General features: G+C 48.4%; 2 protein-coding genes across 4 annotated transcripts in view; one reads left to right on the top strand and one right to left on the bottom strand.

The window, feature by feature from the left end:
• Window positions 1-32,485: 32,485 nt before the first annotated feature.
• On the bottom strand, window positions 32,486-153,697 carry MTF2 (metal response element binding transcription factor 2). The gene is made up of 16 exons (XM_075322337.1): window positions 153,533-153,697; window positions 141,789-141,987; window positions 140,790-140,871; window positions 132,022-132,117; window positions 117,492-117,592; window positions 91,817-91,965; window positions 89,117-89,212; window positions 83,751-83,819; window positions 74,108-74,231; window positions 70,769-70,836; window positions 68,132-68,299; window positions 65,243-65,348; window positions 40,564-40,622; window positions 40,357-40,455; window positions 38,549-38,669; window positions 32,486-32,603 (listed from the first exon to the last, which is right to left on the bottom strand). The coding sequence occupies exons 1-16, from the start codon at window positions 153,535-153,537 to the stop codon at window positions 32,586-32,588; spliced, it is 1,560 nt and encodes a 519-aa protein (XP_075178452.1). The 5' UTR covers window positions 153,538-153,697; the 3' UTR covers window positions 32,486-32,585.
• Window positions 153,698-220,792: 67,095 nt separating this feature from the next.
• The window catches only part of DIPK1A (divergent protein kinase domain 1A), a 210,992-nt gene continuing 166,114 nt past the window's right edge, over window positions 220,793-265,670 (top strand). For 2 of the 3 annotated variants that reach the window (XM_075321036.1, XM_075321037.1), the window contains exon 1: window positions 220,793-220,932. The gene's annotated coding sequence lies outside the window, so the exon portion shown is untranslated. Of the gene's footprint in view, window positions 220,933-221,515; window positions 221,606-265,670 lie in introns of those variants that run through there. The other variant, XM_075321038.1, reaches the window with a different exon arrangement.

The raw sequence follows: 265,670 nt of genomic DNA, 5'->3' as shown, positions 1-265,670 counted from the left end.
AATTACTTTTGGTCCCTTTAAAAAGAGGAGGCTATGCATTACAGAGCTATGATTCCTAAACCCTTTCTCCGATTTGGATGTGACAACTCTCATATTGCAGCTGGGAGTATGCACTTTCAGCCCATATTATATATATAATTGTATTTCTGAACATGTTTTTGTAAACAGCTAAAATAACAAAACTTGTGTCACTGTCCAAATATTTCTGGACCTAACTGTAGCTCAACTCTCTACACAATAGCTGGTTGGTACTCCCCGAGCCAGAACCAAGCTAAGGCATGTGGTTCCTTCCTGAAAACTTTATCCGAATTTAACGAGGGGGTGGTGATTTTAATATGACACTGAACCCGCAGTTGGACATCACTTCAGGGAGGGGCGCTGTCCCGGGGGCATCCCTACGGGCCTTGAAGAGACAGTTGCACGGACTGCAGCTCGTAGATATTTGGAGAATACTGAATCCTCATGGGAAAGATTACACCTTTTTCTCGAACCCACATAACTCCTACAGTGCAATTGACTTTTTTCTATTGAGTCATCATGCCCTTACTTGGCGGCCCTGCCCTTCTATTGGAAACTTTCTATGGTCAGACCATACACCAATTTTTCTCAAATTGTCCCCGCCGGACAGGCCTAAACAGACATGGAGGTGGAGACTTAATGACACTTTGCTTCGAGACCCCACGTGTATGGAGGACATTCGGGAATCCATAGACTCCTTCCTTTCAGTACATGCTTCAGATAGCACATCTTTCCCAATTCAGTGGGAAGCTTTGAAGTGTGTTCTGAGGGGCATTTTTATAAAGCAGGGAACACGTATCAAAAAGGCTAAAGCGGCTAGGGTGACAGAACTGCTGGCCCAAATACAACTCTTTGAAACAGAGCATAAGAGCTGCACATCTACGGAAATACTGGTTGAACTCACTAAATGTAGAGATGATCTAAAATCCCTCTTAAATCAAAGTTTTTGTAGGTAAAAAAAATCAGTTTAAGAATATTTTGTACAATTACAAATGTAGCCGTCCACTGTCACGTCTTCTACACCCCCGCACACAAACATAATTCATCCCCCGTCTGAGATGTCCAAACCGGTCAGAGGCACATAACCCTATAGAAATCTTAGATATCATGAAAACATTTTACTCAAACTTGTAATAACATTAAGGGGAAATTTTCGGAACTTGATCCCCGAGAATTTCAAAGGCGAATTGACAAATATATTGAAGACACGGCCCTTCCTGTTCTGGATGAAGATACTCAGGCACAGCTTGAGGAACATTATGCTGGGGCAGAGGTAGAGGAGGCTATTAATAACACACTTAGCGGAAAAAGCCCTGGCCCTGTTGGGTTTTCTCCATTGTTTTATAAAACATTTAAGGACCAACTTACGCCCTTTATTACAAAAGTGTTTAACTCGGTTTCATTCACCAATCGGTTTACCCCACAATCACTAGAGGCTCACATTACTTTGATTCCCAAACCAGGGAAAGACCACTCAGTAGTTTCAAATTACCGCCCAATATCGTTGATTAACGTAGATATCAAAATATTTGCAAAACTTCTAGCCATTAGATTGACCCCATTACTCCCAGGCATAATACATTCAGATCAGGTCGGGTTTATACAGGGCCGGGAAGCTAGGGATAATGTCTGTTAGGCTGTGTACGCACTTTGCGTCGAGGTACTTGCAGTTCAAAACGCAAATGCAAAAACAATTGACATGTTGCTTCTTTAAAAAGCAGAGTTTTTGCCCAAATTTATGCAACAAAAACGCAGCATTTTGAACAGCATAGTGTGCAAAAGCAATCCCAAATTCCCATAGACTATGCTTGAAAAGCAGAACGCATGCATTTTGGCATTAAAACGCTGCAGTTGAAAAAAACAGCGAAAAAGCAGGTAAAAAAAGCAAAGTGCGGACATAGCCTTAAATACCATACTATGAAGAAAAAGACCTGGATCGCACATCCCAAAAATACAATGATCTAAAGCAGCTAGGCAAAAAATTAAATAGAACATGAGGTTCTTTTGTTACCATTCTGATCAGATTGTATTAAGCCCACTGCCACGTCACGGCAAACCTCTTGAGTGGGTCCCTAACCTGACCTTTTTGTGTGGCACCGTGCACTGACCACCGCCGCAGCGACAAAGCGCCAGCAAGGCGGGCGACCTGGTGCCTCACAGCACCCATGCTGCAAGGCAAAGCCCCCAAGGCTCCAGGCCGCGCCGCCCCACCGACACCACACCACCACAACAGCAGCCACCACACAGCACCAGCACACAGTGAGAGGAGCTGTGCACTCACCTCCCACTGGCTCCCATATGTGAACTGGGAGCAAAAAGAAGGCTGACCCCTCTTGCAGTCTCCTGCTGATTAAAATCACCTGTGCCAAATGGGGAGAGTGCAGATCCAAGCAAAAAAAGAGGGGGATAGACTGATATAAATACCATACTATGAAGAAAAAGACATGGATCGCACATCCCAAAAATACAATGATCTAAAGCCGCTAGGCAAAAAATTAAATAGAACATGAGGTTCTTTTGTTACCATTCTGATCAGATTGTATTAAGCCCACTGCCACGTCATGGCAAACCTCTTGAGTGGGTCCCTAACCTGACCTTTTTGTGTGGCACCGTGCACTGACCACCGCCGCAGCGACAAAGCGCCAGCAAGGCGGGCGACCTGGTGCCTCACAGCACCCATGCTGCAAGGCAAAGCCCCCAAGGCTCCAGGCCGCGCCGCCCCACCGACACCACACCACCACAACAGCAGCCACCACACAGCACCAGCACACAGTGAGAGGAGCTGTGCACTCACCTCCCACTGGCTCCCATATGTGAACTGGGAGCAAAAAGAAGGCTGACCCCTCTTGCAGTCTCCTGCTAATTAAAATCACCTGTGCCAAATGGGGAGAGTGCAGATCCAAGCAAAAAAAGAGGGGGATAGACTGATATAAATACCATACTATGAAGAAAAAGACATGGATCGCACATCCCAAAAATACAATGATACTTTTTCTTCATAGTATGGTATTTATATCAGTCTATCCCCCTCTTTTTTTGCTTGGATCTGCACTCTCCCCATTTGGCACAGGTGATTTTAATCAGCAGGAGACTGCAAGAGGGGTCAGCCTTCTTTTTGCTCCCAGTTCACATATGGGAGCCAGTGGGAGGTGAGTGCACAGCTCCTCTCACTGTGTGCTGGTGCTGTGTGGTGGCTGCTGTTGTGGTGGTGTGGTGTCGGTGGGGTGGCGCGGCCTGGAGCCTTGGGGGCTTTGCCTTGCAGCATGGGTGCTGTGAGGCACCAGGTCGCCCGCCTTGCTGGCGCTTTGTCGCTGCGGCGGTGGTCAGTGCACGGTGCCACACAAAAAGGTCAGGTTAGGGACCCACTCAAGAGGTTTGCCGTGACGTGGCAGTGGGCTTAATACAATCTGATCAGAATGGTAACAAAAGAACCTCATGTTCTATTTAATTTTTTGCCTAGCGGCTTTAGATCATTGTATTTTTGAGATGTGCGATCCATGTCTTTTTCTTCATAGTATGGACATAGCCTTAAACACTGCAGTTGAAAAAGCAGCGGAAAAGCAGGTAAAAAACCAAAGTGCAGACACAGCCTAAGACCATATTGTTGGTAGCCAGCGCAGCTGCTTGTCCGGGTGGTATGGGCCTGTTATCCATCGATGCCGAAAAGGCTTTTGATCGCGTACACTGGGGGTTCATGGAGGCGTCTCTTAAGCAGATTGAAAAAAAAATTAAAAAAAAATGACTGCACTCCTCGACCTGACGTTTGAACAGGTGCATAACTGAACATGACATAAAATACAAAAAGACAATTTGCACTCTGATAATGCTAAAGTATGGAAACCATGAATATGTGAACATGGACCTGCATTACTGCTAAGGAAAATCTGAGAAATATGAGATATTTAGCATATATAAATGGCCATTTGTATATCTGCCCAGTTGCCCCTTCACGGCATTTTTTCTATATGAAGAGGGTCATACCTTCTGACCGTGCACCCGTCCCCCAGTTGCCACAGGTAATCTTATCCTATATAGCAGGTTCCTACTTGCCCATACACAGGAGGTTTTTAACCTAGAGAGAGGCTTCAGCATAGCGTTAGGGACCCAGTTACGAGATATGCCGTGAAGGGGCAACTGGGCAGATATACAAATGGCCATTTATATATGCTAAATATCTCATATTTCTCAGATTTTCCTTAGCAGTAATGCAGGTCCATGTTCACATATTCATGGTTTCCATACTTTAGCATAATCAAATTGTCTTTTTGTATCTTAAGCAGATTGGACTGAGGGGAAGCTTCCTTGCTAAAATAATGGCCCTTTACGCTGGCCCTACGGCACAAATTAAAACGAATGGTTCTCTCTCAGCTCCATTCCAGATTCACAATGGCACCAGACAGGGCTGCCCATTATCCCCGTTGATATATGCCATAGTCATGGAACATCTGGCAGTAGCAATCCAGAGGAACCCCAGTGTGCGAGGTCAGAGCCTGGGAGGCAGACAGTACAAAGCAGCTCTTTACGCGGACGACCTGCTACTATACATTTCACAGCCCCACATTACCTTCCCCTCCCTTATGAAGGAATTTGAACGTTACGGGGACCTTAGTAATTTCAATTATAATAAGACGGAAGCCCTAAATATATCCTTGCCAGCAGCGGAGGTCCAAAGATCCCAAAATAATTTCCCATTCAAGTGGCAGACACAATCAATAAAGTACCTAGGAATTCATATACCTGCTGACCTTACTAAATTGTATACACTAAACTACCAAACGCTATTAGACAAAACCCTTAAAGATTTTAAATACATATAATAAGAAGCCCCTGTCGTGGTTTGGAAGGATAAACACCTTCAAAATGGACATTCTCCCAAAATTCTTCTTTCAGGCGGTTCCCATTAATCCACCAGACAGCTTTTTCAAAACCATGAAGTCTGCACTTATAAAATTCATATGGAAACAGACAAAATCCAGAATTAAATTTACAACTCTCTCCAGACACAAACAGGAGGGGGGGGGGCAGGGCTGCCAAATCTACGATCTTATCATCAAGCATCAATGATGGTCAGGCTGTTTGACTGGCACTACCAGGCAGACACTATACAGTGGGTAAGACTGGAGCAAAACTCCTCGCCAATACCCCTTAGAAACCCACCTTGGGTGGGGAGAAAGGAAAAGATACCTATAGAGCCCACAGGGATACTAGTGAAAGCAACAATGACACTGTGGGACAGGTTGAGGGCAAAAAACATATTGTCTACACCTTTTAGTCCACTTGCCCCCATTTTTAACAACCCAGAGTTCCCGCCGACGTGTATGACAGAGGAATTCCTTAAATGACACAAAAACTCCGACCTTCGAGTGGTACATTTATTAAAGGGCTCTTGCATTCCTTCACTGGAGGAGTTGGAGGCAATGGATCCCCCTAAAAGATTATCATGGTTGCAGTATGGACAGTTGCGGTCCTTTTTGGAGGGTTAGAGGGCGGGGAGTCGGCACTCTCTTCCGGTGATGCCAACACCATATGAGGGTTTATTTCTCCAGAGATCACCACCCCCTCATTTTGATCTCATTGATCTATAGCTACCTCAATCGGCAACCTAGTCTCCAGGGTCCCGAATATGTTCGGGCCTCGGAAAGGGAGTTGGACACCACTTTTTCAGAGGCGGACAAACATAAAGCCTTCCTCTTCACCCACAAAATATCGGTGGCAGGATATGCTCAGGAGAGAAATTACAAGATTCTGGCTTTGTGGTATCTTTCTCCAATCAAAATTCACAAATTATTCCCATCGGTGTCAGACAGGTGCTGGCGATACGGAACTGAAAAGGGGACATTATCCTGTTTTGAATGTCAGTTATGCTTTGGCTGCTGTGATGCTCCCTCTTGTGGCCAGGAATGGTTTAGACAGAGACCAGGTGTGTTGAGCAATGGGCGTTTCCGTTGCTAACTCTCTGCTTATTTAAACCCTGGTCTGATAGCAGGCTATGCCGGATCTCAGTTGTTCTTTGTTTACCAGCCTGCTTCATCCTGCTCCAGACCACATCTACCCCAGATAAGTGCTTGGCTCTGTATTTTTGTTTGGTTCTTTTTGTTCTTATCTGAGTTTGTCATTTGCTGTGGTTGTTTTCAGTTTATTTGCATGCAGGGATCGTCCCTCTCAGTTGCTTAGCTGGAAAGCTCCCTGCAGCTATTTTTGGAGTATTTCTCCTATAAGTCCATGTGTTTGTTGCTTCTTGAATTTGTAATGGTTCCTGCTTTCTGTTCATTGGTATGACAAGAGCGCCTTGTATAGGACGGAGTTCAGATCTAGCGATCTGAGGGCTTTTTTTGTACTATCAGGTTGTTGGATTTTTGCAGGGTTTTTCTCTGGCCACCATCAGTCCCTTTCCTGTCCTGTCCTACATAGTCAGTAGGGCCTCACCTTTTGCTAATCCTATCATCTGTGTATTGTGTTTTCCTATATCACCGTAGTCTTTGAATGTGGGAGGCTAGCTATTCTTGACTATTTTCTGAGGCAGAGAGTTATTCATCTTTCCTTCCTTTAGGATAGCTAGTTCTCCGGCTGGGTTCGCGGTGCACAGGATGTTAGTTCACCCCTCGGCTATTTCTAGTTGTGATGGTTAGTAAGGGGATGGCGGCCACATTAGTTGCCAATGCTCTTTTTCACCTTTTACCAATGATTTATGGTTGTCTTCCATGGTTCCGGATCATAACATTGTCCCATATCTGGTGGGAATGTGATAAAATTAAACCATTTTGGGATATGGTATTCAGGGCCTACACTAAAATCACTGGAACCCAGGTTCAACCCTCCCCCCAGGTGGCGATTCTATGTTACCAGGATCCATCGGGGCACAAAAAAGGGATCTCCTCAGGTTTTGTCTGATTGCAGCTAGATAAGTATACCCAGGTACTGGCAGAGGACGGAGACACCACCTGCTGGGGATTGGTTTAAGGAATTCTCACACATTGCCCTCATGGAGGAACTTTCTGCTATGGCCAATGATATGAACGATATCTATGCCAGGATCTGGCAACCATGGATTCAGTTCAAAGATTCACAGGACTTTGCAAGACTCTTGACGCAGTAAGAGCAATGTCAGGGAACCTGAGTGTTCCCAATACCCATACCAGTCCCACCCCCTTCATATTTCTCTCCGCTTTTTCATTTCTGCTCATCTTTCTTTCCCATCTTTCCTCCATTCGAGGCTTCGTCTATACTACCCCCTCGTTCCAGCACCTGTTCATGTCCCTTCTCTTCTCCTCTCTTTTCCTAATTTACAACCTAGCCACCTTAAGGGCCCTGACCCATGTGCAATGGGTTGGTTATTTCTCCCTTATTCTGTTCACCTCTCTTCATTTGTTAGCACTTCTTTCTTCAATCACGAGGTACGGTAGCAAAGGTACTGGCTGAGCAACACCACGGACTCCATCCAGACCGAAAAATAGAGTTCAGATTAATATAATCTGATACACACCCAATAGCAAAATGTCGTCGGAGCAAAGGTTTTCGGGGTAACCTTTATAACAGGTGTAGCAGATAAAGTTGAGACAATAAGATCTCTGATTTACATGTTAGACGAGGTATAGAGTTGAATATAAGTGAACACTGGACCCTGTGCGGTCATGAATTTATCGTTTCTTTCTTTCTCTTCTACTTTTCCCTCATTCTTACTCTCCTTCCTTCTACTATATTTTTATTAACAGATATGTTACAAAACAATACCAATGGACTAGTCATATGACAAATATAGGGTTGGAGACATAAAACTTAGATTAACAGTCTTTGTTGTGCACCTGAAAGCAGAATATTTTCTGAACAAAGGTCAGAGACGTTGGATTATAGGGGGCTGATGTTTCTATTGTCAAGATTCTGACTTGCAGCTCCATCAGCGATTGTATTTGACTGTATTTGATCCATGTACCATGAGAATTTATAATACTGATGTCTTCCCCACCCCTATCCCCCTTTCTCCTTGCTCCTCCTCCTTCGTTTCCTTCCTTTCATAATTTTGTTTCACTTGTATGAAAAATTTAATAAAAAGAGATTAATCATAAATACAGAAGTGGTGCTAGTGTTTCTAGTACATTTTTTGCCTGTACCTCAACTTGAGTCGGAATATAAGCCAAACTAGACCTCATTCTACAGACGGCTAGTTCAGAAATCTTTACCACTTGCACACACTTAGGCTAGATTCGCACTTCCGTTAAATTGTATCAGTCACAATCCGCTGCTCTGGTAAACAACGGAATCAGTTTGGCGGATTCCATTGTTCCCATAGACTTGTATGAGCGGCGGATTGTGACTGATGATGCTGCGTTGCACCCTCCGCCCGACTGATCAGTCGTGGAACGACTGACCGCGGGGCGGAAGGAACGCAGCCTGTAACGTTTGAGCAGTGCAATCCATAGCATTTTGCTGCGCATGCTCTCTCTGGCTCCCTGCACACGTAACCAGGATACACATCGGGTTACTAAGCAATGCGCTTTGGTTAGTTACCCGATATTTACCCTGGATACGTGTGCAGGGAGCCAGCGCTAAGAGGTATACGCTGGTAACCAAGGTAAATATCGGGTAACCAAGCAAAAAGTGCTTTGCTTTTAGTTACCTGTTATTTACCCTGGATACGTGTGAAGGGAGGCCGACACTTCCCCGCTCGGCTCCGCCCCCCGCACACAACGGAGTGCGACAATGAATTCTGTTCTTTATCATCCGTTGTACGACGCTTCAGTCACATGCGTCAAGCAACGCATGTGACTGATGCAAAACAACGGAAATGTGAACCTAGCCTTATACATAAAACACTTAGAGCACATATTATCCAGTAATATTGTTTGGAACAACTTGTCAATATTTTATAAATACCTACAAAACAGGCTCTTCCATGCGGCTAAAAATCAATATTCATCATACAACAGGTAAAAACAATATATATATATATATATATATATATATATATATATATATATATATATATATATATATATATATATATATATATATATATATATAAAATCTGGACAATACAGCTGAGGATAAAAGGTTACTCCTAGGGAGTAATGAATAATAAAAGTCAATGGCAAGACAGAAATAAGTGCTGCAACACAGTTACTTATGTCCAACCATAGAATATTATTCTCCCTTTATCCTTCTGTATAGTCTAAGTCATCATTCTTTTTTTTATTTATTTTTTTTACCTGTAGTGTGATTACTGAAGATACATTTTTAAACCATAAGGAAAAGAGTGTTCTGTAGTTATTTACATAATCGTATACTTTTCGGCTTCAATAAAAGAAATGGGGACAGAATTATATTTATTTTTGCCAATATGTAAATCAAACTGAACTCGGGACATGGATCAGTTGGGTGGTATAATTTTACCAATTGTTCTGGACAAAGATACTGGTTAACTGGAAAAGTGCCTACGGAGCTGCGGCCAGTTAGTGACTACTATTGACCATATTTCTAGATATACATAGACCAACTAATGGCACAAAAAGAAAAAAAAAACTTCCTTCTAGAGGAGGGGTTTTTTTTTGTTGTTATTCCCATGGAGCATTGCTCCCATACTCTTTTAAACTGCATCTCCTCAATAGAAATCTCCCCCCCCATTACTTGTAAAAGAAAGACTACGTCTGACTTTAGCCAATTCCTTTTGCCAATTATTTCAGCTGCAGTATCACTCTTACTGTATTAAAAATTTCTAATTATTTTGGCACTTTACTTTATTTTGTGCTTGGTCTCATTTTCTTGTCCTAAATTATTCAGAAGAAAAACTGTACAATGTAATCCATGGCAAAATACAATGGAGGAGTTAATTGTAAAAGCTGATTAAATATTTGAAATTAAGATTATTATTATTATATAGATCATAGTATCCTTACAAAGAGGAACAACCTGCATCTTACTAACCGTGTGAAGTCAGGCCTACCATCCTTAGCGGATGTCCTGACTAGAGATGAGCCGTGAATGTTTGGTGGGTTTAGCTGGTCTTTAACCTTAGAACGCGCAACCATAGAAATTTACAATAGAAAACAAGTAAGGCTAGTTTCACACATCCTTCTTTTCGCTGGTTTGGTGGATTCGGCGCACTCCAGTACAGTGTATACAGTACACTGGCAGCGCGACAAGCTCCGGTCACATGCTGTCATGTGACGCAGAAGTTACAGCGCTGCCATTGTACTGTATCATACTATACTGGAGCGCAAGGCACCCAAACTGGGGTTTGTTTTGTTTTTAAAGTTTGTGTTCCGTATAAGTACTAAACCTTATGTTCTCTCATCTAGTCCTGACGATATACTTTAAGTGTCAGAAACGTCTAAGCCCCCAAATCATTTACCACTGTATAGCCCTCTAAAATGTAAGTAAGCTGATTGTATTTCCTGACATGCATTGCTGCCAATGACTTGTCAAACACCCAGAGGAGAGGGTACGAGGCCGGAAATACAGCATGACCTGAGTAGCTGTAGGGGCATAGCTACATCCCACTGCGTTTGGAAGACACAAATAATGCAAGCTTTAAATTTGAGGGTCATAAAGAGATCAACATTATCATTTTTTGGGGGTAAACCATATACAGTAAGCGATTTGAGAATGTAAAAGTTTGACAGGTTCTCTTTAAAATAACACGTATAAACCAGTTCACCAGCTCAAATGTGCTGAATCATGGAGCTCACGATTCAGCCTTTGCCATGTCCAAAAAAAAAAAAAATCCAAAAGGGAAGGAATCCAGCTCTTAACATGCGATTATCATTATTATTTCAAATGAATTGCATTACAAACAGAACATTATCGCATAAATAGTGTGTCTAGAACTGCATTTGAAGTGCACGTGGTATCGTGATTAAGGGTGATGTGCACTTGAAACACGTTTATAGACACTTTATGCAATTCATTTGAAATGCTAAAGAAGACAATTGCATGTTTAAGAGCTGGAGTCCTCCCCCTTTCTTTCCCTTTAGGGCTGCTTCTCACTTGCGAGTTTCTCGCAGTAGAGCAATGCGAGAAAATCTCGCATTGGAATCGGACATATGTTAGTGAATGATTCAGCTCTCATCTGCGATTTTTTTCTCAGTCCAAATCGGACTGAGAAAAAAATCGCAGCATGCTGCTTTTTTGCGAGTTTCTACTGCGAGTCTCTCCAATGCAAGTCTATGGGAGCGTGTAAAAAATCGGATGTCACGGGACGGCACTCACACCATCCTAGTGACATCCGATTTTCTAAATACATTTCTCGCATGTTTCCTAAAACACTGGAAACGAGCGATGTCTCACAATGTCTGTCAATCACTATTCTCTGTCAGTCGGTCTCTCCCTCTCCGTCTCTATTCTCTCTTTGTCGGTCCGTCACTATCTCTGTCCCTCTCTCACAGTCTGTCGGTCATTTTCCCCTCCTCTCTCATATACTCACCGTTCCCCGGCGCTGCACGGCTTTCTTACTGCTGCGGCGGCTTTTACTATTTTGAAAAAGCCGGCCGCTCATTAAACAATCTCGTATTCCCTGCTTTCCCCGCCCACAGGCGCCTATGATTGGTTGCAGTGAGACACGCCCCCACGCTGAGTGACAGCTGTCTCACTGCACCCAATCACAGCAGCCGGTGGGCGGGTCTATACTGTGCAGTGAAATAAATAAATTTAAAAAAATGGCGTGCGGTCCCCCCCAATTTTAATACCAGCCAGATAAAACCATACGGCTGAAGGCTGGTATTCTCAGGATGGGGAGCTCCACGTTATGGGGAGCCCCCCAGCCTAACAATATCAGTCAGCAGCCGCCCAGAATTGCCGCATACATTATATGCGACAGTTCTGGGACTGTACCCGGCTCTTCCCGATTTGCCCTGGTGCGTTGGCAAATCGGGGTAATAAGGAGTTAATGGCAGCCCATAGATGCCACTAAATCCTAGATTAATCATGTTAGGCGTCTATGAGACACCCTCCATGATTAATCTGTAAATTACAGTAAATAAACACACACACATGAAAAAATCCTTTATTAGAAATAAAAAACACAAACACATTCCCTCATTACCAATTTAATAAGCCCCAAAAAGCCCTCCATATCCGGCGTACTCCACGGACCTCCAGCGTCGCTTCCAGCATGAAGGTGACAGGAGCTGCAGAAGACACCGCCGCTCCGGTCACCTCCAAGCAGCAACTGAGGTGAGTAGCGCGATCGGCTGAGCTGTCACTGTTGGAGGATCCAGCGGTGGCCGCGATTAACCTCAGTGACAGCTCAGCTGATCGCGCTACTCACCTCAGTTGCTGCTTGGAGGTGACCGGAGCGGCGGTGTCTTCTGCAGCTCCTGTCACCTTCATGCTGGAAGCGACGCTGGAGGTCCGTGGAGTACGTCGGATATGGAGGGCTTTTTGGGGCTTATTAAATTGGTAATGAGGGAATGTGTTTGTGTTTTTTATTTCTAATAAAGGATTTTTTCATGTGTGTGTGTTTATTTACTGTAACTTACAGATTAATCATGGAGAGTGTCTCAGACGTCTGACATGATTAATCTAGGATTTAGTGGCAGCTATGGGCTGCCATTAACTCCTTATTACCCCGATTTGCCAACGCACCAGGGCAAATCGGGAAGAGCCGGGTACAGTCCCAGAACTGTCGCATATAATGTATGCGGCAATTCTGGGCGGCTGCTGGCTGATAGTTAGGCTGGGGGGCTCCCCATAACGTGGAGCTCCCCATCCTGAGAATACCAGCCTTCAGCCGTATGGCTTTATCTGGCTGGTTTTAAAATTGGGGGGACCGCACGCCATTTTTTTTTAATTATTTATTTATTTCACTGCACAGTATAGACCCGCCCACCGGCTGCTGTGATTGGGTGAAGTGAGACACCTGTCACTCAGCGTGGGGGCGTGTCTCACTGCAACCAATCATAGGCGCCTGTGGGCGGGGAAAGCAGGGAATACGAGATTGTTTAATGAGCGGCCGGCTTTTTCAAAATAGTAAAAGCCGCCGGAGCAGTGTGAATGCCGTGCAGCGCGGCGCCGGGGATCGGTGAGTATGAGAAAGGGCTGCTAACTTCAGTCACTCGGGGGATTAGTGGTCAACGGTGAGCCCTTCACTGGTGACCGCTAATCAGGACGCGGCACAGACAGAGCCGCAGCATGACAATGAAGTCGGGTTAAGTTCACCAGAGTTCATTCTGATTGTGCGGCTCTGTCTGTGTCTGCTGTCATCTGCCATTCAGCTCTGCTACATGGCTGTCTGTGTCTGCTGTCAGCAGCCATGTAGCAGCGCTGAATGGCAGATGACATAGTAAAAAATACGCATTACACACGCAAGTAAAATCATTAATTTATTCAGAAATAGCATCGCATTTGCGTTGCACTCGCACCTAACGTGAACTAAAATCAGCCGAGTTTTTTTTCAGCCCAGTCGGACAGATTTTACTCGCATAGATGTGTTTCCACCTGTCACGAACCACCGGGGGGGTCACTCAGAAATCCCCCGCGCTGGCTACCAGTACGTCACAATCGGGGTGTAACAAGTGGGGGGTCACCCCTCCTTTATACCTCCCGACCGACAGACAGAGCACGTGATGCGCTCTCTAGCGCCCCTCTTATAGTCAGGCCAATTATGGAATTGCCCGACGATAAGCAAGGAGGCCGCTATACTACTTATGCCGATTATTGAAGGGTCCCCGGTGAGAGTAGGGTATATATTCCCCCCGACCTCCGCGGGCGGAATATATAAAACCTCCCCGAATCTCACTGGCCTCCCCACAATAATCCTTGGCACAAACTCGCTGCCACCAACCGATTTACGGTAACTATTAGCCGAACACACAGACGTGGGATTCAAGATCGAGATAACAGAGCAGCCCAAGATTAATTATATAATTTAATCAGCCTAAAGCACACTAGAACTACAATATATACAATAGGGAATCTACAGAATATACAGTTATGTCAGAGTACAGTTACAAGCAAAGCATGGGTTACAAACAGGCATACACAGTTCCAGCAGTTACCTTGTGCGTCTGGCCACAGGGGGGCGCTGTAGGCCAGGTTTCTAGGATCCTTCCCACAGATGTTTCCTACACGTGACCCCCAGCGAAAGAACGCTGGAAAATGGCCGAAGTAGGGTTATCAACCTGGGCAAATCCAGGTCCCCTCCTACCTTCGTGACCTCAGAGGGAGCACTGCTCCACCCCTGGCTTGAGTTATGGACAATATCCCAACATGGAATATGGGCCATAACTTTGCCTGGGAGCGTCGTAGGCGGACGCCAACGCTCTCATTGTGACAGCTATGAATTTAGCTACAGAACGAGAGGACTCATGACTTGCCTACTAGTTCCCCATTGGCTGATATCACGCCTGGGGTATTTCCCCAGGTCCTGCTCCCATAAAAAGGGTGTGCCAGCATCGTCCGCATGCGGAGACACCATCTTTATGGTTGCCATATTTATCGGAAATATGGCTTGCGAGATATGAACCATTTTTTACTGGAGTCGTTCTGTCTGGATACTTCCATAGCCTTGCTAATTAGATAGCAGCCCCTACCACAGGGTCACGGCAGGGAGTCATCCTGTGTCCAGTGTTCCCACATCACCTAATCTCCATATCACAGGAGATGGCCATGGGATGTGACACCTTCACAGATGCTGGACATCTGAGAACAAGAAGGGAGGGGGCACTGCCATGGAGTGATGAGAGCGATTATGACTGGAAGTCATAATTCATCTTCATATCCCAGGGTTTGCCTCACACCTCCCCCCTTTTGAGGGCGCTAGGGGGCAGCACACTCCGGTGTTCCCCCGTGCGCCCGTCCGCGACCTCTCCTTGTCGGGACAGCCCGTCTGCGTTACCGTGGTCCCGGCCCCTTTTGTGGCGAATGGTGAAGGTGTATTGCTGGAGCGCAAGGCTCCATCGCAACAATCGCCCATTCGTCCCAGAGACGGTGTGCAACCAGCTGAGGGGATTGTGGTCCGTCTCCACGATGAAGTGGCGCCCGTATAGATAGGGTTGCAGACGCTGCAGGGCCCACACTATGGCCAGGCACTCCTTTTCCATCGTGGAATAGGCCACTTCCCGTGGTAACAGCTTCCTGCTCAGGTACAAGACTGGGTGCTCTTGGCTCGCAGAGTCCACCTGGCTGAGCACCGCACCGAGGCCGAAGTCACTGGCGTCGGTCTGTACTACAAACGGCCGCGTGAAGTCGGCTGCCTGTAGCACGGGCGGGCTGGACAGGGCGTCCTTTAGGGCCCGGAAGGCTGTCTCGCAGTCCATTGTCCAATCGACTGCAGAGGGCAGCTTCTTCTTGGTGAGGTCCGTCAAGGGCTTTGCCAGGCTACTATAGCATGGAACAAACCTCCTATAGTACCCAGCGGTCCCCAAGAAGGACATCACCTGCTTCTTGGTCCTGGAGGTGGGCCAGGATGCGATGGCTTCCACTTTCTCAGGCTCGGGCTTCAGTGTTCTCCCGCCTACCCGGTGACCGAGGTACTGGACCTCGCTCATGGCCAGCTGACACTTTCCCGGCTTGATGGTCAAACCTGCCTGGTGGATCCGCCTGAGCACCTGTGCTAGATGCTCTAGGTGGTCCTCCCAGGTGGGACTGAAGACGGCAATGTCATCCAGGTACGCGGCCGCGTACCCTTCAAGTCCCTTGAGCAGGGTGTTGACCATCCGCTGGAAAGTGGCAGGGGCATTCCTCATCCCGAATGGCATCACCGTGGACTCGTACAGTCCAAATGGGGTAATAAAGGCAGAGCGTTCCCTGGCCTTGCGAGTCAGGGGGATCTGCCAATATCCCCGGCTCAGATCCATGATGGTCAGGTACTGAGCCCCGGCCAACTGATCGAGCAGGTCATCGATGCGTGGCATTGGGTACGCATCGGCGACCGTGACAGCATTGAGCCCCCTGTAGTCCACGCAGAACCGAGTGGTTCGGTCCTTCTTAGGGACGAGGACTACAGGCGAGGCCCAAGCGCTGTTGGATGCCTGGATCACCCCCAGCTTCAGCATCTCGTCAATCTCCTGGCGCATGTGTTGCTGCACCTCCAGGGAGACCCGATATGCTGAACGCCGGATCGGGGGATGATCCCCAGTGTCCACGTGATGGACAGCCAAGTTAGTCCTTCCGGGCTGGTTGGTAAACAACCCCGGGAAGGGGTGTAGGGTGGCCCACAGCTGGGACCGTTGGTCCTCCAAGAGCTGGTGGCCAACCTCCACATCCTCAATGGATCCGCCTGCCCTAACCTGGGCTAGCATATCCAAGAGGGTTTCCGCTTCTCCCTCCTCGGGCAGGTTGCACACGGGGAGCGCACATGCCTCCCGCTCATGATGTGCCTTCATCATGTTCACATGGAAGGGCTTCCGCCTTCCACGGGCAGGGTCCAGGGTGACCAGGTACGTCACAGGGTTGAGCTGCTGGTACACGAGGTATGGGCCTTCCCAGGCTGCCTGAAGCTTGTCCTGTGGTACGGGGACCAGTACCCACACCTTTTGACCCACTTGGTAGGTCCTCTCACAAGCGTTCTGGTCGTACCAACGCTTCTGATCGGCCTGGGCTTGAGCCATATTGTCGTGTACCAGTTGCGTCAAGGCCTGCATTTTGTCCCGGAAGCGCATGACATACTCGATAACCGACACTCCAGGGGTGGCCAAATCCCCTTCCCAAGCCTCTTTCACCAGAGCCAGGGGGCCCCGCACACGTCGCCCGTACAGGAGCTCAAACGGTGAGAATCCTGTTGAGGCCTGTGGAACCTCCCGGTAAGCAAATAACAGAAGTGGGAGATACCGCTCCCAGTCACGCCCATGGGAGTCGACCAACATCTTAAGCATCTGCTTTAAGGTGCCATTAAACCGCTCGCACAGGCCATTAGTCTGTGGATGGTACGGGCTGGCCACCAGATGTCGCACCTGGACTTGCTTACAGAGGGCCTCCATCAGCTGGGACATGAATTGGGTCCCCCGGTCAGTGAGCATTTCCTGTGGAAAACCCACTCGGGAGAAAATCTCCAGCAATGCGGTGGCCACCTTGTCAGCCCGAATGGACGACAAGGCCACTGCTTCTGGGTACCGGGTGGCATAGTCCACTACCGTCAGTATGAAGCGTTTCCCGGAGCTGCTGGGGATGGCCAGCGGGCCGACCAGATCCACAGCCACCCTCCTGAAAGGCTCATCGATGATTGGCAGAGATACTAGTGGGGCTTTGGGGTGTGGCCCCGCCTTCCCCACTCTCTGACAGGTTTCACACGAACGGCAGTAGGCAGCCACATCGGCCCCCATTTTTGGCCAGTAGAAATGCTGGTTTAACCTGGCCTTGGTCTTAGCGATCCCTAGGTGTCCGGCCATCGGAATCTCATGTGCGATCCGCAACAACTCCGTCCGGAACGGATAGGGTACCACCAACTGTCGGTCCCTGGGCCACGCCTCCGGTGAACCCTGCTGGACCGTGGCCCGGTACAGCCGTCCTTGGTCCCAGACCACTCGCTCCGGGTCCGAGTCCGAGGGAGGCTGTGCCGCCTGCTCCTTAAGAGCTTTCAGGCTGTCGTCAGCTTCTAACGCTGCCTGAAACCCCTGACTAGATGTGGCCAGAATCGACGAGACTGTCACATCTTCAGTCAGTACCCCGGGACCTGTGTCCTGGCCTCCACCTGACTCGGCTGCCACTTGGTCAGAAGGGGAAGAGCTATCGGACCTCCGGGAGGCCCCTTGGCTTCCAGCACTCCCACTGCGGGTGACAGCGGCCACAGCCGCTGCGACCGTGGGTCGTGCCTGCTCCTCCTCCGTTCCTGACCAAGTCGCCGGTTCAGGCAGACCTACCTGGCTTCCTGACACCCCGGTTGTGGGGGAACCATGCACAGAGATCTTACCTGGGAGCACTTCCGCTCCTGGACCGGCCCCAATCTCACCTGCCTGTTCCCCTCCTGCAGCAACAGAACCCCGCTGTGAAATCTCTGGGGACCCCACATTTGCTGTGGTAGCCCCCACCCCACACACTGGTCCTCCCCCTGCAGCACCCTGCTCTCTGCTTATCCCTGCAGAGGGCAACAGATCCCAGCTCACAGGCTGATTACTTGTAGAGGCATTGTCACACCTTTCTCTGACCCCCTCCCCTGTCACAGCTGCAGCTGAGTGTGTGTCTATGCAAGCAGAAAAATCAGAGTTCACTCCCTCCTCCCTTACATCATTCATAGATAACACATTAACATTGTTAGGAGTCATGTCAGTACGGGCTGAAGGTTCAGCCCTTGGGGGGGCCCAAACTGGGAGGTTATCTGCCCCAAATCTGTCCCAAGTAGCACGTTTGCAGGGATCCGATCAGTTACCCCCACCTCCCTCACCCCTCGCCCTGCGCCCCAGTCCACATAAATGTCAGCAACAGGCAGCGCCGGGTCAATGCCTCCAATCCCGGAGACAGCGAGGGTTTTTCCCGGGATCAAGTCTTGGGGGGACACCATGTCAGGCCGCACCGGAGTCACCTCCGAGGCGCTGTCTCGCAGTCCTATGGTCACAGACCGGCCGACGGTGACCGGTTGGAAGCTGTCCAGGGACCTACCACCACCCCCACCCACACAATACACCTTGGGCGGCCCTTGGGACGGAGCCGGAGCCGGGGCCTTGGGACGCTGAGGGCACATGGCCTTGAAGTGTCCAGGTAGGTTGCACTGGTGGCACCGTCTTGGCTCTGCCACGGGCCTGGAGAGGGGAGTTGAGGGGGACACCCCCTGCAGTCTAGGGGCAGGTGGGGCAGTCGTAGAATTCATCTTACCCCCTCTCCAGGTGCTGCTGGTGGCTGCTCTCCTGGCCTCAGGAGCCCGATTGTTGGTGTAGTCATCGGCCAGGGCAGCTGTAGCCGTGGATCCCTTTGGCTTCTGGTCTCGGATGAACTGGCGGAGATCCTCAGGGCAGTTCCACAAGAGTTGCTCCGTGATGAACAAGTCCAGGATCTCCGGTCCGGTGGAAAGCTGCAGGCCTTGGGTCCAGTGGTCGGCAGCTCGGGCAAGTGCCCGCCGGTGGTCAGCCCAGGAGTCCTTTGGTCCCTTTTGCAGGGTCCGGAACTTCTTGCGGTAGGACTCCGGAGTGAGGTTGTACTGTTGGATCAGGGCCCGCTTGATGGTGTCGTAGCCCTGATCTGCCTCAGCAGGCAAGTCCCCAAGGATATCCAGGGCCTTACCCCTTAGACGGGGGGTCAGGTATTTGGCCCACTGATCCTTGTCCAGATGGTGCTGCAAGCAAGTCCGTTCAAAAGCAGTCAGGAAAGAGTCCAAGTCTCCATCCTTCTCCAGCACTGGGAAGTCCTCAACACGGACCTTTGGAAGTTTGGTGTCTTGAAGGTCACGTGTGGCTGATGAGGGCCGGAGCTGAGCTAGCTGCAGCTGGTGGTCACGGTCTGCCTGTTGCCGTCGCTCTTCACGTGCTGCTTGCCGCTCCGCAGCCTCACGCGCTGCTTGCCGCTCCGCAGCCTCAGCGTCACGCGCCGCCTGCCGCTCTGCCCTGCGCTCTGCCAGGAGTTCCTTGTAGCCCTCCTGGTCTCCAGCCTGGAGAAGGGCCATAGCCATTTGAAGAAGGCTATCCGAGCCTCCCAGGCTCGGTGGAATGGCACGTGGTGATCTGCGGCCCGCTGCGGAGCCTGGTGATTCACTGTCCATTGCAGAGCGGAGGGCTGGCATCTGGCTCGTTGAGGACCCTTGGGCGAGCTCCTCCTCATTTTGTCCAGCAGTGCCAGGTTGTGCGATGTCCTCTGCAGAGCTGTTCTCTGGCGTTGGGCTCTTGGAGGGCTCGTGGACAACCTCCTCATCGTCTCTGGCCTGAGCATCGGCCATTCCTTTGGCTTTGCTCCTGGTGCTCTCAGCCATTCTTGCAGACTTTGGTCACTGACACAGAACTGACACCTGATGCCTCCACACACCTTACAGTATCTGCACTCTGACACTCTAGTGTTGAGCTAGTCTGAAGACCCCAGCAGCCACAGCTGCTGCAGGCAGTCTTTAGTGTCTGGGAGTATGGGTCTCACACTCACACACACTATTATCTCGATCCCACCGCTTGCCACCAATATGTCACGAACCACCGGGGGGGTCACTCAGAAATCCCCCGCGCTGGCTACCAGTACGTCACAATCGGGGTGTAACAAGTGGGGGGTCACCCCTCCTTTATACCTCCCGACCGACAGACAGAGCACGTGATGCGCTCTCTAGCGCCCCTCTTATAGTCAGGCCAATTATGGAATTGCCCGACGATAAGCAAGGAGGCCGCTATACTACTTATGCCGATTATTGAAGGGTCCCCGGTGAGAGTAGGGTATATATTCCCCCCGACCTCCGCGGGCGGAATATATAAAACCTCCCCGAATCTCACTGGCCTCCCCACAATAATCCTTGGCACAAACTCGCTGCCACCAACCGATTTACGGTAACTATTAGCCGAACACACAGACGTGGGATTCAAGATCGAGATAACAGAGCAGCCCAAGATTAATTATATAATTTAATCAGCCTAAAGCACACTAGAACTACAATATATACAATAGGGAATCTACAGAATATACAGTTATGTCAGAGTACAGTTACAAGCAAAGCATGGGTTACAAACAGGCATACACAGTTCCAGCAGTTACCTTGTGCGTCTGGCCACAGGGGGGCGCTGTAGGCCAGGTTTCTAGGATCCTTCCCACAGATGTTTCCTACACGTGACCCCCAGCGAAAGAACGCTGGAAAATGGCCGAAGTAGGGTTATCAACCTGGGCAAATCCAGGTCCCCTCCTACCTTCGTGACCTCAGAGGGAGCACTGCTCCACCCCTGGCTTGAGTTATGGACAATATCCCAACATGGAATATGGGCCATAACTTTGCCTGGGAGCGTCGTAGGCGGACGCCAACGCTCTCATTGTGACAGCTATGAATTTAGCTACAGAACGAGAGGACTCATGACTTGCCTACTAGTTCCCCATTGGCTGATATCACGCCTGGGGTATTTCCCCAGGTCCTGCTCCCATAAAAAGGGTGTGCCAGCATCGTCCGCATGCAGAGACACCATCTTTATGGTTGCCATATTTATCGGAAATATGGCTTGCGAGATATGAACCATTTTTTACTGGAGTCGTTCTGTCTGGATACTTCCATAGCCTTGCTAATTAGATAGCAGCCCCTACCACAGGGTCACGGCAGGGAGTCATCCTGTGTCCAGTGTTCCCACATCACCTAATCTCCATATCACAGGAGATGGCCATGGGATGTGACACCTTCACAGATGCTGGACATCTGAGAACAAGAAGGGAGGGGGCACTGCCATGGAGTGATGAGAGCGATTATGACTGGAAGTCATAATTCATCTTCATATCCCAGGGTTTGCCTCACACCACACTTAAAGTGGCATGCATACTACTACACACATGCTTCAATTTGGAAAAAATTTTTAGGCTTTTTATACAGCTAAAACCTACTCTGGAAAGTAACTTCATGTACAATGTATTCATATAAAAAAAAATAGTGATCAGGCCAGATTTTGTGTTATTGGTTGCAAGATCACTTGTAACTTTCCCCCCCCCCCCATAGGTAAAATGTTAGAAATTTGAGTAATGCTGCACCTTGCCAATGATGGGTGTGTCCCCTCTACCTTAGCTCCAAAGCCTCTGGCAATCCCTAACAGTGAAGCCCAATTTTTGCTGCTTGTGATGCTTTGACTAGCCTTAGTGGGTGTGTATGTGACATGCTCAAGATCAAATCTTCCTTTAAACCAACAAGATGCACTGCTAATACCAAATTGCCTTCATTCAATGAAAGCCAACCTGGCATGTCTGACCCCACTCTGCTCCATGGTAAATCCTCTCCCATCTATTTGAAGGTGGCGACAACCTATGCTAGCCACTCAGGATAAAAAGCAGTAGTTTCCCAACACATAGGGTCCTGGTCAAGTCTCACCTCTACATCTATACAGTGTGCCCACCCATATCCTGTCCACCGCCATTAATTTGAGAACGGCGGCAGCTATAGGCATAGAAGTGTTGTCTAGGTATAGTAAAGTAGCCATGCGCTACGCAATGAAACCACCTATAGCACCACCTGGTGGAAAACAACGGAGTTAGCATTTTTATCTCGAAAATGGAATGAGAGAGAAAACAAGTGAATTACAAAGTTGTAGGGCATCATCAATTCAACACGAATCGACACCTTGCATACAGAAATGCTATGATTAGAACATGTAAAACTCACAAGGCTGCGGACGTGAAGCGATACCTCATGGCAACCTTCCTACAAGTCATTGGGTATGGTGGCTGTGTGGAGTGGCCTCCACGCTCACCTGACCCCATTGGACTTCTTTCTGTGAGGTCACATCAAACAGCAGGACCAACATTGCAGGACCTACGACGACATATCACAGATGCTTGTGCAAACGTGTCACCTACCATATTGCACAACGTGCAGCAAGATACAGTATGCTATCCAGATGTGCATTGCAGCTGACGGGAGACACTTTGTTGGTTAGCAAAGTTAAATGATTGCCATATGCGTGACCAGCATTCAATGTTTTGGAGGTGGTGGTGGGGAGAGGGTGGGGGTATTCATGGGTTTCATATCATAGCATTTCTGTATGCAAGGTGTCTATTCGTATTGAATGGATGATGCCCTACAATTTTTAATTCACCTTTGTCTATCTCGTTCCGTTTGAGATAAAAATGCTAACTCCGTTGTTTTCCACCAGGTGGCGCTATAGGTGGTTTCATTGCGTAGCGTATGGCTACTTTACTATACCTAGACACCACTTCTATTCCTATAGCTGCTGCCGTTCTCAAGTTAATGGCGGTGGACAGGATATGAGTGGACACACTGTATACTAGAGCAGAGAGCCATTTTTCTACTTTCCCACTGGTTATCTCCTTCAGATCCATCTAGCTTGAGTCCAGACCAACATTATGATGGCCATTGTTTACATAAACCAGTGGAGGGGTGTAGTATTAGGAAAATGTCAAAGTAAGTGAGCCCCCAGAATTTATAAAGCAGAGCTTCATATTCCAGCTGTCTATGCAGTCTACATTCGTTACAGTCACTGATATTCTCAAACACAAAAAAAAAACCGAAACCCAAGAGAATGACCTTTTCTTCCAGAGATCTGCCATCAGCTCTTGTATCATTTGGGCACTCTAACCATGGACCATTTTGCATGCTGTCTCATCACAATTTGTTGGGAAGCCGGCTTTTTGCGGTTTGTGTTCTTGCGTTTTCAAACTTGTCTTCTTTGCTATTCTACCCTACTTAACCTAAGCTGTGTTCAAAGTCATAGCTGTTAAGGGCGAACTTCTTAAGTCAAAAGGGTCTTTGACTGTTACCCAAACAATGGTCAATGCCTGCTAAACTAGACCACTGAACTTGAGTTTATATCTTTTGTTAGAATGTGCTAAACGACTTGAATCCTATGAGTAATATACTCCAAATTATGTTTTTTCTCCAGTTAAGTTGGGATTCAGGCCTTAAAAGGTCAGAGTTTTGCCTTTCCATGCACTTTCCTCATGCTCAGGTCTTTCATACTGAGGTTAAAACCTTCCTTCATAGAGTGACCCACTGCACCTCTGCTTACAGGCAATCTGTGGAACCTTTAGATGTACATTTTAGGTTGAGTCTGTTACTTCTCCCAAATTTTGTTCCTGGAAATTGTCATTTATGGCAGCTGCACGCTCCTGCAAGTGTCCTTTCCCCCATCAGACAAGGTGGTCACCATGTTTTATTCTGAAAGAGGTATTTACTTTGCATATCAATTCCGAAATAAGCTTTTTCTATTACACCCACAACAGCGTGCATACAGCTTGGATTTGTTTATGGCTTAAGTCAACTTAAATCATAGAAACCTTAATCATTCTCCGAACGAGCTTGTTACAGATCTGCCAGCCTCCAAGGCAACTGCTTCCATGTGGATTAGGTCTGCGTTTGGGAAAACCTATAGGACAAAGTCACTTGTTGAAGTACCACCCATTCCACAAAGATTGTCAGGCATCATAGGCGACTGAAGAGTGGGGAGATAGAAAACCTAGTGAATGCTATTTCCTAGCCTCAATACTAGGCAAACACTTTCTTCCCCCCACTTTGGGACATATGTGGCCTATACCATGGTACTGAGTCTACCGATTTATTGAATGAAAAACGAATCTTACAGTAATGGAGCTTGTTTGCAGGCCCAGTAACGTGCTCACTCCCCCATCAGCAGCCAGTTTGAGAATAACTTTGCTGTGCACTCTATGAAAAAGCATAGGAGAAGACCATTATATAATTTTTTGGGGGGCCAAAAAGAAAGGCCTCTCCCCCATTATATTTGTTAAAAAGACTACCCAATAAGATGTTATACCTGGAAACAAACTATGCAGTTCCTAGATCTTCCTAAAGTCCTCTACACATTGTCAAGATCGCCTTTAATTGGGTGCTAGAACATGCACACAGCCCGATTTGGACTAAAGCAGAAACAGCACACTATGGTTCAAACTGTACCTCCATAGCTAGCCATAATAGGGAATTTATTTGCTTTAAAAGGAAGAAGGGAATTTTGTTTACTTACCGTAAATTCCTTTTCTTCTAGCTCCTATTGGGAGACCCAGACAATTGGGTGTATAGCTTCTGCCTCCGGAAGCCACACAAAGTATTACACTTTAAAAAGTGTAACCCCTCCCCTCTGCCTATACACCGTCCCGTGGATCACGGGCTCCTCAGTTTTGGTGCAAAAGCAGGAAGGAGAAAACTTATAAATTGGTCTAGGGTAAATTCAATCCGAAGGATGTTCGGAGAACTGAAAACCATGAACCAAAAGAACAATTCAACATGAACAACATGTGTACACAAAAGAACAACCAGCCCGAAGGGTACAGGGGCGGGTGCTGGGTCTCCCAATAGGAGCTAGAAGAAAAGGAATTTACGGTAAGTAAACAAAATTCCCTTCTTCTTTGTCGCTCCATTGGGAGACCCAGACAATTGGGACGTCCAAAAGCAGTCCCTGGGTGGGTAAAAGAATGCCTCAATAAAAAGAGCCGAAAACGGCCCCCTCTTACAGGTGGGCAACCGCCGCCTGAAGGACTCGCCTACCTAGACTGGCGTCTGCCGAAGCATAGGTATGCACTTGATAGTGTTTCGTGAAAGTGTGCAGACTAGACCAGGTAGCCGCCTGACACACCTGCTGAGCCGTAGCCCGGTGCCGCAAAGCCCAGGACGCACCCACGGCTCTGGTAGAATGGGCTTTCAGCCCTGAAGGAAGCGGAAGCCCAGAAGAACGGTAGGCTTCGAGAATCGGTTCCTTGATCCACCGAGCCAAGGTTGACTTGGAAGCCTGCGAACCCTTACGCTGGCCAGCGACAAGGACAAAGAGCGCATCTGAACGACGCAGGGGCGCCATGCGAGACACGTAGAGTCGGAGTGCTCTCACCAGATCCAAGGAGTGCAAATCCTTTTCACATTGGTGAATTGGATTAGGGCAAAATGAAGGCAAGGAGATATCCTGATTAAGATGAAAAGGAGATACCACCTTAGGGAGAAATTCCGGGACAGGACGCAGAACCACCTTATCCTGGTGAAACACCAGGAAGGGGGCTTTGCATGACAGCGCTGCAAGCTCAGACACTCTCCGGAGTGATTAACTGCCACTAAAAAGGCCACCTTCTGCGAAAGACGTGATAAAGAGACATCCCGCAGCGGCTCGAAAGGTGGTTTCTGAAGAGCCGTTAGCACCCTGTTAAGATCCCAGGGTTCCAGCGGACGCTTATAAGGTGGGACTATGTGGCAAACTCCCTGCAGGAACGTGCGGACCTGCGGAAGCCTGGCTAGGCGCTTTTGAAAAAATACGGAGAGCGCCGATACCTGGCCCTTGAGAGAGCCGAGTGACAAACCCTTGTCCATTCTGGATTGAAGGAATGAAAGAAAAGTGGGTAAGGCAAACGGCCATGGAGGAAAACAGTTATCAGAGCACCAGGATAAGAAGATTTGCCAAGACCTGTAATAGATCTTGGCGGACGTTGGTTTCCTGGCCTGTCTCATGGTGGCAATGACATCCTGAGATAACCCTGAAGACGCTAGGAGCCAGGACTCAATGGCCACACAGTCAGGTTGAGGGCCACAGAATTCAGATGGAAAAACGGACCTTGTGACAGCAAGTCTGGGCGGTCTGGAAGCGCCCACGGTTGACCCACCGTGAGATGCCACAGATCCGGGTACCACGACCGCCTCGGCCAGTCTGGAGCGACGAGAATGGCGCGACGGCAGTCGGACCTGATCTTGCGTAACACTCTGGGCAGCATCGCCAGAGGAGTAAACACATAAGGCAGTCGAAACTGCGACCAATCCTGAACTAACGCGTCCGCCGCCAGAGCTCTGTGATCCTGAGACCGAGCCATGAATGCCGGGACTTTGTTGTTGTGCCGTGACGCCATGAGATCGACGTCCGGCGTTCCCCAGCGACGACAGATCTCTCGAAACACTTCTGGGTGTAGAGACCATTCCCCCGCATCCATGCCCTGACGACTGAGAAAATCTGCTTCCCAGTTTTCTACGCCCGGGATGTGAACTGCGGAGATGGTGGAGGCTGTGGCTTCCACCCACTGCAGAATCCGCCGGACTTCCTGGAAGGCTTGACGACTGCGAGTGCCGCCTTGGTGGTTGATGTATGCGACGGCAGTGGCGTTGTCCGACTGGATACGGATCTGCCTGCCCTCCAGCCACCGATGGAAAGCCAATAGGGCTAGATACACTGCCCTTATCTCCAGAACATTGATCTGAAGGGAAGACTATCGGAGTCCAGGTTCCCTGAGCCCTGTGGTGGAGAAAAACCGCTCCCCACCCTGACAGGCTCGCGTCCGTGGTGACCACAGCCCAGGTTGGGGGTAGGAAGGATTTTCCCTGCGATACAGAATTGGGAAGGAGCCACCACTGAAGAGACGTCTTGGTTGCAAGGGAAAGAGAGACGTTCCTGTCGAGGAAAGCCGACCTGTCCCATTTGCGGAGAATGTCCCATTGGAGTGGCCGCAGATGGAATTGCGCAAACGGCACTGCCTCCATCGCTGCCACCATCTTCCCCAGGAAGTGCATGAGGCGCCTTAAGGGGTGTGACTGACCCTGAAGAAGTGATTACACCCCTGCCTGCAGAGAAAGCCGTTTGTCCCGCGGTAGCTTGACTACCGCTGACTGTGTATGAAACTCCATCCCGAGGTAAGTCAGTGATTGGGTCGGTGTCAACTTGGATTTCGGGAAGTTGATGATCCACCCGAACTGCTGGAGAGTCGCCAGAGCGACGGTAAGGCTGTGTTGACACGCCACCCGAGAAGGTGCCCTGACTAGGAGATCGTCTAAGTAGGGAATCACCGAGTGGCCCTGAGAGTGTAGGACCGCCACAACAGATGCCATGACCTTGGTGAACACCCGTGGGGCTGTCGCCAGGCCGAAAGGCAATGCCACGAACTGAAGGTGTTCGTCCCCGATGGCGAAACGCAAGAAGCGTTGATGTTCGGGTGCGATCGGCACGTGGAGATAAGCATCCTTGATGTCGATCGATGCTAGGAAGTCTCCTTGTGACATCGAGGCGATGACTGAGCGGAGAAATTCCATCCGAAACCGTCTGGTTCTCACATGTCTGTTGAGTAGTTTGAGGTCCAGAACGGGACGGAATGATCCGTCCTTTTTTGGCACCACGAACAAGTTGGAGTAAAAGCCGCGACCACGTTCCTGAAGGGGAACGGGGATCACAACTCCTCCTGTCTTCAGAGCGTCCACTGCCTGAAAAAGTGCGTCGGCCTGAGAGGTTCTGAAGAAACGAGCCGGAGGACGAGAGCTGAACTCTATCCTGTAACCATGAGACAGAATGTCTCTCACCCATCGGTCTTGAACATGTGGCCACCAGGCGTCGCCAAAGCGGGAGAGCCTGCCACCAACCGAGGATGCGGCTCGGGGATGCCGAGAGTCATGAGGAGGCCGCCTTGGAGGCAGTGCCTCCTGCGGCCTTTTGGGGGCGTGACTTGTACCGCCACGCATAGGAGTTCCTCTGGCCTTTCTCCGGCCTGCTGGACGAAGAGGATTGGGGCTTGGCGGAGGGACGAAAGGACCGAAACCTCGATTGTATTTTCCGTTGCTGAGGTCTCTTAGGTTTGGACTGTGGTAAGGAGGAGTCCTTTCCCTTGGATTCCTTAATAATCTCATCCAATCGTTCGCCAAACAAGCGGTCGCCAGAAAACGGCAAACCGGTTAAGAACCTCTTGGAGCAAGGATGGTTGACCTTAGGGAGATCGTCTAAGTAGGGAATCACCGAGTGGCCCTGAGAGTGTAGGACCGCCACAACAGATGCCATGACCTTGGTGAACACCCGTGGGGCTGTCGCCAGGCCGAAAGGCAATGCCACGAACTGAAGGTGTTCGTCCCCGATGGCGAAACGCAAGAAGCGTTGATGTTCGGGTGCGATCGGCACGTGGAGATAAGCATCCTTGATGTCGATCGATGCTAGGAAGTCTCCTTGTGACATCGAGGCGATGACTGAGCGGAGAAATTCCATCCGAAACCGTCTGGTTCTCACATGTCTGTTGAGTAGTTTGAGGTCCAGAACGGGACGGAATGATCCGTCCTTTTTTGGCACCACGAACAAGTTGGAGTAAAAGCCGCGACCACGTTCCTGAAGGGGAACGGGGATCACAACTCCTCCTGTCTTCAGAGCGTCCACTGCCTGAAAAAGTGCGTCGGCCTGAGAGGTTCTGAAGAAACGAGCCGGAGGACGAGAGCTGAACTCTATCCTGTAACCATGAGACAGAATGTCTCTCACCCATCGGTCTTGAACATGTGGCCACCAGGCGTCGCCAAAGCGGGAGAGCCTGCCACCAACCGAGGATGCGGCTCGGGGATGCCGAGAGTCATGAGGAGGCCGCCTTGGAGGCAGTGCCTCCTGCGGCCTTTTGGGGGCGTGACTTGTACCGCCACGCATAGGAGTTCCTCTGGCCTTTCTCCGGCCTGCTGGACGAAGAGGATTGGGGCTTGGCGGAGGGACGAAAGGACCGAAACCTCGATTGTATTTTCCGTTGCTGAGGTCTCTTAGGTTTGGACTGTGGTAAGGAGGAGTCCTTTCCCTTGGATTCCTTAATAATCTCATCCAATCGTTCGCCAAACAAGCGGTCGCCAGAAAACGGCAAACCGGTTAAGAACCTCTTGGAGCAAGGATGGTTGACCTTAGGGAGATCAACATCAACCACTGCGGAGACACCATCACGTGTTTCTCAACGCTGGCAGGAAACAAGAACCTCTTGGAGGCAGAGTCTGCCTTCCATTCGCGCAGCCACATGGCCCTGCGGACTGCCACAGAGTTAGCGGATGCCACAGCTGTACGGCTAGCAGAGTCTAGGACTGCGTTCATGGCGTAGGAAGAAAAAGCTGACGCTTGAGAAGTCAAAGACGCAACTTGCGGAGCAGAATTACGTGTGACAGCATTAATCTCAGCCAGACAAGCTGAGATAGCTTGGAGTGCCCACACGGCTGCAAAGGCCGGGGCAAAAGACGCGCCCGTGGCTTCATAGATGGACTTCACCAGGAGCTCTATCTGCCTGTCAGTGGCATCCTTTAGCGATGAGCCATCTGCAACCGATACCACAGATCTAGCCGCCAATCTAGAGACTGGAGGATCCACCTTGGGACATTGAGCCCAACCCTTAACGACTTCAGAGGGGAAGGGATAACGCGTGTCAGTAAGGCGCTTAGTAAAGCGCTTGTCCGGAACCACTCTGGGCTTCTGGACAGCATCTCTGAAGTTAGAGTGATCGAAAAACGCACTACGTGTACGTTTGGGGAACCGAAACTGGTGTTTCTCCTGCTGAGACGCCGACTCCTCTACAGGAGGAGGCGGGGGAGAGAGATCCAACACCTGGTTGATGGACGAGATAAGATCATTCACTAAGGCGTCCCCTTCAGGTGTATCAAGGTTCAGGGCGACGTCAGGGTCAGAGCCCTGAGCTGCGACGTCCGCCTTGTCCTCCAGCGAGTCCTCAAGCTGGGAACCCGAGCAGCGTGAAGAAGTCGGGGAAGATTCCCAGCGAGCCCGCTTAGCCTGTCTAGGACTGTGGTCCGGGCAGGAGTCCTCCACGTGAGACCTAGGGCCCAACCTGGGAGCGCGCTGCGGCGCGGACCGAGAGGGGCCTGGAGGCGACGATCCAACAGGGGCCGGGGCCTGTGTAAGGACCGGTCTGGACTGCAAAGCTTCTAGCAGCTTGGCAGACCATTTGTCCATAGACTGAGCCATGGATTGTGAAAGTGACTCAGAGTTTCTCAGCAAAAGAGGCGAACTCTGTCCCTGCCGCATGGACAGGGGGAGCAGGGGGGTCTACATGAGCCGAGGGGCCCACTAGTGACCGAGGCTCCGGCTGAGCAAGCGAAACAGGGGTCGAGCATTGCTCACAGTGAGGGTAGGTGGAACCCGCAGGTAACATAGCCCCACAAGAGCAAAAAACCCTGTGCCTTAACAGATTTGCTCCTTGTGGACGACATGCTGTTGTCTCCTAGGAGAATGATCACTGAGGGTATATGGGCAAAAAAGGGTATACAGCCCGACCGAACAGAAATATATATATATAAATACGTATCTATTCCGGCACCCTAGGGGGACCAGCACCGGGTGACCGGTGTGGCTTGCCGACCGCTAAAAAGCGGAGTGTGTGTCCTCCAGATTCCCTGCCTTAGGTCCCCCGGAGCTGCAGAGCTCTTCACTGAGAATCCTCCACCGGCAGAATGCCAAAAAATGGCTGCCGGAGCTCTCAGGGGAGGAGTGGAGCCGTGGGCGGCGCCAGGAAAGTGCGGGAATCTGGGGTCCCCACAGTGATCAGTGAGGGGGGAGGAAACATACAGGATGCTCCGGCCCTCACATCCGACGTCAGGTCGGCAGTCCCGCCCTTACCCCTGACAGGCAGGCCCGGGGGCGGGATTTTTGCGAGTAGGCCGCGATGAAGCCGGGGACTAAATTTGAGACCCCGCCCGACAAGCAGGCACGGTCGGCGCGGAAGTCCACCGGCCTTCTCAATTCAGCAGCTGCCGCAGCGTCCGGGAATAAGGTGCGCTCCCTGCACAGTCCCCAATGGGGACACAGAGTACCTTAGAGTTGCAGGGCCCGGTCCCTGAGGTTGAATAGACTCCGGTCCGGCAGATTCCCACAGGGGCTGCGGAGGGAGCACGGTCCCAGTAAATGGATGACCGCTCAGGATCCCACTTCTCCCAGAGCCGCTAAGGGGTGGTGAAGGAGACGGCATGAGGCTCCGGCCTTTGTACCCGCAATGGGTACCTCAACCTTAACAACACCGCCGACGTAGTGGGGTGAGAAGGGAACATGCCGGGGGCCCCGTGGGGGCCCTCTTTTCTTCCAACCGACATAACTAATATGAGAATGCATGAGTGGATGTGTGCCTCCTTTCACACAAAGCATAAAAACTGAGGAGCCCGTGATCCACGGGAGGGTGTATAGGCAGAGGGGAGGGGTTACACTTTTTAAAGTGTAATACTTTGTGTTGCCTCCGGAGGCAGAAGCTATACACCCAATTGTCTGGGTCTCCCAATGGAGCGACAAAGAATACAAGTGACCAAGTAAGGTTAAATGGTGGAAAGTCGACATTCTGGGTAAGAGGTCATTAAGTGAGAAAATTCACCACTGTGTGGAGAACGCTTTTCCCCCTTCAAAAGAAATACAGTAGACAGACTGGCACTGGTTTTCCAGTTGTGAATATTTGTGGCGAGGGATGTGACAAGCACAGGTCCTACAGTTATGGGACACACATTTTTGGCATTATGATCTCAAGGGAAATGACATGCATGATCATACATAACTCTGTGAGCTACGCATCACACACATGGATGGGGTTGTATAGGCCATATTTCTTATCTATGGAAAGCTAAAATCAGGAAATATGGCAATATCTTCAACCTGAGACCTCCATGGGCGATGTTCCCACCTCCAATTTTCACTGTTAGTGTTTTTAGGGTGATTTGCCGTTTGTTTACTTTAGAAATTATTCTGTAACCTAACATCCGTATGTTTTGCAACATTAAGGTTGTGAAGGTCTGAGACAGCTCACTGGTTTTACCAATTGAGATTTTTCTTGTGTGGCACCCTGATAATGAGAAACCTTTTTATGAGCCATTAGTTGACCCAACTTCTAAGTGTCAGGATTCCTTTGAAAATCAGCTGGTGTCATGACTTTCCTTGGCTTTTTGCACCTCATGTGTTCAATACTTTTTTTCCCTATGCCATTTTTCACAATTACCCATAACTTAATTTATGGACATCCATGGCTTGATGTATTTGCATGCGTGTATTGGATGGTTACGAATATATGGTAAGAAGTTCATGTCAATAACAAGTGTTTGAATATAATGCCCAATAGACACATGCTATTGTTCATATAGAACTGTAAGGACTCTATACATAGGCTATTGCTGGAATTGAAGAAGTGAACCCCTCCTGAAGCACTGAGAACAACAAGAAGGAATAGGACTTATTTTCTACAGTAATGCACTTTAATCATGGGGCTGCAATGACAAGAAAAAAAGGATACAGCTGTATTACTGAAAGTAGCAATTTCCTTTAGAAGATAAATAGGATGATACGTCATGTAAATCAGTGGTATTTGTAATTCTAAAAACAAATGAAACAATGTTCTATTAAAAAAGTGACATTCTGGGATGTTCTGTACAAAACTTTACAAATATACCTTGAACTTTTTTTTTTTTTTTTTTTTTTTAGCAAGAAACACAAAATTAACCTTTTAGCTGGCAGAAAAAAAATATATGATTTTCTGTGTCAATACAAACCGGAGGAAAATAAGGGAATAAATACCAATTATTAGGTATGGTTAATCAACTTTTTGTAGTAGCACAGAAAAATACTTAAAGGAAGGTAGGCACAATACACCGCTGGCCAAAAACAGCAGTCATTTACAGTGAAGGTTTAGCAACGTGTTCCCCTTTAATATAAAATTCTTGAACAAAAAAAAAAGCCAGCAAAATATATTACAAAACGTCTATTTCTGGCTATTTGCAAAACTGTGAAAATGCTACAAATGATCAAAACGTACAAAATCTAAATTTCCCCTGTGTTGGTCGCAATTAGAAAACAAAAAAAAAATAATGCAAGTAAAACAATATATTGCATAGATCACATTTGGAAAGAAACAATAAAACGAGGCGGTCTACCTAACTAGGTACATACATAAACAATTTACAAAATATAAAAGATTTCTTAAATACATTGCTTGAACAAAACAGCGCCAGTCAATATCTAGAATTAATGAAGGCAGAGAAGGCTACAGCACCACTGATTCTACTATGAAGTCAAATTATTTGTACGAGATTACAACAAATGGCCATAAATAACTAACTGCTTCAGTAGCTGAGCACATTATCCTCCTGTCAATAATAAATCATGTGCCTCTCACCAATGTATAAAAAAAAAACCTTCCGATCACCAATTTGAAAAAAAAAAAAAAACAAAAAAAAAAAACCACACCACCATGGTGAAAAAATATCAGAGCAGAGCAAAATCCCAGAGATTGGCAGTGCAGAGACTGTAGCTAATATATGTATTTTTTTATATTCAGGTACATTAATTTTTTTTGGGGGGGGGGGGGAGATGAAAAATTGTGTTTACTAGAGGTAAAAAGTTCATGGGTTTACTTGTTTGTGGTTAATGACAGTATCAACTCATTGGGGCAGTAAACGATCCTTCCATGTGCGGCTCGCAGGGTGGTATTGTGCGCTAATTGGTGTATACGGGTGAAGCACATCTGTCTATAAGCTTCACCGAGCAGTTTTGACAGGCAGGTCTGACAGCACACATACTATACTGCAAACGCATGAATTTAGTTTTCATACTTTTCTACTTAAAGTCAACATCTGGCCATTGATATTTTGCTACAAAAAGGTGAGTGAGCTCATCCTCTGATGCTGCACATTCATTAGCATGTTAGCACACCCATAGGGGCGTACTAATATGCTAATGTGAGTGACTGGCCGGGGAACTGGTCCCCTCGCTCATTAGCATACGGTAAAATATTTTTGGAAATACTTTTTCTAAAGATCTCTATCTATGCTAGTGTATATAGGGATAGTTAAAGGGAACCTGTCAGCAGAAATTTCGCCCAAAACCTAAGATTCCCCCTCTGCAGCTCCTGGGCTGCATTCTAGAAAGGTAAATATAAACAACATCTGAACAAACGGGGGAGATTTTTGGTGATCACCTCCGATCACCATAACCCCTATATAGGCTAACAAAAATAATGATAAATCCCTGGTAGAGACTCCATAAGTATCAAAAACCAGAAAAGAGAGTCACTGACACTACCTTAATGCAGAAAAGTACAAGTTTATTGGACAATAAAAAACACATAGATTAAAAGAGGTTCAAAGATGGAGTGCTGGAGGGGATACAAAAAACGGGGAGCTGCATACCACTGCTGAAAATGTACAAAAAGTGCATCAAATAGTGGCTGGGGGACCTGTGTCGCCAGGTAATAATTCAGAAGTCAGCTCAAAACCTGCAAAAGATTGCCATATAAACCACAGTAAGGTGCTGCCTAGTGCAAGAATACTGGGCGCAAAAGGTGGTATAATGAGTGCCCAGCACACAAGCACCATGCCTGACAAGAATAAAGCCGGGGAGGAAATAGACCCCTAGCACATGGCAGGAAACATATAAATTTGCAGGTCAGAGCAATAACAGTGAACAGGGACACGTACCCATAATAACCAGTCAGCAGACGGACGTGCAGCTCCACAGACCCCAACGCGTTTCGCGAGGGCTTCTTCACTGGGGGTCGCAATGTACGGTGTGTTTCCCAAGGTATAAATACATACAGAGCAGCTGCTCTGTATGTATTTATACCTTGGGAAACACACCGTACATTGCGACCCCCAGTGAAGAAGCCCTCGCGAAACGCGTTGGGGTCTGTGGAGCTGCACGTCCGTCTGCTGACTGGTTATTATGGGTACGTGTCCCTGTTCACTGTTATTGCTCTGACCTGCAAATTTATATGTTTCCTGCCATGTGCTAGGGGTCTATTTCCTCCCCGGCTTTATTCTTGTCAGGCATGGTGCTTGTGTGCTGGGCACTCATTATACCACCTTTTGCGCCCAGTATTCTTGCACTAGGCAGCACCTTACTGTGGTTTATATGGCAATCTTTTGCAGGTTTTGAGCTGACTTCTGAATTATTACCTGGCGACACAGGTCCCCCAGCCACTATTTGATGCACTTTTTGTACATTTTCAGCAGTGGTATGCAGCTCCCCGTTTTTTGTATCCCCTCCAGCACTCCATCTTTGAACCTCTTTTAATCTATGTGTTTTTTATTGTCCAATAAACTTGTACTTTTCTGCATTAAGGTAGTGTCAGTGACTCTCTTTTCTGGTTTTTGATTCTAGAAAGGTCCCTGTTATTTTTGTGCCCCCAGTGAGACCAAAATAAAGACTTTATAAAGGGGTACCTTTTTGTATTCAGATACTGTAAATGTGACATGGGGGCGGGCTCTCTGGCGTCCGTTATTCTGCCTCCTGGTCCTGTATGCCGCCCCCATCGCTCCTTTCCATAGCTGATGCACCGCCCACTGCTCCAGCCATCCCCGCGCATGCCCAGTGCCAGTCTCACGGGACTGAGCAGTGTGACCGCTGGTGACGTGTGCGCAGGCAAGTGATTATGGGCGGGGCTGTGATTGTTATCAGCAAGTACCCCGCCCATAATCTCGTGAGCGCGCAAACCTCACCAGCGGTCACACTGTGCTCAGGGTAGATGCTAGACTGTATGGGCTGCTTCCAGGGATGACGTCCCTTTTGTCACGTGATAGTATTTTGAAAACGCCCCTATCACGTGACAAAAGGGACGTCATCCCTGGAAGCAGCCCATACAGTCTAGCATCTACCCTGAGCACAGTGTGACCGCTGGTGAGGTTTGCGCGCTCACGAGATTATGGGCGGGTACTTGCTGATAATCACAGCCCCGCCCATAATCACTTGCCTGCGCACACGTCACCAGCACTCACACTGCTCAGTCCCGTGAGACTGGCACTGGGCATGCGCGGGGATGGCTGGAGCAGTGGGCGGTGCATCAGCTATGGAAAGGAGCGATGGGAGGAGGCATACAGGACCAGGAGGCAGAATAACGGACGCCAGAAAGCCCGCCCCCGTGTCACATTTACAGTATCTTAATACAAAAAGGTACCACTTTATAAAGTCTTTATTTTGGTCTCACATGGGGCACAATAATGACAGGGACCTTTCTAGAATGCAGCCCAGGAGCTGCAGAGGGGGAATCTTTTAGGTTTTGGGCGAAATTTCTGCTGACAGGTTCCCTTTAAGGGTACTTTACAAGCTGCGATATCGGTACAGATAGCGCTAGCGAGCGTACCCGCCCCCGTCTTTTTGCGTCACGGGCAAATCGCTGCCCGTGGCGCAGAGCATTGCTTACACCAGTCACATGGACTTACCTTCCCCTGCGAAGGCGCTCTGGCTGGCAAACCGCCTCCTTTCTAAGGGGGCGGTATGTGCGCCGTCACAGCGCCGTCCAATAGAAACGGAGGGGCGGAGATAAGCGGGACGAGCATCCCGCCCACCTACTTCCTTCCTCATTGCGGCCGGCTGCAGGTACGAGGTTGTTGCTCGTTCCTGCGGTGTCACATATAGCGATGTGTGCTGCCGCAGGTACGACAAACAACCTCGCTACTGAATAGGCAACGATTTTTGCTAAGTGAACGACGTCTCACATACCAATGATTTTTGCCCCTTTTGCGATCGTTTAAGGTTGCTCATACGTATTACACGCTGCAACGTCATTAATGACACCGGATGTGCGTCACAAATACCGTGACCCCAACGATATATCGTTAGCAATGTCGCAGCGTGTAAATGGCCCTTTAGGCAGGGATTAGTTATATGCACCCAGAACTGCTCATGGTTCTGGGTGCATATTGGACCTGACAGGTTCCCGTTAAAAGTGACTGCAGTTCTAGCAGTTTGTACTGCAATGTTGATAGCGTGGGGGTATATGCACATGGCTTCCAGACGAATTCCATTGCAGGAAAACGACAAAAAAAATTATTAGAAAATGCTCAAAAGAATGAACATGTGCATTTCTTAGTAGAAAGATTATGTGAAGACTTTTGAACGTCTATTAACCACTTTAGGTTTCTAAAAACACAAAGAGGTTAAAAGGAGAAAGGAGTGACCCGACCATTCAACAGCACATAAAAAAAAAAAAAGTTAAAAAAACACAGGAAACTTAGACAAAAGAAGCTTCAGTAAAATAAAACAAAAAAAAAATAAAAAAAAAAATCGCGCTACAAGAGATTTCTGTTTCAGGTTCGCCTGAGTTTAAAAGACCCTGAAAATGAACCACAAACTTACCACAAATATCGTCATTTGTGCCATGTGTGTTGTCTATAAGGCAATATGCTTCATCTGTACAAACCAAACTACGGTTAACCTCAGTGCACAAGTATCAGCTCATGGTAACGGCGTGCGTTGTGCTGTTTTTGATACTCTGCTATACGTTCGGGCACCCTATACAAATCCTTTTTGTGGTCACTTTTTTCTAAACCTGAGTAATGGCTCCAGTTAGGCTGACAGATTTGCTGGTGGATATCAAAATCGACTAAAAAAAAGCTGCAATTTAGTAACGGAGATTTTTTTTTTTTTTGCCACTACATGCCATGAAAGTGGCTAATCCTTCAAATCTTTCCGTTACAATAGAGGTAGAAATTGTCTAGCCACACTTTTGTGAAAGTCGGGGAGAGCGGAGGCGCAAGACTGAAACATCTTGATCATGTCACTTGATGCTACTGCTCTTATTTGCAGTATTGAGAGTGTAGATCGCACTAACCTGTCTGGTAACCATCTGTAACACAGGGAGTCCTAGAACAATGACGATTTGCACACTGGGGAAATAACGGATTGAAAATTTCACCTAATGTATGAAACACGGAGGTAACAAGAGTTGGAATAGAATGACAACCCTTCTCGTAAAGGGTTAACCTGCACTACACACAAACCCCACATTACACATACAACACATTAATGCTTGACTAAGAAGAATACTGTAAACCACGCCATTCTCGCAGATGTGCACCGTTGCAGATATTTGGTTAAAAGCAATGCTCTCTAGTTTCACCATACAAATGCATTCAAAAATAGACCTATATTTTTTTTCCTCTATTCCAGCACCCATTTGCTACCATGCGTGTTGTAGGCACCTTGGCAGTAAAGGGACGAATAATAAGTTACTTAGCACTTCAACATAAGGGAGGGGGGAAACAAAACAAAAAAAAAAAAAAAAAAAAAATCACAGCTGTCAGACTAGGTCAGGAGGCAGTGGCGCCATCCCACTCCACAAGATACTGCACTTTCCCGTCAAGTGTTACTCGGCGAGCCAAAATGCGGTATTTTTCCCCACAAGCTATTCTGCCAGCTGCCCCAAAGTAATTGGTAATGGAATTCTTCAGGTGATGTAGCTGCATGTCATGATCCGGGACATTTTTTACAATATCAGTGTTAAGTCCGGTAGGCTGAGAATCCTCCTTCCTTTCATCATTCCTTACGATTTCCGAGTTATGTGCTTGAAGAGCTTTTCGGGGATGGCGCCCTCGCTTTCTAGGTGGTAGTACAGGGGTAGACCAGGAACGTCCCGTGCGGGTAAGTTTTCTCATGTCTGACGGAGGGCTAAGAAGAGAATACAAAGAAAGGTCTAAAATGTACAGTGAAGGACGTTACAATAGTCATGTAAAATGAAAAGTCATACATTTAAAGTGAACTGTTCATTACTCAATGAGGCATAGTATTGTGAGGCAACCACTGATAAATAGTAGACTGTTAATCCGGAAAAAAGCCAGACTCAGTGGTGCTCAACTAAAAAAAAAAAAAAAAAAAAAAAAAAGTTTAACACAAGATAAAGTGAGCAAATAAAAAAAAAAAAAAAAATTGACACTCACCACTGGTTACTCAGTGTTTCTCAACGCCAGTCCTCAAGACCCACCAAGAGACCATGTTTTCAGGATTTCAATAATGTTGCACAGGTGGTGGAATTACTCCGTTTCCAACCTGAACATATGATCTGTTGGTGGGTGTTGAGGAGTGGAGTTAAGTAACACTGCTCAAGTCTTAGCAGCACTTTTATTGGGACATCATGAAGACTGGGACAATGAAGATGAGTGACAGCTGTTTCACCCACAATGCGCTTCTTCTTAGCTCATACATCACCAAGAAGGAGGTCCTCTACATATCAGATCCAATGCATATAATAAAAAACAAAACAAAAACACAATTCCCTGGTCCTTTAGCTCTGAATGAGCATCATGACTCGAATCCTCTCTTACAATAATTCTGAGTACTGTTATTTTTAATGCATGTCTTGAATTTTTTGTTGATTTTGTGTGCTCTATTTACCCAATTTATATGCATTGGCGATCAGATATATAGTGGATCTCCTTCTTAGGTTTCACACATCCATCCTTTCGCCGGATGTGTTACACTCCAGTACAGAGCAGTGCAATACAGTACAATGGCATCGCAGTAATCTCCGGTTACATGTTGTTATGTGACCGGAGCTTGCCATGATGCCACTGTACTGTATTGCACTGTACTAGAGTGAGATGGATCCTGCAAAGCAGCGAAATGCCGGATGTGTGAAACTGGCCTAAGTGATGCTTCATCCTGAAGAAGCATATTGTTTGTGAAACATCTGTGGCTCGTATTCATTTTCCCTCAATCTATACATTGCTGTGATGGGTTATTGTTATATTTGTACTATCAGCACAAGACAGTCTTAAACGTGTAGAATATGGTTATATACCTTTTGCGCTGATGGAAATTGTGCTTAGAACATTTTTATTGATGCCGATAAAGATGTGAAATGATTTTAGAGGAATAAGCTGCTATATAATAAGGAACTTTGTAAATCCTTCAGAACAGAATACTACCTCAACAAGAGGGTGACCTGGATTTTGTCTAACATTGTTAGAAATAATAAAATGCAATACATTTACATCACTAACACTGGAAATAATTAGTAGGTAAACAAAGATTGGGGGCCTTCATAGGGCCCAAAGACATCCAAGGGACAAAGGGTTGACAGAAGTGGCCCACCGTCAACAATTAAACGTTTTTATCACTAAACCATGGCATTGTAGATATTAAAAAGTAAGGATCGGAGTCCTTTTCAATCACAATGATTGCAACTAGGTCTTATTTGTAATATACAGATCAGCTTAAACTAATGCACTGTATACAAGATTAAATTCTTATTTCCAGCTTGCAATAAGGCCTTGCACCTAATTAATGACAAATTACTATATAATGTATTGGTCTAAACATGCATCTTTCTTTGCAGAGCTCATGAACGCACACATACCTGGAAAGGCTGGCTGAGGTAGGCTCATTTGAACTGGCAGCTCCATTGGACTCTAAATCAGAGTTACTAGATGAAAAAGTGGTGGTGATGTCTGCAGTCCTAGGATACAGAGATCGGAAAACATTATAAAAAAAAAAGACAAAATAGACTAAACTAAAACAAATCTAATAATGGTGAAGAGTGCGCCAAGATAACCCGGTGTCTTACTTTCTTTGATCTGATGTGTCTAAAGTGTTGTCCTTCAATGTTTCATCGATCTCCATTTTCTAAAATGAAAAAAAATAAAAAAATAATAATATTATTATTAAACTGCATTCTCACCATCATTAAAATTTAACAAGAACTTTCCCAGTGAAGCAATAATAAGCAGAAATCTACACAGACTCACTGATAAGGATTTCTAAGTGGAGTTATATTCAATGTTTAATTCTTGGGCACACAAGTGCATTAACCCTTTAGTGACGGAGCTAATTTTCACCTTAATGACCAGACCAAATTTTGCAATTCTGACCAGTGTCACTTCATGAGGTTATAACTCTGGAACGCTTCAACGGATCCCGGTGATTCTGAGATTGTTTTTTCGTCACATATTGGACTTCATGTTAGTACCAAATTTAGGACAATATTTTTTGTGTTTAGTTATGAAAAAAATTGAATATTGGCAAAAATTTTGAAAATTTAGCAATTTTCAACTTTTGAATTTTTATACCGTTAAACCAGAGATTTCTGTGACACAAACTAGTTAATAAATAACATTTCCCACATGTCTACTTTACATCAGCACAATTTTGGAAACAAAATTTTTTTTTGTTAGGAAGTTAGAGGGGTTCAAAGTTTATCAGCAATTTCTCATTTTTACATCAAAATTTACAAAACCAGTTTTTTAGGGACCACATCACATTTGAAGTGACTTCAATAGGCCTAGATGACAGAAAATACCCAAAAGTGACACCATTCTAAAAACTGCACCCCCCAAAGTACTCAAAACCACATTCAAGAAGTTTATTAACCCTTGAGGTGCTTCACATGAACAAAAGCAATGTGGAATGAAAAAAAGCAAAAATTAAATTTTACCTAAAAATGTTGCTCTAACCCAAATTTATTCACTTTTAGAAGAAATAACACAACAAAATGGACCCCAAAACTTGTTCCCCACTTTCTTATGAGTGCGCCGATACCCCACATGTGGTCAGAAACCTCTGTTTGGATAAATGGGAGGGCTCGGAACAGAAGGAGCAATATTTGAATTTTGGAAAGCAAATTTGGCTGAAATAGATTGCGGGCACCATGTTGCATTTACAGGTCCGCTAAGGTACCTAAACAGAAGAAATCCCTCACAAGTGACACCATTTTGGAAACTAGACCCCTCAAGGCTTCTATCTAGGGGTATAGTGAGCATTTTAGATCCACAGGTACTTCACAGATTTTGTTAACGTTACGTTGTCATATTGAAAATTTTAATAATTTTCTCAAAAATGTTGCTTTAGCATCAATTTTCTCACTTTTTCAAGAGGTAATTCCAAAAATTTGACCTCAAGGTTTGTTAACCACTTTTTTATGAGCGCGGTGATACCTCACATGTGGTCTGAAACCTTTGTTTGGACAAATGGGAGGGCTTGGAACGAAAGGAGCAATATTTGAATTTTAGAAAGGAAATTTGCCTGAAAAAGATTGCGGGCACCATGTCGCATTTGGAGGTCCCCTAAGGTACCTAAACAGCAGAAACCCCGCACAAGTGACCCCATTTTGGAAACTAGGCCCCTCAAGGAATTTAGGAATTTATCTAGATGTTTGGTGAGTACCCTGAACCCTCAGGTGCTTCACAGAATTTTATATCGTTGAGCCATGAAAAAAAAAAAAATAAAATTTTACCACAAAATTGTTATTTCAACCAGGTAGCTTTTTTTTTTACAAGAGTAAAAGGAAAAAATTCAGCATAACATTTATTGTGCAATTTCTCCTGAGTTTGGCGATACCTTATATGTGGTGGAAATCAACTGTTTGGGCGCATGGCAGGGCTCAGAAGGGAAGGAGCGCCATTTGACTGCAAAATTGGCTGGAATCAATAGCGGACGCCAGGTTGCATTTGGAGAGCCCCTGAGGTGCCTAAACAGTGGCGGTCCCCCACAAGTGACTCCATTCTGGAAACAAGACACCTCAAGGCTTTTATCTAGGTGTCTAGTGAGCAGTTTGAATCCACGAGTACTTCACAGAATTTGATAAGCTTAGGTTGCCATATTGAAAATTTTCATTTTTTTCACAAAAATGTTGCTTTAGCATCAAATTTCTCACTTTTTCAAGAGACAACAACAAACCGTGGACCCCACAGGTTGTTATCCAATGTCTTATGAGCACAGGGATACCCCACATGTGGCCAAAAACCTCTGTTTGGATAAATGGGAGGGCTTGGAATGGAGGGAGCACCATTTGAATTCTGGAAAAGTTGAAATAAATTGCGCGCACCATGTCACATTAGCAGGGCCCCTTGGGTACCTATACAGCAGAAACCCCCCACAAGTGACTCCATTTTGGAAACTGGATTTTATTCAGGAGTATAGTAAGCATTTTGAATCCACAGGTACTTCACAAAAATGTTGCTGTAGCAACAAATGTCTCACTTTTAGGCTATGTGGCCATGATCCAGCGACACGGCGTCCAGTACACAGTGTCAGCCTTCCTGCAGAGATATGAGTGTTGTCCACGGGAGAACGCAGCTGCCCATGGCCACGATTTGGGTTCAGGCCGCTGTGGAGCTCTATGCTACCTGCAGAGAACACTCATCTCCGCAGCATAAATTGACATGCTGAGGCTCGGGAAGCTGCACCACAGGTCGGTTTATGCTGCGGAGAAAAGAAGCACATTGGGCATAGGATTTCTAAAAATCCTTCCACTGTGCTTCTACTGCACAATGCAGCGCTATGGATGCAGGGAAAACACTCTGCGCCCAAAACGCTGCAAACCCTGATTGTGGGCACAATGCTACAATGGATGAATGGAGAGATGTCAAACATATATAACGTCCCACCCCCTGCATATTCTAAGCTGGCGCCCTTTAGTGCCTTTCATGTGGCACTAAAGGGTGCCTAGCCTTGTATTTAGCCCCCCAAAAAATTAATAATTAAAATAAACGACGTGGGGTCCCCCCTATTTTTGATAGCCAGCTAGGGTAAAGCAGACAGCTGTAGCCTGCAAACCACAGCTGACAGCTTCACCTTGTCTGGTGATCAATTTGGAGGGCTCCCCAGGCGTTTTTTAAAAAAAAAAAAAAAACGTGGGGTCCCCCCCAAATTAGATCACCAGCCAAGGTGAAGCGGACAGCTGGGGTCTGGTATTCTCAGGGTGGGAAGAGCCATGGTTATTGGACTCTTCCCAGCCTAAAAATAGCAGGCTGCAGCCGCCCCAGAAGTGGCGCATCCATTAGATGCGCCAATCCTGGCGCTTCGCCCCAGCTCATCCCGCGCCCTGGTGCGGTGGCAGACTGGGTAATATATGGGGTTGATACCAGCTGTAATGTCACCTGGCATCAAGCCCTGGGGTTAGTGATGTCACGGCATCTGAACAGATACCCGACATCACTAACCCAATCAGTAATAGAAAAAAAAAAAGACAAAAAAAAAATTTATTTGAAAAAACACTCCGAAACATTCCTCTTTCCTTAATTTATTGAAAATAAAGAAATTCCGGTCGCTGTAATCCATTTTGGAGGTCCCACGCCGACTCTGGATCTTCTAGAATATGGGGGGCACGTTCAGGGAACGTATCCCCCATTTTCTGGAAGAGCAAGCTCTCCATGAGCAGTGTGGGTGCAGTAATCTGAGAATACTGCACTCACACTGCCCCGGTCCAACCTAGGGCAGAGTGACCTGCAGTAACCTCATTCCAGAATATGAGGGGCACGCTCACAGAACGTACCCCCCATTTTCTGGAACAGCAGTCTCTCCATGTGAGGAGTGTGACTGCAGATTACCGCACTCACCCTCCCCCGGTCCACAGTGGAGCCTGTGCATCAGCGACGTCAGGGTCCCTGCTTGCAGGGATCCAGCTGACAGCCGCTGTCTGCGCATGCGCCGCCAGCATTGAAGAAGGAGGCGGCGTGATCGCGGGACGGAGCGGCAGACAGGTAACGTAAGACCGGGGGCTTTGGGAGGGGTGACGGGGGGTGACCTAGTGGGACCTGGGGACACCTTTCTGTCGCATGTGACGTGTCACATGCGGCAGAAAGCGCAGAATGAATGCGGCCGCGCGCTGTGCGCCGCCATCTTCCACGCTCCGGAGGGGGGTGGTGGCTCTGGAGAACCGGAGGGGGCTCCGGTGACCAGAGGGCTCCGGTGGACCGGAGGAGGGGTCAGGGGGAAGACATTTCCCTCCGATCTGAAATGTTTGATCATTTCAGATCGGAGGGAAATGACTGCAGAGCCGGCGCCGGCGGCAGTTTTCTGTGCGCTTCGGCGCCATTTTGGATGTCCGGTGGGGGTAGGGGTGGGGGTGGGGGGACTCTCCGGTACCGGGGGCTTTGGGGGCACTAGGGGGTTAGATTTCTTTCTCATCTGACATGTTTGATCATGTCAGATGAAAAAGAAATCAGTTTTACCGGCCATTTCTTTTTTTTTCATGTGTTCGTCGGTATACAGTGTATACCGCCGATCACATGATCGGGGTCCAAAAAAAACACCCCGATTTATAATCTGGGGGGTCTCAGCTACCCCCGGTAGCTGAAACCCCCGAGATTTTCGGTCGCTGGGGGGCGCTACAGGGTTTTTTCGGGCCGCCGCTTTAAAGCGGCGGAACAGAATAAGTACCCTGTTTTGCCGCCGCTTTAAGTCGTACAGCCGTCGTTATGAGGTTAAACATTCATTGCTGTGCAAACGTTGTGGCTAATAATGCAGCACATAAAGGCCTTATGGAGAAACAAAACAAAACCAAAAAACAGCTGCAGTGGCACAGATTTCATCCAGCATTTTTTTTAATCATCTGTAGCCAGCAGGGCATTTAAAATTTAAATTGGAAATATTGAGGAAGGACTTGTAACAATTATCTAAGGGAGCACGAAAAATGCCCGACGCTTGAAGTAAAAATCCATCCTTGAAAAGAAGGGAATTTTGTTTACTTACCGTAAATTCCTTTTCTTCTAGCTCCAATTGGGAGACCCAGACAATTGGGTGTATAGCTATGCCTCCGGAGGCCACACAAAGTATTACACTAAAAGTGTAAAGCCCCTCCCCTTCTGCCTATACACCCCCCGTGCTCACGGGCTCCTCAGTTTTGGTGCAAAAGCAAGAAGGAGGAAAAAATTATAATTGGTTTAAAGTAACTTCAATCCGAAGGAATATCGGAGAACTGAAACCATTCAACATGAACAACATGTGTACACAAAAAACAGGGGCGGGTGCTGGGTCTCCCAATTGGAGCTAGAAGAAAAGGAATTTACGGTAAGTAAACAGAATTCCCTTCTTCTTTGTCGCTCTATTGGGAGACCCAGACAATTGGGACGTCCAAAAGCAGTCCCTGGGTGGGTAAATAATACCTCATAATAGAGCCGTAACCGGCTCCGTCCTACAGGTGGGCAACCGCCGCCTGAAGGACTCGCCTACCTAGGCTGGCATCTGCCGAAGCATAGGTATGCACCTGATAGTGTTTCGTGAAAGTGTGCAGGCTCGACCAGGTAGCTGCCTGACACACCTGCTGAGCCGTAGCCTGGTGCCGCAAAGCCCAGGACGCTCCCACGGCCCTGGTAGAATGGGCCTTCAGCCCTGAGGGAACCGGAAGCCCGGAGGACCGATAAGCCTCGAGAATTAGTTCCTTGATCCACCGAGCCAGGGTTGACTTGGAAGCTTGTGTCCCTTTACGCTGGCCAGCGACAAGGACAAAGAGTGCATCCGAGCGGCGCAGGGGCGCCGTACGAGAAATGTAGAATCTGAGTGCTCTCACCAGATCTAACAAGTGCAAATCCTTTTCACATTGGTGAACTGGATGAGGACAAAAAGAGGGTAAGGAGATATCCTGATTGAGATGAAAGGGGGATACCACCTTAGGGAGAAATTCCGGAACCGGACGCAGCACCACCTTGTCCTGGTGAAACACCAGGAAGGGGGCTTTGCATGACAGCGCTGCTAGCTCAGACACTCTCCGAAGCGAAGTGACTGCTACTAGGAAAACCACTTTCTGCGAAAGGCGTGAGAGAGAGATATCCCTCATTGGCTCGAACGGTGGTTTCTGAAGAACCATCAGCACCCTGTTCAGATCCCAGGGTTCTAACGGACGCTTGTAAGGAGGTACGATGTGACAAACCCCCTGCAGGAACGTGCGAACCTGTGGAAGTCTGGCTAGGCGCTTCTGAAAAAAGACAGAGCGCAGAGACTTGTCCCTTAAGGGAGCCTAGTGACAAACCCTTTTCTAATCCGGATTGAAGGAAGGACAGAAAAGTGGGCAAGGTAAACGGCCAGGGAGAAACACCCTGAGCAGAGCACCACGACAGGAATATTTTCCACGTCCTGTGGTAGATCTTGGCGGACGTTGGTTTCCTAGCCTGTCTCATGGTGGCAATGACCTCTTGAGATAATCCTGAAGACGCTAGGATCCAGGACTCAATGGCCACACAGTCAGGTTCAGGGCCGCGGAATTCAGATGGAAAAACGGCCCTTGAGACAGCAAGTCTGGTCGGTCTGGTAGTACCCACGGTTGGCCGACCGTGAGATGCCACAGATCCGGGTACCACGACCTCCTCGGCCAGTCTGGAGCGACGAGGATGGCGCGGCGGCAGTCGGCCCTGATCTTGCGTAACACTCTGGGCAACAGTGCCAGAGGAGGAAACACATAAGGGAGTTGAAACTGCGACCAATCCTGAACTAAGGCGTCTGCCGCCAGAGCTCTGTGATCTTGAGACCGTGCCATGAACGTCGGGACCTTGTTGTTGTGCCGGGACGCCATTAGGTCGACATCCGGCATGCCCCAGCGGCAACAGATCTCCTGAAACACGTCCGGGTGAAGGGACCATTCCCCTGCATCCATGCCCTGGCGACTGAGAAAGTCTGCTTCCCAGTTTTCTACGCCCGGGATGTGAACTGCGGATATGGTCGAGGCTGTGGCTTCCACCCACAGCAGAATCCGCCGAACTTCCTGGAAGGCTTGCCGACTGCGTGTCCCGCCTTGGTGGTTGATGTATGCCACCGCTGTGGAGTTGTCCGACTGAATTCGGATCTGTTTGCCTTCCAGCCACGGCTGGAACGCTTTTAGGGCAAGATACACTGCCCTTATCTCCAGAACATTGATCTGAAGGGAGGACTCCGGCTGAGTCCAAGTCCCCTGAGCCCTGTGGTGGAGAAAGACCGCTCCCCACCCTGACAGGCTCGCGTCCGTCGTGACCACAGCCCAGGATGGGGGCAGGAAGGATTTCCCCTCCGACAGAGAAGTGGGAAGAAGCCACCACTGAAGGGAAGCTTTGGCTGCCCGAGAAAGGGAGACGTTCCTGTCGAGGGACGTCGACTTCCTGTCCCATTTGCGGAGAATGTCCCATTGAAGTGGGCGCAGATGAAACTGCGCAAAAGGAACTGCCTCCATTGCTGCCACCATCTTCCCTAGGAAGTGCATGAGGCGCCTCAGGGGGTGTGACTGACCATGAAGGAGAGATTGCACCCCTGTCTGTAGTGAACGCTGCTTGTTCAGCGGAAGCTTCACTATCGCTGAGAGAGTATGAAACTCCATGCCAAGATATGTCAGTGATTGGGCCGGTGTCAGATTTGACTTTGGAAAATTGATGATCCACCCGAAACTCTGGAGAGTTTCCAGAGCAATGTTCAGGCTGTGTTGGCATGCCCCTTGAGAGGGTGCCTTGACAAGTAGATCGTCTAAGTAAGGGATCACCGAGTGTCCCTGAGAGTGTAGGATTGCCACCACTGTTGCCATGACCTTGGTGAAGACCCGTGGGGCTGTTGCCAGGCCAAAAGGTAGTGCCACGAACTGAAGGTGTTCGTCCCCTATGGCGAAGCGCAGGAAGCGCTGATGCTCTGGTGCAATCGGTACGTGGAGATAAGCATCTTTGATGTCTATTGATGCCAGGAAATCTCCTTGGGACATTGAGGCGATGACGGAGCGGAGCGATTCCATCCGGAACCGCCTGGTTTTCACATGCTTGTTGAGCAGCTTTAGGTCCAGAACGGGACGGAAGGATCCGTCCTTTTTTGGCACCACGAACAAGTTGGAGTAAAAACCGTGACCCCGTTGCTGAAGAGGAACCGGGATCACCACTCCTTCCTCCTTCAGGGTGCACACCGCCTGCATAAGAGCCTCGGCTCTGTCGGGGGGTGGAGATGTTCTGAAGAAACGAGTCGGAGGACGAGAGTTGAACTCTATCCTGTAACCGTGAGATAGAATGTCTCTCACCCATCGGTCTTTTACTTGTGGCAGCCAGGCGTCGCAAAAGCGGGAGAGCCTGCCACCGACCGAGGATGCGGTTTGAGGAGGCCGAAAGTCATGCGGAGGCCGCTTTGGGAGCGGTTCCTCCGGCGGTCTTCTTAGGACGTGACTTAGACCGCCATGCATCGGAGTTCCTCTGATCTTTCTGAGGCCTTTTGGACGAGGAAAATTGAGATCTGCCCGCGGTCCGAAAGGACCGAAACCTCGATTGTACCTTCCGTGGTTGAGGTCTGTTTGGTTTGGACTGGGGTAAGGATGAATCCTTTCCCTTGGATTGTTTAATGATTTCATCCAATCGCTCACCAAACAAGCGGTCGCCAGCCAATGGCAAACCGGTTAAGAACTTTTTGGAAGCAGAGTCTGCCTTCCATTCACGTAGCCACAAGGCCCTGCGGAGTACCACCGAGTTGGCGGATGCCACCGCCGTACGGCTCGCAGAGTCCAGGATAGCATTAATGGCGTAGGACGCAAACGCCGACGCCTGATTGGTTAAGGACACCACTTGCGGGGCAGATGTACGTGTTACTGCATTAATCTGCGCCTGACAAGCTGAGATAGCTTGGAGTGCCCATACGGCAGCGAATGCTGGGGCAAAAGACGCGCCTATAGCTTCATAGATGGATTTCAACCATAGTTCCATCTGTCTGTCAGTGGCATCTTTGAGTGAAGCCCCATCTTCCACTGCAACTATGGATCTAGCCGCCAGTCTGGAGATTGGAGGATCCACCTTAGGACACTGAGTCCAGCCCTTGACAACCTCGGGGGGGAAGGGATAACGTGTGTCCTTAAGACGCTTGGAAAAACGCTTGTCTGGACAGTCTCGGTTTTTCTGGATTGCCTCTCTGAAGTCAGAGTGATCCAGAAACATATTTAATGTACGCTTTGGAAACCTGAAACGGAATTTCTCCTGAGAAGCAGACTCCTCAATTGTAGGAGCTGGGGGAGAAATATCCAACACCTGATTGATGGTCGCTATAAGGTCATTCACTACTGCGTCACCTTCAGGCGTATCTAGGTTGAGAGCGGCTTCAGGATCAGAATCCTGATCTGATACCTCCGCTTAATCCTCCAGAGAGTCCCCCTGCTGGGACCCTGAACAGTGTGATGAGGTGGAGGGAATTTCCCAGCGACCCCGCTTGGTCGGCCTGGGACTGCGGTCCGTGTCAGAGACCTCACCCTGGGACCTATGGGATACCCCAGGGGCACTTTGCTGTTCCAATTGAGGGGGACCAGGGGTCAAGGATTGGATAGAGCCCGGGGCCTGAATCACCGGTCTGGACTGCAATGCTTCCAGTATTTTAGCAGACCATTTATCCATAGTCTCAGACAGTTTGTCAGCAAAGGCTGCAAACTCCGTCCCTGTCACCTGGACAGTGGTAGCAGGTGGATCCACCTGGGCCACCAGTCGCAGAGGCTCCGGCTGAGTAAGTGCCACAGGGGCCGAGCATTGCACACAATGAGGGTAAGTGGAACCTGCCGGTAGTACAGCTGTACATGAGGTACAAGTTGCAAAGTACGCCTGTGCTTTGGCACCCTTGCTTTTTGCAGATGACATGTTGTCTCCTCTGAGAACAACAAGGAGGGTATATAGCCAAAAATCAACAGAGCGACCGTACAGTGCAATGTATAGCCTATAAGCATATAATTATATATATATATATATATATATTTATATATATATATATATATATATATATATATATATATATATATATATATATATATATATATATATATATATATATATATATATATATATATATATATACATACATATACACACTTCGGTACTCAGTGGGGCCAGCACCATAGGTGCTGCTTACCGACCGCTCAAAGCAGTTGTGTGGTCACCGGATTCCCTGCCTGGGTCTCCCTGTGTTGTCTCTCCTCTCCAGCGTCTGAATCGCTGACAGGAATGGCTGCCGGCGTTCTGTGGGGAGGAGGAGATCGTGGGCGTGCCCAAGAAAAGTGCGGGAATCCAGTGCCCCACTGTACTGAGTGAGGAGGGAGGAGGATACTAATGTATGCTCCAGCCCTCCGCTGACGATCCGTGCAGCGTCCCGCCCCTTCCCTGACTGGCAGGCCTGTGGGCGGGAATAAACGACACTAGGCCGCAGAAGCCGGGGACTAAAGTTATAAGCGCGGCCGGCAATAAGCGCGGCCGCGCGGTAGTCCCCCGGCGCACAAACACACCCAGCAGTGCTGGAAAGTGTCTGGCACAAGCGCTCCATGTCCGGCGCACTAACACACCCAGCCGTGCTGGAAAGTGTCTGGCACAAGCGCTCCATGTCCGGCGCACTAACACACCCAGCAGTGCTGGAAAGTGTCTGACACAGGCGCTCCATGTCCGGCGCACTAACACACCCAGCAGTGCTGCAGTGTATATGGCACCAGCGCTCCATGCGCGGTCCCCACGGGGACACAGAGTACCTCATAGTAGCAGGGCCTTGTCCCTGACGATACTCAGCTCCTATCCTGCAGATTCCCAGGGGCTGCGGAGGGAGCACGGTCCCAGTGCCTAGAGACCGATCCTGGATCCCACTTCACCCAGAGCCCTAAGGGATGGGGAAGGAAAACAGCATGTGGCTCCTGCCTGTGTACCCGCAATGGGTACCTCAACCTTAACAACACCGCCGACAAAGTGGGGTGAGAAGGGAGCATGCTGGGGGCCCTGTTATGGGCCCTCTTTTCTTCCATCCGACCTGGTCAGCAGCTGCTGCCGACCAAGCTGTGGAGCTATGCGTGGATGTCTGCCTCCTTCGCACAAAGCATAAAAACTGAGGAGCCCGTGAGCACGGGGGGTGTATAGGCAGAAGGGGAGGGGCTTTACACTTTTAGTGTAATACTTTGTGTGGCCTCCGGAGGCATAGCTATACACCCAATTGTCTGGGTCTCCCAATGGAGCGACAAAGAAAGAATTTATTTTCAAAACTAAAAAGTCACAACAACATTCTGGACTGACTAAGCGAGGACCCACGTGTTTTACACTTTAGCACCTGGCATTTTTAGCCTGCTTTTCAATTACTTATTTTGAGAGCCATAACATTATTCTGCTGTGAATATTAACATAAGGGCCTGTTTTTTTCAATTTTCATCATGAATAATGCGTTTGGTTTCTTTTTAATGGTGCCACTGTGATACATATTCGGTAATTTCTAGATTGTGCAGGATGCAGAGAGGAAATCAAAGCAATTCTGCAATTTCAGAAGCTTTCGGTTTTATATTGATCTCAATCTCTCTCTCTCAATCTCTCTCCCTCTCCCCATCTACAGTATATCTATATCTATTTCTTTGCAAATAACCCATCATTGAAAGCATAGGGGGGGGGGGGACAAAACAACTGTCTCTGTATTCTGAGAGCTGTGGTATGAGGGCTTGTTTTTGCAGGATGGCTTCCCATTTGTATTTTGCATTACTCTGCTTTATTTGCCTAGTCTATTGTTTTTGGGATGGGATGAACAATTACAGTAATTCTACCATTGTGTAGTATTCCTTTTATTATTAAAGGCATTTATTGTACAGGGGAAGAGAAGAGAAAAAAAAAGTGTGATTAATTTAAAGCTAGATACTGAAATGGAAATTCCAATTATGTATCCATTCTAATTGTATATTAGAGTGGGGAAATTATTTTTTTTTTCATGTCCCGTTAGGGACTAATATTTAGGAGAGATCGGGTCCATTCATGTTCCCTGTAATATGTGTTTACTGCAGTAGATAGTCCATTTTACAGTGACAGGCACAAAAGGGGTATTAACCCCTTAACGACCACGGGCCGTAAAATTACGTCCTTGCGGTCATAATGTTACTGCCCGCGGTCTGCCGGCAGCATCATGCTGCGATCGGCACACATCTCAGCTGATTTTCACAGCTGAGATGTGTGCCTGCTAGGCACGAGCAGAATCGTTATCTGCTCGCGCCGTTTAACCCCTTATATGGCGCTGTCAATATGTGACAACGCCATTATAAGCGCGATCGCGGTAAACATTTACTTACCGCCCGATTCCGGAAGTCACGTGACGCGATCACGTGACGCCCGATAGTTGTCATGGTAGCACAGGGTCATGTGATGACTCCTGTACTACACCTGACTTTGCTTTCACTTTCGCTGTGCCAGCGGCACAGCAAAAGAGAAAGAGCGTATCTGCTGTTTACAGCCTTGTAGCTGTGATCAGCAGATACTGCAGAGCGATCGGAATGCTGATTGCAATAGCTAGTATTTTTTACTAGGGACTAGTAAAATAAAATAAAAAAAAAAAGTTAAAAAAAGTTTTAAAAATTGTTAAAAAAAACAAAAAAAACCTAAAAGTTCAAATCACCCCCCCATTCGCCCCATTGAAAATTAAAGGGTTAAAAAAATAAAAAAATACACACACATTTGGTATCGCCGCATTCAGAAACGCCCGATCTATCAAAATATAAAATCAATTAATCTGATCAGTATACGGCGTACCGGCAAAAAGAAGGGAATTTTGTTTACTTACCGTAAATTCCTTTTCTTCTAGCTCCTATTGGGAGACCCAGACAATTGGGTGTATAGCTTCTGCCTCCGGAGGCCACACAAAGTATTACACTTTAAAAAGTGTAACCCCTCCCCTCTGCCTATACACCCTCCCGTAGATCACGGGCTCCTCAGTTTTGGTGCAAAAGCAGGAAGGATAAAACTTGTAAATTGGTCTAGGGTAAATGCAATCCGAAGGATGTTCGGAGAACTGCAAACCATGAACCAAAAGAACAATTCAACATGAACAACATGTGTACACAAAAGAACAACCAGCCCGAAGGGAACAGGGGCGGGTGCTGGGTCTCCCAATAGGAGCTAGAAGAAGAAGGGAATTTTGTTTACTTACCGTAAATTCCTTTTCTTCTAGCTCTAATTGGGAGACCCAGACAATTGGGTGTATAGCTACTGCCTCCGGAGGCCACACAAAGTATTACACTTAAAAGTGTAAGGCCCCTCCCCTTCTGCCTATACACCCCCCGTGGGATCACGGGCTCCTCAGTTTTAGTGCAAAAGCAAGAAGGAGGAAAGCCAATAAACTGGTTTAAGCAAATTCAATCCGAAGGAATATCGGAGAACTGAAACCATTCAACATGAACAACATGTGTATACAAAAAAACAGGGGCGGGTGCTGGGTCTCCCAATTAGAGCTAGAAGAAAAGGAATTTACGGTAAGTAAACAAAATTCCCTTCTTCTTTGTCGCTCTATTGGGAGACCCAGACAATTGGGATGTCCAAAAGCAATCCCTGGGTGGGTAAAATAATACCTCGTAATAGAGCCGTAAAACGGCCCCTTTCTACAGGTGGGCAACCGCCGCCTGAAGGACTCGTCTGCCTATGCTGGCATCCGCCGAAGCATAGGTATGCACCTGACAGTGTTTCGTGAAAGTGTGGAGGCTGGACCAGGTATCCGCCTGACACACAAGCTGAGCCGTAGCCTGGTGCCTCAAGCCCAGGACGCATCCACCGCTCTGGTAGAATGGACCTGCAGCCCTGAGGGAACCGTAAGCCCAGCAGAACGATAAGCTAGAGAATTGGTTCCTTGAACCACCGAGCCAGTCTTGATTTGGAAGCCTGTAACCCTTTACGCTGGCTAGCGACAAGGACAAGAGTGCTTCCGAGCGGCGCAGGGACGCCGTACGATCGATGAATAGTCTGAGTGCTCTCACCAGATCTAATCAAGTGCAAATCCTTTTCACATTGGTGAACTGGATGAAGACAAACAGAGGGTACGGATACCCTGATTGAGATGAAAGGGGGGATTCCACCTTAGGGAGAAATTCCGGAACCGGACGCAGAACCCCTTGACCTGGTGAGACACCGGGAAGGGGACTTTGCACGACAATGCTGCCCCGACAGACACTCTCCGAAGTGAAGTGACTGCTCCTAGGAAAACCACTTTCTGCGAAAGGCGTGAGAAAGAAAAATCCCTCATAGGCTCGAATGGTGGTTTCTGCAGAACCATCAGCACCCTGTTCAAATCACAGGGTTCTAACAGTCGTTTGTAAGGAAGGACTAAGCGGCAAACCCCCTGCAGGAACGTGCGTACCTGAGGTAGTCTTGCTAGGCGCTTCTGAAAAAAATACAGAGAGCGCTGAGATTTGTCCGTTAAGGGAACAGAGCGACAACCTTTTTCCAACCGAATTGCAGGAAGGAAAGAAAGTAGGCAAGGCAATTGGCCAGGGAGAAACTCCCTGAGCAGAGGACCAAGATAAGAATATCTTCCACGTTCTGTGGTAGATCTTGGCAGATGTGTGTTTTCTGGCCTGTCTCATAGTGGTAATGACCCCTTGAGATAACCCTGCAGATGCTAGGATCCAGGACTCAATGGCCACTCCATCAGGTTGAGGGTCGCAGAATTCTGAAGGAAAAAACGACCCTTGAGACAGCAAGTCTGGTCGGTCTGATAGTTCCCCCGGTTGGCCTACCGTGAGATGCCACAGATCCGGGTACCACAACCTCGTTGGCCATTTTGGAGCGACGAGGATGGCGCGGCGGCAGTCGGACCTGATCTTGCGTAACACTCTGGGCAACAGTGCCAGAGGTGGGAACGCATAAGGGAGTTGAAACTGCGTCCAATCCTGAACGAAGGCGTCTGCCGCCAAAGCTCTGATCGTGAGACCGCGCCATGAATGCCGGGACCTTGTTGTTGTGCTGAGACGCCATTAGGTCGACGTCCGGCATCCCCCAGCGGCAACAGATCTCCTGAAACACGTCCGGGTGAAGGGACCATTCCCCTGCATCCATGCCCTGGCGACTGAGAAAGTCTGCTTCCCAGTTTTCTACGCTCGGGATGTGAACTGCGGATATGGTGGGTGCTGTGGCTTCCACCCACAGCAGAATCCGCCGGACTTCCTGGAAGGCTTGCCGACTGCGTGTCCCACCTTGGTGGTTGATGTAAGCCACCGCTGTGGAGTTGTCCGACTGAATTCGGATCTGCCTGCCTTCCAGCCACTGTTGGAACGCTTTTAGGGCAAGATACACTGCCCTGATCTCCAGAACATTGATCTGAAGTGAGGACTCTTACTGAGTCCACGTACCCTGAGCCCTGTGGTGGAGAAAGATCGCTCCCCACCCTGACAGACTCGCGTCCGTCGTGACCACCGTGGATGGGGTTAGGCAAGATTTCCCTTTCGATAATGAGGTGGGAAGAAGCCACCACCGAAGGGAAGCTTTGGTTGCTTGAGAGAGGGAGACGTTCCTGTCTATGGACGTCGGCATCCTGTCCCACTTGCGTAGGATGTCCCATTGAAGAGGACGCAGGAGAAACTGCGCGAAAGGGACTGCTTCTATTGCTGCCACCATCTTCCCCAGGAAGTGCATGAGGCGCCTCAAGGGGTGTGACCGACCTTGAAGGAGTGATTGTACCCCTGTATGTAGTGACCGCTGTTTGTCCAGCGGAAGCTTCACTATCGCTGGAAGAGTAAGAAACTCCATGCCAAGATATGTCAGCGATTGGACCGGTGTCAGATTTGACTTTGGAAAATTGATGATCCACCCGAAACTCTGGAGAATCTCCAGAGTAACGTTGAGGCTGTGTTGGCATGCCTCTTGAGAGGGTGCCTTGACCAGCAGATCGTCTAAGTAGGGTATCACTGAGTGACCCTGAGAGTGGAGGACCGCAACTACTGTAGCCATGACCTTGGTGAAAACCCTTGGGTCTGTCGCCAGGCCGAACGGCAGTGCCGCGAACTGAAGGTGTTCGTCTCCTATGGCGAAGCGCAGGAAGCGCTGATGCTCTGGAGCAATTGGTACGTGGAGATAAGCATCCTGATATCGATCGATGCTAGGAAATCTCCTTGGAACATTGAGGCGATGACGGAGCGGAGGGATTCCATCCGGAACCGCCTGGTCCTTACGTGTTTGATGAACAGTTTTAGGTCCAAAACAGGACAGAAGGACCCGTCCTTCTTTGGAACCACAAACAGGTTGGAGTAGAAACCGTGACCCTGTTGCTGAAGAGGAACCGGGACCACCACTCCTGCCTTCAGAATGCCCACCGCCTGCAGCAGAGCCTTGGCTCGCTCGGGAGGCGGAGATGTTCTGAAGAATCGAGTCGGAGGACGAGAGCTGAACTCTATCCTGTAACCGTGAGACAAAATGTCTCTCACCCAACGGTCTTTTACTTGTGGCAGCCAGGTGTCGCAAAAGCGGGAGAGCCTGCCACCGACCGAGGATGCGGTGTGAGGAGGCCGTAAGTCATGAGGAAGCCGCCTTGGTAGCGGCGCCTCCGGCGGTCTTTTTAGGGCGTGATTTAGACCGCCACGCGTCGGAGTTCCTCTGATCCTTCTGAGGCCTTTTGGACGAGGAGAATTGGACCTGCCTGCGCCCCGCAAGGACCGAAACCTCGACTGTCCCCTCCTCTGTTGGGGTATGATCGGTTTAGCCTGAGGAAAGGATGTATCCTTTCCCTTGGATTGTTTGATGATTTCATCCAGTCGCTCAAACAAGCGGTCGCCAGAGAATGGCAAACTGGTTAGGCACTTTTTGGAAGCAGAATCTGCCTTCCATTCCCGCAACCACAAGGCTCTGCGTATTACCACTGAATTGTCGGACGCAACCGCCTTCCGGCTCGCCGAGTCCAGAACAGCATTAATGGCGTATGACGCAAACGCTGACGTTTGAGATGTTAAAGACGCAGCCTGCGACGCAGACATACGTGTGACTGCCTCAATTTGCGCTTGAGCCGCTGAGACCGCTTGGAGCGCCCAGACGGCTGCGAAAGCTGGAGCAAAGACACGGCAATAGCTTCATAGATGGATTCCAACCAGAGCTCCATCTGTCTGTCAGTGGCATCTTTGAGTGAAGCCATATCTTCCACTGCAACTAAGGATTTAGCCGCTGGAGATAGGAGGTCCACATTGGAACACTGAACCCAGCCCTTGACAACGTCAAAAGGGAAGAGATAACGTGTATCCTTAAGGCAAAAACGATATCTGGAGAAGCCTGGTGGTTCTGGACTGCCTCCCTGAAGTCAGAGTGATCCAGAAAGCGCACTCAATGTACGCTTGGGGAACCTGAAACGGAACTTCTCCTGCTGAGAAGCTGACTCCTCAGGCGTAGGAGCTGAGGGAGAAATAACCAACATATGATTGATGGACGCCGTAAGATCGTTCACTACGGTGTCACAGTCAGGTGTATCCAGGTAGAGAACGTTCTCAGGATCAGAATCCTGATCAGATACCTCCGCCTTATCATAGAGAGAGTCCCTGCTGAGACCCTGAATGATGCTGTGACGTCGAGGGATGCTCCCAGCGAGGTCGCTTAGGGGGTCTGGGACTGCGGTCCGAGTCAGACCCCTCACCCTGGGATCCCTGAGACACTCCAGGAGCACCTTGTTGTACCAACTGGGGGGGGGGGGGACCAGGGGCAATGAATCAACAGAGCCCATGGTCTGAGGGACCGGTCTGGACTGCAAGGCTTCTAGTATCTTAGCCATAGTCTCAGAAAGTCTGAAGTAGATACTGCAAACTCCGTCCCCACCACCTGGACCATTAGCAGAGACTCCGGCTAAGTAAGTTCCACAAGGGCCGTGCATTGCATACAATTGGGGTCCGTGGAACCTGCCGGCAGTATAGCCGTACATGCTGTACAGGCTGCATAGAAAACCTGTGCTTCTGCACTCTTGTTTTTCACAGACGATATGCTGTTATCTCCCCCGAACAATCAAGGAGGGTATATAGCCAAAGTGCGACCGAACAGTGCAATGTATAGCGTACAAGCATATATCTATATGTGCATTTCGGCACTAGTGGGGTCAGCACCACAGGTGCTGCTTACCGCCCGCACACAGCGGTTGTGTGACCACCCGAATCCCTGCCAGGGTCTTCCCAAACTTGTCTCTTTTCTCAGTCACAGAAAAAACTGACATGAATGGCTGCCGGCGTCCTGTGTAGAGGAGGAGGCCGTGGGCGTGCCCCAGAAAGTGCGGGAATCCGGTTTCACACTGTGTACAGTGAGAGGGGTGGAGTATGCAAAGTATGCTCCATCTCTCAGCGCTGCCGTGCTGTGCAGCGTCACGCCCTTACCCTGACTGGCAGGCCAGTGGGCGGTAACGAAGTGAGAGAAGGCCGCAAAAGCCGGGGACTAGAGTGATAAGCGCGGCCCGGCATATAAGCCCTGGTCGGCGCGGAAGTCCCCGGCGCACCACAAGTCCCAGCCGCGCCTGAGATAAAAATGGCAGCGGCGGTTAGCGCGGCAGTCCCCCAATACTCTAACACACCCAGCACGCTGTAGTGTGCGATGGCACCAGTGCGGGCAGCGCCGCCATCCCTGGCGCACTAACACACCCAGCAGTGCTGCCGTGTGTCTGTGCGCGGTCCCCACGGGGACACAGAGTACCTCAACGTAGCAGGGCCACGTCCCTGAGGATACTCCGCTCCATGTCCAGCAGATTCCCAGGGGCTGTGGATGGAGCACGGCCTCAGTGCCTGGAGACCGATAAGATCCCACTTCACCCAGAGCCCTAAGGGGATGGGGAAGGAAAGCAGCATGTGGGCTCCAGCCTCCGTACCCGCAATGGGTACCTCAACCTTAACAAACACCGCCGACAAAAGTGGGGTGAGAAGGGAGCATGCTGGGGGCCCTAGTATGGGCCCTCTTTTCTTCCATCCGACATAGTCAGCAGCTGCTGCTGACTAAACAGTGGAGCTATGCGTGGATGTCTGACCTCCTTCGCACAAAGCATGAAAACTGAGGAGCCCGTGATCCCACGGGGGGTGTATAGGCAGAAGGGGAGGGGCCTTACACTTTTAAGTGTAATACTTTGTGTGGCCTCCGGAGGCAGTAGCTATACACCCAATTGTCTGGGTCTCCCAATAGAGCGACAAAGAAAAGGAATTTACGGTAAGTAAACAAAATTCCCTTCTTCTTTGTCGCTCCATTGGGAGACCCAGACAATTGGGACGTCCAAGAGCAGTCCCTGGGTGGGTAAAAGAATACCTCAATAAAAAGAGCCGGAAAAACGGCCCCCTCTTACAGGTGGGCAACCGCCGCCTGAAGGACTCGCCTACCTAAACTGGCGTCTGCCGAAGCATAGGTATGCACCTGATAGTGTTTCGTGAAAGTGTGCAGACTAGACCACGTAGCTGCCTGACACACCTGCTGAGCCGTAGCCCAGTGCCGCAATGCCCAGGACGCACCCACGGCTCTGGTAGAATGGGCTTTCAGCCCTGAAGGAAGCGGAAGCCCAGAAGAACGGTAGGCTTCGAGAATCGGTTCCTTGATCCACCGAGCCAAGGTTGACTTGGAAGCCTGCGAGCCCTTACGCTGGCCAGCGACAAGGACAAAGAGCGCATCTGAACGACGCAGGGGCACCGTGCGAGACACGTAGAGCCGGAGTGCTCTCACAAGATCCAAAGAGTGCAAATCCTTTTCACACTGGTGAATTGGATTAGGGCAAAATGAAGGCAAGGAGATATCCTGATTGAGATGAAAAGGGGATACCACCTTAGGGAGAAATTCCGGGACCGGACGCAGAACCACCTTATCCTGGTGAAACACCAGGAAGGGGGCTTTGCATGACAGCGCTGCTAGCTCAGACACTCTCCGAAGTGATGTGACTGCCACTAGAAAGGCCACCTTCTGCGAAAGACGTGATAAAGAGACATCCCGCAGCGGCTCGAAAGGTGGTTTCTGAAGAGCCGTTAGCACCCTGTTAAGATCCCAGGGTTCCAGCGGACGCTTGTAAGGTGGGACTATGTGGCAAACTCCCTGCAGGAACGTGCGGACCTGCGGAAGCCTGCCTAGACGCTTTTGAAAAAACACGGAGAGCGCCGATACTTGGCCCTTGAGAGAGCCCAGTGACAAACCCTTGTCCATTCCGGATTGAAGGAATGAAAGAAAAGTGGGTAAGGCAAACGGCCATGGAGTAAAACCGTTAGTAGCGCACCAGGATAGGAAGATTTGCCAAGACCTATAATAGATCTTGGCGGACGTAGGCTTCCTGGCCTGTCTCATGGTGGCAATGACATCCTGAGATAACCCTGAAGACGCTAGGAGCCAGGACTCAATGGCCACACAGTCAGGTTGAGGGCCACAGAATTCAGATGGAAAAACGGGCCTTGTGACAGCAAGTCTGGGCAGTCTGGAAGCGCCCACGGTTGACCCACCGTGAGATGCCACAGATCCGGCTACCACGACCGCCTCGGCCAGTCTGGAGTGACGAGAATGGCGCGACGGCAGTCGGACCTGATCTTGCGTAACACTCTGGGCAGCATCGCCAGAGGAGGAAACACATAAGGCAGTCGAAACTGCGACCAATCCTGAACTAACGCGTCCGCCGCCAGAGCTCTGTGATCCTGAGACCGTGCCATGAATGCCGGGACTTTGTTGTTGTGCCGTGACGCCATGAGATCGACGTCCGGCATTCCCCAGCGGCGACAGATCTCTTGAAACAAGTCTGGGTGCAGAGACCATTCCCCCGCGTCTATGCCCTGACGACTGAAAATCTGCTTCCCAGTTTTCTACTCCCGGGATGTGAACTGCGGAGATGGTGGAGGCTGTGGCTTCCACCCACTGCAGAATCCGTCGGACTTCCTGGAAGGCTTGACGACTGCGAGTGCCGCCTTGGTGGTTGATGTATGCGACGGCAGTGGCGTTGTCCGACTGGATACGGATCTGCCTGCCCTCCAAGCACCGATGAAAAGCCAATAGGGCTAGATACACTGCCCTTATCTCCAGAATATTGATCTGAAGGAATGACTATCGGAGTCCAGGTTCCCTGAGCCCTGTGGTGGAGAAAAACCGCTCCCCACCCTGACAGGCTCGCGTCCGTGGTGACCACAGCCCAGGTTGGGGGTAGGAAGGATTTTCCCTGCGACAGAGAATTGGGACGGAGCCACCACTGAAGTGACGTCTTGGTTGCAAGGGAAAGAGAGACGTTCCTGTCGAGGGAAGCCGACCTCCTGTCCCATTTGCGGAGAATGTCCCATTGGAGTGGCCGAAGATGGAATTGCGCGAACGGGACTGCCTCTATAGCTGCCACCATCTTCCCCAGGAAGTGCATGAGGCGCCTTAAGGGGTGTGACTGACTCCGAAGAAGGGATTGCACCCCTGCCTGCAGAGAAAGCTGTTTGTCGCCCGGAAGCTTGACTAACGCTTGCTGGGTATGAAACTCCATCCCAAGGTACGTCAGTGATTGGGTCGGTGTCAACTTGAATTTCGGGAAGTTGATGATCCACCCGAACCGCTGGAGAGTCGCCAGAGCGACAGATAGACTTTGTTGACACGCCACCCGAGACGGGGCCCTGACTAGGAGATCGTCCAAGTATGGAATCACCGAGTGGCCCTGAGAATGCAGGACCGCCACCACGGATGCCATGACTTTGGTGAAAACCCGTGGGGCTGTCGCCAAGCCGAAAGGCAATGCCACGAACTGGAGATGTTCGTCCCCGATGGCGAAACGTAGGAAACGTTGGTGCTCGGGTGCGATCGGTACATGGAGATAAGCATCCTTGATGTCGATCGATGCTAGGAAGTCTCCTTGTGACATTGAGGCGATGACCGAGTGGAGAGATTCCATCCGGAACCGTCTGGTTCTCACATGTCTGTTGAGTAGCTTGAGGTCCAGAACGGGACGGAATGACCCGTCCTTTTTTGGCACCACGAACAAGTTGGAGTAAAACCCGCGACCACGTTCCTGAAGGGGAACGGGGAATCACAACTCCTTCCATCTTTAGAGCGGCTACTGCCTGAAAAAGTGCGTCGGCCTGAGCGGGGGGCGGAGAGGTTCTGAAGAAGCGAGCCGCAGGACGAGAGCTGAACTCTATCCTGTAACCATGAGACAGAATGTCTCTCACCCATCGGTCTTGAACATGTGGCCACCAGGCGTCTCCAAAGCGGGAGAGCCTGCCACCGACCGAGGATGCGGTCAGGGGAAGCCGAGAGTCATGAGGAAGCCGCCTTGGAGGCAGTGCCTCCTGCGGCCTTTTGTGGGCGATACTTGGATCGCCACGCATAGGAGTTCCTCCGGCCTTTCTCCGGCCTGTTGGACGAAGAGGATTGTGACTTGGCGGAGGGACGAAAGGACCGAAATCTCGATTGAACTGAGGAGCCCGTGATCCACGGGAGGGTGTATAGGCAGAGGGGAGGGGTTACACTTTTTAAAGTGTAATACTTTGTGTGGCCTCCGGAGGCAGAAACTATACACCCAATTGTCTGGGTCTCCCAATGGAGCGACAAAGAAAATTCCAAACGCCAAAACGATGTTTTTTTTGTCGCTACAATTTTTGCGCAAAATGCAGTAAGAGGCGATCAAAACGTAGCATCTGCGCAAAAATTGTACCGTTAAAAACGTCAGCTCGAGACGCAAAAAATAAGCAGTCATTGAGCCATAGATCCCGAAAAATGAGAACGCTACGGGTCACTGAATACGGCGTAAAACGTGCGCCACTTTTTTCGGACAAACTTCCGATTTTTTTTTAACCCCTTATATAAAAGTAAACCTATACATGTTTGGTGTCTACGAACTCGCACTAACCTGAGGCATCACACCCACACAGTTTTACCATATAGTGAACACAGTGAATAAAATATCTCAAAAACCATAGTGCTATCGCACTTTTTTTTTGCAATTTTTCTGCATTTGGAATTTTTTGCCGTTTTCTAGTACACTATATGGTAAAACTGATGGTTTCATTTAAAAGTACAGCTCGTTCCGCAAAAAATGAGCCCTCACATGACCATATTGACTGAAAAATAAAAAAGTTACGTCTCAGAAAAAGAATGGCGAAAAAAAAAACGGAAAGCGAAAAATCGGCCGGTCGTGAAGGGGTTAATATGGCTGCATAAGCACAATTAGCAGCCCCCATTCACAGATTCTCTGAAATGTAACGCCAGTCACATTAACACACATGAGAGCTACCGATTTTGTTAATCCCATCTCCCAAAGAATGGAATGATATATGATCAAAAAGGCAGAACGATGCAAATACACGTCTGCCCCTTGCAAGAGGTGTATTCGATGATTCATGGTTGCCTAGAATGAAGAACCAACCAGTCTGTCAGCATAAGAACTCTGCTTAAAGAGTCGCAAACACCTTTGATTTTATAAATTCTTTTCCCCAAATATGCATGAAACAGCTATAAAAGCCAACCATGAATATTGCGACAGGGCTGCGCTGATGTCATGATTTGTATAACGCCACCTCCTTCTTTAGTACAGTCTCCAATGACTGCCTGGCATAGAGGGGTATGTGACCCCAAAACATTATCAGCAGCCTCCCATCGATCAACATGCATGAGGATCTAGAACATATGCCATGTTATTCAGGGGAGACTTTGGATGACTGGGTCTGGTCCCTCCATCAACAGTGTTATACAAGCCTGTACTACACAAGGGAGCAGCACTAATAAATGATAAGTAAGCAACTTAAAATACCTGCCCATTTGGTAAAATATTCTTAAAACAGCCCTTGTAATGCACATGGAAATATAAACATGTAGTTACAAGTAGAAATCTGGTACATGAGTGTCCTGTGCAGTTCTGGTGACGGTCATCCCACTGCATTTCATTGTGTAAAATACTAATAAGTCAGTAAATGATAAGTAATCTGAGTGAGGACACAGCCTAAAAACACGTCAGCTAGTTGTTATGGCATTTATTAATGCATTTGAGAAATAAAGGCTGTAGGTTTAGATTTAGAAGGTGGAGAGCAGTTTCTTTCCTTTATATATTGACATTGTAGTTACTTCTACTCAAGCTGAAAACCTGGGAACATGAATTTCGGGGAACCCGTCAGGTGCAATATACATCAGAACCACCAACAGTTCTGTAGTTCTGGGTGCATATTGCTAATCCCTGCCTAACTGTCCCTGTATCTAGTAGCATAGATAAAGAGATCTTTAGAAAAAAGTATTTCTAAAGATCACGTATGATATGCTAATGAGATCAGGGACTAGTCAGAAGGGGGGGGTTAGTTCCGCCCTTTTAACATGTTAGTACGCACCTGTGGGCATGCTAACATGCTATTCAATGGCCATTGCCTTGCGTCATCAGCGGTGATGTACGTACCTGTGTCTAGTCACCAATTCATAACGCCAGACAGTGCGCATGATCTGAGGTCCCTTGCACCCGGCTTCGTAGTGCGCATGACCAGAAGTGTGGAGTATTCTGACCATGCACACTGACCCTAAACCCAGCGTTCTGAAGCAGTGATATCAGACAGAGCTACACGCGTCACTGCTGATGACAATGGGCATTGAATAGCATGTTAGAGCACCCCTGTGGGCGTGCTAACATGCTAAGAGGGAGGAATGAGAGCAGGAACTATCTTGCGACTAGTCCCTGGCCTCATTAGCATATCATAAAGGATCTTTAGAAATACTTTTTATAAAGATCCCTTTATCTATGCTACTAGATACAGGGACATTTAGACAGGGATTAGCAATATGTACCCAGACCTGCTCGTGGTTTTGGGTGCATATTGCACCTGACAGGTTATCTTTAAACATCATATCAGATGATTTACTGCTTACCGGACATGGAGTATTGCAGGTGTCATTCTGGAAGATCTTTCTTCTGTGTGAACCCGGAGGACGACCCACTGGTTTCCGTTTCTTAATTTCAGTATTATTCTCCTCTCTAAAAAGCAATTTCCAACAAATTGATAAGTTAAAAACAACAAATGATATCACAAGTTTAAAGCCTTTATCATAGCATTTACACCACTTAATTTTCCATTATAATGGCATGTCTGGTAAAAGGCATACCAGTTGAAACAAAGTTTACATACACTATTTAAAAACACACATACGCATGTTTTCTCACTATCTGATGAATAAACCTTTCCCATTTTTAGGTCAATTAGGACCCAAAATTATTTATATTTCCCAAATGCCAAAATAATGAGAGAGAATGTTAAGGAATTTTTATTACTTTCTGCAAAGTCAAAAGTTTACATACATTTCATTAATATTTTGTACCATTGCAATTGTAAACGTTGGTTTCGACTGTTTCTGCAAATATATAGAATCATTGTCATCAGGTGTCGTCTTGATGGTGGTTACCTGTTAAATACTGAAGTTTTTCCATCAGCTCCAAAAAAGGCCTCATGCACTTTTTTCACCTACATGTTTTATCAGTTATTTTCATGAATAAAACATGTACTCATTAAAGTTTAGGGTGCGATACATATCAAGTTGTTTTGTGGACCGCGCAAACAGGTCCATTTTTGAAGAGAGAAACAAATCAAACTTCTGCATCAGTGAAAACCATGGAGAGCACATGGGTAGCATTCGCGATTAAAGTGCAACACTCACTATATAACAGCTTTTATAAATGAAAGGCGGTGCATTGCTGCTGATCGATGGGGTCCAAGTCCCTAGGACCACCACCATATCAGTCAAAATAATTCTTGGGCTGTGTGCACAGAGCTATTTACATACTCAATAGTAAGGGTATCTTCACACTTTAGCGATGCAGCAGCGATCCGACCAGCGATCTGACCTGGTCAGGATCGCTGCTGCATCGCTACATGGTCGCTGGTGAGCTGTCAAACAGGCAGATCTCACCAGCGACCAGTGACCAGCCCCCAGCCAGCAGCGACGTGCAAGCGACGCTGCACTTGCATGGAGCCGGCGTCTGGAAGCTGCGGACACTGGTAACTAAGGTAAACATCGGGTATGGTTACCCGATGTTTACCTTAGTTACCAGCTCACACCGCTTAACTTAGCGTGTGCAGGGAGCAGGAGCCGGCACTGGCAGCGTGAGAGCTGCGGAGGCTGGTAACGAAGGTAAATATTGGGTAACCACCTTGGTTACCCGATGTTTACCTTGGTGACAGCTTACCGCAGGCTGTCAGATGCCGGCTCCTGCTCCCTGCACATTCAGGATTGTTGCTCTCTCACTGTCACACACAGCGATGTGTGCTTATCAGTGGGAGAGCAACAATAAAAAAACGAACCAGGGCTGTGTGTAACGAGCAGCGATCTCACAGCAGGGGCCAGATCACTGCTCAGTGTCACACACAGCGAGATCGCTAATGAGGTCACTGCTGCATCACAAAAACCGTGACTCAGCAGCGATCTCAGTAGCGATCTCGCTGTGTGTGAAGTACTCCTAAGTCTATGGGTATGCAGACCACTCTAAAGAGTGAATGTTTGGACCCATACATTTACTACTAACCCCAGGCTGCTGGCTTCCCATAAACTGGCCATTTTAGGAGCAAAGTATCTAATTTTTAAAACTTATTTTCAGTAGCAGTAATGTAGTTCCAAAATTCCTATATTCAATGCTTGCATACCTTATTGTTTCAGAGTGCAGCTGTACAGTGGAACCTCGCTTAACGAGTAACCCAGTTAGCGAGTATTTCGCTTAACGAGCAAAGTTTGCTGTAAATTTACAACTCTGTTTATGAGCAAGCTTTGCTGTACGAGCAAAATACTCACCGCACACACTTCCGGTTCCGTACATCCACCGCGCTCTAACCGGTTCAGTCCACACAAGCACACACACATGCTCACCTTACCTTCCATCGCCGGCTTCATGGTTCTTGTAGTTCGCCGCTACAGGCTGTGTATCAGCAACCATGGCGACAAGGGAGGAACTTGCCGCTGTCAGCCGCTACTCAAAGGCAGCACGCTGGCCAATCAGAGGCAAGCTGCTCCTGCATTTGACGTCAGTGCTCTGGCAGCTGAAGTTCCTCCCTCGTCGCAATGGTTACCCGGATACACATCCTGTATCGGCGAACTGCAAGTTCCAGGAGGCCGGCGATGGAATGGAAGGTAAGGTGAGCATAATACATATATGTATGTGTGTGTGTTTGTGTGAGTTTGTATGTGTGTGGAATGACACAATAGGGAACCAGGATGGGACATTTAACACGTTGTGGAACGAATTGTCTGCATTGCAATGAATTTCTATGGGAAATCTTGCTTTCCTGAACGAGTAACTTGGTTAACAAGCACTCTCCAAGAACGGATTGTTCTTGTTAACAAAGGTTCCACTGTATATTTTTTTAGCAGTACATTGCATTTTCAGTTTGCACCTGTTCACATTTGTCTGGTCAGGTTTTTTTTTTATTTCATATTACAATTGAGCCTATGTACGGCTTTTTGTGCGATGGTAATGCAGGAGCTGTGCACGTCAGAGTGATATTTTGATTGATTGGTGGGAGTCTCAGGACTCGGACCTCCACCGATCAGCAGAACTGGGCACAACTGTTGCTCTGGAATCATTTTTTTTCATACATGAAAATCACTAAAACTGCTGACAAACACTGATGAAAATCAGATAAACACTAAAGGAGACTTAGGCTATTTTTTTGAACATGTAAAAACAAAATCAGAGTAGTCTGAATGAGGGTCCTACAGACTGTACAGTCGTTTTGGCAGCTTCACTTACTGCATATCTTGAGCACCACTTACTTTGTAGCAGGCAGCAGTTTTGATGCCTTTCTGCCCTTGATCTTAAACTCATGGGATGTGCTTTCTTCCTTCTCAAGTTTAATAGCAGCATTTGGGGGAACAGGAGGAACTCGAATTCTCAGACCAAACAAATGTTTCTTCTTCTTAATTTCCTTTCCGGACATAAACCTGAGGGTTGAAACATGGTAACAGACTTTGTACCGCAATACAACTGGAACAGTTTCAACACAATGAGTGTCACAGTGCCCTTATAAATAAGTCGTACAAGAGCGTCCAAGGTTTCATCAGAAACTGTACCAGCTAGAATGTCACGGCTATTGACAAAATCATCAAATCTTTAACCCTGTACTTTATACACCTTCGCTGTGCCACCATCCAGAATGCTGCCACAGGACCACCCTAGTAATGGCACAGGGGTATGCCAAGTCCATAAAGCCACCCCATTACAGAACTGCAAGCCGTTAATGTGCTTCAAAGAAGCAAGATATTCAGATGTCACAACTCCTGTAAAAGAATTGCTGAACCATGTACATTTTTAGAAAACTAAGGATAACAACACTAGATCACAGCTTGGCAAAGAGTAGCCCGTGAGCCACATCCGGCCCTCTGGCTGTTCTAGTCCGGCCCGTGGATCCATAAAGTTGAAGGGTTGAAAACCGTGGACCACTGGCCAAACCCTGCCCTACCCCACCACCTGCTTCTCAATATCTCCGCTATCTGCATCCTCAGGATACAGATAGCAATGAATACACGTGTGGAAAACAGAGCTACAGGCTCCATCTTCCAGAGTGTAACAGCAGATTCAGTGTAGTCACATCATCGCTAGGGAGCTGACCGACGAGAAAGTGGGAGCAAGGAGAGTATGTTGGGTTTTTTCTTCCCATGTGTGCCTGTATACAGGGGGCTATGTGGGGGCTCCTGCTGTACATGGGAAGCTATGTGGGGGCTCCTGCTGTACATGGGAAGCTATGTGGGGGCTCCCGCTGTACATGGGAAGCTATGTGGGGGCTCCCGCTGTACATGGGAAGCTATGAGGGGGCTCCCGCTGTACATGGGAAGCTATGTGGGGGCTCCCGCTGTACATGGAAAGCTATGAGGGGGCTCCCGCTGTACATGGGAAGCTATGAGGGGGCTCCCGCTGTACATGGGAAGCTATGAGGGGGCTCCCGCTGTACATGGGAAGCTATGAGGGGGCTCCCGCTGTACATGGGAAGCTATGAGGGGGCTCCCGCTGTACATGGGAAGCTATGAGGGGGCTCCCGCTGTACATGGGAAGCTATGAGGGGGCTCCCGCTGTACATGGGAAGCTGAGGGGGCTCCCGCTGTACATGGGAAGCTATGAGGGGGCTCCCGCTGTACATGGGAAGCTATGAGGGGGCTCCCGCTGTACATGGGAAGCTATGTGGGGGCTCCTGCTGTACATGGGAAGCTATGTGGGGGCTCCTGCTGTACATGGGAAGCTATGTGGGGGCTCCTGCTGTACATGGGAAGCTATGTGGGGGCTCCTGCTGTACATGGGAAGCTATGCGGGGGCTCATGCTGTACATAGGAAGCTATGCGGGTGCTCATGCTGTACATAGAAGGCTATGCGGGGGCTCATGCTGTATATAGAAGGCTATGCGGGGGCTCATGCTGTACATAGAAGGCTATGCGGGGGGCTCATGCTGTACATAGAAGGCTATGCGAGGGCTCATGCTGTATATAGAAGGCTATGCGGGGGCTCATGCTGTATATAGAAGGCTATGCGGGGGCTCATGCTGTATATAAAGGGACTGTGTCTGGCCTCATACTGTATATAGAGGGATAGCAACACTCAATATTAAGTGATCTAATTATTTTATATTTATATTGTAATATTAATATTGAACATAATTAATTTCAGCATATTGGCTCAGACTTTAGAGTAGTTAGTCTCATGTGGCCCCATGAGAAAATTAATTGGCCACCACTGCTCTAGGCAATACATAGAGAAACCAAGGGAAAAGTTATGAAAGCATACCCTGCTGTAACTAAATAAAAGCATAGTGCATATAAACATAGGGTACTTAGTAAACAGTTTTTGATATTAAAAAAAAAACAAAACAAAAAAAACAAAGCTATCCCACCAACGCCAAGGTGTACCCAGTTGGGATAGTACCTAAAACTCTCCAATATTAAAACCTTACCATGGGTCTAAAATAGGCCTCAATGTGGCTAAGGGCTGAGAGTGAGGTTTTAATATTAGAGAGTGTAGGTACTATCCCAACTGGGTACACCTTGGCGTTGGTGGGATAGCTTTATGCTTTTTTTGATCAAAAACAGTGTTTACTAAGTACCCTATGTTTATATGCACTATGCTTTTATTTACTTACAGCAGGGTATTTTTTCACAACTTTTCCCTTGGTTTCTCTGTCTTATGGCCAGTGTGAACATGAGCTCACAAGCTCCATGTATACCATCTCATACTCCAGCTCACTTTTTTGTTTTTATCTAGGCAATACATGTACTAATCACAAATAAATCTATAGAAAGTTAGCCTCTGAATGCAGACAAAGTGATCACTGACTGATATTGAACATGGTGGGGGAATTAAAAAATTATTATTGAAATTTCAGATTTAGAAAAAAAAAAAAATAGACAAAAAACCCAAAAACTTACATAGTCTTATTCTCGTTTAATGCATCCAGAATATGTTCATACCGTTCAGCCTTGGGTGTGTCTGCCAACTGGAAGAAAGAAACACAATGAGCTGGCCCTGCATGAAAGGGTCTCCATAAGGAATAGCACTTTCTGGCATTTAGAGGACTTGTCTCCTGCATTTTTCACCTGCTTTCTCCTCTGCAGGTTGCTCTTGTTATTGTTACAGTTAATCTACTGTATTTTTCGCTTTATAAGACGCACCTGATTATAAGACACACCCCCAAATTTTGTGAAGGAATAGAGAATTTTTTAATAAATGGGGTCCGTCTTATAATGCCAGTGTCCGTCTAACAAATAATATAGGGTATATGTCCCTCATAGCCCCCTCATCCTAAAATTAGCCCCCTTAATCTGGATATGGCCACCTTATATTGAACACGTCCCCCAGTGATGCCACATTTCCCCTATGGCTGGCACACGGCCACTGTGGCAGGCAGACAGGGCCACTGTGGCAGGCAGACAGGGCCACTGTGGCAGGCAGACAGGGCCACTGTGGCAGGCAGACAGGGCCACTGTGGCAGGCAGACAGGGCCACTGTGGCAGGCAGACAGGGCCACTGTGGCAGGCAGACAGGGCCACTGTGGCAGGCAGACAGGGCCACTGTGGCAGGCAGACAGGGCCACTGTGGCAGGCAGACAGGGCCACTGTGGCAGGCAGACAGGGCCACTGTGGCAGGCAGACAGGGCCACTGTGGCAGGCAGACAGGGCCACTGTGGCAGGCAGACAGGGCCACTGTGGCAGGCAGACAGGGCCACTGTGGCAGGCAGACAGGGCCACTGTGGCAGGCAGACAGGGCCACTGTGGCAGGCAGACAGGGCCACTGTGGCAGGCAGACAGGGCCACTGTGGCAGGCAGACAGGGCCACTGTGGCAGGCAGACAGGGCCACTGTGGCAGGCAGACAGGGCCACTGTGGCAGGCAGACAGGGCCACTGTGGCAGGCAGACAGGGCCACTGTGGCAGGCAGACAGGGCCACTGTGGCAGGCAGACAGGGCCACTGTGGCAGGCACACATCACTCTGTTACATAATCGCCCCCATGTTGCTGCTTTTAGTATAATAAACTCTTTACCTTCTGCAGCACAGTCCTGTCTCGTGTGTCCCTCCTCGGGGTTGAACTCCTGTCTCCTGCACTTCCTACTTCCTAGTTCTAGTGGAGGTCATGTGATGGGACAGCAGAGAGAGATATCTCTGCATGCCTAATCACAGCCAGCAGGAGGGAGACGGCCAGACACTGGAGGAGGTGAGTAAAGTTTATTATTTTACTATGGGCAGCATAGTTAGGCCATATCTAACACAGGGGGAGGGGGGATCCTGTGAGATCAAAGGTAAGCACAGGCAGATAATATGCACAGCTCCCCCAGCTTGATGCAGTTTCAGCACCACGCTTCTGATGGACAGCGGCTGTGCATATTATATGAGCGGGAGCAGGAGATCAAACGCTGCCGCTCCCAGCCCCAAGCAGTCCCCAGCACCGCTCCAGAGCGGCCCTTACCTCCACTGGACTCTGTGTATATATATGTGTGTGATATATATATATATATATATATATATATAATATATATATAATATAAATATAATATAATATAATATATATATTCACGCCCCCTCCCGTATATTTGGATTATAAGACGCACCCCCTACTTTCCCCCAAAATTTGGGGGAACAAAAGTGCGTCTTATAAAGCGAAAAATACAGTAATTTGTGGAAACTACCTCCTATGATTTCTCCCATACACAGTAACAGAGATCTGTTCTTGTCTTTTTAGTAGACGTTCAGAAGTAGCAAGATTATGTAAAACAATCTACAGCAGCATGGGAGAGATTACACAGCCGTACTGAGCACTGTAGCTGTGAATCTAGCACTGGTATAAAGTAACATCACTCACTAAACGCAGCAAGTAAAAGAAGAAAACTGCACGCTTGGGATCGTCGTCATCGTACAGATCAGGAGAATCCTAATGCCAGGTCATTTTTAAAACAAACTGTACACTGTAAAAACTATTCCCAAAAACAAAATGTAAAAAAAAAAAAAACACGCTTTTTCCCCACAATTTCGTTAAGATTTTTTATTTTTTTTTTCACGTTCTACTTGCATTACGGGGTAAAATGAATTATGCCATTCTAAAGTACAATTAGTTCCGCATATGTCTTTGTGGACAGAAAAATAAAAAAATAAAAAAAGCAAAAATGGAAATTGGCTGCATTGTGATGGATTAAAGCATGCTCGTAGTATTGATTTCTGTAGTTACTGAAATGACGATGACCATTTAAAGAATACCAACGTAAGGGCAACTTAGCCAGTCATTATCTTTTAGAGAAGTGACAGTGTACAATGGAGGTACCTAATGAGCGAGACGTGGCTACACCGCCATAACAAAGGGAGGCACGGTGACTCAGTGGTTAGCACTGCAGTCTTGCAGCGCTGGGGTCCTGGGTTCAAATCCCACCAAGGACATCATCTGCAAGGAGTTTGTATGTTCTCCCCGTGTTTGCGTGGGTTTCCTCCGGGTACTCCGGTTTCCTCTCACACTCCAAAAACATACTCACAGGGAACCTAGATTGTGAGCCCCAATGGGGACAGTGTTGCCAATGTATGTAAAGCGGTGTGGAATTAACAGAGCTATATAAATGAATAAATATATTATAACAAAGGCATAACAATACAAACGCAGACATTGGCTATAATCACTTGTGACCTCCTGACACTACACTGGGTGCCAAATCCGTCCACAGCAGGGTTTTCAGAAGTCAAAATTTGACTTGGGCGTCATTCAAACTAATAGTAGCCTAGCATAATGTGCAGAAATAACCATTTTGAGAGTTTTATAGTGTCATTCAGCACTTGTTCTGGAAATCAGAGAACCCATGACTGCATGGTATACAGATATCCCTGACCTATATAGGTTAGGGGGAGTAGGCAGGCTCTCTATACAGGCTGTACATTTTCACCTTCCACCATTATTCATTAATGGTGGGAAGTCGATTCATCCTCAGCAAGTTCAATTAGAAGACAAAATGTCTATATAGCGTTATATTTGTAGCCTAGAGAGTATATACAATGCTTAAAGTTGTTTTACAACCTTAATTTTACACCCCCAATCTTAACCTTGGATTGATAAGAAAATTTGGGTAATTACCCATTTAACCTGTATTACTACTCAGCAAGTGGCAACTGCATGCAAAATATATTGGAGGGATCTGGAAGAGAACTACTCGCTGTAACAAGTCCTCAATAAGAACTGCTGAACGTGAAGTGATTTGCAATCAGTTCCTTCAGTAAAATACTTGACGTACGTACCTCGCCAGGATGTAATAGATCCCAATTTTCATTTATATATGTGATGAGTTCAAGTTCTGAATCAAAGTACTTCTTCTTATGAATAACACTTAAGTTGTATAGGCAGAGGTGTGCTATGTCTACCCTAGGAATCAAAAAGACAAAAAAAACATCAAGCACTGCTTTCAACATAGCCATAACCTCAGATTTTAGTAAATTTGTTGGGAAAAAAAGCAAAGCTCTGAAGAAAAAGGAAAAAAAAAAAAGAAGAAGTAGGTGACAAGGGAGATTAAAAGGCTTTTGCTACCGGATCTGAGAGATGCATGATATAGGGGCAGAGACCTGGATTCCTCTGATGTGTTAGTTTTCTGCTGGATATCATTTTGATAAAATTACTTATCTGCTGCAGATCTAAATGCTGAGCCCTGTAAAACTCCGCTCATACCACTGCATAGGCAGAAAGCTAATCAGTAGTTGCGGCAGGGTTATACAGGGCTCATGAATATTAAAGACTACGCAGAGCGCGTCTGAAACTGACAATGAGCACCCAGAAAAGGCTGCGGGAATGGTAAGTGCGCACACGTGTGATTCTGAAGGAGCAGACGGGGGACGTCGCTCAAGTGGGCGTGATACTATGGATTCACAAGAGCGACGTCCTCCCCGTCTGCTCCTTCAGAATCACACGTGTGCGCACTTACCATTCCCGCAGCCTTTTCTGGGTGCTCATTGTCAGTTTAAGACGCACTCTGCGCATGGTCAGAAGAGTCTGACCATGCGCAGTGCGCATCTGAAGCTGGCGAGTGAACACTCGGAAAAGGCTGCGGGAATGGTAAGTGCAAACATGCGCGTGATTCTGAAGGAGCAGACGGGGCGATGCGATGCCCAAGGGGCAACGAGCTCTGCTATTTACATAGGGAATATGGAAGTAATAAAGCGTTTTTTATTACTTTCATATTACACAATTTTACAACACAGAGATGGGTAGGGAGGTGTAATTAGGGCACACGTGTCTGCTGATAGGTCAGAACGCATATTGAGACAGGTTCCCTTTAAGTGGCTGTACAAGTACAGAAATAAGGAGTTTTTTTGTATTCATGAGTTGTGACAACCCAGGCACCAAAAAAAACAAAAACAAAACAAAGAAGGGAATTTTGTTACTTACCGTAAATTCCTTTTCTTCTAGCTCCTATTGGGAGACCCAGACGATTGGGTGTATAGCACTGCCTCCGGAGGCCACACAAAGCAATTACACTAAAAAGTGTAAGGCCCCTCCCCTTCTGGCTATACACCCCCAGTGGGATCACTGGCTCACCAGTTTTAGTGCAAAAGCAAGAAGGAGGAAAGCCAATAACTGGTTTAAACAAATTCACTCCGAAGTAACCTCGGAGAACTGAAAACCATTCAACATGAACAACATGTGTACCCGAAAAACAACCAAAAATCCCGAAGGACAACAGGGCGGGTGCTGGGTCTCCCAATAGGAGCTAGAAGAAAAGGAATTTACGGTAAGTAACAAAATTCCCTTCTTCTTCGGCGCTCCATTGGGAGACCCAGACGATTGGGACGTCCAAAAGCTGTCCCTGGGTGGGTAAAGAAATACCTCATGTTAGAGCTGCAAAGACAGCCCTCCCCTACGGGGAGGCAACTGCCGCCTGCAGGACTCTTCTACCTAGGCTGGCGTCCGCCGAAGCATAGGTATGCACCTGATAATGTTTGGTGAAAGTGTGCAGACTCGACCAGGTAGCTGCCTGGCACACCTGTTGAGCCGTAGCCTGGTGACGCAATGCCCAGGACGCACCCACGGCTCTGGTAGAATGGGCCTTCAGCCCTGATGGAACCGGAAGCCCAGCAGAACGGTAGGCCTCAAGAATTGGTTCTTTGATCCATCGAGCCAGGGTGGCCTTAGAAGCCTGCGACCCCTTGCGCTTACCAGCGACAAGGACAAAGAGTGCATCAGAGCGGCGCAGGGGCGCCGTGCGAGAAATGTAGATTCTGAGTGCTCTCACCAGATCTAACAAATGTAAATCCTTTTCATACCGGTGAACCGGATGAGGACAAAAGGAAGGTAAGGAGATATCCTGATTAATATGAAACGAGGATACTACCTTAGGGAGAAACTCCTGAATGGGGCGCAGCACTACCTTGTCCTGGTGGACCACCAGGAAGGGAGCCTTGGATGACAGCGCTGCTAGCTCAGACACTCTCCGAAGAGACGTGATCGCTACCAGAAAGGCCACTTTCTGTGATAGTCGAGAGAGTGAAACATCCGTCAGAGACTCGAAAGGCGGCTTCTGGAGAGCAACTAGTACCCTGTTCAGATCCCATGGATCTAACGGCCGCTCGTACGGGGGGACGATATGACAAACCCCCTGCAGGAACGTGCGTACCTGCGGACGTCGTGCTAGACGCTTCTGAAAAAACACCAATAGCGCCGAGACTTGCCCTTTAAGGGAGCCGAGCGACAAGCCCTTTTCCAACCCAGATTGCAGGAAGGAAAGAAAAGTAGGCAATGCCAATGGCCAGGGGGACACTCCTTGTACAGAGCACCAGTAAAAGAAAATCTTCCACTTCCGTGGTAGATCTTAGCAGACGTGGGCTTCATAGCCTGTCTCATGGTGGCAACGACCCCTTGGGATAATCCTGAGGACACTAGGATCTAGGACGCAATGGCCACACAGTAGGTTCAGGGCCGTAGAATTCAGATGGAAAAACGGCCCTTGGGACAGTAAGTCTGGCCGGTCTGGTAGTGCCCACGGTTGACCGACCGTGAGATGCCTGTCGCCAGAGCTCTTTGATCGTCATGAAAACCGGGACCTTGCTGTTGTGCCGATTCGTGAAACCCGTCCGGGTGCAGAGACCATTCTCCTGCGTCCACGCCCTGGTGACTGAGGAAGTCTGCTTCCCAGTTTTCTACGCCCGGGATGTGAACTGCGGATATGGTGTATGCTCTGTCTTCCACCCCTAGCAGAATCCGGCGGACTTCCTGGGAGGCTCGCCGACAGCGTAGTCCGCCTTGGTGGTTGATGTATGCCACCGCTATGGATTGTCCGACTGAATTCGGATCTGTTTGCCTTCCAGCCACTGCAGGAAGTCTTGCAGGGCAATATACACTGCCCAGAGCTCCAGACAATTGATCTGAAGAGTGGACTCCTCTGAAGAGAGTCCTTGATCGTCTGAGAAAGGGGGACGTTCCTGTGTAGGGACATCGACTTCCCCTCCCATTAGCGAAGAATGTTCTATTGAAGTGGACGCAGATGAAACTGCGTGAAAGGGACTGCCTCTGGATGAGGTGTCTCCTTGAAGGAGAGACTGCACCCCCGTCTGTAGTGACCGCTGTTTGTCCAGTGGAAGCTTCACCATCGCTGAGAGAGTGTGAAACCCCAAGCTAAGATATGCCAGCGATTGGGTTTAACTTTGAAAAGTTGAGGACCCACCCGAAACTCTGGGAAGTCTCCAGCGCCATGTTCAGGCTGTGTTGGCATGCCTCTTAAAAGAGTGCCTTGACAAGTAGATGGTCTAAGTAAGGGATCACAGGGTGACCCTGAGAGTGCGGGAGTGGTCCCACTGCTGCCATGAACTTGGTGAAAACCCGTGGGGCTGTCGCCAGACCGAAGGGTAGGGCTACGAACCGAAGATGCTCGTCTTCAATAACGAATCGTAGCAAACGCCGGTGCTCTGGAGCAATCGGCACGTGGAGATAAGCATCCTGATGTCTATTGATGCTAGGAAATCTCCTTGAGACATTGAGGCAATGACGGAGCGGAGGGATTCCATCCGGAACCGCCTGGTTTTCACGTGCTTGTTGAGCAGTTTAAGGTCCAGAACGGAAGGAGTCGTCCTATCTTGTCACCCCGACCAGATCGGAGTAAAAAGTGTCTTGTTCCTGAGGAGGAACCGGGATTACGACTCCTACTGCCTGCAGAAGAGCCTCGGCTCGGCCGGTGAGGAAGTTTTTGCGACAAACTGTCTCTCACCCACCGGCCATTGACCTGTGGCAGTTAAATGTCGCTAAAGCGGGGGAGTCTGCCACCGACCGCGGACGTGGAGAGAGAGGGCAGAAAGTCATGAGGAAACCGCCTTGGTAGCGGTTCCTCCGGCTGCCTTCTCCGGGCGTGATTGAGCCCGCCAGGAACCTGCGCCCCTCTGAGCCTTTTGAGTCCTGTTGGACGAGGGCAATTGGGACGTGCCCGAGCCTGGGAAGGACCGAAACCTCGACTGTCCCTTCTCCTGATGGGTCTTGTTTGATAGCTGGGGTAAGGAAGAATCCGTACCCTTGGACAGTTGAATGATTTAATCCAACCGCTCACGAAACAGTCTGTCACCAGATAAAGGCAATCTGGTTAAGCACTTTTGTGGAAGCAGCATCTGCTCCAATCCCTTAACACTAGGAGCGTAACAACACGGAGTTGGCGGACGCCACTGACGTACGGCTCGTAGAGTCCAGGACAGCATAAACAGCTTGAGTCGCAATGCCGACATTGCGAGGTGAAGGACGCTACTGCGGCCAAGATGTACATGTGACCGCGTCCCTCTGCGCAATACTAGCTGAAACAGCTTGGAGTGCCTCTATGGCTGCGAATGCCGGGGCAACCGACCCGCCGATAGCTTCATAGACAGATTGCAACTAGAGGGCTGTCTGTCAATGGCATCTTTAAGTGAAGTCCCATCTTCCACTGCAACTATAGATCTAGCCGCAAGCCTGGAGATTGGGGGATCCACCCTCGGAGCGCGTGAGCACGTCAGGGGGGAAGAGACAACGCGTATCCTCAATACGGTTGAAGAAACGCTTATCGGGATAAGCGTGGTGTTCCTGGACTGCTTCTCTGGAGTCAGAGTGACCAGAAAAGTACTCAATATACGCTTGAGATACCGAAATAGGGATTTCTTCTGCTGTGAAGCTGACCCCTCCACTGGAGGAGTTGAGGGAGAAATACCCAACCTTCCATTGATGGACGCTATAAGATTATTCACTATAGCGTCACCATCCGGTGTATCCGGATTGAGAGCGGTCTCAGGATCAGAGTCCTGAACAGCTACGTCTGCATCATCATACAGAGAGTACTGTGATGAAGTCGAGGGCCGTTCTTAGGGAGCTCGCTTAGGTCGTCTGGGACTGTTGTCCGTGTCAGAGCATGCACTCTGGGACGCATGGGACCCTCCTGGAGCCATGATTTGTTTCGAAATCAGGGTGGCCAGGGGCATTGAATCAACATTGCCCAAGGTCTGTCTGGACTGCAAAGTCTGTAAGATGTTAGTCATAGTCACAGACAATATATCAGCGGAAACTGCAACTCCGTCCCTGTCCCTGGACAGGGATCACAGGTGGTTCTTTTGGCCACCTGTAGCAGAGACCCCGTTGAGTAATTGCACACACTGGGGGTCCTGGAACAGTATCGCATGCAGTACAAGCAGCATAGAAAGCCTGTGCCTTGGCACCCATGCTTTTTTTTTTTTTTTTTTATTTTTGCTGTTGCTGTCTAGCCATCTAGGAGCATTAGCCAAGAATAGCGACCGTACAGTGCAATGTATAGCATACAAGCATGAAGTACAATAAACACTTCAGCACATGCAGTACAAGGAGCATAGAAAGCCTGTGCCTTGGCACCTTTGCTATTCTGCTGCCGTTGTCTAGTTATTCAGGAGCATTAGCCAAGAAAAGCGACATACAGTGAATGTATAGCATACAAGCATGAAAATAACCACTGCAGCACATGCAATCCAAGCAGCATTGAAAGCTTGTGCCTTAGCACCCTTGCTTTTCTGCTGCTGTTGTCTAGTCATCAAGGAGCATTAGCCAAGAATAGCGACATGCAGTGAATGTACAAGCATGAAAATAAACTCTGCAGTACATGCAATCCAAGCAGCATTGAAAGCTTGTGCCTTAGCACCATTGCTGTTTGCTGCCGCTGTCTAGCCATCTAGGCGGGTAGACAGCCAAGCAGGGCTGTGGAGTCGGTAAGCCAAACCTTCGACTCCGACTCCTCAAATTCTCTTGCACCGACTCAGACTCAGACTCAGACTCAGACTCAGACTCAGACTCAGACTCAGACTCAGACTCAGACTCAGACTCAGACTCAGACTCAGACTCAGACTCAGACTCAGACTCAGACTCAGACTCAGACTCAGACTCAGACTCAGACTCAGACTCAGACTCAGACTCAGACTCAGACTCAGACTCAGACTCAGACTCAGACTCAGACTCAGACTCAGACTCAGACTCAGACTCAGACTCAGACTCAGACTCAGACTCAGACTCAGACTCAGACTCAGACTCAGACTCAGACTCAGACTCAGACTCAGACTCAGACTCAGACTCAGACTCAGACTCAGACTCAGACTCAGACTCAGACTCAGACTCAGACTCCTACATATATTGCTTAGTTAGGTGAAAAATTTATTGTAGTACATGAATATGTGTATGTGAACATCAGACATTTAATAATTTTTATGATACGATAATCAAGATATTTGGATAGAACATAAAATATATTTATTGGAATACAACTTTAGAACACAAAAAACTGTAATAAATTGTAAATATGTAATACACTATGTAATATACAGTAGATTACATATATATCTTGTGTGTGTATATACACTGTGTGTATATATATATATATATATATATATATATATATATATATATATTACATATTTACAATTTATTAGTTTTTTGTGTTCTAAAGTTGTATTCCAATAAATATTTTATGTTCTATCCAAATATCTTGATTATTGTATCATAAAAACAATTAAATGTCTGATGTTCACATTGTACTACAATAAATTTTTCACTTAAATATAAGCATTATACTAAATATTATTTAGTAAAATATTCAGCACATTCTGCATTGCACTCCTGTCCCCAATTTATTATATATTTTAAGAGTCGGAGTCGGTGCATTTTATACCGACTCCGACTCCACCAAAATGAGCTCCGACTCCGACTCCACGACTCCGACTCCACAGCCCTGCAGCCAAGAATAGCCCTTACAGTGCAATGTAAGGCATACAAGCATAAAGGACACATGACACTGCAACACATGCAAGACAAGCAGCATATAGAGTCTGTGCTTTAGCACCCCTGATCTTTTGCTGCTGTTTCTAGGTCTGCATCCTGAATAGCGACCGTACAAAAAGACAACAGGACACTTCGGCATTAGTGGGTCAGCACTTTAGTTGCCGCTTACCGCCCGCACAAAAGCGGGTGTGTGGCGCCGGAATCCTGTGCTGGTAGTCAGCGCTTGTCTCAGTTTTCCCGCTCTGCGTGCCGGAATGGCTGCCGGCGTCCAGAGGAGAGGGGCGGGCCGAGGGCGTGCCCGAGACAAGAGCGGGAACCCGGCGCCCACTGTGTCTAGTGAAGGGGGCTGGAGAATGCAAATAAGGCTCCAGCCCTCGGCGCTGCTATAGAACAGCGTCTCTCCCTTTCCCTGAGTGACAGGGTGGGGGCGGGAACGAAGCGGCGCTAGGCCGCAAAAGCCGGGGACTAAAGTTAGAGGCGCCGCCGCCGTAAAAGCGCGGCCGGCGCGTCCCCGGTGCACTACAAGTCGCAGCTGCGCCGCCGCTCCAGGGGCGGTCGGCGCGGCGGTCCCCACACGTAAAGTCCCCCAGTAATCTGCAGGGACTATAAGCCCAGCGCACAGCGCTACAGTCCCCGGCGCACTAGCACACCCAGCAAGCCTGGAGTGTGCGTGGCCTGCCATACGGGGACACAGAGTACCTGAAAGTTGCAGGGCCTTGTCCCTGAACGGCACTCCCGCTCCACATCCAGCAGGTTCTATGGGTCTGTGGATGGAGCCCGGCCTCAGGGCTTGGTGGCCGGAAAGATCCCACTTCCTCAGAGCCCCTCAGGGGGATGGGGAAGGAAAACAGCATGTGGGCTCCAGCCTCCGTACCAGCAATAGGTACCTCAACCTTACAAACCGCAAGTGGGGTGAGAAGGGAGCATGCTGGGGGCCCTAGTATGGGCCCTCTTTTCTTCCATCCGACATAGTCAGCAGCTACTGCTGACTAAACAGTGGAGCTTATGCATGGATGTCTGACCTCCTTCGCACAAAGCAGAAAACTGGTGAGCCAGTGATCCCACTGGGGGTGTATAGCCAGAAGGGGAGGGGCCTTACACTTTTTAGTGTAATTGCTTTGTGTGGCCTCCGGAGGCAGTGCTATACACCCAATCGTCTGGGTCTCCCAATGGAGCGCCGAAGAAAGATAGTTTCTTCAGAAAAGGCGAAGGTAGAGAAACAAATCCATTCACATGATACTAGTACACACAACATCAACCTGGCTAAATCAAAAGACAAGCTGGGGATGCTGACAGGTAGGAGGCAGTTCACAGGCCTCCTGCCCAGCGGCCATGGAATATTGGCCTGATGGATGAACAAGTACAAGTCATCAATTTTTCTTGCATGTGGTGAGAAGGGATAATATTAGAATCACAGGGGGTCTCATTGCTGGATGCCTCTAACAATCCCGAGAACTCTTAAAAAGGTCTTAAAAAAAAAAAAAAGGATATTCAGAAGTTAGAATCGGTTCAAAGGCAGCAACTAGATTATTGTAAGGAATGGAAGGCCTCCTATATGATTAGGGTGGAAAGGTTGGATTTGTTTAGATTGGGGGGGGGGGGGGGGGGGGAAGACGTCTTCATATGCATGTTCAATATAAAAGGACTGGCACATGACTTATTCCTTCCAAAGACATTAAGGACCAGGGGGCACTCACTGCGAGTGCAAGAAAAGCGATTCCAGCAGCTAAATAGGAAAGGGTTCTTTACAGTTAGAGCAGTCAGACTGTGGAATGCCGACCACAAGAGGTAGAAATGGCAGACACTATAACAGCTTTTAAAAATAAGGGCTGGATGATTTCCTCAGTACACACAACATTGTTGGTTATAAATGATTTTAGTGACAAAATGTATAATTGGTGGAAGGCGGCTGAACTAGATGGACCTTGGGCTTTTTCCAATCTATGTAACTGGTTAATATTCTAGAATGTACACTAAGCTCACCATTCCCTTCATTTGTGTCAAAAACAGCGTTTCATGCCTTGCCTTTACTTAAAAAAAATAAATAAATAATTAACAAGTCCAACAAGGGGACTCAATCATATCGGTAAGTGATTAGAGAAAAGGAGAATCATGTTACGTGCGCCAAAATTAAGCTTCAATATGGTGTAACTTCGTTGACCAAAGTAAAATACCTAATATATGGCATAAACAGTCTAGACAGTTTAAAAATGCGCCAAATAATACAGCTTGAGCAGCTATGGTAAATGTAGCAGATTTTACAACTGTCTAGTCAAAGCTGCAGTGTCTAAAGTTAGTTCGCTTTATGGACGGCTCAGTGGTTAGCACTGCAGTCTTGCAGCGCTGGGGTTCTGGGTTCAAATCCCACCAAGGACAACATCTGCAAAGAGTTTGTATGTTCTCCCCGTGTTTGCGTGGGTTTACTCCGGGTTCTCCGGTTTGCTCCCACACTCCAAAGACATACAGATAGGGACTCTAGATTGTGAGCCCCAATGGGGACAGTGCTGTTAATGTATGTAAAGCGCTGTGGAATTAATAGCGCTATATAAAAATGAATACATATTATATATATAATTATTTTATAAAATCAGCCCAATTGCCTCTGATCTGGGGAATACACACGGGAGCGTCACGTAATAGACTTACCATCGTAAAGATAAACGTTTGAGGTATTCTGGTCCAGAATTGCAGACTGAACAAGTAAACGTATAAAACCTGTAGAAGGGAGGGTGGGAACAGAGCTCAGCCTTTATACACTTCATATTTCACATAAAAATACTTAATATAAAAAGCACCTCACACCGATATAGTAATATTACAATAGGATTGTGTAATATGTACCCTTCTTTCAAACTCAATCTTCTAAAGGTCGAGTGATCAAAGTATAAAGAAAATATAAAGGATATATGGATATAAAAGAAAACATCACCAAAAATTGCCATAATTACTTTTAGTCACTTTTTGGTGTGATTTAGTTGTCAAGCTTACATTCTAGAAATATTACTTATGTAGGGACATCTAGTGGCCAAGTAAGCTGCACTGCCGACTGGTCCAAACACAAAGCTCCTCATCTTATAGCCCATTGTCACATGTAAAAACCCCTTAAAGTGGTTGTGCAGTGCCTCATTATAGGACATTTGTTATATTAACTGTTTCATCTTGCACCTGTTCACACTTGTCTTGTTCTTAGAGCCGCTGGTCAGTTTTTTGATATTCATAGGACAGAGCAATAATGAGGTTTTGCGCTGTGTGATGCACCCACCGGATGGATGGGTGCAGGATACCTGCCACCTACCTAACAACCTTTGGCTTCGGCAGACGTTCTACCCACAAAGCAGGAGCATTTCTCAACGCTGGATGCAAACATGAAAAGCATTGTCTAGATGATTTCAGGACTTAACCTCTTCAGGACTGGCCTACTTGGACCCTTAGAATCAAGCTATTTAGTTTTTACGTTGTTGCGTTCCAAGAAAGCAACTGATTTTTCCTTTAATACTCATATATGTGTTTGGTTTTTTTGCCGGATAACTACTTTTTATGGCATCATGTTGTGAAATTCATCACTTGCAAAAGACATTATAAATAGACCGTTTGAGGCTGAAAAAGCTTATTGATCTATAGCTTTAGAAAATATCAGCGAGACTGTAAGGCTAAGTTAACACAGGGAATCTTTTGGTGCGTTTTTGAGGTCACAAAGATGCACCTAAATGCATGCATTTCCTTCCCTTAGCAAAGTCTATTAGATTTCGATTTTGCTGACCACACTGGGCATGGTTTTTTGGCTGCGTTTTTGAAGATGCAGCATGTCAATTCTTGTTGCGTTTTTCCAGCGTTTTTGAGCCCTTCCAGTCAATAGATTTGACTTAAACGTGTTGGGTAAAACGCAATGCGTTTTTCGATGCATTTTTGCAGCGGTGCGTTTTTGGTGCGCTTTTTGGGACAAAAGCGCTGTATCTTTGTGGTAAACAAAAGATGCCGCGTGTGAACATACCCTAAGGCTGTGTGCACACGTTGCATATATTCTGTAACCAAATCTGTATCTCCTGGAAGGAAAAACGCGCGTTTTGCCTCAATTTGCCACATTTTTCCCACATTGCTTTCTAAGGGGAAGATGCAGCTAAGGCTGGTTTCACACTACGTTTATTTAACATCCGTCCTTAACGTTATTTTAGCGGAAATACGGATCCTGCTTTTACAGCAAAAAACGTATGCAAACGCATCTGTTATTTTGCAGGATCCTGTCACTGGATGTTTAGGGGCGGGCATTGGAGTCATGTGATCGGGAGTGAGGGGAACTAGACTGGGAGCCGGCTTCTGACAGCTGCAGACGCTGGTAACCAAGGTAAACATCGGGCTTGGATACCCGATATTTATCTTGGTTACGAGTGTCTGCAGCTGCTAGGAGCAGGGCTGCCTGCACACGTAACCAACGTAAACATCGGGTAACTAAGAGAAGTGGTTAATCGATATTTACCTTGGTTACGAGTGTCCGCAGCTCTCAGGTGGGGGAGAGAGAGGAAGGGGAGGAAGGGGGAAAGACAGAGATAGAGATAGAGAGGGTGAGGGAGGGAAGAGGAGAGAGAGACAGATCACGAGAGACTGGTTCTGGGCATGCTCAGTACTTTCTGGGCATGCTCAGTACAAAAGCAGGATCCTGTCTATCAGCACGCCAGCGTTCACCTGCGTTTGCGTGCTGTTTAGTCAGGATCCGGTGACATGCAGTATTTGGACGCAGCTCAAAAACGCTACAAGTAGCGTTTTTGAAAGATGTTAAAAAACTGCAAGTCGCTGGATCCTCACTATAACGCACGCAAACGCAGGTGAACGCATGTTAACGCGAGTCCATTGCAAATGCATTGAAATGAAAACGCATTTGCACTGGATCCGCTTTTCCGCTAAAAAAACGTTATGGACGGATGTTAAATAAACGTAGTGTGAAACCAGCCTAAAAAGGAAGAAATAATTGACATTGGGTACATTTTTTCTGCAACAAAATCTGCAAGGAAAAAAATTCCTGAACCTGTGCACAGCACTTCATGATTCTGATAGACTGTGTTGGCATAAGGATATCCTTGCAGATATGTCGACAAGAAAAAAACATGGCAAAACGTGCACCGTGCACACACAGCCTTAGGGTTGTGTTTAAAAGGAACCTGACAGAACCACGAGCAGTTCTGGGTGCATATTGCTAACCCTGCCTCAGGGTATGTACCCACGATCAGGTCCTGACCTGCAGGGCCACAAGTCTCCTTTACAGGAAACCGCAGCTGCTCGTACCCACGCTAAGAGGGCTGACTAGTCTGGGCATAGAACGCCCTTGGGACTAGTCCCCGCGCTCATTAGCATAAAATAAAAGCTCTTTCCAGCATCCATATCAGCGCTTTTTGGCAGCACCGCAGATGTTTAGCCATTCATCCGCCTCTGTAGAAAAGAAGAACAGGGTTCTGTCCTCATAGATGACCCGGAGCCGGGCGGGAAAGGCCATAGAGTATGAAATCTACAGCTCCCTTAGGCGCTTCTTAATATGGACAAATGTAGCTCTAGTTTTCTGCAAGGCAGCTGAAAAATCCGGGAATACAGAGAAAGTCCCATTGTTATAGGCGATTGGCATTTTTTGTCGCGCCGCTCCAAAAAATGCATCTCTGCCCCGGCTGCTTAAAATGAGAGCAAGGAATGGTGGCAGAGGGGCTCCAGGTGGTGGTGGTCAGGCTGGGACCCTATGTGCCCTCTCCACAGCAAATGCAGGAGACAGCTTAGCATCAGGGAGCATCTCATGGATTTTACACTTAGAAAAACAGTTTGAAGGTAGTATATCAATTAGTTACACCCAAGGCTACCTCAATTAGTAGATCTAAAACCAATTTTTAATTAAATAGATTATAACAATTTAGAATTCCACCTGTGAAATGTGACACACAAAAAATCCCAGGACCATGATACAGCCTCAATGGTATTCACCTACGGAACACAACGGTTGTTCCAATTTTATATCACTCTTATGGGATTCAAAAGTTATAAAGATCTCCAAATGACCCTCCTTCTCTCTTTCCTCTACCTGCCAATGGAGATATAACCAAGGTTACACGCACCCTAACGGTAAAAAGGTGCCCCCATTGCTCGGCGGCTTTCCCTCCTATGATATCCCTATGCTCCCTTCTTATCGGGTAGTCTAAGGGGCTATACCATCAAATAGTGAGGGAATATAGAAAATAGTATACACTTATCTGAGATAATTCAGGTCAAAAATTCGTTAGCGTTTATGTCTCCCTTGAGGTGAAGGTGTCCCGGCTTTCATGGTCCTCAACCCAATACTATAAAATCACAAAGTCTCGACGCGTTTCTCCCCATTACATCCACTGGGGTTCATCAGGAGACGATATTTAATAAGGGGCCCAATCGCCAGAGAGTTTTCAGGGGGCTACTTGTTCTGCAGCACGCACCTCTCCATGCAGATGTATCGCATCTCATGGAGCCATGATTCTGCAAATACACAGGGGTCCCACCCTCTCCGCGTGCTCCGGTAGGCCTAGAATGTGCAAGTTATTGCGGCGCAACCTGTTCTCCAGTCTCAGAGCCCACAAATCAGCTGCCTTTTCCAGGGAGGCAAGCTTCTCGGATACTGGAGCTACCTTGTCCTCCAACACAGACACTGGATTCAGTCTCCTTCACCTGCTCCCGGAGGCTGTGCAGGTCCAGACAGAGGAGGCCCACATCCATCTTCACCTCATCAATCTTACCGGTGAGGGACGCAGTAGGATCATGTATGGCAGACAGGAGCTGCGCCGAGACCTGCTTCAAGGTGGGATCCTGCTCCTCGCAACTCTCCTCCATAGCCACCGCTCCCCTAAGCTCTCCCTTACACCGGTTAGAGCAGGGAATCCCGCGCCATTTTGGCTGGTAGGCCGCACAAACTCCCGGAGCTTCTCTGCTTCCTTCAGTACATTGCCGGGCTCTGTATGCTCCCCGGGACAAGGGAAGTCCAATAGAAGTGCTGGGTGCCCGATTTCGGCAGGATTAAAGGCAGCAAACTGTGTTAGGAAGCGGAGCCTCTCCTAGATGCAACTGCTCATGCTGGCTGCAATCCCCCTGATGAAATGATCATACCAGTATAGGATTGTGAAACGTATGCGTCGGGGTCTTCTCCAGGGGGACCTCTCTGCTGCTACTCACAGGCTGTGTGTGGACCATGGGTATGCCTTTCCTGCCTTAGGTTATTGCTGCCCATTGCCCTTTACTTTTTATGTCTGACCTGCTGGTCAGTGTGTCTGCAATCTGTCTTACATGATGCAATTTTTATATATACGTATATAATAATCAACTTACCATCTGTGCTATGTGTATTATGGGATGTGTCTGACACATACTCAGTGTGGGGCATTTATTTTGTGCACATGCTATGACTTTTGCCCATCTCTCTGTATTTGTAGTTACTACACCTCTGCCTCATCATGATTTTTTCATAGCACTCCATGTTTATATTGCCATCTCACAGTTGCTATTTGACACTGTACGTGTATGTTATACGTTTTTCATACACCACTTGTTATACACATGCCTCTGATTTTGCCGCTGATTCTCCTTTTGTGCCAGTCCTTTCTTGTATAATAAATATTATTTTGCATTACACTCTGCTTGTCCTCCCTGTTTTTCATAAGCCATGCCCAACTCCCCCCCTAGGATAAAAGATCTTTAGAAATACTTTTTCTAAACATCTCTATCTATGCTAGTGTATACAGGGACAGTTAGGCAAAGATTAGCAATATCCAGCCAGAACAGGCCATGGCTCTGGGAGCGTATTGCATCTGACAGGTTCCCTTTAATGAAACTTGTTGACCATTTCCCCCATGTTAGAAGTTAAAAAAAAAACGACTTGTGAATGCAGCTCTGAAGCAAATCAGCAGCACAATAAGATCAATCTTGAAATTATAACGATGCTTAATGGAATTTAGGTTGATACAAAAATAGCACAGAATGTTATATGGCAACACGCAATGGCTTTTCTCGTTCCTCACCTGTCACCGTAAAGCATAGGCTTCTGCAGGCATTGCACGCAGGCCTCGTGAAACCACTGTTTGCATTTGCTGCACTGCAGCATCTTTAAGTACCAGCTGGAAAGTAACAAAAAAAAGATATAAACCATATTAAATAATAAAAAACAGTACATCACCAATAAGGGAAGGACAGTTTACTGTGCCATTATTGAGTTCAATGTATGTCAGTAAGCTCCTGACCTCCCTTGGTTTTTCGAATAAAATGTTCTAAATCCACTGCAGCGAAAGGTTTAGCAACATTGTGGGGCTCAGGAGGGAGGGAAGCATTTGGATTTTGGAGAGCAGATTTTGCTGGATTTTTGGGGAAATCCATGGCACTTTTTCAAAGCCTTTGAGTTACCAGTAACGTGGCAGCCCCCAATATTTTCACTGACAGATGACGAACCTGAGAGGGGACTTGTTTTCTTAGGAGTTGAAGCGTTTATTGGGAACATTTTGGATTACATTTATGCTGTCCTCCACGCTGAGCATTTACTTTGGAGTTTACTTCGTAATCTTAGAATAAAACCCCGAAGAGTTCCATTCACTACACCGAGCCGGCAGAGTTACTCTGGACTCCACCTGGCCTCTCTTCAGTGGTGTCCATCTTTTCAGAAGTGCACAAAACTAAAGCAAGAAGGCCTGCGGAGACACCATCACATGTTTCTCAACGCTGGCAGGAAACTAGCCAGGTCTTTCACCGGGAAGGAACAACCACGGGAAGGGCAGTCTCCAGTCAAGGAGACCACCTATGCCAAACATGGTATCCATCCACAGACAGCCGTTTCGGGGTATTTGCCCCTCATCAGTGTGGAGTAGGAATCTGGCTAGTGGGACATTGCCTAGTAAAGGATGTTGATCTCCCTAAGGTCAACCATCCTTGCTCACATAGTCTTTTACTAGGCAATGTCCCACTAGCCAGATTCCTACTCCACACTGATGAGGGGCAAATACCCCGAAACGGCTGTCTGTGGATGGATACCATGTTTGGCATAGGTGGTCTCCTTGACTGGAGACTGCCCTTCCCGTGGTTGTTCCTTCCCGGTGAAAGACCTGGCTAGTTTCCTGCCAGCGTTGAGAAACATGTGATGGTGTCTCCGCAGGCCTTCTTGCTTTGAATATTTCCCAGGGGGCATTGCTCTAGAATCACTGCGTTGAGAAACACGTGATGGTGTCTCCGCAGTGGTGGATGTTGATCTCCCTAAGGTCAACCATCCTTGCTCACATAGTCCTTTACTAGGCAATGTCCCACTAGCCAGATTCCTACTCCACACTGATGAGGGGCAAATACCCCGAAACGGCTGTCTATGGATGGATACCATGTTTGGCATAGGTGGTCTCCTTGACTGGAGACTGCCCTTCCCGTGGTTGTTCCTTCCCGGTGAAAGACCTGGCTAGTTTCCTGCCAGCGTTGAGAAACATGTGATGGTGTCTCCGCAGGCCTTCTTGCTTTGAATATTTCCCAGGGGGCATTGCTCTAGAATCACTGCGTTGAGAAACACGTGATGGTGTCTCCGCAGTGGTGGATGTTGATCTCCCTAAGGTCAACCATCCTTGCTCACAGTCTTTTACTAGGCAATGTCCCACTAGCCAGATTCCTACTCCACACTGATGAGGGGCAAATACCCCGAAACGGCTGTCTGTGGATGGATACCATGTTTGGCATAGGTGGTCTCCTTGACTGGAGACTGCCCTTCCCGTGGTTGTTCCTTCCCGGTGAAAGACCTGGCTAGTTTCCTGCCAGCGTTGAGAAACATGTGATGGTGTCTCCGCAGGCCTTCTTGCTTTGAATATTTCCCAGGGGGCATTGCTCTAGAATCACTGCGTTGAGAAACACGTGATGGTGTCTCCGCAGTGGTGGATGTTGATCTCCCTAAGGTCAACCATCCTTGCTCACATAGTGCACAAAACTAAGGCTGACAGCATTTTTATGCACAACTAAAAAGCCGGACACCGCTGGATTGTAGGCCAGAGAGACCACAGTGTTTCCACCTGCCTCATTATAGTGAATGTTCTGTTGGGGTTCCACCTGAATACCGCATATCACAGATTTACAAGTAAACCCTGCTGCTGTAGGAGATAAGAGTAGAGCACAGGATAAATGTGAGCCGAGCCTTACTGCGATTTTTGGGAAGCAGATTAAAACTCAAGAGCAGGTCAAGAAGTTATTTTATGCCATTTACCGTGTGGTATAAGTGATCAGACTTATTTTTTGGGACGATCAAATTACAGTGATATGAGCTTTATATCGGCTATTATGCTTGGCATAAAAAAAAGAAAAAAAAAAAAAAGAAATTATAGTTAAAAACTTTCTGGAAAAAATGCTCAGGTTCCCCAATGACTTCCATTATACTCAAACGAATGCAGAGTACCAAAATGCTTGTTACGCTTACCGAGCAGTTCACTCATCACTACTGCTGAGCTCAGATTGTCTGCAGCACTTTTGATGAGAAACCAGCTCTGCAATCAATGAGCAGAAAATAGCAGCAGAAACAACTCACAACCAGGGGAGGTCAGTCAATTTATTAAAAAGAAAAATGGGGAACAGGGAAACTGCAGCCAGGGTACAGGGATTTCCTAAACTGGGAAAACCCTTTAATAAGCAGAACTACATAGATACATCTACTATGTAGATACATACATAAGTAGACATGCTTAGAATTGAATATTGTATGTACTCACTCTCCTGGCCCTCCACAGTAGCAGTAGCATTGCTGGACATTGGTCTTGTGACCTACGTCCCATTCTAAGTCTTCCACATTATAGGGCAGAGTTTGCTTCATGACTTGCAGGGCTTTGGCATTTGGTCCTTTTTTCAGTGCTCCTCCCCTCTGCAACAAAAAGCAAAAGAACACAGAAATTACCATATCTTAAGGACATGACAAGTATTTGAGAAATATACAGTAATGGAATGAAATAAGCAAAACTGGCCACTTTTGACCTGGTCACAGGTCCAGTATAGAGGCATCATCAAGAAGCCAATAAAGACTTACTAGAAAATACAGCAGTGCCAGTTCTGATATGTAGAGGCAAAAAAAAAAAAGCTCATGCTTCGGTGAGCTCAATAGCACCATATTAGTAAGTAATATTACAAACCATTGTGGGTGATTTGAGAACCCACATGGAGCAAACATATTAACACCTTAAAAACACGTCTTCACTTCAAGCTTCTTGTTAAAAGAGAATCTGTCACCAGTTTTTTGCCACCTAATCTGAGAACATTATAATATAGGGGCAGAGATCCTGATTCCAGCAATGTGTCACTTACTGGGCTGCTTAGTGTAGTTTTGATAAAATCACCGATTAATCAGCAGTAGCTCATCATTACAGGACCACTTGGCATGCTGCAGGTAGTCCAGCATATTCATGAGCTCTGTATAACTGCTAGATATGCAGCAAAGAAAACATTGATTTTATCAAAATGACAGCAAACAGCTCAGTAAGTGACAGATCGCTGGAATCAGGGTCTCTGTCTCTACATTATGCTCCTCTCAGATGGGGGAAGCAAAAACCTGGTGACAGATTCCCTTTAACCCCTTAACGACCTTTGACGTACTGAGTACGTCATGGTGACATGGTGCTAAACGACCCATGACGTACTCAGTACGTCATGGCGAAATCGCGGTCCCGGAGCCCCGGGGAGTGAAATTTGTTTACTTAAACGGTAGATTCGGGAAGGAGGGGACCTCTGCCTGACCTTAGGAGGGGTGGTGCCTCCTCCCCGAACCTACAGAGGCTGTGATTGGCTGACGAACGCCGCTCAGCCAATTACAGCCACTGTAATGTTCCAGCCATTGAAAATGGCTGGAACATTGAAATCCAGCCCTGATCAGTGCTGCTGTAGCACTTGCCATTGGCTGGAGCTGGGTGATCGATGCTTCACCCGCCCCCAGCTCTGATTGGAGAGACCGGTCTTGTGACCGCTCTCTCCAATCAATGTGGATCTGCGGCTTGTGACCGTCCCCGGAAGCCGAGGAGAGCGGTAAGTTGCTGTCCCCGCCGCCCGCCCCTGTCCCCGATCGCCCCGCCGCTGCTCCCGATCCACCGCTGTCCCCGCCGCTGTCTCCGATCGCCCCGGCGCCATGCTCCCGCTCCACCGCTGTCCCCGGCGCCATGCTCCCGCTCCACCGCTGTCCCCGGTGCCATGCTCCCCACTCCACCGCTGTCCCCGGCGCCATGCTCCCCACTCCACCGCTGTCCCCGCCGCTGTCTCCGATCGCCCCGCCGCTGCATGCGCTCCACCGCTGTCCCCGCCGCTGCTCCCGATGCACCGCTGTCCCCGCCGCTGTCTCTGATCGCCCCGCCGCTGCTCCCGCTCCACCGCTGTCCCCGCCGCTGCTCCCGATGCACCGCTGTCCCCGCCGCTGCTCCCGATCCACCGCTGTCCCCGCCGCTGTCTCCGATCGCCCCGCCGCTGCTCCCGCTCCACCGCTGTCCCCGCCGCTGCTCCCGATGCACCGCTGTCCCCGCCGCTGTCTCCGATCGCCCCGCCGCTGCTCCCGCTCCGCCGCTGCTCCCGATGCACCGCTGTCCCCGCCGCCGCTCCCGATCCACCGCTGTCCCCGCCGCCATGCTCGCCACTGTCCCCGCTGCCGTCGCACCCACCTTTTTCAGCCGCTGCAGCCCCCGAATCGGCCCCCACTGTTCCCGATCGGCGGCCGCCGCCGCCTCCTTCATCGGCTGCCCCTTCTCCATCGCCACACCTCCTATCCCTCCATGTGCTGCAAGCCATGTGCACATGTGCTGCAAGCCACCCTCCCCCCACATGTGCTGCAAGCCACCCTCCCCCCACATGTGCTGAAAGCCACCCTTCCCCCACATGTGCTGAAAGCCACCCTCCCCCCTACATGTGCTGCAAGCCACCCCCCCCCCCACATGTGCTGCAAGCCACCCTCCCCCCCCACATGTGCTGCAAGCCACCCTCCCCCCACATGTGCTACAAGTCACCCTCCCCCTACATGTGCTGCAAGCCACCCTCCCCCCGGGGCCCCCCCTCCTCCATGTGCCATCTCTCTCTCCCATCAGACTCTGCCCCCCTCCCCGATCTGCTGCCTGCTCTCTCCCATTTTCCATCTACTGCCCCCTCTCACCCTCCTCGATCTGTTGCCTCCTTCATCTGCTGCCTCTTCTGTCTGCTGTGATCCTGCTGCCTAGATCCATCCTGTAAGGTAGGTATCCCCATCTCACCTCCCCCCCATCCTCTGCCGCTCCTCCATCCGCTGCGCCATTTCCCATCCATCCGCTGCGCCATTTCCCATCATCCATCCGCTGAGCCCTTTCCCATCCTCTGCCGCTCCTCCACCCGCTGCGCCCTTTCCCATCTTCCATCCGCTGCGCCCTTTCTCATCTGCCGCCCCGCCCTCTCGCATCGCATTATCCAGCGCAGTTGCTCGCTTCCAGACTGCAGTGGATGATGCGATGCGAGACTCGTGCATTGCTCTCACGTTTGGCACTGGTCTTAGTGGCAGGCGCTCATTTTTTTTTACTTTTTTTTTTTTTTACTGATGTCTGTATTTTTTATTTCGCCAAACTAATTTTTTTTGTATGGGGGGGGTCTAGTTTCCAAAATGGGATCACATGTGGGGGAGCTCCATTGTTTAGGCACCTCAGGGGGTCTCCAAATGAAACATGGCGTCTGCTAATAATTCCAATCAATTTTACTGTGAAATTGCGCTCCTTCTCTTCTGAGCCCCGCCATACGCCCAAACAATTGATTTCCACCACATATGAGGTATCGTCGTACTCAGGAGAAATTGCACAATACATTTTATGGTGCATTTTTTCCTGATACCCTTGTGGAAAAAAAAGCTACCTGTTTGAAAAAACAATTTTGTGGTAAAAAAAAGAATAAAATATTTTCACGGCTGAACATTACAAACGTTTGTGAAGCCTCCAGGGGTTCAAAGTGCTCACTAAACAGCTAGATAAATTCCATGAGGGGTCTAGTTTCCAAAATGGGGTCAATTGTGGGGGAGCTCCATTGTTTAGGCACTTCAGGGGGGTCTCCAAACGCAACATGGCATCCGCTAATAATGCCAACCAATTTTGCTGTGAAATGGCGCTCCTTGCCTTCCGAGTCCTGCCGTGCGCCCAAACATTTGATTTCCACCACATATGGGGTATCTGCGTACTCAGGAGAAAATGCACAATACATTTTATGGTGCATTTTTTCCTGATACCCTTGTGATAAAAAAAGCTACCTGGTTGAAGCAACAGTTTTGTGGTAAAAAAAAAATTTTTCTTTTCACAGCTCAACGTTATAAACTTCTGTGAAGCCCCCAGGGGTTCAAAGTGCACATCAAACATCTAGAAAAAATATTTGAGGGCTCTAGTTTCCAAAATGGGGTCACTTATGGGGGAGCTCCATTGTTTAGGCACCTCGGGGAGTCTTCAAACCCGACATGGCGTCCGCTAATGAGTGCAGCTAATTTTGCACTCAAAAATTCAAATGGCGCTCCTTGCCTTCCGAGTCCTGCTGTGTGCCCAAACATTTGATTACCACCACATATGGGGTATCTGCGTACTCAGGAGAAAATGCACGATACATTTTATGATGCAATTTTCCTGATACCCTTGTGAAAATACTAATTTTTATGGCTAAAGTAACATTTTTGTGTTAAAAAAGTAATATTTTCATTTTTTCGTCTACATTGCTTTGGTTGCTGTGAAGCTCCTAAAGGGTTAATAAACTTCATGGGTGTGGTTTTGAGCAGTGTGAGGGGTGCAGATTTTAGAATTGGGTCACTCTTGGGTATTTTCTGTCGCCTAGGTTTCTCAAATCACTCCAAATGTGATGTGGTACCTAAAAAATTTTTTTTTGTAAATTTTGTTGGAAAAATGAGAAATTGGTGATGAACTTTGAACCCTTCTAACTTCCTAACGGAATTTTTTTTTTTTTTTTTTAAAAATTGCGCTGGTGTAAAGTAGACATGTGGGAAATGTTATTTAGTAACTTTTTTGTGTGACATATCTCTCAGATTTATGGGCATAAAATTTCAAATTTTGAAAATTGCTAAATTTTCAAAATTTTCGCCAAATTTCCGAAATTTTCACAAATAAACGCAAAACATATCGGCCTAAATTTACCACTGACATGAAGTACAATATGTCACGAAAAAACAATCTCAGAATCGCCAGGATCCGTTGAAGTGTTCCAGAGTTATAACCTGTCAAAGTGACACTGGTCAAAATTGCAAAAAATGGCCGGGTCTTTTAGGTGAAAACAGGCTGGGGGCTGAAGGGGTTAAAAATGTACTATTTTAACCTGGCCCGAAAAAGACATTGAGAAACTGACTATACTTAATCTCAACTTTCATCTGAAAGGGTTTGAGCACGACTTTGTACTGCACCCAACAGAGTTTAACTGGAAATGAGGAGCAATAAATCAGGTAAATTAATATGGTTTCCATTTAAAACTAAGCTAGATGTACCACAGCAGATAAAATATTAAGAGCTCATTGTATTAAGCGATAAAGAAGCTGCTAAAATGATTTCTGTCTTCTCTAATGTATAGATATGTCCAGTAGTTAAAACCACAAATCTAAGCTGAGAAGTGAAAACGGCAGGGTAATAAGTATGAGGATTATGTATTCTACATTAAAAAGGGACTCGTCACCAAGCTTTTCCCCCTATAAGTTGCGTCCAGCACCAGTGCGCCCTTATATACAGCTTTCCAGAATACAGTGGAACCTCGCTTAACGAGTAACCCACTTAACGAGAATTTCGCTTAACAAGCAAAGCTTTCTGTAAGTTTGTAACTCAGTTTACGAGAAAGCTTTGCTGTACGAGCAAAATACTCACCGCACACACTTCTGGTTCCGTACATCCACCGCGCTCTAACCCGCTCTTGCAATCCACACAAGCAGAAACGCACACACATACAGTATTATGCTCACCTTACTTCCGTTCCACCGCCAGCCTCATAGTTCTTGTAGTTCGCTGGTACATCACGACAAGGGAGGAATCCTCGCGGCAAACTACAAGATCCAGGAGGCCGGCGATGGAACGGAAGGTAAGGTGAGCATAATATGTGTACCTTCCGTTCCATCGCCGGCCTCCTGGGTCCTGTAGTTCGCCGGTATAGGCTGTGCATCGGTAACCATAGCGACAAAACAGGAACTTCCTCTGTCACCGCTACTCAAAGGCAGCGCGCTGGCCAATCAGAGGCAAGCAGCTCCTGCCTTTGACGTCAGCGCTCTGGCAGCGGAAGTTCCTCCCTCGTCGTGATGGTAACCCGACACACAGCCCGTACTAGCGAACAGCAAGTCCCAGGAGACCGGCGATGGAACGGAAGGTAAGGCGAGCATAATATGGGTGTGTGTGTGCTTGTGTGACTTTGTGTGTTTGTACGCGTTTGTGTGTGTTTGTGCATGTGTGGAAAGGCACAATAGGGGACCAGGATGGGACATTTAACAAGTTGTGGAACGAATTGTCTGCATTGCAATGATTTCCTATGGTAAATTTTGCTTTGCTGAACAAGTAACTTTGTTTACAAGCACAGTCCCAGAATGGATTGTTCTCGTTAACCAAGGTTCCACTGTACTGTATATAAGAGCCCAGACCACTCTGTATAGCATAAAAACCCTTTTATTATACTCGCCTGTGAGGCGGTTGGGTCTGGAGGGTGTCGCTGGTCTCGGTCCGGTGCCTCTTCTCTTCTTGAGATAACCGTCCTATGCTCTGTGTGGATGATGCGTCCTACATCATCCACACAGAGGCCTCCATTGCGCTCCTGCACACTTTGCTCTGCCCTGCTGAGGGAAGAGCAAGGTATTGTAGTGCGCACGTGTGTGCATTCTTGGAGAGAGAAGTCCACAACGGAGGCGTCTGTGTGGATGACGTAGGACACGTCATTCACACGGAGCTGGGAGGGAGTACAGTGATAGAACGAAGAGAGGAGATGACGGACCAAGACCAGTGACGTCCATCGGACCCCACCACCTTGTAGGGGAGTACAATAAAAAACGGATTTGTGTGTACTCACCGTAAAATAGTTTTCTCTTAGCCATCATTGGGGGACACAGGACCATTGGTGTTATGCTGCCTATCCATAGGAGGACACCAAGTAGATGCAAAAGCATAGCTCCTCCTCTGCAGTATACACCCCCTGGCCGGGCCAGGCAACCTTAGTTTTAGTACACAAGCAGTAGGAGAAAAAAAAAAAAAAAACAGTAAAAACTTCTCAACAGAGGAACAAGAGAAAAGAAGAGTCATAACCAAATAAGGTACTGCGAGAACCAAGGCCCAACAGGGCAACAGGGTGGGTGCTCTGTCCCCCAATGATGGCTAAGAAAAAACGATTTTACGGCGAGTACACAAAAATCAGTTTTTCTCTGACGCCTCATTGGGGGACACAGGACCATGGGACGTCCTAAAGCAGTCCATGGGTGGAAAACATAAAAGACAACACAACCCAAGGACTAGGAACCAGTCACAGACAGCCTGGAGGGCCTACTGAGAGAGGTGCTCTACTGCCATTTCCAGAATTTTCCTACCTAGATTTGCCTCAGTTGAAACCTGGGTATGGACTCTGTAATGCTTTGAAAACGTATGTAGGCTAGACCAGGTTGCAGCCTTACACACCTTTTCCACTGAAGCCTGATGCCGAATGGCCCACGAAGCGCTAACTGCTCGTGTGGAATGAGCCCGCAGCCCACTAGGAATGAGCTTGAGTTGCAAGCGGTAGACTTCCTGGATCGCAGAGCGAATCCAGCGAGCCAGAGTTGCCTTTGAAGCTGCCTGTCCCTTCTTAGGCCCCTCAGGAATGACGAACAAAGAGTCCGTGTTCCTAAGGGGGGCTGTCCTGGATATGTAATATCTGAGAGCTCTGACGAGGTCTAACGAATGCAGATACCTTTCCACCCTATGAACAGGGTGTGGACGAAAGGAAGGCAGAACAATGTCTTCGTTCAAATGAAACGGGGTAGGAACCTTTGGAAGAAAATCCGTAAGGGGGCGTAGAACCACCTTGTCCTGGTGAAAGATCAGAAAAGGCTCGCGGCAAGAGAGTGCTGCTAGCTCCGAAACACGTCTGATGGACGTAATTGCCACCAGGAATCTTACCTTCCAGGACAGAAGAACAAGGGAGGATTCCTTGAGAGGTTCAAAGGGAGACCTCTGGAGACCGTCCAGAACGAGATTGAGGTCCCATGGGTCCAGCGGCCGTTTGTACGGGGGAACTAGATGGGAAACGCCCAGGAGGAAGGTCTTGACTTGCGGTTTTTGAGCCAGGCGGCATTGGTAGAAGATTGAGAGCGCTGAGACCCGCCCTTTAAAAGGGAACTGAGAGCCAACCCCGCTTGCAAGCCAGACTGTAGAAAGTCGAGAATTCTAGGGATGGCCAGAAGAATAGGCTGGACGTTAGGTTTCTCTGCACCATGAAAGGAAGATTTTCCACGTATGGTGGTAAATGCGGGATGAAGCAGGCTTTCGGGCGCTGATCATGGTGGAAATAACCGCGGGGGAGAATCCCGCTCTTGTTAACCCTAGAACGCATACCTGGGGCCTCGCATGCCTGCTAGGTCATTTGTTTTCTATGGTAGATTGAATTGCTTGCGCGTTCTAGGGTTAATACCCAGGTCTCAATGGCCATGCCGTCAGCTTCAAGGCTCTGGAGTTCTGATGGGAAATGGGCCCTTGGGTCAGCAAGTCTGGGATGTCTGGAAGGCGCCACGGTACTTCTGCGAGCATTTGTACTAATTCGGCGTACCAGGCGTGCCTGGGCCAGTCCGGTGCTATCAGTATCACTGGGACTCCCTCTGCCTTGATCTTCCTGATAACCCGCGGCAGCAGGGGTAGAGGTGGAAATAAGTAAGGCAAGCGGGAGTGGTGCCAGGAGCAGACTAGAGCATCCGCGCCGATGGACTGCGGGTCGCGTGACCTGGCTATGAACGCGGGTACCTTTGCGTTCAACCTTGTGGCCATTAGATCCAAGTCTGGTGTGCCCCAGCGAGTGCAGATGTGTAGAAACACTTCTGGGTGGAGAGACCATTCTCCGGCAGCCAGGCCTTGGCGACCTAGAAAGTCTGCTGCCCAGTTCTCTACCCCCGGTATGTGTACCGCTGATATCACTGACCCCGTCGACTCGGCCCAGCTGAGGATCTTGTGGGCCTCGAGATAAGCCGCTTTGCTGCGGGTGCCCCCCTGCCGATTGATATATGCTCCAGCTGTCGCATTGTCCGATTGGACTCAAATCTGACGACCCGCTAGCAGAGGGCAGAATGCCCTGAGCGCGAGGAAGATCGCGCGAATTTCCATGATGTTTATGGGTAGGTAAGACTACTGGGGCGTCCAACGTCCTTGAGCAGTGTGGTGCCGGTACACTGCTCCCCAGCCTAGGAGGCTGGCGTCCGTGGTCAGGACCAGCCAGTTCACTGGGAGAAAAGATCTCCCCTACGATAGGGATGAGGACCGAATCCACCAGCGGAGTGCGTACCTGACTGAAGGCGTCAGGTGAAGATGTTTGTCCAGGGAGAAGGGGCTCTTGTCCCAGGCAGCTAGAAGGACTAGCTGCAGTGGGCGGAGGTGCAGTTGAGCAAAAAGGTACTGCCTCCATAGCCGCCACCATCCTGCCAAGCACCTTCATGCTGAAGCGAATGGAGCGAGTCGGAGGACGTAGAAGGCAGCGTACCGCTTGTCGAAGAGCGATCAAGCCCCGACGGGTGTCCAGGGACATGCTAGGAAGGTGATGGATCGTGCTGGGACTAAGGATGATTTGTCTAGAATCAGTAGCCACCCTAAGCGGGATAGGGTGTCCAAGGTGATCTGTACGCTGATTGAGCAGTCGCGGAAGGAAGGGGACTTGATGAGGAGGTCGTCCAAGTAAGGGAGAACGACTACTCCCCTGGCGTGAAGGACGCTCATGGCGGCCGCCATGACTTTGGTGAAGACCCTTGGTGCGGTGGCAAGGCCGAAGGGTAGAGCTACGAATTGAAAATGGGAGTCCTGAACTGCGAAGCGGAGGAACTTTTGGTGATCTGGAGCGATAGGTACAGTATGTGCAGGTACGCGTCCTTGATATCTATGGAGGCGAGGAATTCCCCTTCGACCATGGATGCAATAATGGACCTTAGGGATTCCATTCTGAATCTCCGTACGTGCACATGTTTGTTTAGGTGTTTGAGGTCCAGGATGGGTTGAACTGACCCCATCCTTTTTGGGGACCACAATGAGGTTGGAATAAAAACCCCTGAACTTCTCGTCGTCCGGGACGGGTATTATCACTCCTGCTGTTTGGAGCGAGTGGATTGCTGAGAAAAAGGCCTTGCGTCGTTTGAGTCTTTGGGGGGTTTGAGAGAAGGAACCGACTCGGGGGTCTGGTCCGAAATTCTATGTGGTAACCGGAAGACACAAGGTCTTGCACCTATTTGTCGTCTGAGGCGGCAGCCCAGATGTGTTGAAAAGAGCCGCAGTCGACCCTCCAACAATGAGTGTGTCTTTCGGGGCGCCAAAGGAGTCATGAAGGGGGAAAACGTCGTGGCCGAGTCTCCCTAGTCCTGGACTGTTTCGGTCTAGGCTGCCATGACAAAGTGGGTTTCGGGGGGAGCTGAGAAGGTCAGTCCCTGCGTAGTCCGCGGCTAGTGGCGGGGCAGAGCGGGATGTCGACCAACCAAATGAGTTCCGAAAGGAGCGGAACGAGGACTGTGGACGTCTGGTGAAGGTCGTCCTGGGCTTCAGCTGGGTAAGGGAGGTACTCTTTCCTCCCGTGGGCGTCAGAAATGAGCTTGTCCAGACGTTCGCCAAACAATCGGTCTGGAAAAAAGGGAAGGCCCGTGAGAGACTTCTTGGAAGCAGAGTCCGCTCGCCATTGTCGGAGCCAGAGAGCTCTACGGATGGCTATGGTATTTGAGGTGGAAAAAGCTGCGCAGGTAGCAGCATCAATGGAGGCCTGCATGAGGTACTCCGCCGCAGCGGCAATTTGAGCTGTTACCTCTGACGGAATGAGGGAACTGGATTCCTCAAGCGAAGTGTTAAGGGATTCTGCCCAGACCGAGATCGCCTTTGCGACCCACACAGAGGCAAAGGAGGGAGAGAGGGAGGAACCCGAAGCCTCAAAGGCAGAGCGGGCGAGGTGCTCCACCTGTCTGTCTGTCGGGTTCTTGATGGAGGAACCATCAGGTAACGACAGGAGCGTTTTTGTGGCAAGGCAGGAGACCGGGGAAGGGGTCGACCGAGGACGGATCGGCCCAGCCCTTAGGGGCAGGTGGGGCAAAAGGGTACTGGGACTCCATGAGTTTACGGTTACCGAAGCGCCTGTCAGGCTTCTTCCTTTGCTTTGTGAGGATATCCTGAAACTCTGGGTGATCAGCGAAAACCTTTTGGGGTTTCCTTGCCCTCTTAAAGGAGACCGCATGGTCAGTGGTAGTGGATGGGGGATCCTCCACATGCAGAGTTTGGTTGATTGCAGCTATAAGGGAGTCTATTGCAGTTTGATCATCTGGGGAGGGGGAAACCAAGGAATCATCCTGGTACAAACAGCATTCTCCCTCCTCCATCTCTTCAGAAGCCGTGGAGCGTGTGGGAGAGCCTGCCCTGTGTGCTCCCGAGGGAGAGCCCACTGGAGACACCCGGCCGTGTGCTCTTTTCCTGATCCATGCAACCGGTGAAGCATGTGCCCGGATTACCTCAGAAGGATCCTCCATAGGGGTATCCTCAGGCTGCGTTCCGTCCAGGGACCCAGAAGGGTGTGGAGGACGACATTGCATAGCCAGCACCAGGTTCTGTGACAGTTTTTCCATGGATTGGGACAGAAACTGTGCCCATTCCGGTGGGCTGGGAGCCCTAGGCTCTGGGCTGACTGTTGCGGCGGTGGTGGCAGGGGGGTCTTGGGGAGCTACAGGGGCACAGGACTCACAGGGAGAAGAGGTGTGTTTACGTGGTAACTCAGCGTGGCAGGCAGTGCAGGCTGAATAGACTATGTAGGCTTTAGCACTCTTAGTGCCCGTAGAATTCTGCATGTTCCTAATAGGAGTATGCCAGGAGGGGGAGCAATGCTCAGCAGAGCTGCAAGTGAAGCAAGCACTTTACCCGAATCAGCCTATGGCCCTGTTCTCAGGAAGGATGAAGCTCTATGGAGATCTTCGCACGCATTTTTGAGGGGGGGGTGGGGCTTATTGCGGCCGCGGGGGCGGGGCTTAGCGCTAAAAGAGCACGGAGATGAAGTCAGTATGCCCCCCCCCCTGCTGTGGGTAGTAAAAAAAATGGCGGGAAGGGAGCTTCTGATAGTTTTCCTCCCTCTCCCTCCAGTCAGCACACAGCTTGTCACTGGTGGTTATCGCTGCCGGCTTTTCTACTAGAGCAAATAAACAGAGCAAATAAACAGGGTGAGTCCCTGAGCTCTGTGCACTCCCACTGCCACCTATCTGTGCAGATTCTCTGCAAACAGGAGTGACTTCCCTCCTCCAGCCAGCAAGCTAGAGAAAAGTTAACCCTGTGTGTTCAGGATCCTTCTCCTCCTTGTACCCAGCAAGGGACTTTCTCATAAATACTGTAGATGTCCTGGGGCCTTCCCTGCAGCGTCTTTTCTCCCTTTGTCTGGGAAACCAGTCAGGGGGGATCTCACCTTAAACACTGCTTTCCAGGCAGTGAAAATAGCAGATTCAGCTGCTGTGTCCAGTCACGCCGGTGCCATATTCAACTCAGAGCCTGCAAAGAGGAGCTGAGGAATTGTGCTATAGGGGCATAGGCCTCTACCCTGGGCTTTGGAAAATCGTCCAGCCCAGGATCCAGCGTTTAAGGAGGGGGTACGTGGAGTCGACACTCCACGTTCCCGCCCGTTGATGGTAGTGGGAAAATCGGTCCCAAAAGGAAACAGTCGCCCTCAAAAAATAACAAACCTTGAAAGGAAGTGCCTCCTACAGACACTAAGCTAAAACTGAGACTGCCTGGCCTGGCCAGGGGGTGTATACTGCAGAGGAGGAGCTATGCTTCTTCATCTACTTAGTGTCCTCCTATGGATAGGCAGCATAACACCCATGGTCCTGTGTCCCCCAATGAGGCGTCAGAGAAAGATGTTTTTTATGTTCTATAGATCGGCCTGGGTACTTAAATACATGTATGTAAGGGCTCACTGGTGGTGGGGGCAACTTACAAGGGACAAATGTGGAGGACAGGTTCCCTTTAACCCTCAACTGGTGGTGGGATTTTTGTCACACAACTGGTGATGTGGGGCTTCCTATACCCCAGTGTTTAGAAATCTCTAATTTTTACAGAAAATGCAAAGATCATGTTTGCTTTAATCGTTTTCTTATTGGCGATTGATTACACATGAGTATACCAAATTTTTGACACCCACAAGTATAGGAAAATGTAATAAATTGATGATTTATACCAGCATTTTTTAATGAATGCCAGCTGAACAAAATTTCCCTGGGGTGTTGCAAACCCCACCTCACCAGTTGAGGGTTAAGGCAATTTTCGAAACTTGGTTAATTGCCATTATGTGACAAATTTAAAGCTATACATTTTCTGATTAAAATTGAAGACAAATGTTCTGCAACTTGTATAGAAGTCTATGGCAAGTTAGTTGCATGTGTCTTGCTACCAGTGACGGAAACTCCAACACACTGGGAAATATTTGTAACGGTGTTGTAGTTGTGACTTCCACCCTAGGTCATGTATTATTACAATATGACACAGGAATCTCCACGTCATCGTATAGTCCTAGTCTTATGATGGTTGTCCACAACTGATAAACTGAACAGACAGAACAATATTGACAAAATATTAAACAACAAGTCATCAGATATACAGTGTATCCACCCATGTGTCCACCACCATTAACTTGAGAACGGCGGCAACTATAGGCATAGAAGTGTTGTCTAGGTATAGTGAAGTAGCCATGCGCTACGCAATGATACCACCTATAGCGCCACCTGGTGGAAAACAACGGAGTTAGCATTTTTATCTCGAAAACGGAACGAGAAAGACAAAAAAGAGAATTTTGTTACTTACCGTAAATTCTTTTTTTATAGTTCCGTATTGGGAGACCCAGACCATGGGTGTTTAGCTTCTGCCTCCGGAGGACACACAAAGTACTACACCTAAAAGTGTAGCTCCTCCCTCTGAGCTTATACACCCCCTGGTAGCCAGTCCTAGCCAGTTTAGTGCAAAAGCTGAAGGAGAATAGCCACCCACAAGTAGAACCGAGTAAGAACCGGAACAACCGGAGACTCTGTCCATGACAACAGCCGGTGATAACACACGGAACAAGAAAATTGCCAACAGGCAACAGGGAGGGTGCTGGGTCTCCCAAGACGGAACTATAAGAAAAAGAATTTACGGTAAGTAACAAAATTCTCTTTCTTTATCGTTCCTTTGGGAGACCCAGACCATGGGACGTTCCAAAGCTGTCCCTGGGTGGGAATAAACAGAAAAAACTAAGAAGTAGGCGGAGCCTAACTTCACAAGTGGGCGACAGCCGCCTGAAGGATGCGTCTGCCCAAGCTCGCATCTGCCGAAGCATGAGCATGCACTTGGTAGTGTTTCGAAAAGGTATGCAGGCTAGTCCAAGTGGCAGCCTGACAGACTTGTTGAGCCGTAGCCTGGTGCCTAAAAGCCCAAGAGGCACCGACAGCTCTGGTCGAGTGTGCTTTGATCCCCGGTGGGGGAGGCACCTGAGTACTCTGGTAGGCGTCCGAAATGGTCGATCTAATCCAACGGGCCAAGGTCTGCTTAGAAGCAGAGAGACCCTTGCGCCGCCCTGTGGTTAGCACAAAAAGAGAGGTGCACCGCCTAAGCGCAGCGGTGCGAGACACATAAATCCGGAGAGCACGCACCAGATCTAGAGTATGCAGCGCTTTCTCAAAGCGATGAACAGGGGCCGGACAGAAGGAAGGCAAGGAAATATCCTGGTTATGGTGGAAGGGAGAGACCACCTTAGGAAGAAAGTCCGGGGTCGGACGGAGAACTACCTAGTCTTGGTGAAAAACCAAAAAAAGGTGACTCCGAGGAGAGCGCAGCCAAATCAGAGACTCTCCTGAGAGAAGTTATGGCAACTAGAAAGGCCACCTTTTGAGAAAGACGATACAAAGAAACCTCCCTAAGAGGCTCAAAGGGGGGTTTCTGCAATACCGTGAGGACCAAGTTAAGGTCCCAGGGATCCAAGGGCCGCCGATAAGGCGGAATGATGTGAGACGCACCTTGCATGAAGGTGCGGATTTGAGCCAGCCGGGCGATACGCCGCTGGAACAGCACTGATAGAGCTGAGACTTGTCCCTTGAGAGAGTTGAGGGACAGTCCTAGCTGCAGACCGGACTGTAGAAAAGACAGAAGGGTCGGCAAAGAGAATGGCCAAGGAGAATGGCCGGAAGAGCGACACCAGGACAGGAAAATTTTCCAAGTCCTGTGATAGATCTTGATGGAGGAAGACTTACGGGCCCGGGTCATAGTGGAGAGGACTTCAGGAGGAATACCAGAAGCCGTCAAAATCCAGGATTCAAGAGCCACGCCGTCAATTTGAGTGCCGCAGAATTCGGGCGGAAAAACGGACCTTGCGAGAGCAGGTCTGGACGGTCCGGAAGATGCCACGGCATCTCCACGGACAGTTGGAGCAGGTCCGGATACCAAGCTCGCCTGGGCCAGTCCGGTGCAATGAGGATGACTCGACGGCCCTCCATTCTGATCTTGCGCAGGACTCTGGGCAAGAGAGCTAGAGGGGGAAACACGTAGGACAGACGAAACTGGGACCAGTCTTGAACCTGAGCGTCCGCGGCGAAGGCCTGAGGATCGTGGGAGCGAGCCACGTAAACCGGAACCTTGTTGTTGTGACGGGATGCCATTAGGTCCACGTCCGGAGTGCCCCATTTGTGGCAGATTGACTGAAACACTGCCGGGTGCAGGAACCACTCGCCACCGTCCATGGATTGACGGCTGAGATAATCTGCCTCCCAGTTTTCTACGCCTGGGATGTGGACTGCGAATATGGTGGACGTGGAGTCCTCCGCCCATTGAAGAATGCGTTGGACCTCCAACATTGCCAGGCGGCTGCGTGTCCCGCCTTGGTGATTGATGTAGGCAACCGCTGTCGCGTTGTCTGACTGGACTCGAATGTGCATGCCCGCCAACAGGTGGTGAAAGGCTAGGAGAGCTAGAAGCACAGCTCTGGTTTCCAGCACATTGATTGAAAGGGCTGACTCGGACGGAGTCCAAGTGCCCTGAGCTCTGTGGTGGAGATGTACCGCTCCCCAGCCGTATAGGCTGGCATCCGTGGTGAGAATCACCCAGGACGGAGCCAGGAAGGAGCGCCCTTGGGACAGGGAGAGGGGTCGAAGCCACCACTGAAGAGAGCTCCTGGTCCGTGGCGACAGAGCCACTAACCTCTGTAAGGAGGAAGGCCGCTTGTCCCAACAGCGGAGGATGTCCAGCTGCAGAGGACGCAGATGGAACTGGGCAAAGGGAACCGCCTCCATGGAAGCCACCATTTGACCCAGCACCTGCATCAGGCGCCTGAGGGAATAACGGCGGGGCCTCAGGAGAGAGCGCACCGCTAGCCGGAGAGACTGCTGTTTGATTAAGGGCAACTTCACAAGTGCCGTCAACGTCTCGAACTGCATCCCTAGGTACGTGAGACTCTGGGTCGGAGTCAGAGTGGATTTGTGAAGATTGACAATCCACCCGAATTGGGCTAGGGTGGCGAGAGTGAGCGAAACACTCCGCTGACAGTCTTCGCTGGATGGACCCTTGACTAGAAAGTCGTCCAGGTAAGGGAGCAGTGCCAACCCCTGGAGGTGCAGGACCGCAATCACTGCCGCCATGACCTTGGTGAATACCCGAGGGGCCGTGGCTAACCCGAAGGGGAGAGCCACGAATTGGAAATGATCCTCTCCTATCGCAAAACGTAACCAACGCTGATGTGACACTGCGATTGGCACATGTAGATAGGCATCTCTGATGTCGATGGACGCCAGGAACTCCCCTTGGGTCATAGAGGCAATGACTTATCGCAGGGACTCCATGCGAAAATGCCGCACCCGAACATGCTTGTTGAGAAGCTTGAGATCCAGGATGGGCCGGAAGGTACCGTCCTTTTTTGGAACTAGGAAGAGATTTCCGTTCCTGAGCGGGAACTGGGACAATCACTCCGTTTGCCTGCAAGGAGGCCACGGCCTGCGAGAAGGCGGCGGTCTTGGAGCAGGGGGAAGTTGAGAGAAAAAATCTGTTTGGAGGGCTGGAAGAGAATTCTATCCTGTAGCCGTGAGATATGATGTCTCTCACCCACTGATCGGAGACTTGCTTTAACCAAGCGTCGCCAAAGTGGGAGAGCCTGCCACCGACTAAGGACGTGGTTGGAGCGGGCCGAGAGTCATGAGGAAGCTGCCTTAGTGGTAGAACCTCCTGCGGTTTTCTGCGGACGCGCTTTTGGGCGCCAGTTGGATTTCTGATCCTTGGCTGAGTTAGCGGATGAGGCCGAGGGCTTAGAGGATGACCAGTTGGAGGAACGAAAGGAACGAAACCTCGATTGATTCCTACCCTGGGCGGGTTTCCTGGTCTTGGTTTGTGGCATGGAAGTACTCTTCCCGCCAGTAGCTTCTTTAATGATTTCATCCAGCTGTTCACCAAACAGCCGTGAACCAGCAAAAGGGAGCCCAGCAAGAAACTTCTTGGAAGAAGCATCTGCCTTCCACTCTCGAAGCCACAAAATCCTGCGGATAACAAGAGAATTAGCTGAAGCCACCGCAGTGCAGTGAGCAGCCTCTAGCATGGCAGACATGGCATAAGATGAAAAAGCTGAAGCCTGAGCAGTTAAGGTAACCATCTCAGGCATAGATTCCTTGGTGAGGGAATGCATCTCCTCTAGAGAAGCAGAGATGGCTTTGAGAGCCCACACTGCTGCAAAAGTCGGGGAAAACGCGGCCCCCGCAGCTTCATACACAGATTTGGCCAGAAGGTCAATCTGACGGTCAGTGGAATCCTTAAGTGAGGTGCCGTCAGCCACCGACACAACGGTCCGGGCTGATAGCCTAGACACCGGAGGGTCTACCTTTGGGGAGTGAGACCACTCCTTGACCACCTCAGGTGGAAATGGAAACTGGTCATCAGAACCACGCTTTGGAAAGCGTTTGTCAGGGCAGGCCCTGGGTTTGGTCACAGCGGTCTGAAAACTGGAGTGGTTAAAGAACACACTCTTCACTCTCTTAGGCGAGGTAAACTGATGTTTTTCTGCCAAAGAGAGTTGCTCCTCTGACACTGGCGGATTGAGATCCAGCACAGAATTAATAGAAGCAATCAAATCACTAAGGTCCGAGTCACCCTCAGAGAAATCGATGGGATACATAGCCTCCGAGCCCCCAGTGAGGGCATCCTCCTCATCTTGAGAGTCAGCTCTTGAGACAGAGCCGTGGGATGGGGAGAGGGAGGAAACCCTGCGCCTTCTCTTAGAAGGACGGGGTCTGGGATCAGATGATGAATCCTCCGTGAGCTCTGATGGACGGAGGTCAGAGGATAGGAGTTCTCTGTCAAGAGTATTAGAGGCACCCTGTGAAGGGGGCTGATGCATATTCAAAGTCCTGGACAAAAGTCCCATGGACTCAGCAAATGACTGGGATATGGACCTAGAAAAGGACTCTACCCAGGCCGGGGGTTCAATCACAGGTGCAGCAGCAGCCTGAGAGACCACTGGGGGTGAGACTCCAGGCTGTGGCACCGCCAAGTTAGAGCAACCATCACAGTGTGGATAAATGCTCTGCTCATGCAGCAGGAGCTTACATGCAGTGCATGCAGCATAAAGCTCTGGAGCCTTGCTCCTTGTGTGAGAAATGCTGCTGGAGTGGGGGCTTTGCAGAGAATGAACCCCAGGGAGAATATACACAGAGGTCCACAACCGGAGAGCGGCTGTGGCTTACCAGACCGCTGAGCCGGTGTTGTGTGCCCTCCAGATCCCGAAGCCCGGTCCCCCAGTGCGCAGCACCTCAGCAGAGATGCAGAATGCAGGATGTCCCAGAGCAGAGTGAACTCTGCCTGAGAAATGGGGCGTTCCTATAAAAGAGCGGGAACTGGAGGGCTATAGAGACCTGCAGGGAAGGAGGGACGCCCCAGCAGTGGGGAGTGTCCCTCCCCTGTGTAGAACGGCCACCGGGAGGAGCCGAACCTGTCCCTCTGCATGAGTGACATGCGAGGGCAGGAAAACGAAACTAGGCCTCCGGCGAAGCCGGGGCCTAAATTTAATCGGCGAGGCCGACAAGCAGGCACCATCGGCGCGGTTCTCAGGCAAAAGCTGGAGAACCCGCCGGAAAAGTTAAAAACAAAATCACATACAGCATACTCTCCCCATACAATAAAGAACCGGGACCCCCAACATAAACGTCTCAGGTACTTAGCTGCTGAGACGCAGGGCCATGTCCCTGGGGATGAGTTCTCTGGTCCAACAGAATCCTCAATGGGCTGTGGATGGAGACCGGACTCCTGCCAGGCATGGAGACCGTGCTGGCTCCCACTTCAAGCCAGAGCCCAGAAGGGATGGTGAAGGAGCGCGGCATGTAAGGCCTTCAGCTTTGTAAATCAACCTTAACAACACCGCCGACACAGTGGGGTGAGAAAAGACATGCCGGGAGTCCAGACATGGACCCGCTTTTCTTCAAACTCTTTCCAAAAGTCAAACAATCAGATGAGAATGCATGTGTGGATGTATGACCTCCTGAACACAAAAGCGATAAACTGGCTAGGACTGGCTACCAGGGGGTGTATAAGCTCAGAGGGAGGAGCTACACTTTTTAGTGTAGTACTTTGTGTGTCCTCCGGAGGCAGAAGCTAAACACCCATGGTCTGGGTCTCCCAAAGCAACGATAAAGAAAAGTGAATTAAAGAAATTGTAGGGCATTATCAATTTAATACAAATCGGCACCTTGCATACAGAAATGCTATGATATGAAACCTATGACCCCCCCAAAACATTGAATGCTGGTCACGCATATGGCGCTCATTTAACTTTGATGCTCAAAGTGGCCACCGTCAGCTGCAACGCACATCTGGACTCTGGACAGCATACTGTATCTTGCTGCACGTTGTGCAATAAAGAGAATTTTGTTTACTTACCGTAAATTCTTTTTCTTATAGTTCCGACATGGGAGACCCAGACCATGGGTGTATAGCTTCTGCCTCCGGAGGACACACAAAGTACTACACTAAAAGTGTAGCTCCTCCCTCCGAGCATATACACCCCCCGGATGACAAATCCAACCAGTTTAGTGCAAAAGCTGAAGGAGGACATCCACCCATAAGTAGAGGAAGAGTAAAAAATCCGGTAACCGGAACCTCTGTCTACAACAACTGCCAACAGGCAACAGGGAGGGTGCTGGGTCTCCCATGTCGGAACTATAAGAAAAAGAATTTACGGTAAGTAAACAAAATTCTCTTTTTCTTTATCGTTCCTTATGGGAGACCCAGACCATGGGACGTTCCAAAGCAGTCCATGGGTGGGAAATAAACAGAAACTGAGAAGTAGGCAAAACCTAACTTCACAAATGGGCGACAGCCGCCCGAAGGATGCGTCTGCCCAAGCTCGCATCTGCCGAAGCATGAGCATGCATTTGGTAGTGCTTCGAAAAGGTGTGCAGACTAGACCAAGTGGCAGCCTGACAGACCTGCTGAGCCGTAGCCTGGTGCCTGAAAGCCCAAGAGGCACCGACAGCTCTGGTCGAGTGCGCCTTGAACTCCAGCGGGGGAGGCACCTGAGAACATTGGTAGGCATCTGATATGGCCGACCTAATCCAACGAGCTAGGGTCGGTTTAGAAGCCGAGAGACCCTTGCGCTGATCTGTGGTCAGCACAAAAAGAGAGGTGCACCGCTTAAGAACGGCGGTGCGTGACACATAGATCCGGAGCGTCCGCACCAAATCTAAAGCATGCAACGCTTTCTCAAAGCGATGCACAGGGCCCGAACAAAGGGAAGACAATGAAATGTCCTGGTTAAGGTGGAAAGGAGACACCACCTTAGGGAGAAAACCCCGGAGTCGGACGGAGAACCACCTTGTCTTGGTGAAAAAAACAAAAAGGGTGACTCCGAAGAGAGCACAGTCAAATCAGAGACTCTCTTGAGAGAAGTTAAGCCCACCAGAAAGGCCATTTTCTGTGAAAAACGAAACAACGAAACCTCCCTAAGAGGCTCAAAGGGGGGTTTCAGTAAGACCGTGAGGACCAGATTAAGGTCCCAGGGATCCAGAGGCCGCCGGTAAGGCGGAATGATGTAAGATGCGCCCTGCATGAAGGTGCGCACCTGGGCCAGTCGGGCGATACGCCGCTGGAACAACACTGATAGAGCCGAGACCTGTCCCTTGAGGGAATTGAGGGAGAGTCCTAGCTGCAGACCGGACTGTAGAAAGGACAGGATGGTCGGCAAGGAAAAAGGCCAAGGAGCATGGCCGGAAGAGCGACACCAGGACAGGAAAATTCTCCAAGTCCTGTGGTAAATCCTGGCCGAGGAAGACTTCCGAGCCTGAGTTATAGTGGAGATGACCTCGGAAGGAATGCCTGAAGCCGTAAGGATCCAGGACCCAAGAGTCACGCCGTCAATCTGAGAGCCACAGAATTCTGGCGGAAAAACGGACCTTGTGAGAGAAGGTCTGGGCAGTCCGGGAGATGCCACGGCACCTCTACGGACAGACGGAGCAGGTCTGGGAACCAAGCTCGCTTGGGCCAGTCTGGGGCGATGAGTATGACCCGACGGCCCTCCATTCTGATCTTGCGCAGGACTCTGGGCAAGAGGGGAAAAACACGTAGGTCAGACGGAACTGGGACCAATCCTGAACCAGCGCGTCCGCCGCCAAGGCCTGAGGATCGTGGGAGCGAGCCACGTAAACCGGGACCTTGTTGTTGTGCCGGGATGCCATTAGATAACTTCCGGAGTGCCCCACTTGCGGCAGATTGACCGGAACACTGCCGGACGCAGGGCCCACTCGCCGCTGTCCACGGTTTGACGGCTGAGATAATCTGCCTCCCAGTGTTCTACGCCTGGGATGTGGACTGCGGAATGCGTTGAATTTCCAACAGGGCTAGGCGGCTGCGAGTCCCCCTCTGGTGAATGATGTAGGCAACTGCTGTCGCGTTGTCTGACTGCACTCGAATGTGCTTGCCCACCGACCGGTGGTGAAAAGCTACGAGAGTTAGGAGCACAGCTCTGATTTCCAGCACATTGATCGAGAGGGCTGATTCGGACGGAGTCCAAGTGCCCTGTGCTCGGTGGTGGAGAAACACTGCTCCCCAGCCGGATAGACTGGCATCCGTGGTGAGAATTACCCGGGACGGTGCCAGAAAGGAGCGTCCCCGGAACAGAGAGAGGGGCCTAAGCCACCACTAAAGAGAGCTCCTAGTCTGTGGCGACAGAGCCACCAGCTTGTGCAAGGAAAAGGGCCGCTTGTCCCAACAGCGGAGAATGTCCAGCTGCAGGGGACGCAGATGGAACTGGCAAAGGGAACCGCTTCCATTGACGCCACCATCTGACCCAGCACCTGCATGAGGTGCCTGATGGAATGACGGGGGAGCCTCAGCAGAGAGCGAACCGCCAGATGGAGGGACTGCTGTTTGACTAAGGGCAGCTTCACAAGTGCCAGCAGAGTCTCTAATTGCATCCCTAGGTACGCAAGTTCCTGGGTCGGGGTCAGAGTGGACTTGTAGCGAGAGTGAGCGCGACACTCCGCTGACAGTCTGCACTGGATGAAGCCTTAACTAGAAGGTCGTCCCGGAAAGGAATCACTGCCAACCCCTGGAGGTGCAGAACCGCAACCACTGCTGCCGTGTGAATACACTAGGGGCCATGGCTAACCCGAAGGGGAGAGCCACGAATTGGAAATGTCCCTCTCCGATTACCAAACGTAGCCAACGCTGGTGTGAAACTGCGATTGGCACATGCAGATAGACATCTCTGATGTCGCTGGATGCTAAGAAATCTCTTAGGGTCATTGACTGATCGCAGAGACTTCATGCAAAAAAGCCGCACCTGAACATGCTTGTTGAGAAGCTTGAGATCCAGGTCGGAAGGCACTGTCCTTTTCGGGGACTAGGAAGAGATTTGAGTAGAAATCTCAGAACCGTTCCCAGTCGGGAACTGGTACAATTACTCCATTGGCCTGCAAGAATGCCACGGCTTGTGAGAAGGCGGCGGCCTTGGAGCAGGAGGGAGGTGACAGAAAAAAATCTGTTTGGTGGGCTGGATAGAATTCCATTCTGTAGCCGTGGGGATGGTATCCCACACCCACTGATCGAAAACGTGTTGGAACCACACGTCGCCCAAGCTTAAATTATCATCGGCTCTGTATTTTCGGGGCGGCCGGGACTCGAACTCGTGGAGCTGTGAGTTAATTGTTTCAAAGGCAGCAGCTTTACCACTGAGCTACTGCCTCTATTTGGGAGAGCCTGCCACCGACCAAGGCCGTTACTAGCGCGGCCAGATAATCAAGAGGAGGCTGCCTTGGAGGCAGCAGCTCCTGCGGACTTCTGAGGACGCGGCTTCATGCGCCAGTCGGTTTACGGACCCTGGCTGAGTTAGTGGACGAGGCCTAGGGCTTAGAGGACGACCAGTTAGAGGGACGAAAGGAACGAAACCTCGACTGGTTCCTGCCCTGGGGGTTTGTGGCATGGAAGTACTCTTCCTGCCAAAAGCTTCCTTAATAATTTCATCCAGCTGTTCCCGAATAGACTGGTCCCAGCAAAAGGGAGCCCAGCAAGGAACTTCGTAAGAAGCATCTGCCTTCCACTCTCGAAGCCACAGGAGCCTGCGGATAGCGAGGGAAGTAGCCGAGGCCACCGCAGTGCGGTGACAGTCTCCAGCATGGCAGACATGGCATAGGATGAAAAGACTAAAGCCTGGAAGGTAAGGCAACCATTTTGGGCATAGAGTCCCTGGTGAGGGAATGCATCTCCTCCAGAGAAGCAGAGATGGCTTTGAGAGGCCGCACTGCTGCAAAAGATGGGGAGAACGAGGCCCCTGCCGCCTCATATTTAGGTTTGGCCAGAAGGTCAACCTGGCGGACAGTGGAATCCTTAGAGAGGTGCAGTCAGCCTCTGATACAACTGTCCGGGCTGAAGTCTAGACACCGGAGGGTCCACCCTTGGTGAATGAGCCCACTCCTTGACCACCTCTGGTGGAAGGGGAAAACAGTCATGAGAACCACGCTTTGGGAAGCGTCTGTCAGGACGGGCTCTGGGCCTGGTCAGTGGCTGAAAAACTGGAGTGGTTAAGGAACACACTCCTTGTTCTCTTAAGGTATACAGATGCTTTTCTGCCAGAGGGGGATGCTCCTCTGATACAGGCGGATTGAGGTCCAGTACAAATATAATGGACGCAATCAAATCATTAGCATCTGCGTCACCTTCGGACAGATCAATGGTACATGAAGTAGCGTCCGAGCCCCTAGTAAAGGCATCCTCCTTGTCCTGCAAGTCAGCTCGTGAATCAGAGCTGCGGGACGAGGAAGGAAGGGGAACCTGCGTCTCCGTTTTAGGAGGACGGGGTCTGAGACCAGATGAAGAATCCTCTGAGCCTTGCTGAGCAAGCCGTAGCAGCAGAAGCGCCCTGAGAAGGGGGCTGATGCATGCTCAGCAGAATCCGGGACAGCTGTCCCCTGGAGAGAGGGATTATACTCAAACCGGGGGTTCAGCCACCAGAGCCGGAACAGCCGGAGGGACCACTGATGAGCTTCCAGGCTGATGTTAGAGCAAGCATCACAATGTGGTTATGTGCTCGGTACAGGCAGTACGAGTCTACATGCAGTGCATAGTAAGAACAGCCTGCAGCCTTGCTCTGATGTGAGACATGCTGCAGAAGTGGGGGCTCTGTCCAGAATGACCCCCAGCAGAGAAGAAGCATCTGCCTTCCACTCTCTGTATAAGCAACTGCACAACCGGAGGTTGTGATTTGCCAGACTGTTTAACATAGAGACATCTCTGTGCCCTCCAGATCCCCCAGCCCAGGCCCCCATTTGTCACAATGTGGAATGCAGCATTGAGAACGCTGATAAAATGGCGCCGGAGCGAGGAGAGGGGGCGGGGCCTACTCTGAGAGCGGGCTCCGGAGGGCAAATGAGGTATACAGGGGAGGGAATCTTTCCTCAGTGAGGAGTGTCCTCCCCTGTGCTGAACAGCCGCTGGGCGGAGCCGCACTGTCCCTCCGCATGACTGACATGCAGAGGCACTGAAACCGAAAGTAGGCCGCAACTGAAGCCGGGGCCTCGATTTTTACATGCGGCCGACGAGCAGGCACCCTCGGCGCGGTTCTCAGGAAAAACCCAGAGAACCGGCCGGAAATCACAGCAAAGTTGACAAACACACTCCCCCCTCAATAAATGTACAAGGGACCCCTGAATAACGTCTCAATACTTAGCTTATGAGACGCAGGGCCATGTCCCTGGGGGGGGTAAACGCTCCGTCCGGCAGGATCCTGACAGGGCTGCGGATGGAGACCGGTCTCCTGCAAGCAGAGAGAACCGTGATGGCTCCCACTTCAAGCCAGAGCCCCAGGGGATGGTGAAGGAGCGCGGCATGTAAGGCTCCAGCCTTGTAAAGTCAACCTTAACAGCACCGCCGACACAGTGGGGTGAGAAGGGACATGCCGGGAGTCCAGACTGGACCCGCTTTTCTTCCAAATCTTTGAAATCAAAAAATTAAAAATCAAAAATCAGAAAATGCATGTGTGTGTGTGACCTCCTGAACACAAAGCATTGAAACTGGTTGGATTTGTCATCCGGGGGGGTGTATATGCTCGGAGGGAGGAGCTACACTTTTAGTGTAGTACTTTGTGTGTCCTCCGGAGGCAGAAGCTATACACCCATGGTCTGGGTCTCCCATAAGGAACGATGAAGAAATGGTAGGTGACACGTTTGCACAAGCATCTGTAATATGTCGTCGTAGGTCCTGCAATGTTGGTGGAGGGGTCGCATACACCTGCTGTTTGATGTGACCTCACAAAGAAGTCCAATGGGGTCAGGTGAGTGTGGAGGCCACTGAACACAGCCACCATACCCAATGAATTGTATGAAGGTCTCCATGAGGTATCGCTTCACGTCCGCAGCCTTGTGAGTTTTACATGTTCTAATCCTAGCATTTCTGTATGCAAGGTGTCAATTCGTATTGAATTGATGATGCCCTACAACTTTGTAATTCCCTTTTTCCCCCCCTCTATCTCGTTTCGTTTTCGAGATAAAAATGCTAACTCCGTTGTTTGCCACCAGGTGGCACTATAGGTGGTTTCAATGTGTAGCGCATGGCTACTTTACTATACCTAGTCACCACTTCTATGCCTATAGCTGCCGCCATTCTCAAGTTAATGGCGGTGGACCGGATATGGGTGGACACACTGTATAAAGTCAATTTAGGTATACAAATATAGTATAAAACCCAGTGCACGTCTGAATGCAAAGTTTCTAAATACCTTGGTTGTAGTGGCAAACACACACTGCCGACACAGCCATTTGTCATCTGTATCAATCACACTGGAATCAATCCTAGGAGTGTGGCAGAGCTGGTGATAACCTAAAAATCAAAATCACAACAACATGAACATATTTTCTTAGACTTCCTTACTGCAAAAGAATAACAAATCTGCTAAGAAATAACAGGAGAAGTGAAGAAATAGGCTCAAACGCTTGTAGCTATAAGAGCAATGTTAGGTGCACATTCAGACAAAAACCTAGGATAAAAGCCAGGAGCAAATATCCTGCAGTAAGTTAATAGTAATACTATGTGTAAATAACGTAGGGTACTTGGTTGACAATTTTGAGAAATCAAAAAGCAAAAAACAAAAAAACAAACAAAAACCTGTGCATCTTGCTATAGCTTTGCGCGGGCGTATTGAGGCCTGGTGGCACAGAGGGGAAAGACTAAAAAAAAAAAAAAAAAAAAGGACCGTCCTGATTGCGTACACCTGGGAAGATGGTTTAATCTTCTTATAAATCAAAATAGTGTCAGCTAGGTACCCAATATTACTTATATGTACTATTGCTATTTACTTACTGCAGGGTATTTGTGCACGGTTTTAATCCTAGGTTTTGTCACAAACAGCAGTACATAGTGAGAAGCCTGAAGTATCCCATAGGAAGGTTTACGGAAAGAAAAAAAGTGGATTGTAACTATAGAAAAGTAGGGTATATCCAAAGGGATATTTCTTGACCTAGACAGCATGGAACACCTTTCAGATGAATTAGTATGAGGATTGACAGCCAGATCACCTCCTCTAACATCAATGACTGATCACAGAATTGCTCTTTTGGGTATAAACTCCAACACTCTCTAAAGTCAGGCAGAAAGCTTCCCAAGAAGAGTGGTTGTAGCTGAAAACAGAACATCTAATGACAATTTAATGCCCATTTTGTTAAGACTAGGATGTCCTCCAAGTTGATTCATGTGAGATGGTCAAGTGTTTAGATTATCTCAAGTATATAGCATATGAGTGCTTATAGGTTAACATTAGGAATGATTGAATACCTCAAATATTCGGCTTCGCAAATATTTTCCGAATAGGTCGCCGCTATGTGAATATTCGATGCGCAATGCAAGTCTATGGGAAGCCCAAATAGTTCCGAATAGTTGTTATTGAGGGTTTCCCATAGACTTACATTGCGCATCAAATATTCGCCAATAGTTGAATAGCGGCGATGTATTCGGCAAATATTCGCAAAGCCGAATATTTGAGGTATTTGATCATCCCTAGTTAACATACTTTTAAAACAGATTTGTGCTCCCAAAATTCTTTTTAAATGAACATTTTGGACAAAGAATTTAAGAATCAAAGTATTTTGTATACGGATAATTAAACGTGTTTATCAGAACCTTAGAGCCCCACTAGAAAAAATAGGTCATCACTAATGGACCATAAAATATAATGGGGTAGACTCATCTAGACTAGCATTTTGTACACCAGTCTTCAAGCAGACAGCACGTAAATAAAGATCCAGCAAATGATGCATGCCCCTTCATGAATCTGGCACATCTTAGGCTACTTTCACACTTGCGTTGGATGGCTTGCGTTGCTATCCGCAGCCTTGAGGAATTACAGTAACCGTTGCAGGAAACCGTTTTATTCCTCAGACCTCTATTAGCTACGGATAGCAACGGATGGTCTTGCGTTGCATCTGCCCTGCGGCGCATCAGTTGTTTTGTCGCTGACCGTCAGTGACTGCCGGGTGGATGGAACGCTGCATGTAGAGTTTTTCTGCGCTTTGTGGAGTGTCAAAAAAACGCAACCTGCAGGAATCCGTTGTCGTCCGTTGTTTTTAAAATGGACACCTATCTATGGTGGCGGATTCCATTAGAATCCGTCATTTGAAGGATTTCATTGACGCATCCGAATTTACACAACTGCGCATGCCCAGATGTGTAAAGTCAAGGAAAGAAGGGAATTTTGTTTACTTACCGTAAATTCCTTTTCTTCTAGCTCCAATTGGGAGACCCAGACAATTGGGTGTATAGCTATGCCTCCGGAGGCCACACAAAGTATTACACTAAAAGTGTAAAGCCCCTCCCCTTCAGCCTATACACCCCCCGTACTGCTACGGGCTCATCAGTTTTGGTGCAAAAGCCAGAAGGAGGAAAAAATTATAAACTGGTTTAAAGTAAATTCAATCCGAAGGAATATCGGAGAACTGAAACCATTTAACATGAACAACATGTGTATACAAAAACAGGGGCGGGTGCTGGGTCTCCCAATTGGAGCTAGAAGAAAAGGAATTTACGGTAAGTAAACAAAATTCCCTTCTTCTTTGTCGCTCCTCATTGGGAGACCCAGACAATTGGGACGTCCAAAAGCAGTCCCTGGGTGGGTAAATAATACCTCATAATAGAGCCGTAACGGCTCCGTCCTACAGGTGGGCAACTGCCGCCTGAAGGACTCGCCTACCTAGGCTGGCATCTGCCGAAGCATAGGTATGCACCTGATAGTGTTTCGTGAAAGTGTGCAGGCTCGACCAGGTAGCTGCCTGACACACCTGCTGAGCCGTAGCCTGGTGTCGCAAGGCCCAGGACGCTCCCACGGCCCTGGTAGAATGGGCCTTCAGTCCTGAGGGAACCGGAAGCCCCGAGGAACGGTAAGCTTCGAGAATTGGTTCCTTGATCCACCGAGCCAGGGTTGATTTGGAAGCTTGTGTCCCTTTACGCTGGCCAGCGACAAGGACAAAGAGTGCATCGGAGCGGCGCAGGGGCGCCGTACGAGAAATGTAGAGTCTGAGTGCTCTCACCAGATCTAACAAGTGCAAATCCTTTTCACATTGGTGAACTGGATGAGGACAAAACGAGGGTAAGGAGATGTCCTGATTGAGATGAAAAGGGGATACCACCTTAGGGAGGAAATCTTGGCGGACGTTGGTTTCCTAGCCTGTCTCATAGTGGCAATGACCTCTTGAGATAATCCTGAAGACGCTAGGATCCAGGACTCAATGGCCACACAGTCAGGTTGAGGGCCGCAGAATTCAGATGGAAAAACGGCCCTTGAGATAGCAAATCTGGTCGGTCTGGCAGTGCCCACGGTTGGCCGACCGTGAGATGCCACAGATCCGGGTACCACGACCTCCTCGGCCAGTCTGGAGCGACGAGGATGGCGCGGCGGCAGTCGGCCCTTATCTTGCGTAACACTCTGGGCAACAGAGCCAGAGGAGGAAACACATAAGGAAGCTGAAACTGCGACCAATCCTGAACTAAGGCGTCTGCCGCCAGAGCTCTGTGATCTTGAGATCGAGCCATGAATGTTGGGACCTTGTTGTTGTGCCGTGACGCCATTAGGTCGACGTCCGGCATCCCCCAGCGGCAACAGATCTCCTGAAACACGTCCGGGTGAAGGGACCATTCCCCTGCGTCCATGCCCTGGCGACTGAGAAAGTCTGCTTCCCAGTTTTCTACGCCCGGGATGTGAACTGCGGATATGGTGGATGCTGTGGCTTCCACCCACAGCAGAATCCTCCGGACTTCCTGGAAGGCTTGCCGACTGCGTGTCCCACCTTGGTGGTTGATGTAAGCCACCGCTGTGGAGTTGTCCGACTGAATTCGGATCTGCTTGCCTTCCAGCCACTGCTGGAACGCTTTTAGGGCAAGATACACTGCCCTGATCTCCAGAACATTGATCTGAAGTGAGGACTCTTGCTGAGTCCACGTACCCTGAGCCCTGTGGTGGAGAAAAACTGCTCCCCACCCTGACAGGCTCGCGTCCGTCGTGACCACCGCCCAGGATGGGGGTAGGAAGGATTTTCCTTTCGATAATGAGGTGGGAAGAAGCCACCACCGAAGGGAAGCTTTGGTTGCTTGAGAGAGGGAGACGTTCCTGTCTAGGGACGTCGGCCTCCTGTCCCACTTGCGTAGGATGTCCCATTGAAGAGGACGCAGGTGAAACTGCGCTAAAGGGACTGCTTCCATTGCTGCCACCATCTTCCCCAGGAAGTGCATGAGGCGCCTCAAGGGGTGTGACCGACCTTGAAGGAGAGATTGTACCCCTGTCTGTAGTGAACGCTGTTTGTCCAGCGGAAGCTTCACTATCGCTGAGAGAGTATGAAACTCCATGCCAAGATATGTCAGTGATTGGACCGGTGTCAGATTTGACTTTGGAAAATTGATGATCCACCCGAAACTCTGGAGAATCTCCAGAGTAACGTTGAGGCTGTGTTGGCATGTCTCTTGAGAGGGTGCCTTGACCAGCAGATCGTCTAAGTAAGGTATCACTGAGTGACCCTGAGAGTGGAGGACCGCAACTACTGTAGCCATGACCTTGGTGAGAACCCTTGGGGCTGTCGCCAGGCCGAATGGCAGTGCCGCGAACTGAAGGTGTTAGTCTCCTATGGCGAAGCGCAAGAAGCGCTGATGCTCTGGAGCAATTGGTACGTGGAGATAAGCATCCTTGATATCGATCGATGCTAGGAAATCTCCTTGGGACATTGAGGCGATGACGGAGCGGAGGGATTCCATCCGGAACCGCCTGGTCCTTACGTGTTTGTTGAGCAGTTTTTAGGTCCAAAACAGGACGGAAGGACCCGTCCTTCTTGGGAACCACAAACAGGTTGGAGTAGAAACCGTGACCCTGTTGCTGAAGAGGAACCGGGACCACCACTCCTTCTGCCTTCAGAATGCCCACCGCCTGCAGAAGAGCCTCGGCTCGCTCGGGAGGCGGAGATGTTCTGAAGAATCGAGTCGGAGGACGAGAGCTGAACTCTATCCTGTAACCGTGAGACAAAATGTCTCTCACCCAACGGTCTTTTACTTGTGGCAGCCAGGTGTCGCAAAAGCGGGAGAGCCTGCCACCGACCGAGGATGCGGTGTGAGGAGGCCGTAAGTCATGAGGAAGCCGCCTTGGTAGCGGCACCTCCAGGCGGTCTTTTTAGGGCGTGATTTAGACCGCCATGCGTCGGAGTTCCTCTGATCCTTCTGAGGCCTTTTGGACGAGGAGAATTAGGACCTGCCCGTACCCCGAAAGGACCGAAACCTCGACTGTCCCCTCCTCTGTTGGGGTGTTTTTGGTTTGGCCTGGGGTAAGGATGTTTCCTTTCCCTTGGATTGTTTGATGATTTCATCCAATCTCTCACCAAACAAACGGTCGCCAGAAAATGGCAATCCAGTTAAGCACTTTTTGGAAGCCAAATCTGCCTTCCATTCCCGCAGCCACAAGGCCCTGCGTATTGCCACCGAATTGACGGCTGCAACCGCCGTACGGGTCGCAGAGTCCAGGACAGCATTAATAGCGTAGGACGCAAATGCCGACGTTTGAGAGGTTATGGACGCCACCTGCGGCGCAGACGTACGCGAGTGCGTCAATTTGCACCTGACCAGCTGAGATAGCTTGGAGTGCCCATACGGCTGCGAATGCTGGAGCAAAAGACGCGCCGATAGCTTCATAGATGGATTTCAACCAGAGCTCCATCTGTCTGTCAGTGGCATCCTTGAGTGAAGCTCCATCTTCCACTGCAACTATGGATCTAGCCGCCAGTCTGGAGATTGGAGGATCCACCTTGGGACACTGAGTCCAGCCCTTGACCACGTCAGGGGGAAGAAGGGAATTTTGTTTACTTACCGTAAATTCCTTTTCTTCTAGCTCCAATTGGGAGACCCAGACAATTGGGTGTATAGCTACTGCCTCCGGAGGCCGCACAAAGTACTACACTCAAAAGTGTAAGGCCCCTCCCCTTCTGGCTATACACCCCCCCGTGGGAGCACGGGTCCTTCAGTTTTAGTGCAAAAGCAAGAAGGAGGAAAGCCAATAACTGTTTCAAAAACAAATTCAATCCGATAAACAATATCGGAGAACGTAAGTTATTAACATGAACAACATGTGCACCCGAAAAACAAATACCCTCAGAAAAACAGGGCGGGTGCTGGGTCTCCCAATTGGAGCTAGAAGAAAAGGAATTTACGGTAAGTAAACAAAATTCCCTTCTTTTTCGCTCCTAATTGGGAGACCCAGACAATTGGGACGTCCAAAAGCAGTCCCTGGGTGGGTAAAATAATACCTCGCGATCGGGCTGTCAGGCAGCCCTTTCTTACAGGTGGGCCACCGCCGCCTGCAGGACTTGTCTACCTAGGCTGGCATCCGCCGAAGCGTAGGTATGCACCTGATAATGCTTGGTGAAAGTGTGCAGACTCGACCAGGTAGCCGCCTGGCACACCTGCTGAGCCGTAGCCTGATGCCGTAATGCCCAGGACGCACCCACGGCTCTGGTAGAATGGGCCTTCAGTCCAGAAGGAGTCGGAAGCCCAGCAGAACGGTAGGCGTGAAGAATTGGTTCCTTGATCCACCGCGCAAGGGTGGATTTGGAAGCTTGCGACCCTTTATGCTGACCAGCGACCAGGATAAAGAGTGCATCCGAACGGCGCAGAGACGCCGTGCGGGAAATGTAGATCCTGAGTGCTCTCACCAGGTCCAACAGATGTAAACCCTTTTCAAAATGGTGAACTGGATGCGGACACAAAGATGGTAAAGTGATATCCTGATTGAGATGAAAGGAAGATACCACCTTGGGAAGAAACTCTGGAATTGGACGCAGTACTACCTTGTCTTGGTGAAACACCAGGAAGGGAGATTTGCAAGATAACGCCGCCAGCTCTGACACTCTCCGAAGAGACGTGACCGCCACCAGAAAAGCCACTTTCTGTGAAAGCCGAGAAAAGGAAATCTCCTTCATAGGCTCGAAAGGTGGCTTCTGGAGAGCAATCAGAACCTTGTTCAGATCCCAGGGTTCCAATGGCCGCCTGTAAGGGGGAATGATATGACAAACCCCTTGCAGGAACGTGCGTACCTTAGGAAGTCGCGCCAGGCGCTTCTGAAAGAATACGGATAGCGCAGAGACTTGTCCTTTAAGGGAGCTAAGCGACAAACCGTTTTCCAACCCAGACTGCAGGAAGGAAAGAAAAATAGGTAATGCAAATGGCCAGGGAGAAACTCCCTGAGCAGAGCACCAAGATAAGAATATCTTCCACGTTCTGTGGTAGATCTTGGCGGAGGATGGTTTCCTAGCCTGTCTCATGGTGGCAACAACATCATGAGATAAACCTGAGGTCCCTAGGATCCAGGACTCAATGGCCACACAGTCAGGTTCAGGGCCGCAGAATTCAGATGGAAAAACGGCCCTTGAGACAGCAGTCTGGACGGCCTGGTAGCGCCCACGGTTGTCCTACCGTGAGATGCCACAGATCCGGGTACCACGACCTCCTTGGCCAGTCTGGAGCGATGAGAATGTCGCAACGGCAGTCGGACCTGATTTTGCGCAGCACTCTGGGCAACAATGCCAGAGGTGGGAACACATAAGGTAGTCGGAACTGCGACCAATCCTGAACTAAGGCGTCTGCCGCCAGAGCTCGGTGATCGTGAGACCGTGCCATGAAAACCGGGACCTTGTTGTTGTGCCGTGACGCCATCAGGTCGACGTCCGGCATCCCCCAGCGGCGACAGATCTCCTGAAACACGTCCGGGTGAAGGGACCATTCCCCTGCGTCCATGCCCTGGCGACTGAGAAAGTCTGCTTCCCAGTTTTCCACGCCTGGGATGTGAACTGCGGATATGGTGGATGCTGTGTTTTCCACCCACGTCAGAATCCGCCGGACTTCTTGAAAGGCTTGTCGACTGCGTGTTCCCCCTTGGTGGTTGATGTACGCCACCGCTGTGGAATTGTCCGACTGAATCCGGATCTGCTTGCCCTCCAGCCACTGTTGGAAGGCTCGCAGAGCAAGATAGACTGCTCTGATTTCCAGAACATTGATCTGAAGGGTGGACTCTCTCTGAGTCCACGTACCCTGAGCCCTGTGGTGAAGAAACACTGCTCCCCACCCTGATAGGCTCGCATCTGTCGTGACCACCGCCCAGGATGGGGGTAGGAACGACTTTCCTTTTGACAATGAGGTGGGAAGAAGCCACCAACGGAGAGAGTCCTTGGTTGCCTGAGAGGGGTAGACATCCCTGTCGAGGGACGTCGACTTCCCGTCCCATTGGCGGAGAATGTCCCATTGTAGAGGGCGCAGATGAAACTGCGCGAAAGGGACTGCTTCCATTGCTGCCACCATCTTCCCTAGGAAATGCATGAGGCGCCTCAAGGAGTGGGACTGGTTCTGCAGGAGAGATTGCACCCCTGTCTGCAGAGAGCACTGCTTGTCCAGTGGAAGCTTCACTATCGCTGAGAGAGTATGAAACTCCATGCCAAGATATGTTAGTGATTGGGTCGGGGTTAGATTTGACTTTGAAAAGTTGATAATCCACCCGAAACTCTGGAGAGTCTTCAGTGCCACGTTCAGGCTGTGTTGGCATGCCTCTTGAGAGGGTGCCTTTATAAGTAGATCGTCCAAATACGGGATCACGGAGTGACCCTGCGAGTGCAGGACAGCTACTACTGCTGCCATGACCTTGGTGAAGACCCGAGGGGCTGTTGCCAGCCCGAAAGGTAACGCTACGAACTGCAGGTGTTCGCTTTCTATAACGAAGCGTAGAAAACGCTGATGCTCTGGCGCAATCGGCACGTGAAGATAAGCATCCTTGATGTCTATTGATGCTAAGAAATCTCCTTGAGACATTGAGGCTATGACGGAGCGGAGAGATTCCATCCGGAACCTCCTGGTTTTTACATGTTTGTTGAGCAACTTTAGATCCAGGACGGGCCGAAAGGACCCGTCCTTCTTTGGCACCACAAACAGATTGGAGGAAAAACCGTGACCTTATTCCTGAAGAGGAACGGAAGTCACCACTCCTTCCGCCTTTAGAGCGGTCACCGCCTGCAGCAGAGCATCGGCTCGGTCGGGCGGTGGGGAAGTTCTGAAGAAACGAGTTGGAGGACGAGAGACGAATTCTATCCTGTACCCGTGAGACAGAATGTCCCTCACCCAACGGTCTTTGACCTGTGACAGCCAAATGCCGCCAAAGCGGGAGAGCCTGCCACCGACCGAGGATGCGGAGAGAGGAGGCTGAAAGTCATGAGGAAGCCGTCTTGGTAACGGTTCTTCCTGCTGTCTTTTTTGGGCGTGACTGCGTCCGCCAAGAATCTGAGCCTCTCTGATCCTTTTGAGTCCTCTTGGACGAGGAGAATTGGGACCTGCCTGAGCCTCGAAAGGACCGAAAACCAGACTGACCCCTCCTTTGTTGGGGCTTGTTTTGTCTGTGTTGAGGTAAGGATGAGTCCTTACCCTTGGAGTGTTTAATGATTTCATCCAAACGCTCCCCAAACAATCGGTCACGAGAAAAGGGCAAACTGGTTAAGCACTTCTTGGAAGCAGAATCTGCTTTCCATTCTCTCAACCACAGGGCTCTGCGCAAAACCACGGAGTTGGCTGACGCCACCGCCGTACGGCTCGTAGAGTCCAGGACAGCATTAATCGCGTAAGACGCGAATGCAGACATTTGAGAGGTCAATGGTGCCACTTGCGGGGCAGATGTACGTGTGACCGAGTCGACCTGTATAAGCCCAGCTGAAATAGCTTGGAGTGCCCATACGGCTGCGAAAGCTGGCGCCAACGACGCTCCAATAGCTTCATAGATGGATTTCAGCGAGAGCTCCATCTGCCTGTCAGTGGCATCTTTAAGTGCCGCTCCATCTTCTACTGCAACTAAGGATCTAGCTGCAAGCCTGGAGATTGGAGGGTCCACCTTGGGACACTGGGTCCAATCCTTGACCACGTCAGGGGGAAAAGGATAGCGTGTATCTTTAAGCCGTTTAGAAAACCGCTTCTCAGGATAAGCGTGGTGTTTCTGGATTGCATCTCTAAAGTCAGCGTGGTCCAGAAAAGTGCTTAATTTACGCTTGGGATATCTGAAATGGAATTTCTCCTGCTGTGAAGCTGCCTCCTCCTGAGTAGGAGCTGGCGGAGAAATATCTAACATCCTATTGATGGACGCTATAAGATCATTCACTATGGCGTCACCATCCGGTGTATCCAGATTGAGGGCGGACCCAGGATCAGAATCTTGATCAGTTACATCCGCCTCATCACCCATAGATCCGTCCCGCTGGGACCCTGACCAGTGAGACGAAGTTGAGGGCCCCTCATAACGAGCCCGCTTAGGTTGTCTGGGACTGTCGTCCGAGTCAGAATCGTCACCCTGGGGTGCATGTGACACCCCCGGAGCTTGGAAGTGTTCCAGCTGAGGGGGACCAGGGAGCAATGATGCCACAGTGTCCATGGTCTGAGTTACTGGTCTAGACTGCAATGTTTCAAGAATCCTTGACATGGTCATAGACAATCTGTCAGCAAAAGCTGCAAACTCCGTTCCTGTCACCTGGACAGCATTCACAGGTGGTACACCCTGGGTCACGTCCAGCAGAGGCCCCGGCTGTGCAAGTTGCACAGGGGCCGAGCACTGCACACAATGGGGTTCAGTGGAACCTGCCGGTAGAGCAGCCCCACATGCGGTACAGTCAGCATATAATGTCTGTGCCTTGGCACCCTTGCGTTTTGCGGACGACATGCTGTTGCCTCCTTGTAATCTAGGAGGGTATATAGCCGAGAATCACCAGCGACCGTACAGTACAAAGTATTTGCAACACAAAATACTCAGTATACAAACGGCACAAGTGGGGGTGAGCCCTTGAGGGCTGCTTACCGCCCGCTGAACAGCGGGTATGAGGCCGTAGAATCCCGTGTCTGGGTCTCCCCGTCTCCCCTCTGCAGCTCAGCGTGCAGGCAGGAATGGCTGCCGGCGTTCTGTGAAGAGGGGCGGACCGTGGGCGTGCCACAAACAAAGAGCGGGAAACTGCGTCCTACTGTGCCTGGTGTGAGGGCTGGAGTATGTAAAAACGACTCCAGCCCTCAGCGCTGATGCTCTGTACAGCGTCCCGCCCTCCTCCTGACTGGCAGGTGCGGAGGCGGGAACGAACGAACTAGGCCGCAAAAGCCGGGGACTGTAGTAATAAGCGCGGCCGTGATATATGCACGGCCAGCGCGGAAGTCCCCGGCGCACCACAAGTCCCAGCCGCGTCGCAGTCCCAGCGGCCGGCGCGACCGTTCTCCCTGAGTCTACCCACTCAGCTAAGCTGAAGTGAGGAAATGGCACAAGCGCAGCAGCGCTGTTGTCCCCGGCGCACTAACACACCCAGCAATGCTGCGGTGTGCGCGCGTATGCACGGGGACACAGAGTACCTTGACGGAGCAGGGCCATGTCCCTGACGATACTCAGCTCCATATCCAGCGGCTTCTCCAGGGGCTGCGGATGGAGCACGGTCTCTGTGCCTGGAGACCGGTAAAATCCCACTTCGCCCAGAGCCCTAATGGGGATGGGGAAGGAATCAGCATGTGGGCTCCAGCCTCCGTACCCGCAATGGGTACCTCAACCTTAACAAGCACCACCGACCAAAAGTGGGGTGAGAAGGGAGCATGCTGGGGACCCTTGTATGGGTCCTCTTTTCTTCCATCCGACATAGTCAGCAGCTGCTGCTGACTAAACAGTGGAGCTATGCGTGCGTGTCTGACCTCCTTCGCACAAAGCAAAAAACTGAAGGACCCGTGCTCCCACGGGGGGGTGTATAGCCAGAAGGGGAGGGGCCTTACACTTTTAAGTGTAGTACTTTGTGCGGCCTCCGGAGGCAGTAGCTATACACCCAATTGTGAGGCCGCATGGCACATTTTATAAAAATATTTTAGTGTAGGACTGCTTCAAATGAGATTTGCCGTGACGTGGCGAAGCAGCTCAAGAAATTGCAATTTTTTGCCAAAAATCTCAAAAAAAAAAAAAAATTTTTATAATGCAGTTTGGAATATTTGATGCCTTAGTGCACATTGGTGCTGGCTCTTTGTTGTTTCTTTGTTGAATTGGTCGGTGGTTGACCTCCACCTTGCTATGCACCCCAATTTGGGATGTATTCCATCTGTATAGATTTTGGCGTTTGGTGACTGTTCACATTGGGTCATCAGGCTTTGTCCACAGGCTATATATATACTTCATGCAGCATTTGCTTGGACCTGTCCCGCCCACAGCCATGACTCAGTCATGGGTACGGGACTGCAATAGACCAGGTGAGTGCTGCTGAGAGCAGTTCTGCTATTTATATGTGAGGCCGCATGGCACATTTTATAAAAATATTTTAGTGTAGGACTGCTTCAAATGAGATTTGCCGTGACGTGGCGAAGCAGCTCAAGAAATTGCAATTTTTTGCCAAAAATCTCAAAAAAAAAAAAAAATTTTTATAATGCAGTTTGGAATATTTGATGCCTTAGTGCACATTGGTGCTGGCTCTTTGTTGTTTCCCACGGGGGGGTGTATAGCCAGAAGGGGAGGGGCCTTACACTTTTAAGTGTAGTTCTTTGTGCGGCCTCCGGAGGCAGTAGCTATACACCCAATTGTCTGGGTCTCCCAATTAGGAGCGAAAAAGAAAAGGGTAACGTGTATCCTTAAGGCGCTTGGAAAAACGCTTATCTGGATAAGCTCGGTGTTTCTGGACTGCCTCTCTGAAGTCAGAGTGGTCCAGAAACATACTCTTTGTACGCTTGGGAAACCTGAAACGGAATTTCTCCTGCTGAGAAGCTGACTCCTCCACTGGAGGAGCTGAGGGAGAAATATTCAACATTTCATTGATGGACGCAATAAGATCATTCACTATGGCGTCCCCATCAGGAGTATCAAGGTTGAGAGCGGCTTCAGGATCAGAACCTGATCAGCTACCTCCGCTTCATCATACAGAGAGTCCTCTCGCTGAGACCCTGAACATTGTGATTATGTCGAGGGGATTTCATAGCGAGCTCGCTTAGTCGGTCTGGGGCTGCGGTCCGTGTCAGAGACCTCACCCTGGGATCCATGAGACACCCCGGGAAGACATTGCTGTTCCCACTGAGGGGAACCAGGGGACAATGATTCCACAGTGCCCCTGGCTTGAGATGCCGGCCTGGACTGCAAAGCTTCTAATATCTTAGCCATAGTCTCAGAAAGTCTCAGTAAAAACTGCAAACTCCGTCCCTGTCACCTGGACAGTGTTAACAGGTGGTTCTCCCTGGGCCACCCCTAGCAGAGGCTCCGGCTGAGAAAGTGCCACAGGGGCCGAGCATTGCACACAATGAGGGTCAGTGGAACCTGCCGGCAGTATAGCCGTACATGCTGCACAGGCAGCATAGTAAGTCTGTGCCTTGGCACCCTTGCTATTTGTGGACGACATGCTGTTGTCTCCTCTGAGCAATAAAGGAGGGTATATAGCCACAAATCAACAGTGCACCCTACAGTGTAAAGTATAGACTATAATCATATAAACTATAAATACACTTCTGCACTAGTGGGGCCAGCACCACAGGTGCTGCTTACCGCCTGCGCAAAGCGGTTGTGTGGGCACCAGAATTCCTGCCTGGGTCTCTGAGCTGGTCTCTCCTCTCCAGCGTTAGCAGAGCTGAGAGGAATGGCTGCCAGCGTCCTGGGGAGAGGAGGGAGCCGTGGGCGTGACCCAGAAAAGTGCGGGAACTGGTGCCCCACTGTGCAGAGTGAGGGGGGTGGAGTATGCAAAGCATGCTCCAGCCCTCAGTGCTGCCGTCCTGTACAGCGTCCCGCCCTTCCCCTGATTGGTAGGGCTGGGGGCGGGAAGAAAGACACAAACACACTCAGCGACGCTGAAGTGTATAGTGGCACAAATGCAGCCAGCGCTGCTGTCCCCGGTGCACTAGCACACCCAGCAATGCTGGAGTGTTGCTGTGCGCGGTCCCCACGGGGACACAGAGTACCTCCAAGTAGCAGGGCCATGTCCCTGAACGATACTCGGCTCCTATCCAGCAGGGTCCTCAGGAGCTGTGGATGGAGCACGGTCTCCTGTGCCTGGAGACCGATGGGATCCCACTTCACCCAGAGCCCTAATTGAGGGATGGGGAAGGAAAGCAGCATGTGGGCTCCAGCCTCCGTACCCGCAATGGATACCTCAACCTTAACAACACCGCCGACAAGAGTGGGGTGAGAAGGGAGCATGCTGGGGGCCCTGTTATGGGCCCTCTTTTCTTCCATCCGACATAGTCAGCAGCTGCTGCTGACTAAGCTGTGGAGCTATGCGTGGATGTCTGACCTCCTTCGCACAAAGCATAAAAACTGATGAGCCCGTAGCAGTACGGGGGGTGTATAGGCTGAAGGGGAGGGGCTTTACACTTTTAGTGTAATACTTTGTGTGGCCTCCGGAGGCATAGCTATACACCCAATTGTCTGGGTCTCCCAATTAGGAGCGACAAAGAAAAAACCTATAACGGTTTGTGTTATTTTGTACAATCCGTAGCATCCGTTGTGCCACTATATGCAACGCATCCGGTGCATCCGTCACACAACGCCATGCTACGGATGCCGTTCAACGCAAGTGTGAAACTAACCTTATAGCTGCCACGGGAAGAGTCATAATTGTACATACAGTAAGTTAGGAACTAGAGTACATTTCTTCTAGAATTTAAGTCACTTTTATGATTTAAAGGGTTATTCCCAGCTCCAAAATCCTTTATTATTAAAATCCCTAGTTTTAAAGAAACTTATCTATGAATTCAAATATACAAAGTATACAGACCTTGCCCACACTTGTCACAAATAACAATTTCATTTGGTGTTTCAGAATATTCCTCCTGACATATTGTACAAACCATTTCCCCACTGTCAGAGGCTCCTGGAATAAAGAAGAAAATTTAAAAACACATTAATGCCAAGTAGACATACAGAATAAATCTAATTGAGCGAAACAGAAGAACTTAGGTCTAAAAAATAAAGAGAAACAACTCTATCACCCAATATCTACTAGTAGCTAAAGGGAATCTTCCAGCAGTTTTTGCTATTTAATCTGAGAGCAACTTAATGTAGCGGCAGAGACGCTAATTTCAGGGATGGGTCACTTAGCAGCAGCTTGCTATAGTTTTATCAACAGGAGATTATCACTGCAGGACTAGGTGTCATGTGCCATGCAGTCCATCTAACCTGTATAACTCCGCCCACACTGCTGATTGGCAGCATTCTGACAATGTACACCAGAAACTGACAGTGATGTGGGTGGGGTTATAGAGAGCTCAACATTCATAGCACCATAACATCTACAGCAGAGAAAATCAAAATGACATCAAGCAGACAATTAAGTGACATTGCTGGAATCTGGGTCTCTACATGCAGCTCTCAGAGTATAAAGCAAAGATGTAAAAATGTGCTGACAGATTCTCTTTAAAGCATATATCGAAATACGTCTTGGTGGGCGATCATCTGGTTTACTCTACAAAAACCCTTCCGACAGCAGCACACTTTTGCACTTTTGTTCTTTCCCCTCCTTCCAGGAGCCAGAACTTTATTTTTCTGTCAACATAAGACGTATGAGGGCTTATTTTCTGCAGGACATTATTTTTACCATACATTGTACTGGAAAAGGGAGAAAAAAAGAGAATTTTGTTTACTTACCGTAAATTCTTTTTCTTATAGTTCCGTATTGGGAGACCCAGACATTGGGTGTATAGCTTCTGCCTCCGGAGGACACACAAAGTACTACACTAAAAAGTGTAGCTCCTCCCTCTGAGCTTATACACCCCCTGGATAACGAGATCTAGCAAGTTTAGTGCAAAAGCTGAAGGAGAATAGCCACCCACAGGTAGAGACAGAGCAAGAACCGGAACAACTGGAGCCTCTGTCTACAACAACAGCCGGTGATAACACGCGGAACAAGAAACTGCCAACAGACAACAGGGAGGGTGCTGGGTCTCCCAATACGGAACTATAAGAAAAAGAATTTACGGTAAGTAAACAAAATTCTCTTTTTCTTTATCGTTCCTATGGGAGACCGGGACATTGGGACGTCTCAAAGCAGTCCATGGGTGGGAATAAACAGAAAAACTGAGAAGTAGGCGGAGCCTAACATCACAAATGGGCGACAGCCGCCTGAAGGATGTGTCTGCCCAAGCTCGCATCTGCCGAAGCATGAGCATGCACATGGTAGTGCTTTGAAAAGGTATGCAGGCTAGTCCAAGTGGCAGCCTGACAGACCTGCTGAGCCGTAGCCTGGTGCCTGAAAGCCCAAGAGGCACCGACAGCTCTGGTCGAGTGTGCCTTGATCCCCGGCGGGGGAGGCACCTGAGTACACTGGTAGGCATCGGATATGGCCGACCTAATCCAACGAGCTAAGGTCGGCTTAGAAGCCGAGAGGCCCTTCCGCCGCCCTGTGGTTAGCACAAAAAGAGAGGTGCACCGCCTAAGAACAGCGGTGCGAGACACATAGATCCGGAGCGCCCGCACCAGATCCAGAGTATGCAACGCTTTTTCAAAGCGATGAACAGGAGCCGGACAAAAGGAAGGCAGGGAAATGTCCTGGTTAAGGTGGAAAGGAGAAACCACCTTAGGGAGAAAATCCGGAGTCGGACGGAGAACCACCTTGTCTTGATAAAAAAACAAAAAAGGTGACTCCGAAGAGAGCTCAGCCAAATCAGAGACTCTCCTGAGGGAAGTTATGGCCACTAGAAAGATCACTTTCTGTGAAAGACGAGACAAAGAAACCTCCCTAAGAGGCTCAAAGGGGGGTTTCTGCAAGGCCGTGAGGACCAGATTGAGGTCCCAGGGATCCAAGGGCCGCCGGTAAGGCGGAATGATGCGAGACGCGCCCTTGAAGGTGCGCACCTGAGCCAGCCGGGCGATACGCCGCTGGAACAGCACTGACAGAGCCGAGACTTGTCCCTTGAGGGAATTGAGGGATAGTCCTAGCTGCAGACCGGACTGTAGAAAGGACAGAAGGGTCGGCAAGGAAAAAAGCCAAGGAGCATGGCCGGAAGAGCGACACCAGGACAGGAAAATTCTCTAGGTCCTGTGATAGATTTTGGCCGAGGAAGACTTCCGAGCCCGAGTCATAGTGGAGATGACTTCAGGAGGAATATCAGAAGCTGTCAAGATCCAGGACTCAAGAGCCACGCCGTCAATCTGAGAGCCGCAGAATTCTGGCGGAAAAACGGACCTTGTGAGAGAAGGTCTGGACGGTCCGGAAGATGCCACGGCACCTCTACGGACAGATGGAGCAGGTCTGGGTACCAAGCTCGCCTGGGCCAGTCCGGTGCAATGAGGATGACCCGACGGCCCTCCATTCTGATCTTGCGCAGAACTCTGGGCAAGAGAGCTAGAGGGGGAAACACGTAGGACAGACGAAACAGGGAACATTCTTGAACCAGAGCGTCCGCTGCAAGGGCCTGAGGATCGTGGGAGCGAGCCACGTAAACCGGAACCTTGTTGTTGTGCCGGGATGCCATTAGATCCACTTCCGGAGTGCCCCACTTGCGGCAGATTGACCGAAACACTGCCGGATGCAGGGACCACTCGCCACTGTCCACGGTTAGACGGCTGAGATAATCTGCTTCCCAGTTTTCCACGCCTGGGATGTGGACTGCGGATATGGTGGACTTGGAGTCCTCCGTCCATTGAAGGATGCGTTGAACCTCCAACATTGCCAGGCGGCTGCGTGTACCGCCTTGGTGATTGATGTAGGCAACCGCTGTCGCGTTGTCCGACTGGACTCGGATGTGCTTGCCCGCCAAAAAGTGGTGAAAGGCTAGGAGAGCCAGAAGCACAGCTCTGGATTCCAGCACATTGATCGAGAGGGCTGACTCGGACCGAGTCCAAGTGCCCTGTGCTCGGTGGTGGAGACATACCGCTCCCCAGCCGGATAGACTGGCATCCGTGGTGAGGATCACCCAGGACGGGGCCAGGAAGGAGCGTCCCTGAGACAGAGAGAGGTGCCGAAGCCACCACTGAAGGAGCCCCTGGTCTGTGGCGACAGAGCCACTAGCCTGTGCAAGGAAGAAGTCCGCTTGTCCCAACAGAGAATGTCCAGCTGCAGAGGACGCAGATGGAACTGGGCAAAAGGAACAGCCTAAATTGAATACCAAAAGGGTCATGAAGTAGATATTTGTTGCAAACCTGAATGTCTTACTACTTTGATAAAAATAATTTTATTAATTAAATAACAAACATACAAAAATACATTAAAAGAATTTATATAAGAAGGAAAAAAGGAGGATGTCCCTTTCGTGTCTCCTTCCTAACATACGGAGGTCGGCGTCCTAAGACGATGACGCCCCCGTTCCACGGCGACTAGATCCCTAAGTATCGCCCTCCCTGTAAGAGAGTAGTGCACCCCCTCTGATAGACAGAAACCCTAAGGATCTTTTTTCACCACAGTGAACAAGTGCACAGTCAAGGGTGATTTATGTAGTTGTTAATATACAAATCCTATGGGGTGGGGCTTTAGGGGTCGTCGTCTGGTTGGTCAGATCTGTCAGTGTGCTCAGTAATAAGTAATACAAAACAATTTAAAGTACTCTCTTACAGGGAGGGCGATACTTAGGGATCTAGTCGCCGTGGAACGGGGGCGTCATCGTCTTAGGACGCCGACCTCCGTATGTTAGGAAGGAGACACGAAAGGGACATCCTCCTTTTTTCCTTCTTATATAAATTCTTTTAATGTATTTTTGTATGTTTGTTATTTAATTAATAAAATTATTTTTATCAAAGTAGTAAGACAAAAGGAACAGCCTCCATTGACGCCACAATCTGACCCAGCACCTGCATCAGGTGCCTGATGGAAAGACGGCGGGGCCTCAGCAGAGAGCACACCGCCAGATGGAGGGACTGCTGTTTGACTAAGGGCAGCTTCACAAGTGCCGGCAGAGTCTCGAACTGCATCCCTAGATACGTGAGCCTCTGGGTCGGAGACAGAGTGGATTTGGGCAGATTGACAAGCCACCCGAATTGGGTTAGAGTGGCGAGAGTGCCAACCCCTGGAGGTGCAGAACCGCAACCACTGCTGTGGTGAATACTCGAGGGGCCGTGGCTAACCCGAAGGGAAGAGCCACGAATTGGAAATGTTCCTCTCCGATTGCAAAACGTAGCCAACGCTGGTGTGAAACTGCAATTGGCACATGCAGATAGGCATCTCTGATGTCGATGGATGCCAGGAAATCTCCTTGGGTCATTGAGGCAATGACTGATTGCAGAGACTCCATGCGAAAATGCCGCACCTGAACATGCTCGTTGAGAAGCTTGAGATCCAGGATGGGCCGGAAGGAACCGTCCTTTTTGGGGACTAGGAAGAGATTTGAGTAGAAACCTCTGAACCGTTCCCGGGCGGGAACCGGTACAATTACTCCGTTAGCCTGCAAGGATGCCACGGCCTGAGAGAAGGCGGCGGCCTTGGAGCAGGGGGGAGTTGACAGAAAAAATCTGTTTGGCGGGCTGGAAGAGAATTCTATCCTGTAGCCGTGGGAGATGATATCTCTCACCCACTGATCGGAGACGTGTTGAAACCACGCGTCGCCAAAGTGGGAGAGCCTGCCACCGACTAAGGACGTTGCTGGCGCGGACAGATAGTCACGAGGAGGCTGCCTTAGCGGCAGCACCTCCTGCGGTCTTCTGTGGACGCGCTTTTGGGCGCCAGTTTGATTTCTGGTCCTTGGCTGAGTTAGTGGACGAGGCCGAGGGCTTAGAGGACGACCAGTTGGAGGAACGAAAGAAACGAAACCTCGACTGATTCCTACCCTGGACAGGTTTTCTGGGTTTGGTTTGTGGCATGGAAGTACTCTTCCCGCCAGTAGCTTCCTTAATAATTTCATCCAGTTGTTCCCCGAACAGCCGGGACCCAGCAAAAGGGAGCCCAGCAAGGTACTTCTTTGAAGAAGCATCTGCCTTCCACTCTCGAAGCCACAAGATTCTGCGGATAACGAGAGAATTAGCCGAAGCCACCGCAGTGTGGTGAGAAGCCTCCAGCATGGCAGACATGGCATAGGATGAAAAAGCTGAAGCCTGGGAAGATAAGGCAACCATTTCGGGCATAGATTCCCTGGTGAGAGAATGCATCTCCTCTAAAGAAGCAGCGATGGCCTTGAGAGCCCACACTGCTGCAAAAGATGGGGAGAACGAGGCCCCAGTCGCCTCATATACAGATTTGGCCAGAAGGTCAACCTGGCGGTCAGTGGAATCCTTAAGAGGGTCTACCTTTGGTGAATGAGCCCACTCCTTGACCACCTCAGGTGGAAAGGGAAAACGGTCATCAGAACCACGCTTTGGGAAGCGTTTGTCAGGACAGGCCCTAGGCTTGGTCACAGTGGCCTGAAAACTGGAGTGGTTAAAGAACACACTCCTTGTCCTCTTAGGCAAGGTAAACTGGTGCTTTTCTGCCAGAGAGGGTTGCTCCTCTGATACTGGCGGATTGAGGTCCAGTACAGAATTAATGGACGCAATCAAATCACTAACATCTGCGTCACTTTTGGACAGATCAATGGGGCACATGGAGGTAGCGTCCGAGCCCCCAGTAAAGGCATCCTCCTCGTCCTGCGATTCAGCTCGTGAATCAGAGCCGCGGGACGACGCAGGAGAGGGAACCCTGCGTCTCCTTTTAGGAGGACGGGGTCTGGGACCAGATGAAGAATCCTCTGTGAGCTCTGCTGAGAGAGCCCTAGCAGCAGAGGCGCCCTGAGAAGGGGGCTGATGCATGTTCAGCAAAGTCCGGGACAGCTGTCCCATGGAGTCGGCAACAGACTGGGAGATTGACCTAGAGAAGGATTCTACCCAAGTCGGGGGTTCAGCCACCAGAGCCGGAGCAGCCGGAGGGACCACTGTGAGTGCGATTCCAGGCTGAGGCATTGTCAGGTTAGAGCAGGCATCACAATGTGGATATGTGCTCGGTTCAGGCAGTATGAGCTTACATGCTGCATATTGAGTACAGCCTTGCAGCCTTGCTCTTCGTGTGAGACATGCTGCTGAAGTGGGGGCTCTGAGCCAGAATGACCCCCAGAGAGTATATAATAAGGTCCACAACCGGAGGTTGTGGCTTACCAGACCGTTTGTGTGCCCTCCAGATCCAACAGCCCGGACCCCCAAGCAGCTTAGAAGGGATGCTGCAGCCAGCGCTGATCCAGAGAAAAAACGCTGAGAAAATGGCGCCGGAGCGAGGAGAGGGGGCGGGACCTGCTCTGAGAGCGGGATCTGGAGGGCCAAGGAGATTTACAGGGGAGGAGACAAGTACTCAGTGAGGAGTGTCCCTCCCCTGTGCAGAACAGCCGCTGGGCGGAGCCGCACTGTCCCTCTGCATGATTGACATGCGAGGGCAGTGAAATCGAAAGTAGGCCTCCGGCGAAGCCGGGGCCTAAATTTAAGCGATGCAGCCGGCGTGCAGGCACCATCGGCGCAGTTCTCAGGTGACAACCAGAGAACCGGCCGGAAATGTCACAAAAGTTACACAGCACACTCTCCCACCATAATAAAGTACCGGGACCCCCCAAATATAAACGTCTCAGGTACTTAGCTTGCTGAGACGCAGGGTTCCAAGTCCCTGGGGATGAGTGCTCCGTCCAGCAGGATCCTGAAGGGCTGCGGATGGAGACCGGTCTCCTGCAAAGCAAGGAGAACCGTGCTGGCTCCCACTTCAAGCCAGAGCCCGAGGGATGGTGAAGGAGCGCGGCATGTAAGGCTCCAGCCTTGTAAATCAACCTTAACAGCACCGCCGACACAGTGGGGTGAGAAGGGACATGCCGGGAGTCCAAGCTTGGACCCGCTTTTCTTCAAAAACTTTCCAAAAATGAAAAATCAGATGAGAATGCATGTGTGGATGTGTGCCTCCTGAACACAAAGCAATGAACTGGCTAGATCTCGTTATCCAGGGGGTGTATATGCTCAGAGGGAGGAGCTACACTTTTTAGTGTAGTACTTTGTGTGTCCTCCGGAGGCAGAAGCTATACACTTAATGTCTGGGTCTCCCATAGGAACGATAAAGAAAAAAAGTTGTAAAATTATGAAAATAAACCTCTAATGCCACCATTTTTGAAATGAGAAGTCATCAGGGGGTGGTGATAAAAGCAGGGTGAGTGACAGTGGCGCTGACCCCAGATGATTAATTTTAGGGAAAAGACAGAAGCTGAGGGGCGACATGCTGTAACTCACCCTGCTTTAATGACCGCCCCCACTGATGACATCACTTTTCAGTAAACAAGGTGGCGGGGACAGAAGCAGTGTGGCGGCATGATACGGTGTTTCCCCGAAAATAAGACACGGTCTTATATTTTTTTTGGCCCAGAAAAATGCACTAGGTCTTACTTTCAGGGGGTGTCTTATTCTCGAGGAGACATGGTTTGGTGCAAGTTTACCCCCCACAAAAAGCAGACCCCCCCCCCTTTCCAGGATCACCATACTTACCATCCCCGGGCATCTGTGTGGCTCCCAGATCTCCCAGGATGTCGCCCTCTCCTGCATCTGGCCAACACACATACATCAGAACACACACACACAGACACACACACACACACACACACACCAGATCGCATACATACATACATACATACACACAATCAGATAGCATACACTCAGACAGACACACATCAGATTCCATATAATTCGTCCCTAGGATCTCTGTACTGCACACCTCCCCTGCATCTGACTGACACACATACATCAGATCACACTCACATCAGACAGCGTATACATACATACATACATACACACACACACACACACACACACACCCCATTCCTCCCTGTGATCTACGGTGGGCGCTCCAGGCAGCTGTGCAGCACGCCATCCTCCCCTGCGTCTGGCCGACACTCACACTCACGATATCGCACATACCTGTACAGTTGCGCGCGCGCACACACTCAACATCCGCAGATACCACAAGCTTCCGGCCATGTGATCCTCCTGCAGGTTCTGGAAGATCCACTGCACAGCTCCCGCTTGGCGTCTTGTGAGTATGATCGTGGGACCTTCTCTCTTCTTTCTTTAGGGGGTGTCCACTGTCTATAATGAAGTGTCCTGCAGTATTTAACTTTTTTACCGCTGCATGACACTTCATTATTGACCGCGACTAGGTCTTATTTTCGGGGGATGTCTTATTTTCAGGGAAACACGGTAGAAGCTGTAATCACTTTTCCTAAAAGGCTACTGAAACAGGATGTCGTAAAGGGATGCCAGTGTCAGTGAGAGTGTGGTAAGTCACCACGCCTGATGAAGCTTTGTTTCAAAACATAGAAAGAGTAGAGAGGGACAGTAGGGTTTAATTGAAGCATATTAGAAAAGTGAGATTAAATTTAATAGTTAGACATATAGTATGAAGTTCACTAACACTCAGTACAGTTTTTATAGAACTGCCGCACACACCACCTCCACTCCAGAATGCCCGCTGCATGACTATTTGCCTGCTGCATTAGCTGTTGCACCCTCATGAGCTATAATTTACCATTTTTGCAGTAGGTTGTTGATAAATGTGTGTGGCTGAAATATACCTTATAAAATGATGAATGAGTGCAATCCACACAATACACATTCCAGGGCACTTACCTGTCTGAATGTCTTTCCACAGCACCCACGATTTGGAGCTATCCTCAAATAAGATACAACAACTCTGGTGAAACTTATTTATCTGTAACAGAAATAAAAATGGTTTGCTTTAGAAGTCATAAACAGAGCACTATGATTATAAGCAAAAATGATTCCTGTAAACATTTTTTTTTCCAGTAAGCAGTATGTGTACATAAGTAATAACATTGATTCATTCCATGTTCAATATTTTTCAAAATGGTTTCCTGGCTGCACTTGCAGCCCTACATAAATCAGTAAAGGCCACACACACACCATCCTGGAAGCCATGTATTACATAAGTTTTCCACAATGATATAGAAGACCTACCGTCAGATCGCAGGACCTCATCAATCAGTTGCTAGTAGATACGGAAATAAAAAGTATAGTGGAATGGAGCACACCTCTCCATCACACTGTAGTGGCTGCTCTTAGATACTACTACTGCTATTCAAGCTAGTGGAGCTCTTCAGTAGTACCAGAGAGGCCACTAAACAGTGTGATGGAGCGGAGGAGCTTTATATCAGCCACTCCCGGAGCTGCCCAACTGTCGCATCCCCCACTGATCTGATATTGATGACCCACCCTACCCAGCAGCAGATGCTACACATTAGACAGAGCTGTGCTGTTCACCTCCTTTTATTCTCTACATACAGCTGACAGGGCCTGGTGGGGGTGTCAGGTGTCGGACCCCTACTGATCTGATATTGAGGACCTATCCTTAGAATAGGTCATGAATATTTTACACCTTGACAACTGCTTTAATTTGTATTTGGTGGCTGCATAAACTGCTTAATAAAATGTGGTTGTTTATGGCACTTTCTCCTGTTATAAGTGCATATAGCAATAACCCAGAGTTGGTGAGAGGGATATTGCTCATGAGAGGCTGGTCTAGGGAGGACAATGCCCTTTCAAGCGCTAGCCTTCCCAAGGGGATTAAAATAATACGAAACCTGGTGACAAGATGTGCAGAACAATTACCTTTTTGATAGTTCCAAGGTAAAATAGTCCATCTGACCATCGTGCTAAGACATCCTGACCTTCCTCAAATTTACAAGCCTGTCTCTTAGTCTTCGGGCCATGCCGTACAGTTGCTTCAGTCAAGGACTTTAAGGCCTTCTTATTTTTTCGGAAAGGGGATTTTTTAAGGACCAATGAATTGCCGACAGCAGTTGCGTCTCTGAATGACAAAAAAGGTAATAAAATGTCAGAACAACATTTATATAAAAATATATTTAATATAATTCTTACACCACTGAATTAATAAAAGAAAAACAAAAAAAAATACAAAAACAGGTTAACTATTAAGTGCCTGGGAATAAATTGCGCGGGCAGGGTACAAATACATTGGGTGGCAGCATTGGCACAGTACCCACTCCACGCCATCTGGGCTACGGTGACGTTATTTGTGGTTTACGGCTTCTTAGCGCAACACACAGGATGTTTCCTGTTTACAGACATTTTACAAGGTTTCCAAACACAACACATTACTCAATAATCTTGTCTAATATACCATAGTTTTGTTTCTACAACACTCTGGCATGTTTACCATAATAATGGGCATTTTTTAGTGTATGTGAGAAAGGTGGAAGACTAGTCAGCTGGCCGGCGGCCTCCAGCCTCTGACCGGCTCCAGTAATTAACAAGTCTCTGTCTATACATAAATTATGCAGTAATAATGCACACTAAACCACAACCCTATATGAAACACAATATCCCTTGATAGTATACACAGCTAAATGAACCATTATCACTGGTCAGGTCCTCACTACCAAAATGTTCACATTAATTAAATTTGATATGCGATAATATAAATACAGTAAAATACTTGTGAAATGTAACCTTTTCTTCCCTCTAAGTATTTGGAAACATGACAAGCTGTGAGTTAACAGATGATCCAGATTGCGTTTACACTTCTGAAAAACATTTTGGCAATATATTCGCAAATATGACCATATAAACGCAATGAAGATCTGCTCTGTTCCCCCCCCCACCCCCACCTTATCAGTGACTGCGGTAACATCAATATGTAAATTCAGAACACTGCACTCTCATCAGCATGAGGTAATAGTGAAAGAAAGTCAACATTCGTTTTTATCGTGCAAAAAAAGTGTCTTTATTTATGAATAAAGTAGGTGGGAGGGACTAAGGGACGTTTTGGCCCAGACTGGGCCTTCTTCATACCAAGTCACACTCCAATCATAGATGAAGTAATATCACAGAGGGAATTTTTTCTCTCTCTCTCCTTTTTAGGGGTTTTTTTTGATATAGAAATGGTGAGGAACTCCACCCAGGATAAAATGAATGTGGTAGTTGCAAAATGCAAGCCCTTGCTCGTACTAGCAAATGAGTAATTATTGGAATTTGTCCTTATATATTGGGAGAGTTTAATGACTCGTAGTCCCTTAGGTTTACAGTAGGTGGATATGGTCACGTATAATGCACCTATGTCTACAAGCATAGGGGGCTTATTTGCATCTGTAGGCTTTAGGATAAGAATGTAGCAGTGGGTAATGGAGTCCTCTTTGCAGCCGTCTTCCCAGACTGTGGCTGCAATGCATATAATGACAAATTCCAATAATTATTCATTTGCTAGTACGAGCAAGGGCTTGCATTTTGCAACTACCACATTCATTTTATCCTGGGTGGAGTTCCTCACCATTTCTATATAAAAAAAAAACCCTAAAAAGGAGAGAGAGAGAAAAAATTCCCTCTGTGATATTACTTCATCTATGATTGGAGTGTGACTTGGTATGAAGAAGGCCCAGTCTGGGCCGAAACGTCCCTTAGTCCCTCCCACCTACTTTATTCATAAATAAAGACACTTTTTTTGCACGATAAAAACGAATCTGTTGACTTTCTTTCACTATTACCTCATGCTGATGAGAGTGCAGTGTTTTGAATTTACAGTTTAGAGTCCGGACCTTGGTCCTCTCACTAGCACCTTAGTACCACCCTTAATAGTGCAGTGTTCACACCATACATATCTTTACTGTAACATCAATATGGACGGCCGGTCACATTGTTTTCATACGGACGCAGGCTTTCAGCGCTGAAGGGGGAAGTGGACAGGGCTGAGATTGGACTTACATTGGAAAGAGACACAAGTAGGCTCTTCTTACACGTCCATTTGTTCTAGTTGGGAACAGTCAAATGGAAATCATGCTCAAATAGAAGTAGATTACGCATGGCTTAGGCTGATTCCACACTACGTTTTTTTTAACATGCGTCCTGAACGTTTTTTTGCAGCAAAAGCGGATCCAGTGCAAATACGTTTTAATTTCAATGAATTTGCAATGGACACGCGTCAACATGCGTTCACCTGCGTTTGCGTGCGTTATAGTGAGGATCCAGAGTTGCAGAATTTTAAAATTTTTCAAAAACGCTACTACATCCAAATACTGCAAATTGCTGGATCCTGACTATACCGCACACAAACGCATGTGAACCCTGGCATACTGATAAGACAGGATCCTGTTGGCCAGAAACCAGCCTAGCGTGATCACCGGGTCTCTCTCTCTGTTGGTCGGTCTCTCCCCTCTCTCATACTCACCGATCACGGGCGCAGCGCTGCACAGCTGTCACACTGCTCTGGCGGCTTCTCTTTTGAAAATGCCGGCCGCTCATTATTCCATCTCATAGTCACTGCTTCCCCCGCCGCCTATGATTGGTTTCAGTCAGACACGCCCCCACGCTGAGTGACAGCTGTCTCACTGCAACCAATCACAGCTGGTGGTGGGCAGATCTATATCGTGCAGTACAATAATAATAAAAAAAAAAAAACCTGTGTGCGATCCAGGTTTTGATACCAGCCAAAGTAAAGCCACACTGCTGAAGGCTGGTATTCTCAGGATGGGGAGCCCCACAGTTTAAAAATATCAGCCAGCAGCCGCCCGGAATTGCCGCATCTATTAGATGTGACAGTCCTGAAACTCTACCCGGCTCATCCCGAATTGCCCTGGTGCGGTGACAATCGGGGTAATAAGGAGTTAATGGCAGCCCATAGCTACCACTAAGTCCTAGGTTAATAATGGCAGGCGTCTGTGAGAAACCCCCAATGATTAACCTGTAAGTGAAAGTAAATAAACACACACACCCGAAAAAATCCTTTATTTGAAATAAAAGACAAAAAAAAAAAAAAAAAAAACACCCTCTTTCACCACTTTATTAAAATCCCCAAATAACCCTCCAGGTCAGGCGTAATTCAGACGAGGTCCCACAACGCTTTCAGCTCTGCTACATGAAGCTGACCGGAGCGGCCGTAGAACACCGCCGCTCGCTGTGAGCTCCATGCAGCAACTGAAGTGAGTCGTGCTGTCAGCGGAGATGTCACTCAGATAGCTGCGTGTGCATGTGTTTCTATTTGGAAAAACAGGATCCGCTTTTGAAGCAAAAAAAAAAACGTTCAGGACGCATGATAAAAAAAACGTAGTGTGAAAACAGCCTTACTCAACAATATTCTGCAGCGCTTTACATAGATATCACTGTCCCTATTGGGGGTCAACTTAAATTCCCTGGTAATGTCTTTTGAATGTGGGAGGAAGCATACAAACAGCTTGCTCATGTTGTCTTTGCAAACCGTTCTGCATGCTGCATTCTTACTTCCATTCTAAAAAACAAACACCAAAAAGAAAGCAGATATACCCCATAATACTCAATGTGCCCCGCCATCTATGGCACGGTCTTAAAAGGAATCTGTCAGCAGGTTTTTGCTACGTAATCTGAAGACAGCATGCTGCAAGAGTTAAAACATAGAATTCCTATGATGCCTGGAATTGTCAAGGGCCAAACTCTTTATTTGCTATATTTGTTAAAGCAGCAGGACAACAATGTGGACAACAATGTCACAGGCAGGGCAGTCCGGCACCCCTCCCCCCCCACTCTAATGCAATATGCACTCTAATCTAAGCGGGCCATCATTGGATTCAGAATCTCTATGCCTACATCATGCTGCTCTCATAAGGTAGCAAACACCTGGTGAATTTCCATTTAAGTTGAAACTCTGTACTTAAAGCAGAGCAGACAAATGGATATGTGAACAAAGCCAAATATATAAATATCTACATATTGAAGATGAAAATATTAAAATAAATTTTTTTCAAGAGATCATATACACAATTGTGAACACTTTCATATACAAATTACTTAAAACAGAGGAACAAGAGCACATGATATGTGCGGGGGGAAGCAGACAGAAATAATTGGTTTATTCAGCAAGTCTTTAGGTAAGGATCTGGTGTCAATCCTATGAGGAAGGGGGGAAAAAAAAAAAAAAAAAAAAGGTGAATTTGTCTCCTGCAACAAAGGCAGAACAAAGGATGCAGCAACCTGGCTGCCGGCAGGACACAAAGAGCTGTTGTCTCTGCCCGCATCTGTGCCCAAGCCCTCCAATTACCCAGCATGACCCGGATCACCCCGCAAACACAATACAAACATCAGGCCAGAAAATACATTTTTCCTGTGATATAGTCATGTGAGAAGAATTATTGCATAACTAACAATACAGCAGCTAACACATGTATTAAATCTTTCGAAATTTTGCTAGTAATGACAGTATAAGCTATAATCACCATGTGCCCCAATACATACTGCTTACAGACCATCAGAAGACCATTACCAGCTGGATTATATCATACCATAGAAGTAAAATTAATTTTAAGCATTTTCTCCTTCTCTGAAATCTTATTTTCTGGTACTGCACACTGCTTACAAAATACAACCATGTGCACATACCCTTAGAGGGGCTCTGTCAGCAGGTTTTTGCTCCCCCATCTGAGAGCAGCATAATGTAGAGTCCGAGACCCTGATTCCAGTGCTGTCACTTACTGAGCCGTTTGCTGTCATTTTGATACAATGTTTTGTTTTCTCTGCTGCAGATCTAGTAGTTATACAGAGCTCATGGATATGCTGGACTACCTGCAGCACACCAAGTAGTCCTTTAATAATAATACACTGTTGATTAAACCGTAATTTTATCAAAACTACACTACGCAGCCCAGTAAGTGACACATTGATGGAATCAGGATCTCTGCCCCTACATTATGCTGCTCGCAGATTAGGTGGCAAAAACCTGGTGACAGAGTCCTTTTAAGGGTACCGTCTCACTTAACGACGCCCCTGCGATCCCGACAGCGATTTGACCTGGTCAGGATCGCTGGTGCATCGCTACATGGTCGCTGGTGAGCTGTCAATCAGGCAGCTCTCACCAGCGACCAGCCACCAACGACTCTGCACTTGGTAGCCAGGGTAAATATCGGGTAACTAAGCAAAGCGCTTTGCTTAGTTACCCAATGTGTACCCTGGTTACGTGTGCAGGGAGCCAGCGCTAAGCGGTGTACGCTGGTAACGAAGGTAAATATCAGGTAACCAAGCAAAGCGCTTTGCTTAGTTACCCGATATTTACCTTTGTTACTAGCGTACGCTGCTTACCACAGAGTCGGTGCTCATTGGTCTCCCGCCGTCAAACACGCCGATGCGTGCTGCACAGCGGGAGACCAACGAACAAAAAATGAACCAGAACAGTGTGTAACGATCAGCGATTTCACAGCAGGGGCCAGGTTGCTCCTTAGTGTCACACACAGCGAGATCGCTGATGAGGTCACGAACGTCACAAAACCTGTGACTCAGCAGTGATCTCACTATGTGAGAAGTACCCCTAAAGGTACAGTCACACATAACGAGATCGCTAGCGAGATCGCAGCAGAGTCACGGTTTCTGTGACTCAGTAGCGATCTTGTTATGTGTGCCACCTACCAGCGATCAGGCCCCTGCTGTGAGATCTCTAGTCGTTGCAGAATGGTCCAGGCCATTTTCTTCAAAGGCGATGTCCTGCTGTGCAGGACACATCGCTGTGTTTGACACTGTGTGACAGGGTCACAGTGACTGCTGAGATCGTTATACAGGTCGCTACTGCGACCTGTATTGTTCCTGCATCGCTGGTAAGATCTGACTGTGACACATCTCACCAGCGACCTACCTGCGATCCCTATCAGGTTGCATCGTTTTCGGGATCGCTGGTAAGTCGTTGTGTGTGACTGGGCCTTAAGGCTTGTGTAAAGTAAACAACTGCTGAATGGTAAATATTCAATAGTGGTGATCAATTACCAGCCTGTTTACACAGGCAAACCTCATTAAAGGATGTGCACTAAACATTTGGTGACAGATCGCTCAGTGAGCATAAGGTGCCATTAGTTACACAGAATGACACGCTGCTGAAAAAGCATCTTTTGCACAACACAAAAATAATTTCACTCGACAAAAGCGTTTTATTCATTTGCAGCCAGTTTACACTGAAAAATTCCCGCAGAGAACGCTCGTTCACAATTTCAGTTTAAGAGCACCTTTAGGTTGAACTGATTATCAAAAATGAGCGTTGCTAGGATCATTTAATTTCCAAAAATCATGCAGTCTAAAATAGGCTACTGATGATGAGCAAAATGCTTGTTCATGAAGTGATATGCTCATTAATGGGTTATTCCCATCTCAATATGTAGTAGGTGTAATAATATTAGCAAAAACTTCCAAATAGAAATGTAGTATAGTTCGCCCAATTAGCTAAGTTGCTTACCTCACGTGCAGGGCATTGCAGTACCATAGGTATCCACGGTTACGACCACTAGCAACTGTCACTATATGAGGTCGTAATCATGGATACCTAAGCTACTGCAATGCCCTGCACATAAGGCATGTGACGTAGCTAATCAAGAGAACTGTACTACAATTCTAATTGGAGGTATTTGATATTATTACATTTACTACATATTGGGATAGGATCTTAAAGATGTGATTACCCCTTTATAAAAAAAAAAAAAAAAAAAAAAAAAAAAAAAAAAAAAAAAAAAAAGGTACTGACTGCACACAATGTTTGTTTAAATCAAGTACAGGTGAGAGGTGCACCCTTGGTGTGGCCAAATAAAAAATACATCTTTCCACCTATTCTGCACTTCTCTGGCTCTATAAAGCTAGACCTGTCAATCAAAAAACAGTGGAGGTGCACTTAAATGTTTGGCCACATTTGCGTACAAAATTATCTACTGCAGATCATTCAGCATGCATTGTAGGCCTGTGCCTGCTGAACAGCTCACATGTAGCAAAGCCAGCAATCAATTACCAGCCATAGGTTGTGCAATGTAAACAACCAGGGACTACAAAGGTCACATAGCTAAAGATCACTGTCTTCTGATGCTAAGGCTGGGTTCACACATAGCGACATCGCTGTTACGTCACCATTTTCTGTGACGTAACAGCGACCTTGTAAGTCGCTGTTATGATCGCTGCTTAGCTGTCAAACACAGCGACGCAGCAGCGATCATAACGTCGCTACATGTGCAGAGAGCAGGGAGTCACGCACACTGCTTAGCGCTGGCTCCTTGCTCTCCTAGCTACAGTACACATCGGGTTAATTAACCCGATGTGTACTGCAGCTACATGTGCAGAGAGCAGGAGCCGGCACTGGCAGTGAGAGCGGGGAAGGCTGGTAACGAAGGTAAATATCGGGTAACCAGGGAAAGGGCTTCCCTTGGTTACCCGATGTTTACCCTGGTTACAGCTTACCGCAGCTGCCAGATGCCGGCTCCTGCTCTCTGCTCGCTTCATTTCGTCGCTCTCTCGCTGTCACACACAGCGATGTGTGCGTCACAGCGGGAGAGCGCCTTTGAAGAAAACGAACCAGGGCTGTGTGTAACGAGCAGCGATCTCACAGCAGGGGCGAGATCGCTGCTCAGTGTCACACACAGCGAGATCGCTACCGAGGTCACTGTTGCGTCACCAAAACCGTGATGTAGCAGCGATTTCGGTAGCGATTTCGCTATGTGTGAAGCACCCCTAAGCCCCCCCCCTCCCCGTCACATTTAACGACTTACCAGCGATCCCGAAAACGATGCGTCCTGATATGGATCGCTGGTAAGTCGCTGGTGAGATATCGCACAGTCAGATCTTACCAACGACGCAGTAACGATCAGCGACCTGTATAACGATCTCGGCGGGCGTTGGGACTGTGTTAGGAGGTCGTTGGTAGGCGTCAAACACAGCGATGCGTCCTGCCCAGCAGGACATCGCCTTTGAAAAAAATGGTCCCAATCATTCAGCAACGACTAGCGATCTCACAGCAGGGGCCTGATCGCTGGTATGTGTCACACTTAACGAGATCGCTGCTGCGACCTAAGACACACGGCATGAAAATCGGAGCAAGTGGAATGCGATAAAACATCGCATTCCACTCGGACCAATATTAGCCTGTCAGCACCCATGAGCGATTATTTTCTCGACCCCTATCGGACCAAGAAAACAATCGCAGCATGCTGCAATTGTAATGAGAGTTTCTTTCTCGCGCACCCATTCAAGTCTATGCGGCGAGAGAAAAATCATACTGCACTCACAGTACACCGGTGTACCGCGAGTGCAGGGCGAGAATGGCAATAGCCGGCTACGGAGGAGAGAGGGAGTTAAATCCCTCCCTCCCCTCCTCAGCGCTAGCCCACCCCTCCTCAGCACTGGACCATCCCATCCCCTGCAGCTGAGGTCTGATTGCATGATCGGACCTCAGTCGCAGTGACACTCGGCTCCTGCTGTGCTGCCAGCGTAAGCCGAGTGTCATGCGAGGATTGCATTAGTCCCCGTGTGGCCCCGACCTAATGCAGGTGATTGAGTCAAACTGTGACTTGCAAGATACAGGGACCTCCCCTCTATATACAGGGGCCTCTCTGTATTCAATCATCCCTATATACAGGGGAACGTCTGTATACAGGAAGCACAGTATATACAGTCCCCTCTATACAGGGAGCACAGTATACTATAATCACTATATACACAGGCACCTCAGTGTACAGGGAGCACCATAAACAATCATCACTATATACAGGAGCACTTCTGTATACAGGTAGCACAGTATACAAACACCACTATATACAGGGAGCACAGTATACTATAATCATATACACGGGCACCTCAGTATACAGGGAGCACCGTATACAATAATCACTATATACAGGAGCACTTCTGTATACAGGGAGCACAGTATTTAATCACCATTATATACAGGGGCACCTCTGTATACAATCACCACTGTATACAGGGAGTTAGGGATACAATTATCTCGATATACAAGGACACCTCAGTATACAATCACCACTACATACAGGGACACCCCAATATACAGGTAGCACAGTATACAATTACTACTACCCAGTTTCCATAAAATAAAACCTAAAAATAAGCCCTAGCAGATTTTACAGGATTTGGGAGAATGCTTGAAATATAAGCCCTACTCCAAAAATAAGCCCTAGTTAGTAGTTACAGTCAGGGACGGCATTAGAGCTGCGCAGTTTCTCAGGAATCCCAATAGTTGTATTTTGAGGTGGATTGTTTAAGGGCCTTTGATTACTTCACAGTCATGTGACATGGTATGGTCAAAGGTCTTCTAATTACAGTAGTCTAAAAACTGGAGACCGGATGGTATGCAGGACTGGCATTAGCAGAAGGGAGAGCAAACTGGGCAATTTCACAGGGCCTCCATTTTCCTAGGGGCCCCCAGAGTTTACATCCTGAAGATAGAACTGCTTAAGGACCTTTTTGACATCCCATTATGTGACCAAAGGTCTTTTACTTGCAGGAGTAAACAGGCGATATACAGAGGCACCCCAGTATACAACCACTACTATATAGAGTGCCCTGTGCATACAGGGAGTGCAATAATATTATTATTATCTTTACAAGTGAAAGAGGGTATACGTACAACAATCATTAACAATACAAAACAGACTGGTACAGGAGGAGAGAGGACCCTGCCCACGAGGGCTCACAGTCTACAGGGGACGGTTGAGGGTACAATAGGTGAGGACAGAGCTGGTTGCACAGTGGTGTACTGGACTCTTGTTGGAAGAGATGGGTCTTCAGGTTCTTTTTGAAGCTTTCCACAGTAGGTGAGAGTCCGATATGCTGGGGTAGAGCGTTCCAGAGTATGGGGGAGGCACGGGAGAAATCTTGTATGAGATACAATATAAAATGCCCTTTGTATACATGGAGTGCAGTATACAATTACCACAAATTTATAGAGTTCCCTCTGTATCCAGGAAGCGCAGTATATAATCCTCACTATATATAGTCACTACTGTATACATGGTGCGCAGTATATAATCCTCACTATATATAGTCACTACTGTATACATGGTGCGCAGTATATAATCCTCACTATATATAGTCACTACTGTATACATGGTGCGCAGTATATAATCCTCACTATATATAGTCACTACTGTATACATGGTGCGCAGTATATAATCCTCACTATATATAGTCACTACTGTATACATGGTGCACAGTATATAATCCTCACTATATATAGTCACTTCTGTATACATGGTGCACAGTATATAATCCTCACTATATATAGTCACTACTGTATACATGGTGCACAGTATATAATCCTCACTATATATAGTCACTTCTGTATACATGGTGCACAGTATATAATCCTCACTATATATAGTCACTACTGTATACATGGTGCACAGTATGTAATCCTCACTATATATAGTCACTACTGTATACATGGTGCACAGTATATAATCCTCACTATATATAGTCACTACTGTATACATGGTGCACAGTATATAATCCTCACTATATATAGTCACTACTGTATACATGGTGCACAGTATATAATCCTCACTATAGTCACTATTGTATACATGGAGCACAGTATATAATCCTCACTATATATAGTCACTACTGTATACATGGAGCACAGTATATAATCCTCACTATATATAGTTACTACTCACTATACATGGAGCACAGTATATAATCCTCACTATATAGTCACTACTCACTATACATGGTGCACAGTATATAATCCTCACTATAGTCACTATTGTATACATGGAGCACAGTATATAATCCTCACTATATATAGTCACTACTGTATACATGGAGCACAGTATATAATCCTCACTATATATAGTCACTACTGTATAAATGGTGCACAGTATATAATCCTCACTATATATAGTCACTACTTACTGTATACATGGTGCACAGTATATAATCCTCACTATAGTCACTACTGTATACATGGAGCACAGTATATAATCCTCACTATAGTCACTACTGTATACATGGAGCACAGTATATAATCCTCACTATATATAGTCACTACTGTATAAATGGTGCACAGTATATAATCCTCACTATATATAGTCACTACTTACTGTATACATGGTGCACAGTATATAATCCTCACTATATATAGTCACTACTGTATACATGGAGCACAGTATATAATCCTCACTATATATAGTCGCTACTTACTGTATACATGGTGCACAGTATATAATCCTCACTATATATAGTCACTACTGTATACATGGAGCACAGTATATAATCCTCACTATATATAGTCACTACTTACTGTATACATGGTGCACAGTATATAATCCTCACTATAGTCACTACTGTATACATGGAGCACAGTATATAATCCTCACGATATATAGTCACCTCTCTGTATACAGAGAGCACAGTATACAATCCTCACTATATAAAGTCACCTCTGTATACAGAGAGCACAGTATACAATCCTCACTATATGTAGTCACCACTGTATACAGAGAGCACAGTATGGCCACAGTCACAGGACAGGCGCTTCTGGCCCGCAGAGCTCACACTCTTGTGCTCACGTGACCAGGAAGCGCCCACACAATGGCGGCAGGACCCTGGTTGCAGCTCACCTCATTCGGTCACCTCAGTGGTGCGCAGCGCCCCCACACAGCGAAATCACAAGTCAGATAACGTCCTGTCAGCGTCCCGCCCGGCTCCCTCCGCCGTAGAGGGAGAGACGGCTCCGGTCAACGGCGCCCAAGTTTACATAAATACAGCAAACGGCCCGGTTCGGTCGCAGACCTTCGCCATTTTGGTTTCCCGCGGAGCGCGCAGTGCATTGTGGGGATAATTACAAACAAGCATTCACCAACGGCCGCACACCTCCATAGAGGGAGCTGCAGGGGTGAGGTCACGTGAGCCGGCGGTGACTGTCCGGCCGCCATCTTTGAAAAGGGCGTCAGAGCAGGGTTTTTTTGTTTTATTTTTGTTTTTGCTTTGTGTGACGTACAATTTTCGTGGCTATTTCCGGTGACCGTGCAGGGTGTGGTGGGAGAGACAATAGTCAGTGCAATAAACTGCAGCACAACCTGCATTATTCTCACCCAGCCATTAGTTATATACATTTCTGACCCAGTATTTTAAAAATGTTTCTCAAATTAGTTTTCTATCAATAAAATATACAAACATTTAATTCAAAAATGTCACATTATCAATTTCTTCCCTGTCAGTGTTACACAGGTAGTCCAAAGACGCTGTATGGCGGTGTAGTGCAGATGAATGGCGCTACATTGTGACCTGTAAGGTACCGCGACAAGCAAAGGTCGGGAGCAGTTGGATTATTTGCTACTGTCTTGTCATGGTACCTGGTGGGTCGTAATGTAGCGCCATTCACCTGCGTTATGTCACCATGTAGCTGCGCCATTCATTCATTTTTGGCTGCACATTGTGTCGGCATCTAGCTCAAGCTTAACCCAAAATTACCAACTGTGGGTGATGGGATTCTGGGATGTACAGGATTAAGTATTATTACGCGTCCGTACAGTTGCATCCCCCCACTTCTACCTCATGGTTCCCCAACCCTAGAATGTACGACTGGGCGAAAATGGAGCACCCTGGCGTCACATGCCCAAAAAAAAAAATACACCACTGGCCTATTTGCCATCTTGTCCATGAGATCTCCCCTTTTTACAATTTGTTTTCTTATGCTCTGTGCGCCTTCAAAAACATAGTACAGTGGAACCTTGGATTATGAGCATAATTTGTTCCGGGAGTGAGTTCTTAAACCAAGTTACTCTTATATCAAAGCAAATTATCTCATAGGAAATAATTAAAACGCAGACAATTCGTTCCACAACCCAAAAATATTTACTGTATTTTTACAAACTTATTACAGTAATACAATATGATGTCCTGTATTCATATAAAACTATTACAGTACACTAATACAAAATACTGTACAGTACAGTAAAGACATAAAACAAATTAAACTGCACGTTAGCTTATAATGGAATTGTTAGTGTGCGAGAGATACAGTACAAGCAATGTGCTGTACTAATAAGAAAGTACAATACTGTATCTACAAATGCAAATTGATGGAAATGCTATATAGTATATACTGTAAAGTACAATGGTATACTGTGTACGGTATACAGTACAGAAAGTTACCTTCAGAGCGGGTCAGAACGCAATGAAAGGACAGAACCGGAAGTGTACACGGTGAGTATTTGCTCTTATTGCAAAGCATTGCTCTTAAACCAAGTTACAAATTTGTAAAAATCTTTGCTTTTCTTGCAAAATGCTCTCAAACCAAGTTACTCTTAATCCAAGGTTCCACTGTATTTAGGTTTCATCCTATGCTTGAAATATATACAAAGGTCTCAGTTCTTCATTTGCATTTTTTTTATTCACTTTTGTTATTTTTTTTTGCCTTCTGGTATTTGTTAATGTATTCTTTCTACCGAACGGCACAAGCGGTTCTGTAGTTTTCTACCTACCAAAAAATTGCACTTTGTGGAAAAATGTTAGAAGATTTGCACCAAAATATCTGCCACACATAAAATCAATCTTGGAGGCCACTGGAGTACATTGGCTTCAAAATGTTTCGACTTTAATAATTTAAAATTGATGAATCAGGCGAAAACATCTGGAAACCCCAAACAACACTAGTAATCGTAGTATAATAATAATAATTAATAAAAGAAATAAGCAGTCGAACACATAAAATAGATTCTAAAACAAAGGTGCAAATTAAGAAAAACATAAGGTGCATATGAAAACAAGCAAAAACTCCAAAAACTAGACAAAAACAAGCACAAAAGTAATAATGACTTAAGTCCTAATAGAACATTGGGAGAAGCCGATAAGAATCTAGTGGTCCACCTACTCGCAGTGGAATCGTGACAGTGTAAACGTGGCACACAGTCACTATTTGGTAATCTGCAGTTGCAAATGTTGCAGAAATTTGTATTCAGCTAAGAAAACAATTTAAAGGGCACCTGTCACCAGATTTTTCCCCTATAAGCTGCAGCCAGCACCAGTGAGACCTTATATACACCATTCTAGAATACTGTATATATGAGCCCAGGCCGCTCTGTATAAAAAACAACTTATACTCACCTGTGGAACGGTCCGGCCCAATGGGCATCGCTGGTCTTGGTTTGGCACCTCCTATCTTCTTGCAATTACTGTCCTCCTTGCTTTGTGTGGATAACGCATCCTAAATCATCCACACAAAGTCTGTCGTTGTACTCCTGCACATGCGTATTTCTCTCTGCCCACAGCTGTGGGCAGAGAAAAGTACTATAATGTGCAGGTGTGACGCCCTGGCAGGGCCAGGTAGTCGCTGGTAGGCCGATGCATTACACCTTTCCCTCACAAGGAAACACACAGCCGACCAGAAAACCTAGTTACCCCCCTTAGGGACAGACACACACCAGGAGGAGGAACCAGGCGGTTGGAAGACGCCCACCTAGGAGTCTAGACAGCCCGGGGCGGGAAAAGAGAGAGTTCAGGTCAGTTGAGTTTAGAGTTCAGTGTGGAGAGGAGTGGGGGCTGGAGCTAGGGGTAGCTCCAGCAGTCAAGTCCAAGTTAAACGGTGGCAGGGTAGGAGCCCTGGTGCCACTGGCTACGAGGCAGATGGTGGTCTCCATCAGCAGGAGACGGAAAGACAGCTCAGCAGAACCGAGGTGGACCGGGACAGGGTTGTAGCCCGCCGGTACCTACATCGGGGACCCGACCGGAAATCGTGCACAAAGGGGGGGACTCGGACCCTGAAGCCATGAAGCCAGCGCCAGAACCTACTGGAACTGGTTAATTAACCGATTGAGGCCAGGACTAGAGGTCCTGTCCCACCCAAAGTCCCTCATAAAAGACAACAGCCCACCGATTAAGGATAAGAGGTCACCACCAAGGCCCAGAGATCCCACGGGCCAGTGTCTGCGGGCACAGCTCCTTAGGCCACATCCAGCCGGGAGTGGACTCCCGAGTTTCATACCGGGGAAGTCCACTGAATAGAAAAAGGTACAGGATCAGGATAGAGACCACCAGCCGGGTGGGGGATCCCAAATGCAACTGGCCGCGGCACCGGCCACCACCATCTTGGTTTACCAGAGACTTGTGTGTGTTCCTAATCGTAAGTACTCCAGCACCCCTGCAGTCGCCATCCCCCTGCACCGAACCACTGGATCCCGGGGCCACCATCCCTGCCCACGAAGGGGTTAACAACTTGCTGCACAACATCTCCCCCGGGTGCGCCATAACAGCAGCGGTGGTGTCCCCCTTCACCACACACTGTGGGTGGCGTCACAAACTCGTTACGGCCTAGCCCGTGCATCTACGTCCCCCCATTTATTCGGCGCGTCCGCGAGACCCCCGGGTCCGGAGACCCTCGAGCCACCACCCCAGAAGGCCCAGACCCGAGCAGCGCCGGCTGCTGGCACGGGGGCGCACACAGGCGCAGATAAAGGTGAAAAACTGCCTGCGCATGCGCACTACAATACTTGGTTCTGCCCTGAGCTTGACCGGAAGTTCAAACGGCAGCTAAAATACACGTCTTCTAAACTATGAAGCCAGGAAGCGTACACCCAGCTTCTGAGGCACACTGATGCGGCCGAAGTGAGCGACATGCATGCTTGAGATTTCCAGGAGCTTGTGACATCGGCTTGTGGAAATCATGTTATCACACCCACAGGGGCATGATAACATGGAAAGAGGACTGAATAGTCTGGGGAAACAACGCCCCTGCGACTAGTCAAGTACCTAATTAGCATAGGAACAGCGAGGTTTATAATTCATTTCATTCAGGGCACAGGGGACCTGACAGGTTCCCTTTAACTATAGCTGCTGTTTGATATACAGTATTTATATCCTCAGGCTGGAGTCACACTAGCATATGGCATCCGATGCGAGTGTATCGGATACGATATGCTAATGACCCTCAGCTCAGGCTCTGGAGTGTAAGCCGAGTTTCATGCAACTGTGATCTGTTCCTATGATCAGATCACAGCTGCGGAGGAGAGGGGGGGATTAATCTCCCCATCTCCTCCATTGTCAGCTGATGCGGTTATCGCACTGCACTCCAGTGTCATCCGGCTGCAGTCCAATATTTCACTCACACCCGGATATCATCCAAATGCAGTCCGATATTTAACTCGCACCCATAGACTTGTAAGGGTGCGAGTGACACATCTCTTGCTCACAATTGCAGCATGCTGTGATTTTTTTCCTCAGTCCAATTAGAGCTGAGGAAAAACTCACAGATGTGACCTGCAGCATTGTCCTACATGGGGTCGAGTACAATGCAAGATTTTCTCGCATTACACTCGTGCAAGTCATATACTCATGTGAGCGTACCCTAATATTAATTGTAGCCTGGTAAGTCCCTTATAATAGTTCCACTTATAGGATTCCTAGAAAATGGCCACCTCTTGGTGCACTCTGTCCTTTGTGATGCGCTTGGTCCCCTCTGGCTTCTTATTGTGAGATGTGCATGTTAGTGACGTCACCAGTAGATTTCTCCCTACATGCGTGGTCTCCTCTTGATGTCACTATTGGGGAGGTGTATTCATGCTGAGCATGCCCTAATTGCAGATGATCAATATTATTACATACATTTCCCCTTATATATTCCTGGCAAAATACCATCTAAACCACTCCCCTTGAGAAAGCAAACGCGAAACATGCGTTGTAGCTTCCCTAGGCATGGCATCAGCATTTTATTTATTGTGGTTAAGGTACTATATTTATGCATTGCACGTTACACTAAAACGGGCTTTACACGCTACGAGATCGCTACAGCGATCTCGTTGGGGTCACGGATTTTGTGACGCACATCCGGCCGCTGTAGCGATCTCATTGTGTGTGACTCCTATGAGCGATTTTGGATCGTTGCAAAAACATTCAAAATCGCTCCTCGTTGACATGGGGGTCCTCTCCCAATTATCACTGCTGTCGCTTGGGCGAAGTTGATCCTCGTCACTGCGGCAGCACACATCGCTACGTGTGTGTCGCCGCAGGAACGAGGAACCTCTCCTTACCTGCCACACGCCAGCAATGAGGAAGGAAGAAGATGGGCGGGATGTTCGTCCCGCTCATCTCCGCCCCTCCGCTTTGATTGGGCGGCCGCTTAGTGACGTCGAGCGAACCGCCCCCTTAGAAAGGAGGCGGTTCGCCGGTCACAGCGACGTCGCCGAGCAGGTAAGTACGTGTGACGCTGCCGTAGCGATAGTGTTCGCTACGGCAGCGATCTTCACATATCAGCATAACGATAGGGGCGGGTGCTATCACGTTCGCCATCGCTAGCATCGGCTAGCGATGTCGCAGCGTGTAAAGCCACCCTTATGCCTCCAATTCTCACGGTTAATAAGAACTTCCCTTTTCATACCTTTAACCGCATATATATACTGTATATTAATAATATTATTTTGAAAGGTGTTAAAGGGAACTTGTCACCAGGTATTTCCAGTGAACTGCGGCCACCACCAGTGAGCCCTTATATACAGCATTCCAGAATACTGTATATAAGATCCCAGACCGCTCTGTATAACGTAAAAAACAGCTTAATAATACTCACCTAGGGTGTGATCCAGTCTGATGGGTCTCGTTGCTCTCAGTCCAGCGCCTCCTCAATCTTGTGCGATTGCTGTCCTCCTGCCCAGCCCCGCTTGTATGACGCCTCCTGCATCATTTACACAGAGGCCTCGATTGCGCTCCTGCGCATGTGCAGTTCTCTCTGCCCGACTGAGGGCAGATCAAACTATTGTAGTGCACATGCGTGAACGTTCTTTGACCTTTCCTCGTGCTAGCGCATTACACTACTTTGCTTCTGCGCTCAGCAGGGCAGATCAAAGTACACATGCGCAGGAGTGCAATGGAGGCCTCTGTGTGGATAATGTAGGATGAGTCATGCACACGGGGCTGGGCAAGAGGACGGCGATCGCACAAGATGAAGGAGGCGCCGGACCAAGAGCAGCGACACCCATCGGACCAGACCGCCCCCTAGTTGAGTATTATAAAGCTGTTTTTTACGTTATACAGAGTGGCCTGGGCTCTTATATACAGTATTCTGGAATTCTCTATATAAGAGCTCACTGGTGCTGGCCACAGGTTATAAGTGAAAATCCTGGTGACAGGTTCCCTTTAATTGGTTAATATTTCCACCTTGATACCACCCATACACTTCCGTTTATATTGCGATATCCTATTTGAGTATATGGGATTTTTCCCTGTTTTATCTCTAATAAAATTCTTATATTCATTATAATTATCTTTCAATATGGGTGATACTTGGTATATATTAACTATATACATACTGTGTTCTTGACTGCATTGTTACAAAGTATGATACAATTGATTTAACCACTTCACCCATGGCCGATTTTCCGTTTTTCGTGGGGGTTTTTTGCTCCCCTTCTTCCGAGAGCCGTAACTTTTTTATTTTTCCGTGAGTCTTGCCATATGAGGGCTTGTTTATTTGTTGTACTTTTAAATGAAACCATAAGTTTTACCATATAGTGTACAGGAAAACAGCAAAAATATTCCAGATTGCAAAAGAGCGAGCTTGCACGATTGTTTTGGGGGTATTTTATTCACTGTGTTCACTATAAGGTAGAACTGATGTGTAGATGTGATGCCTCAGGTTTGTATGAGTCCGTAGACATCAAACATGTATAGGTTTACTTTTATCTAAGGGGGTCTAAAAAAAATTAGAAGTTTGTGCAAAAAAGTAGCTCACTTTTTGCGCCATATTCCATGACCCGTAGCGTTCTCATTTTTCACGATATGGGGCTCTGCAAAGGCTTATTTTTTGAGTCTCGTGCTGATGTTTTCAATGGTATCTTTTTTGCGCAGATGCTACATTTTGATGACCTGTTATTGCATTTTGCGCAAAATTTGCGAAAAAAACGTAATTTTGGTGTTTGGAATTCTCTTTGCTGCTACACTGTTTACCGATCAGATTAATTGATATTATATTTTGATAGCTTGGGCATTTCTGAAAGCGGCGATACCAAATAAGTGTATATTTATTTAGATATTTCATTTTTTTTAACCCTTTAATTTTCAGTGGGCGAATGGGGGGGTGATTTGAACATTTAGGTTTTTTTATTTTTTTAAAAACTTTTTTACTTTTTTATTTTATTGTACTAGTCCCCCTAGGGGACTACAAGTATCAGCTGTCTGATCGCTGATTCATTTCTGCTGATCAGAGCAGTACAGCTCAGATAAGCAGAAATGCTGTGTTACTGTTACAGCCGCTGCTTTGCCAACTATAACAGATGCTATGTCATGATCGTGACAGGAGTCATCACATGACCTGTTGCTACCATGGCAACCATCGGCTCCCCATGATCGTGTCAAGGGTCCTCCGATGGCAGTGGGGAAAGGTGTGTTCACTGCTGCAGCGCTTTAAATCGTGCTGTCACATTTTGACAGTGTGATTTAAGGTGTTAACAGGAGCGGGTGGCCATCGCCTGTTCAAATCAGCAGACATGTGTGGGATCAGTGCCGGCTCACTGCAGCAGCCAGCGGTTATCACCCTTTCATGATTTAGGACGAACCGTTACGTCCTAGGTCGTGAAGGGGTTAATATTGAGGGGTTTTTTGCATGTCAGTCCACAAAGTATATTTTTTATACATATCATCCCACCTCTATTTTTTGTTGCGGTGTTAATATTATGCGGATTTATAGTATATCTTCAAGCCGTAAGGGATTTTTTTTATTCCCTTAAAACATTTCTCTTTAGTGTATGCTATTATGTAATGTCTATCTATGCAGCTCAATAAAAGTTTATATTTTTAATGAAATTGAATATAGTTCAGATACAGGGTAGATAATTGCTCTGCAGGGGAGGGTCATCCTTTTCTGATGCATGTCTAAAATGCGTGAATGCTCGTAACTCAATTTGTGCTGGCCACACTCTCAGACATGCTTGACGCGAGTAGCAAGCTGTCATGGGGAGGAACGGATGGCACAGGGGCTCCTAGGCTGACCCTAAGACTGAGGACCTTATGCTGCCTTTATCTCGACAGTAGACTTGAAAGTAGTCAGAGTCGAGCCTCCAGTGTGGCCCTGTCTCCTGTCAAGCCCTGACCTAATATCCCTGCACCCCCAACCCAGGGCTGGGCAGGACACAAAGTAATACACTTCCCACAAGACAAAGGGGTAAAATTGAAACTCATTCACACTGCAAATATCCACAGAGGAGAGACAAAAAGACACCAGAGAGAATTAACCAAAGGAAGGAGAAAGTCACACCAGGGAGCTATCATACAGCGCAGACAACAAATCGCTGGTCACCAAATGGAGGATCACAACAGACACTGGGATATCGTCACTGCAAGCAGAAACTATCTTTGGCGGTCTCCTACTACACTCCCCAGCCTTAAATAGGAGGAGACTAGCTGAGGAAGGTAATCAGCAACCTGGCTCTCAGAAGAGTATCACACTGCTCCAAAAATGATTAACACTGCACGGCTGGAATGGGTGAAACAACTCAGCCGACACCCAGCCAAGCTGAGCACTAAGAGAGATCAGGTTGCCTGTTGGACACTGCAATGTACAAATAATCCACGTGTCCAGAATCGGACATCTCATGGCACAAGCATTATGTAAAGTCAATGATTGGGCAGTTCGGGTCTCCACCCACATACAGCTAGCCATAAACAGAGCATTTCCGGCGAGTATGTTTGGGGGGTCCCACACTACATCCGAGAACATTGCCTGTACACATCATGCATTGAAGCAAGCCTGTGCGTTGTGGTCTTTGTTTTATGGACGATATATCTGAGCACCCGTGATACTCGGCTGAGCTCCGTGAGTACTCGAGCATCCAGATGATCAAATAACGAGTAGTGCCAAGCACACTTGCTCTTTTAATTATTTTTTCTGCCACTAGAGATTTGAAACTGCGCTTATAATGTTGATTATACCCTTTGTTAAGGGCTGACAGAGAGAACCCCTCACTTTGTCATACTTATTCAATTAATGTAAGGGGTTAATAACCTTGATCAAATGTCTCTGTGATCCGTCTGTGTCCATCACAAATGGTTTTGCTCTTTTTGCGATACAAAAACAGTATAATTTATTTATGATAATTCAGTGTAATTATAGGTATACCATACAATGGCCAAATACTCCTGAGAGATGGAGGAAGAGAACTCAGTTTCTTGTTCCTCACATACAATACCAAAAGCATCAGTCTGTACACATTACAGGAAATTGATTGTGGAAAGAAATATTAAATTTTGAAGATGTTCAGGAAAAAAAAGTAATTTAATTTTGCGAGGAGAACTGATATATCATTATTATACTGTGCTGTACCTCTTCTCACCTGCGGCTGTCACTATTGCTGTAACTCTTGAAGAGGACATGTAGTTTACTATATTTAAACGGATCATCCAGGAAAAAGCTGAAAATGGATTTCCAGAGGCAAAGGGTCACATCCAAAGTTATACTTCATTCTGTAAACCCATGTTAATTTTGTATACCATGGCTGTATTTGAGTTCCTAAAGTGCAAGCAGTTTCTTGAGCTGTCCCCGAATCAGTAAAATAAACAATTCTGTGTGGATGTGTTTCTGTTAAATTAATAATAAACCTACAAGTCTAATTCCCAAAAAGTTGGAACACTGTGTAAAATATAGAGAATACAAGAATTCAATGATTTAGAAATCTCTAAATATTTTATTCACCATGGAACATAGAATACATATTAGAAGTCGAAAGTTTTTTCCATTTTATTTGAAATAATTAACTCATTGGCAGGACAGGGCGAAGAGACGCCCAGCGTCCGACACAAAAGAAGGAAATAAATCAAGGAAACAGGTAAAAAGGATGCCCTGACGATAGGGAGAGTGGGTATTGGTGAACCCTAAACACTTACCAGAGACTGAACCATACACTTCCTATTGTCCATTAGATGGATCCTTCCAACCCCATGCACTATCACGTGCCTAAGCCCTGACTTACCATGGGCTAGCACTGGCTAGTGAGCTAAGCAGCAAGACACTAGTCTTACTACTACTACAAAGAGACAACACAGGGAGAAAGAAACAAGCGGCATTTAAACAACAAACAGAACTCCACAGCTTCCACAAGGACAACTCCTAGGAGAAGCCGGTGGTGACTATGCATGGGACTTGCGTAACGTCACAATCTCACATGAGTCCTGACACCGCTGGAACAGGAGGTGAGTATAAGATTTTTTATTTGAATTAGGAGAAACATGGGGAATGAGAAGTGGTTGTCTTACTAGTGGGAAACCCCTTTAAGAGATTACAGTACAGTTGTAAATTGTGGCTTACAGGTGACGTTCTGATTGGTGTTGTCACTTTTACTTTTCCTATCTTTTTCAGCTCTCCCATACTGTCACGCTCCCCGGTCCCCGGCGCTGCCTGCCACTCACCGCTCCGGCCCCCGGTTCTCCTGCCCTTGGCTGCTCCTCTCAATCCCCCTCCTCTGCGTCCTCCGTGCCTCCTGTCCGCCGGCTCCGGCGTCCCCCTGCGATCCAGGACACTCTGTCTGACTCCCCTGCATCTCCTTCACAGCATCCTGTACTGGCCTCCGACACCCGAGCCTCGCGCATGCGCATAAGGGCGCACGCTCACTCACCTTGTCTTAAAGGCCCAGCGTCCCGGGAACAGGATATGACAAGATACATGTACAGGGTATAAAAGACTTCCCTTTTCTGGTGGGCGGTGCCTGATCAATGTGTTCCCAGAGCTAGGTGCTCAGGTCCCCTTGTACTTTGTCTCTCCATTAACTCTATCTCGTCCACAGAGCCCGTCCGCTGGTCCTGACTACCGTTCTCCAGGAAGTGTCCCGGTGACCGTCTGCTGAGGATCTTCCGTCAACCTATACCCGTCACCGATCCCCGACTCTACCAGGTATATCCGCCTGCACGGCTCACTGGACCCGGACCCCATCTGCTGCTCCTACCCAGCACCTGAACCCGGTTCCAGCCATCCGTCCTGCCGACGGTGCCTTTGGACTCAGAGACAAACCCTGCAGATCCCTGAAGGACTCGTACCCCTAGTGTTCCGGCTACCGTGCATCAAGGCCCTCTGGCGGGGTGACCGGACAGTCCCTGTATAGGGGTTAGCTCCGGGTTGCCTCACTGGAGGAGTCCGGTGCACGGCCCAGTGAATCCACCACCAGGACGTTACACATACTGCCATGACAATTTTTTGCAGCCATGACTTGTCTACAGAGTTTACAACAAAGACACATTTGACCTCCCAATTGCAGCACTGCCACCATCTATTACCAATCTGCACAAACTCCTAATCCTACTGTCACTCATGTGACTAGCTAGGTTTACCTAGTACCTGGTAAACCCCCAGAAGATGTTACAACACACAGGGAACACAGGGATCATGATAAAACAGAAGTCCCTGTCGCTAGGGAGAGGGGTGAGGGGATACCTTCTGAACTCCCTCAAGCTGTTTCCTGAGCTGCCTTTTGTCCCTATACAGGGTCTTGCAACCTGTCGCCAAGCCAGAAACCTTAGGCCCTCAGCTAGCCCTCCACCCACCATAGTGAGCAGGCCGATGAGATCACTAGACTTGCCACTACACTAGAGAAACACAAGGGTAGGAATACAAACAGGGGAAATAGACATGCAAAGGAAAAACTCTCCAGACGACTTCAGTGGAGCAAACACCACAGCTGCACACAACACGACTATCTTCTTCCAGAGCAGGCTTCTTCCAAAGTGAACCACATAGAAATGAGGGATTCTGTTTCTATCACAGGCATCATGTGATCAGATCACATGACTTAAATAGGGAAGGGTAGTTGTGACGCCCCTGGATTATCAGGTCGTCACAGGGTATTGTACAATCTGCCCTGCCGTGCAATATCCATCTCCTTCTTGGTTATGGGTCCCCAACTATATGGTGTTGCCTACAACAGCTAATTAAAATCCTAGGTACACTCTGCACCACACCCACCAGACACACCAGTGGATGGCCTGAGTGGAATACGGTCGCCCATTTGGGTTGGTTAGGGGAGGTTAGGAGTGTCAGGAGTAGCAGTAGGGGAGTAGTAGGAGAAGGAGAGTGAAGTGTTGGAAATGAAAGAGAGAGGAGGTCAGGAGCCGGGCTCCTTGGAAACATCTAGGTAGCAGACGGTGGTCTGGACCTAGTAGGAGCTGGACCCCTGGTCGTAGGGGATCGTGACAAGGGGCACGGAACTGTCGAGGAGGACAGCCGGCGGCCTTATACCATCACCGGGCTGGGACCACGGCACGATGGGGTACGTGGACGCTAGGTCAGGGAGTAGCTTCATGCAACCTGACAGATCCGCTCTCCAGCAGCTCCAAAATCGGGGTACTAGCGCAACCAGGGGGATAGGACTTTCCACTAAAACGGTCCAGAAAATCCCAAGCGTGAACCCTGAGAGCAAGCTCCCACAGTTAGCCATAAGGGGGGGCGGGACCCGACAAGTTCCATACTACCGGAACCAACAGAGAAGTAAACTTAGTGCCAGGAGGCAGGTCACGGATCACCAGGCAGCACCATTGGGGACGGGACCCGAACTAGCTCCCCTCAGCGGCAGCGGTATACAGAACTTTGGTTTATCCGGTTGTCAGTGTCAGATTTATGGACTGAGTGAGTACGCAAGTGGCCCCTTTACTCCCCACGGCACTCCCCGAACACCATCACCGAGTCCCGGGGCATTCCCGTGGAGGGTTCTAACATCTGGCTGCCCCACTGCATCGCCCCCGGGTACTCCTAACTGCAACATTGGTACTCCACATTACCACACACCACAGGTGGCGTCACAAACTCTAAAGACAATCCCCTGTAAATACCCCCTTCATTTAAGTGGCCGCACGACCCCCGGGTGCGGACACCCCTCGAGCCACCGCAGATCCGGATCCGAGCAGCCCTGCTGCTTCCACGGGGGCGGCGCATAGTGAGCTCAAAGAGCCGCACCTGAGATTGGAAGCTACAGCCAGCAGCTAGGCAGGAAAGAGTGCTTAACCGTTACAGCACCGCAAGCAAGGAGATGTTATCACATAACAGAAGTGAACCTGTCAGCAGCTAGGCGCTGTGACCTTTTGATACCAGATTCACTCAGGGTCTCCCCCAAGTGGGATACACTCATGACTCCTACTGTCACCAAAATCATCAGCCTTCTGCTGCCAAATTCATGCTTTTTATTGGACCTTCTGTGTGGCACAAAAGCAGGGCTCCTTTTGAAGCTCCACATAATATGATGACCACTGTGCCCCTTTCAAAGTCAAATGCCTCCTTTGTGTCCTCTATATGACTAAAATGCCCCCTGGAAAATATTAATGCCCTCTGACAACAGTGCCCACATTTTGCACGCTAGAAAGCAGTAATGGCTGTGTGCACCTTTAATGGTCACAATACTCTTATGGGTACTTTACACACTATGATATCGCAGGTGCGATGTCGGTGGGGTCAAATCGAAAGTGACGCATATCCGGCATAGCTGTCGATATCATAGTAAATCCTTTATGATACGATAAACGAGCGCAAAAGCGTCATAATCGTATGATCGGCGTAGTGTCCAACATTTCTATTATGTAGCTGCAGCGATGTTACGATGTTGTTCCTCGTTCCCCTGCGGCAGTACACATCGCTGTGTGAGAAGCCGCAGGAGCGAGGAACATCTCCTACCTGCGTCACCGCGACTCACTCAGGCTATGCGGAAGGACGGAGGTGGGCGGGATGTTTACGTCCCGCTCATCTCCGCCCCTCCGCTTCTATTGGCCTCCTGCCGCTTGACGTCGCTGTGACGCCGCAGTGACGCCGCACAACCCGCCCCCTTAGTAAGGAGGCAGTTCGCCGGCCACAGCGACGTCACAGGGCAGGTGAGTGCATGTGAAGCTGCCGTAGCGATAATGTTCGCTACGGCAGCAATCACAAGATATCGCTGCTGCGACGGGGGCGGGGACTATCACGTTCGGCATCGCAAGCATCGGCTTGCGATGTCGTAGTGTGCAAAGTACCCCTAAGTGCCCTATTACAATAATGTTTCTTAAATGCATACTTTACATTTAACAATGTCCCTTTATTCCACCCATATATATATATTAATAATGTCCCCCATGTACAGAAATAATGTCACAAGTCCCCCCATGTAATATAATTATTTCACCTAAGTACCCCCATATACAGCCTCCCTATACACAGTATGATGGTCACCATAGCTCCCCCATAAACTGTATGATGTCTCCACAGTTTCCTATACACAGTATACTAGCCCTCAAATCCCCCCATTCACAGTATAATGCCCCAAAGCCCCCTATACACATTTATTTGTGAAAGGTCTGAACTGAAGGCAGTCAGTTCAACCAACTGAATTCTTTCTCCATGAAGCCATGTAGACACAGTTGATCACAGATTGATGAATCTCTGATCATCTTTACTTCTGAAAGACTCTGCCTGTCTAGCATGTTCTTTTTATACAGTCATATTGTAAAACCCTGGGGTCGAGGGGGTTTTACCCGACTTGTCGACAGGCCGGGGGATGCAGATCCTCTGCGTCGTTACAGGCTGGCCTGGCCCAGCTTCGTGACCCCGAGGCATACAGGAGGGAGGGAAGGCGGAGGACAGAAGAAAGGATGGAGGACGGGGGTAGTGACGGTGAGGAAAGTCTTTTTAGATTGTGATGCCACCTGTGGTCCGCGGCCAGAGATGGGCCGCCACTGCGGGTGCTGCTCTCTGGGGCTGATGGTACAGGTCACAGCCAGAATGGTTTCGCTCCCCAGAGGTGGAGCGGGGTTACCCCGGGGAGGATGACGGAGCACGGAGGTGATAGTCTCCGTTGGCGCCACGACGCTGGGCGACAGCGACGGCAAATGAGAGGCAGGGCCTGTGGCTTCAGGTCTTTTACTCACTGAGTAGTTCAGGGACTGCTCGACAGTACTGGTCTCCGCCACGATGGGCTCCAGACGATCCCGGATAGTTGGCGGTCACTGCCAGTGCCCTTGGGAGTCTTTCTAGTGAAGTGTCTCCCGTTTGCTATCCAGAACCCGGGCTGAGCCTCCTGCTCCAAGCCACGGGCCCCACGAAGAAAGAGAAACACTCGACTCCTGTTGTCTGTGCGAGATGTCATCCCAAGCTGTGCCCGGGAAAGTCTGCTCTAGTGAGATGGTTGTTCCTACTTCATACCCCAAGTAGTGCTCGCCCCCAGTGGTTGTCCTATCGACTGGGAAAGTTCTATGCTTCATGATGGCTAACCTCCCTGTCTGCCCTAGTCCAACCCCTTGTGGGAAAGCACCTTATTGTTTTATGTGTGTGGTTTTGTAAAGGCACCGGCAGTTAACCCCCTCCTAAGCCGGGATGGATATTACTCCTTAAAGGAGGTGTAATACCCTGTGGCGCCTGAAGCCTCAGGGGCGCCACAATATCACTTAGTTGATTACTGACCCTCCAACTGTTTTTTATTAGTGCACCAGTTACCCTACTAGCAAATTGCACTGCACACAGCAACGAACTTTGCACTTTCCACAGCGTTATTTTGATCCTTCTATCACTCCACTTAATGCAATCCACTTCATTCTGATGAAGGCCCAGAAATGGAATTGAAACGGTAAACGCGTTGTCCGGTCTAAATCCAAAAGTGTGTAGTCACTCTATGTGTCACTCTAGGTGACTGAATGCTTGTGCACTCTCACTGGCACTCACTGTGCACTGTGAAGTTTCGCTGGTTTCGTGGTCGACTCGTGAGTATGCAATATTTATACTGTACTCCCGTCCAGAATCCGACTAGAGGATCACAACCTCGCTCAATACACTTGCATTGATCGATGCCGCTCTAGTCGGATTCTGGCCAGGAGTTTGTGTATCGCATACGGTACTTGCAGCCATGTGACTGCAGACTTATGGATTTAGACCAGACAACCCGTTTAATTTCATTCCGCATCTGTGGGTTGTTTAAATACATTTATTCTGTTCATAGTTTCAACTTCTGATCTGTGTTCTATGTTCTACTCTAAATAAAATATGGCTACAAGGGATTTCCAATTCTATGGATTCTTGTTGCCTTTATATTTTACACAGTGTCCAAACTTTTCTGAAATTGAGGTTGTAGAATTCTAAAAGTAAATAGGATAATCAGAGTATATAGGTTAATCTCTTTTTGATCTGTTGTGGTTTTGAGGTTTTGAGGAGGAGGGAATAGGGAAGAAGAAAGGGGTCGAGGCCTGATAATCTTTTTGTTCTACTGTAGACAGTTTATAAGGAGGTGTGGAGGCGCCTGCTATATTACATCTAAACACTGGTCAGTAAAGTGGAGAAAGGAGGCATATGGCTGATTTGCTATACCCTGTAAACATTTCCACATATTCTCACATTAGACTCACAAATTAAAATGTATTTTATTGGGATATACCAACATAAAGCAGTAAGTATTTGGGAAGTGTAAGGGAAATAATTCATGTTTTCTAAATATTTTAAAAATATTAATCTGAAAATTGTGACATGCATTTGTATTTAACTCCCCGTAGTCTGATACCCTTAAATAAAATCCTGAGTGACCAATTGCCTGCAGAAGTCACCAAACTAGTACATTGAGTCCACTTGTGTGTAAATTATTCTTAGTATAACTACAGCTTTTCCATTAATGCCTCAGAGGTTTGTTTGAGAACATTAGGGATCAAACAGCATCTTGAAAACCAAGGAACACACTGGAGAGGTCAGGGATAAAGTTGTGAAGAGTAAAGCTGGGTTAGGTTATGAAAAAATATAATCCAAAGTCTGAACATCTCACAAAGCACTGGAAAAATGGAAGTAGTATGGCATGACTGCAAACCTACCAAGACTTGGCTGTCTACCTAAACTGACATCCCAAGGAAGGAAAGCACTAATGTGAGAAGCAGCCAAAAAGCCCATGGTCACTCTGGTGGAGCTGCAGAGATCCATAGCTCAGGTAGTTGAATCTGTCCTTAGGAGAATTATCAGTCATATACTCCACAAATCTAACCTTCGTGGAAGAGGGGCAGGAAGAAATCCATCTTTGAAAGGAAGTCATAAAAAGTCTCATTGCAGTGTGCAAAAAGTCATGTAGGGATGCAGCTAGCATGTGGAAGAAGGTGCTTTGGTCAGATTAAACCAAAGTAGAACTTTTTTGGTCCCAATACAAAGCGTTATGTGTGGTGGAAAACTAACACTGCACATCACCCTAGAAACACCATTCCCACCGTCAAACATAGTGGTGGCAGCATCATGTTGGGGAGATGCTTTTCCTCAGCAGGAACTGGGAAGCTAGTCAGAGTTGATGAGAAGATGGATGGCGCTAAATACAGTGCAATACTGGAGGAAAACATGTTAGAGGCTGCAAATATACATATGTTCACCTTCCAGCAAAACAACAACCCTAAAGATATGGCCAGAGCTACAATTGAATTTTCCAGATCTAAGTATATTCATGTGTGTGAATTGCCCAGTCACAGTCCAGACCTAAATCCCATTGAGAATCTGTGGCAAGACTTGAAAATTGCTGTTCACAGACGCCTTCATTCAATCTCACTGAGCTAGAGCTATTTTGCAAAGAATGGGCAAACATTTCAGCCTCTAGATATAGAACGCTGGTAGAGACGTCCGCCAAAAGACTTGCAGCAGTAATTGCAGCAAACGGAGGCTCTTACAAATTATTTACTCAGGAGGAAAGTATACAAATGCACTTCACAATTTTTAGATTTATATTTTTAAAATATTCAGGAAACCATGAATCATTTCTATACACTTCCTTACACTTCCCTGTGGATGTAATGTGAAAAAAATAGGGAAAGGTTCACGGTATTGAGTTTTCTTTTTCTGCAGTTGCTGTAGAACCTCAACCTTAGTTTAATCCGCAATTTGGGAAAATCCCCTCAAAATTATGTATTTTTGATGCAATTGCGACAAAAAATGCAATGTGTTAATACAGCCTCACATCTAAATGCAAATGTGATGTGAATCTGCATTTTCAAAGGAAAGTAGTCATGAGTTGGCAGGGAGAGATTGATTAAATAGTTTGTGAGATCAGTGCTCTGTTTACACTTTTTTCATTTAAAGTTTCCGATATTTTGGGGGAAAAGAATATATGTAGCCCCCAAGTCCCTGCGCCGCCCTGCTTCTCCCCAGTAGGAACACCGAATCACTTACTGCCGTGGCTGGAGTGTGCCCTGCCTTGCCTTGCCGCAGTCCTTCACATGTCTCTTTCTTGCCTCCTGCTCCTGTGCACGCCGCCCAGGACCCCCAGGAGCACGTTTAGGACGCGCACACACGCACGCTTGCTTTCTTAAAGGGCCAGTACACCTATTCCTTGAAGTGCATCTCTGCCTATAGCTGAGAGGCACTAGGTACTTAAGGTATACTCCCACTAGGGGAGGTGCCTGAACAACATGGCCAGTTAATCAGTTAATGTCTAGCTAGTTGTCAGGTCCCGTTTGTCCACTGTCTGTTACCTTCAACCACTAACCTGTACCTTTTCTCTGTACCTGCTGTAACCTCCATACCCACCTGCACCAGCCATCTTATCTGCTCCAGCTGTCCTGGTTGCACCTGTCAGCACTAGAGACTCTGCCTGTCCGCACCTGAACCTGTTCGTGCCCTGGGGGTCAGATGCTACAGTCCAGGACACTGCCCTGTGACTGGTACCTGGCGTCCACCCGACAGGTGCTTAGTCAAGCCCCTCCCACATTAGGTCCAGTGGGTCCACTCTCACTCACCGACTCATCACTGGCGTGTGTTACAATAGCACAATATTATTCAATAGAAAATAAAAGCAAGTTATAAAACAATTCTGAACAAAGGCTAAAAAATAACAGAACAGGAACCTGACAGTCCATTAATATTTGTTGGAATCAACACATTTGTTATAATCATTGCTCCATTAAATAGGAAACCATTACATTAGTGGGAACAGATCCTGAAGAGTTTGAGAGCTCTCCTCTGTACAAATTGCTGGATCACATTTCTTGGCTTCTGTTCTTTTGATAAAAGAATGATAGGCATGTTATAAAAACCACAGCTGGGCTTCAGCATTCTTAATTCCCTAGCAATTCTTGTGCTGTGATCCCTTGTAAGATGATTTAGCAAATAGCTGAGTATGGAATTTTGTGCACTATTTGTACTTGTAAATATCTTCTAAAGCGACATACCATTTATTCAGAGATATTTCATTTTACCAGGTATTATCTGGATCAAATTTACCCTTTTTTATTGTTTGTTTTGTGAAGCGCTGTTCGTCAAAGGGCTGTTTTGCTGTTGTTAGCATCTCCTTCACTGTGATCTTTGATTTTTCTCCAAAATCTGCATATATGAACCAAAAATGCAGTAAGATGATAATCTCAAAATGGGGACTAAAGACATTGTTGTCCACCAGAGCGAGAACTGCTGCCAATATTGAACATCCACATCCACATTGATAGATACATTTAATAAGAATATGTTGAATAATATGCCATACTAAGCTTTACCTTTGTACTTTGTGACAAAATAATTGCATTTTGAGAGGATTATAGCCAAACAATAAAATTGTCGGAAGAGCACAGAAAATGATAAAAGGATTATTAGAAATAGTGTTTACAAACAAGCAACTGCCTGCAGAATTAGCAGCACAGTCATAGAAATGAACAATATTTATTTTTAAGACACAATAGAAAATATTGCTGTAAAATACATGTTTATACATGGCATCTATTAGCAATAACGCCACTATTTATTTTGTATATGTTCTACCATGAATGCCTGATACTAAATACACTAATGCAGCCTCTCCCATTCTGCTGTTATGCACGTACCTACAAACACGGATAAAGGGAGAAATAAAGCTGCACCCATACCCTACCCATTGTTACGCCCGGGTGGTGGATCCTCTGGGCCGTGCACCGGACTCCCCCAGTGGAGCAACTCAGAGCTAACCCCTATACAGGGACTGCCCGGTCACCCCACCAGAGGGCCTGGATGCACGGTTGCCGGAGCACGAAGTGGTACAAGAGCAGAGTCCAACCGGTAGAGGTTGCCGGGTAAAGCCGAGGTCAGGGGATGGGTTCAGACTGGAGCAGATGGTAGTGTCACAGCAGACAATCCCCGGAGGACCACTCGGACAGGTTGCGATCAGGACCCGGTATGCTTGACAGGACAGTCCCCGCAGAACCTCTTGGACAGGTTGTCAGTAGGTCCAGGTGTAGCTTTGGTAAGACTGGTTCCCGCAGGACCTCTCGGACAGGTTGTAGACAGGACCTGGTGTAGCTTTGGTAAGACTGGTTCCCACAGGACCTCTCGGACAGGTTGTAGACAGGGCCAGGTGTAGCTTTGGTAAGCCTGGCTCTGTGGAAGACACAATGTTAGAACGATACACAGCAAGAGGGACCTGGACTCCTAGCTAGAGAACTTGTAGAACAGGCGACGCCCTCAAGGCAGGAAGCTCCTTAAATACTCTAGTCTTGATTTAGGCAATATTCTGTTTCAGGAGTGCTGGCCCTTTAAGAGGAGGTCAATGACCGCGCGCGCGTCCTAATGCTCATGCGCGATGCCCAAGTGCCGGAGGCCAGAGCAAGGAGCGGTGTTGAGGAAGCAGGGGAGCCAGGCAAGGTGTCCAGGGTCGCAGGGGAGTGCCAGGAGCGGTAGACCGGGAGCCTGGAGGGTGCCGAGGAGGACGTATGGCTGAGGGCAGGTGATCCGGGGATCGGGGCGGTGTGTGAGGAACGGCGTCGGGACCCAGGGAGTGTGACACCCATAGTCCTTTTCAGACTAGAATATTCCTAGCCGCACAACTAAAAAACACAACTCGAACCTGGCTCCCTGAAAGGCCATCAAGCTGTTTCTTGTTCCTCCTGAGGAACCAGAGAGGAGGCTGCCATACTCAACTAACAAAGATAAGGAAAGTGTGCAGAGGTAGACGGGGATCGAAGGTGAAGAAACTTAAACCACATGCACAAGGGAGGAAAAAGGGCAGTAATAAATGAAAGCAAGGGAGACCTCCCACCAACTTGAGGACAGAGGTAAGGTGTTTGGAAGGTAAATGAACATAGCAGTAACACAACTGGTCTCTGCTTAGCAGGCAAAATCCCTTAGTTGCAGGGATGGAACTTCTTAGCTGAAAGCTACCTAGAAATATAGATAGAAAAAACGGCTAGAGCAAGATGAATATAAGTAGCCTCATCTAATCTGTGATAGGATGGAGCAAATATGAACGTGAGAAACACCTGACTAGCAGCAAAGCAAGGGAAGAAAAGCAAAAGTAAGAGAACCATCAGCAGTTGGATAGAGACCAACCAGGCTGTGGCTCAGCAGAGAATGATACTACCCATGCAGCAAAAGGTCACCAGACCGAGTCCCGGTGACCCCTCCAGTACCACCCTTCTATGAAGGGCCACGGGACCTTCAGAAACCCTCATCCCATGAGATTGCTGACTGAACTGTCTCACCACATGAAGACCCTCTGAATTAACCCAGGAGTTATCTTCAGGACCAAACTTCCGTTTGATGAGATACTATTGTTAGAGAAGCCATTTTGTCTTGTTCACTAGTTCACCAGTTTGTCCACAGAGTCCTAATATTCATGCACATATAGGTTTTGGCGTCTGACATGCCTGGAACCTAAAACCTACTTCATACTCCCGATCAGCCTCTAAATCTGCCTCAATTATGTCCTGAGGACAAGGTGTCGCCTCGTCCTAAACGAGCAATGACATTTGGGAAATAGACGACGTGTCAGTAATCAACGATTTGGTAAGTATTTTGCATCGTTAGCGGTCACTCATACGTGTCACACGCAACGACGTCGCTAACGAGGCCGGATGTGCGTCACAAATTCCGTGACCCCAATGACATCTCGTTAGCGATGTCGTTGCGTGTAATGGGGCCTTTAGCCGTGGGCAACTTTTGAAGTGGAACCAAATGAACCATCTTGCTGAAATGGTCCACCACCACCCAAACAACAGTATTACCACCAGAATTAGGCAAATCAGTAACAAAATCCATAGAAAAGTGTGTCAAATTCTGTGATGGAACCTTGTTAGGTAAGAGATAACTCACTGGGGCCTGACGAGAGGCTTTAGCCCTTTCACAAACTCTGCATTTACAGTCATGGACAAAAGTTTTGAGAATGCTACAAATATTAATTTTTACAAAGTCTACTGCTTCAGTTTTTCTAATGGCAATTTGCATATACTCCAGAATGTCATAAAGAGTGATCAGCTTAACAGCAATTACTTGCAAAGTCAATATTGGCTAAGAAAATGAACTTTAACCCCCAAAACACATTTCAACATCATTGCATTCCAGCATTAAAAGGAGCAGCTAACATTGTTTTAGTGATTGTTCCATTACCACAGGTGTGGGTGTTGATGAGGACAGGGCTGGCGATCAATCAGTTATGATTAAGTAAGAATGACACCACTGGACACTTTAAAAGGAGGCTGGTGCTTGGTATCATTGTTTTTCTTCAGTTAACCATGGTTATCTCTAAAGAAACACGTGCAGCCATCATTGCTCTGCACAAAAATGGCCTAACAGGGAAGAGTATTGCAGCTACAAAGATTGCACCTCAGTCAACAATCTATCGCATCATCAAGAACTTCAAGGAGAGAGCTTCCATTATTGCCAAAAAGGCTCCAGGGCGCCCAAGAAGGACCAGCAAACGCCAGGACCGTATCTTAAAACTGTTTCAGCTGCGGGATCGGACTACCAGCAGTGCCGAGCTAGCTCAGCAATGGCAGCAGGCTGGTGTGAGTGCTTCTGCACGCACTGTGAGGCGGAGACTCTTTGAGCAAGGCCTGGTTTCAAGGAGGGCAGCAAAGAAGCCACTTCTCTCCAGAAAAAACATCAGGGACCGACTGATATTCTGCAAAATTTACAGGGAGTGGACTGCTGAGGACTGGGGTAAAGTCATTTTCTCAGATGAATCCCCTTTTTGATTGTTTGGGACATCTGGAAAACAGCTTATTAGGAGAAGAAGAGGTGAGCGCTACCACCAGTCTTGTCTCATGCCAACTGTTAAGCATCCTGAAACGATTCATGTGTGGGTTTGCTTCTCAGCCAAGGGAATCGGCTCACTCACAGTCTTGCCTAAAAACACAGCCATGAATAAAGAATGGTACCAGAATGTCCTCCAAGAGCAACTTCTCCCAACTGTCCAAGAGCAGTTTGGCGCCCAACAATGCCTTTTCCAGCATGATGGAGCACCTTGCCATAAAGCAAAGGTGATCACTAAATGGCTCATGGAACAAAACATAGAGATTTTGGGTCCATGGCCTGGAAAGTCCCCAGATCTTAATCCCATTGAGAACTTGTGGGCAATCATTAAGAGAGGGGTGGACAAACAAAAACCAACAAATTCTGGCAAAATGCAAGCATTGCTTATGCAAGAATGTACAGCTATCAGTCAGGATTTGGTCCAGAAGTTGGTTGAGAGCATGCCAGGGAGAATTGCAGAGGTCCTGAAGAAGAAGGGTCAACGCAGCAAATATTGACTTCCTGCATTAACTCATTCTAACTGTCAATATAACCTTTTGGTACTCATAATATGATTGCAATTATATTTCTGTATGTGATGTAAACATCAGACAAACACAATTAAAACCAGAGGGCAACAGATCATGTGAAAATATAATTTTGGTGTCATTCTCAAAACTTTTGGCCATGACTGTACAGATATACTCATCAACATTCTTATGAGCATTCTACCACCAAAAGGACCTGGAAAGAGATCTCCAAGTGGCAAAAAAAACCAGATGCCCATGCAAAAGAGAATCATGCACTTCATCTGTGATACATAAAGTTTGTTCAGAGCCAAGCCCTCTGGCGCACTATCCTGAATGCGCTGTCTGAGATCTATCCCCAGAGCACTCACCACCCTCCCCACTATGAATCTTTTTTTTTACTTTAAATATTTTTATTGAGTTTTGACAACATTGATATGAAAACAGAACATTTCAATTACATTCAATAATAACAATAAAAAAATGACGGGTATTATTTTAGGATTAATCATTAGAATCTATATATATAATTGGCTTATTCTGTCTGTCTGTTTGTCTTGCTCCAAAATTGTGTCACCGTGACAGTGTCATTTCAGTGACAACTGTCGGATTGGCCGCTGGGCTCGGCCTAGCCCCACCCCCCCATGGATTGGCCGCTCGCCTTGGCCTGGCCCCGCCCCCCGCATGGATTAGCCGCTCGTCCTGGCCCTCCGCACGCATCGCCCGCTGCAGCGTACACCGGCTCTAATCTTGCGATGCTGGGATCGTGACGGAGCCGGTGTACGCTGGTAACCATGATACATATCGCGTAACTATAGGAACCGCTTCCCTTAGATACCCGATGTGTATCATGGTTACCAGCGTACACCGGCTCCCGGTACACATGTGCAGGGAGCCGGCATATGCTGATGCCTCGCCCGCTCAGCCCCGCCCCCGGCACACGTTGCCACGCTCGGACCCGCCCCCGGTGGCCCCAGCATGGGGGATGGAGCACGATGGGGGGTGTGCAGCATGGAGGATGGAGCACGATGGGGGGTGTGGAGCATGGAGGATGGAGCACGATGGGGGGGGCGCAGCATGGGAAATGTAGCACGATGGGGGGTGCGCAGCATGGGGGATGGAGCACGATCGGGGTGTGCAGCATGGGAGATGGAGCACGATGGGAGGTGCGCAGCATGGGGGATGGAGCACGATGGGGGGTGCGCAGCATGGGGGATGGAGCACGATGAGGGGTGCGCAGCATGTCGGATGAAGCACAATGGGGGGTGCGCAGCATGTCGGATGGAGCACGATGGGGGGTGCCAGCATGGGGGATGGCGCATGATGGGGGTGCGCAGCATGGGGGATGGAGCACGATGGGGGGTGCGCAGCATGTCGGATGGAGCACGATGGAAGGTGCGCAGCATGTCGGATGGAGCACGATGGGGGGTGCGCAGCATGGGGGATGGAACACGATGGGGGGTGCATAGCATGGGGGATGGAGTACAATAGGGGGTGCGCAGCATGGGGGCTGGAGCACGATGGGGGGTGCGCAGCATGGGGGATGAAGCATGATGGGGGGTGCGCAGCATGGGGGATGGAGCACGATGGGGGGTGTGCAGCATGGGGGATGGAACACGATGGGAGGTGCACAGCATGGGGGAGGGAGCAGGATGAGGGGTGCGCAGCATGGGGGATGGAGCATGATGGGGGTGCGCAGCATGGGGGATGGAGTACAATAGGGGTGCGCAGCATGGGGGATGGCGCACGATGGGGGGTGCGCAGCATGGGGGATGAAGCACGATGGGGGGTGCGCAGCATGGGGGATGGAGCACGATGGGGGTGCGCAGTATGGGGGATGGAACACGATGGGAAGTGCGCAGCATGGGGGATGGAGCACGATGAGGGGTGCGCAGCATGGGGGATGGAGCACGATGAGGGGTGCGCAGCATGGGGGATGGAGCACGATGGGGGGTGCGCAGCATGGGGGATGGAGCACAATGGTGGGTGCGCAGCATGGGGGATGGAGCACGATGGGGGGTGCGCAGCATGGGGGATGGAGCACGATGGGGGGTGCGCAGCATGGGGATGGAGCACGATGGGGGGTGCGCAGCATGAGGGATGGAGCACAATGGGGGGTGCGCAGCATGGGGGATGGTGCACGATGGGGGTGCGCAGCATGGGGGATGGAACACAATGGGGATGCGCAGCAATGGGGAAGGAGCACGATGGGGGGTGCGCAGCATGGGGGATGGAGCATGATGGGGGTGCACACCTCCCCCCAAAACACACACACACCGCCACACGTGCACCGCACAACACACCACACACACACTGGGAACCACAAACACCGCCCTACACAGACACCCACACACACACAGACAACGCCGCACACACACAACACCCAACACACAAACACCGCGGCATACATAAATATACGCACATACTGCGCAACACACACTGCACAAAACATACCTCCCCCCAAAACACACACACGCACTCCACACCCACACAAACCGCGAACACACACAGCACCACACACACAGAACGCTGCAGACACACAGCGCTCCACAAACAACGCAACACACACAACGCAACACACATACAACACCGCTCTCACACACCCAGACAACACCCAGAACATTTACAGCGCCCTACACAAGCACTGGCAACTACACACAACAACATCTATATGTATATATATATATATATATATATATATATATATAAAACAAAAATCATACATTAACTACACAATACGTAAATTCTAGAATACCCGATGCGTTAGAATCGGGCCACCTTCTAGTATAAGTATAACCAGCTTAACAAGATATTAGTATAAACCTTTACATGAACCAAATAATTATCTGTGTTTTAAAGGAATGTGAAGAAGAAAGGAGGGTGGAAAGAGAGAATGGGAAGGAAATAGGAGTGGAAGAGGAATACAAAAAAGCCCCCACGAAGCCATAAGTTTTACCATATGGTGTACTGGAAAGCAGCAAAAAAATTCCAAGTGTGGAAAAATTGCAAAAAAAAGTGTGATGGCACAATAGTTTTTGGGATGTTTTATTCACGTTGTTCACTATATGGTAAAACTGATGTGTAGGTATGATGCCTGAGGTCGGTGCGAGTTTGTAGACACCAAACATGTATAGATTTACTTGTATCTAAGGGGTTAAAAAAATTCACAAGTTTGTCCAATAAAAGTGGCGCACGTTTTGCGCCATTTTCCGAAACATGTAGCGTTCTTATTTTTTGGGATCTATGGCTCAGTGATGGCTTATTTTTTGCGTCTCGAGCTGATGTTTCTAATGGTAGCATTTTTGCGCAGATGCTATGTTTTGATCGCCTGTTATTGCATTTTGCGTAAAACTTATGGCGACCAAAAAACGTAATTTTGGCGTTTGGAATTTTTGTGCCACTACGCCGTTTACCAATCAGATTAATTGATTTTATATTTTGATAGATCGGGCATTTCTGAACGCGGCGATACCAAATATGTGTATATTTATTTATTTTTTAACCCTTTAATTTTCAATGGGGGGAAAGGGGGTGATTTTAACTTTTAGGTTGTGTTTTTTTTTTTTAATTTTTTAAAACTTTTTTTTTACTTTTTTTATTTTATTTTACTAGTCCCCCTAGGGGGCTATAGCGATCAGCAATCCGATTGCTGATCGCTATCTGCTGATCACAGCTATACCGCTGTAAACAGCAGAAATAGTCACTTTCTTTTTTCCTCTGCTCCGTGCCGAGGAAGAATGAAAGTGAAACTTCATAGCAGCAGGCGTCATCACATGACCCTGTGCTACGATGGCAACCACCGAACGTCACGTGATCACTCACGTGACGTCCGGAGGGGGCGGCGGTAAGTAAAAAACATGGCCGCGCGCATATAGATCTCGCTGCCAGACTTTGGCAGCGAGATCTAAGGGGTTAATGTTCCGGGTGGAATGCGATTCCACTCGGAACATGTAGGCACACATGTCAGCTGTTGAAAACAGCTGATATGTGTGCCGATCCACGCCGCCTGCCCGCGGCAGGGGGCGGGGCTTACCGGGACACGATCCATGACGGAAAGATCCATCCATGGTCGTGAAGGGGTTAAATTTTATTTTCTGACAACCAAATTGCCAGTTCATTCTCCTCACTGAATAATATCCAACATGTCCATTGGTGATGAAAAGCCTAAAGGTAACTGTTATCGTGTGCAATTATGTTTTCCGTTTCCATAATATTGTTAATGTCGTCGACCCTTCCACCCAAAGTGGGAGTTTTTGTGGATTTCCAGTGAAGTGGAATAATTGTCTTAACAGGTGTCAGAAGCTACCAAGGATATCTTTCTTTGCCTTTGAGATTGAATCTGGAGTAATGGAGGGGTGAGGGTGTGATTCTGCTGTCAATGTACAGTGAGAAAATTGAATTCTATAACCCAAAAATCAACGGGCATTCCCACCATATATCTAATATATAAAGCTGGATGTGTGTATGTATGTATGTATGTATGTCTGGGATTGGCATCTGCACCGTCGCAGCTTCAGCCACAAAATTTTGCACACTCACACGTCTGGACCCCGAGAGTGTCATAGGCTATGTTATGAGGGGAAATTTTAACACCATTATAGTAAATGGAGTCTGGAACTACAGGTTATTAGTAGGAGCTGTGATTGGTTGCTATAGGAACAAAAGACATTTATAGTATAAGAAGCTTATATGTGAGATAATAAGATGTCGGTGGGGAGACGGATAGAGAGACAGACAGAGACAGACAGAGAGACAGACAGAGACAGGCAGAGAGACAGACAGGGAAAGAGACAGAGAGATAGCGACAGACAGGGAAAGAGACAGACAGAGACAAACGGTGAAAGAGACAGACAGAGATAGACGGTGACAGAGACAGACGGTGAAAGAGACAAACAGAGACAGACGGGGAAAGAGACAGACAGAGACAGACCTGGAAAGAGACAGACCTGGAAAGACACAGACAGAGACAGACCTGGAAACAACAAACCAGGAAAGAGACAGACCTGGAAAGAGACAGATGGGGAAAGAGACAGATGGGGAAAGAGACAGATGGAAAAGAGACAGATGGGAAAAGACACAGGCAGACATGCAGACAGGGACAGAGACAGACAGACAGGGAAAGAGGAGACAGCCAGAGAGACAGACAAAGACAGATGGGGAAAGACACAGACCTTGATAGAGACAGACGGGGAAAGAGACAGAGAAATAGAGACAGACAATGAAACAGACTGACAGGCAGACAGGGAAAGAGACAGACAGGAAAAGACACAGACAAAGAGACGGGGAGACAGACGGTGAAAGAGACAGACCTGGAAAAGAGACAGACCTAGAAAGAGACAGATGGGGAAAGAAACAGAGAGATAGAGACAGAAAAAAAGAGAGAGAGAGACAGGCAGACGGGGAAAGCGACAGATGGGGAAAGAGACAAACGGGGAAAGAGACAGACCTGGAAAGAGACAGACGGAGCACTTTACTTGGCCAATTTAGCTAAATCTGTGTGGAATATCTGTGGTGTTGAAATATATGTTGTGAAATGCTTCTATTAGCTTAGTTTTTGCCTTTTAATAATTACATTTCTATCTATTTGTTTTGTGGTTTTTGTGTGCAGAATACATTTTTGTTAATACATTCTATTTTGCTAACAACAGTTATTAACCCGGGCGAAGCCAGGTAGTACAGCTAGTGTAACATAAACCCGACTGCACTGACACACCGCCAACAAAAGTCAGAATTTATAAATGACCTGAGCTGGAACTATGCCAGCCACGATAAACGTCTACCTGGACAAGAGTCACCAAATTCTCTAACGGAAAAGAGCCCAATCCCATGAGAATGTGTCTCGATCTAAGCCCAGTAGAGGATCTGTCTCAGATTAGAAGTGAGTCTGCACCTGAAATAGGTGGGGGAAATCTTGTTTGTTAAATAATAAGGATGCTAATGGGCCCCACCTACATGAGATAGATAAAAAGATTAAGACTTGTTTCCAGGTTTGCAAAACGTGTTAAGAGAGTATTTGTAATTGTTTAACTTGTACATGTACAGTATTTTGTTAATCCAAGGTACAAATGTGAGTGTCCACGAAGAGAGGTCTCCTTCCAGTTTCACTCATTGCTTATGTTCCACAGAACCAGTCCTTTGCTCTCAGAAGAATCGCAGACTGAATGTCATGCAACAAACATGGCAAGCGCGTTCAGACCAACAGATGTCTGAAACATAACAAAAAACACCCAACAACTACACCACAAACAAGGAGGAACACCAGGGACACTAACAGTGGTGGTCCCTGTCTCTAGTGAGAGGGTAAATGGACACTTCCCGCCTTAACCTGGCACTGTACCCTGCACTCCTAGCCAGACCCTACACAGGCTCCACACCTGTCGCCAAGCACAAATACCTGAAGCCCTAAAAAATCCCTTCTATAGACCTAGCTATGGAGTGGGGCGGTACGTCTCACTAGACTCACCGTTGCACTAATACAACAAGAGGGTAGGTGAGACAAACAGGGGAATACAACAAAAGATGGAGAAGATGAAACTTCAGGATGAATCCTCAGCAGCTCCTTCACCAAAGGGGGCCAGCATACAAATGGCTTTGTATAATCAGCAAAACTTGCTAGGAAACCTAGCTATTTAAACACAAAGGGGTGTGTCTACAGAGCAGGTGCAACTGACCTTAAGTGCAGGAGAGTTGCTAGCAGAAAAACTGACATTAACTAATTCAGGACCAAAGGAAACAAAACAACATTTAAATGCAGAATCCCATAAAGAGATGAGGGGATCCAGTCGAAAAGCTGTCATAGTCTCCAAAAACAGGAAGACGACCGTGACACTGATGGTATTTTTGCAGATTAGTACCCCCAATGTTTTTGAGACCACGCAATATTGTAAAACATATCCTAGTCTTCGTTATTCCCCATACAAACTTGCTAATAGCCTTGTTGAGACAGGAGAAAAAGCTCTGAGGAACTCAAACAGGAACAGTCTGGAAAATAAAAAAGTTTTAGCAGAATGTCCATTTTGATCGTATTAATATGACCAAACCAGGCTTAAAATGATAATTACTTAGATTTTGAAGAGTTTGTTCAAGAATAGGGATATCATATAACCAATACAAATCATCCAAGTTCCCTATAATTTGTGTATCCAGGTACTTAATAGCGTCCGTATGCCACTTGAAGAGAAAGTTAGAAATTAATTGTTGCATTAGTTCAGTATTAAAAGTTGTAGGGTAGTTGACTTAGAAATTGCTAACATTGTTGAATTCTTTAAATTCCTTTATTATAGAGGGAAATTAGATCATTGGAGAAACAGGTCATCTAGGCTAGTTTATAGTGATGTGAGCCTACAGAGACTTCACGAATATCTGGATTTTTATGTAATGCTATTGTTAAATGTTCTGTTACCAATGTGAATAGGAGGGGTGATAATGGACACTCTTGCCTTGTTCCATTTTTAATAGAAAATGTGTCACATAGAAGGCTGTTTACCCTAACTCTCGCCTAAAGGCCACTTTACACACTAGCGATGTCGCTGCAGATCGCACCCGCCCCGTCGTTTGTGCGTTACGGGCAAATCGCTGCCCGTGGCGCACAATATCGTTAGTCCCCGTCACACATACTTACCTGCCTAGCGACGTTGCTGTGGCCGGCGAACCGCCTCCTTTCTAAGGGGGCGGTTCGTTCTGCGTCACAGCAGCGTCACTAAGCGGCCGCCCAATAGTAGCAGAGGGGCGGAGATGAGCGGGCCGAACATCCCGCCCACCTCCTTCCTTCCTCATTGCGGGCGGCCGCAGGGACGGTGATGTTTCTCGTTTCTGCGGTGTCACACATAGCGATGTGTGCTACCGCAGGAACGACGAACAACCTGCGTCCTGTAACAGCAACGATAATCGGGAAAGGAACGACGCGTCAACGATCAACGATTAGGTAAGTAATTTTGATCGTTAACGGTCGTTCATGCGTTTCACACGCAATGACGTCGCTAATGAGGCCGGATGTGCGTCACAAATTCCGTGACCCCAACGACATTTCATTAGCGATGTCGTTGCGTGTAAAGCGGCCTTTAGAGTCAGTGTTTAAGGATAGAATTTTGTATATCAAGAAAAGGCCCAACCCAATTTGTCTTCGGGTGCTCTTCAAGAAGCTCCAATGCAATCAGTTGAATGCTCTCTGTTGAATGCTCCTCTGGGTTTTTTTTTTTGCTAAAAATGGTAATAACTGGGGTGCAATCATCTTATAAAATCTATTATTGAACCCATCTGGCCCAAGGGTATGTTTTAATGGTGAAAGCTTTATCTAGACTATCCCTAGCCACAACTATAAACGACAACTCAAATCTGGCTCCCTTAAAGGCCATCGAGCTGTTTCTCATTTCTCTGAGGAACCAGATGGGAGGCTGCAATGGACAACTAACCAAGATAGGCAAAGTGTGCAGAGGTAGATTTGGACCCAAGTTGAACAAACTTAAAGCACATGCACAAGAGGGTAAACAGGAGAATAATAAATGAATGAAAAGGAAACCTCCCACCAACCTAAGGAAAAAGTTACCGTAGTTGCTGCAATCCACAGCTTAGTGTCTCCTTCCCCATTATCCTGTAGACTGTAAACCCGCAAGGGTAGGGTCCTCTCCACCTATATTCCAGTCTGTCAATGTTAGTTTGTTCATTGTAATCTTTATTTTGTTTGAAAACCTATGTTCACATCTACAGCACCATAGAATCAATAGTGCTTTAACATAAATAATAATAATGTCTTATATAAGAATGTGCGAACTAGGCTGGGCATCAATCGAGTGTGCGGAGGTTGCAGGGTCCCAATAGACCTTTTGATAAATCAGTGTACATACCTGGCATGTATCTCTGAGAGTTCAGTATAGATGTGACGTTGTGCCTTTTCATCAGACTTGGCAATATTCAGCAGACCAAATACAATACAACTCAAAGCTGAATTTCAGCATTGCACATTCTCATTGAAAATGTCCAAGGTTTTATGTTTTGTTTCTAGCTGTTGGTATCTCCATTGCCTCCCACTAAGCACTAGCCACATTTTTAGAAAAAAAAAAAGCCCTGTAGGCAGCAGGGAAAAAACTATTTTTTTTTACAAGGATGACTTACACAAATAATTAAGAGAATGAAGTCATTCAAACATTGCAAAAAAGATCCACACAAAAGTGAGAGCATGCTGCGAAATTGAAAATCAGCAACACACTTTTGCTTGTTTGGATCTTCAATCTCGATTTCATCCTATACAATGCTTTGTAATATGGTAGGGTGAAGTCTGCAGTTAAATCCGCAACACAAATTCACAAGTAATGTGGACCCTTTGGGGATCGGATTTGACCAAATCGGTAACAGACATTTTCCGCAACATGTGAACATGGCCTTAAATTAGATTTCAACATGCCCTGGTCAGACCCCACCTGGAATACTGTGTACAGTTCTGGGCGCCTCAATTCAAGAAAGACATCAATATATTGGAGCAAGTCCAAAGAAGAGCAACTAAGATGGTAGAAGGTCTGCAAACCATGTCATATGAAGAACGGCTAAAAGAACTAGGGATGTTTAGTTTGAAAAAGAGAGGGCTGAGAGGAGACTTAATAGCGGTCTACAAATATCTGAAAGGTAGTCACAGTGCAGAGGGAACTACCCTATTCTCATTAACAAAAGGAAGTACTAGAAGCAAAGAGATGAAACTTAAAGGAAGGAGATTCAGATTAGACATTAGGAAAAACTTTCTGACAGTGAGGGCAGTCAGGGAGTGGAACAGGCGACCACGGGAGTTAGTGAGGGCAGTCAGAGAGTGGGACAGGCTACCACGGGAGGTAGTGAGGGCAGTCAGAGAGTGGGACAGGCTACCACAGGAGGTGGTGAGGGCAGTCAGGGAGTGGAACAGGCTACCACAGGAGGTAGTGAGGGCAGGCAGGGAGTGGAACAGGCTATCACGGGAGGTGTTGAGCTCTCCATCAATGGAAATCTTCAAGCGGAAACTGGATAAACATATAGCTGGGATGATTTAGGAAAGCCTGCACTTGCAGAGGGTTGGTCCCGAAGGCCCTTGAGGTCCCTTCCAACTCTATGATTCTATGATTCTATTACTTTTTATTGAATATAAGTACTGCAGAAGGTATCTGGCAGTAATCTATTCCCCTCTTAACATTGAAATATACATACGTAACTAGACAATTTATCATCAAAGTACCAAAGTATACAGGTGTCAATAGTATGCCAATGGTGTTGCTTCCATATTTCAAAGGGGCTGCCTCAGATGTTTCTCGTTCCTTCCATGAAGACAACCCATCAGTTTTATCAGCCTAACCACGTTTAAAAGGGGTTATCTAAGAGTTGAAAAAAATTGACAGTAAGCACTACATTAAAATAACGCAAGACTTTGAACTTACCTAGGAAATTTTTTGTCTCTCCAGTGTTTTTGTAGTGATATTTTGACTACCTTCAGGAGACAGCTGCAGTCAATCATTAGTCTTATAGTCTTATTAATCAAGGAATAATTGTGATACCATCACAGGAGCTGCATTGTTTACATGAGAGCACTAAAAACATCATCACAGCAGGATAACTATGGGGCATATTTTTTTAAAGGGAACCTGTCAGGTGCAATATGCACCCAGAACCACGAGCAGTTCTGGGTGCAGATTGCTAATCCCTGCCTAACCATACCTGTATCAATATAGAAATGCGGCACTCCAGTGTAACTCGTGCTTCGATAGGGTTCCAACCCGTGATTAATGTGATCAAAGAATCCAGCACTCAGAAAATATGATGAAAATAAAGTCTCTTGTTTTATTATATCTTGTCAAACAATTTATGTTAAATAAATTTTCGGTCAACTGACCTTCATCAGATAACACTAAAACAGAAAAATACAAGAAATAAGGATGTGCATATGTGACGCCCTGGACTAGCCAGGTAGTCACAGACATAACACTATACACACCCCCTCCCCTGGATAGTCACACCAGTCAGACAAAAACCTTTGTTGCCTCCCTCCAGGGTCTGATGTCCACACCAGGTGGGGCGGAGCCAGGCGGTTGGCTCCACCCACCGAGGAGTTCACAGGCCTGGAGGCGGGAAAAGCAGACAGAGTTTGGAGGTGAAAGTGAGAGGACAGACCTGTTAGTGTCTGGGTCGGAGCCCAGGCACTGTCAGCAAGGTTGGCAGACGGTGGTGGCCACCTGCAGGAGTTAGTGGACCTCTGCGGAACCGTAGGTCCGGGGTCGGGCACAAACACTGCAGCCGGCTGCGGGACCCGTCCATCCAGCCGTTTGGTTTACCAGAGACTCTGTGCATCTGTGTCTGAGTGAGTACCACAGTGCCATCCGGCACCGCGCCGCGCTGCCCCTGCAACCCTGCACCCCAGTCATCCTGCCTCCCCGTTACACCACCGGGCCCTGGGATCACCAACCCCTACCCACGGAGGGGACAACATCCTAGCTGCTCCCTACCATCGCTCCCGGGATCCCCGTCACCAGCACGGTGGTGCCTTTTATCACCACGACCCGTGGATGGCGTCACGAACTATCTCCCAAAACAAACCACCCCCTTTTCACTCGTGGGCGAGGAACGCTGCTCGAGTCCCCAGGTCCGGCCCACCGCTCGAGCCACGGAGAAGCAGCAGCGGACCCGAGCGTAGCGAGCGCGGCCCCTCCGCCCGCGACAACTTGGCGTCTGCGAACAGGATAGAACCAATCTACCTACCGGTAGAAGTGCGCCTTGTAGTCCCCGCCGGCGGCATCCGGCCGAAAAATTTTAAGTGCCGCCATCTTTGGCGTGAAGATTTCCCGCTCGAGCGTCTTCCCCGAGCAGGGAAGGCGCGAAATTGAAGCCCCGCCCGCAAAGAGGAAGTGCTAGAAAGAACCAAGGGGGGGCGGGTGAGAGCCTGCCTCATGTAACCGAAGGCATAAGAAGCGGGGACGCCAGGACCCTGAAACCTTTCCGTTCCTGGAGGCCTAGCAAGCAGGATGTCCGTTCCGTACAGCAGGTGCATGCCCGGAACAGCGGCGTGGGTGGAAGCCCGGGTGGCGCAGTTAAGCCGCAGGCTGCAAATCCGGCTCCAGCTCCTCGTACAAGAATGGGAGGCTGGAATGGTAGAAGTGGTGGGGGCCGTGCGGGTCCATGAGGCGGAAGCAGAGTTGGAGGAGCGGGTGAGTGACCCACGCCCCTGTGTCCCGGAGGGACCGGTCGCTGCGGCTGAGGGGCCCGGTCTGCCCTCGCTCAGCCTGCTGCGTCCCCCGCTGCCCGCACTGGTAGTCACCACCCCACCAGTCGGCCCGTTGCTCCCGAATCCGGCAACAGATGACATCATCCCCGCCCGCGAAGATCCACCCGCAGGCCCTGCCCGCGAACAACAGCTTGCCCGGCCAGCACCGACCCTGCTGCCTTGGAAGGTGCCTGCTCCCCGAAGGGAGCCATCCGACTCGGAGGCGGACACACCTGAAGAAACCCCAGCAGTCCGCCCGGCCAGCACACAAGTGGACGATGGCCCGCCTCAGGCCCGAAAGGTGACACTGACCGCCCCCAAGCTCCAGGCCTCGGCTGAGGCTGCGGAGGGTTGCCGCTGCAGGTCAGCAAAGCAGGCCACGACACAGTGATGCTCCCCTACCCAGATGGTGCCGGTCGTGGCCCGCATCAGGGGGTGCCTGCTGGGCCCGACCCCCGCGCTAAAGGAGTCGCCATGTTGGGAGCGGCAGCCGAACCCAATGGGCCGGGAGATAGAGGCCCGGGAGAAGGAAAAGGCTGCTACGCTGGTACGCACTATTGAGGCAAAGGACGCTCTCCGAAAAGCCCCTCCCGAAGCATGGGGCCCAACCTTCGAAGGCCAAGTCCGGCAATTCTGCCCCCGGCGTGGATGCGGGTTTATTTATGAGCCAAGCCTAGGGGTCGAGGTGTTCTTCTCCCAGCGGGATGTGCACAGCCAGCTGCCCCTGGGACATTCGGAGCGTGACCTACGTGCGGGTGAGTTGGTCACCTACACCTGCCACCTGGGAGAGAGAGGCTGGTTCGCCCTGGATGTCCAGAGAAGGGTGAGCCGCAGTGATCCCGAGCAGCCCCGGTCACCTCCGCCGTACAGTCCCAAGATGGATCCGGAGGAAGCGTACGACGACGGCGACCTCAAATAGTGGTAGTGGTCCTCCGTTGCAACCCAGTTGTCCCTGTTGGGACCCACAGTACTTTGTTCCTGTTTCTAAATAGCTTAATGAATGAACACCAATCATCCGAGTTTGTAACCTGATTATCAACAAGTTGATTATACCGGCTGTTGCCAACAAGTTGGCCCCGTAGGGACTCTATGTGTTTCTACTAGCCCTTTAAGAGACAAGGCTGAGAACTTGCAGGCCAACCACGAACTTGTGGCCTTGTAAATAAGTTGTGGGCTGTTTTCCGTTACTGCCTCCGGAGAGGAAGATTGGAGGAGGGACCCGCAGCAGAGCAGGCTGGGGTCCGGCCACCACCAGGACCGGTGGCCATCCTCTGGGGGTCAGGGATCCATCTGGATGTGGGGTCCCCTGAAGTGACAGCCGGGTGCGAGACACCGTACCCGTTCCCGCTTGGGTGACCTGGAACCGAGTTCCTGCTTCCGGACTGGGGAAGAGGGGTGCTGCCCATTTCTTAGGGGCAGCATCAAGGTTTAGGTTGCTTGGGTGGGGAAGCGGATGAACATGAACCCGTCCGTTATTATTAAAAGTGTTTTTACATATGTTTGCAACGTTTAAGTGCCATGCCTCCCGTAAGGGAAGAACTAAAAATATGCTTATGTTTTATGTTTTACATGTTAAATTATATTTTGCAGAAAAATAAAAACGGTGATGGACGGGCAGCCCACGGATGGTCTGCATTTCACCAAGGGGGAATGTGACGCCCTGGACTAGCCAGGTAGTCACAGACATAACACCATACACACCCCCTCCCCTGGATAGTCACACCAGTCAGACAAAAACCCTTGTTGCCTCCCTCCAGGGTCTGATGTCCACACCAGGCGGGGCGGAGCCAGGCGGTTAGCCCCACCCACCGAGGAGTTCACAGGCCTGGAGGCGGGAAAAGCAGACAGTTAGAGTTTGGAGGTGAAAGTGAGAGGACAGACCTGTGAGTGTCTGGGTCGGAGCCCAGGCACTGTCAGCAAGGTTGGCAGACGGTGGTGGCCGTCTGCAGGAGTTAGTGGACCTCTGAGGAACCGTAGGACCGGGGTCGGGTGGTGGCCCGCCGATACCGAACCGGGGAGCGGAGTGAAGCTAAGCACAAAGGCAAGGCCATCGGACCCCAACTAGGCTTGGAGCCGCCGACAATGGTCAAATCCGAGTGTGACCGGAACCCCAGGGGTTTCCTAACAACCAAGACCCGACAGAAGGCAACAGTCCATACCGTGAGGATACACAGCCACCTCCACAGGCTAGAGATCCAAGGGCCAGAGCCTGCGGGCAAAACGGGCTCCTTCGGTACCTATACGCCGGGGAGCGGACTACCGGTGGGCAACCACAGGAGTCAGAACATTCTAACAAGGTGCAGGAAAAGACAGCCACCATCACCCTGTCCGGGGAGAGCACAAACACTGCAGCCGGCTGTGGGACCCGTCCATCCAGCCGTTTGGTTTACCAGAGACTCTGTGCATCTGTGTCTAAGTGAGTACCACAGTGCCATCTGGCACCGCGCCGCGCTGCCCCTGCAACCCTGCACCCCAGCCATCATGCCTCCCCATTACACCACCGGGCCCCGGGATCACCAACCCCTACCCACAGAGGGGACAACATCCTAGCTGCTCCCTACCATCGCTCCCGGGATCCCCGTCACCAGCAGCGGTGGTGCCCTTTATCACCACGACCCGTGGGTGGCGTCACGAACTATCTCCCGAAACAAACCACCCCCTTTTCACTCGTGGGCGAGGAGCGCTGCTCGAGTCCCCGGGTCCGGCCAACCGCTCGAGCCACCGAGCAGCAGCAGCGGACCCGAGCGTAGCGAGCGCGGCCCCTCCGCCCGCGACACATACTATGACATAATGCAACAAAGTGAAAGGAAAGCAAAGGCAAAATTATGCATGCAATATCAATAGATAATCCATCAAGAGCTATGCAGACATTCAATGTGTCTGAAATATAATCCAAATGGGAGACATCATAGGAAATTTTTTTTATATATCAAGTGAGTCACTTCACTGATAGGTATATTATTGAACAACCTATGGATGAAAAGAAGAAAAAAGAAAAAAAGAAAAAATGCAGAATTAGCCATAAGAATTAAGTAAAAGAAAAAAGGAGGGTAAACATTCTGCCTTTCAAGTTTGCTGAACAATCGTTTATCAGAAAGAGTAAAGGCCCTGTCACACACAGTGATAAATCTGTGGCAGATCTGTGGCAGATCTGTGGCAGATCTGTGGCAGATCTGTGGCAGATCTGTGGCAGATCTGTGGCAGATCTGTGGTTGCAGTGAGATTATGGACAATCAGTGCCAGGTTTGTGGCTGTGTACAAATGGAACAATATGTCCATGATTTCACTGCAACCACAGATCTGCCAAAGATTTATCTTTGTGTGTGACGGGGCCTTTACGTGTTTCATATTAAGGTCTGAACAAACTAAATAGGAAAATGACACTCACCAAAACGAGACTCCAATGAAACATACAAGAAATCTTAGATGAGAAGGGAAAACCGCCCGTCCGGGTCTGTATTCAGCATGGTCTGACAGCCTGACAGCAGGGTTTAAATAGACCGCTTAATGAGAGTCTAAATTGAAACGGAACGTCACTTCCGGTGAAACCGGAAGTGACGGACCTGGTTGGCAACATGTGAGATACTGGATGACGGAATTGCAGAAAGCGCAAAGGGACCAAAGCATACACCCTAACGGGACGTCACCTCCAGTTGCGGGAGCGATGAACCTGATTGACAGAATACAGGGCCTATAAGGTAACAATACTCGCGTTTTAACGGAGTATCAGCTCTACTCTGCTGTATATGAAAGACGTATTAGAAGACAAATGAGCACAGTCCATTGGCTATCAGGCATGTAAACAAAAGCCTAGTTAGAATAACCTAGGTCTCTAACAGAGTCCCTAAATAGGTATACTAACAGAGATGACACCATCTGTTAATACACAGGAAACATGAAATGCATATGAAACCGTCCCTGTATACACTAGCATAGATAAAGGGATCTTTATAAAAAGTATTTTTAAAGATCTTTTAACATATGTTAATGAGCGAGGGGACCAGTCCCCTGAAGTTTAGTTCCCCGGCCAGTCGCCCCCACTAGCATGTTAGTACGTCCCTGTGGGCGTGCTAACATGCTAATGAATATGCAGCGTCAGCGGATGATCTCACTCACCTCTCCGCCGCCATCGCCACCTGACGGGGGATTTCAGCTCAGTGCGCATGACCCCGGAGTTTGGGTCATGCGCACTACTACAGTTTGAAGCCAAGATGTGTACACCCGGCTTCTTAGTGCGCATGACCCAAACTCTGGGGTCATGCGTACTGAGCCAAAATCCCGTCGGGTGGCGATGGCGACGGAGAGGTGAGTGACGCTGCGTATTCATTAGCATGTTAGCACACCCACAGGGACGTACTAGCATGCTAATAGGGGCGACTGGCCAGGGAACTAACGCCCAGGGGGCTAGTGCCCGCGCTCATTAGAATACGGTATAAGATCTTTAGAAATACTTTTTCTAAAGATCTCTTATCTATGCTAGTGTATACAGGAACAGTTAGGCAGGGATTAGCAATATGTACCCAGAACTGCTTTAGGTTCTGGGTGCATATTGGACCTGACAGGTTCCCTTTCAAAATCTTGGACAACCTTTGAAGTGTTTATATGTGGAGACAAGTTAATATTTTTCTTACAAAAACTTTAAATAATTGATAACATACTTATACCCATTTTTGTGTGTTAAGTATCTCAATTTTTACATGTTTTCCATAGCAGTAATGCATGTCTATATTTCTATATTCATTGTTCCACATATCTTAGCCCTACAGAGTGCAACAGTCTCCTTTATATTACTATGTTTCATACTCAATCAGCACATACTCACATTACAAAGGTAGGATCTGCCATGAGTCTATTTCTTAGATTACAGGATCATGCTTTCTGATTGAGCACTGGTCTTCAGCCTCAGGCGATTTTAATTCTTCATTTGCAGGTTCCTGTTCACGCATAAATTGTAAAATGTTTTAACCCAAACAGAGGCATTAGAGTAGGCAGGAACCCAACACAAAGAGGTTGCCTTGCCACTGGCTGTTGGGCTCACATAAAGCTGGTGTCACGGCCGGGCGGTCGGGCAGACCCAGGAGGTGGATCCACTGGACCGAACTCTCTGAGATGGTGGTAGGGAGTCCGGCAGCTGAAGCACTGATGGGCAGTAGAACAGTCCGTGCAAGAGAAGGCAGCGGAGGAGTCCCAGGGACCACGGAGTCACAGAAGGTGGTCTTGGTGACGTAGCTCAGGTTCGGAGGCCGAGGTGATATCAGGCGGGGTCCGGAACCTCTGGAGCAAGATGACGGGTCACCGCAGGGATCCGGGATGGTACGGACTGTCAGATGGCAGACGGACAGCGTGCGGGGATCAGGACACGGCAGACTGGATGGCGAGGCAGGTACGGCTCTACAAAGACAGATAGGTGAGTACAGGCACATAAACACCAAGAGACCTGACTCCTAGCTCAGGGAACACGAAGATCAGGCCCCGCCCCCTTGGACAATGACCCCCTATATACCCTGTACCTGTGCAACCTCATTTCCTGTTAATGGACGCTGGCCCTTTAAGAAAGGGCCAGTGACCGCGCGCGCGCCCTAATGCGCATGCGCGCCGCCCGGGTGCCAGAAGCCAGGGAAGGAGGCTGCGAGGAGGACGCAGGGGAGCCGGCCAGGTCCAGGGAAGCTGTCGGGCGCCGGGATCGGGGGCCCGGAGCCCTGGGACGGACGGAATCCGGTGACTGGGGAGCGGAGAGCGTGGCAGGTGAGCCGGGGAACGGGGGTGAGGACCCGGGGAGCGTGACAGTACCCCCCCCCCCACGCCCCCCTCCCCGCAACCGGGACATGAAGGCACGGATAAGAGGAGTGCCCACGTTCTCCCTGGGCTCCCAAGACCTATCCTCAGGACCATACCCTTCCCAGTCCACCAGGAAGAACTGTCGACCTCGTACGGTCTTCATGGCCACGATATCCCTTACCGCATAGATGTCATCATCGGCAATAGGAGGAGGGGCCGGACTGGCAGCAGCGGAGAAGGGACCAAGGACAACCGGCTTGAGCAGAGAGACGTGGAAGGAGTTGGGTATCCTCATCGTGGCCGGGAGCTGTAGCTTGTAGGATACCTCATTGATCTTGCTGAGGACCTTAAACGGCCCGATGTAGCGAGGACCCAGCTTGTAGGAAGGTATCTTCAATCGGATGTACTGGGAAGCAAGCCAGACCAGGTCACCAGGAGAGAAACACGGAGGATCCAGACGTCTCTTGTCAGCGTGTTTCTTCATCCGCTGGGAAGCGCGCCCAAGGGACGCTTTGACAGAGTCCCAAATGGTAGCAAAGTCACGAACTGCAGTATCAGCAGCCGGAACATCCGATGAAGGGGATATAGGCAATGGGACGGCGGGCTGGAGTCCATAAACAACATGGAAGGGAGATTCGGAGGATGACTCACTGACGTGGTGGTTATGGGAGAATTCAGCCCAAGGCAGAAGCGAGGACCAGTCGTCGTGATGGGCGTTGACATAGTGACGTAGGTATGAGGTCACGATTTGATTGACCCTCTCCACTTGGCCGTTAGACTGAGGATGGTAAGAAGAAGAAAAGTCCAGAGTCACTCCCAGATGTTTGCATAGAGCCCTCCAGAAGCGGGAGGTGAACTGAGTTCCTCTGTCGGACACTATGTGGGATGGAAAGCCATGCAAGCGGAAGATGTGATGTATATAGGCTTCCGCGAGTTCCTGAGCAGAGGGCAGTCCGGCCATAGGAACGAAGTGGGCCATTTTGGAGAATCGATCAACCACGACCCATATGACTGTGTGCCCGGAGGATAATGGCAAGTCCGTAATAAAGTCCATTGCTATGTGTTGCCACGGGACTGAGGGTATCGGTAAAGGCAGAAGACGGCCATGGGGCAAGTGTTTGGGCGTCTTGTTCCTGGCACAGGAGGAGCAGGCAGAGACAAAAGCAGCGACGTCCGTGCGAAGGGATGGCCACCAGTAATGGCGTACAATCGCACCCCATGTTCTCTTCTGACCAGCATGCCCGGCTGTTTTTGAGGCATGACCCCAGTGTAACACTTTTTGCCTGTCGGTATCGGAGACATAGGTCTTCCCGGGCGGTATCTGGGCTAGGGTAACAGGGGCCACCGGAATGATGTTGCTAGGACAGATGATGGGTTGGGTAGTCTCTTCCTCCTGCTCCATGGGCATGAAAGACCTGGACAAGGCATCAGCGCGTACATTCTTGTCCGCGGGTCGGAAGTGAAGCTGAAAGTCGAACCTGGCAAAGAATAAGGACCACCTGGCTTGCCGTGGGTTCAGTCGCTGAGCGGACCGCAGGTATTCTAGGTTCTTGTGGTCCGTGTAGATGATCACGGGATACACTGCACCTTCCAGGAGGTAGCGCCATTCCTCCAGTGCCAGTTTGACTGCCAAGAGCTCTCGGTCCCCGATGGTATAGTTGCGTTCAGGCGCTGAGAAGCCCTTGGAGAAGAATCCGCAAGTCACCATCTTCCCGGAGGAGGACTTCTGCATGAGCACTGCTCCGGCTCCTGAGGAGGAGGCATCCACCTCCAAGGTGAACTGGCGGTTCAACTCCGGACGGTGAAGTACAGGCGAGGAAGCAAAAGCCCGCTTCAAAGAGCCAAACGCGGCGTCGGCCGCAGGCGACCAGTCCTTTGGATTTGCCTCTTTCTTAGTCAAAGCGGAAAGTGGAGCAGTCAGAGCAGAGAAGTGAGGGACGAATTGGCGGTAGTAGTTGGCGAATCCCAGGAAGCGTTGGATTGCCTTCAGTCCAGAAGGGGGAGGCCAGTTGAGAATGGCGGAGACCTTCTTGGGATCCATCTGCAGTCCAGTCTCAGAGATGATGTACCCCAGAAAGGGGAGAGAAGACTGCTCAAAGACACACTTCTCATACTTTGCGTACAGACGGTTCTCTCTTAGTCGTCGTAGAACCAGCTGTACGTGCTCTCTGTGGGTTGGGAGGTCCGGAGAGAAGACAAGGATGTCATCTAGATATACTACCACACAGGTGTAGAGGAGGTCTCGGAACACGTCGTTCACCAGTTCTTGGAAGACGGCAGGGGCGTTACACAGGCCGAAGGGCATCACGCAGTACTCATAATGTCCATCGCGCGTATTAAACGCGGTCTTCCATTCGTCACCAGAGCGGATGCGCACCAGATTGTAAGCACCCCGAAGATCCAGCTTGGTGAACAGACGAGCTCCTCTAAGCCGGTCAAACAATTCGGGGATGAGCGGCAGAGGGTACTTGTTCTTAACAGTGATCTGATTCAGACCCCGGTAGTCGATGCAGGGACGTAAATCGCCCTCTTTTTTCTTGACAAAGAAGAAACCTGCTCCAGCAGGAGAGGAGGATCTCCGAATGAATCCCCTAGCCAGGCTCTCTGAGATGTAAGTCGACATAGCCCGTGTTTCGGCTGGAGATAAAGGATATATCCGTCCTCGTGGTGGCGTTGTTCCAGGGAGCAGGTCGATGGCACAATCGTAGGGGCGATGTGGCGGCAGTACCTCGGATTCTTTTTTATCAAAGACATCAGCAAAGGACCAATAAGCCGAGGGCAGCCCCGGTAGGTTCTCAGGAACCGGAGGTCGTCGGATGGGTTGTGTGGATTTTAGGCATCTCTCATGACACGAAGCACCCCAGCGGGTGATTTCGCCAGTGCCCCAGCTGACTGATGGTTCGTGAGTCCGTAACCATGGAAGGCCCAGCAGGATCTGATGGGACATGTGCGGAAGGACGTAGAAGGCGATGTTCTCGGTGTGAAGAGCACCGATGCGCAGTTCAACCGGCCTGGTGGTCCAGGAGATGGTGTCAGAAAGGGGTCTCCCATCCACAGAGGCAATCACCAGGGGCTTGTTGAGTGGGATAACAGGCACCTGGTATTTGTCCACGGTGGCTTGCTGGATGAAATTGCCTGCTGCCCCGGAATCAAGATAGGCCTCAGCCGTGAACCGCGTCTCTCCCGTTGTCACTTGCACGGTCCATGTGACCGGATCAGAGAGAGTCCCAGCGCCTAGGGTGGCCTCTCCTACCAACCCTAGGCTTTGGAGTTTCCCGGCCTTTCCGGACAGGAACGGAGGAGGTGTGTGCCCTCACCGCAGTAAAAGCAGAGACCCTGGGCAAGCCGCTCTGCTCTACGTTGTGCAGACTGACGCACTCGGTCAATCTGCATGGGCTCGTGGACGGGACTCCCAGCTGTTGATGACTGAGGTACGGAGGGCTTCTGAGGAGGAGATGAATGCCGTAACGGGCGTCTCTCACGAGATAGCTCTTTGGAGCGCTCCTGAAAACGTATGTCCACACGAGTTGCTAGGGCAATCAGGGCATCTAGGGTGGAGGGCACTTCCCGACCCGCCAACTCATCCTTGATGCGACTCGAGAGTCCCTCTCAGAAGGCGGCTGTTAGGGCCTCATTATTCCACCCGAGTTCTGAAGCCAACGTGCGAAAACGGATGGCGTATTGGCCCACCGTCAGTGTTCCTTGACGTAGGCGGAGGAGTGATGAAGCAGAGGCAGAAGCGCGTCCCGGCTCGTCAAAGGTGCTGCGGAATGCCTGCAGGAACTGTTGAAGATCCTTGGTCATGGGGTCCTCCTTCTCCCACAAGGGGTTCATCCACGCCAGCGCCTCGCCCTCTAGGTGGGACATTATAAAGGCGACCTTGGCTTGGTCGGAGGCGAACAGATGTGGCAGCTGCGTGAAATGAAGGGAACACTGGTTTATGAAGCCCCTGCAGGTCTTGGGATCTCCAGCATAACGAGGAGGTGACGCCAAACGGAGTCGGGAAGCATCTGACGAGGTTGCCACTGGTGCGGGGGCCATGGATGCCGCAGGCGTCATTGATGCTTGTAATGTGTACAGGCGGGTGTCCACGGAGGTCATGAATTGCAGCATGCGGGTCTGGACTTCACGCTGGCGTTGGAGTTCCTCTTGCAGAGCCATTAGTGCTGCAGCGGGATCCATGGCCTGATCTTACTGTCACGGCCGGGCGGTCGGGCAGACCCAGGAGGTGGATCCACTGGACCGAACTCTCTGAGATGGTGGTAGGGAGTCCGGCAGCTGAAGCACTGATGGGCAGTAGAACAGTCCGTGCAAGAGAAGGCAGCGGAGGAGTCCCAGGGACCACGGAGTCACAGAAGGTGGTCTTGGTGACGTAGCTCAGGTTCGGAGGCCGAGGTGATATCAGGCGGGGTCCGGAACCTCTGGAGCAAGATGACGGGTCACCGCAGGGATCCGGGATGGTACGGACTGTCAGATGGCAGACGGACAGCGTGCGGGGATCAGGACACGGCAGACTGGATGGCGAGGCAGGTACGGCTCTACAAAGACAGATAGGTGAGTACAGGCACATAAACACCAAGAGACCTGACTCCTAGCTCAGGGAACACGAAGATCAGGCCCCGCCCCCTTGGACAATGACCCCCTATATACCCTGTACCTGTGCAACCTCATTTCCTGTTAATGGACGCTGGCCCTTTAAGAAAGGGCCAGTGACCGCGCGCGCGCCCTAATGCGCATGCGCGCCGCCCGGGTGCCAGAAGCCAGGGAAGGAGGCTGCGAGGAGGACGCAGGGGAGCCGGCCAGGTCCAGGGAAGCTGTCGGGCGCCGGGATCGGGGGCCCGGAGCCCTGGGACGGACGGAATCCGGTGACTGGGGAGCGGAGAGCGTGGCAGGTGAGCCGGGGAACGGGGGTGAGGACCCGGGGAGCGTGACAGCTGGCCATTTTTGTGTGCTAAGTATCTCCATTTTTATGTTTTTTTCATAGTAGTAAGGCATATTTATATTCCTATATTCATTCTTCCACATATCTTAGCACTGCAGAGTGCAACTGTCTCTTTATTGTTACTATGTTTCATATTTAGTTTGCACCGGTTCACATTAGAAAGATAGTATGTTCCATCAGTCTTTCTTAGATTACAGGGTCATGCCTTCTGATTGAGCACTGGTCTTCAGCCTCAGGCGATTGTAATCTTCATTTGCAGGTTCCTGTCCACCCATAACTTGGAAGGTTTTTTAACCCAAAGATAGGCATTAGAGTAGGCAGGGAGCCAACAAAGAAAGGTTGCCTTGCTGTTGGGTGCTGGACTCACATAAAACTGGCCATTTTTGTGTGCTAAGTATCTCAATTTTTACATGTTATTTCATAGTAATGCATGTCTATATTCCTATATACCTTTTTACACATATCTTAGCACTACAGAATGCAACTGTCTCCTTTTTGTTACTGTACCTATATGTGTGCATCCATGTATATCACATTTGCCAAATCTGATGACTGCAACTATACCAGACTCCAAACTCAGCTATTTACCAACACCATATGTCATATGTCACATTTCATTATTACTCTTCTATACGGTTATATGTCTGTGAACATCTCCTAGAATCAGAAGGAGGTGGAAAGTCTTTCTATGCCAATAAATAGTTTTTATTAAACAAATATTATTGTATTGTAAAAGGACTCAGAACCCTTGGACAATAAAGTTTCAGCTTTCCTTTGGGTGTGGTTCCCTGAAGGAAGTTAAATAAGGAAATGTTCGTCAGTGATGTTTTATTTACCTTTTTGCATCGTGGTCTTGTTTGAGACCCTTGGCTTTGGCTGATGTGTCCACTTCCTGAACGTACAGCTAAATTAATAGAAAGAAAAATATAATCTTACATGTCTCTATAAAAGTAATATGCAAACAGAATATGGCGCCTCATAGGTGGCACACAGAGGGTCAGCTGTCCAACACAAGAAAAATGTGCCCTCGTCTTGTAGGAGGTGGTTGCTCCCCTCCTTCTGTTTTATGCTATTTGGCAATGTTGTGATGACAACGTGTTTTAGGTACTAAGCATTTTGTAAATCTATTTGGTAGAACTATGGGTCCCTGATGTAGCAGAGTCGGGACCATATAGGGACCGGTGCCACCTAACGGTTGGGTAAGAGCAGCAGTAGATTAGATGTTAGCTAAGGGGATTAGTGACAGATGGCCATTGGGTTAGTAAGAGAGACAGGCCTTGTGAGGGAGTTCTGCAAAAAGGGTTCAAGGAGTAAAGATGTGGTACGGTGTCACGAGCCAGTCAGGGAACCATGAGGTAACCTCTTAAGGTCCGGAACCTACAATTCACCTTGGGGGGCTGAGGGACGTTTTGTGACTAGACAGCTATTGAGGCCCACAAGCGGACAGCGATGAGAAGTAATGTTGGGGAACGGAGAAACAGGTGCCCGGCAGCTGCGGACGAGATCCAAGATAGCGGGGATAGGTCGAGTGAGAGTATCCTAAAATAGAGTAACCGCAGAACCATTAGGAGTAAGGCCATGTCTGACATAGCGGTGGAAAGAATAAACTGTTCAAGTTTGGTTTTGCCAAGAGAACTCCGGTGTTACGTGTTATTCTACTTCATCTACTATGGGGACCAGCTGCGGGGTGATGGACGCCAGAAAACAGTAAGGGTTACACACCCTGTCCAAAGTCATACACACACGCTGACTCTCTCTGGCAAAGGAGTGCGGAGCCCCACAGCCCGATGCCCGTATCATCCTTCAATCCCACCAGTGTTGTGATACGCACCACAATTCAGGATGTCAAAGAAGTGATTCTATCTACAAACACGGGGAAAACATGCACACTCTATATAGATGGTATTCTTGGTCAGATTAAATCCCAGGATCCAGCTCTGCAAGGCCACAAAGCTAATCTCCATTCTACCTCTCAAAAAATAGACAATGTGATGACAATAGCAAATGATTACTGACTCTAGCACCTATATCAATAAGGGTACATTCACACAACCGTACCGTTTTTGTGGTCTGCAAAAAACGGTCCTGTTTTTTCACGGATGCATCCGTGTGACATCCATTCCGTTGCATTGTTTACTTGTATTTTGAGAGTGGTGTCCCATCTGAGCACCCTGGTTCTTCCAGAAGCGGAGTGACGTATATTACACTCAAGTAATTTTGGTATATGGCACTGTGGGTAGCAGATAATTTGAAGTGTCGCTGTAAAGCAGGTATGGGGATCTTCTAGCTCTGTGCTTGGGCCACTGGCTCCAGTTACCTGGCCATTGGCCCGTTAATTTATATTCAGGCTGTATACAGACACATGCAGCATTCATTACTGAATGCTGCTATGTATGCAAAGAAGGATTACATCCTGACACTGGCCAGTACCAAAGTCAGGACGTTCTTTGTGGGTGAAGTCAGCACAATCGGTTCTCCCATAGATATGATGAATGCAGCAATTGGACTCTCCTATGTGATTTGTGTGCAGCAGTCTTAGTGCATGCTATGTGATTATATAAAGCAGTCTCAGTGTATCCTATATGATGTATATACAGCAGTTTCAGTACATCCTATGTGATGTATATCAGCAGTCTGTGTCTCCTATGTGATGTATATACAACAATCTCAGTGCATCCAATGTGATGCATATTCAGCATTCTCAGCATATACTATGTGATGTACATACAGCAGTCTCAGTGTATCCTATGTGATGTATGTACAGCAGTCTCAGTGCATTCTATGAGATGTATATACAGTAGACTCAGCATGTCCTATGTGATGTATATACAGCAATCTCAGTGCATCCTATGAGATGTATATTCAGCAGTCTCAGTGTCTCCTATGTGATATATATACAACAATCTCAGTGTATCCTATGTGATGTATATTTAGCAGTCTCAGCATATCCTATGTGATGTATAGCATATAGTGGACCCGTAGAAGCCTGATTGGCAGGCGAAACGGCCATCGTCCTCCTGGAGGGGCTCGCATCCAGGTCATCTCCCGCTGATTTTACCTGCACTGATGAAAAAATTCCTTGAATAAACTTTTCCGGCACAGCAGCTGTATGCAGTCAGGTTTCCTTCTTGCTTCATATGAACTACTGAGACTGACTCTCTTTCCTGACGTGCACGCTGACTCCGGAGCCAACCAAGCGCTGCAACTCCTTCCCCTGCATGTGTGTGAAAATCATAAGGTAACATAAAGGCTGGCGGTGCAGGACTTTTCCTTCACTTGTACTATGTGATGTATATACAGCAGTTTCAGTGCATCCAATGTGATGTATATACAGCTGTCTCAGTGCAACTTACGTGATGTATATACTGCAGATTTCTCATTGCTGGAGTTCTGTAAATGTTACGTGAGGAGGGATGAATTTCCCACTGTGAGGGACATAAGTTGTAGTGTGCATTTGTGTTCAGAACCACTTACAGCTGCAAGCTCTTCCAAAAACGTATCATCAAAAATAATCAATTACACTTCAGACTGACATAAATCTTGTATTTGCAAGTAGGAACATCGTCAATACCACCTAACATCACAGCCTTACCAAAAAGAAGCAGTTCCAGCCATCACATTAGGGGAAAGTTAATTAAATGTTTGACAAAATGTAGAATACATTTTAAGTTGATAATTTTGTGCGGACCCAGAATGATGGTGTAAATATATAAATGGTTCTTAGCAGAAAAAGGGTTCCCCACCCCTGCATTAGAGGGGAACACTTTCATGGAGCTAATGGTAGAAGATTAGCTATAAGACAACTATTTCCAGGGGATCAATTAACATTGGGCAGGAAGAACTTTGGGTGGCTTTCTCACTTTTCCATTTGGATGCAATGAGATTAGTAGAAACTAGTAGAATATGTATTACTATGGGCCTAAATGTTTAGGTATCGCTTCAATGTTTAAGAGAAGAACTAATTCTGGAATTAGAGTTACATCTAGCTGTGTAATGGACCTTATAAATGATTGAAATTCTCTCCAGAATTTCTTAATTTTTGGACACGACCAAAATATGTGAGTTATGTTGCCTCAGTTTCCACAGATTCTCCAGCATTTGTTTGCGGTATCTGGGTTAATTAAATGCAATTTATGGGGTGTGTAAATACAGCAGGTTATTATCTTATAATTGGTTTCTATAAGAGCAACGCAAGGTATAATTTTGTAGACTGTGGCCAATGACTTTTGAAATCTTTCTTCAAATTGATTTTCTGGGATTTTTAACTCGATTTTCCACTTTTCCAAGTGTATTAAGTTAAGTTAAGTGAGAAAGTTCCTAATATTCAAAAAGCTAAAGAGAAACTAACTCTACATAAAAGTTTAGAGTACTATTATGCCATAAAAAATAATACTCAAACCAAGTACCTCACCAAATGGGACCCATGGCTAGAGTCCAATCACTGACAAACTATATGTCACGGGCGGGGAGGGGACGCTGCGCTCACCATGCTCGGGTCCGGCGCTGCTGTTGCTTCGCTTGCTGCTCGGTGGCTCGAGCGGTGGGCCGGATCCGGGGACTCGAGCGGCGCTTGGATGTTGTTTTTCCCCTCCGTGGGTAGGGGGGTTGGTTGTCCCGGGGCCCGGTGAGGGAGGAATGACAGGCGGGTTACGGGTTACGGGGCCTGGTGAGGTGCAGGGTCGCGGGGGCAGCGCGGTGTAGTACTCACTCAGCCAATGATGAATGCAAAGTCTCCGGTAAAACAAACGGCTGGATGGACGGGTCCCACAGACGGCCGCTGTGGTTCTTCTGCTGGTAGGTTGGCGGTGACTGCCTTTCCCTGCACCTGTGTTATGTTCTCGGTTCTGGTGGCTTCCCACCGGTAACCCGCTCCCCAGCTTGGATGGATGGTGAGGGAGCCCCTTTTGCCCGCAGGCTCTGGCCCTGGGAACTGTAGCCTTGGCGGTGACTGTATTTCCCTTCACGGTTTGAGCGGTTGCCTTCAATCGGGTCTTGACTGCTGGGAAACCCCGGAGGTTCCCTTCGCTAACGGATTTGACCGGTTTTACGGCGACTCCAAGCCTGGTCGGGGTCCGTAGGCCCTGTCGAATGGTGCTGGCTTCTCTTCGCTCCCCGATCCGGTACCGGCGGGCCACCGCCAGTCCCCGGTCCTTACGGTTCACGTCAATCAGCCCCTCCTGCAGACGGTCACCCCCGTCTGCCAACCTTGCTGTATGTGCCCGGGCCACGCACCCGGACACCGTCAGTCTCCTCCGCTACCACTTCACTCCTCAACTCCTCAAACTCTACACTCAACTCCTCACTTCAACTGCTTCCTTTTCCCGCCTCCAGGACTGTGAAGTCCTCGGTGGGTGGGGCCAACCGCCTGGCTCCACCCCCTGGTGGGGACATCAGCCCCTGGAGGGAGGCAACAAGGATTTTTGTTTGACCTTGATGTGCCTAGCCGGGGTGTGGGGTGTGTTGTTGTAGTACCTGTGACGTCCTGGCTTGTCCAGGGCACCACATATACAGCCCAACTGACATTAAGGAAACACTAAAGCTATGTGCCCACGGGAGTTTGTACCTGCGGATATATCCGCAGGTACATCCGCAGGTTTCCCTCAGCTGCTCGCCGTAGTACAGCGAAATAGCTGCGGTAAACCTGCGGGCATTCATGCGGATTACCTGCGGAAGTCCTGGCCTCTATCTCCATAGTGGAGGGCCGTGATTTCCGCAGGTAATTCCGCAGAAAGAATTGAAATGCAATTATGTGCGGCTGCGGGACATCCGCAGCATGGACACAGCCGCACGTATCCTCAGCATGGACACAGACACTCCCCATGTCCCATAGGATAACATGGGGATTGTCTGTAATGCCAAAACCTGTGGATTTATCTGGAAAATCCAGAAAATCCGCAGATTTTCAGCAGATAAATCCGCAGGTTTATTTCCTGTGGGCACATAGCCTTACTATATCTGAGAAATACAAGCACACTAATAATTCCAGGCTTGAAGCTTTAGTCTTTGATATCTCCTTGATCTAAAACTCACTAGAATTATATGTGTAAGGTCCTGGTGGTGGAAACTCTGGGCCGTACACCGGACTCCTCCAGCGGAGCAACCCGGAGCTAACCCCTATACAGGGACTGTCCGGTCACCCCGCCAGAGGGCCTTGATGCACGGTAGCCGAAGCACTAGCTGTACAGGCACAGTCCGTTCCGGAAAGAGGAAGGAAGATGTCCCTGAGGTCACAAGGTTCCAGAAGGTAGTCCCGATAACAAGGCTCTGGTTCAGGTGCCGGGTGGAGATGACAGGTGGAACCGGATCCAGCTTGACAAGAGGACGGAGGTCATCATAGGCTGGGGATCGGAGCCGGGTCCGGGCTGAAGAAGATGGGGGAGTCCTCAGCCGACAGCCCCCGACAGGAGTTAAGCAGCAGTCGTGGTTAGGACTGGATGGCGTGGCAGGACGGGCTCTGCGAGACAGTTGTCGCGGGCGGGGAGGAGGGTGTCAACACTGCGCTCACCCCACTGCTCGGGTCCGGCGGTTGCTGCTCTGTGGTGGCTTGAGCGGTGGGCCGGATCCCGGGGGTTCTCGAGCGGCACTCCTCGCCCGTGAGTGAAAGGGGGTTTGTTGGTTGGTGGGGGATTGGATTAATGTCCGTGACGCCACCCACGGTTGTGGTGATTAAATGGACACCACCGCTGCTCTGTATGGGGATCCCAGGAGCGATGACAAGGAGCAGCAAAGTTGTTGGTTCTCCCCTCTGTGGGTAGGGGGTAGTCGTCCCGGGGCCCAGTGATGAGTTGGGGGATGAGGGATGGCGGGACCGGTGCAGGGCTTGGTGGGGTGCAGGGACGCGGGGGCAGCGCTGTGCCTCACGGCACTGTGGTACTCACTCAGCCTGAAACAGTGACACAGTTCTCGGTAAAACACACGGCTGGAAAGACGGTTCCCACGGACGGCTGCTGTTGCTTTTCCCCAGTAGTTGACGGTGACGGTCCCTTTTCCTGCACCTAAGTCTATGTTGGTAGCGATGGATTCCCACCGGTAACCCGCTCCCCGACTTGGATATATGCCGGAGGAGCCCCTCTCTTTGCCCGCAGGTGCTGGCCCTGAGAAACTGGTGCCCTGGCGGTGGCGGTGTCTCTCTTTAACGGTTGGACTGTTGCCGTCAATCGGGACTTGGTTGCTGGGAGACCCGGAGGTCCCCTTCACTGACGGATTTGGCAAATTCACGGCGACTCCTAGCCTTGCCGGGATCCGAAAGGCCCCTGCCACTGGTGCTGGCTGCTCTTCGTATACCGCTCCGGTACCGCCGGGCCACCACCCGTCCGCGGTCCTTTCGGCAACCTCCAAGCAGCCTCTCCTGCAGATGGTCACCACCGTCTGCTAACCTTGCTGTTCTCAGTCCGGGGCACACACCCGGACCAACTTCAGGCTTTCACAACTGTCACTTTCTCTTCCACCTTTACTCCTCTCTCTTGCTCCTCTACCACTTCACTCTTCACTCTTCCTCGCTTAACTCTAATCTGCCTGGTTTTCCCACCTCCAGGGCTGTGAACTCCTCGGTGGGCGGAGCCAACCGCCTGGCCCACCCCCTAGTGTGGACATCAGCCCCTGGAGGAAGGCAACAAGGATTTTTGTGTAGCTTTGGTGTACCTATCTGGGGTGTAGGGTGTGATGGTGTCATGACCTGTGACCCCTGGCTTGCCCAGGGCGTCACACAGACAAGGGTTAATACTAGACAAGGCAAAAGGGGACCTGAACTTCTAGCTTACTAAACATGTATAACAGGCCCCGCCCACCTGGAAGAAGAATCCTCTTATACCCTGTACCTACAAGCCAATATCCTGTTTCTATAAAAAAGAGAGAGTAGCGCCTATGAGAAATACCCGCGGGTCTAAGGTTAAATTTATATGAATAAGGGTTTGCTCACCTGGTGAGGTTGTGCGCCCTCGCACAACCCCGGTGTTGGTTGTATAGGTCCTCCGATCTAATCTGGATTGAGGGTTTGAAGCTTTGGTAGCGATCCTGTTAGATCGTGGTCTTTGTTGGAGATGTCCGGATTCAAGACCGCTGGTTCCTCCTGGAGTCCCCGGCACTCTGGGTTCTGGAGTGTTACAGCGATCCACCGTTCTCCAGCTGGGAGTTTCACTTCGAAATGGAGTGCCTATGTCTTGCTGCAGCTCTGACCGAATCCCTCAGAAGGGAGTGTGCATGTAGTAGGTAATTGGATTATCGGTCTGGCGAGCGCTGACAATGCACAGGTTCCGTTAAGATTAAAGTTGTTTTATTGTTAAAATATTTCAGAATGCTAGAATGCTCCTGTTATTCAGATAATACAACGCGTTTCAGCAATATATCAATGCTGAGGAAAGCATTGATATATTGCTGAAACGCGTTGTATTATCTGAATAACAGGAGCATTCTAGCATTCTGAAATATTTTAACAATAAAACAACTTTAATCTTAACGGAACCTGTGCATTGTCAGCGCTCGCCAGACCGATAATCCAATTACCTACTACATGCAATATCCTGTTTCTGGACTCTTTCCCTTTAAGAGAGGGTCAATGACCGCGCGCGCGCCCTAACGCACATACGTGAGGCCTGAGTGCCTGAGACCAGGGAAGGAAGCGGCGCCGAAGAAGCAGGAGTGCCGGGCAGAGTGTCCTGCGATGCAGAGGGGCGCCTGGAGGACACCGGCGAGGGAGAGGGAGCAGGAGGACCGGGAACAGGAGTGGTGAGCGGAGAGCGCCGTCGGGAACCGGGGAGCGTGCCACGGGGACCGGGGAGCGCGACACGGGGAGCGGGGAGCGTGACACGGGGATCGGGGAGGGTGACAATATGTTTTTGATCTCACAAATTTGCTGAACTGTCTACAGAATCCATGTCAGGAAGTTGTTAATTTTATTTGTTATTTAGTTATTTGTTACAAAACTTTAACTCATAAGCAATTGATTTGACCAGCAAAATATACTGCTTGCTGTATCAACACTAACAAACTAGGGGGTCAAAATATGTTAATTTTCTTAACCTTGATATTATTATCTATATGTTCTTACATTTTCTAACGCATGATTTCAAGATTTGTTAACTACAAAACCTAATAAAAAAATATTTGAACAGGAAGAACTTTGGGTGGCATTTGGCCAACACCGGGTGAGTTCCTCTTTATCAGACATTGCATTGCCATTGCCGGTGTATCCCAGCTGGCTGAACACATTGAAGACATCACATTTTGTGGGCAGCTTTAAATCTTGGTTCGCAGGAAAATACATTTTGGAATCTCCAGTCTGCAAATAATAGATAAAATTTTGCCCTGACCGAATCTATTATTTTTTTTTATACTGACAGTTCTGTTTTAGAGCGGCTGCTGCCAACACCCAGAGGAATATGTTTGTTTTTATTAAAAAATGCAATAAAATATTTATATACTTTGCAGCCAGATTTCCTTACCTTTATACTAGGAGGGTATCACTATGACCTTACTTTGATTACACAGTATTAGGAAACATCAGATCCTGAGCCTATAACCTGCTTAGTACTAAGCTACCTAAGCACAAGATGTATGATTCGCCACGGAGATTAGCTTTGCTCAGGGAAAGTGTTTTCCATTTGAGGCTGATATGGAGTAACAAGAACAAATGAAGAAAAGGAAAAAAGCAGACACTTCCCATCGTACCCAGCATGCTTCTCCATTATACCTTATTTTTAACATACTCCATAAACCTACCTGATATGTGTCCCTTAAAAAAAAAACCCACATGCTGCTGTGGCTTCCTAAACAACAGAAGTCAATAGAATGACAGATCAAAATATTTGGCATAGTTTTATTGACAAGGCTCTGTTCACACTGAGTTTTTTGAAGAGTTCAAAAACCATGATTTTTTTAGTAGAAACCATTTCAGGAAACTTTCCTGTTTAGAGGAGTTTTTGGAGTAGTTTTTTATCTTCCTGAAAGGTTTTTAAAGAATGTTGAAAAGTTTTCTTCCCCTCCCCGAATTGTTCTTTGCAGCATTTTGATTGAAAAGTGCTTAGTTCGGAGACATTTCCTTCTGGATCCTTTGCAAAGAAGTGACATGCAGATGTTTTTCCAAACCTTTACAGGAAAGAAGCAAAAAAATAAATAAATCTGGTGATCAGCAAAGTGGATTTTCCACTGAAGAATTTACCAAGTATTTTTGAAGCAGTTTTTGGAGAGTATTTTGATGAGGAGCCGCTGGAAAAACGCCAAAAAAACAACCCTCAATGTGAACATACCTTAAGGCTGGTACCCCCTGACATTCCAAATACAGTTTATGGAACTGTTCGCACGTTTATAGGTTTGGGTTTTTTTTGTATGGACCACCCCTCTCCACATCCAGAAGAAAATACGTCTTTGATGTGAGTCCCAGATTAAATGAGTCCGTGAAGAAAAAAGGATAGCCATCTGAGTGTCATCCGATGGAATCAGATCTAGTACACTGCTAAAAAAAAATACTGTCTAGTTGCACGCCTTATGAAAGTTTACATTTTGTAACAGCCCCATATACATGTCCGTAAGGCTGAGTTCACATGTCCAGTAATCATCCATAAGAACGGATCCGCATCCGGCCGCTGCAGTGCATTTTTCAATGCATGCCTATGGACACCGGATGCGGCGCGATGTGGAAAAATCCACATCCGGCCGCCGCATGCGGTTTCTTCCACTGCGCATGCTCAGTAGCATGCCACAACCGGAAAAAAACGGACGGGCCGCATGTAAAAACTTATGCAAAGGATGCGGTATTTTCGCCGCATCCGTTGCATAGGTTTCACAGCCGGATTGAGCCGCACTGCTCAAACCGGATGTGTGAAAGTAGCCTTAACTTTCTTGTCCATTTTGAAAAAGTGATTTTTGCAGTATCCATTTTTTTTTTAACATCGGAGTCAATGGAAAACGGATCCGGTAACTGATTGCTATTTAGTCATCCGCTTTTCTTGCATTTGAAAAGGATCAGTTTTTCGCTTACTGGATCAGTAACACATCTGTTTTCCATAGATTCCAGTGTTAAAAAAATTGATACTGCAAAAATGATTGTTTTTTTTAAAAAAAAGTTGTATTTGCGCAACAGATTTCTGCTGGATTTGTTCTAACGGTTGATTACTGGGCATGTGAACAGAGCCTAAAGGCCATTTTACACGCTGCGATATCGATACCGATATCGCTAGCGTGGGTACCCGCCCCCATCAGTTGTGCGACATGGGCAAATCGCTGCCCGTGGCGCACAACATCGCCCAGACCCGTCACACTACTTACCTTCTCTGCGACGTCGCTGTGACCGGCGAAATGCCTCCTTTCTAAGGGGGTGGGTCGTTCAGCGTCACAGCGACGTCACAGCTGCGTCACTGAACCGCCGCCCAATAGAAGCGGAGGGGCGGAGATGAGCGGGACGAACATCCCGCCCACCTTCTTCCTTCCGCATTGCGGGTGGGAGGCAGGTAAGGAGAGGTTCCTCGTTCCTGCGGTGTCACACGGAGCGATGTGTGCTGCCGCAGGAATGAGGAACAACTTTGTTACTGCTGCAGCAACGATATTAGAGAATGGACCCCCATGTCACCGATGGCCGATTTTGCATGTTTTTGCAACGATGCAAAATCGCTCATAGGTGTCACACGCAATGGCATCGCTAAAGCGACCGGATGTGCGTCACAAATTCCGTGACCCCAACGAGTTCACTTGAGCGATGTCGCAGCGTGTAAAGCGGTCTTTAGCCTGCTTTGTTCAGGGACTTAAAGGGAACATGTCAGGTGTAATATAAACCCAGAACCACGAGCAGTTCTGGGTACATATTGCTAATCCCTGCCTAACTGTCCCTGTATACACTAGCATAGATAAAGAGATCTCTAGAAAAAGTATTCCTAAAGATCCTTTATCATTTGCTAATGAGCGCAGGGACTAGACACAAGGGCGTTAGTTCCCTTGGCTAGTTGACCCCCTTAGCATGTAAGCACACCCCTGTGGGCGTGCTAACATGCTAATGAATGCGCAGCGTCAGAGGCATGGTCGCTCTCACCTCTGCTGCCACCACTGGTTTTCGGCTACACCAGTTTGAAGTCGGGACGCGTACAGTATATAGAGTCATTACACACAGAGGGATCTTTTCCTATATATTGTATATATGGTACGCATGACTGGAAGTCCGGGGATCATGCACACTGAACCAAAATCCAGCAGCGGACACGGTAGAAGCAGGTGAGCGGTGAGATCGACCATGCCTCTGATGCTGCGCATTAATTAGCATGTTAGCATGCCCACAGGGGAGTGCCTACATGCTAAGGGGGCCGACTAGCCAAGGGAACTAACGCCCTTGCAACTAGTCGCTAGTCTCATTAGCATATCATATTGAATATTTAGAAATACTTTTTCTAAAGATCTCTTTATCTATGCTACTAGATACAGGGACGGTTAGGCAGGGATTAGCAATATACACCCAGAACTGCTCGTGGCTCTGGGTGCATATTGCACCTAACAGGTTCACTTTAATAAGATGCAGATACACTTCTATGCATCTCCACTATTACTCCATATGCCTCCAGTTTCCTACAAAGGTTTGTTGTTGTTTTTTTGTTCCCCATTTCTGGCTAAAATACCATCTACATAGTAGATACAAGAATAGAATATGTATTATTGGACAACCACTAGAGGGACGCTACCAGTAAAATATACTGAGAAAAGAAAGAAAGTATGCAGGAGCCGGGTGCAATGAAGTTCACCCAAGTGCAACCCGCATACAACACCACAGTGTGCAGCTTGTGAGGCGACAGGAAGCATCCTCCATCCACTTCCATATTCTTCTTCTTCCTTGAAATCCTGGGGTCTTTTTTTGGACGCATCCTGCCTTTGTGTCGGTGTAGAATTTAGCAGCGCACAAGTATTGCTATAGGTTTGCAGGATACAGTCATGATGACATCTGCAGTCTCTCAAATTGTGGTGCAGCTGAACCGTGCAAAAATGGATTTGCATAGAGTGGATTTTGTAACAAGTTAATGCAAGTTTATGAAAAATATTCAAGGGAAATATTGAGGTTTAAATTAGATTCCAACTCATCTATGTAACTGTTTTTTTGACAATAACAATACATTTTTTTTCCTAAATAAAACATTGATCATCAGTTTTACAAGTGCATCTCAATAACTTAGAATATCATCAAAAGTTAATTTATTTCAGTAATTCAATATAAAAAGGAAAACACATGTTATATAGAGTCATTACACACAGAGGGATCTATTCATATATTGTATAGAGTCATTGCACACAGAGGGATCTATTTCTATATATTATATAGTCATTACACACAGCGGGATCTATTCCTATATATTATATAGTGTCATTACACAGAGGGATCTATTCCTATATATTATATAGAGTCATTACACACAGAGGGATCTATTCCTATATATTATATAGTGTCATTACACAGAGGGATCTATTCCTATATATTATATAGAGTCATTACACACAGAGGGATCTATTCCTATATATTATATAGTGTCATTACACAGAGGGATCTATTCCTATATATTACATAGAGTCATTACACACAGAGGGATCTATTCCTATATATTATATACAGTCATTACACACAGAGGGATCTATTCCTATATATTATATAGTGTCATTACACAGAGGGATCTATTCCTATATATTATATAGAGTCATTACACACAGAAGGATCTATTCCTATATATTATATAGTGTCATTACACAGAGGGATCTATTCCTATATATTATATAGAGTCATTACACACAGAGGGATCTATTCCTATATATTATATAGTGTCATTACACAGAGGGATCTATTCCTATATATTACATAGAGTCATTACACACAGAGGGATCTATTCCTATATATTATATAGAGTCATTACACACAGAAGGATCTATTCCTATATATTATATAGAGTCATTACACACAGAGGGATCTATTTCTATATATTATATAGACTCATTACACACAGAGGGATCTATTCCTATATATTATATAGACTCATTACACACAGAGGGATCTGTTACTATATATTATATAGTGTCATTACACAGAGGGATCTATTCCTATATATTATATAGAGACATTACACACAGAGGGATCTATTCCTATATATTATATAGAGTCATTACACACAGAGGGATCTATTCCTATATATTATATAGAGACATTACAGACAGAGGCATCTATTCCTATATATTATATAGAATCAGAAATGCCTATAACTTTCAATGACCTCACTGCTTCACCCCCGTGCGGAGCTGCCGCCCCACCACCGTGCGGAGCTGCCGCCCCACCACCGTGCGGAGCTGCCGCCCCACCACCGTGCGGAGCTGCCGCCCCACCACCGTGCGGAGCTGCCGCCCCACTACCGTGCGGAGCTGCCGCCCCACCACCGTGCGGAGCTGCCGCCCCACCACCGTGCGGAGCTGCCGCCCCACCTACACCCCACCTACTGTCTCCTCCCCAAAATCCTTTAGGATGTAAGCCCGCAAGGGCAGGGCCCTCTTCCCCCTGTGCTAGTCTGTCTATTGTAACGTGTACATGTATTCTGTATGTAACCCCCTCATGTACAGCACCATGGAATCAATGGTGCTCTATAAATAAACAATAATAATAATAATAATAATAATAATCATTACACACAGAGGGATTTATTCCTATATATTATATAGAGACCTTACACACAGAGGGATCTATTCCTATATGTTATATAGAGTCATTACACACACAGAGGGATCTATTCCTATATATTATATAGAGTCATTACACACAGAGTGATCAATTCCTGTATATATTATATAGAGTCATTACACACAGAGTGATCTATTCTTATATATTATATAGAGTCATTACACACAGAGGGATCTATTATATACTATATAGAGTCATTACACAGAGTGATCAATTCCTATATATTATATAGAGTCATTACACACAGAGGGATCTAATCCAAGTGTTTATTTCTGTTAATGTTGATGATTGTGACTTACAGCCAATGAAAACTCAAAAGTCATTATCTCAGAAAATTAGAATATTATATAAGACTAACTGAAAAAATGACTTTACACTCAGAAATGTTGGTGCCTACTGAAAAGTCTGTACAGTAAATGGACTCAATACTTGGTTGCGGCTCCTTTTGCATGAATTACTGCATCAGTGCAGAGTGGCATGGAGGCGATCAGCCTGTGGCACTGCTGAGGTGTTATGGAAGCCCAGGTTGCTTTGATAGCAGCCTTCAGCTCATCTGCATTGTTGGGTCTGGTGTCTCTTTTTCCTCTTGACAATACCCCTAGATTCTCTATGGGGTTCAGGTCAGGCGAGTTTGGTGGCCAATCAAGCACAGTGATACTGTGGTTATTAAACCAGGTATTGGTACTTTTGGCAGTGTGAACAGGTGCCAAGTCCTGCTGGAAAATGAAATCTCCATCTCCAAAAAGCTTGTCGGCAGAGGGAAGCATGAAGTGCTCTAAAATTTCCTGGTAGACGGCTGCGCTGACTGTGGTCTTGATAAAATTATTTTTTTTACTTATGCTGATTACCAATTTTATCAGGTTCTTAAGGCTGCGTTCACACACATCAGTAATACTTCCACTTCTGGTCACAGCAGACCTTTGGAGCTTCAGCCTCTTTCACTGCTGTTTTTTTGGTGAAACAAACTTTATTAACCCCTTCAACACATCCACTCTACATGTACGGTGCATGTCGGAAGTGGGTGTAAGGAGTGGACTCATGGGGATAGCTCATTCCATACCTGGCAGGCAATAGGTGTGTATTAGGCCTCCTTGACACATCATGTAAAAAATGCATGGTCAACTTTGGACATCTGTAAGGCCATCCATATGTGTCATCCGTGTGCCGTCCGTGTGTCCATGTGACACGTCTGTGTGATACATACCAGAAAAAAAAGAGAGAGATAGATAGATACAATTTTGAAAAGAAATGACATGGGATTCCTCCTTAATTTTCATAATCAGCACAGGTACAGCAGCAGCTGCGGGCTGCAACCCTCAGCTGTACTTTAGCTGGTTTTGTAAAATAGAGGGGGATCCCACGCTCATTTTTTTTAATCATTTGAAAAAATAATTTTAAAAAGCGGCATGGGGTCGCCACATTTTTTCAAAACCAGCCAAGGGACAGCAGACAAATTGGTGACTGATTTAATTAGGGTGGGAAGAACCAGGGTTATTTAGCCCTTCCCAGCCTAAAAATAGTAGCCCACAGCCGCCCCAGAAGTGGTGCATTCATTAGATGTTCCAATCTTGGCACTATACCTGGTCCTTTCCATTGCCCTGGTGCAGTGGCAAATGGGGTAATATATAGTGTTGATACCAGCTGTGATTTAACAAGGAGGTTCCACGACGTTCCTCCAAAGTGAACCTGAAAGACATAAAAAGAGACACCCTTATTCACCAATTTATTACCCATCAAAACCCTAATCTGGTCCGCCATAATATGGAAGTCCCACGTTGTTCCCAGAATCAATGTCTCTCATGATACTTTGTGTGAGAACCACTGCGGGCTGTGAACTGTGGTGAACTCATGACATCACCGCTCGTCACTGCCCACGGTGGTCATATCTATCGCAAAATAGTACTAATAAAAACATTGTCTCGCCGCGCAAAAAATAACACACAAGGTTCCATCAACCTAAAAATGAAAATGTTACAGGTGTTGGAAAACGGTGACACAACTCGCAAAAATTTTTTTTGCAAACTTTTGATTTTTTTTCATCACTAAAATAATAAAAACACTTGACATGTTTGGTATCGCTGTAATCGTACTGATGGGAAAAATCATTTTGCGAAGTCATTTTTTACCACAAAACGTACACCTTAAAAACACTTCCTAAAAAACGTCAGAATTCTGCGGGTTTTTTTCACGATTTCTGCACATTCAGAATTTTTTTTTTTTACAGTACACTATGTGGAAAAATTAATGGTGTTAATCAAATGTACATCTCGTCCTGCCAAAAAAGAAGCCCTCATGCGGCTATATGGACAGAAAAATAAAAAAAGTTATGGCTCTGGGAAGGGGAGGAAAAAAGGAAAATGCAAAAACGAAAATTGGCCGCGTCGTGAAGGGGTTATACATGTACTGTAGACAAATGACACATAATTTGCACCAAAAATACAGAAAAAAAGCAGCAAAACCTTAAAACCCTGTGCATTTTTCGCAGCATTTTTACGATTTTTTTTTGGATGCAGTTTGTTGCCCTAAACTGCATGCATTCCTTTCCAAGGAAAGCCTTTGAGAAATCCGAAAGTTTGTGCACACGTTTCTTTTGCCAGCAGTTTTGATTGCAGAAAAAGGAAGCAGCATGTCACTTCTTTTCTGTGTTTTTCCCTGCGTTTTGCCATTGACAATGTTAAAAAACTACAGGCAAAAATGCACAAAAACGCAGTAAAAACACATGTGTTTTTCGGCAAGAGGGTGCTTTTTCCGGCCTGAGATGCGTTTTTCGGCCAGAGGGTGTGATTTTCTGGTTAGATTTGTCTTTTTTCGGCCAGAGGCTGCGTTTTTCGGCCAGAGGGTGTGTTTTCCGGCCAGAGGTGCGTTTTCCGGCCAGAGGCTGTGTTTTCCGGCCAGAGGGTGCGTTTTATGGCCAGAGGGTGTGTTTCCGGGAAGAGGGTGCGTTTTCTGGCCAGAGGGTGCGTTTTCCGGCCAGAGGTGCGTTTTCCGGCCAGAGGTTGCGTTTTCTGGCCAGAGGGTGCGTTTTCCGGCCAGAGGTGTGTTTTTCGTCCAGACGCTGCGTTTTTCGGCCAGAGGGTGCATTTTCTGGCCAGAGGGTGTGTTTTCGGCAAGAGGGTGTGTTTCCGGCAAGAGAGTGCGTTTTCCGGCCAGAGGGTGTGTTTCCGGGAAGAGGGTGCGTTTTCTGGCCAGAGGTGCGTTTTCTGACCAGAGGGTGTGTTTCCGGCAAGAGGGTGCGTTTTCCGGCCAGAGGTGCGTTTCCAGCCAGAGGTGCGTTTTCCGGCCAGAGGTGCGTTTTCCGGCCAGAGGCTGCGTTTTCCGGCCAGAGGTGTGTTTTTCGGCCAGAGGGTGCTTTTTCCGGCCAGAGATACGTTTTTCAGACAGAGGGTGTGATTTTCTGTCCAGATTTGTCTTTTCTCGGCCAGAGGCTGCGTTTTTCGGCCTGAGGGTGTGTTTCCGGCAAGAGGGTGTGTTTCCGGCAAGAGGGTGCGTTTTCCGGCCAGAGGTGCGTTTCCAGCCAGAGGTGCGTTTCCAGCCAGAGGTGCGTTTTCCGGCCAGAGGCTGCATTTTCCGGCCAGAGGCTGCGTTTTCCGGCCAGAGGTGTGTTTTTCGGCCAGAGGGTGCTTTTTCCGGCCAGAGATACGTTTTTCAGACAGAGGGTGTGATTTTCTGTCCAGATTTGTCTTTTCTCGGCCAGAGGCTGCGTTTTTCGGCCTGAGGGTGTGTTTCCGGCAAGAGGGTGTGTTTCCGGCAAGAGGGTGCGTTTTCCGGCCAGAGGGTGCGTTTTCTGGCCAGAGAGTGTGTTTTCCGGCCAGAGGTGCGTTTTCCGGCCAGAGAGTGTGTTTTCCGGCCAGAGGGTGCGTTTTTCGTCCAGACGCTGCGTTTTTCGGCCAGAGGGTGCATTTTCTGGCCAGAGGGTGTGTTTTCGGCAAGAGGGTGTGTTTCCGGCAAGAGGGTGCGTTTTCCGGCCAGAGGCTGCATTTTCCGGCCAGAGACTGCGTTTTCCGGCCAGAGGTGTGTTTTTCGGCCAGAGGGTGCTTTTTCCGGCCAGAGATGCGTTTTTCAGACAGAGGGTGTGATTTTCTGTCCAGATTTGTCTTTTCTCGGCCAGAGGCTGCGTTTTTCGACCTGAGGGTGTGTTTCCGGCAAGAGGGTGTGTTTCCGGCAAGAGGGTGCGTTTTCCGGCCAGAGGGTGCGTTTTCTGGCCAGAGAGTGTGTTTTCCGGCCAGAGGTGCGTTTTCCGGCCAGAGAGTGTGTTTTCCGGCCAGAGGGTGCGTTTTCCAGCAAGAGGGTGCGTTTTCCGGCAAGAGGGTGTGTTTTCCGGCCAGAGAGTGTGTTTTCCCGCCACAGGTGCGATTTCCGGCCAGAGAGTGTGTTTTCCGGCCAGAGGGTGCGTTTTCCGGCCAGAGGTTGCGTTTTCTGCCCAGAGGGTGCGTTTTCCGGCCAGAGGTGTGTTTTTCGTCCAGATGCTGCGTTTTTCGGCCAGAGGGTGCATTTTCTGGCCAGATGGTGTGTTTTCGGCAAGAGGGTGTGTTTCCGGCAAGAGGGTGCGTTTTCCGGCCAGAGGGTGTGTTTCCGGCCAGAGGCTGCATTTTCCGGCCAGAGACTGCGTTTTTCGGCCAGAGGTGTGTTTTTCGGCCAGAGGGTGCTTTTTCCGGCCAGAGATGCGTTTTTCAGGCAGAGGGTGTGATTTTCTGTCCAGATTTGTCTTTTCTCGGCCAGAGGCTGCGTTTTTCGGCCTGAGGGTGTGTTTCCGGCAAGAGTGTGTGTTTCCGGCAAGAGGGTGCGTTTTCCGGCCAGAGGGTGCGTTTTCTGGCCAGAGAGTGTGTTTTCCGGCCAGAGGTGCGTTTTCCGGCCAGAGAGTGTGTTTTCCGGCCAGAGGGTGCGTTTTCCAGCAAGAGGGTGCGTTTTCCGGCAAGAGGGTGTGTTTTCCGGCCAGCGAGTGTGTTTTCCGGCCAGAGGGTGCGTTTTCCGGCAAGAGGGTGCGTTTTCCGGCCAGAGAGTGTGTTTTCCGGCCAGAGATGCGTTTTCCGGCCATAGAGTGTGTTTTCTGGCCAGAGGGTGCGTTTCTGGCAAGAGGGTGCGTTTTCCGGCCAGAGGGTGCGCTTTCCGGCCAGAGGTGCGTTTTCCGGCCAGAGGGTGCGTTTTCAGCCAGAGGGTGCGTTTTTCAGCCAGAGGGTGCATTTTTCAGCCAGAGGGTGCGGTTTTCTGGCCTGAGGTGCGTTTTTCAGCCAGAGAGTGCGTTTTTCAGCCAGAGGGTGCGTTTTTTGGCCAGAGGGTGCGTTTTTTGCTGGAGAAAGAAAACTTCAGTGTCTGCACATACCCTAATTTTGTAAGCAGCTTCTTTACTGCCAAGAGCGATTTTGCCTGCAGATAAAAAAAAGCAGCAAAAACAGTCATGGGTGAACATAGCCTGAGTCCATGCATTTTTGACACATTAAAAATGAATGAGAAAAAAAACAAAACATCAGACACAAGAAAAGCATTTGGAATAATAAAAAACATAAAATAAGCTTGTGAAAAACGCTACATGTGAACAGTTCCGCTGCGTCTTTCGGTTTAGAAATCCGCGCAGTGTGAACCCAGCCCGATGGTGGTGGAAAATTAACCCTTGCAGTGCTGCCTGTGACTTGAAGCAAGCACTCACTGAAGAAGACTCATGTTTTATTTCCTACAGCCATAAAGTGGATATTATAAGACGTGAGGCAGCTATGAAGCTGGCGGCACTGGGCTGGCACAGGGCAGGCACAGGGCAGGCACAGGGCAGGCACAGGGCAGGAACAGGGCTGCCCCCAGGCTGTCACACAAGCAGCTATGCTGGGAATGTAGCACTGGCAGCAAACACTGCGAGAAGCCGGCTGAGCTGCCACATCTCGCGAGAAGTGCCGGCCGTCTCCTGCTGAGAGCTTCCCCACAGCTCCTGTGTAACGTGTGAGCAGACAGCAGAGCTCCTGACCATGCCAGCTCCAGCCAGGTAATCCCATCCTCTGTGCTCTGCCCTAATGGTGGCATTACATGGGCAGCCCTGCATTACCCCAGCTGCTGCAGAGTCTGCCATCACCCCTGGGCTCCTCACTATTTGCATTCTTGCAATGCCCCCCTTTGCTTCATGCATGGCTGCTGTTATTGGGGGGCTCTCTGATTGGCAGCATATGGTCTGCTTAGTGCTGGTGCCAGGGGGCATCCTGGCACTGCTCTATAGGATTGTGGATGCTGTCAGCCATTAGCACTGCTTTGCATTTTTGTCTTATTTCTTTTTTTTTTCCTCCATGGAATCCTGCACTTCTCATTCTGTGCAGCCCATAATGTAGAGGCAATGATGGAGACAACTTCTGCAAATGCCCAAGCCTGCCACCCTGCCACCCTGCCACCCTGCCTCCTGCCTCCTGCCTCCTGATCTGTGACACTGCCCTTATTGTCTCTCTTGCTGCCTTTAATGAATGAGGCTCCTGGGAAACATATAAGATAATGAATTCCCTCTGTGATCCAGCCTGGAGGGGGTTGTTGGTTGCTCATCACTTGCTACATTAGAAACTTTTTTTTTATTTATTTGTTTATATGTTTGTTACATTGTTTCATCCAAGTTATTAATGTCTGGATCCTACTTGGTCATTTTGCATTGATTTTTCTGGATCATTCTGGAAGCAGTAAGTTATGTTTTATCTCATTGTTAGTCTTGCACAATGTTTCTTGATCAAAATCCAGAGATTGGCTGGTTTATTGCATTAATGGTAATAATGGTATATAATATATATAATAATATAAATAATAATAGTATATATGAATATTAACTAAGGCCTTGTTCACTTAGTTTTTTATTTTTAAATAAAACCACATTTATCAAATAGAATCTGTCAGAAAACGCCCCTTTTTTAAGATGTTTTCCTAAAGGATTTGGAAGAGTTTTTATTTTTGTCTATTGATTCTACAGTGTTCAATTTGGAGCAAATGCTATGAAGTGACACGCACTGTTATTTATCAGACATCAAAGGCCGATGAGTTTTTAGTGAGTTTTTTTTATGCTGCGTATTTCCGTTGCATCAAAACCGCGTTTACAGTTCCAGCAAAGTGGATGGGATTTATAGCTATCTCCTGCCCTCTGCACTTCTTTTTACTCAGTGCACATTGACCTGCGGTGTAAGTTTGAAATCCGCAGCGTGTCAGTTTTCTCTTGCGGGTTCGATGAGTTTTAGGGCTCTTTTCCACTCGCGATTTCCTGGCGCGAGTGTGATTTGATTAAAAAAAATACACCAGTGTTAATCAATGAGTCAGTTTCCTCTGTCCTGTTTTTTCTCCACACGAATCGGGCTCCCGGCATGCTGCGTTTTGCACCGAGTCTCAGCTCTCGCACCCCCATACAAGTCTATGGGAGCGAGAAAAATATCGCACTACGGATGGCATACGCATGTCACCCGGATCTTTGATGTTATAAATCTACAGACTCATGTCATACAGATGCTAGGTGAGAAAAAAAACGCACATCTTACGCATGACACTCACCCCACTTTACTGGGCGAGTATCGAGGTAATTATTTAATCGCAGATGGAATAGAGCCCTTATACTCAGATTTTCCCCATAGACTTGCAGATAAGATACGCACTTGTGTTTTTGTTTTTTGTTTTTTTTAGTGCATTTCCGCTGTGAAATTGCATCAAAATTCATGTAATCTACACTTAAAGTGAACCTGTCAGGTGCAGTACGCACTCAGTACCACGAGCAGTTCTGGGTGCATATTGCTAATCCCTGCCTAACCGTCCCTTTATACACTAGCATAGATAAAGGGATCTTTAGAAAAAGTATTTCTAAAGATCCTTTATCATATGCTAATAAGGCCAGCGACTAGTCACAAAGACATTGTTTCCCATGGCTAGTCGGCCCCCTTAGCATGTAAGCATGGCCCAGTGGGCGTACTAACATGCTAATGAATGCTCAGTGGCATGATCGATCTCATCTCTGCTGCCACCATTGGTTTCCAGCTCCGTGCACACGATCAGAACATCCCTGGACTTCCGGTCATACGCACTACACCAGTTCGAAGCCGGGACACATTCACCAATCTTTATACTGTGCAAGACTGGAAGTCTGGGACTTCTGATCATGTGCACTGAGCCGAAATCCAGCATCTGGTGTGATGGCAGCAGAGCGGTGAGATCGACCATCCTCTGATGCTGCACATTTATTAGCATGTTAGCACGTCCACAGGAGTGTGATTACATGCTAAGTCTGCCGACTAGCCAAGGGATATAATGCCCTTGCAACTAGTTCCTGCGCTCAGTAGCATATCATAAAGGATCTTTAGAAATACTTTTTCTAAAGATCTTTTTATCTATACTAGTGTATACAGGGACAGTTAGGCAGGGATTAGTAATATACACCCAGAACAGCTTGTGGCTCTGGGTGCATATTGTACCTGACAGGTTCCCTTTAAGTATATTAAAAAAGTTTTGTTAAAGAGCAATTAAAAAAAAAAAAAGCACCAAAAAAAAAAAAAGCATGCAAGTATACTTACCTTATTTACATAATAGGTGAAGAAAGTTCGTGGGAATGTAGCCTACAGGGGAATGTAAAAAAAACAACAATTGCATGTGAACAGCAAAGTGGATTTCCCGTAAAAATGAATGCGAAGAATTTTTCAAGTATTTTTTTTTTATTTATTTTTTTTGGGGGGGTGGGGAGGTGAGGAATCTCCTTGTGAACATTGCACAGGCTTTTTTCTGAATAAGTGATATCTTTTTGTGTAGTAGTTCTGTTATCTGATGCCCTGAAGCCACACTTGTATCAGGGTTATGTGGCGTTCTGTACGCAGCATTTTTTTTCTGCGTTCTCCCCCGCAGGAGAATCAAGCGTCTCCGCATTAGAAATTGACATGCTGCGGATACCTGCACCGCAGATCAGTTTAAGCAGGGTTAAAGAGAACCAACCACCAAGATTTTGCTATATGTGGTAAAGGCAGTGCCATACTGGCGCTAGGATGCTGAATCCAGACATACCTGTTGTAGAAAGATCTGATGGATGGTTGCTGAAATATCTTCAATCAAAGTTCCAGAAATGGAAACTTTGACGAGTGCAGTGGTGCGGGCCTTTGCGGATCAGGTCTTCGGTGTTTATTCTTCCTTCTGTGTCTTGTATTGCTTGCCCCTTTTCTTTAAATATCGCGCCACGCTGCCATTGCTGCTGTTGGCGGTGTGTGCGCATTGCCACGTTAATTATGTCTTCATTAAAATGGCGCCGAAATCTGCGCATGCGCGTACCGCGATCTACGGTGCCATTTTATTGAAGACACCACGGAGAAGACTATGAGCGGTATCAGCGCGTGCAGAGATTTTTTTCTTTGTATTTTTTTTAATTTATGCGTTTTTTTTCCATCTGCACACGCTCCCCTGCTGCTCTTAGTCTTCCCCACAGTGTCTTCAATAAAGTGGCGCTGCAGGTTGTGATACACACATGCGTGGACTGCGGCGCTATTTCAATAAAGACCTAATTACTGTGGCAAATCGCACGCGCCGGTAACAGCAGCAATGGCGTTGTGGCAAAATATTTAAATAAAGAAAAGGGGGCAAGCGAGGCGGATGCGGGAGGATGGATATACACTGAGGACCTGACCCACAAAGGCCCGCCCCCATTGCACCCGTCAATCACAGTGCAGTGTATTTCTGCAACTTTTGTTTAAAGATATTTCCTCAACCAAGCATCGGATCTCTCTATAACAAGTATGCCTGGATTCAGCATCTTACTGCCTGTATGGCACTGCCTGCACCCCATATAGCAAAATCCTGGTGGTTGGTTCCCTTTAAAAAGAACAGAGGGCAGGAGATTTCTATAAATCCCATCCTCTGTGCTTGTACTGTAGAACGCAGCTTTTTGGCACAGCAAACATACACGTCCAAAGCGCTACTAATCCTGAACTTGTGTGCGTACGCTTATAAGTATATAATGTACAAAAGCTTGTACTTAACACTTCACTTTTACATCTTGTTAAAGTGGTTGGGTAGCCTTACTACTTCGTGACCGCATATCTGACATCTCTAGGAAACGCTGTGCAGGTATGTGTTTGCTTGCGCAGGGAGTATGACAGTTATGCAGACGTTACACTTTTACCTACAGCAATGGATGTGTTTGGCATAAACCTGAATATTTTACTTTAGGTGAGTGGCTAGAAGCAGGTGGAGGATGAGGAATTAGTATTTTTCCTTCACGTGACTCTTCAGAATAGGCTGTTGTGGATATATGTGTGTGCACAAGGAGAATAGCGCTATGTATCGTCATTATGATAAATGTATTGGGCATTTTTCATGTTTTTCCCTCCATTTCTAATTTGTCAATTTTTCATGACCTGGTTACTGGAAACCAGCTGCTATAGTGTGTCCCATATACTAAACACACAGAGACTTGAGATCGAAACCCTTCGCAATCACTATGTTCCTATAAGTAAAAGAATACCACTTATGCTCACCTCCGGCGCCATGCTAGTGATATCGGCACTGCCTCTCCCAGGGATTGCTTGACATTATGTCATGCAATCCCTTCTGCCAATCAGTGGTCACTTCACTGTCCCTATTTTCAGATGTAGTTGACATCTGAAGGAAGTGAGAGTTGCGACCACTCTCTCACATTTCCTCCAGATGTTTGATTTGCCCAAAGGAAGAGAGAGTGAAGTGGCTACTGATTGGTGAAAGGGATTGCATGACATAACAGTATCAAGCAAACCCTGGGAGAGGCAGTGTCGACACCACTGGAATGGCACTTGAGGTGAGTATAAGTGTTATTATTTTACAGAGGGGAACATAGTGCTTGAGAATGGGTTGTTCAAGTAGTGGACAACATCTTTTTAATCTTTTCTAGTTCACACTTAGGCTAGTTTCATACATCCGGGTTTCATGATCTATACTTGGACTGAGATAGGAGATCTGCAGCCAGACGGTTTTTCTCAAATTCAGCAACTTCACATACGCTTACGAGGCTGTCACGTTCTCACATAGGGTCAGTGAGTTATAGTGTGGATGTGTGACACCAGCTTTAGAAGAAGCAGCATGGACCACATTACCCAGCACTACTGAGCAGTGTAACAGTGAATCCAGCTTCACTTCCTAGATAATAACAGTGTGCCTCTGCCTCTGCTTCCTTTCCCATACCTCTCCATAGACTTCAATGGGCAGCATTTAAACTGATCCCTAAGTGAGCTGAAAGCCCTTCTCCTCTCTTAATATATGATTCCAGGGGGAGGAGTGGCTGGTAATTGAGAATCAAAGTATTTTCAATTTGCTTGTATTATTGATATGCGGCAAGTTTTTATAAATTGTTTTTGCGACTGTTGCATATTACGGATTCATTGCTCATTCATGTGCATTCAACAAAGACTCAAAAATTCCGCAAAATATTAGCCCATAGTCACTTTCGGACACAGACAGGAAAGGGCTCCTGTGCAAGAACAATATATGGGCCCTTTGCAGCTCAAGACCTCATAAAAATGCACAATTCCATCTGCTTTGGCTGTAGAAATGGGCCCCTTTTCTTCTTGGGCCCCTGTGCAGCAGCACCAATGATGTATCTGTACCGCCCCGCGCTCGGCTCCAGCCGAGCTGCTCGGATCCGGGCTCGTTGGTGGGTGGTTCGAGCGCCTCCGGACCCGGGGTCACTTCGCTCTGAAAGGATGCTGGCGCTACTTAGGGGGGTGGTAGGTAGGTGTACGGCCGGAGCCGTGTTTGAGTTAGTGACACCACCCACGGGATGTGGTGAAGGTGTAGACACCACTGCTGCGATTACGGGGCACCCGGGGGAGATGGTGATGCAGCAAGATGTTAACCCCTCCGTGGGCAGGGATAATGGCCCTGGGACCCGTTGGGGAGAGTAGCTGGGCGGTGCGGGGCGGTGCGCGGCCGGATGGCACTGTGGTACTCACTGTTATTGACACACACGATGAACAAAGTTGATGGTGGTCGGTGCCAGCAGCCGGCTGCGTCTGGTCCCCCACCTGGTTCGGTGGTCTTTGCCTTTCTCCTGCACCGTGTAGTGTATGTGTAGACTGCCTGCGCTTCAGCGACGGGAGTCCACTCCCCGGCTGTGTATATGTCGGAGGAGCCCGTTTGCCTGCAGATGCTGGCCCGTGGGATCTCTCTGCCTATGCGGTGGCTTTCTATCTATCTTGGTGGGCTGTTGTCTTCAGTCGGGACTTGGGTGGGAAAGGACCTATAGTCCAGACCGCAATCAGTGAATTAACTTAGCCCAGTGGATTCTGGACCTCGTTTCAGGATCTGAGTACCCCCCTGTGTGCTCCGGTTTCCGAGTCGGTTTCCCGGGTCGGTAGCGGCGGGCCACTACCCTGTCCCTGTCCACCACGGTTCCACCGAGCCGTCTTCCCGGCTCCTGCAGGCTAATGCCACCGTTTGCCTCCTAGCCAGGGTACCAGTGCTCCGATTCTGGCACCTGTCAGACTGCTGCAGACCTGCTACACTGGCCTGATTCCACTCTCCTTCACTTCCAAAACTAATCTGCTTGTGTTTCCTGCCTCAGGCCCTCTGAACTCCTTGGTGGGCGTGGCCAACCACCTGGCTCCGCCCCCTGGTGTGTCCATCCAGCTTTTGAGGGAGGTGACTAGGGTTAATGGTTTGACTGGTGTTACCTTGTGTGGGACTGGTGTTGTGCGTGGCGCTATCTGTGACTACCTGGCTAGTCCAGGGCGTCACATATCCGCCCCTGTCCATAGTAGTTTGGGACCTGCACACCCCATTCTGTTAAAGGTAACTGGTCACTGGGCTTATACTGCTTTCTATGGGGTCAGCATGAAGTAGTGATGTGGACCCTGATTCTAGCGCTGTACTACTTTTAGTATACTTGCTAGGGTAGTGTATCAGATCAATGACAGTAGAACGCGAGTACATTTTCTCCGAAGGTTTAATAGTTTTTTTTTCTCCTTTCCAATGGTAAAATCTGTTCTTGCTTTGAAGCAAAATGTATGGCTCTACGGAGTTGTATGGTGGCTTTGTGTATAAAGCTCTTATATTTGTTTTAAGCTCAGAAGTGGAAGGAAATGGAATGGCATGCTTTATTATTGTAGCAAAACAAAAAGGGAAACCTCGCATGCCCTTTATTATTCAATGGGGCTAAAAAAATACCAAAACTGCTATGTAAAAGCATTGAGTGTGCTTTCTGCATTTTACAAAAGTGGCTTTAGAGCAGGTAATGTAATAAATAAATAAAAAAAATAGGAATTCTATAACTTACCTGTTTTATCACCTGTTGCGTCTTTGGTCCGCACCAGTCTTGCATTATTAATATATAATTCATCATCCATCATCCAATCGTTGGACTCGACATGATGCTTGAATGTAAGTGACTCGCCCGCCCCAGGGCGTTAGGCGACTCGGTGTCGAGCCAGGGTAGTCAGCGGTGGCGGGGCCCGACTCAGTTACCCTGGCGGAGTCAATTAATGTGGCGGTATTGGGGGAGATGGTAATAAAGTTTATATAACATTCGTGACGCCACCTGTGGATTGCTGCTTTGGAGCCGCAGCTGAGGCCCTCCGGGGCTTGTGTTAGGGCAGCTGAGGTGTTTCTTGCTCTCCACAGGTGGAGCGGGTACCCCGGGGCAACTGTTTGTAAAGTCTATAGTGGATGTTGATTGGGTGCAGGACAAAGCAGACGACACGGGGCTTTGCAGTTAAGATGTCTTTACTCACAGTTGGTTCCAATACTGCAGCTGACCGGTTACCCTGTGGCGTGCCAGGATTCACCGTTGTGGGCTTCCGCTGATCCCGAATATTTCAAGGGTCAGTACCGATGCACCCCTCAATGTGTCCTTCCTGGCCGTTTCTCTAGCACTGACCTTCACTAGACTGTTCTGCACCTCCACCACAGAGCCTGACTCGGTTCTTTTATTGCTCCCCCTTACAGGTGATGGGTGGCAGGTTGTGGCCTCGGGCGCCTGAAGCAATCTCCCGAGCCTTAGGATTACTAGAGGGAAATGTTTTCTTCCTTTAGCCTAGGGACCGTCCCCGTTGTTGCGACCAGATTCCTCCACCCCGGTGTTCTTGGTTGAACAAGCCCACGGAGGCCTCCCGCACATCCGTGGCACTCTGGAACCCCTTCAATCGGTGTCACCTGGGCCTAACAAGACCCCAGGATCTTCACCTAAAACCTCCTTTTGGCTAGACTCCTCACTGACTAGATCTTCCTGTCAACTGTCACTTCTCTGACAGACTGCCCAGTTCAAACTTGAACTAACAGTTTTTTCTAACTGACCCACTGACTCCTCCTACACTCCCCCCTGCCAGGCTCAGCCCCTCCAGGACAGTGAATGGGACTTAGGCTACATGCGCACGCTGCTTTTTTTCCTGCTTTTTTGCTGCTTTTTTGGCTGCAGTTTTGTCAGCAGAACTTTCTGACATCTGACTTCCCAGCAAAGTCTATGAGAAGTCAGATTTGTCATGCGCACATTGCAGTTTATTTGTCAGCGTTTTTTTTGTCAAAAGTTTGTGACAAAAAAAATGCACCATGTTCATTCTTCCTGCGTTTTTGTCAACATTTGTCACCCATTGAAATCAATGAGGGCATCAAAAACGCAGGAAAAATGCATGCTAATCAAAAGTGGTGCATTTTACCTGCCTTTTACCTGCGTTTTTGCTAGCAAAAACGCAGGTGATTTGTCAGGAAGTGAGGTCAGGCAAGTGGTCCCGCCCCGTCCTCCACGTGTTCCCCGAAGTACCGCTGTCCCCAGGGGAGATGATGTGGAGGACGGGGACTATCAGCAGCGGCAGCGAGAGGGGGATGGACATTGGCAGCTGAAAACATTGATTTTTCCCTCTTGCTGCTGCCGCCGCCGCTGATAGTCCCGTCCTCCCCGTGTTCCCCGAAGTACCGCGGTCCCCGCACAGGGGAGATGATGGACCCCTCTCACCGCCACCGCCGCCGCCGCTGACAGTCCCGGGCTCCACGCTCCTGCCGCCGGCCGGCTCCACGCTCCTGCCGCCGGCCGGCTCCACGCTCCTGCCGCCGGCCGGCTCCACGCTGCTGCCGCCGGCCGGCTCCATGCTCCTGCCGCCTGCCGGCTCCACGCTCCTGCCGCCGGCTCCACGCTGTAGCGCGATCAGCTGAGCTGTCAGAGGTTACTCGCGGCCACCGCTGGATCCAGTGACAGCGGGTAACCTCGGTGACAGCTCAGCTGATCGCGCTATTGTCTTCATTAGCTGCATGGAGGTGACCGGAGCGGCGGTGTCTGCTGCTTCTCCGGTCACCTCCATGCAGCACTGCTGGATGCGACGCTGGAGCATGCTGGATTACGCCGGACAAGGAGGGCTTTGTCGGGGTTAATAAATTGGTAATGAGGGAATGTGTTTGTGTTTTTTATTTGTAATAAAGGATTTTTTCGGGTGTGTGTGTTTACTGTAATTTACAGATTAATCATGGAGGGTGTCTCATAGACGCCTGACATGATTAATCTAGGACTTATTGGCAGCTATGGGCTGCCAATAACTCCTTATTACCCCGATTTGCCAACGCACCAGGGTAAATCGGGAAGAGCCGGGTACAGTCCCAGAACTGTCGCATCTAATGTATGCGGCAATTCTGGGCGGCTGCTGACTGATATTGTTAGGCTGGGGGGCTCCCCATAACGTGGGGCTCCCCATCCTGAGAATACCAGCCTTCAGCCGTATGGCTTTATCTGGCTGGCATTAAAATTGGGGGGGACCGCACGCCGTTTTTTTTAATTATTTATTTATTTCTAATTTTTTTTTTTTCCAATTCAACAAGCTTTATGGGCTTGTTTGAACTGAAAAATACATGAAACAATTGTTGACAAAACTGCAGCCAAAAACGCACCAAAAAAGCAGCAAAAATGCACCAAAAAAGCACCTACATTTTTTGTGACATTTCCAGGCTCTCTCTGACAAGGTGCAGTTTTGGCTGCAGTTTTGGCTGCAGTTTGTGAACACGAAAAAGAAGCAGCGTGCGCATGTAGCCTTAGGTTATGTGCACACGTTGCTTTTTACCTGCTTTTTACCTGCTTTTTTGCTGCTTTTTCTTCTGCGCTGTTTAATGCCAAAATGGATGTGTTCTTCTATTCAAGCAAAGCCTATGGGAATTTGGGTTTCTTGTTCACACTATGTTGTTCAAAATGCTGCCTTTTTGAGGCAGAACTTTGGTCAAAAACTCAGCTTTGCAGTGCAAAACCCAAATGGCAAAAACAATTGACATGTTGCTTCTTTGAAAAGCTGAGTTTTTGACCAAAGTTCTGCCTCAAAAAGGCAGCATTTTGAACAACATAGTGTGAACAAGAAACCCAAATTCCCATAGGCTTTGCTTGAATAGAAGAACACATCCATTTTGGCATTAAACAGCGCAGAAGAAAAAGCAGCAAAAAAGCAGGTAAAAAGCAGGTAAAAAGCAACGTGCGCACATACCCTTAAGGCCCCATAACCATGTATACTGGTCGCTACTCCCAGCATTAATGGGGTACCTGCCTTAAACCATAACCCTGTGTGTGTCCTAACAATTGGTGTGTACAGGTTTTGTCTGTGAACCGGTAGATGACCCCCTTCTTACCCAGGATGGGATACCACACCTCTGGCTGAGATGCATAACCTCTGTTGCGACGAAAGCCTCAGGGGCGCCACATATGACTAATGATCTTTATGGCCAGTGATTAGTTGTAGCCATCACATGACTGATATACAGCATATTATCACTGAAGGATCAGTGAGAACCTCTAGGATTTAAAGGGGTTGACCAGTACTTTTTATTCACAGTCCATCTATAGCATAGATCATCAATATGATTGATGATCATATTGAGATTAGTGGGGGGTGAGACACCTGGAACCCCCTACTAAAAAAAATTTGTCTCCTTGCCGGCGACTTCTGGAAGTTCTCACTTACGGAACAACATAGCTCCAGTTAGAGACCGTGGCAGGTGCCCTCACTGTGCCCACTTTACAGTTGACTCCTCAGCTGATCCGTTTCGGTCAGCGTCAGGAACAACTGATCAGTAGGGGTTTCGAGTGTCATATCCCCACTAATCTCATACTGATGACCTATCCTAATGGTAGGCCACCAATATAAACTACTGGAAAAAGAATACGTAATGGTTATTCTTTTTATCTTCTTCCTTCTCTTGACCAAGTTTCTTACATTCCTAAATAATCTCTAAAAAAATTGTTTAAAAGAACAGAGAGTCCTCAGAGAGTAATCTCTTGAAGTTGCAAAACCTAAGGCTTTTGATCACATCACATCACATTTATTTATGCGGGATACCTTTAAAACTTTTCTGCTCAGCTGCCATCAATGCATAAATCATAAAAATAAATTGTGAGACATACCAAAATATTGAGGATAAAAATAAGTGATTGGTGAGCTTCAGTGGTCCTGTAGGAGCTTACTTACAAACAGGTTTTGGACATACCCACCGATGAGGGCCTGTGACTATAGTGGTGCAGACGGAGTTACTGTGTTCTCTGCTGTGCACCATTTTCAGGCGTATACGCCTAAAGGAGACCGACACCCAGACATAGTACACTGTGTCTATGTGTCTGCCTCCAGTATAAATGTTTACAACCGAAAATGGTGCACGACAGAACACAATGTGACTCCGTCTGCACTATTATGGCCCCATCGGTGCATACGTCCGATTCCTGTTTTGCAGGAGCTTCGGACATAAACCCTGACAGGACCACTGAATGGGAGACAAAATGCAGTGTAAAAGGGCCTAAGCAACTTGCTCTAATTTTCACATACCCTAACTCGTGTACTAGGTAATTTCTGCCAGTCTTTTTTTTTTTTCTTTATGGTATTATTATTAATTTTATTCCATTTATTCCATAGCGCTTTACAAGTGAAAAGGGTATACATAAAAAAAAAAACAGGTACAACAATCATGAACATTACAAAAACAGACAGGTACAGGAGGAGAGAGGACCCTGCGCGCGAGGGCTCACAGTCTACAGGGGATGGTTGAGGATACAGTAGGTGAGGACAGAGCTAGTTGTGCAGTGGTGTACTGGACTGAGGGTTACGGCAGGTTGTAGGCTTGTCGGAAGAGATGGGTCTTCAGATCCCTTTGAACCTTTCCACGATAGGTGAGAGTCTAATATGCTGGGGTAGAGCATTCCAGAGCATGGGGAAAGCACAAAAGAAATCTTGTATGCGATTGTGGGAAGAGGAGGTAAGAGGGGAGTAGAGAAGTAGATCTTGTGAGGAACTAAGGTTACGTGTGGATAAGTACCAGGAGATTAGGTGACATGTACTGAGGAGGCAGATTGTGGATGGCTTTGTATATGATGGATAGGGTTTTGAACTAGAGTCTTTGGGCAATGGTAAGCCAGTTAAGGGATTGGCAGAGAGGAGAGGTCAGGGAATAGCGAGGGCACAGGTGAATTAATCTGGAAGCATAGTTTAGGATAGATTAGAGGGGTGCAAGAGTGTTGGAAGGGAGGCCAGAGAGCAGGAGGTTGCAGTGTGTCAGTGACATCTGTAAAAGTTTGTCATCCATTGGGTCAAATATTTATCCAAATTCACATATTAAGTTAGTCATTTACAAAAAGTTCTTTTTGGCGTTAGACCTACAGCTTGTCTATGGCATCAAGAGGGCGAAAGACCCGAATTCTTGTCTTCTCTAAGAAAAGAAAAGATCAGTTTCATTGCTTAAAGATTTATCAAAGATGCTGGAAAATCTCCGAGTGCGACGATAAGTGCCTCTGACCTTTTTGAAGTGCTTATTATTTTCCCCATATACAGCTGGATAATTGTAACGTACGTTCCCAGTCAGGCCTGAGGCAAGATCTTCACTGACATCCCTTCTTAAGACACGGAAGTTTCTATCTTGAAATGGTCATCTTTGAAGCAAATAGAATTGTCTGTTCACGCGTTAAATTTTTTCTTCTCTGACAATTAAAATTGGGCCATGTTGTTTGGACTACAATAATATTAGATCATGAGTAACTTCTTTGTTGTGCTCCGAGACCAAGATGTAGCCTAAAACACGTTCTCCAGAATCGAGTTATAGTCAGTCACTTGCCACGTGTCTGGGAAATACAGAAATTTAATGTTAGGGGTCCTATTTTAATAACTTTTTTTCGCTTCTATCCTGCGGAGGATGAGGGCTTCAAACCTATAGTTATGTCTTCAGTTGTAGTCATGGATGGTGACTTTGGAGCAGTACCCTACTAGGAGACCTGTACTTTGTCTAAGGAAGGGATAGCCTTAGGCAATGTACCATTTCTTGCAAGACTCTGATAAATTATTTTATTTTTGTTCCTCCAGAAGTGGCATTTTGAGACCTTTGTAATCATCACAGCTTGAACAAGACGTTCTTCTGTGTTAAAACACTGCTCTGATTTCTCAAATCTCTCTATTCGGATTTCTCTTTAGTTCTAAATGTTATGAAAAATATTTCTCCGAGAAGAAAAGTCTCTAAAGTACTGGATAAGCGAGGCAATTGTCTATTATTTCATGAATAAGGTTATGGAACAGTTAAAAATGTTTAACAATTTTTTTTCTTTTGTGTTGGAGATGAGACTTTGGCTAGCAAAATAGATGACACCTGGAAGAGCCAGGAGCGTTCTAACTTGAAAGGAGATGAACTTGGGTTTGTTATCTTTTTAATGCTCATGTACTTGAGTTATTTCTTATGGAAAACTCACATGGATTTTACTGTGGAGAGAATAATTCTGTAAAGTAAATCATGTAAGGCTCGGGTTCCACAAAGTGGTCAAATCATGGTCATCTCATGTCCGAAATGTGGCTACCAAGGGGTCACTTCGTAAAAGCAGTGGTTTTCCTCTATATCTTTAGAATTTAATTGCACATTTTTTTTCTCTTTCATAGCATCATGTTTTTTGCAGAAACAAAAACCCGAGCTCTTTGCAATGAAATTCTAATGATGGAGGAGAGGAAGCCGCAATGAAGTTCATGCAGCAGCTGCTTCTGACTTGTACCAGCCATGACTCAACCAACCCATGCGACCACAGCCCTATAGCATACCATTGCATCCACCTACTGAAACCTAATGAAGTTTCAGTTAGGCCTCTTTCACACATCCGTGTCTCCGGTGCTTGTGACGTCCTTTTTCACATGTACTCAAGACACGGACACACGTAGACCCTCTAAAATCAATGGGTTTGCGCACACGTATGTGTTTTGACATGGACCGTGTGGAGCACATGCTTGTCCATGTGCTCCACACGGCGACATGTCAATTTTCTGCCGGCAGAATGGGTGTCACACAGACCACACACTGTTATCCGTGTGACATGTACTGGTGACATAAAAATAAAGAATTTTTATGCTTACCTGTATCCGGCACTGCTATCTCTTCCTTTGCTGTTGCTTCTGGGTCTGCTCATTATGCCTCATGCATATTCACTGTTCTCAGCGTGGACCCGGAAGAAACAGCAGCGACGGAGGCAGGTAAGTATACCAGCTCATGCTGTCCATGAGCTATCTGGTTGTCACAAGGATAGCACAGGGACAGATGATGACCATTTTAAGCTGCTTTCACACCTCCGGTTTTAGCAGAGCCGGCCAATCCGGCTCTAAAACCTATGCAACGGATGCAGCGACAAAACCGCATCCTTTGCATAAGTTTTTTACATGCGGCCCGTCCAGTTTTTGCCGCTTGCGGCAGGCTACTGAGCATGCTCAGTGGAAAAAACCGCATGCGGCGGCCGGATGCGTTTTTTGCCGCATGCATTACAAATCGCGCCGCATCGGCCGGATGCGGCGCAAGTTTTTTTGCCGGATAAAAAAACGTGAAAGGCAACGTTCCATCCGGCCGCCGCAACGGCTAAATCTGCCGCATGCGGCAAAAACCGGACGGAACACAAGCCCATGTGGCACAATACGGCACTAATGTAAGTCTATGCAAAAAAGATGCAACCGGCGGCAAAAAAAAAACGGTTGCGTTTTTTCAGAAAAGCGCCGGATTGTGCCACACAGGAAAAACCGGATGTGTGAAAGCAGCCTTAGAGGGAACCAATCACCAGGATTTTTGTATATAACCTAAAGCCAGTGCTATACTGGTGCCATCAGGCTGATTCTCTACATACCTGTAGTAGTCAGCTCAGATGTTTTGGTTTTGAAATCCAAAAAAGTTAAGTTTATAAATTGCCAGCTTCTTGAGTGACAGCAGCTGAGCAGCAGATAATATCTGGGGGGTAATCATAGTTATTCCCTCCCCCTGTAAGAATTAGCATTAAGCACTTCGATGCAATAGCAACGGTGGTATAACACCTAGGAAAGCACCATAACTGAAGAGATCTAGAGTTTGTTTTTTTTTTCTTTCTTTTCAGAAGAGCACACCAATATTTTGTTTTTTTTCATTTTAGGGTAGTTTAAAACTAGTCATGACCTAAAGTGGGACTTATAAAAATAAAAATATCCAGAAGAGAGGTGGCAAATACACATTAGATGTATGTTCCGCTAACCATATGATATTATCTAGTATTTCGGTGTCCTCACTTTACCCCAACGTCAGATGTTGAATTTCACCATGATCAAATCTTTGATCTGAAGCAGAGCTCACATGTCCAATTAGAATGGATCCAGCGGAAATCAGTTGACCAAAAAGTTGTGCAAATGATTTTTGCAGGATCCGTTTTCTTTAACATTGGAGTCTATGGAAAACAGATCCAGTAATTGATTGCTATTTAGCCATCCTCCGATCTTTCATTTGTAAAGGATCCTTTTTTCTTACTAGATCAGTTTCAAATTGCATATCTTCCATCTATTGAGGGGTCAGTTTTTCATAGACTCCAGTGGTAAACAAACGAGTTCTGCAAAAATACTTTTTTTTTTCAAAAACAGCAAGAAAGTTGTGTTTGCAAAACCTTATTTTTTTTTTTGCCAACAGATTGCTGCTTTATCCGTTCTAACGGATGATTACACAACATATGAACTCAGCCTAACTGGATGTCATGAAAAGGGGGGAGGAAGAGGAAGTTACACCCCTCCTTTCCACCAGACAGAGCACGTGACTCGCTCTCTAGCACCCCTCTTATACTCAGGCCAATTATGAAATTGCCCGACAATAAGCAAGGAGGCCGCTATTCTACTATGCCGATGATTGAAGGGTTCCCGGTGAGAGTAAGGTATATATTCCCCCGACTCCTGCGGCGGAATATATCTAATCCGCACCTGATCTCACAGGTCGCCCCACAATGATCCTTGGCATAAACTCGCTGCCACCAATCGATAACTATTACGCCGAGCACACAGACGTGGAATTCAGGATCGAGATAATGGAACAGCCCAAGATTAAATTATATATTTTAATCGCCCTAATGGCACACTAGATACTACAATATATACAATATGGAATCTACAGAATATATATATATATATATATATATATATATATTTATTTATATATATATGTCAGAATACATTTAAGGTAAGGCAGGTATACAGATGTATCAATTACCTTATTCCCTAGCGGACACGGGGGTACTGTGTGGCCACCCGGTTCTTGGATCTTCCCCCACGTGCACCACACGAGACCACCCGAAGAAGAACACCTAAAAAATGTCCGTACTGTGTTTATCAAACTGGCTACAATCCATGTACCCTCCCCCTGGTGACCTCACTGGGCTGGCCTTCTACCTATCCAGGGAAAGTATAGATTTCAGTTTTTATTCATAACTCTGCCCCTCAGCCTCTCACACAGAGGATATGAGCCTCATTTTTTATTGTGGTAAATTGATCTCCATTTTAATAGGAAATATGAGGGCTCTGCGGGCTTCCTGTGGCCAGTTATTAATTATTGAGGGCTACGCACATCATACAGGTTTACCGAAATGTGTGTTACGTGCGTCTGGCCCTCAGGGATATGAAAATGTGCCTGTCTTGTCTGTGGGGGCGATGTACCCCCCAAAATCAAAACTCTACTGAGGGTTCTGAATTGTCTAGGGGAGACCTTTGAAGTTAGGTTATAAACCTGGAGCTCCCCTCCCACCTCCTGTGTAGGACAATTCACTCCGCAGGGGGTGTGCTGGATCAAGGCCTGGCCTAATTGGATTTTGACACCTTGAGTTTTACATTTGCTGGGTCTCCAAGCACCAGGAAGGGAAGGGGCGGTGACATCACTGAGTCACTGACTGACAGTTATTCATAATTCTCATCATCATCTAGCATAATCCTCACACTGGAGATAAGCAGCTGCCAGTGATGTTTGGCTGTGACTTACTCTTCTCCCTCCATTGAAAACACTTGGCAAATCAATATTAATTGATCGTTTGGCCAACAGCTAATTAAAAGACCACCTTACCACATCTCAAAGTCTTGGTTTTTTAGGTCCCTGAGACACTGACGAACAGAGAAAAGGGCCTGTCACAAACCACCGGGGGGGTCACTCAGAAATTCCCCGCGCTGGCTACCAGTACGTCACAATCGGGGGGTAACAAGTGGGGGTCACCCCTCCTTTATACCTCCCGACCGACAGACAGAGCACGTGACGCGCTCTCTAGCGCCCCTCTTATAGTCAGGCCAATTATGGAATTGCCCGACAATAAGCAAGGAGGCCGCTATACTACTTATGCCGATTATTGAAGGGTCCCCGGTGAGAGTAGGGTATATATTCCCCCGACCTCCGCGGGCGGAATATATAAAATCTCCCCGAATCTCACTGGCCTCCCCACAATAATCCTTGGCACAAACTCGCTGCCACCAACCGCTTCACGGTAACTATTAGCCGAACACACAGACGTGGGATTCAAGATCGAGATAACAGAACAGCCCAAGATTAATTATATAATTTAATCAGCCTAAAGCACACTAGAAACTACAATATATACAATAGGGAATCTACAGAATATACATATGTCAGAGTACAGTTACAGATAAAGCATGGTTTACAGACAGGTATGCAATTCAATCAGTTACCTTGTGCGTCTGGCCACAGGGGGGCGCTGTAGACCAGGTTTCCAGGAACTCCCACAGATGTTTCCTGCACGTGACCCCCAGCGAAAGAACACTGGAAAATGGCCGAAGTAGGGTTATCAACCTGGACAAATCCAGGTCCCCTCCTACCTTCGTGACCTCAGAGGGAGCACTGCTCCACCCCTGGCTGGAGTTATGGACAAAATCCACAACATGGAATATGGCCATAACTTGGCCTGGGAGCGTCGTAGGCGGACGCCAATGCTCTCATTGTGACAGTTATGAATTTAGCTACAGAATGAGAGGTTTCATGACTTGTCTACTAGTTCCACATTGGCTGATATCACGCCTGGGGTATTTCCCAAGCTCCCGCTCCCATAAAAAAGGTGTGCCAGCATCGTCCGCATGCGAAAACACCATTTTTATGGTTGCCGTATTTATCGGAAATATGGCTTGCGAGATATGAACCATTTTTTACTGGAGTCGTTCTGTCTGGCTAGTTCCAGAGCCTTATAATGAGATACAACTCTTGTTACAGGGTGACGGCAGGGAGTCATCCTGTGTCCTTTGTTCCCACATCACCTAATTTCCATATCACAGGAGATGGCCATGGGATGGGTTGCTAAACAAGTTGTGTGAAGGAAAGGGGGGGTGACACCAGGAGAGGGCTTCCTGACATAACTTGAATATCATGATTTATCGTCATATCTCCGGATTTACCTCACACCTCCCCCCTTTTGAGGGCGCTAGGGGGCAGCACACTCCGGTGTTCCCCCGTGCGCCCGTCCGCGACCTCTCCTTGTCGGGACAGCCCGTCTGCGTTACCGTGGTCACGGCCCCTTTTGTGGCGAATGGTGAAGTTGTATTGCTGGAGCGCAAGGCTCCATCGCAACAGTCGCCCATTCGTCCCAGAGACGGTGTGCAACCAGCTGAGGGGGTTGTGGTCCGTCTCCACGATGAAGTGGCGCCCGTATAGATAGGGTTGCAGACGCTGCAGGGCCCACACTATGGCCAGGCACTCCTTCTCCATTGTGGAATAGGCCACTTCCCTCGGTAACAGCTTCCTGCTCAGGTACAAGACTGGGTGCTCTTGGCTCGCAGAGTCCACCTGGCTGAGCACCGCACCGAGGCCGAAGTCACTGGCGTCGGTCTTTACTACAAACGGCCGCGTGAAGTCGGCTGCCTGTAGCACGGGCGGGCTGGACAGGGCGTCCTTTAGGGCCCGGAAGGCTGTCTCGCAGTCCATTGTCCAATCGACTGCAGAGGGCAGCTTCTTCTTGGTGAGGTCCGTCAGGGGCTTTGCCAGGCTACTATAGCATGGAACAAACCTCCTATAGTACCCAGCGGTCCCCAAGAAGGACATCACCTGCTTCTTGGTCCTGGGGGTGGGCCAGGATGCGATGGCCTCCACTTTCTCAGGCTCGGGCTTCAGTGTTCCCCCGCCTACCCGGTGACCGAGGTACTGGACCTCGCTCATGGCCAGCTGACACTTGCCCGGCTTGATGGTCAAACCTGCCCGGTGGACCCGCCTGAGCACCTGTGCTAGATGCTCTAGGTGATCTTCCCAGGTGGGACTGAAGACGGCAATGTCATCCAGGTACGCGGCCGCGTACCCTTCAAGTCCCTTGACCAGGGTGTTGACCATCCGCTGGAAAGTGGCAGGGGCATTCCTCATCCCGAATGGCATCACCGTGGACTCGTACAGTCCAAATGGGGTAATAAAGGCAGAGCGTTCCCTGGCCTTGCGAGTCAGGGGGATCTGCCAATATCCCCGGCTCAGGTCCATGATGGTCAGGTACTGAGCCCCGGCCAACTGATCGAGCAGGTCATCGATGCGTGGCATTGGGTACGCATCGGCGACCGTGACAGCATTGAGCCCCCTGTAGTCCACGCAGAACCGAGTGGTTCGGTCCTTCTTAGGGACGAGGACTACAGGCGAGGCCCAAGCGCTGTTGGATGCCTGGATCACCCCCAGCTTCAGCATCTCGTCAATCTCCTGGCGCATGTGTTGCTGCACCTCCAGGGAGACCCGATATGCTGAACGCCGGATCGGGGGATGATCCCCAGTGTCCACGTGATGGACAGCCAAGTCAGTCCTTCCGGGCTGGTTGGTAAACAACCCCCGGAAGGGGTGTAGGGTGGCCCACAGCTGGGACCGTTGGTCCTCCAAGAGCTGGTGGCCAACCTCCACATCCTCAATGGATCCGCCTGCCCTAACCTGGGCTAGCATATCCAAGAGGGTTTCCGCTTCTCCCTCCTCGGGCAGGTTGCACACGGGGAGCGCACATGCCTCCCGCTCATGATGTGCCTTCATCATGTTCACATGGAAGGGCTTCCGCCTTCCACGGGCAGGGTCCAGGGTGACCAGGTACGTCACAGGGTTGAGCTGCTGGTACACGAGGTATGGGCCTTCCCAGGCTGCCTGAAGCTTGTCCTGTGGTACGGGGACCAGTACCCACACCTTTTGACCCACTTGGTAGGTCCTCTCACAAGCGTTCTGGTCGTACCAACGCTTCTGATCGGCCTGGGCTTGAGCCATATTGTCGTGTACCAGTTGCGTCAAGGCCTGCATTTTGTCCCGGAAGCGCATGACATACTCGATAACCGACACTCCAGGGGTGGCCAAATCCCCTTCCCAAGCCTCTTTCATCAGAGCCAGGGGGCCCCGCACACGTCGCCCGTACAGGAGCTCAAACGGTGAGAATCCTGTTGAGGCCTGTGGAACCTCCCAATAAGCAAATAACAGGTGTGGGAGATACCGCTCCCAGTCACGCCCATGGGAGTCGACCAACATCTTAAGCATCTGCTTTAAGGTGCCATTGAACCGCTCGCACAGGCCATTAGTCTGTGGATGGTACGGGCTGGCCACCAGATGTCGCACCTGGACCTGCTTACAGAGGGCCTCCATCAGCTGGGACATGAATTGGGTCCCCCGGTCAGTGAGCATTTCCTGGGGAAAACCCACTCGGGAGAAAATCTCCAGCAATGCGGTGGCCACCTTGTCAGCCCGAATGGACGACAAGGCCACTGCTTCTGGGTACCGGGTGGCATAGTCCACTACCGTCAGTATGAAGCGTTTCCCGGAGCTGCTGGGGATGGCCAGCGGGCCGACCAGATCCACAGCCACCCTCCTGAAAGGCTCATCGATGATTGGCAGAGATACTAGTGGGGCTTTGGGGTGTGGCCCCGCCTTCCCCACTCTCTGACAGGTTTCACACGAACGGCAGTAGGCAGCCACATCGGCCCCCATTTTTGGCCAGTAGAAATGCTGGTTTAACCTGGCCTTGGTCTTAGCGATCCCTAGGTGTCCGGCCATCGGAATCTCATGTGCGATCCGCAACAACTCCGTCCGGAACGGATAGGGTACCACCAACTGTCGGTCCCTGGGCCACGCCTCCGGTGAACCCTGCTGGACCGTGGCCCGGTACAGCCGTCCTTGGTCCCAGACCACTCGCTCCGGGTCCGAGTCCGAGGGAGGCTGGGCCGCCTGCTCCTTAAGAGCTTTCAGGCTGTCGTCAGCTTCTAACGCTGCCTGAAACCCCTGACTAGATGTGGCCAGAATCGACGAGACTGTCACATCTTCGGTCAGTACCCCGGGACCTGTGTCCTGGCCTCCACCTGACTCGGCTGCCACTTGGTCAGAAGGGGAAGAGCTATCGGACCTCCGGGAGGCCCCTTGGCTTCCAGCACTCCCACTGCGGGTGACAGCGGCCACAGCCGCTGCGACCGTGGGTCGTGCCTGCTCCTCCTCCGTTCCTGACCAAGTCGCCGGTTCAGGCAGACCTACCTGGCTTCCTGACACCCCGGTTGTGGGGGAACCATGCACCGAGATCTTACCTGGGAGCACTTCCGCTCCTGGACCGGCCCCAATCTCACCTGCCTGTTCCCCTCCTGCAGCAACAGAACCCCGCTGTGAAATCTCTGGGGACCCCACATTTGCTGTGGTAGCCCCCACCCCACACACTGGTCCTCCCCCTGCAGCACCCTGCTCTCTGCTTATCCCTGCAGAGGGCAACAGATCCCAGCTCACAGGCTGATTACTTGTAGAGGCATTGTCACACCTTTCTCTGACCCCCTCCCCTGTCACAGCTGCAGCTGTGTGTGTGTCTATGGTGTCTATGCAAGCAGAAATATCAGAGTTCACTCCCTCCTCCCTTACATCATTCATAGATAACACATTAACATTGTCCGGAGGCATGTCAGTACTGGCTGAAGGTTCAGCCCTTGGTTGGGGCCCAAACTGGGAGGTTATCTGCCCCAAATCTGTCCCAAGTAGCACGTTTGCGGGGATCCGATCAGTTACCCCCACCTCCCTCACCCCTCGCCCTGCGCCCCAGTCCACATAAATGTCAGCAACAGGCAGCGCCGGGTCAATGCCTCCAATCCCGGAGACAGCGAGGGTTTTTCCAGGGATCAAGTCTTGGGGGGACACCATCTCAGGCCGCACCAGAGTCACCTCCGAGGCGCTGTCTCGCAGTCCTATGGTCACAGACCGGCCGACGGTGACAGGTTGGAAGCTGTCCAGGGACCTACCACCACCCCCACCCACACAATACACCTTGGGCGGCCCTTGGGACGGGGACGGAGCCGGGGCCTTGGGACGCTGAGGGCACATGGCCTTGAAGTGTCCAGGTAGGTTGCACTGGTGGCACCGTCTTGGTTCTGCCACGGGCCTGGAGAGGGGAGTTGAGGGGGACACCCCCTGCAGTCTAGGGGCAGGTGGGGCAGTCGCAGAATTCATCTTACCCCCTCTCCAGGTGCTGCTGGTGGCTGCTCTCCTGGCTTCAGGAGCCCGATTGTTGGTGTAGTCATCGGCCAGGGCAGCTGTAGCCGTGGACCCCTTTGGCTTCTGGTCTCGGATGAACTGGCGGAGATCCTCAGGGCAGTTCCACAAGAGTTGCTCCGTGATGAACAAGTCCAGGATCTCCGGTCCGGTGGAAAGCTGCAGGCCTTGGGTCCAGTGGTCGGCAGCTCGGGCAAGTGCCCGCCTGTGGTCAGCCCAGGAGTCCTTTGGTCCCTTCTGTAGGCTCCGGAACTTCTTGCGGTAGGACTCTGGGGTGAGGTTGTACTGTTGGATCAGGGCCCGCTTGATGGTGTCGTAGCCCTGATCTGCCTCAGCAGGCAAGTCCCCAAGGATATCCAGGGCCTTACCCCTTAAACGGGGGGTCAGGTATTTGGCCCACTGCTCCTTGTCCAGATGGTGCTGCAAGCAAGTCCGTTCAAAAGCAGTCAAGAAAGAGTCCAAGTCTCCATCCTTCTCCAGCACTGGGAAGTCCTCAACACGGACCTTTGGAAGTTTGGTGTCTTGAAGGTCACGTGTGGCTGATGAGGGCCGGAGCTGAGCTAGCTGCAGCTGGTGGTCACGGTCTGCCTGTTGCCGTCGCTCCGCAGCCTCACGCTCTGCCTGGCGCTCTTCACGCGCTGCCTGCCGCTCTGCCCTGCGCTCTGCCAGGAGTTCCTTGTAGCCCTCCTGGTCTCCAGCCTGGAGAAGGGCCATAGCCATTTGAAGAAGGCTATCCGAGCCTCCCAGGCTCGGTGGAATGGCACGTGGTGATCTGCGGCCCGCTGCGGAGCCTGGTGATTCACTGTCCATTGCAGAGCGGAGGGCTGGCATCTGGCTCGTTGAGGACCCTTGGGCGAGCTCCTCCTCATTTTGTCCAGCAGTGCCAGGTTGTGCGATGTCCTCTGCAGAGCTGTTCTCTGGCGTCGGGCTCTTGGAGGGCTCGTGGACAACCTCCTCATCGTCTCTGGCCTGAGCATCGGCCATTCCTTTGGCTTTGCTCCTGGTGCTCTCAGCCATTCTTGCAGACTTTGGTCACTGACACAGAACTGACACCTGATGCCTCCACACACCTTACAGTATCTGCACTCTGACACTCTAGTGTTGAGCTAGTCTGAAGACCCCAGCAGCCACAGCTGCTGCAGGCAGTCTTTAGTGTCTGGGAGTATGGGTCTCACACTCACACACACTATTATCTCGATCCCACCGCTATGCCACCAATATGTCACAAACCACCGGGGGGGTCACTCAGAAATCCCCCGCGCTGGCTACCAGTACGTCACAATCGGGGGGTAACAAGTGGGGGTCACCCCTCCTTTATACCTCCCGACCGACAGACAGAGCACGTGACGCGCTCTCTAGCGCCCCTCTTATAGTCAGGCCAATTATGGAATTGCCCGACAATAAGCAAGGAGGCCGCTATACTACTTATGCCGATTATTGAAGGGTCCCCGGTGAGAGTAGGGTATATATTCCCCCGACCTCCGCGGGCGGAATATATAAAATCTCCCCGAATCTCACTGGCCTCCCCACAATAATCCTTGGCACAAACTCGCTGCCACCAACCGCTTCACGGTAACTATTAGCCGAACACACAGACGTGGGATTCAAGATCGAGATAACAGAACAGCCCAAGATTAATTATATAATTTAATCAGCCTAAAGCACACTAGAAACTACAATATATACAATAGGGAATCTACAGAATATACATATGTCAGAGTACAGTTACAGATAAAGCATGGTTTACAGACAGGTATGCAATTCAATCAGTTACCTTGTGCGTCTGGCCACAGGGGGGCGCTGTAGACCAGGTTTCCAGGAACTCCCACAGATGTTTCCTGCACGTGACCCCCAGCGAAAGAACACTGGAAAATGGCCGAAGTAGGGTTATCAACCTGGACAAATCCAGGTCCCCTCCTACCTTCGTGACCTCAGAGGGAGCACTGCTCCACCCCTGGCTGGAGTTATGGACAAAATCCACAACATGGAATATGGCCATAACTTGGCCTGGGAGCGTCGTAGGCGGACGCCAATGCTCTCATTGTGACAGTTATGAATTTAGCTACAGAATGAGAGGTTTCATGACTTGTCTACTAGTTCCACATTGGCTGATATCACGCCTGGGGTATTTCCCAAGCTCCCGCTCCCATAAAAAAGGTGTGCCAGCATCGTCCGCATGCGAAAACACCATTTTTATGGTTGCCGTATTTATCGGAAATATGGCTTGCGAGATATGAACCATTTTTTACTGGAGTCGTTCTGTCTGGCTAGTTCCAGAGCCTTATAATGAGATACAACTCTTGTTACAGGGTGACGGCAGGGAGTCATCCTGTGTCCTTTGTTCCCACATCACCTAATTTCCATATCACAGGAGATGGCCATGGGATGGGTTGCTAAACAAGTTGTGTGAAGGAAAGGGGGGGTGACACCAGGAGAGGGCTTCCTGACATAACTTGAATATCATGATTTATCGTCATATCTCCGGATTTACCTCACAGGGCCCCTAACCAAGAACAGGATATGGGCCCTTTTAAGCCCGCTTTACACGCTGCAATGTATCTTACAATGTGTCGGCGGGGTCACGTCGTAACTGACGCACATCCGGCATTGTAATTTACATTGCAGTGTGTAACAGCTACATTTGATTGCGATTAAACGGTAAAACGTTCATCGCACGCACGTCGTACATTCCTCATGAATTGTACGTCAGATTGTTCATCGTACCCGGGGTAGCACACATTGCAGTGTGTGACACCCCGGGAACGATGAACAGATCTTACCTACGTCCTGTGGCTCCCGGCCAGTAATGCGGAAGGAAGGATGTGGGCAGGTTGTTTACGTCCCGCTCAGCTCCGCCCCTCCGCTTCTATTGGCCGGCTGTCGCGTGACGTCGATGTGACGCCGAACGTCCCTCCCACTCCAGGAAGTGGATGTTCGCCGCCCACATCGAGGTCGTATGGAAGGTAAGTACGTGTGACGGGGGTTAATCGTTTGTGCGGCACATTCAACAAATTCAACGTGCCGCACATACGATGGGGGCGTTGCAAATCGCATACGATATCGTATGCGAAATTGCAACGTGTAAAGCAGGCTTTAAGTCCAATAACTGATCAATATGGACAATTCCACCTGTTATTGAGGTAAAAAAAGGGCCCCCTGACCTCTTGGGCCCCTGTACGGCTGCTTCAATGATAACTCCGCTCCTGCCCTGAGATATCAGCACGATACTGCATAAAGGAAAGTACAAAAATAAGTGCTACTGCCATTCTGAAGTGCTTATGCATTTCTCCGTATGCAGTCGGATTGTGTTGTGCGTTGTCATTCAGACCTAAGTGGTATCTTCACAACCATTAATTTATATGTAATTATGGTATCTGAGATATTTTGGTCTCCAACATGAGTAGGGTTTCCTTCACGCATAACGTATTGCCATTTTTACAACTATGAAAAAAAGTATATTTTTTTTTTTTTGCTATTTTTTTTTCCATATTTTTTTATTTTCCATACCCCTCTGAAAAGACTATGATAAAATGCAAAAAGTAAAAAAGCCACACCTAGAGCATACCTGGGGTGGGGGGAACACACTGGTAAAGAAATGCTACAACTATGCACCTTTTATTAGTGAATTTATTATTTCCTTATAGACTTGTAGCTAACCTCTCGAGCCACAACATTTTTATTGGTTATTAATTTGCCGCAAAAATCTCACCAAAAATGTAATTTTTCATACAAAACACTTTGTATGAAATCAGCCGGTGCCAGTTATCGGCCTCGGGTTTGCAGCTTTTACGCCCCAAGTGACTACTAGATGTGGATCCTGTTTCGTTAAGTGGCATGTCACGTGTCGCACACTTGCAGTCGCATTATAACAACATGGAATTTCCATTAAAACAGTCAGTGTCAGTTTGTGGGTAGATTTCACACAAATTCATATGAATCCACATGACCTTTCCGCCTTGTGAATGTAGCCTTACAGATGTTGGGTTACCATTACTAATGGTCACAATCATTGCCAGTAAGGACAGTCATCGAGCTCTTCAGAAACAATGGGTAGAACAGTAATCTGCAGTTTAGTGTATGCGAATCATGGTATGTGGAAAACTGAATAACAAACCCATATCTACTGATATTGTAGTGTCACCCAGAACAAATGATAAACTAAAAGGATTTGTGCGCACACACACACACACACACACACACACACACACACACACACACACACTGTATAAATATATGTGTGTGTGTGTGTTTTTGGTTGTTTTTTTCTTTTTAACATGGATTTCGCTCCAAAAAACGCTTGATAAAGCAGTAACTAAACACGCAAAAGAATATTTCAGTATAAGAATGGCGTGCTGTTCATGTTCATACCTTTAGGCTTTTGAGTGTCTTTTAACTGTTCAGGTTTCCAAAGAAGCAGAGCAGTTAAAAAAAAAAAAAGTGACCTGACTATTCTTCAGGGGTGTTCTGCTCTGAAGATTCCATAATTTATAATAGAAGTTAGTGAAAAGGCTCAAAAGTCGCCCGGGTGTCCATTTTGAGCATTTTGCCAGCATTTTTTCGCTATGGGGTGAAGGGTAAGTAGACAGTAGAAAAGATGCCACAAAAATGTTCAAAGAATTCGCCGGCAGTTAAAACGGTCTAAAAAGCTCTAAAGGGAGAACAAAACATAAAGAAAAGACGCAAAAATAGAAACACTAAAAAATAAAAAGACACCACAAGGGGAAAAAAAAAGTCTGCCTGAAGCTTTTGCCTCTTGGAAGAATTGCCCACCTGAAAAATATATGACTGGAAAGTCTGATTAGTCGGCCCTTACCTAATTCAACCGACCCCCACCCAGACCCGAAATCTTACCTAAAATAAAGACGAAGATTGCATGACTGGATATAAAAGGCCACAGCAGCCCGGTTTATTCACAATAACCAAACAGTTAATATCATTTCAATAACCGATGATACACACCCGAAAGGAGGAGGGGTAAATGAAGGTACCAAAACCGTTTTATTACAACATCGGTTCCACCAAGCGCCCTCAGCCGCACCACACCGACTTGAGGACACCCAGCCGAATGTTGCCCAACATGCCCTGCTGAGACTCAACCCAGCAAGAACCCATGTTACCAACCAGTTGCACCACCAGGGGTAACCTGTTCCTGCACTGGGTCCCCCCCTTCACTGTTTTGTGCAACCCCCACCTTCAAATACCCCCCTCCTTTCCGCCCGCTGCGACAAAATAAATCCATCATCTTCTTCTCACTGGTGAACGAACTGCTTCGACGAGGGTGGGCGGGAACAATTCCTGTCGCTTTCCAGGTAGGAGTGACCAAGCCCCTTGTGACCTGACCTTATCTACTGCACTTCCACAACACTACCCCTTGACCAATTACAGTGACCCAAATCCCAACTGTCCCTACAACTCCGCCCTATAACTTTCCCGCAAAAGCACACCACCACATTAACCCTTTAACTGCTCCTAAGGCCTAACATCCCTCCATAGTTATGCTGCCCTCGTAGTTATGCTGCCCTCCCTCGAGCCCCTTCGGGGCAGTAGTCCAGGCTGTTCTTCATGTGCACATACCCTAAAACTATGTTCCCACAACGAGCTTTTGGTGAGGTTTTTGACGCTGCGTGTTTTCAGCGAGACCACACTGTATAGCATAAAAAAGATCTTTAATTATACTCGCCTGCAGGGCGCTTGGGTCTGATGGCTATCGCTGGTCTCGGTCCGGGGCCCCTTCTTTTCTTGCAATCACAGTCCTCCTTCCCAGCTCCATGTGGCTGATGCGTCCTTCGTCATCCACACAGAGGTCTCCATTGCGCTCTTGCGAATGCGCACTTCTCTCTGCCCTACTGAGGACAGATCAAAGTACTGTAGTGCGCATGCACGGGGAAAGGTCAAAAACTGCCTACAATACAATGATCTGACCTTAGCAGGGCAGAGCGAAGTGCACTTATACAGGAGCCCAATGGAGGCCTCTGTGTAGATGACATGGGACGCGTCATCCACACAAAGCAGGGAAGGAGGACGTTGATCGCAAAAGATAGGAGGAGCCGAACCGCAACCAGCAACGCCAATCAGACCCGAGTGCCCCACAAGTGAGTATAATATAAGGTGTTTTTTTATGTTATACAGAGCGACCTGGGCTCTTATATAAAGTATTCTGGAATGCTATATATAAGAGCTCACTGGTGGTGGCCGTAGTTTATAGGGGAAAAACCTGGTGACAGATTCCCTTTAAGTAGTTAAAACCTTAAGAAACAGAGCACAAAGTACACTTCACACTTGGGTTCACACTTGGCAGAACAGGTACAAGAATCCATGCCATACATACTGTGAGGTATCAACCGGCTGTATTACAAAAGGCCGGTATGTTTTGCAGAAGCGTGGGTGCTCTGCAATGTGAAACTGGCTGGGACCTGTGGTTCCACAGGATTGCATTCATGCAGAGCCATGGAATGGTGTGTGATGCTGATTACACACTCCTTACCACCTGTGGGTGTGGCTCCAGGGGTTAAAGCAATCCTGTCTCTGAACCTGGGTGGAGAGTGTCGAGGGCAGTCTAGGGAGAGACTGGCTCTAGACTTCCAGTGTGTGTGCTGGAGATGGAGAGAGCAGAAGCAGGGTGTTTTGCACTCCTCCGGAGACCTTCTTTTGAAGGAAGGGGCTTTTAGGTCCATGTGTAAAGCCATGTGGCTGGAGCCAGGGGGAACCTGGAAAGGACACTAGCCACCTTAAGGCCTGTGCCACACATCCGTGCTGCCGGCACGTGTTTGTCATTTTTTACACGTACCGGCGGCACGGAGACACTTTAACCAATGCTACCCTATGGTAGCAGGCACACACACGTAAAACCACACGGAACGTGTGTCCGTGTGCGTTTGTACGTGTGTGCGATTTTCAAAGCGCTGACATGTCAGTGTTTTCTCCGGCAGCACGGGTGTCACACGGCCCGCACCCGTACCACACGGGTGTAGTGTGGATGCGGTCCCGTGTGACACGCGCCGGAGTAAACACACATGTCAGGGAAAAAAATAAAAAACATTAACTCACCTTCTCCTGCCCTCCTGTCTCTGCCGCTGCTGCCTCTTGCTGCCGACCGCCGCTCATTAATCTCATAGAATATTCACTTCACTGCCTGGCAGCAGCAGCAGCGGGGAGACGGGAGGGCTGGAGACCGAGGATCAGCACCACGGACAGCAGCGCGGACATCAGGAAGGACCAGGTGAGTATAATAATTACTAATTCTACGTGTGCTATCGCGGATAGCACACGTAGAACACACGTGGCCCGCACGTACCAGAGACACGTACTTACCTGCACGCAACACGCAGGGAAAATACGTGTCTCTCGGCACGTGCGTGAAATTCACGTGAGTGTGGCAGAGGCCTAAGAGGAAGGTAACTGGGATTGGACCTGGGGTCTGGATACTGACAAGGGTCAGTGACACATGGGTGGCAGTCCAAAAGTGTGTGGACTTTATATTATGTGTTGGTCTTTGAGGAGAAAGCCAACGAACGGCATCTTTATGTTATGTGACCTGATATGGTTTATGGACCTGTTAATAAACCAGATGGTCTGTTAAAGAGACCAATTACTCTGGCGTGCTTTAATCCCGCTACCTGATGTGTGGCCCACATACACTTGGGGCCCACATTGTCACATTATGGTGGAGAATGCGGGCATATGGCCTGGTTGCTAGGGGCAACGCAGCCTGGTTGCTAAGGGCAATGCAGCCTGGTTGCTAAGGGTAACGGCCTAGGACATATTCCTGTGGATACGGACTGCTTGCGGTGGATCGGCGGGTCCACGAAAATTTTTTTGAAGCGGTTTGCGGTGGATCGGCGGGTCCACGAAAATTGTCTGCGCACTCAAGCAGCTGGCGGTGGATCGGCGGGTCCACGAACAGGGACAGCGCTCTCAAGCACCTGGCGGTGAATCAGCAGGTCGTTGGGGACCTGTGCTGCAGTGGCGAGAGTCAAGCGACTGGAGGTTCCAGGCCAGCCGGAATTGCGAGGCCCTGCTTGGTGAGCAGTGATACACCACAGGCTGGAGATCCTGGTTGTACGGGCGGTACAACCCGGAAAGGTTAGTGGTTCTCTAACCCCCCCCCCTGTCTTTGACCACCGGGTATTACCCATTGGAGCGCCCCTCCTGTGCCTCTTTTTCGTTACAGCATGGAGGAGCTCCTGAACCAGCTGCTGCAGAGTCAGCAGCACCAACAGCATGTGCCTGGAGGTCCAGTGACAGCAGTGGGGGCTGAAAGCCAAAAAGAGGGAATGGTCCCTGCGGACATTGTGGAGGAGCTGTACCAGTTCCTGGTCCGGGGACAGCAGGAGCTGTCGGTGTGTAGCGATGTCACAGCCATGGACCAGTTTGAGCGTTCCCTTCAGGGGCCAGTATGGACACTGGGTGCCCAGGGAGACAAGGGCAAACGGTGTGAACTGGGGGCTAAGGACATTGCATGGAAACCGCAAAAGGGGGCGGAGTCCCAGAAGGGAATAGTTGCCCATAAGGGGGTGGAGTCCCATAAAGGGGTGGTTGCCCATAAGGGGGTGGAGTCCCATAAAGGGGTGGTTGCCCATAAGGGGGTGGAGTCCCATAAAGGGGTGGTTGCCCATAAGGGGGTGGAGTCCCAGAAAGCGGTGGTCCCCCAAAAGAGAGCGGAGCATCCCAAATCCAAGGGTGAAGTGGTGCAGATGGACTGTAGCCAGGGACAACAGTGTTCATGCCTTAAGTGTCCTGTTTGCAATATAGACCACCCATCCGACGAGAAGCCACGTCTGTGTTCCGTGGAAGTGGATGGGGAATCTGTAACAGGAGTCGTAGACTCAAGGAGCTTGGTGACCCTGGTGAGGGCTACCTCTGATGTCCACTTGATTCCTGGAAGGAAGATCCACGTCGGCTGCACCCACAGTAATGAGACAGAATACCCGGTCTCCAGCGTGGTCATTAAGACAGCCTGGGACAGTGGTTCTCATGATGTTGGTGTAGTCTCAGATTTACTGCACCCAATTATTATAGGTTGGGACTCTAAATTATTTGTGCACTTGTGGAAGCAGGGGGACGTATACGGTTGCTTGTGTAAGAGCCGGAACAGCCCAAAGGAAACCCCACCACATTGGGAGGTGAAAAGGGGTCCTTGTTGTGCAGTTATGTGTGGTAAGGAGGAGATAGCACCTCCTAAAATTGACTGTCCTAAGTTAGGGGTGACCAAAGAAAATGATGGACGGACCCAACTTAGTGACATAAGGACTAAGGGAATAACCGATAGTGTGACCGTTAAAAACGGGGTAGCTCCAGAAAGGGAGGCAGATATCTGGTTAAGTGGGGACATGATAGTCCAGGATACCAGGGGGAGCAATGATGACTCCAGTAAAGACACTGACTCTAGTAAGGTGACAAACGAGTACAGTGTGGTACAGATGGGCGAGAAGGGCAAAACTTCCTCCCGACGCCGAAGACGTAATAAGCGCCGAGAGGGGGCACAGTGTAGGCCGTCTGAGGGTGCAGAGAAAGTGACATGCCTGATTAATAAAGACATGGTGCTAATAACACCTGCTACGGTGGAGTCAGACGGTGATATCCTACAAAAGACTGAGGAATCAGAGATTGAACTGACACATTGTGACGACAGAAATCAGCGCGCTGCAAGTGCAGAGAAGGAGCCAACCAAGGACGTAATGGTGGTGGTCCCTATGATTTCAAAGTGTGAAGTTGATAGTCTGTCAGGCGAGAATGGTATAGGAAATGGAATCCTAGAGAGTGTGGGGGAAGGAATAATCCCCAACAGTCGTGGTGAGCAGACTGGTGAACTACCAAGTGCTGGGGTGGATGACAGCGAATTTAGCCCCAAATCTCTAAAAGGAACAGAGTGCCATGTTGAAGGGTGTGACACCCAGGCTGAGGGTGACACTGCAGAGACCCCAGAGGAAGTGGAAGATAATGCAGTGAAGAACCAAGAAACAGCTGGCGCTGAAGTGAAGAGAGCCTCTGAGGAGGTGAAGCCTGGACCAGAGGTCTCATCCAGGACTGGGAGCCTGCCTGACCTGCTTGGTAAAACCATGATGGAGGATATAGAGAAGGTCGTGGGTAAGAAGAGTAAGAAACCCAAATGTTCTGAAGCTGAGGTGGAAGAAGCCTCAGAAATAGTGTGTCATAGACCAGAGAGGTCCGCAAGTGAAGACTCATTCAAGAGGATGAGCAAAGACCATCTGCAACAAGAGATACTTCTTAGGCAGGCTACTGAGAGTCGAGTAAGGGAGCTGGAGAAAGAAGTGGCTGAGCTCCGAAGTCGCTTGGCAGAGTACCAGTCCAAGTCCCAGGGAGACTTGGAGCAGATGGAGCAGCGAGTGTCACTCCTGACCAAACTTGTTGAAGCAGGGGAGGCCCAAAGAGAGCTAACTCTGGAAGCTAAACTTGACAAGCATGTGGCAGGGATGAATGAGACTTCTGTAGTCAAGTGCATGGTGGATATACCTGAGGACTTAAGAGAAGCGTGTGCCACCGGGTGCATGCATGACGAATTTAAGAGAGCTGTGGAAGCGTGTGAGGTCTACTGTACCCCAGGGGCTGAACAGTTAGTGATATTGTCTACCAGTAAAATTACTGGGCAGCGGGTGGCTATTCTAAAGGACATGCACTTCAGATGTGTTCGTATGAAGTGGCAGGCCCAACTGCAAAAGGAAGATGCCACTAGACAGCTAGAGTATAAAAGGAAAGCGCAGAGTCTGGCGGAAGATATTGTCCAAGTACCCCGGGCTCTGGTGGGGAGAGTCATTGGAAAAACCGGACGAGTCATGCAAGACATGGTGAATAAGTCGGGATTGGTGAGATTAAGAATCCCTGCTGCTAATGAGAGCAAGATACCCAGGGAAGCTGGTATGGTTCCGTTTGTCTGTGTCGGGACTGTAGAGAGTCTTGGAACCATTCGAAGCCTTATTGAATATCGGGTACACCATGTACGTGACATGGAGCGGTTGTGGCAAGAAAACCTGAAAATTAAGGAGCAGCTTCGCCAACTGTGTGGGGGACAGCAGCCGTCTTCCACCCGTTGTTCAGGGGAAAGAAGTGGAAGATGGCGTGTCGGTCCAGTAGTTCAGACGCGCGATAAAAGGAATCGCCGACAGAGTGGTAACCTACGATGTACGGTAGATAGTGGCCGCTATGAGCTTAGAGTTCCCGACAGTAGCCTTGGGGGTACTCGAGAAAGCCTAGGTTCGGACAAGACTGTAGGTTTGACTGGGGACATGTCTCTCTACTACGGTGACCCTGGGAGGGGGTCGGGGAGAGAACGGTCTGGAAATGGGACGTCCTTTAACCCTAGGTTGACCAGACAGGGTTTGGTGACAGTGTCGGGCGATGCCTCAGGGACTACTGCTCTTGGACGGCCCTCTCGACTGGTGGGGCATGGCTGCGGGGATGCCCTGTCTCGCGGCCCCAGGTCATTGGCAAGTGTTCTCCCCTACGGGTTTGAACAGAGGGGGAGGGTATGTGAGGTATCAACCGGCTGTATTACAAAAGGCCGGTATGTTTTGCAGAAGCGTGGGTGCTCTGCAATGTGAAACTGGCTGGGACCTGTGGTTCCACAGGATTGCATTCATGCAGAGCCATGGAATGGTGTGTGATGCTGATTACACACTCCTTACCACCTGTGGGTGTGGCTCCAGGGGTTAAAGCAATCCTGTCTCTGAACCTGGGTGGAGAGTGTCGAGGGCAGTCTAGGGAGAGACTGGCTCTAGACTTCCAGTGTGTGTGCTGGAGATGGAGAGAGCAGAAGCAGGGTGTTTTGCACTCCTCCGGAGACCTTCTTTTGAAGGAAGGGGCTTTTAGGTCCATGTGTAAAGCCATGTGGCTGGAGCCAGGGGGAACCTGGAAAGGACACTAGCCACCTTAAGAGGAAGGTAACTGGGATTGGACCTGGGGTCTGGATACTGACAAGGGTCAGTGACACATGGGTGGCAGTCCAAAAGTGTGTGGACTTTATATTATGTGTTGGTCTTTGAGGAGAAAGCCAACGAACGGCATCTTTATGTTATGTGACCTGATATGGTTTATGGACCTGTTAATAAACCAGATGGTCTGTTAAAGAGACCAATTACTCTGGCGTGCTTTAATCCCGCTACCTGATGTGTGGCCCACATACACTTGGGGCCCACATTGTCACAATACATACAACTAAACATTGTGTACATGCAGTGGACTCCATTACACATGGATTGAGGGCGTCATCTTGAAGTCTTGCTGATGTGGTGATGACGCAGAGCAGATGGTAGTCAATTTTCCAGCCTCCTGCCTATGGAGGTGTCAAAAGGCTAATTCTTGCCTTTGGATTACACAGTGCTCCTAATACTGCATTTTAATTATCCCTCTATGCCTTCATTGTTCATCGAGAGTGTTATCCGTAATGTGGCAACTGTATTTACATCGCCCACAGAGATGATAACATCTGCTACTTGTGGGTCAAGAAAGGCATTATTGTTTAGTTTCACCCTGCATTTACTTTAGTGGTTTAAAAAGCCACAGGTCAAAGATATACATGCACAAGCAATATATACTAATTATATCTCTTCAATACAATACAGTCCTTGATTTTTCAAGAAAAATATTCCTCTTTTCTAAAAATCATTTTTTATTTGCAATTTATCATATACAAATTAGCCAGGACTAGTCTGGTGGATTGCAACTGCCCCTGGATTAGTGTGGTCTCAGATTCTGTAATCACGCCCACAGCAGTGTGACATCCTTCACAGAATCCACGGCATCATAAAAATGTCAGAGATCGCCTGCATATTCGCATGTGTAACACCCTGGGGTCGAGGGGTTTTCACCCGACTCGTCGCCGGGCCGAGGGTTGCAGATCCTCTGCGTCGTCACGGGCAGGTCTGGCCCGGTTTCGCGATCTCTAGGTGCACAGGAGGGAGGGAAGGCAGTGGACGGGAGGAAGGATGGGGGTGGTAGTGAAGGTGAGGAAAGTCTTTTTAGATCGTGACACCACCTGTTGTTCGCGGCCAGAGATGGGCCGCCGCTGCGGGTGCTGCTCTCCGGGGCTGATGGTGAAGGTTGCGGCCGGGATGGTGTCACTCCCCACGGGTGGAGTGGGGTTACCCCGGGGAGGATGACAGAAGACGGACAGGGGTGGTGGTAGTCCCCGTTGGCTCCGCAGCGCTGGGAGTGGAGATACCGCAAATGCAAGACAAATAGGCGGGAAGGTGCATTGAACTGTTTGGCCCCACTAAGGCCATGTGCACACGGTGAGTTGTTTGTTCCACTCCTGGGTTTTGGCTTCAAATACTGAGGTAAAAAACAAACAATCAGAGGAAAAGTATAAGGCTCTGTGCGCACTGGGAAGTGGAATTTTCTTGAGAAAATTCCGCATGCCCTCAAAGATTACCGCACCCGCGGTAAAAAAACGCGGGAAACCGCACCCGAAAACCGCATGCGGTTTGCCGCGGTTTGCTGCGGTTTTACCGCGGTATTATTCGCGGTATTGCCGCGGTTTTGCCGCGTGCGGGTTGGGATGTGCTTTATTGCATTCAATGCAATAAAGCACATTGAAGAAAAAAAAAAAAAAAAAAAAAGTCATTTAATTCTGAGAGTAGATAGACAGAAGAATAGATAGAGGGATAGATAGACAGACAGACAGAGGGATAGATAGATAGATAGATAGAGGACAGATCGCTGCATTTCCCACGGTCGGCAGTGAGTTCACATTACCGGCCGTGGGAAATGACCGGTAATTACCTCTGCTGCTTTCATTCAGCCTGTGTCTGACAGTCGCGGCTGGATGGAAGCAGCGCTGGACGTCGGACCTGGATTACGCCGGAGCTTTGGTGCGGGAGGGGTTAATAAAATGGTGAACGAGGCTTGTTGGTTTTATTTAAAATAAAGGATTTTTCTGTGTGTGTTTTTTCACTTTACTTACGGGTTGATCATGTCAGCTGTCACATAGACGCTGCCATGATCAAGCCTGGGGTTAATGGCGGTGGTCCCCCATCACCATTAACCCCTTGTATTACCTTGCTACCACTGCTACACGGTGGCAAGAAGAGCCGAGGACACTCCGGTATTGCCGCATAATGCATGCGACAGTGCCGGGGCAGCTGCGGCTGATATTCTCGGCTGCGGGAGGGGGAGTGAGGCAGGGGACATTACCCTGCCCCTCTCCCTCCCCAGCCTGAGAATACCGGGCCGCCGCTGTGTGCTTACCTCGGCTGGAAGGTAAATATGCAGCGGAGCCCACGTTCTTTTTTTTCTATATTTCCGTTTTCTTTCTATGTATGTTCTATGTGTCTGTGTCTATGTGATCTATGTCTGTGATGTCTGTGTGTGTCTGTGATGTGTGTGTGTCTGTGATGTGTGTTTACTCTGCACGGCTTCCTCTTCCTGTAATGACATCACTTCCCTGCAAAACCGCAAGCAAGTGATGCACATTACCGGAGGTAAACCGCGAAATACCGCAGGGAATAACGCAGGAAAACGCAGTGAACCGCACAGAATTTGCTGCCTGCGTTATTCCCTGCGGGATTTCATGATTAACATTGAGTCAATGGAGGGAAATCCCGCAGCGCTGTGCGGAAAAGAAGTGACATGCACTTGTTTTTGCTGCGGGATTTCCGCAGCAAAACACGCAGCTGTCAAATTCCGCCCAGTGCGCACAGGATTTTTTTTCTCCATAGGCTTTGCTGGTGATTCACTGCAGAGATGTTATCAACATTTTCTGCAGCGAAACATGCAGCAAATCCGCGGCAAAATCCGCGAAAAATCCGGTAAGTGCGCACATAGCCTAATAGAAACATGGGCTACACTTCTGTATTTTTACAAATATTGAGGTAAAAGCTCACCAAACACTCAATGTGTGCACATGGCCTAAGGGTGCACAGAGCACTTGTGCGCACGTGCTTGATTTGAACAGATCTTACTTTTATGACATTCCCTTTTAAAAAGAACCTATCATAGTATTAATGTTACCTACCACAGGCAGTGTGAATCAGACACTGGCTGTGTTATTGTAATAGGAACTGAACATGGCTCTTCTGTCCCAATTTATAGCCTAATATATGCCTATGAAGCGGCAAATGTTCATCAGGACACTTGTTCAGTGGGTGCATTATGGATCATCTTAAATTCAGCTTGATTTCAGAGAAAACATACTTTGAGAAGTTGGCCAGGGACTATGCTACTCAGATGACTAGTGTGAGGCAGGTTGTAGGTGGCTTCTCCATTAACTAGTCCCATAGGCCAGGGCCACATGGGGGACTACTGCGATCCTCGCATGACACTCGGTCACGCTGGCAGCACAGCGGGAGCCGAGTGTCATGCGAGTGTCACTGCGACTGAGGTCCGATAGTGTGATCGGACCACAGCTGCGGGGAGGATAGGGGGCGGGCCGACGCTAAGGAGGGGAGGGCCGACGCTACGGAGGACAGGGAGGGATTTATCTCCCTCTCACCTCCATTGCCGGCTATTGCCATTCTCGCTCTGCACTCGCATAGACCGGTGTACTGCGAGTGCAGTGCGATTTTTGTTTTTGTCTTGACCCATAGACTTGAATGGGTGCAAGAAAAACAAGGATTGCATTACACTCGCAGCATGCTGCGACTGTTTTCTCGGTCCTGTGAGGTAGCGACCACCAATGTTGTGGATGGTCGCAGTGGAGAAGGATCCCCCTGTGATATTGAACTGAAGGTGTGGCTGTGGGACCTGTAGTTCCACAAAACTTGGGTTGTAATTAAGGGTTAGGTTCCCTATAGGCCTCTGCCACACTCACGTGAAATTCACGCACGTGCCGAGAGACACGTATTTCCCCTGCGTGTTGCGTGCAGGTAAGTACATGTCTCTGGTACGTGCGAGACACGTGTGTTCTACGTGTGCTATCCGCGATGGCACACGTAGAACCGGTAATTAACATACTCACCTGGTCCTTCCTGATGTCCGCGGTGCTGTCCATGGTGCTGATCCTCGGTCTCCAGCCCTCCCGTCTCCCCGCTGCTGCTGCTGCCAGGCAGTGAAGTGAATATTCAATGAGAATAATGAGCGGCGGTCGGCAGCAGCGGCAGAGACAGGAGGGCTGGAGAAGGTGAGTTAATGTTTTGTTTTTTTTTCACTGACATGTGTGTTTTCTCCGGCGCGTGTCACACGGGACCGCATCCACACTACACTCGTGTGGTACGGGTGCGGGCCGTGTGACACCCGTGCTGCGGGAGAAAACACTGACATGTCAGCGCTTTGAAAAACGCACACACGTACAAACGCACACGGACACACGTTCCGTGTGGTTTTACGTGTGTATGCCTGCTACAATAGGGTAGCATTGCTGAACGTGTCTCCGTACCACTGGTACGTGTATAAAATGACAAACACGTGCCGGCGGCACGGATGTGTGTTGCAGGCCTTAAACTGTGACCAGTGTGATGGACAGAGCTGGAGAATGACATACCTCCACCTGTGGGTGTATCCGGTTGGGTTTAAAAGTGTTAGTTTTAGAAACAGAGAGAAGCCTGAGAGTGCTGCACATGGAGGATGTGTGCTGGAGATCTCAGTCTGTGTGAAGACTGAAGAGAGACTTCTGGAAATCAGTCCAGGTGAGGACTGGGGAAAAGACTGCAGCCTGGCTGGAGAGGGCTGGAGGCTGCAGGAAGCAACCACAGTGACTTGTGTTCGCTGGCTGGAGCCAGAGTGTGGAGACTCCACTATGGACATTTAATTGGACTGGAAGCCCATGGTATGTGGATTTTATATTTTCCTTTAAGGGTACTTTCACACATCCGGATTTTTGCTCTGCGGCACAATACGGCGTTCTGCAGAAAAACCGCAACCGGCTTTTGTAACGCCGATTGCGTTTTTTTTGCATTGACTTACATTAGTGCCGCATTGTGCCGCAGGGGCTTGCGTTCGGTCCGGTTTTTGCCGCATGCAGCAGATGTAGCCGATGCGGCGGCCGGATCGAACGTTCCCTGCAACGTTTTTTGCTCCGGCAAAAAACACCGCATCGCGCCGCATCCGGCCGCTGCGGCGCATTTTTCAATGCATCCCTATGGAGGCCGGATGCGGCGCGATGCGGAAAAAAAACGCATCCGGTCGCCGCATGCGGTATTTTCCACTGCGCATGCTCAGTAGCATGCCGCAACCGGAAAAAAACGGACCGGCCGCATGTAAAAAGTTATGCAAAGGATGCGGTGTTTTCACCGCATCCGTTGCATAGTTTTCACAGCCGGATTGAGCCGCAGGGCTCAAACCGGATGTGTGAAAGTAGCCTAAGCCAGGAGAGGCTTTGTTACATTTTGATTAGCAGTTTATGTTGAGTCTAATAAATAAACTGCTGCGTTTTATAAGAGACGGTGATACCTATGTTGTCTAAGCTGCCTAGCACCGCTGCAAGCGAGTGAAACCCCCTGGTTGCGGGTTGCAACCTTACAGTCCGATTAGGGCTGCGAAAATAATCGGTCATGGGTGCTGGCACATAAGCTAATATTGGTCTGAATGGAATGCAATGTTTTATCGCATTCCACTCGCTCCGATTTTCATGCCGTGTGTCTTAGGCCTTAGATTGACAGATCTCTCCGAATATACACTGCTGTGTGTGTGTGTGTGTTTGTGTGTCATACCAGCTCCCCTAGCATACAGGCGCTTCTCTGCATCTACCCTCTTCAGTGCATGACTATCCTCGTAGCGTAGTCACTGGCCTAGTCTCTCCTGGGTCCACACACGTGTGGTGTGGTCCTCTGCCAGAAGTCCCGTACCTGCTTATACCCTTCCTGCCAGTTTCCCATCCAGACTGTGCCTCTTGTGCTGTCCTGTTTTCTGCTGTTCTCCCCATCCTACTGTCACCGTGTACCGCTCAGCTGCCACAGTCCTGCTCACTGCCCTGGGAGTGGCACCTGGCGTTCTTCCTCCCGGCAGGCTCTTAGATAAATCCCTCCCACTGATGGGTTTCCCCATTTCGTCCAGTGGGTCCATGCCTGCTTGTGCCTCATCTCCGGAGGTGAGCGCATAACTGTGTGTGTGTCTATAGCAAGACCTGTCAGCCTTAATATAGCTGAAGATGCTGGGAACCTGTCTCAGATTAGTTTTCCGAGTCACATAGTTCCTGGCTCCTCCAAAGTTTTTCTGTGAAATGTTTCAGTCACATAGATTCTGCAATAACGCCGCCAAAGCCTTTATTCGTGCTGCCTGTCGTTCATCATTGCTGAGATATATGTTGACCACTCAGATCTTTCAACTAATTGAGCTGTCCAGAAAGAGTTAAAAAGAAAATGTTTCTAACCCTGGTAATCCCTTCTAAGGCTCTGTGCGCACTGGGAAATGGAATTTTCTTGAGAAAATTCCGCATCCTCTCAAAGATTACCGCACCCGCGGTAAAAAACCGCGGGAAACCGCACCCGAAAACCGCATGCGGTTTGCCGCGGCTTTACCGCGGTATTGTTCGCGGTATTGCCGCGGTTTTGCCGCGTGCGGGTTGGGATGTGCTTTATTGCATTCAATGCAATAAAGCACATTGAAGAAAAAAAAAAAAAATACATTTAATTCTGATAGTAGATAGACAGAAGAATAGATAGAGGGATAGATAGATAGACAGACAGAGGGATAGATAGATAGAGGGATAGACAGATCGCTGCATTTCCCACGGTCGGCAGTGAGTTCACATTACCGGCCGTGGGAAATGACCGGTAATTACCTCTGCTGTCTGCTGCATTCAGCGCTGTGTCTGTGACAGTCGCGGCTGGATGGAAGCAGCGCAGGACGCAGGAGCCGGAGCTGTGTGGATTACGCCGGAGCTTTGTTTGGGAGGGGTTAATAAAATGGTGAACGAGGCTTGTTGGTTTTATTTAAAATAAAGGATTTTTGGTGTCTGTGTTTTTTTCACTTTACTTACGGGTTGATCATGTCAGCTGTCACATAGACGCTGCCATGATCAAGCCTGGGGTTAATGGCGGTGGTCCCCCATCACCATTAACCCCTTGTATTACCTTGTCACCACTGCTACACGGTGGCAAGAAGAGCCGAGGACACGCCGGTAGTGCCGCATAATGCATGCGACAGTGCCGGGGCAGCTGCGGCTGATATTCTCGGCTGCCGGAGGGGGAGTGAGGCGGGGGACATTACCCCTGCCCCTCTCCCTCCCCAGCCTGAGAATACCGGGCCGCCGCTGTGTGCTTACCTCGGCTGGAAGGTAAATATGCAGCGGAGCCCACGTTCTTTTTTTTCCTATATTTCCGTTTTCTTTCTATGTGTGTTCTATGTGTCTGTGTCTATGTGTTCTATGTCTGTGATGTGTTCTGTGTCTGATGTGTGTGTGTTTACTCTGCACGACTTCCTGTTCCTGTAATGACATCACTTCCCTGCAAAACCGCAAGCAAGTGATGCACATTACCGGAGGTAAACCGCAAAATACCGCAGGGAATAACGCAGGAAAACGCAGTGAACCGCACAGAATTTGCTGCCTGCGTTATTCCCTGCGGGATTTCATGATTAACATTGAGTCAATGGAGTGAAATCCCGCAGCGATGTGCGGAAAAGAAGTGACATGCACTTGTTTTTGCTGTGGGATTCCCGCAGCAAAACATGCAGCTGTCAAATTCCGCCCAGTGCGCACAGGATTTTTTTTCTCCATAGGATTTGCTGGTGATTCACTGCAGAGATGTTATGAACATTTTCTGCAGCGAAACATGCAGCAAATCCGCGGAAAATCCGCGGCAAAATCCGGTAAGTGCGCACATAGCCTAAAAGAGATTTCTACCATTGCGACAAGTTAAAGAGATATAATTTATAATTGCAAGTAAGTAAAAAAGTTTCCCCCAGGGAATATAGTAACTCCCCTTTAAACGTAAGTGTTTTTATATTTCAGTGTAACCCTTACCTGGAGGCCATGTCTGTATCTTGTTTTTTAGCATCCACATGTATAAAAAGGCCATCAATGCAAAATACATTATGTAGAATCAGCACAAGTGACTTCTCATCAAAGGGCAATTATTATCCAACACATTTTAACATGTCTGTACCACAAAGATGTGGTATTGCAGAATGTTTTCTAATTGTCTGCACATCCTGTAAAACCACAGTCAGATTGGCGCTTTGATGTCTATGATTGGGAACTAATTGAAAGAACGAGTCTTTAAAGTATCTGCTAGGTTGGAATCACTCACGTTCTTGATGTAGTTTGAGGTGTAGAGTTTGATGTACATTGAAAGGGTTTTTATATATATATTACTGCAGATTGCTTAATCCTGACAGTGTGCAACATTCACACTATGAGGGTTACAGCACACTGTTGGGATTACACTCTGCTGTCAATTTTAGTGGTTATTGTGAAGCTGCAAGTAAGCAATTTTACATCTTGGTGGTATAGTCTCCTGGTGGTCTGGTGGTATAGTCTCCAGTGTTGATGAATCGGGGGCTGTGGGTATGTGTTTTTATTAACATACTCCCATTTTAGTTGAAGCGGTAAATGCAGTAGAAAAAAATATAGCATATACACTACATGGGAATATGGCCTGAAGTGGACCTAAAGGGACTCTGTCAGCAGGTTTCTACAATTTAACCTGAAGACAGCATGCTGCAATAATTAAAACAGAGCCTTCAGCCCTGTGTCTGTTATCTCAGTGTTTTCTTTTTTTTTTTTTTGTTTACCTGTAATGTTAGCTTAAGCCTCTTATTTTTATCATTAGTGGGTCTCAGCAGAATGTGAATTATAGTAAGAATCTGCCCCCTCTGTGATTAGCAGCTTCTGCCTATGGAAATGTGTACTGAAAGCCTGGTGTGGGCTGGGTCAGCTCTCCCAGCACTGCTACATGCAGAATCTCAAATCTTTCACTGTGTCAGAACGGCTGCACACATTAATATCAGTGATATATCATTGAACTCAGGATCTATTTGCATACATCATGTTGCTCTCAGATGAGGTAGCAAAAACCTGCTGACCGATTTCCTTTAAAACATAAATTTTAATTTTTTTCATTATAATTCCAATTACTATTGCACCCACTCCTGGATTTACCTGGAAAAACTATAAAAATGGAATGAATGAATAAAGCTCAGGTGGTTTTCGATGCACCTATTTTTAAACGAAACTAAGCAGTGGACTCAAAAAGACAAAGTAGATACAGTATTACATGAAAGTCTATATTGAAAAAATACTGTTTGTTTTTCTTTTAGTTTTTTTCTTTTCTATCCTTGTGCTTTGGAGGTAAGGTGCTTTTTATGTATCATTCTCTAGGTGTGGAGGTTTTTTTTGTTGTTGCCAAGTGTTTAGTGCTAGAAAAATTGTGTTTTTTTTTTTTTTTTTTTTTTCTCTTTAAATGCAGTGAGCTACATATTGGTTGTCACCTTTTTAAATTGGCTTCTTAGAAACTGATGATAAACTGTCCGTCGGCCATGTTCAAGCTTTTACAAAGTGACAGTTCACCAGTAAGCTAATTTAAAGGTGACAGGAATTATGGCTGCTCTTCCTGGTGTACAATTTCTGTACAAGAGACAAAGAGAAGTGAAATGCTATATATATGTGTGTGTGTGTGTATGTATGTATATATATATATATATATATATATATATATATATATATATATATATATATATATATATATATATATATATATATATATATATAGATATATATATATAGAAAAGTGAAATGCTATTATATATATATATATATATATATAATAGCATTTCACTTTTCTATATATATATATCTATATATATATATCTATTTTATATATATATATATATATATATATATATATATATATATATATATATATATATATATATATATTATATTATATTATATCTCAGTATTTCTATAGATAGATAGCGATATATACAAATATTTATATATATTTATTTTTTTTTTTTATGGTGTGTATATGTACTTTTTCTTGTGGGTGCTATGTAGTCCAGGCTCAAATTGATTTGTTCATATACTTCTATATGTCTTGTCACTGTATGGTGTGTTCTTAAGTGTCTCACATTCATTTCTTTGGGATTACTTATTTGGAGGTAATGCAACAATGCATCACCTCTGTCTGGGCTACATGTGTTTTTATTTTTTGGCTTTAAATTTTTGTTACTATTCAT

This window comes from Anomaloglossus baeobatrachus, chromosome 8 (genome assembly GCF_048569485.1).
Source record: "Anomaloglossus baeobatrachus isolate aAnoBae1 chromosome 8, aAnoBae1.hap1, whole genome shotgun sequence".
Taxonomy (NCBI): Eukaryota; Metazoa; Chordata; class Amphibia; order Anura; family Aromobatidae; genus Anomaloglossus; species Anomaloglossus baeobatrachus.
This window is presented reverse-complemented; position numbering and strand designations above follow the sequence as displayed.

Excerpts from the sequence above, each read along its gene's own strand:
- MTF2 (XM_075322337.1), bottom strand. Across the intron at positions 140,872-141,788 it reads ACCTTGGAACTATCAAAAAG|ATAAATAAGTTTCACCAGAG; the intron begins GTAATTGTTCTG and ends TTTCTGTTACAG. Across the intron at positions 68,300-70,768 it reads TTAAACGAGAATAAGACTAT|GTTTATGTCCGGAAAGGAAA; the intron begins GTAAGTTTTTGG and ends TTCAACCCTCAG.